Genomic DNA, 288,358 nt, shown 5'->3' on the forward strand with positions numbered 1-288,358 from the left:
CAAATTAAGTAACTTTTAAGCATTCATTTCACTGCACACAGTTCTGTTGGTCACAGTATATGCACAATATGTGAGAAGTTGGGACTGTTAGTGTTTGCACCTGTTTTAATAATTCAGCAGGGGCTGGTTAACAGCATTGCTGGTTCTAAGGACAATTCCAAAAACTTTGTGAGTGCACAAGTGTTGGTTTATGGACAAGACTCATCAATGGTGATTGTGCACGTGCACAGTCGCAACAGATGGCTGCTGGCTGTCTCTACAAGGACTACAGTGGGTCTGCATCTTTGTTGGCCCACCAATACCATTATCTCTGCAAGGACTGCAGTGGATCTGCACCTCTGGTGGCCCACCAATACCATGATCTCTACCAGGACTACAGTGGGTCTGCTCTGTGATGATCTACCTACCAATATTCTTCAAAACTTCGACTGACTCTGCTGTGGGTTTGCTCTGTTGTGGCCCATTACCTCTCTGCATGTCAAGAGTCAGCATTGTCTTTCTATTGGAAGGACAACACTACTTCTTCAAGACTGCATGGAAATCCACTACTTCCGTGTGCGTTTTCTTTTACTGCTCAGACTTTGAGAAAAAAAACACTTGCAATTTTACTGTCATGAATGATCAGGACTGTCTTTATGGACTGTGAGAATATTTTAGCTTTTGACCAACATTGTATCAATAAGTGTGTGCATTTGATTTCTTTGTTATTGTAATTATGAGAAATTTCTTCAAATCTGTATTGTCCACTGCTCAAAAAACTTGTAAATTTTTTTTTGGGGAGCATGGGGGCTATGTAAGTAGGCTGTTTAGGTTTTTATGTTGGTAACGTCATGTAGCGCTCTGTATGAAAATCACTGACTGTGCTGTGTGCAGTCTGTGGCTGGTTTGCATTGTTGGAATTTGCTATTGCAGTGTTGGGCAGTTGGCTGTTAACAGCGTGTAGCATTGTGCAGTTGGAGGTGAGCCGCCAGTAGTGGTGGATGTGGGGAGTGAGATGGTGGAGTTTTGAGAGCGGATGATCTGGACGTGTGTCCATCAGAGAGAGTAAATTTGTAAGACTGGATGTCATGGACTGATATATAGGTATATTATGACTTTTGAACACTATTAAGGTAAATACATTGTTTGCTCTCTATCAAAATCTTTCATTTGCTAACTGTGCCTATCAGTAGTTAGTGCCTTCAGTAGTTAGAATATTTTATTTAGCTGGAAGTTTTGGCGCTCGCCGTATTGCAGTAGTTCGAGTAACGAAGGTTTTTGTGAGGTAAGTGATTCATGAAAGGTATAGGTTATTGTTAGTCACGGCCATTATTTTGTAGGAATTTTTGAAAGTCAGATTGCGTTGCGCTAAAAATATTGTGTGTCAGTTTAGTGTTGATCAGAATATGTAAAGAGAGTAATGTCTGAGTACGTTCAGTTTCACTCAACTGTTTGAAAATCAAATAATGCAAGGGGTTTACCAGCACAGTAATTCATTAATTTTTCAAAGGGGATGTTTCAGATGCAGTTGTCCATAGTGAAATAGTGTTAGAAAGAAGCTACAAAAGTATGTTAGATCTTGATAAGATATCTAAGCAGTGCAAAGATTATCAAATTGCTTTACATGTTCAAAAATATAAAATTATGCACTTCACAAAGCGAAGAAGCGTAGCATCCAGTGACTACAGTATCAGTGAGTCACAGTTGGAATCGTTCAACTCATACAAACATTTGGGTGTAGCAATTTGTAGAGATGTGAAAAGAAACGATCGTATAGTCTCAGTTGTAGGTAAAGCAGGTGACAGACTGCATTTCACTAGTATAATTCGAAGGAAATTCAATCAGTTTACGATTCAAAACTTGACATTTTTATATAATTGATTTGGAGAGTTTGCAAAGTGTGGTGGCCCCCTGAACTAAATACGACATGAAGTACACAAAACTCTTTGTGTCTCAAAAGGCTTTTGTTGAAGTTTCGAGAACACACCTTCACCAAGGAGTCAAGCAGTATATTGCTCCCTCCTACATATATCTCGCGAAGAGACCATGAGGATAAAATCAGAGAGATTAGAGCCCACAAAGAGCCATACCGACAATCCTTCTTTCCAAGAACAATACGAGACTGGAATAGAAGGGAGAACCAATAGAGGTACTCAAGGTACCCTCCGCCACACACCGTCAGGTGGCTTGCGGAGTATGGATGTAGATGTAGATGTAGACAGAAAGAAGGAAAACATGAATGGTCACTGGTTTGTTCCACCAACGGGAGAATGTTACAAAAACTTGAAATGACTGAACTGGCAGATGCTTAATGATAGACAATCCTACTTAGGAAGTTTCTACAACCAACTTTAAGTGATAAATCCAGGAATATAGTACAATTCCTCTACTTATCACTCCTATTGTTAAAACAAGATCAAGCTAATTACAGTGTGCATGCACACATTTAGGCAGTCATTCATCCTGAGCTGCCTATGTGAATGGAATGGGAAAAAACCTTAATAACTGTACAAAGGCATGTACCCTCTGCCATGCACTTCACAGTGGTGTGCAGACTACGAATGTAGATGTAAATATAGTTAAAGTAATCTTGCCTTTGCAGTTCCAAGAGGAATATAACATATGGGTGTGAGCTATATTCCAATAGTCTTCCATTAATACTGGTTTTTGAAATATCGTCAGTACCACAGGCTTTTGTGGAATAATTTTGTGTCTGTCTTCAACTGTCAGGCAATACTGGTTTCTTAGCATTTCTGTAAAGGTCTCCCATGAACCAAACAAACCTGTGACCATTCATGCAGCTCTTCTTAATATACGTTCAATATCCCCTGTTAGGCCTGTTGACATGGATCCCACAAATTTTAATAATACTCAAACATATTATCCACAAATGCTGTAAGCAGTCTCTTTTGCAGAGAGATCGTATTTTTTCAGTGCTGCTACCTGCTTTACCTGAACACAAATTATCATTGCATTTCACATCTGTTCAAACTATTGCACACAGCTTTTTGTGGGAGTTGACTGGCACTGGAGTCAGATATTACTCTGCTCCATGTTGTGAGATGTGTAGTTTTACATTTCTGTACATGTTAAGTAAGTTGTCAATCTTTGCGATACTTTGAAACCTTATCAAGATCTGATTCGATGTTTGTGCAGGAACTGTTGATATAACAGCCTAACTTTCATAAATGCCTCTCTGGTAGGTATTCTAAATAGCAAATGGCTATTCATATAAAAAGCGGGAAACTGTTCTTTCAAGAGAGCAGTAAGTATATTACAGTGGCGAAAAGAGTATCTACTGTTGACAGACAGCGTAACACTAGCTGGCGTGACATATACGCGTATTTCAGTTTTGTGTACAGGAAGAAATACAGGTTAAAAGGAATTAAAAATGATTTTATCCATTTTTGGTGGAGAGCACCACAGCTGTTTTCATAAATTACACTATAGGAAACACTGCAATCAGCCACAAGTTTTCTTGAAATGATTTTGTTACACTATTACTACTTTCAGGCCTGATCCCATCATTAAATGGTAGAGTTGACTTCTTGCTAATGTTACATTTGTGTCCTAAAATATAAAAGTTTTTGTGGCACATAGTGTTACACTTATATACATTGTGCTTGGTTCCAGAAAAACCCTCCTTTACATAATGTATACGTCAAGAAGCAAGTACAATGCATATTGCATATCTATATATGATGTAATCACAAAAACATTGTTAAATTTTAGGACATAAATGTAAATCTATTTTTTTAACTATGCATCATTTTAGGACACCAATGTAAAACTTGCAAGAAGTCAACGCTATCATCTAACGATGGGCTCAGGCCAGAAAATAGTAATGGTGTAATAAAATCATATCAAGAAAACTTCTTGCTGGTTGCTGTATTTCCTTCACTGTAATTACAAATTATTTTACTCATACGAAAGTAATTTTCGAACATCACTTCGTCTCCTGCAGGTAATTTAGGGAGTTTGACATTTGCAAATGATTTCTACGAGAAATACATTTCTAATCCAAAACTCAGACACCCATTTTCTCTTTGTTAACGCCTCGGTAAATTTTTTAAGCTAAAATACGTACAGCCAAATTAACGTCCACATATATTCCTTCATTAGACGCTAATATGAGTTAGTGTCAGCAAAACTTCCGACAACACTAGCAGACAGAGTGGGACCTGGAGGTGACAGTGGAAATATGCATGTGCAAATTTTCAATGCCTGTGTAAGAAAAATCCAACGTTTTTACGTCTTTAATTTTAATTATCAGCAGTAGTCGCAGCTGACAAATGACTAATGAGTATCTGCAGCCCAAAGATGCACCTTGCTTCAGCCCGGTCTCGGTGTGAAAATGTTTAGTGGATGACTTCATGTAGGAAGTAGAAATGAGGGCGTTGAAACTGACTGAGATGACGTCTCATGCAATTAAGAGTTTATTCAAGTCATTCAATACCATTCTAACAGATTGTGATGGTAATTCTATATATTCACATCATTTTATTTCTGATGCGTACAAAATGTTTGAGTCGTTCAACCTGATCACTAAATTAGCTGTTACCGTTCATCCACAACGTAGGTGTCTTATGGCTTGAAGATGATTTGATCAAAGGATCGGAAACAGTAATGAATGGTTTTAGGAAAATGGGAAAAAGAATTTTCTTCATTACTAACAACAGCAGCAAAACTAGAAATGGAGCTGCAGAGAAATGTAAAAAGTTAGGTTTTCAGGCCGAAAAAGTAAGTAAGAGTGCAGTTCAGTAACCAATGACTCTTTGCAATAAAGTCCAGCAATTTAACCGCAGTAAGAGTTTTCACAGATTTACTGTGTAGTTTACCATAGCAAGCAATATTTGTGCATGGGAAAGTAATCGCACGTAAAACAGATGTTGATGTAGACCTACTTGCGACGCCAGCGAACCAGTTAAATGATACATACACAGAGCGACCCACCCATTTATTTGTTCATGTATCGATCGTTATCAATTGTTCTCATACATCAGTTGAAAACAGAAGCAACTTCGTTTCACTTCGGAAACTAAGGAAAAAGAAAACTGTGTAGCATATAATAAGTGTTCAATCACAATTAGAGCTTTGAAAACATTTTTTGCCCAAGTTTGTCGTACTATTTAATCTCGAAATATTAATCGCCGCGTTTTCATTTAAGTGAGACATCGTTCTAAACGTTTAGTAATGATTTTTCTGTATAACTAATTTAATGTACTGTATTAAGTATGAAGTAATGAACAGTTGTTTCCACTGTTTTACATGAAGTAGGTGCGTGTTCCGTAATAAATAGTCTCTCTCACAATGATGGCCAAACTGGACAATAAAGCATACAAAACAGCCAGCTACAGTTAAGAAGGAAAAACAACGATTTCACAGAATCATAAATACTGTGCTACGGTCGCAGGTTCGAATCCTGCCTCGGGCATGGATGTGTGTGATGTCCTTAGGTTAGTTAGGTTTAAGTAGTTCTAAGTTCTAGGGGACTGATGACCACAGCTGTTAGGTCCCATAGCGCTCAGAGCCATTTGAACCATAAATACTGACTCAGGCATGTTATTCAGTACGAATTTAGTGAACAAATAATGGAAAGACATGTAATAGTGACATGTAGTAAATAAATTTCTGTCCCAAAAATATTGTTACATTTTAAATTAGTTAGCCCATACTTTATAAGAGATGAAGGTCAATTATTGTGGAATCTGATTATAAGGGTGGCATCATGGGTTAACATATGCTGTCATGTTACAGGGAGAAAGCTTTGTTGAAAGTAAATGTCTAGCTTTACAAAGACTTAAAAAGTAAATACTATAGACAACAAGTTCAAAATTTCAAGAACACATCAAAGATAATTTTGGTTGTTATTGCCAAAAACACAGCAAGAATAGTGGACTGTAGAAAGGAGATTTATTGTATTTACTTAGATGTTCAGAGTGTATTCCATAGCAGATGACAGTTTTGCCAGTTGAACTGTTAAACAGAGCCCACCAAGATTATTGGGTTACTTAAAGCTGTAATGTGATGGTATTTGAACCAAAGTACTGAAACCTTAAGCCAATGATAATGTCCACAACCCCTTTAGTGCCTTTCTTCAGTAAAAGATTAAAGGTATAGTTCAGAAAGCCTGAAATATGTTCTCTAATTGTAACCGCATCTCCATCCTTCCTGCTTTCTCAAAATATTTTCATATGGTAGTGCATATGAAAATATTGAACCACCTTACTGACAGTAACCTGTGACACCAGACCCTAATCAGTTTGGTTCTGCAAAGGCTTGTCTGCAGTAGCATGGTATGATACTCACAAATCCTGTTTTGCTAATACTATAAGAAATTTTATCCTTTTGGCATGTTCTGTGATTTTGACAAAACCTATGATTGTTCAGATAATGTAGTTTTACTAGGGATGCTAAAATAATTAAGGTGTTAAATGTATCTCTTTGTATGGATCAAATCATATCTTACCATAACAAAACAGAGCGGGTCGTCTTAAACACTGCTACAGTGGGAATGTAACTTAAGGTTGGAGTGAGGAAATGTTAAATGTGATTAGAAAATAAAAAACAAATTGCCTTCAGTCACAAATCATGATTTTATTTCAATACATGTATTTTGTGCCCTTGGGTTACCTTGAGCCACTTGATCAGTCTATATCATTTTTCGAATTTGGGTTACTCCTGGTTACGATGTAGACTGATCAAGCACTTAAAGATGAGATCCCAGGCTCAAAATGCTTCACGTCTTGAAATAAAAATCACTACTTGTGACTGAAGGTGGTCCTTTTTTTATTTTATGCAAGTAACATAGCCACAGAAGCAACAGTGACAGCAGTGGACAAAATTAAGTTAAATATGGTGTCTCATTGTGGCCCACTCCAATTGTTGAATTAAATAAACGATTTACCACAAATATGGGATGGATTTTCAAAAACTATAATGCTTATCCAAGATTCATGTATACTGATAAAGGGTCTGAACACACCATTACAAATCACAGCGAGGAATATAATGGAACAGGCTTGCCAGTAGTTCACAACGAACAGCTTAATTCTTATGAGTTCAGGGTAAACCTCAACCTTTTGACAGTTACCTCCATCACTGTCATTGGGAGCAACTGACTGTCAAAACTGCTGCTTTGGTGGCCTTATATAGCCCATAGACAGCTTCTGATTGGTCGGTAAGTACATAATGCTTTTGAAGATAGTGTCAGCACCTGAGGTGGTGGTGCTACCTTTCTTGCTGTAGTGGAAACATTGCAACAAATATCTCTGGCTCTTCTCTGCATCGAGAGCTGGCTTCCATGCACCACTAATATGGTATCCACTGTCACGGTTGAAGATATTCTCACACATTCTTATTTCTACAGTCTCTTTAAGTACAGAATCCTGTTATGTAGAAGCCTGGGACAGACCTTAAATTTTGTCAAATAGTATTTTATGTCCGTTTGTGATGCTGTGCTCAGCAATGCAGATTTCTCCAGTTCTCAATTTTTAATATGTCATAGATGTTCTGTACAGTGGTGGAAGCAGTGTGGATGGACTGACCGATGTGATTGCTTCCGCGCTCACAAGGGATGTTGTAAATCACAGGGATCATGAGGGCATGAGTGTCCTTAACAGGGCATAGCATCTCCTCCATCTTCTTAGGATGTTGGAAAATAGATTTTATACTTCATTTTCCCAGGACTCTGTTATGTAGCACTGCTTTTCGCGGATGATGCTGTAGTATACAGAGAAGTTGCAGCATTAGAAAATTGTAGCGAAATGCAGGAAGATCTGCAGCGGATAGGCACTTGGTGCAGGGAGTGGCAACTGACCCTTAACATAGACAAATGTAATGTATTGCGAATACATAGAAAGAAGGATCCTTTATTGTATGATTATATAATAGCGGAACAAACACTGGTAGCAGTTACTTCTGTAAAATATCTGGGAGTATGCGTGCGGAACGATTTGAAGTGGAATGATCATATAAAATTAATTGTTGGTAAGGCGGGTACCAGGTTGAGATTCATTGGGAGAGTGCTTAGAAAATGTAGTCCGTCAACAAAGGAGGTGGCTTACAAAACACTCGTTCGACCTATACTTGAGTATTGCTCATCAGTGTGGGATCCGTACCAGATCGGTCTGACGGAGGAGATAGAGAAGATCCAAAGAAGAGCGGCGCGTTTCGTCACAGGGATATTTGATAACCGTGATAGCGTTACGGAGATGTTTAGCAAACTCAAGTGGCAGACTCTGCAAGAGAGGCGCTCTGCATCGCGGTGTAGCTTGCTCGCCAGGTTTCGAGAGGGTGCGTTTCTGGATGAGGTATCGAATATATTGCTTCCCCCTACTTATACCTCCCAAGGAGATCACGAATGTAAAATTAGAGAGATTAGAGCGTGCACGGAGGCTTTCAGACAGTCGTTCTTCTCGCGAACCATACGCGACTGGAACAGGAAAGGGAGGTAATGACAGTGGCACGTAAAGTGCCCTCCGCCACACACCGTTGGGTGGCTTGCGGAGTATAAATGTAGATGTAGATGTAGATGCCAAGAGGAAGGAACGCAATGGGTGGCTCATCACATGAATGTTCTACATTTTCATGTTTCCTTTTTCGGAGTACACTGACTTCATATCATGTGACCCATAGCCATTCTTTTAGAACCCATATACCAGTTGATTAATTTTGGAATCCAAGTGGTCAGGAACTATTCCTGGGACAGCATTCAAATTAATTATTACAATTTTAATATAAATAAAATATTCTATACTTTATAGAAATTCAAATAAGAACATCTGAATCAGTCAGCTAAACATGTAAGTAGCTGGGTTATTAATCTTCCATATTCAATAGTCTTTGATTCTCTTCCCAGGAAATCACTATGGAAACTGGTGAACCTTGTAGGATTTTCTGTAAAATTGTACTCCACAGTGAGTCTTTTATAAAGCAGCTCTGCCTGGTCCTATATTGAGATGCCCACACGGTAAGAAATTTTATGATTAGTTTGAAGATTTGTCCACTATTAAGAGTTATGGCCATTAATGGACCCTTGACATCCATATGGTATAGGTGTGTCAGGAGGTTGTCTGGCTTTGGTTTCTTTATTAGACACCCAAAACTTTGCTTGACACCATTTACATCTTCAAACCACCATACACACTGTGGCAGATTGTGATGTTGCATCCCGCTTTTCCTGTTGGAGTCACATATAGTTCCTGGGAAGAACGATTGCTGGTAAGCCTCCATATGGGCTCGAGTCTCTCTAATTTTTATCTTGATGATCTTTATGTAAGATATATATGTAGGAGGAAGCAATGTAATGGTCGACTGTTTTAGGTACATGTGCTGTCGGAACTTTAACAGTAGAACATACTATGACGCGGAATGCCTCTATATTAGGGATTGCCATTGGAGGTAGCTGACCATTCCCGCAATGCTTTTGTACCTGCTAAATGAACCTGTAACGAAACATGCTGCTGCTCTTCAGATCTTTTAAAAAAATTGAGATATATTAATGCATGTCACTATTTTAAGCAATTTCAGTGATTCATGATGGTATTTTTATTTGGAATGTGAGCTGAGTAGACCAATGATGATGAGTAGACCAAAGTGGTAATAATAAAGATTTATTTTAAAATTAAAAACTTGAATAAAAAGTACTAATTTTCCATTGTGGAATATTAATAATGTTTATGCAAGTTTTTAATATATCTGTGTCCCTCCAAGAACCAATGGCATATTCCAAAAAAAAAAGATGTATTTCATCAGCACTCTTGGTGGCTCTAAAATATGACTTTTTTCCAATATTTACAAGCTGTGCAGCACCACCTACACAAAATACATTATTTTCTTCTTGTGTAAAGTGCAACTATGTGTGACCAGCCCATTGAGGTGTTAAAAATGCCAGTAGTATAACAGTACTACAATGTCTTGTAATGGCCAAGTAACCTGTGGTAAGTATAACAACAACACACACAAACAGGAAAAAATCACCACTGAACTGCATAAACTATTCTTGGAAGCATGTCATATAAAACTGTGTGCGCTCAGAATTCATTGCGGAGAAGAAAATACGAGATAAGGTAACATAGAGGATACTGTATGCAGAATATTATAAAACTGACCAGGCTGTTTCACATACATTGTCTCTAGAATGGAACTTCCACTCTGCAGCAGAGTGTGTACTGTTTTGAAACTTCCTGATAGATTAAAACTGTGTGTCAGACCAGGAAACCCCGTACCTTGCTTTTCATGGACAGTGATCGTAGTGATTGAGCTATCCAGGCATAACTCGTGACCCACTCCCACAGTTACTTGGTTCAAATCCCAGTCCATCATACAGTTTCAGTTTGTATAAAGTTTCAAAACTGTGCACATTTCACTAGAGTTAAAGTTTCATTCTGGAAAGAACCTCTGAACTGTGGCTAATCCATTTCTCAACTACATCATTTCTTCCTGGGATGCAAGTCCAGTGAGGTCTGCAGGAGAGGTACTGTGAAATTTGGGAAGTAGGACTGAGGTTGTGAGTTATGCCTGTATATACAATAAGAGCACTTCATGCATAAGGCTAGGTTCTGGGTTTGAGTTGCATTCTAGCACACAGTTTCATTCACATTTTTATTTGTATTTTTTACTCAAAAAGCATCAACATAAAGATTACTCAAATACCAGTAGAAACTAAAAGCAGAACTTGTAAGTCTGAATGTTTCTGTAAAGACGTGCTTAAAACAGAATCAGTATTCCCATTAGGAACTAATGAAAGGAGAAGATAGTAGTAAACCAAAATCAACTCTAAAGGCAGGTTTAGAAAAATCAGCTACTACATCCCCTTCATTCTGGGAAGGCAGAAAAATAATAGAAATGCACAAAGCTAGAAAAACATCACCAGTTTGTCAGACTGTCTTACTTGGTTAATATCTGACATGCCCAATGATAACTATGCCCAATGATGACTATTTGGACTGTACTAAGTGCTTAAAGGAACCAGAAAGCCACTCATCAAAATTTCCAAGAGCCATAGGCATACCAGTTTAGCAGCAGGGTGGGAACAACACGAAATCTCATACATTACAGTGGAATGTAAATGTGTTCAAAACTTTTGTGGAAGAATTAAGCTTGTCGCACACATTTCTTGTGTCTTTGTCTCTAACAACACATTTGAAAAATACTGCCCTTTCCCTCCACAGAGAGAACTTTCTGAGTGTGGAAAGATCTACAGGTAGTGTGGCGTGCTTATGATGAATAACTACTGCATTCCCCTTGTCCTCAACAATAGCTTTCAGATAGCTTCTTCTTTGATGAAGCTGCCTTATATAGTGACCATATGTGTCCTGTAGTCCACAAGACCCTCGTGGACCTTGGCACCCCATTCAGTTCATTTTTATGTGGTCTGGAAAACTATCTGACCCTGAAGTTAAGCTTTCAAAACACTCGTGCAATTAGCAGTTTTATGCACCCTGAACACAGGGCTGAACACAATTTCAGCAATTCTATCTAATCATTTTCCAATAGGCCTTGCTGTCTTGGTAGATACTACTCATTGAGAAATGACAACAGCTTACATGTTAGTGACGAAATGCCAATCTAGATACATCTGACACATTGGGCACTGCCCAGAAATGAAAGGATGCTGGTAGATTGGGAAATGTTAAAAAAAATGAACCATTTTCAAGAATGCTTAGCAAAACTAGCTGAATATTGCACAACCAGCTGGCAGCAATTGAGCACCATCACAGTGTCCAGGAATGGCTGGATCATATTACGGCCATGATCCTCCAATCTGCTGATGCATCCTTCCTGAAGTTTTCTGGCCATGTACAAAATTTCTTTCCCCCAGTGGAATGAAGTGTACCATTCCTCAAACTAGGGCAGGCATGCATTTCTGCATAGGTTCATGTACCAACTAACTGCTGAGAACCTCACAGATTATTGGTTAACAATACCCACCAAATTCTTAAGAAATTAAATGGGGGATCACGATGTCAACCTCCCATCAAAAATCAGTCCATATCGAACTGGGAGACCATCAGTAAGATTTCGTGGTAAGGTGGGAGGTGTTTAGTTACTGGTATAATTCAAAATCAAACAGATATAGTTCAGACAATGGCATAAGTGGCAGCCAGCCGGCATCCCATCTTCAGCAACACAGAACCATCACTGAGAGGAGAAATCAGCAACACTTGGCAAGGACATAAAGCATTACACTATGTTGCAACACCTAAAAGGCTGGTATAGAGGTCATTCTTTACCCTCTTCATCTGCATTTAGAAAATAAAACAGTCACAGACTATGGTGAGATGTGATCTTAATATCCTTTCCGAAAGCAGAAAAGTACAAAGCTTATTCAACTGGTTATCATAGCATTTCTCTGAATAGCAGTGAAGGAAAGAGTGAATTGAGGACAGCCATCTAGTCTGTGTTCTTGGATCCAGACAGCTCGTTTGTAACTTCCAGTACAGATGCATGAGGGATCTCTTCACCTAAAATAACCTAACCCTGCTTGCCAATGCAGGCATCACATAGTAGATATATTTTTCTATATCCAAAATTCATACAGTACCAGTTGGAGCTAGATCAGTGGGGCTTCCTAAGACAGCTGCTCATTTTATTACTTTCCTTCTTGTATAGGTCCTACAGCATGTATCAAGTCCTGGAATTCCTGTCAGATTGTTTTAAAAGGGAAATCATGTCCCTTAGGGTACCATCCTATTTTCATAAACAGTATATTGTATGTGATTAAAAGACCAGTTTGAGTTTTCCTTTTCTTGGACAATTTTGCGATCTTCTCCAACCCTAAAACAGAAACACAATGTCTGTAGTTAAACAATGAGAAGCTCGGGGAGATACTATTCATAAGGTAAACAAAAGCTTGAGTTTTCTGGGCTTTGTATTTACAGCAACCTGACCACCTCACCACACTTGAGAGTTGCAGAAGCAAGGTCCCTGGCAGCAATGCACAGCCAGAAGTCCTTAATCATATGTCATTGACAAGGTACATAGCAATTTAATAGAGGCCCGTCTGGGCTAATGTGGTGGCATTGGTCAGTACACCTTGATATCACGAGTAATATAGCAGTTTTTCAGAGTTCAGCTGTCACTTGCACCATGGGCTGACCATGAAGGCTGTTCTTACTTGCATGTCTCATGCAGATCATAAACAGTTATGCTTTATAACTCTGGTACATTTTGAAATTTCTATTGCTATAATTGCCCAGTCTGATGGCGCAGCATAGTAATAGAGCAAGGAAGTGGAAAAAGATGGATTGAAATGTGACAACTAACTGTACTCTTCCTTTTAGTTACACATATTTACCATTTAAAATAATTAATAGGTCAACATGAATACTGTTTTCATAGTGCTTTGCATCATATAACCATGTAAATAAAATTAACTACATAGATATTAACTGATGATGTTAGAGGAGGATTATATCTTAACTGATGATGTTAGAGCAGGACATTCATTCTGAGGCTGCTAAGCAAGACAGTCCAGAACTTGTTTATTCTTGAAGTGTTCTTCTTAACTTCCCAGTTAGCTTTACTGTTTAGATATGTGATTCAGAAAAAGTTTCTTGTCCTTAATTACAAGGTAATAAAATGTTGCTGAGATTTTTTAATTTAGAATGTGTAATAAATGTCAAGAATTCCCATCATGTATTTATACTTCTAAATGCTTTCTCTGTGGAAAGCTGCAAAAAATATTCTCAAAGCTTATCACTGTAGTTAGCCATTTAAATGATGAGGTTGTGAGACATCCGTTAGGAATCTCAGTGGTCCTCCCACGATTGATAATTTCTTTTGCAGCAGGCCAACAATTTTCTGTTTGATCTCCAATAAACTGTTACTATTCCTACATTTGAAGGTAGTTTAGCATGCCTATACTTCTGTGCACTGTGCATAGTCTTAAATGGTACATGCTGAACTGTCAAAGTCAATATTTCAGAAGCAAGTCCTCCTTGCTTTTTCATTGGTATTGTCGTAACATGAATGGCGAGTTAAACTGCCACTTGCTTTAATTCATGGACGACTGGAAAGAAAAAGTTTGAAACTGAGACTGGTGTCTTCTGTCAGTGTTAAAACTTCAACAAAGATTTAATGTAGAAGGATAACTTCAGTCCTCAGCTGCTACAGAATTATTCAAATTTATTCACAGTGATTGCAGACTCTTGCAGGAAATTCATTTCCTCTATTAATAAGCATAAACACCCATAGATGAAGGAACAGTGTTTGCATTTCCAGGGAGTATTAAAAGACATTTCCTGTGCTCTTTTTTTCCCCTAATGTTGTGACATTGTAGAATGCTCCAAGATAACAAAATCTTGAAAAGTTATTGTCCACTTTATAACCAAGGTTGTGGAGCAGATGGGATGTATTGAAACCAAAAAGTTTGGCATCTGTTCAGATTTCATGAGTGCACTACAAGCCACCTAGTGAATTTACCCAGCAGAGAAATCTGTCCAGTCTAGCCTGGCAACTTTCCTTTGAATACACTGTTTAAGGTTAGAGGGCTATAACGGCATGTAAGAATTCAGGGCACTAAATTAGTGGAGGCAACAACAAAGCAGGTGTATACCGTACCTAGTGGGGCAAACTGTTAAGTCCACCTACATACTGTAATCTTCTTGTTGAGGGCCAGAATCATGTGTCATTGGGGTGATAAGTAGTTAAATGTGAGGAGAAACAAGCTATAGGTGGTAAAACAAATTAACCATCTATGCATAGCTACTTCCAGCCATTGAGATAGAATGACTTCCTGTATTTTGCCTATGAATGGGGCACAGTTTTTATACTCATGGTTTCTCATCCATTAACAGAACTTATTAGTGTGTAATGCTTTGGTGTATGTCCGTCTTTCAGCCCTACTTTGTATGAGAACACTTGAAAGAACAGCCTATAATATGCCTAGATTTTGTTGTTGTTGTTGTCTTCAGTTCTGAGACTGGTTTGATGCAGCTCTCCATGCTACTCTATCCTGTGCAAGCTTCTTCATCTCCCAGTACCTACTGCAACCTACATCCTTCTGAATCTGCTTGGTGTATTCATCTCTTGGTCTCCCTCTACGATTTTTACCCTCCACGCTGCCCTCCAATACTAAATTGGTGATCCCGTGATGCCTCAACACATGTCCTACCAACCGATCCCTTCTTCTAGTCAAGTTGTGCCACAAACTTCTCTTCTCCCCAATCCTATTCAACACCTCCTCATTAGTTATGTGATCTACCCATCTAATATTCAGCATTCTTCTGTAGCACCACATTTCGAAAGCTTCTATTCTCTTCTTGTCTAAACTATTTACCGTCCATGTTTCACTTCCATACATGGCTACACTCCATACAAATACTTTCAGAAACGACTTCCAGACACTTAAATCTATACTCGATGTTAACAAATTTCTCTTCTTCAGAAACACTTTCCTTGCCATTGCCAGTCTACATTTTATATCCTCTCTACTTCGACCATCATCAGTTATTTTGCTCCCCAAATAAATTCCTGTACTACTTTAAGTGTCTCATTTCCTAATCTAATACCCTCAACATCACCCGACTTAATTCGACTACATTCCATTATCCTCATTTTGCTTTTGCTGATGTTCATCTTATATCCTCCCTTCAAGACACTATCCATTCCATTCAACTGCTCTTCCAAGTCCTTTGCTGTCTCTGACAGAATTACAATGTCATCGGCGAACCTCAAAGTTTTTATTCCTTCTCCATGGATTTTAATACCTACTCTGAATTTTTCTTTTGTTTTCTTCACTGCTTGTTCAATATACAGATTGAATAACATCGAGGAGAGGCTACAACCCTGTCTCACTCCCTTCCCAACCACTGCTTCCCTTTCATGCCCCTCGACTCTTATAACTGCCATTTGGTTTCTATACAAATTGTAAATAACCTTTTGCTCCCTGTATTTTATCCCTGCCACCTTCAGAGTTTGAAAGAGAGTATTCCAGTCAACATTGTCAAAAGCTTTCTCTAAGTCTACAAATGCTAGAAACATAGGTTTGCCTTTCCTAAATCTAGCTTCGAAGATAAGCCGTAGTGTCAGTATTGCCTCATGTGTTCCAGTATTTCTACGGAACCCAAACTGATTTTCCCCAAAGTTGGCTTCTACTAGTTTTTCCATTCATCTGTAAATAATTCGCGTTAGTATTTTGCAGCCATGACTTATTAAACTGATAGATCGGTAATTTTCACATCTGTCAACACCTGCTTTCTTTGGGATTGGAATTATTATATTCTTCTTGAAGTCTGCCTCTCTCATACATCTTGCTCACCATATGGTAGAGTTTTGTCAGGACTGGCTCTCCCAAGGCCGTCAGCAGTTCTAATGGAATGTTGTCTACTCCCAGGGCCTTGGTTCGACTGAGGTCTTTCAGTGCTCTATCAAACTCTCCACGCAGTATCATATCTTCCATTTCATCTTCATCTACATCCTCTTCCATTTCTATAATATTGTCCTCAAGTACATCACCCTTGTATAGACGCTCTATATACTCCTTGAACCTTTCTGCTTTCCCTTCTTTGCTTAGAACTGGGTTTCCATCTGAGCTCTTGATATTCATACAAGTGGTTCTCTTTTCTCCAACGGTCTCTTTAATTTTCCTGTAAGCAGTATCTACACTCCTGGAAATGGAAAAAAGAACACATTGACACCGGTGTGTCAGACCCACCATACTTGCTCCGGACACTGCGAGAGGGCTGTACAAGCAATGATCACACGCACGGCACAGCGGACACACCAGGAACCGCGGTGTTGGTCGTCGAATGGCGCTAGCTGCGCAGCATTTGTGCACCGCCGCCGTCAGTGTCAGCCAGTTTGCCGTGGCATACGGAGCTCCATCGCAGTCTTTAACACTGGTAGCATGCCGCGACAGCGTGGACGTGAACCGTATGTGCAGTTGACGGACTTTGAGCGAGGGCGTATAGTGGGCATGCGGGAGGCCGGGTGGACGTACCGCCGAATTGCTCAACACATGGGGCGTGAGGTCTCCACAGTACATCGATGTTGTCGCCAGTGGTCGGCGGAAGGTGCACGTGCCCGTCGACCTGGGACCGGACCGCAGCGACGCACGGATGCACACCAAGACCGTAGGATCCTACGCAGTGCCGTAGGGGACCGCACCGCCACTTCCCAGCAAATTAGGGACACTGTTGCTCCTGGGGTATCGGCGAGGACCATTCGCAACCGTCTCTATGAAGCTGGGCTACGGTCCCACACACCGTTAGGCCGTCTTCCGCTCACGCCCCAACATCGTGCAGCCCGCCTCCAGTGGTGTCGCGACAGGCGTGAATGGAGGGACGAATGGAGACGTGTCGTCTTCAGCGATGAGAGTCGCTTCTGCCTTGGTGCCAATGATGGTCGTATGCGTGTTTGGCGCCGTGCAGGTGAGCGCCACAATCAGGACTGCATACGACCGAGGCACACAGGGCCAACACCCGGCATCATGGTGTGGGGAGCGATCTCCTACACTGGCCGTACACCACTGGTGATCGTCGAGGGGACACTGAATAGTGCACGGTACATCCAAACCGTCATCGAACCCATCGTTCTACCATTCCTAGACCGGCAAGGGAACTTGCTGTTCCAACAGGACAATGCACGTGCGCATGTATCCCGTGCCACCCAACGTGCTCTAGAAGGTGTAAGTCAACTACCATGGCCAGCAAGATCTCCGGATCTGTCCCCCACTGAGCATGTTTGGGACTGGATAAAGCGTCGTCTCACGCGGTCTGCACGTCCAGCACGAACGCTGGTCCAACTGAGGCGCCACGTGGAAATGGCATGGCAAGCCGTTCCACAGGACTACATCCAGCATCTCTACGATCGTCTCCATGGGAGAATAGCAGCCTGCATTGCTGCGAAAGGTGGATATACACTGTACTAGTGCCGACATTGTGCATGCTCTGTTGCCTGTGTCTATGTGCCTGTGGTTCTGTCAGTGTGATCATGTGATGTATCTGACCCCAGGAATGTGTCAATAAAGTTTCCCCTTCCTGGGACAATGAATTCACGGTGTTCTTATTTCAATTTCCAGGAGTGTATCTTACCCCTAATGAGATAAGCCTCTACATCCTCACATTTATCCTCTAGCCATCCCTGCTTAGCCATTTTGCACTTCCTGTCGATCTCATTTTTGAGACGTTTGTATTCCTTTTTGCCTGCTTCGTTTACTGCATTTTTATATTTTCTCCTTTCATCAATTAAATTCAATATTTCTTCTGTTACCCAAGGATTTCTACTAGCCCTCGTCTTTTTACCTACTTGATCCTCTGCTGCCTTCACTACTTCATCCCTCAAAGCTACCCATTCTTCTTCTACTGTATTTCTTTCCCCCATTCCTGCCATTTGTTCCCTTACGCTCTCCCTGAAAATCTGTACACCCTCTGGTTCGTTCAGTTTATCCAGGTCCCATCTCCTTAAATTCCCACCTTTTATCAGTTTCTTCAGTTTCAATCTACAGTTCCTAATCAATAGATTGTGGTCAGAGTCCACATCTGCCCCTGGACATGTCTTACAATTTAAAACCTGGTTCCTAAATCTCTGTCTTACCATTATATAATCTATCTGAAATCTGTCAGTATCTCCAGGCTTCTTCCATGTATACAGCCTTCTTTTATGATTCTTGAACCAAATGTTAGCTATGATTAAGTTGTGCTCTGTGCAAAATTCTACCAGGCGGCTTCCTCTTTCATTTCTTACCCCCAATCCATATTCACCTACTACGTTTCCTTCTCTCCCTTTTCCTACTACCGAATTCCAGTCACCCATGACTTAAATTTTCGTCTCCCTTCACTATCTGAATAATTTCTATTATTTCATCATACATTTCTTCAATTTCTTCGTCATCTGCAGAGCTAATTGGCTTATAAACTTGTACTACTGTCGTAGGTGTGGACTTCGTGTCTATCTTGGCCACAATAATGCGTTCACTATGCTGTTTGTAGTAGCTTACCCACATTCCTATTTTTTTATTCATTATTAAACCTACTCTTGCATTACCCCTATTTGGCTTTGTATTTATAACCCTGCCACCGAACTTCACTAATTCCCACTATATCTAACTTTAACCTATCCATTTCCCTTTTTAAATTTTCTAACCTACCTGCCCGATTAAGGGATCTGACATTCCACGCTCCGATCCATAGAATTCCAGTTTTCTTTTTCCTGATAATGACGTCCTCTTGAGTAGTCCCCGCCCGGAGATCTGAATGGGGGACTATTTTACCTCCGGAATATTTTACCCAAGAGGACATCATCATCATTAACCATACAATAAAGCTGCATGCCCTCGGGAAAAATTACGGCTGTAGTTTCCCCTTGCTTTCAACCGTTCGCAGTACCAGCACAGCAAGGCCATTTTGGTTAGTGTTACAAGGTCAGATCAGTCAATCATCCGGACTCTTGCCCCTGCAGCTACTGGAAAGGCTGCTGCCCCTCATCAGGAACCACACATTTGCCTGGCCTCTCAACAGATACCCCTCCATTGTGGTTGCACCTACGGTACGGCTATCTGTATCGCTGAGGCACGCAAGCCTCCCCACCAACGGCAAGGTCCATGGTTCATGGGGGGAGGTATGCCTAGATCTGGGTGGTTATAATTAACGTGGAGCTACTCATGGGGGTCCATTGTAGGCTATAATTATCATATGGCAGTGTAACTTGGTAAATATGTTAATGTGTTAATGTGGAACTGATTTATGTTGGGAAAAAAATTGTTCCAGTTTTGGCCACCAGTTGCAAATCTGACAATACACTGTGTGACGGTATGACATCCATGTAGTCATTTGAGAGGCCATAACGTGAGTGAACGGTATAGCTGTCAAGGAGAGAGGTTATGCACTGTTAGCAAAACTATTTTATGTGAACGGCAGTAATTACAGTGGTGCTTGGAGTATTGCTGAATGAAAGGTCTGAGGCGAGAGTCAGTGACATTATGTGGTTTAAATAAGATGATAATGAAATTCGAAAACACGGGTGACCTTTGTGTGGCACCTAGAAGAGGAAGGTCTCCTATCCCAGTGGAAGTTACTGACAAAGTTGCTATTGCTCTAACTGGCCATGCAGCACATACCCAGATAGTGCTAGGGATTGTGCAGTGTCATGAAAATTGCCTATCCCATGGTCAACAGTACGGAAAGTTTCGCTGTCTATTTTACACTGATCCAGACAGAACATCAATTGAAACCTCATGATCCGCAGCACTTTCTGAACTGGCTCTGCAGTTTATGCCATGGATCAAAGTTGAAGACATGTAGCTGGGCAATGTTCTGTGGAGTCATGATCCACATTTTACAGTACAGAAAGCAGTGAATGCACAGAACTGCTGGATTTGGGGTACTGTTACAGAGCATGTTGTGCACTCACCATATGTGGCTGTGTAGTATAGATTCACAAGCAACCTTATATTCAGTCTGTGCTTCTTTGAAGAGAATACACCCAGAGGGCCTGTCAGGCGTACCATGATGTCTGCCCATTATTGAGATCTCCATGTACAACATATGACTCCTGCTTCAAAAGAGAGCAACTGTGTGGAAACCACAGTTTTCATACAAGGTGGGGCAACACATATCACTCGCACCGTGAAAGATCTGCTTAATGCAACCTTCCTTGAACGTGTTATCTACAGAGGTTTTTCAGATGCATGGCCTGCAAGATCACCTGATCTGAATCTGGCTCTGGGGATAGCTGAAAGAAAGCATTTACCAGAGACACATTAGATCTGTTGCTTCAACATTATGCCTTTCTCACTTGTTTGACATTTTCTGCCCTTGTCCCATTCCTAATGCATGACATGGAAACATTTCTAAATGTCTTTCTTCCATCACGGTGCCAGATTTACACCTGGTGGCCAAAAGTGGAACAAATTTTTTCCATTGTCATTGGTCCTACCTGAACATATTGGCATATCTACCAAGTTTCCCTACCATATGATAATTACATCCCTCACTGGACCTCTGTGAGTAGTTGCAATTTAATTTTAAACAACCAGTGCTTGTGCTCTGTTTCGAGTGAGGACACACAAGGTGCAATACATTTACTACATTTTTAAGTTTTTAAAATTGAGAAGACATAAGCTTCAATTGTAGCAACTGATTCCAGAATCACCCGTATTGTATCTTTTTCCATAGTGTTACAGTTGTACAACTATTCATGTACATGTAATATATAGCATTTTATCAGTTTATTATTTTTAATTTACATTTTATTATCTTTTACAATGACTGTATCATAAATCAGATAGGGCATATGAGTTTGGAAGCCCTGCACTAAAATAACAACATATGTTGTGGAGGTGCATGAACACCGTTTTGGGTGAGATAGGAAGAAGGCTGTGTAGGATTTTCTTCAATACATAGCTTGACAGGAGATTGTAAAATCCCGTCAGTGATTGTGGTTCAGTTATTATGGGCCTTAGAGGTACATGTGATGAAGGAGATGCTGTTTTATGGCAAGCTCAACAGCATACTGTGGGAGTATTTACTTGTCACTGTGGATATGAAGTGTTCATGGTTTGGCAGGCTATGTGGAAGAGAGTTTTTGATGCAAAGCAGGTGACAGCAAGTAATGTGTTGGTGAATAGTTATGATTATAAGTTCTCATGAAAGGAAAAATAAAACAGAAGTTAATATTCAATAAGGTGGTTTACTGAACTGAGAAGGATCAGCTGAGTTGAATGGGTCAGAATGTGTTCAGATTGTCCGGACCATAAAGATGTCATTAGTGAATATAAACTGCTTGAGTGGATTTTAGGATTGATATAGTAGAAAAGATTTCTATGCGTGGCCCATGCATGGATTGCCATAGGAGTTGGCATGTAACTGTCTAGTGTCTTGCATCTGTTTGTAGGCTCTGCCTCAAAAGAAGAAATAGCTATCATTGCAGATGTAATAAGTCAGTGTGGTGGATTTGGAATCACTCAGATGGAAGAAGTATTCACTTGTAGGACTATTTCATTATCTGCCTAACTGAAGCCTGTAGGAGAATCTCACAATAGCCCAGTAGAATAATTTCTTTTGTTTAACTAAAAAATAACTCAGTTAGTGAGGTCATACATTTATCGAATTGTAGAGAGTATTGTCTGAACCTATCTTCACGAATTCTTTCATAGTGCAAGCCAGCATGTAAGATATTTTGTTCTTTGTGCACACTGATATATTTTGATAGGGAGAAAAGCTCACTAAATTTTTCACCAACTGAAGACCCAAATTAAATATTCATAATCTCTGCTTATTTTACTTAATGTTGTTTTATATCAAGACCTTTACAACAGCTGCCCCAAGTGTTCACTTTTTACTATCCAGTTTCTCTAGAAAATGCAGTGACACATTTATTTTCCTTTTGTCTTCCCCTTAGTGACTGTTTCATCTTACTTTATTTTCACAGCAACTGTTATAGTGGAGTAAGTTCTGATTGGTCATGGAGTGCTGCTTTGTAATTTTGCACCTGAACTTAACTCTGTTAGTTATCATGTTCAGTAGTCTACAAGTCATTCAGATTTTAGAATATCTGCAAAAACTTTGAGGCAGAAGACCAATCAAAGATCCGTCTCCGACAAGACAATCTCCAGAGTTGGTTTATTCATAGCCTGTTTAGCCAGGCAGTCAGCAAGTTGATTGCCTGGAATCCCAACATATCATGGGGTCCAAATGAAAGTCACTGAACATCCACTGTTGCCAAGGTCATACAAAGACTCCTGGATAGTCAGTACCAAAGGATGGCGAGGTAAGCACTAGTCAAGAGCTTGTAGGCTGCTTAGAAAGTAACTACAGATGACAAAGAACTCCCCTGGGCAGGAATGGATATGCTCAAGAGTGTGAGATATGGCTACCAACTCTGCAGTGAAAACACTGCAGCCATCCTGCAAGGAGAGCTGTTGTGTTCTGCGTTAATGGCTTTGAAATATTATTACGTTGGTTGCAGGTAAGATGCCGGAAACAAATAGAAGTACCTTCATGCAGAATTCAAGAAAACATACGTAGAGCTGATGTCAAAAAGAAGTGGTTCTGCAGTAGCAGCTGACACAGAATGTGACTGGCCTTATTTGCCGGATGGTTGCAATGTTTTCAGTGCAGAGCTGGTAGATGCCTCTCATGCTCTGGAACACATCCGCACCTATGCCAAAGAGTCCTCCTCCATCTGTAGTGACTCCTTAAGCAGCTTACCAGCTCTTCACTAGTGCTTCCCTTGCCATCCTTTAGTGCTGACTGTCCATGAGTCTCTTTATGCCCTTGGAAACAGTGGATGTTCAGTGACCCCAGGACATGTCAGGGTACCAGGTAATGAACTTGCTGACAGCCTGGCCAAACAGCCTACTGGTAAACCGACTCTGGAGATTGGCCTGCCGGAGACTGATCTCTGATCGGTCTTCCACATAAAATTTTTGTGATCTGGGATACTGAGTGGCACACCCTCTTTACACCAAATAAACTACATGTTAACAAGGAGACAGCAAATGAGTGTCGGTCATCCATGCAAGTCACTTGCACGGGCACCATTGTCCTTTGCCGGCTCCGCATCAGCCATACTTTTCTAACACATGGTCACCTCCTCCTTCACGAGGACCCACCTCAGTGTCACTGTGGCTCCCACATGACAGTCATCCACATTTTGTTGGACTGCCCTACTTTAGCTGCTCTGCAGCGGACTTTTAACCCTCCCACCACCTTGCCTCCGATGTTGGGTGACAGTGCTTCAATGGCTGGTGTTGTTTTACGTTTTATTCATAAGGGAGGTTTTTTATCACACAATGCAAGGACGGGAGTGTGGCCTTCTCTTCCAGGCCTCCATCCTCACCCCATTTTAACTCTCCCTCACTTTTTCTTTGTTGTTTGTTTACCTTGGTGTTCGTCTCACCTTCTCTTTTAAGCTGGAGATTTTAGTATCTTGTAGAGTGTCTAGCTCATCCTTTTTTATTCTTGTGATCAGGCAGCCTCGGCTACCTGCTATATTATTTTAATACCTTCTACTACTTTTCCTTTTAGTGTACATTTTGGTTACATTATTTTGTTTTTTCATTCTGTGTGGTTCCCCATTAGTTTCCCACACCTTTCCTTTCCCAGCTCCTTTTGGGAATTGTTTTAATTTGAGCCTTATTTGCATGAGGAAAAATGGACTGATGACCCATAATTTGGTCCCTTTATACCCCAAACCAACTAACTTAGAATATCTGCTTCAGTTAAATATTGCATCTCAATCCCAATGGGATATTCACCTTGTTAGCTGTGTTTTGAGTCAAATACACTAACTCAATTTCTGAAGAATGATTATAATTGTACTACCATTCTTTTACTAATGGGGCACTGAAATTAAAATTAATTGTGCAACAAGATCACTTTTTTTTACCTGTTGGTAAGCTGTATCACCTGCTTTAGTCACTTCACATACTAACTACAGTGTTTTGTGAAGAGAAGTGGCTATTACAGTCCTTTTTTTTTTAACAAAATAGCATTTGTGTTAATAATGATTCATAACTGTAAACAAGATTTCTGTACTGATCAGTTTTTTTAACAGGAAGAAATAATATCAACATCATATTTGGCTGCTTCTTATTTGACTGACATCGGGTTTAAGAAGAAGGTTTATGTATTTGGCTCATCTGGTGTTACTGAAGAGTTGAAGTATGCTGGCCACAAATCAAATGAGCCTGGTGTAAGTAGTTTATTGTTACAGAAAGTCTTTACTTTACACAGGCATCTAAATTTTAATGGACCAAATGAGCTGAATGGAACACGCCAGTGAACATTTGACTTTTTGAATACATACACATTCCTCATGATTACTGTTGTGCAGTGGTCTTGTGGGATTTGTGTATCTATTTTTCATTGATTATATCATTTTGTACTTGTGACTTCAGTATCTGTTTTGGTACTGGGTTTGTTTTTTAATTTGATATAAATTTGTCTCTTTCAACATTCCTGTGATTGTAAGGGGTGTAATGGAAAGCAATGCCTTTGAATTTTTTTATTCTGTTTTCAATATCAGTTGAGGTATTAGATGTCATGATATTACTCAGTTGACTTTCCCGCTTTGCTGATGCAAGTTGCAACCCTCTGCTGCCAGAGGGTTCCAAATTGTAGCATGTAATGTGAGGGTGTGTAATGTAACTACGTTGGTATGTGAGAAGTCCTCAGAAAACTGAAACCGTGAATTTGAAGAGCTTGTCTGCACATGAAGCACCCTCTCCTGCAGCATGATAATGTCAGATCAGACACAAGTGCTGCAACATCTGTCTCCGTGATTTCACTGCCATCGATCATCCCCCATACAGTCCAGATTTATCTCAATCTGATTTTTCCATGACAAAGAACCCCTTCAATGGCTTCAGTTTGGTCGTGATGATGCAATGCAAGCAGAGGAGAGGCTGTGGCTCCATCAATGAAGTCAAGCATTCTGCAGTGACAGTATCAACAAACTGGTCTCTTGTTGCGACAAATATGTTTGTCGCCAGGGTGAGTATGTTGAGAAATAAATATGTAGACACGAAGAATAAAGATGTAAAATGTTAATAAAGTTTGTTTTATTTAAAAACCTTTAAGAGTTTTCTCATAAAAACTCAGCATGTTCCCTCATATGAATGTGTATTACTTTATCAAACAATGGAAAATCCAGCAATGGAAAATTGTATTACTTTATTTTAGATCTGCTTGACTTCTTGTGTACATGGGTCACTTTAAATGTTGCAAAATACCACTGAGGTGTAAGCAGTAAGCCAAAATGTATTTGCAAATGATTCTTCAGAGGTATGTGTGTGTGGTTCAAATGAAGATGCTGAGAACATTCTATTTTGAAAAAGGTAAATATGAACCAAGTTCTTTACACTGTAAGAACCACTACTAGAGTTTTTAAAGCAATTACTTCTGCGAAATTTTTCATTGCAACAAAATGACCATCAAATTCACATGCACTAAAACACACTGCAAAATTGCCATGCACAATGCTCTCTTAAAAATTCCTGACTGTAGCCAATATTCAGAATATGAAAATTATGGGCCAAATCTTCTTTAATAGCATTGTGGCAGCAACTTAATAGCTAAATAATAGCTTTCATCATTGAATTCTGAGACTGCACAATGGGAAATCTTAAATAAACAGTGTGATTTAGTTCTGTAAATAACTTGGCTAAATAGCACAGGCAGGCAACTCTTTAAATTATAGTTGAAGAAAGATTTATTGCCTCTTGTACATTTAGTGTTAATAGGTAGTTATTTTTGCTACGGAATGCTATGGACATGTTGGTTATGACTCCTTCCAAATTTACAGATGTTCAGATAAATACACTATGTGATCAAAAGTATCTGGACACCTGGCTGAAAACAACTTACAAGTTTGTGGTGCCCTTCATCAGTAATGCTGGAATTCAGTATGGTGTTGGCCCACCCTTAGCCTTGATGACAGCTTCCACTCTCGCAGGCATGCAGTCAATCAGGTGCCGGAAGGTTTCTTGGGGAATTGCAGCCCTTTCTTTACAGAGTGCTGCACTGAGGAGAGGTACCGATGTTGGTCAGTGAAGTCTGGCACGAAGTCGGCATTCCAAAACATCCCAAAGGTGTTCTATAGGATTCAGGTAAGGACTCTGTGTGGGCCAGTCCATTACAGGAAAGCTGTTGTCTTGTAACCACTCCGCTACAGGCTGTGCATTATGAACAGGTGCTTGATTGTGCTGAATGATGCAATCGCCATCCCTGATTCGCTCTTCAACAGTGGGAACCAAGAAGGTGCTTAAAACATCAATGTAGGCCTATGCTGTGATAGTGCCATGCAAAACAACAAGGGGTTCAAGCCCCCTTCCATGAAAAATACGACCACACCATAACATCACTGCCTATGAAATTTACTGTTGGCACTACACACGCTGGCAGATGACATTTACTAGGGCATTCACCATACCCACACCCTGCCATCGGATTGCCACATTGTGTCCCATGATTCCTCACTTCACACAATGTTTTTCTACTGTTCAATCGTCCAATGTTTATGCTGCTTACACCAAGCAAGGCACCGTTTGGCATTTACCAGCATGTTGTGTGGCTTATAAGCAGCCGCTCAACCATGGAATCCAAGTTTTCTTACCTCCTGCTTAGCTGTCATAGTACTTGCAGTGGATCCTGTTGCAGTTTGGAATTCCTGAGTGATGGTCTGGATAGATGTCTGCCTGTTGCATGTTACGAACCTCTCCAACTGTCGGCAGTCTCTGTCAGTCAACAGACGAGGTCGATCTGTACGCTTTTGTGCTGTACGTGTCCCTTCATGTTTCCATTTCACCATCACATTGGAAACAGTGGACCTAGGGATGCTTAGGAGTGGAATTCTCGCATATGACACAAGTGACACCCAATCACCTGACCACATTTGAAGTCTGTGAGTTCCGTGGAGTGCCCCATTCTGTTCTCTCATGATGTCTAATGACTACTGAGGTTGCTGAATGGAGTACCTAGCAGTAGGTAGCAGCACAATGCACCTAATATGAAAAACTTTTGGTGGTGTCTGGATACTTTTTACCACATAGTACAACACATGAGCTTGGCCACAAGACAGTACAAATATTTGCTTTAACAATTATCTCCCATTTCACCATCTCAGTGTTAGCACACATTGACAACTTTGTTCCAAGAATATGTTACCAATGTAAACTTGTTGGATACCAGCTTCAAAGAAAACCTTAACAGTGCAGAAATGAGCTGTCAAAAACTATATAGAGTGCCATTCCCCAGTAGGATGGCAACACTGTTGTGTCTGTACGCAAGAAGCAGTGAGTGGAGGAACTATAGTAATAGTGTACAGTCCAGTACTCTTACAAGTTGAGCATCATCACACATTACAATTCTGTATGTGCCACTAAATGAAGAGCAAGGACAGAAGAAGGAAGTACAGTATCTCTTACTTTGAATACCATGACATTTTGCTGGCAATACCAGTAAAACTATCTTCCTTGGTGCACTGATTCATCTGCCTGTCTGTCGATTCATAATCTGCTTTTTCAGCCACGGATGATAATGCTGACTCTTTGTTTGAAACCACACCAATTGATTTTATAATATTTTCAGTTCCCTCATCCATCATATTATCTCTCCTAGAGGTGTCAAGGCACACTTTTTTGCCTTGATATCGGACATTTCTGATCTTCTAATTTCACAGCACCAAAAGCTAATATCACCACAATAAAAAGCAAACTGACTTTGTGATGTAGTGTTTAGCGTTGTTGGTTAGTGGTGTGAATGCCCTGGGTTTGATTCCCAATGAGTACTTCAAAGTTTTCTTTGGCTATAAGGTCTGGAAGGAGGTCTGCCCAGCCTTGTGAGACAAAATGAAAAGCTGCTTGAACATAAACGACATGCAAGTCACCAAAGTGGCATCACAGTGAAAGACTTGCACCAGACTGGATTAAGCATGACATTTATTTTGAGCATCAGCCACTATTTTTTCAGCTAAGAGAAAGAAATGCCTGGTGTATTTACAACATTCCATACCACTTCTAATAATGGTATGGCAGCAGTAGGTGGAATGGGGGTCGGGGAGGGGCACCATTTTCTTGCATAACTTGTGAGCTGAGTAAACAGGAGGCAGATGGTTTTTCTTGTCTGTATGTATTTTTAATGTTTCTCTGTCCATTTCTATATTACAGTCCAAAGTTTTACTGCTATAGTCATGTAGGAGAAGTGACCATCAAAGCACTACGTGAATTCACAACAGTGAAACATTGACAGGCACTGTTGTTTTACATTACTATTCACCACTGTCATTTTGCCAACATTTATCAGCAGTGTATCCATGGTTCATGTAAATAAACCACTGACCACTTCTATTCTGATGCTATATTTTTTCATAAAAAATCTAATAGTCTGTTCTTTGTGCAAGTATGTTATGTTGTTTACACAAAATGACTCATTTAGACTGGTACCTTTTGAAACCAAATCCCATAAGTGGAGCATTTTTCCTCCAGTTTCTTTGCTATCCTATAGTCCAATTCTGTGTGATAAAAGCCTGAAAGTTCTTGCATAAATTCTTATTTCCTTGTATTGCTCATAATATCGGCGAAACTGCTATCTAATTTTTATTGTTAGGGTGCAGGCAGAATACTGTGACATCAAGGAATTTTGGGACATATTGATCCTCTTATCATCCAGAAGTATACAGCCGATGATGTAGCAGACTTGCGAACCTTCCTCACTCACACATTACATAAACATGTGGCAAGACCCCATTAATGATGCATCACAGCAGCATTGTGCCAATTGACTGTGCATGCAACTGTTCCAGACACCAAAACATCTTGGTGTAAGGGTGCTACAAATAGCTGCAGAAAAAGTGGGAGGATAATGGAATGATAGCTGTTAAGAATGTAATGAAAAGAGTAAATAATGAACTAGAGACAACTTTTATCTTTATTTGTATTCAAGTTACTGGAATGTATTACAGCCTAAGTCATTCTCTTGGAAGCCAGGCCACATATTCCTAACTTCATACATTGCTTCAAATACTAATAGTTCAGCATTGTTTTTTAAATTTGACCTACATAATGGTTGATGCAGTTCATCTGCATATGAATTAAATATCATGTGTATCACCAAAAATGAATGATTAAACAACAAAAAAGCCCTTATAATTTGGGACTGTGTGCTTGTTCTTTATATAAAAACTAAAAGCTTCAGTGTCAAAAGCTCTGTAGTATATGCCATGTACTGAGATGAAGAATTTGACACAGCCGTCAGTATTTAAAAATTGTTCATTACTACTGTTGAACAGTCTTCTCAAAATGCAAATGCTGGCACACAAATGGTAACAATAACTAAGTATTAATAATTAAGGACACAAAGACCCACACTTTTAAATGCAATAGCAAAACAATATTCCTGATACAGCAAAGGGTGTATCAAAATCAGATACAACAGTAATAAAAAAAAACCTATTGTCAATCACATTAACACATCTTTCCAAGCTGGGGACTGATGAGCAACAATAGACTTCTGAAACTGTAAATGTGAGCAGGCTTCAACAGCCACTGTATGATCCAACACTGGAACATTGATTGTGCAGAGAATGAATATTTTGTTGAGTCAACTATTCAACTTGCTCCAGACAATTATGGAAAGCAGTTTGGAGGATTTCTGACAACTGTCAAATACAGCTGGTCATCCACAACAACTGTAATAATATGTTTAGGAAAACCTCAAAACCTAAATTAGACTTTTTTTTTAGAGGGGGGGGGGGCAATGTTTGCCATATACCGGTACATGACATTAACTCCTAGGTTATGCTGAATAGCTATCAACTTAAGGAACTTGACCAGTCTTAGTCTAGATATGAGTTTAATGAACTTAAGAGTTCTTGAAGTGAGGGCTGATTAGTCCCACAACTTGTCTATAATTGTAAGCCGTGGGCATGGTTCAGGCAACACTGTTCAGCAAGATGAAGGAATGTTGTGTGTTGCACTGAATGTGCATCCTGGCCTATCCACTGAATCATGAGTTAGTTGGCAACCTCTGATGCTCCTGCTGCGTCCTAGGTATATTAAACCTTCTTATACAAGAAATGTTTTGTCTGAATGTATTTTTATTTCTCTAACTTCACAGGCAGACCACAGTTTCTAATTGTGGTTGGAGTGAGCTATTGGTCACCCTACCCAACAAGAGAAGTCATTAAGTCTGTCCTCCTGCAAGCATACCAACACAAACTAGGCAATAAAAGAGTAACACAACATACATCAACTGTTGAAATGTGGTTTTTAACAATTTTATGAAACATCGGCTAAAATGTGTACCCAGGACTCCACTCCAACATGTACATCAATAAATTTAAAATAATTTTGGGCCTCTTTAGTCAACAAGATGGAAGTGGCTCCAACCTTGGTTGCTGTCTGTCCCACACAAAGTGTTAGTAGGTTGTACTTTGTGATCCTAAATGGTCTCACTGCTTATGAGTAATTTATGTTTGTAAGCAGTAGTTTGAAATTCTGGTGATTTTGAAACAGTGAAGAACCTGTTTTTCTGATGCACCACAAAAACCAACTACAGGATTGCAAGTGGCAGCTCACTAATCCTGTCCCACCCTAGGGACACTGCCTTATTGTAGGCACTTTCAGCATCAGGCAGGAGGGTTGGCGCACCTCAGTGTTAGTGAGGGCTATGCCAGCAGTAGTATAGCTACTCGTAGGGCCACTGAAGCTGGACAGGCCTCAACAGATGAGCCTGACAAAGAGTGACCCACAACTTATGGAAGGGAGAGCTGTTTTTTCCCCAGGGAGCTCTGCCAGAAGTGGGTGGGTCATGACCTCAGGGACCATTGCTAGGTGCAGTGATGGAACATTGTGTGTTTTGGACAATTGATGTCTTGGATTCACTGTCTGGACTGCGAGGAAGGTACATACCACTATACATAAAAACTCAACCTCAAAGAGTACCACATGCTGAAGGATTGGATTGCTGTTAAGGTAAAACATTCATGAGGGTAGCAATCTCTGGGGCACCAGCACCCCCTCCCCCTTCCCCCTGCCAACTGTATAAAGCTCACTCAGGTACACGGGACCCTGCTGAGTCAACATTTATTTCCCTAGCTGCTCACAGAATTCAAAAGGAACAATCTCAACTCAAAACCTATTCCTGACAAGATGGATGTACTGCTAGGTAGTGCCTACACCCACCCAACAAAGAGAGCTCATATGGTCAGACTAACCAAGAAGAAGTTTCACATTATAGTAGCAGGGCACCTGCCTGCCACAGTACTTTCATCGTCATCAAGAGAGAAGAGGGAAGGGACCTTTGAAAAACTCTTCCTTTTCTTTATTCACAAGATGTTTTAAGGTGTTTTTGGTCCTTAAAAAGTATTAGATCACTTTGTAATGGAACATTACTAGTTGAAACAGTCATGCCACACCAAGTGTCCAAGCTTCTAGGATGTAATAAATTAGGTAATTACCCTGTTGTGGCTGAAATGCATGACACACTTAACTTCAGCAAAGGTGTAGTTACCTGATCTGATATAATCGAGATGGACCCTGAAGAATAACTGGGGAATGGAGAAACAGGGTGTCACAGGAGTGTAGAACTATTTGAGGCAAGTAAAGGGCACAGTGGAAAAAACTATAACGTTAATGTTAACCTTCAATACTCCAGTATTCTTGCAATCTATATCCATCTTAAGATTAGACTTTTTGTTCCAACCCCAGTGCAATGCTTAATATGCCAGAATTTGGTCATTCCATTATGGCACGTAATGGTTGAGCTGTATGTGGGAATTGTGGAGGACCATCTCACAAATCAGGTCACATTTGTACTCTTCCTCCAAAGTGGAGCAGGAAGGGGAGTGTTTATAACAAGGAAAGAAAAATTCAGGAGCCACAAGTTACAAGATGCATTCTCTATGGTGAAGCCAATGAAGCTTTTAAAGCAGTGGAGCCTCCAGTGTTTGTTACTTCATTTGTGTCAACCCTTGAGAAGCCAGTCACAAAAACTGATGTCTCAAGACAAACCCAAATCTCAAAATCAAGTACAAATACATGCATTTGTCAATGTACCTGTGAGGGGAAAAGCTACACATGACCCCAAAAACCATTTCACTCCAAGTGAAATAAAAAGAAAGAGCTGTCAGTTAATTAAAATCAGATTTATGTTCCAACAGCATATTGATCCAAAAATGACGTTATATATTTTGCTATGAGACTAAGATTGTTCATTTATATATTTTTTTATTACAATTGGCCTATTTTGATGTGATTGCCATTGTCAGGTTATCTGTGGAAATACATAGTTGGGTACAATATTTCAGATTTTGAAATAGGTAATTTAACATATTATAGAATCACGCTTTGCTATATACATCAGGTAGTGTACATATGGTATCACTGTCTTAGTTGCTTGTCACTACTGTATAAGTTTGCTCCTTTGATGTTGGTGGACCTATAGTTGGTGTTAAACTGTAGCTGGAGCAGTTATTTCTGAAGTTTTCTAACTATGCAAGTTTACTCCACAATGACATTAACTTACAGCTACATTGTACATCAAGATCACCTGATGTATGTAGCAAAGTATTTAATCGAATACAGCAGCAACTTGGTCTCGTAGCACAATATATAATGTTCTTATATGACATATACAAATCAGCAGGTCCAGATAAGTACAGAATATTGATCCTGTTCTTTTGGGTTTGTCCACCTGGCTTGGAGGGTAGACCCTTCATTTGAACACCTGAGCAAGAAAGAGTGATTCCACATAACTGCAGTTTCACTTTGATATATGCCATATTCAATTTCTTTTTGCAATTTTTTCCAGCCCAAACTATGTGCTCCATCATTAATGTCCTCACTGTTGGTGGAACATTAAACCCTAATATACTTTCATTTCATTTTGTGTGTACATGTTACTAGCTTCTGCAATTTTTGCAGGCTGCATGCTGCACTTCAGTTACATTAAGAAATTTGTAACTGGCTGCTTATAAAAAGTTTCTGCATACTATAGCTGATGAAATTTACTTACAAGAAACCCCTTGAATGAGAGGTCACAAAATGCCAATAATGTTTAAGGCATTCAACACCCCACATATTGTCTTCCATGCAACCACAATACTGGCTGCTAATGGCAACAGGGGGCAGGAGAGAAGATATCCAATGATGAGAATAGTATGAGGTTACAGAGCATAGTTGAAATGCTTACTCGATGAGTCGCTCATAACAGTACTAGTTTGTTGATGCAAAGCAAGGCAATTGCAAAAACAAACAAAGCAAAAAATGGTTCAAATGGCTCTGAGCACTATGGGACTTAACATCTGTGGTCATCAGTCCCCTTGAACTTAGAACTACTTAAACCTAACTAACCTAAGGACATCACACACATCCATGCCCGAGGCAGGATTTGAACCCGCGACCGTAGTGGTCTCGCGGTTCCAAACTGTAGCGCCTAGAACCGCTCAGCCACTCCGGCTGGCTAAACAAAGCAAACATTGTATTATATCTACAGCAACAGTTCCAAAAGTTGACACTTCATCAGAAAGGAACCCAAGGAATTTCACATGAGAAAGAAGTGACAGATGAAATATTAGCATTTCTGTGAGATGAGTCAGTGGAACATGTGGCGTCCTGTATCCTTGACTGTGTGGACAATGTACATGAGGAGTGCAATGATTACAATGTGTGCTTAACAAGTGAAAGCGATATTGAAACAGGAGTCAACTATGTAGTTCATCATCCTTGTTGGACAGGGAGCCATAAATCCCCTCTCCACTGAAACGTAGTAAAGGACAATTTTTGTCCAAGGAGCAGGTATTAAACATAACTATGTACATGGAAGATCATCCACAGCATAGTAAAAAAATAGTTATGAACAGATTTCGAATAAGTCTGCAGCAATATGACCAAGTGGTGCATAAGAAAAACTTTGGATATTCAAGGCAAGACAAGGCTCACCTGTTACAAAAACTGGTGTTTTTCTATTTCAGGGATGCTCGATAGAGTTTACAAGATGTGCATGATAGTGACCTACTATGTGACCTACTATGCCCATCAAATTGTGCATGAAATAGATTACAAAGATTTCAAGTGAAGCAGTGGATGGTTACACAACTTCAGACAGTGGTACAGAATTGGAAGATGTAAGATAATGAAATTTCAAACAAAGCCGCAACTTGATGATGCACAGCTGTGGAATCTGCTCAAAAACGTGTAGATGTGATAAACAAACTTATCCCATCATTCAGTAATGAATTTGTGTTCAACTCCAACCAATCGGGATTTGTAGAGGAGATGCATATGGAAGGAACCCTGAAAATTATAGGTACCAAGAGAGCAGTATCACAATCAACAAACATCAATGCCTTAACACATTCATATACAATTATGCCAACTGTTAATATGGATGGTAAACTGGCTGGAAAGTTAATTATTGTGCCGTGAGAAAATTCTTTCTTGTGTGCATGATCTTGCAAGGGCAGTAAGGAATATTTACATCACAGCAAGCAAGAGTGGGAAAATGAACATAAGAGAACTGCAGCTATGATATGAGCACAGCTTTTGACCAATACATGGTCAAAATAACTTGCTGTTGCTTGATTCCTGGTCTGTGTGTAAAAATTGTACTCCTTTAGAGCAACTACCCCTCCTGAAAAGTGTGTGGCACTGCAGTTCATACCATCTGGAACCGCTGGACAAGTTCAGCCTCTGGATGTTTCTTTTTCCCATGCGTGTAAAATGTATTATTGCACTATCTGCAGCTACACCTTGAAGGACAGCCAATTTCACAATAATCTCCATGAAAGACTGTTTCAGATTTGGTCACATACCATCAGTTCCTCCTCACCCTGCTACACCAATATGATTCCATATGCATTCTTTAAGAGTGGATACCTAGCTCAACATTGTACATGGTTTGTTAACTCCTAAGCAGTTCACCTTCGATCTCAGTGGTGTGAACCTTTGTGATCGCTGTGGCACATCATGTTTCATTTGGTTTTCATGGTATAAGTTAACGGTTTGTTTTGAATATTTCTTGAATGTCAACAATATCAGTTCTGTGAAGTGTAATACATGCACCCCATAGACGATTGATCTCTGCACCTCCTGGACACTCATTTTCTGTCACCCTCCTGATGCATATGATGAGTCATTACCAGCTAATGTCATAGTTGTTAACACAACACTTTCAAATGAGCCTTACTGAAGATTGAGCTTGCGACCTCACAGTCAAGGGGTTCCTTGTTAGAACAGATATGTAAAATCTTGTTAGTTATATTCTTATTGGAATGAAAATTTCCATCAAATTTTGAACTGCACAAGCACAGTTCGATTTTGATTTTTATGGCCTTTTATTTAATTTCTGTGTTCATTTATTTTTTTATTTATTGTTTCCAGCCTGATCCAATGGTTGATGATCTGAAAACACTGTTACGTTCAAAAATAAAACTTGATCCTGATGTTGGAGCTGTAATTGTTGCATACGATGATCATATCAGCCTTCCAAAGATTATTAAGGCGGCAACTTATGTAAAAGATCCCAACTGCTTGTATCTGGGCACTAGTGCAGAAGGGCGGAAGATAATAAAGGGAGACTTTTCTGTCCCAGGTTTGGCAGTATTTAGTTTCTTAACCTTCTACTTTATTAATTACTATTTTTCTTTAAATAAGATGATTTATTCCTATTAATGTTTTGTGCTGTATGTTCAGCTTCTTTGTTATAATTTGTTTACCAAAAGAAAACCAAACACTGTGAATAGAGTTCTGTAACTTTTTGCTTTTATTATAAGTACTAAATGAATAGAAATGCAGTTCTACACTTTTACTTGATAGCTCGGGAGCAGGAATTTTTTTTCTGGGAACTTAGAGATTTACACAATTCCAACATTTTGTTGGTGTCAGGATTGGCAGCCCAATAGCTTTGTAATTTGTTAATTAAGGTTTCCATCAGAGATCAAATAATGTAGGAGATAAGCTACAACTCTGTCTCACTCCTCCTTCACTTCGAACATGCATGAATCACCATTTAAAAAATCAGTTCACCACAAATAACCATTTAAGATATCATAATTCAGTTTTCAGCCAGGTTAACTGTGTAAAAGATCTCACTAAGAAAAATATAGTCCCGAAAATATTGGTATCAGCTTTGCTTTTTCAAGCCAAATTGTAGTAATTTCTGTTGCTAGTATTGAAGATCTGAAAGGGAGGAATTCAATGTTGTTCACTCTTCAAAATGCAGATACTGGTTTCAGAGTAATTAAAATATTTCAAACTTAGGATTTATCTGTTTTCAACATGGAACCAATTGTTGTCTTGTGGAAATTCATGATTCCATTCCCAAATGTATCACAAGGAATAGGAAACAGTGTTGTACTGCCAAGTGTGAGTATAAAAGGACTACAGATGAAATGGAGCTTCCATTCTGTCTTTGTCATTCATGTGTGTCGAGTGTGGTTAGTTAAAAAAAAAAAAATATCTTTCATTTACCAAGAGAAATAGGTATGTCACTTCTCTGTAAGGAATGTAATGAGAACAGTTGAGTTGTATGCACAAAGGTATCCCAACAGATGATGTCCAACAAGACTGACAATTCACCAAATATGTAAACAGTTGTTATTGGAAGGGTACAGGAGTAAAGAACAAGAGTGCATTGTGTGGAGGGAACAAACTAGATGTTGTTCAGAATTGGCAATTTCTACAAAGACATCTCATTACTGATGAAACTACCTTTATATATCATGGAAAGCAAATGTAAGAAATGTGCATTATTGGGTAGCTGAATTGACACTGACTCAGGCAGGTGTAAACATTATTCTAAATCATCACATGGTATCGGGTGTGCTGCCAGTGGTCTGCATCTCCCCACACAACATTTCAATGTTGTAACTCAGCATCTTCGTCACGTGTTTCCTGCAACTGCTCGACAAGCTGATTGTCTCCCATATTTATGCCTGGGCAGTGTCTGGTGTTCCCTACACTGTCCTCACCTGCTGCGGCTGTTTCTGGTAGTGCTCTTTACCTCTAGGCATTCCTCTTCCATCGGAGTCTTTTTCTACTATTTTCCCTGGTGGCTGCTGTGCCAAGGCATTCCCTACCATGTCTGAGCCCATGCTGCAAACGTTTCTTATGCTGTTGGCAACTGCTCTGGCTTGCCGTGCCAGTGTCTTTCGCTTGGCCTTGTGGGTTCCATAGGTCCCTACAAGGTGCCCTGTCTGCTGAATCAGGCTGCTTTGGGAATTGTGTATCCTGTCCGTGGATGCCTCAGCAATCTCTCACGGTGGTGGCTGCCATCTGGAGTTCTGTACTGTGTCTGCTCCTAGGATGTCTGGTGCCTTAGATTTTCGGTGGTTGATGTTGTTCCCTCTCCTATCCTTGAGCACTATAGCTGTCTCCCAAGGAGGTAGCTGCTGCGTGGTGCTCCATAAGAGAGTCGATCCCTTGTTGTCCAAGGTTCATTACCAGGGAAAGGAACTATTTTCCATTGTTTCTTTAGTAATACTGAAGCCAGATTCCACGCTGTACTGATCTGGTGTCCTGCTTCCTCGTTGATGAGGTTCTCTGTCATCTTGATTTCGATAGATTCAGTAATCACACCATCCCAAAATCTGTGGGTCTGAACCAGGATCCTGGTTTTATCATAATGCATTGTATTTTCAAGTTTCGGGCAATGTTCTACTACTGCTGATATAGTGGCCTGTCATAGCCTGGTATGTCTTTGGTGTTCTTTGCATCGGATTTCAACTGTTCAGATGGTTTGACTGATTTTAGGCGTGCCACTTTGCAATTTGCATGAAAATGCTATGAGACAGCCATCTGGATGCCCTTTTAATAACTTTGCTTATGTCTTGACCACGCTTTTATTTTTCACCAAACTTATGCATTTCAACTTTCCGTCATTTTCAAAGCATTGCTACATTGGTTGTATAAAAACATTAGATACATTGTATCATGCCAACATTCTCAAGGTCAAGACAAGTGCTCAAGAATGTTGACGTGATACAGTGTATCTAATGTTTTATATCACTGACATAGAAATGTCTTTGAAAATGATGGAAAGATGAAATGCGTAAGGTTGATGAAAAATAGAAGTGTGGTCAAGACATAAGTAAAGTTCTTAAAAGTACATACCACATTCACAAGGTATATGGTAGATACCAGTTTTCCGTAACCACAGATCATCTTTATCCATTCCAAAGAGTGCCCAGATCTCCTGAGGTGGGCAGAACACACCTCTGATTTTGTGTTTCTTGAGTATACTGCTGATGTTAGCAGATATAGTCCCTGCACACAGTAGAAAGGCCACCCTCCTGGTCTCTTATTCTTGTTCTTCTCCTGTTATATCATATCATCTGGTGGGATGTAGTGCTTTGCAGATGTCATTGTTGAGTACCCATTGTCTGTAAACACTTGCTATAGATTTCCTAACTCTGCTGCCAATCTGCCCGAGTCAGACAATGTCTTTGCTTGGTGTATAAGTGTTCTCAGTACCCCATTTACCCCGTTCTTCTGTGCCAGATGATGGCAGTTGTTGACCTGTAGATACAAGTCAGTGCCTGTATGTTTCGTATACACACTGTGGCCTAATGTGCCATCTGTTTTCCTTTTCACCAGGACATCGAAGAATGGAAGTTGACCATCATTCTAAAGTTCCATTATGAACTTAAGGTGGGGGTGTGTCGAGTTCAGATGGTCAAGTAACACATCCAGTCTTTTCCAACCATGTGCCCAAGTGACGAATGTGTCATCAACATACCTGAACAAACAGGTTGACTGATAGGCAGTAGTCATAAGTGCCTCATCCTTGAATCTCTCCGTAAACAGATTCTCACTACCAGAGATAACGTTCTACCCATCATCACTCCTTCAGTCTGTTCATAAAATTGATCTCCACAAACAAAGTAAGTCAATGTTAAAATGTGCTTGAAAAGGTCTAGCAGAACTCCATTAAATCTCTCGCTGATTAAATTGAATGTGTCCTGAAGTGGTACCCTCTTGAACAGAGACACAACATCAAAGGTGACCACGATGTCTGTGTTCAAGGTTTGCAGGTTTTGAGATGTTCCAACCAAGCCTGAGGAATTACAGATGTGGTGGATGCACTTTACCACATATGGTGCTAATATCTTCTTAAAGTGAGTGGCTGTAGGATAGGTGGCTGCACTAATAATGCTTATGATTGTGCTAAGTGGTATATCCCCTTTAAGGACCTTGGGTACTCCATATAGTCTGGGTGGTACTGGTGCATTAGCTTTCAGTTGCTTGACAACCTTCTCAGGCCATCCTGTTTCCTTAATAAGAGCCCTGATTTTCCAGTTCACTGTATTGGTGGGTTCTTTTCTAGTTGATTGTAAGCAGGGTCTTCTAAAAGTTGACAGATCTTCTGGTCATAGTTGGTCTTCAGCAATAATACAATAGAGTTCCCCTTGTCCGTCAGTAACATCACTAAGTTTTCATCTTCCCACGAACTCTTGATGGTCATCCTTTCATCTCTTAAGATGTTTGGTTTGATTGGCTTGGCTCTGGTGAGTACACTGCACATCTCTCTCTGAATCTCCTTTGCAACACTTGGTGTTTTGGTAGTGTGTTGACCACTTGTTCCACAAAGCTGATGAAGGTCTTTAGGAGTGACTGAAAATTTGAGGCCCCTTCTGAGTGCTTTTAAGGTGGCATCGTCCTGTGTGCGACCACTCAGATTTACCACCTTGTATCATGTGTTTGTTGCACTCTTTTACTCATGCGCTCAAGTTTTGCCAGTTATCAAGCCATAACATTGTGTTTGATGCATGCAGCCAGTGATTAAAAGGTACCATCCATCCTGTCCCAGTCCTCTGTTGGTAAGTTGTTTTCTGAGTCCAGATGCAGGCATAGTAGCTCCCTGGGGGTGACATCCAGCCTACGCTGTGTATCACAAAATCTTTCCCTTACTAGGTCCATACTGGCACAATGCTTGCTCCTATTAGATGTCTTAGCTATTATATGGTGTTTAATTTTGGCAAATACAGGCTTCACGTTTGCAGCATATGGGAATGCCCTGGTGGGTGCAGGTGTGGACCCAGTAGGGAATGCCATGGCATGGGTGCAGACAGAAGACAGAACACCCAGAGGTAAATAGCACCACCAGAAATGGCCACAGCAAGTGTGGACAGTGTAGGACACCAGACACCACCCAAGCATAAATATGGGACATGGCCAGCTTGTTGACCAGTTGCAGTAAACACCTAATGAAGATGCAAAGTTACAACATTGAAATATTGTGTTGGGAAGATGCAGACCACTGGCAGTACACCTGATTCCACAATATAACACCGAATTGCCAGGAAAGTCTAAGAAATTACATTGCAAGACACTATGTGGAGGAAATGTGCAAGAAGATGAAGCTATTGGACAAGCTATGACAGCACAAATAGACGATGATGAGCTATTTCAGTTTCCTATTTAGGTGCAGAGGAGGAGACGTGGTGCCTGTTTTTGCAAAAATTAAACACCATATAACATCTAAGACAGCTAATAGAATCAAGCAACGTGCCAGTACGACTGTGGTAAGGGAAAGGATCTGTGATATACAGCATACACTGGACATCACATCCAGGGAGCTACAAATGCCTGCATCTTGACTTGGCAATCAACTTACCACCAGTGGACTGGGACAGGATGGTCAGTATCTCATGGTCACTGGCCAAGTACATCAACCACTGTGCTAAAGCTCCACAACTGGCAAAATTTGAGTGCATGACTAAAAGAGTGCAACAAACACACGATCTGAGTGGTCACAAACTGGATGATGCCTCCATAAAAGTACTCAGAACAGACCTCAATTCTGCAGTCACTCCTAGAGACCTACCAGTTTCCAGTTTCATCAGCTCTGTGGAGTAGATGGCCAACGCTCTACCATCAAGTGTTGCAGAAGAGATTCAGAGAGGGATGTGGAGGGTGCTCACCAGAGCCAGGCCATCCAAACCAACATGTCAAGAACCAAGAGGATGGCTCTCAAGAGTTTGTGGGAAGATGAAAAGTTAATGGTGTTACCAGCACACAGGGGAATGCTACTGTAATACTGCTGAAGACTGACTATGGCCAGAAGATCTGTCAACTTTTAGAGGACCCTCATTTTAATCAACTAGACAAAGGCCCCACCAATGGAGAGGACAAGAAAACCAGGGCTCTCTTAAGGAAACAGGATGGCCTGAGAAGGTTGTCAAGCAGCTGAAAGCTAAAGCACCAGTATCACCCACACTATATGGATTACCCAAGATCTGTAAATAGGATATACCACTTGGTCCAATTGTAAGCAATATTGGTGCAGCCATCTACCCTACAGCCACCCAGCTTAAAAAAATGTTAGCAACATGTGTGGGGAAAGTGTATCCACCACATCTGAAACTCCTCAGACTTTGTGGAACACCTCAAAAACCTATGAATCTCGAACACACACATCATGGTGAGCTTTGATGTTGTGTGTCTGTTCATGAGGGTACCACTTCAGGACACACTCAATTAAATCAGTGAGAGATTTGCTGGAGCTCTGCTGGACCTTTTCAAGCATATTTTAACATCTACTTATTTCCTATGTGGAAGTCAATTTTATGAAGACTGGAGGAGTGGTGGTGGATAGCCTCTTATCTCCAGTAGTGGCAAATCTGAAGAGATTCGAATATGAGACACTTATGACTACTGCCTACCAGCTGACCTGTTTCTTCAGGTATGTTGATGACACATTCATCATTTGGGCACATGGTTGGAAAAGACTGGACGAGTTCCTTGACCATCTGAACTCGAGACACCCCAATATTAAGTTCACAATGCAACTAGAGAATGATAGTCAACTTCCATTCATGGATGCCCTGGTGAAAAGGAAGACAGGTGGCACATTAGGCCACAGCATGTATAAGAAACCAACACACACAGACTTATATCTACAGCTGCCATCAACCAGCGCATTAGAATGGCTACTGAGAACACTTGTGCACTGAACCAAGACACTGTCTGACCATATAACATCTAAGACAGCTAATGGAATCAAGCAACGTGCCAGTACGACTGTGGTAAGGGAAAGGATTGACAGCAGAGTTAGGACATCTATAGCAAGTGTTTACAGACAACGGGAACTCAACAGTGACACCACAAAGTGCTACATCCTACCATATGACCTGATATAATGGGAGAAGAACAAGAAGAAGAGACCAAGAGAGTGGCCTTTCTACCGTATGCAGGGCCTATATCTGCTAACATCAGTAGGATCTTGAAGACACACAAAATAAGAAGTGTGTTCTGCCCACCTCAGAAGATCAGGGCACACCTTGGAATCATCAAAGATGATCTTGGGTTAAGGAAACCTGGTATCTGCCATATACCTTGTGAATGTTTTATGTCTTACATCAGTCAAATCACCCAAACAGTTGAAATTAGACATAAAGAACACCAAAGACATTCCAGGCTATGACAGGCCACTAAATTAGCAGTAGCAGAACAATGCATGAAACTTGAACATGCCATGCATTGTGATCAAACCGGGATCCTGGTTCAGAACCCAGATTTTGGGATAGTGTGATTACTGAATCTATCAATCAATGTTAACAACTGGGGAGCAGGATACCAGATCAGTAAAGCGTGGAATCCAGCTTTAGAATTACTAAAGAAACAATGGCAAAAGTTCCCTTGTCTGGCAATGAAATCAGACAACAAGGGGCATAATTAACATGACTGAATCTCTCATAGAGCAGCAGGTGGCAGTTACCTCTTCGGGAGAGAACTGTAATGCTCAACGACAAGAAAGTGATGATGATGATGTTTGGTTTGTGGGGCGCTCAACTGCGTGGTTATCAGCGCCCGTACAATTATCCAATCTTTGCTCAGTCCAATTTCGCCACTTTCCTGGATGATGATGAAATGATGAGGACAACACAAACACCCAGTCATCTCGAGGCAGGTGAAAATCCCTGACCCCGCCGGGAATCGAACCCGGGACCCCGTGCTCGGGAAGCGAGAACGCTACCGCGAGACCACGAGCGGCGGACGACAAGAAAGTGAACAACATCAACACCCAAAACCTCAGGTACCGCACATCCTTTGAGCAAACACATTACAGAACTCCAGATGATGGCCACCACAATGAAAGATTGCTGCAGCATTCATGAACTGAATATACAATTCCCACAGCAGGCCGATTCGGCAGACAGCACACTTTGTAGGGACTTACCAAACCCACAAGGCCAGGAAAATGACAGGGGCATGATAGAAAGCCTGAGCAGTCACCAACAGCATAATAAACATTTACAGCATGTTGATAGACCTGGGAATGCACCTGGTAGGCATGGACATTGTAGGGAATGCCTTGGCACAGCTGCTACTGGGGAAAACAGCAAAAGTGAGTACAGATGGAAGATGGAACACCTAGAGATAAATAGCACTGCCAGAAATGGCCACAGCAGGTGCAGATAGTGCAGGGAACACCAGACACTGCCCAGCCATAAATATTGAACAGATTCAGCTTTGTAACCAGTCACAGGAAACACCTGATGAAGAAGCTGAGTTACAACATCAAAATAATGTGTTGGGAAGATGCAGACCACCAACAGTACACTCAATTCCACAACATGACACCAAACTGCTGGGAAAGTCTAAAAAAAATACATTATTCAAGATGATTGTACAGTATATGATTGGTTCTTCCTTCATTGAATAAACTTTAATGAGTAAAAGACACCCACAGATTCTTACTTAAGTGCTATCAGTTCCCTTAGAGGAAGTACCACTTTAAATAATGAGATGTTTGTGGTATCAGCACAATGGGTGCCCAGTTCACTACTCACATGTGGCTAGGAACATGCTCACACAGCTTTTTCCTGGTGGCTGGATAGGATGTGAATCCATTATCAGTTGGTGTGCACAGTCCTCTGATTTAACAGCATTGGACATTTTAATCTAGGGTAAACTCTAAGACGAAGACTCCCAAGGAGGATTTAAAACATCACTTTGTTGCTGCATGTAAAATGATGTAAAAGGAATCTTTTTGGACTTTCCAGAAGTCCTCACACCAGGAAATGCAAATGTGTATTTTAGTGTAAATGATGGACATTTTGATCAGTTGGTGACAAACAGAATTTTAAGGTATGTGGCTCCCTTTCTGTTCCTGTTCTGATGTAATTTTTTTTGGGAAGCAATTATTTTAAAATCTTTATACATCAGTTTTCTGTTCTACAAATCCATTAAGTTTTTTTATGTACACCTTTCTTTCAAGACTGGCAGAAACAAAAGCATGACTTTCACCCTAGTTAACTGGTGAATCATTCTTAGATGTCACACCCTTTTCCTTCCAGTTGGATGTTGGTACAGCCACATGTAGTCAAATGTTAAGAACTGTAGTGACTGCCTGATAGAAGGCTTCTGCCAATTGTCTGACTCCTCCATCTAAGGCTCTGTCATAGTTCTCATCCCAGAAGTCCAACTTAACCTCCAATCCCTACTGGAATCCTTAGACCCACCCCAGAATCTCTCCCCTAAATCCATCTTCTTCCTCACCCAAATAATACCCCATGCCACACACATTCTACATCCCAACCAAAATTCATAAACCCAACAAATCTGGACAACCCATTGTAGCTGGCCATTGTGCTGCCACTGAAAGAATTTCCACTCTTGTCAACCAACAGCCCAACCCATTGCCTGTAGCCTAACCTCACACATCAAAGGTGCTAATGACTTCTTTCACTACACTCTACTATTCCCACCCATTTACCATCTGTATCCCTGCTCATCATTGTTGACGTGTTCTCCATATATACCAGCATTCCCCATGCCCATGGCCTTGCAGTTATCAAATCCTACCTCTCTTGACTCGAATCCCACTACCTCATTCTTCATACACCTTACCAACTATGTACTCAAACACAATGACTTCTCCTTTGAGGGGAAGGTGTATAAACAACTCCATGAGACAGCCAAGCACGTCTGCATAGCACCCTCCTGTACCCACTGTTTATTGGTCACCTAGAGGAAACCTACCTGGCCCCCCAAACCCCAAAACCCCTTGTCTGGTACAAGCCCATTGATGATAATGTTATGATCTGACTAAAGGCCGAGACACCCTATCCTCATTCCACCACAACCTCAACACCTCTCCCATCCATTTCACCTTATCCTCCTCAGCCCAACAAGTCACCTTCTCCATCCACACCTCTGTCCATATTGAAACCCATTAACTGCCAACAGTACCTGCATTTGACGGGTGTCACCTCTTCCACTCTAAAATAAATAAATAAACAAGTAAATAAATAAATGCTCCAATACAGCCTGGCCATCTGTGGATGGCATATCTGCAGTGATGAGAATTCCATTGCCAACTACTCTGAAAGGCATGAAAGCCTACACAGACAGGCACTGAGCCCTACACTTAGCCCACAAACACCCCCAAACTTAGCCCACAAACACCCCTAATCCTTCCATCACCACCATAGAATTGCCTACAAAGAATCACTCCTTTTCATCACTCAATACCACCCTGGACTGGAGTAGCTGAAACATATCCCTTGCCAGATCTTTGTTTATCTATCATCATGCCTGGAAATGAGGAAAACCCCTCCTAAATTGGTATCCCATCACCTAGTCAACCTACATAAAATCTTTGTCCATCCCTATCCCTCTCTCACTCCCAGCCACTTGCATCAGGGTTCAGAGGCCTATGGAAGACCCAGGTGCAAGACCAGCCCAGTTTACCCATCCAACACTTCCTAGTCCAGTCCTGTCACAGGCTTATCCTATCCCATCAGTGGCGGGGCACATGTGAAAGCACTCTTGTCGTGTACCAACTCTGCTGCAATTACTGCACAACTTTTTGTATTGTCGTGACAACCAAGCAGCTGTCCACCAGAATGACATTGCCAAACTGTGGCTGAGAACAAAGTTGACTACCCAGTTTCACAACATGCTACTGAGCACAGCACACTAAAATTCAATGGCTGCTTCATGAGCATGCCATCTGGATCCTTCCCTGCAGCATCAATTTTTGCAAACTACGTAGATGAAAGTTAACCTCCCATGAGCCTCCTGGTCTCACTCTCTGCTAATTGACTGTCCTCACACTCTCTGCCCAACATTTTCTGTCCTTTCATCCCTCCTAAAATCCAAGCCTCCATGTCACCTTAATAATGTGCCACACTTCATCAGCTCCACTATCCATTTATCACATGCTTAGCCCCTGCACCTGTCACCGCTACCTCCTGCATTACCAGCCAGCACATCTGCTGCCTTCCTCTGACCCATTAGCAGCCCATCCCCACCTCTTTCTTCCTCTAGCCATAGTACATGATGCAATCCCACCTGACCCTAGCCAACCTGCCAAACCGCAACCCCTGCATTAACCTGGCCAGTAACATTTTAGCAAGTATAGGTGCATATTCTCAGGCTGACTGTACCTACTATCAACAACAAATACAATATGGCTGTACAGTTTATAGTTAGTTTGATAGAACTTAACAGTTGTGTCTGTACATATATTTTTCCTGTTGTAGCACATTACATAACACACATTATTTTATGAGCAGTGTCAAATTCTTTTCATACACGACTCATAATAGAGTGAGGGAAGAATGGCTGTTACTGCTTCTGTTGAGTGGCGAGGAGCCTCTTGTAGCTGTAGATGTGGGAACATGCAGCAGTCCTCAGCAGTTAGGAGGCCAAGGTCATTTGCAAAATCTGACAGAAAGAGGAAAGTCCTGCTGCTAAGTAGTTCACATGGTAGAGGTGTGCGCCAGCAGTTGCAGGAAGTGTTGGGGAGTGAGTATCAGGTCACCAGCATTGTGAAGCCTAGTACAGGGTTGGCTCAGGTGACTGACAGCATAGGGGAGCTATGTAAGAATTTTATGAAGGAGGGTCAGGTAGTGATAGTGGGTGGAGCAGGGAACAGTCTTGATAGGGACTGGGAATATGATATAGGTGGCGAGGAGGTAAAGATAGCTACTCAGACTGGTGGTATTAATGTGCATTTTGTGCAACTGTTTCAGCATCATGATCGGCCTCATCTTCATGTGGCTGTTAGGCGCATTAACATGGGGCTGTAGAGGGCGCTGATGGCAGAGGGCATGGGTCACATTTCAGTGGTGCCAGTTAGGTCCATCAGTAGATCGGGTTTCACTAGGCGAAGTCTGCACCTCAATAGTTATGAGAAGGGGAGGCTGGTAAAGCTTATAGGTGACAGTGTAGTGGGTGGTGATAGGATCACTCATGGAAAAATTCCTGTAGTAGTTGGCGTTAGAGTTGCACCGTTTTTAGATTGAAGTCAGCTGATAGGTATACCTGCTTAAAGGAAGTCCCTCTAACTAAGGGCTCACCTTCAGGGGATGTCATGTTTCCAAATAGTGAAGGAATTGGCATATTCCATCAAAATATAAGAGGTATTAGAGATAAAGTTAGTGAACTGCTTATAGATGTTGACTCTGAAATTATTAGCATGTCAGAGCACCACTTAAATAATTTGACAATTCAGAGGCTTCCTTTAGCAGGATACAGACTAGCTGGCTGATTTTCAAGGAGTTCCTTGCAGGGTGGGGGAGTGGCTATGTACATAAAAAACAGTATTTCATTTGAGTCCATAGGTGTATCACGGCACTGCACTGAACAGATATCTGGATGTTATGAAGAATTTTTGTTGTTTATTGGTCCCCCAACTCTGACTTCAGAGCATTTCTGCTCAAGCTAGAGAGGGTTCTTGATTCACTTTGTAGAAGTGCCAGATATTAGTAATATGGGGTGACTTCAATATAAATTTTGTACATGATGGTGCAAGAAAAAGGATGTTGTAAATTCATATGATCTGATGCAGATTGTGTTTTTTCCAACTATGGTGCAGGGGGAAAAGCAGCACAGTGATAGACAATATTTTATTCATTCTTCATTACTAGATGGGCATTCTGTTAGTAAAAGGGTGAATGACCTTTCGGACCATGATGCATGAGTTTTAACACTAAAAGCCTTTTGTACTCAAACAGATGTCACATGTAATTACAAACTATGTAGGAAAGTTAATCCAATAGCAATAGAGAGTTTTTTAAACCTTGTCAAGGAACAAGAGTGGCAGGATGTTTATAGTGCTGATAACATAGATGATAAATATAATGCTTTCCTTAACACATTTCTCATGCTCTTTGGGAGTTGCTTTCCATTAGAATGTTATAAATGGGGTACAATCAGTAATAGGCAGTCGGGGTATGGATATCATGTAGACCAAAGCGGGAATTATATCAAAATGTTCGAAGTAGTCACAATCATGCTACAGTTGCCCATTACAAACAGTATTGTAAGGTGCTTAAAATGTTATTAGGAAGGCAAAGAGTATGTGGCACGAGGGAGCAGTAACTGCTGCGCAGAAGCAAACCCATTTCTGACGTTCTGCGCATGACGTCACTAAAGAACAGCTCTTGGCGCGCGCGAAGTGTACGTCTGAGCTTTGTGTTGTCGTGGTTCGTTCATGTTGTGTTTCGTGCGTGTTGTCATTTCCGTTTGGTTATCTTTGTGCAGTGAGTGTTTGTCCGAAGTATTAGAGTGTGTGGAAGCAATGCCAGGTTGTGCTGTTGTTGGCTGTAACTCTCACAATCGCAATACAAAAGGGACTGAAATAGTGTTGCATTGTTTCCCACGTGATGAAAGTCTGCAAAAGGTTTGGCTTTCAAAATGCTTTAGGAAAGATCCTGTGAACGTAGGGAACGCTAGAATATGCTCTCGTCATTTCAAGGAAACGGATTATATCCGGGACTTACGTTCAGAGCTGTTAAATTTACCGCGGAAACTGATCCTTAAGAGTGATGCGTATCCGTCTTGCAATTTGCCTTGTGGTAGTAATGCCAATGATAACACACCGATTGCAATAGAAGAAAGGAAAGAACGTTTTAACAAACGTGAAATTCGTAGAAGAAGCCTAGAGACTTTAAAGAAGCTCTCACCATTGAAGAGGAATGTTGACACGTATACATTTACAGATGAAGTTCTTTGTAGTGATCCACATAAAGTCACTTCACAGAATTCTGTAGCGTCACTACAGAGGAGAAATGCTCATCTAAGGAACATGTGCATGAAATTGCGAGCACGTAATAAATATCTTAGAGGTCAGCTGTCCTCAATGAAACGATGTCTGCACGAAGAAGAATTTAATAAAAAGGAGCTTGTGTCTCGTGAAACTAATCAAATACTGGGCAAAATATTTTCACCCAATCAAATTAGAAGCTTGTTGCATGGTTCAAAACGGGTTCGATGGGGCAAAGAGGACATTTGTAAGTCTATTACTTTACGTGCTCTGTCGCAGAAGAGTTACAATTTCCTCAGAGAAAAACTCGGATATCCTCTACCTGCAGTGTCAACCTTGCGTTCTTGGATTAATCGCAGTTTCAGTTGCCAACCAGGAATTTTGAAGGATGTTTTAGTGATGATGAAAATGCAGGCTGCAACACTGACTGACAGGGAACGTATTTGCGTTTTGTCATTTGATGAAATGAACATTGACAGTAGAATTTGTTACGATCAGCAAGATGACAGGATTCTTGGACCTCACAGTAATGTCCTTGTTGTCATGGTCCGAGGCTTGTTTGCAACGTGGAAGCAACCTATCTATTTCAATTTTGACGTTCAGATGACAGCAGCACTCTTAAACGAAGTAATTGTTTCCCTGGCCAGCATTTGCTACAATGTTGTGGCTGCAGTAGCAGACATGGGTGCAAAGAATAGTTCTGTCTGGAAGGAGCTTGGCATTACTCATGAAAATACTTGTTTTCCACACCCGTGTGATTCTCTGAGACATGTGTGGGTGTTTGGTGACGTTCCCCATTTGCTCAAACTCTTAAGGAACCACTTGCTGGATCAAGGAATAATGTTGGAAAACAAGGCTGTGACAAAAACTGTGTTCGAGAAACTGTTAGTTCTGGACAGTGGCGAGATGAAAATATGTCCCAAGTTATCTCAGCAACACATTATAGTGAAGGGCAGAGAGCGACAGCGAGTACGCTTAGCAGCTCTGCTGCTATCAAATACAACTGCACAGGCGATTCGGTATTTGATGCCTGAAGAAGGACACGCCAGTGATTTCATACAGATGGTGGATGAGACTTTCGATGTACTTAATTCAAGGACAAAAGAAAGTAATAAATCACTTGCTTGCGGATTTGGTGTCAATTTTCAAGCCCAAGAACAGTGCCTACGTAAATTTTCGAAGTGTTGTGAGAAGATGCGTGTTGGCAACTCAAAACATCTCCTACCCTTCCAGAAAGGATTTTTGAAAACTGTTCGGTCACTTTTGGGTCTGTTCAGTGACTTAGCTGTTTATAATATTGAATATATTCTTACAGCAAGATTAAATCAAGACTGCTTGGAGAACTTTTTTTCTCTTATAAGAGGCCTTGGACGTTTTTACGATCACCCATCGCCAGTCGAAGTAAAGAGCCGAATAAGACTGTTGTTGTTGGGAGCAAACGCTCATGATATTCCACTTTCAAATGCATCGTCTGTTGAGCCAGATGAAGAAGGAAGATTCGTGACTGCAACTGTTTTTGGCAATATCCTGCCTGATATGTCTGAGCCGTTGGCAATGGTTGAAGGAGAGAAGCAGATAGAAGATTTCGATTTTGGAGTAGGAGAATTCGATGTGCCTCCAATGTCACTGGCTTCTGATTGCAGCACTGAAGGATTTAAATATCTTGCTGGATATGTAGCTTATCGATGCAGACAGTATGACAGATCACTGGCCACACCCACTGGAGAGTTACTGACACTGCCTGAGGAGACATCGAGAGGATGGCTGGGCATGGTTTCTCGTGGGGGTTTGCTTGTGCCTTCAGAAACGTGGCTCGAAACAATTAGCAGATTTGAGTTAATTTTTGCCCAGATCCATGGACACGACAGTTTGTCCAGGGAAACTGGTGTCATCAAGAACCTGTGCGCTATACTTACCGAGCGATTCCCCACTATTCACCCAGAAATCATTAAGATTTATGCTAGGACGAGAACCTTTATCCGACTGCGTTGGCTGTCTGCAAAGGACAAGTCGAAGAAAGCAGTTGCCGCTCAGCAACGGAAAGCAAGGAAGTGGTATTTGTCATCGCTTTAGAATGTAAATAAACATTATTTGTGAAAGTTAAATAATATATAAACTTAGTGATAGAAGTGAAGGTCCTCTGACTGTGTGTTTCACAACAAACAAGACTCTACACTGACAGTGTCAAGGATTGGCTTATTGTTTCCCACACTACATACCAACTTTGCTGAACGGCGGACTCGGTAAGTTAATTTACCACTATTTCCTGTAAATCGTATTTTGCAGCACTTTTTTTGATTCAATGCTCTTTTATATAAGTGAATTTTAACAACTAGGGCAAACATTATACAGCCACCTTGATAAAAATATAAGCCAAGGTTTGAGGTGTGAGAAAATTAAGAATGTGTGTGTGTGTGTGTGTGTGTGTGTGTGTGTGTGTGTGTGTGTGGTTGTGTGTGTGTGCGCGGACTGCGTCTCGTAGCGCTGTTCAGAGGCAGCGGCGGTTCCTTCGTGACGTCACAGCCTCAGCCAATGGCAGGACAGAACGCTTACTGCTCAACCTTATTTTTTACGGACCTTGAGTATGTGGTATGCAAATATAACAGCTAATTCACAGGATAAAATTAAAACCATATTGTCAGTTGTGAAGGAAGTGTCTGTCAGCAGCACGAGGTCAATGATATAAAGTCAGTTCATAGTAAAAATATTTCTGTTACTGATAAATCAAATATATGTACACTGTTTAACAGTGATTTTCTGAGCATTGCAGGTGAATTAAATAAAAATTTAGTTTCTACATGGAATCATGTAACTTACTTGGCAAATGCCTTTCTGAGATTGATGTCTGTAATACTCCTGTGTGTGTGTGTGTGTGTGTGTGTGTGTGTGTGTGTGTGTCAGTTCAGGTAGGTAATTCAAATGCTTCCTACAAATAAGGCAATTGCATAATTTCTTGAGTGAAAATGAAAGTGTTTTTGTAGACGTGATGTAAACAGAATATAAATGAGCGTTACATAGAGCTTGTCTACAAGTTAACACTTTTCCCAGAGCCAAAGTTAGAAAATCGAATGCTCATTTCGAACGTTTACTTCGTAGAGAACTGCAAAACAGACTGTACTTAGCACTTATTTTTGTATAGTTTGATCTATAGACGCTTGATTTTATTAAAGTCAGCACTCAGCAGTGTCTGTTTAAAAGCTGGACAAGTTACAGAATATAGCAGTAACTTTCTAGAAATAGCAGAATAACAATTTACCTTTTACTATTTCTGTAGAAACTGAAACATTTCACAAATACAGCGCTTAAATGCGCGGACTGCGTCTCGTAGCGCTGTTCAGAGGCAGCGGCGGTTCCTTCGTGACGTCACAGCCTCAGCCAATGGCAGGACAGAATGCTTACTGCTCAACCTTATTTTTTACGGACCTTGAGTATGTGGTATGCAAATATAACAGCTAATTCACAGGATAAAATTAAAACCATATTGTCAGTTGTGAAGGAAGTGTCTGTCAGCAGCACGAGGTCAATGATATAAAGTCAGTTCATAGTAAAAATATTTCTGTTACTGATAAATCAAATATATGTACACTGTTTAACAGTGATTTTCTGAGCATTGCAGGTGAATTAAATAAAAATTTAGTTTCTACATGGAATCATGTAACGTACTTGGCAAATGCCTTTCTGAGATTGATGTCTGTAATACTCCTCTGTGATACAGACAAGGGAGAGGTTAAGTCAATAATTAAATCATTGAAGACTAAGCATTCTCTTGGTTATGATGGAGTGTAAGTACTGTGCTGCACATGTTAGCCCTGTATTTAGCCATATTTGTGATTTTTCCTTTAGGAAAGGTCAGTTTCCTGAACGGTTAAAGTACTTAGTGGTAAAGCCACTGTATAAAAAGGGAGAAAGGGATAATGTAGACAGTTTTAGATCCATCTCTATGCCATCAGTGTTTGCTAAAGTTATTGGAAAGGCTGTGTATGTAAGGATAATTGATAATTTTATATCAGACAATTTGCTATCAAATGTACAGTTCGGCTTTAGAAGTCATTTAACAACTGAAAATGCTATATTCTCCTTTCTCTGAGAGGTATTGGATGGGTTAAGCAAAAGGTTTCAAATGCTAGGCCATATTTTTTGATTTAACTAAGGTGTTTGATTGTGTTGATCCCAAAATATTGCTCCAGAAGTTGGACCATTACAGAACTTGGGGAGTAGCTCACAATTGGTTCACCTCTTACTTAAGCAACAGACAACAAAAGGTCATTATTCACAATGTTGAGAATGGCTGTGATGTGGGTTCTGAGTGGGCTGTCAGTGAACAATTGTCTACCAATCGCTAAAGATACTGGTTACGGTAGGTTGTTATCAAAGTGGCCCATTACATTCACAGCTTTAATAAGTTAAAAGTTCAATTGAAGCAGTTGAAATTATCCACACTGTAGTACAACCAACCAACATGAGCTATTTTCTACATTTAAGACATCCTTGCTCGAACAGTTGAACATCAATTGAGTTGTTTTGCACTGTACACTGCCTTATGCTAGAGTTACCTATGTATTTGTATTTATGTTTGCACTTTTCATTATGTGTTTGAGTTTGTTTTTAGAGGTTGAAAGGGAGTAGCATGGGGTCATCATGCAGCACACATAATTTGACGTATTAATTTCATGTGGTGAATGATTGTAACTTCTATATTGTTGAGCCATGATCTGATAGTTGGATCACAAGTTGCATAGTATTCCATGAAATGTTTTTTTATAAGTACACTTTCTACCGGTGAAAGCATTGCAGTTTCTTGATTTCATGATAATACACAACTGATGTTTCACAAAATCACAGATGAAATTACAACAGGATGGAACACCATGAACCTGGTGAGTAACATTACATCTTCATTCAAGGTAGGCTACACAGTCACTGCACTTCCATTCCTGAGACACAGTCTTCCAAAATAGGATCAGTGTTCCACTTGTTTCGAAGATGTGCCTGAAATGGTAATGTTGAGATCTGGAATAATAGTCACAGGGGTAGGTAGCATAAGTTCTGTGATTTTTTGGAATAGAGTAAAACTTGCTCAAATTGGCACATAATTTGGAAATCTGCCCAAGCCGTGCAAGTATTTCAGTCCCGATGCATGCCATGTATGGAAGTGAAACATGGACGATAAATAATTTGGACAAGAAGAGAATGGAAGCTTTTGAAATGTGGTGCTACAGAAGAATGCTGAATATTAGATGGGTAGATCACATAACTAAAAAGGAAGTATTGAATAGGATTGGGGAGAAGAGGAGTTTGTGGCACAACTTGACTAGAAGAAGGGATCAGTTGGTAGGACATGTTCTGAGGCATCAAGGGCTCACCAATTTAGTATTGGAGGGCAGTGTGGAGGGTAAAAATCGTAGAGGGAGACCAAGAGATGAATACACTAAGCAGATTCAGAAGGATGTAGGTTGCGGTAGGTACTGGGAGATGAAGGGGCTTGCACAGGATAGAGTGGCATGGAGAGCTGCATCAAACCAGTCTCAGGACTGAAGACCACAACAACAACAATAGTAAAACTTGCTCAAATTGGCACATAATTTGGAATTCTGCCCAAGCCGTGCAAGTATTTCAGTCCCGATGCATTCAGTGCACTTTTGTACGCTGATTTTTTGTATAAAGCAGAGTGATGTACCTAATGCAGAAATGGAAAGCAAATCTTATAGCATACTTAATAATACATTGTATAATGTGGGAAAGAGCCTATACAGTACTACTGTATTAAAGTTCATTAGTTATTCATGACTCTACAAGTTTGTTACTTTTAACACCTCTGTTAAGCGGCACAAAACCAAGAAAAGAGGTCCAGTGCAGCACCGCACTGCTGGTGTGGACCTGAAACCGCACCACTCTGTGGAACTATGAATAAGTTACGCTCAGTATTGGTACAGTATGTCAGAGGAAACGGTTCGTTCATCAGCACTCTGTTTGTCAGCTTTCTTGTTTTCCTCATTATTGGCACATGCCAGCACATGCAGGAATATTGTTGTGCATCTACCACACACTGCTGCAATTTGTGCAATGAGAGAAGTGGGTATTGTTCCATTAAACAATGGTTTTAAATGGCAAGGTCATTATTTTCTGCCAGTTTCAGCTGACTAGTAGCACCTTAAGAGATACAGTAACGTGATATCGAACAAATGGTATCTGTCATTAACGCTTAACAAAAAGGTTAATGTAATCGAGGCAAAATTATGTTGTGCTTCAAATGTGGTAAAACACAAATTTATGAGACTAAGAAACAAGAAACAAGAATAAGATTCAGGATGAATGGATGAAAGGGAATGGGCAGATGAAAAGAAAGGTGAAGAAGACTGGAAATGAAGTAATTAATGAAATAGTGTGGGAATGGTTCGTAAGTGTGTGGGCAAAAAAATTACCTTTATTTGGACCCATGTTGCAGAGTGAGGTTCTGAAAGTCACTAAAGAGCTTAGAATTAATAGAGTTTAAGGCATCCACAGGATGGCTAGACAGTTTCAAAGCTAGACACAACATCTTGTGGAATGAAGTGTGTGGGGAAGCTAAGGATGTGTAGAAAAGTGTATCAACAGAATGGAAGACAATACTGTCCAACTTAATAGTGAATTATGACCCGAAAGACGTGTTGAATGCCGATGGAAGAATGGCCGGGCGCTTTCAAAATCGCTAGCAATTCAAGGTGAAAAGTGCACCGGCAGAAAAATGCCCAAGGAAAGACTTGCTGTATTTCTGCGTGGAAACATTTTAGGTTGAATGGAGAAGCCATTGGTGATTGGAAAGGCAGCAAAACTGTATCATTTCAAAAACGTAGCTGCCAGTAAGCTTCCAGTCACATGGCGAAACAATAAAAAGGCGTAGATGGTGGAGTGGTCTTATGGAAGAATGGCCGGGCTCTTTCAATGTCAAACTGAAAAAAGGAAATCACCAAGTTCTCCTGTTTCTAGACAATGCAACCTGCCACCCGAAAGTAACATTATCAAATGTGGAATTGGCTTGGTTCCCTCCAGGCACAATCAGCCTCACGGAACCCGTGGACCAGGGTGTTATTTACATATTCAAGTGTCATTATAGGCAATTACTGATGCAGTTTGTTATTCTCAGTTTTGAAGAAGCCGAAAGTGTATTTGCTCTTGCACGGTCAGTTTCTGTCCTGGATGCAGTAAACTGGATTGGCTTGACAGCAATGGAAATAAAACCCAAAACTGTCACCAAGTGCTTCAACAAAGTGGCGTTTGGGGGTCAAGAACAATACGCTTCTGTGTCCATCGAATTTCAAGAAAATGCAGCACCAATTGCAGAATTAATGAAAATGTGAAACATTTCATGTAGTGCAGATGATTACATTGGAAGTGATGACTTTCTGTCAACTTACTCCACTTTCACTTCAGCAAAAAATTTAATAGAAATCCACAACACAGAAGATGAAGAAGAAAAAACAAAGGAAGAAGAAGAGGAGCAAAGTGATGTCCCTAAAACATTAGTACGCCTGAAGAAGCCATTGCATGCATAAATGATGTTATGAAATTTGCAGCACACACAAATTCTCCCAACTTGTTGGAACTGTTGTATGGTGCAAAAAATTTCCTAGAAAAAACAATTTTGAACAGGAAATTAAAGCAAGTTTCCCTCCTTGACATGTGGTGAAAAAGTGAAATGTAAAGCAAATAAACATGGGAATAATATGTGATGTGTCGACAGAAGTGCCGACACAGTGTGGTTTGAGGAGACCGAAATACACGCTATAAGCTCACGCAGGATGGCGTGAGGTCTGAAACAGGATACATAATGAATGCTATAAAGAAAAGTACGTAGCTTCTGGAATATTTAACTTTAATCCATCCTTGGTACATCGCTATTGACGATACAAGTGACACTCTATAGTTTCAGACAATATACTGCTAATGGCGCCTTGCTAGGTCATAGCCATTGACTTAGCTGAAGGCTATTCTAACTATCTGCTCTGCAAACGAGCGAGGCTTCGCCAGTGTGCATCGCTAGCTACTTCGTCTGTACAACTGGGGCGAGTGCTAGTAAGTCTCTCTAGACCTGCCGTGTGGTGGCGCTCGGTCTGCTATCACTGAAAGTGGCGACACGCGGGTCCGACATGTACTAATGGACCGCGGCCGATTTAAAGCTACCACCTAGCAAGTGTCGTGTCTGGCGGTGACACCACATTATGTATGTACATACAATAATAAACGAATTTAAAGTTCAAGTAAAGATATAGAAATGCCATGTTATTTATCAATTAGTGTAATAGTCCAGTATTCTGTTGTCCAGTATACAGTAAATGAATGTCTACTATGCTGGAGTGAAGATACGTAAATACAGTGTACAATAATTAAAAAATTTTACTGTACTTTTATGCACAGTGCCTCACAAATTTTACAAATCCCAGTGAATTTTGTGTAATCCAGAAACTTGTCCAATTTGGAAAATTATTTTAGTCCCGTGCAATTCCATTTTGAGCACGTTTTACTGTAATAATGGTCAGATAAAAACTTTCATCTGCTTGACACTGTTTTTAGCCTTGTTTCACAATTTATTATTAATGTTATTGCACAACCTGGATTTTGGGTTATAACCCTATTTTCAAGTACATTACTGATTCCCTAAGATGATAATGCACAGATAAACCTGATGACAAGGCAAAGGCAATCATCTCAATTTCTTAAGGTATCGATCCATAGCTTACTGTACAATTATGTCAATGACCGTTTTTTAACAAATTACATACGTTATTACACATTCACCAGTTATACTACAATGATCAGACTAAAGTTATGCATCAGCCAAGATATTTTTAACTATGATGGACTGGGGCCCAAAGTTTTGCATCTATCCTGGGGGTTGTGATTTCATCTAAAAGAGGTGAATAATTGAACTGGGTTTGCTTGTTTAATAATAGGTGTGGGGATACATCATCTGTTCTTTAATTTATAAAATTTCTAATTGGTGAGTTTGGCTCCATTTTCCTCTGTGTGTGGGCCTTGTACATCTATTGTGTCTTTGTGGTTATTGTTCAGGCAATGTTCTGCAAAGGCTGAATCAGGCTTCTTCAATCTCCAGCTTCTGTGATATCGTATTGTATTGTATTGTATTTTTATTGATCCAGGCACTCATAGTATTGTACAGCTGTACATATGATATTGGATAGGTCAAGAGAGCTATTTACAAGTAATTTTTACAAATTGATTTTTATATTATTTTGTAGTAAGGAAATTATCTATCTTAAACAAAACAGTTAATACAAATAATAGAATTGTAAGGTTGTACATACGATATTGGACAGGTCAAGGGAACATATTTACAAGTAATATTTAATAAATTGATTTTACATTATTTTACAATGAGGAAGTTAGCTATCTTTAACAAAACAGTAAATACAAATGTTGTATGGTAAAATACAAACAGCCAATACAAATGTAATAGTAAAGTAGTCCAGTGTATTTCATAGACATGCACAGTATATAATAATCCAGTATATTTCATAGACATGCACAGTATATAATTTTCAGACCTAATTGAAAATTTATCATATTGTTTACATTTTTAACCCCTTTCAAAAAAATGATCAACTGCATAAAAACAATGGTCCAAGAGATATTTTTTTAACTTATGTGAGAAGGCTCTTGGGTTCTTTGTTGCTTTGATTTCATTGGGTAAATTATTATACATTTGTATCCCAACATTTAAAACACTTTTTTGGTAGCAGGTAGTTCTGGACTGAATCATATGTAGGTCAGATTGCTGCCTTGTTGCATAGTTATGAATATCTCCATTGAATTTTAGTGTGCAGTCATTTTTTAACAAGTATGACATGACAAATGAGACGATATTATAAATGTAAGCAGAGGGCTGTGTCATAATGCCATTTGTTTTGAAATGTTGTCTGCATGATTCGTTATGTCTTAGATTACATATTATGCGTATTGCCTGTTTTTGCATTTTGAAAATATGTCTACCTCCAGGTGAGTTCCCCCAACATATGATTCCATACTGTAATGTAGAATGGAAGTAAGCATAATATACATGTATGAGAACAGATTTTGTGACTGATTTTTTGAGTATCCTTAAAATGTAACACACAGTTGAGAGCTTTTTTGAGATATAATTTGTGAGAGCCTCCCACTTAAGATTTCCTTCAAGCCATATGCCAAGAAACTTGACAGAGTCCCCACACATAAGCTCTTGGTTATTTAGAATCACATCAGGCATTTCTTGTTTTTGGGATGAGAGTCTGAAGTTGATGTACGTTGTTTTCTGTATGTTTATAATCAGTTTGTTCTCGTTGAACCATTTGCTGAGTGATGACATAAGCAGTTTAAATTTTTGGTTGTGGTCCTCTGTATCAGTACCCGTTATTAGTATACTAGTGTCATCAGCAAATAGTGTGGTATGTCCTGTAGCAAGCTTCGTGCTTATATCATCAATGTGTCCGCCCCAGTAGCTGAGTGGTCAGCGTGACAGACTGTCAATCCTAAGGGCCCGGGTTCGATTCCCGGCTGGGTCGGAGATTTTCTCCGCTCAGGGACTGGGTGTTGTGTTGTCCTAATCATCATCATTTCATCCCCATCGACGCGCAGGTCACCGAAGTGGCGTCAAATCGAAAGACCTGCACCAGGCAAACGGTCTACCCGACGGGAGGCCCTAGCCACACGACATTTCCATTTTTTCATCAATGTATAGCAGAAATAGTATGGGTCCCAGGATTGAGCCTTGTGGCACACCATATCTAATGGGCATTGTGTCAGAGGAGTGGACAGTAGACCGATGGGTGGTTTTATTCTTTTTTTCAAAATTAATTTCAACTTTTTGAAATCTGTTTGACAGGTAAGATTCTAACCATTTGTTTGCAATTCCTCTTATACCTTTATTTGCTAACTTCTTAAGGAGTAGGGTATGGTCAATTACATCAAAGGCTTTGGATAAATCTAAAAAGATACCAGTAGTGATTTCCTTATTATCCAGTGCTTTTAAGGTTTTGTTGAGATACTCATAAATAGCTGTGGTAGTTGTCTTTTGCTTTCTAAAACCATGCTGGTGTTTTGTCAATAAGGATAGTTTATTAGTAAAGTCTTCCAATTTGGTGTAAAATAATTTTTCAAATATTTTTGAGAATGAGCTGAGTTGTGCTATGGGCCTGTAATTGGCTACATCATTTTTAGAGCCCTTTTTGTGAAGTGGGGTAATTTTAGAAGTCTTTAGTAGGCCAGGGAAAACTCCATTTGTAAAGGATGCATTTATTATGTGGGTTAGGGGTTCTACAATGGATTCTCCACATTTCTTTACAATTAAATCAGGAATGTTGTCACTATCACTGGAGTACTTATTCTTTAGTCCTTTTATAGCTGTAAGTACTTCAGTATTGGAGACTTTGTGAAGAAACATTGATGCCTGTACTGGTATGGTTTCTATTAGTGTTTGGTGTTGAGTATTTGGTCTGTAGCAGTTCTTCTTTATCAGGTTTTCTGCTATTTTGCTAAAATAGTCATTAAAACCATTTACTATTTTTTGGGGATCTGATGTGACTTCATCATTTAGGTTTAGTTTTAATGTTTTGTTTATAACCTGCTGCTTACTGTTTGTTTCATTTTTTACAACTGTCCACAAGCCTATCATTTTATTGTTAGATTCCTTTATAAATTTATCATTGTATAATTTTTTTGCTTGTTGGATAACTTTTCTGTAGATTGCAAAATAGGTCTTACAATATGACCTAAACTGATCATCGACGTCATGGTGTTTCATGTGATTTTTTAAGTCACGCTTTTTTTGGCTGGAAATCCTTATCCCTTTTGTTACCCATGAGTTTGTGTGTTTGTTTCCGATTTTCCTGGATTTCAGTGGAAATGCAGTATTGAAGTGGTGGAGAAATGTTTCATGGAAGGAATTAAATATGTAGTTTAATCATTTTCTTTATAGACCTCTGCCCAGTTTTTAGCCGTTAACAGATAGTTAAAAAAAGCCTTATATTATCATCATTAAATTGCCTTTGCATTTTGGTTATTGTGGGATATTGTCCTATGTAATTTAAATTCGCTGTTAGTATTTGGGATTCATGGTCACTGTAACCTGTGCTGATGGCTTCGATTGAGTGGTGTAGTTTGTCTGCGTTTATGAAAATCTGATCTAGAGCTGTTTTTGAATTTTTTGTGATCCTGGTTGGTGTGTTTACAGTTGGGGATAGGTTGAATGAATTTGTAATATTCAACAATTCATCTTTGTTTTTTCCAGGTGTGAGGAAGTCAATATTAAAGTCTCCACTTATTAATAGATTTTTGTTTAGTGAGTGAATTTTTGTGAGTAGTGATTCGAGGGAGTGTTTGAAGGTTTGGATGTTCCCATCAGGGGCTCTATATACATTCAGTATCAATAGGTTATAGTCTGTTAAGATAATTAAGGAGAATTCAAAGTCTGTTTCTATTTGCATACTATTGTACTTTGTGGGGCTTTTTTGACATAGACATAGATTGCTGTACCACCTCCCTTACTTTTGTTCCGACAAGAATAACCAGCTAGAGTAAATTCACCAAGTGGCATTTTTTTAATTTTGTCTTCTGTTAACCAGTGTTCAGTAATACAGAGAACATCTAAGTGTGGCTTTGTTTTTAGGAAGAGATCTATTTCTAGTAACTTATTAAACACTGACTGCACATTATGGTGTAATATTTTAAAGGATAATAGTGACTGTTTCCCAATGGAATGATTTTTGGCACCACTCACCGGGTTTTCTTGTAGTTTTGGTTCATGAATATTTTGCTCTGCACCTGTTTTCCTTTGGTTTGCTGCTAGCAGGGAGCTACTGGTGTTCTTGCCCATAAAAAATCCTGGCTGTAGGCTGGAGGTCTGCGTTTTCGAGTTGAAGATCTTGTCACAGTTTCCAGTGGTACTGATTTGGAGTGTGGCTGCACATTTTTTGCTGTCTTTAAGCCTGGTACAGATTGACCTTCCTGTCTGTTCAATGTTGCAAGACTGACACTCATGGCTTGTGATTTTATAAATCCCACTTTTTTTGATAGCTGGTTGTCTGTCTTTTTCATTGAACAAGAAACTACCTATTGTCTGAGGGACTTAGAAAAACAAAGATAAACCCTTTGCCTTCAAGATGTTACTTTTACTGTTTGATAATTTCCCTATAAAAGGTAATCTGCACCATTTCTTTTCCTGTTTGTCTGTGTTTTTCATTGGGGACAGTAGGGACCTGGCTTGCCGCTTCATCTTTTAATCTAAATTTTTATCAGTGGTGTTGGGGTCAAATTCATTATTTATGGCTGTTGTTTGTATTGTGTTAAGCTCCTGGTCAAAGTCTTCTTGGGACATAGGGATAGAAAGGAGACAGTGGATCATTGATGAAATCCTGCATGTTTGTAGGTTGTGGAATGTTGGGAAAAAGCCGGGATGAAAGTGTCAGTGAAGGAATCTTTTTCGGTAAATTTTAAATTTATGGTTACTGTCTTCTATCTTTAAGCTAGTGTCCAGGAAATTTATGCTGGGGCTCCCCTAACTCCATGCTGACCTTTATGTTACGTGTGCCACTGATTCATATTTTCCACAGATTTATGGAGTTGTCTATTGAAACCTTTCCACATACAAAGAATATCATCTACATATCTGTACCAATACACAACATGTTTTGCCGGTGGTTCTCTCTTCAGAAAATCAGTCTCCCACTTGTCCATGAACATTTCTGCTAGTAAGGGGGATAAAGGTGAGCCCATTGCCAGACCATCTGCTTGCTGATAATAGCTCCTTTGAAAGCAGAAATAATTTTGATCCAAACAGCATTCCACTGTGCTAACAATGCTCAGCTGCTCTGCTGGATTTATGTTGTGTGAATACAATGATTGTGACACCATATCAAAACAGTCTTTCACTGGAATACATGTGAACAATCTACGCACATCAAAAGAGACTAATTTTGCATTTGTTAGGACCTTAACATCTGTTAACTTGTTAACTAAATCCAAACTGTTCTTGATACTATATTTGCCTTTGATGTCCAGCTGCTTCTTCAAGATGGTGTTGATTCTCCTGGGATTCGCACTTCCAGTTTCTGGAGCTTTGGTAAACTATACAGCTGTGGTGCCCTAGGGTTCATTTGCAACGTGCTCTTACAGGCATGTTCAGAAAAGATATCGGAGCACTTGTTTACTACCTGCTTAGCCTGATCATTGTAGCTAGCTGTTGGATTTAACGCTTCTGAAGTGTTTAAACTGGAATGCAATAGCAGTAAGACCACAAAACATATTTTTGAGAAGAGAATAAAAGATAAAATTTGAGGCTTGCTAAAAGCCAATTCACAAAGCGAGAAAATCTTATAAATGGAAAATGAAGGAACATAGTTCTTTCTTTTATCTGCACATATGAGCAATAGACACACCTGCATAGTGGGATGTAGCAGTTACATTAGACACACCTGCCTAGTTAGCATGTAGCATCCTTCTTTTGTATTGACAACAGCAATAACTCACGGAGGTTAGTTTAAGGTACATCAAAACCATGCACATCTCACATGATGTTACTAAAATATACAGAATATCCACATGATCACACTCAACCAAGAAGTGTTCCATAAAATGATTGTACAATTTTGGAGTGATGGGTGGAACACAGTATTTCTGAAAGTGCAGGTCACCTACATGGGACAGAAAGCAAACAGACGACCATAATCTTACAGTAAGTTTCTATTATTGTTCACAGGTGAGACAAAATACCAAACTTATCAGGTGCAAAATTTCATCCCATGTAAACAAACTCTGCTACGTGTGTCAAGAGTACCCTCTTGGGAAGTGAGATGCACAACCTCAATGTATATAACAACTTGTGTCAAGATAATCCCTTTAGGTTCTTTGAGCAACCAGTGGCAATATTTGTGACCTCAGACATGTTGTGATCAGAGATAAATGTGGGGGGTGGTATCTTCTGTACCCCCATAGTGAGGTGGTGGTGGTGGTGGTTCTAAATAGTATGACTGTTTACCAGTTGTTTGTGTCCAGCATTAAAATGCCGAGTGATTTTCTGCATTATGGCCCATCTGTCTATTATTAATGTTTGCCCTGATCAGGTACACCCCTGGTATTAACATTGGCAGCAGTGACATTCCCCAAATCAAGTTACTGGCAGTACACCCTCAACATAGTAGCATGTGAAAAGCCCGTTGCCTGTAGGATCTCAAAAATAGAGTGCCCTATGGGCTGGGTACCATGGATCAAGCCACACATAAACGCACTGATATCGAGCAATATGTTATGTATTTGACGATGAACTACAGTTCCAAATATTGAAATTTATTCCTAAAATTCAACTTACCTGGAATATGTATGTATAGCTGTATTACCTATAGCCAGATGAAGACTCAGACCTGGATCCACTTATTGTGAGCAGTTGCCTTACCATTTAGGCTATCCAAGCATGCTCCCCAGACTGACCCAAACATCCACATGTTGCACACTTGTCTATTTCTTCTCACAGATTATTAATTCACTTATCTACACTTGCAAGACTCATGATTCCTGTACAGGTTTTATAATTAAGACAGCGAGAAGTTTTAGATCTTCCATATTTCCTGACGTCCTGCATTTGAGTGGTATGCCAGTGGCCAGTAGAAGGCTTGACATCACCACAGTCTTATGAGATACTAAACTGTTGTTCTTTTTATGGTGACAGGAGTGCTCTCTCTTTGACACAACCGCTATCTGACTCAGTTACTAGTGAATGCATTATTCCTTTTTGTCTGTATTCCCTCATCGTGCAACAATCACCTTTCTATGGGCTGAAGTAACCTGGAAATACAGCACCTCAAAGCTGCTACTTTGGAAATTAACAGACACTACATTTTCTGATACCCAGTGTGGTCAAGACTTGCTGTCTGGATTAAGTGTTTTGGGGAAAATTTTAAAAACTGTCTCACTATTTACATACTTCCATCATCCATTTTTCTTTTATTGCAGATACTCCATCTTATCTTGCCTCCCTGGGTTTTGCCAATTAATGATACTGGAACTATTACATGCCATGGTGGTGCAGTCCATATTTTCTCACCATCTGTACTGTTCAAAAACATCAGTTTTTTCCAGTAACAACAAGGCACTTGCTTCCCTTTGAAATCACTTCAGCCATTTCAGCGACAATTGTACATCTGCTGCCAATGAGTATAAGTTGAACTAAAAATAGAAGGATGAACACATTCACTCACACTCATTTTTGCTTTCACAGTTTCAGATACAAATACTGTACCCCCACTTGCATGCATTCTGTGCTATCAACATTCTTAAAGTTCAAATGGCCTAAACACATTTTTGTCACACAGTGTATGTAATTAAGAGACTACTTGCTTTTCACTTTAAATGGAGAAAAACTGTGCCTGCTATTTTTGAACCCCTTTAGTTTTTGTTTGATGGCTTTTTAGAGTTTTGGAGACCAAGCCTAGGAAAAATTAACTATTCCCATTCCAGGTGGTCAGATAAAATTAAATAAATTTCTGTCCATGGAAACAACTTGGAAAGAAAAAGTGTGTGTTAATAGAGCAAAAGTGTAAGATAGTTAGCATAACAAAATTGTGGAAAGGATAGTTGCTACTCACCATACAGCAGAGATGCTGAGTCACAGATAGGTACAACAAAAACTGTCAGAAAGGAACTTACACACACACACACACACACACACACACACGGACTGCAGTGTCTGGCTGCTGTGGCCAGACCTCTAATATTCCTTGGTTTTCACTGTTTGATTTTTCCTGATGGCTTTTCTTCCATCCTGTAACACAATGCTGTTTTCCTTTGTTACTATTTCCTAATGCCATGCTATACTCAGTGTCTGTCCTGGACTCAGCAGCCAGAGACTTGTCTTTTTCTCTTTGTCTTTGTCTCTCTCTCTCTGTCTTTGTCTCTCTCTCTCTCTCTCTCTCTCTCTCTCTCTCTCTCTCTCTCTCTCTCTCTCTCTCTCTCTCTCTCTCTCTCTCTGTCTTTCTGACAAAAGCATTGTTGGCCAAAAGCTCACTTCTGACAGTCTTTTTGTTGTGCCTGTGTGACTCAGCATCTCCGCTATATGGTGAGCAGCTATTATCCTTTCCTTTCCATAATATTGTTACATTCCATCCTGGATTGTCCACTGTTTAAAAATAGTGTGATTTATTTGAGCCAATCATAACTTCAGGTTGGGGGTGGGGATTCACTATATGTGCATCAGTATACGTTCACTTACCCTTCCATGCAGGTCAGTTGATTGTGATCACTACAAAGGCTATCTGGAGACACTGCAGTGGAGTTCAGGTAGCCTTGAAACTTACATTTCACACAGTTTACAGCACTTCATATGGACAAAGCATATCTACTAACTGGTTAAGCTAGAGAGGGATATTCTCAGCCATTAACATGTATTACAACCATCATTCTGTTTATATAAGGCTATATGCATCTAGCAGTGTTGACATGCATGACTCGCTTTTTTAAAAAGTCTTCGTGTACTATAGGTGCTGGCTGTATGGCTGCAGCAGTCACTAGCTGCTCAGGACGTCATCCTGTTATATTAGGAAAACCAAGTGAATACTTAATGGATGTCCTCATCAGGAAGTTAAAAGTAGAACCTGGCCGAACTTTGATGATAGGTGACAGGTTAGTAGCTCCATTTTCTTGTCTTGTTCATTGTATTTAAATAGTGGACAATAGCTTTGTTCTCCATATCTAATGGGAGGCAGTCAACTGAGAAAGAATATTTGTTACCGAAGATTTATTACCTCAGAAGCAATCACCATTCCTTGTAATAAATCTCTTCCATTAGGAGAAAAATTGTTTGTTCCAATCTTCAAGATGTCCTTTGATCAGTGACATCCTCAATTACAAATCATCTCATTTGTTTCAGAATAATGAACATTGCAGCCAGGGCAGATCTTAAGTATTGCAGAGGGAATTATTCACACACACACACACACACACACACACACACACACACACACACACACACAGAGAGAGAGAGAGAGAGAGAGAGAGAGAGAGAGAGAGAGAGAGAGAGAGACCAGATCACTGCACAGGACAACCACAAGTTTTTGATGAACACACATCGCATCATGTTCGAAGAGCCATACAGGATGATAGACAGTACATTGTTTATCAGACTGGCATTGATGTGAAAGTGGGTGGGCCATTAGGAACCCATTTACACCAGAACTTTATGGAGTCAACCCCAGCTGAATGGGACAATGACAAGTGCAAGTTACATAGAAATTTTTGCAGACCGTCTGCATCCCTTTCTGGCATTAAGAGTACCCTGACGAAGGTGTCATGTTTCAGTGGAACAACGCAACATGCCAATACTCATTGGTTGCATGCAGCTGGGTTCATGAGCATCCTAGTGAATTTATAACCATGGTTTCACCCTCCTACATCACTCCATCCAACCCAATCAAGGATTTATGAGATGCTGTCACACTGTATGAACACAGCACCAACCAGTTGAGGATAGCATTGCAACCTGTGTGGATCAATACCTGTACATAATAATTCCAACATCTTGTAGAATCCATGCCTCTGTGTGTTACTGCAGTTTTGAGGGCTCCCTGTTAACATTGTATCCTGTGCCTCCTCGTTTTTTTAGGTCACTCAGTGTATTTTCCTGAACTAATTGTATCTATACTTTTTCCTTCAGTGAGAGTCATTTTTGTGTCTCCACTTTCAGACTTCCTCTTTGCTCTCATGTTCAAAATTGTGGCACACTGATGATAATGGAACAAAAATTTAAACCTCATAGTACCATTTCATTTCATCAAAAGATAAGCCATTTCTTTAAATTTTTTGTTACCATAGATCATCATTGGTTATGGTACAGATGAAACCATGAGTTATATCCACAAACCTTAGCCCCTTTTCCATAATGTATAAGTTTTCTTGGATCAGTCAATATATCCATTCTATAACTTCAATAGTGATGATTTCATGAGCTCTTTCCAGTATATATTTCATCACACTGTGGCGAGCATCCATGTTAATCATTACAGCACTCTGAGTTATACTAATGTAATAAATGTGCACCAGTTGCCGTGTTCAAGATACATGTAAGAACAAGTTTCCCACCAGACGTCTTTTGTCCTCTAGCTCCATTTGCTGTTATTGGATGAACTTTTTACCAAAATCTCTTCCAATATGGAAATTAACACATAAAAAATAAAGGTAAACCAGATTATTTGTTGTTATTATTATGCTGACATCTTTGACATATATCAAAAATAAAAAATCTACATTTTCTTTACTTGACTGCCTCCCAATAATGTCAAAAACTCCAGCAAGAGAAAGAAATATGCTCTTGCATGTGTGTGTCTCTTTCAGATATACAACTATTATATCAGTCATTCATATATTTTCTCATTTTAGTCTGTTGTGAAATTTTGTGTTTCTATTGCTGGAATAAGATTGTTTTGTGTTATTGTAAGCAATATGTTTATTTCAGTGCGAGGACAGATATAATGCTGGGGAATCGATGTGGTTTCCAGACTTTATTGGTTCTATCTGGACTAACCACTGCACACAATTTACAAGAATGGCAGAATTCACAGGATGAGAGATATAAGGGTTATATTCCTAACTATTACGTGCAGTCACTGGGTGATCTAACGCCCTTTTTAGCAAGTTGAGACCTTGTCAGCACTGTGTAAGACTTGTGCAGTTGCTAGTTGTGGTTTCTGCTCATGATGGTAAAATTTCATTTCTGTTATTGTGTGACAATAAGTTTGTGTACTTTATTTTGGGAAAAAATGAAAACATTCATGAAATTTCAATCAATCTGAATTCTAAGAGAAAAGTAAACTTCAACACAGAAAACCTTCCACTTTTTGATTATTATTTAATTATTTATGCATTATAAGATGTTGTATGGGAAAACACTATCAGATTTAATGTTGTGGGTAGAAAAACTCACCCATACATTCAGTCATTGTTGGTGTTCTGTCATTCCTATCAAGGTAATCCCTTGGGGATGTGGAATTGGTGAAACTATAAATCAACAAGGAGAAACAGCAACACACTATAATTAGCTTCCTACGATCTATATTTACTTGTTGTTGTTGTTGTGGTCTTCAGCCCTGAGACTGGTTTGTTGCAGCTCTCCGTGCTGCTGTATCCTGTGCAAGCTCCTTCATCTCCCAGTACCTACTGCAACCTACATTGTTCTGAATGTGCTTAGTGTATTCATCTCTTGGTCTCCCTCTACGATTTTTACCCTCCCCGCTGCCCTCCAATGCTAAATGTGTGATCCCTTGATGCCTCAGAACATGTCCTACCAACCAATCCCTTCTTCTAGTCAAGTTGTGCCACAAACTTCTCTTCTCCCCAATCCTATTCAATACCTCCTCATTAGTTACATGATCCACCCATCTAATCTTCAACATTCTTCTGTAGCACCACATTTCGAAAGCTTCTATTCTCTTCTTGTCCAGACTATTTATCGCCCATGTTTCACTTCCATACATGGCTACACTCCATACAAATACTTTCAGAAATGACTTCCTGACACTTAAATCTATACTCAATGTTAAATTTCTCTTCTTCAGAAACACTTTCCTTGCCATTGCCAGTCTACATTTTATATCCTCTCTACTTCGACCATCATCAGTTATTTTGCTCCCCAAATAGCAAAACTCATTTACTACTTTAAGTGTCTCATTTCCTAATCTAATTCCCTCAGTATCGCCCTACTTAATTCGACTACATTCCATTATCCTGATGTTCATCTTATATCCTCCTTTCAAGACACTGTCCATTCCGTTCAACTGCTCTTCCAAGTCCTTTGCTGTCTCTGACAGAATTACAATGTCATCAGCGAACCTCAAAGTTTTTATTTATTCTCCCTGGATTTTAATACCTACTCCAAATTTTTCTTTTGCTTCCTTTACTGCTTGCTCAATATACAGATTGAATAACATCGGGGAGAGGCTACAACCCTGTCTCACTCCCTTCCCAACCACTTTTTCCCTTTCATGCCCCTCGACTCTTGTAACTGATGTATTTTACCCCTGCCACCTTTAGAATTTGAAAGAGAGTATACCAGTCAACAATGTCAAAAGCTTTCTCTAAGTCTACAAATGCCAGAAATGTATGGTTGCCTTTCCTTAATCTTTCTTCTAAGCTAAGTCGTAAGGTCAGTATTGCCTCACATGTTCCAACATTTCTACGGAATCCAAACTGATCTTCCCCGAGGTCGACTTCTACCAGTTTTTCCATTCGTCTGTAAAGAATTCGCATTAGTATTTTGCAGCTGTGACTTATTTACTTAAACACACAAAATTATCTGAGTAGCCACTACCTTGGGGTGGGGGAAGGAAGTCTTCTGTTTCTTTCCCAATTATTTGAAGCAGCTGGTTATGTATATCTGCTTTATAAATGTTTAAATGGGTACACTGATAACTATCAAACAATTCATTTATATGATGCAATGATAGAGACTTTTAAAATTAGCACTGTTACTACGAAGTTACCAACAGGGTAGTTCAAGAATTAAAATTACCTGGATGATCAGATAATTCATAAAAGTAGTGGTTATTAAGATATAATTTGCTAGGATCCAAATTCCTGGATCACAGAATCAGAAGTAAAAGTCCTAAATCAGTAAAGAATAAAAGTTCCACTCACCGTATAGCGGAGATGCTGAGTCGCAGGTAGGCACAAAAAAGGACTCTCACAATTATAACTTTCAGCCATTAAGGCTTTTGTCAACAATACACACACACACACACTCAAACACAACTTGCACACACGACTGCAGTCTCAGGTAACTGAAACCACACTTTACATCCTGGATTTTCCATTGTTTGGTTTAAAGAATGAAAGTCTTACTCCAAAATCCTCCACACTTGCAAAGAAGAGTGTTCACCTCATTGGTCAGTTTCTCCTTCCCACACAGTCCCACTCCCCTTAAAGTGTAGAACACCTGGAATTTTGGGGTACTTGACTTTGATTTGTCATTCAGCTTTTATATGGGTGACTAGTTGTTATGTCAGTGTGAGCAGTTGTTCTATGATCCTCTGATGTCTTGACACTGGCTTTTTAGTCCAATTGTGTGTATGTTCATTTGAACCTTAGCCATCCTCAACCAAAGAAGTTCTGTTAAGCATCAGGGATGTTAAGATCCATACTGGCTCCCCTCCTACAAGCGACACCCTGATGCTTTTTCCATTTTGCAAGATGTCTGTAGTATGGGTATTGCATAGTAGTACGTGGTGAGATTCAGTATAAAGGGGTTGTAGAGGAGCCCGGAGAGCATCTTTGCACAGCACAACATGCAAAAAATGCACTAACACTTTGTACACGAAGACTGGATGTTCACCGTGACAAGACACATCGTCACAAATCTGCTACACCAGCAGTGGTCGCTCTGGTTGCCTGAAAGTGCTGCAGTTTTGAGGTAGTCTGCTGGAATTCTCATTGGCTCTCCATAAACTATCTCCACCACTGCTGCACATATATTCACCTTACTCACGTCTGTAAACCTAGCAGTACTAGCACTAGTGCCTCTGTCCAACTCTCTCAGTGACACAAGAGGACTGCTGTCAGCATTCTGTACCATCTTTCCAGCAGTCTGTTGCTTGCTGGATGAGAACTGGTTGTGTGATGGTGCTGGAACATATACTGCTTATTCAGTTGGTTGATAAGATTACATTCAAATTGTCAGCCCTGGTCTGTTGTAACATGCAGTGGGCATCTGAAATGTGCAAGCCAATATCCAACAAACACCTTTGCTGTTGTCGTGGTTGTCATGTCTGTGACTGGTAGGGCCTCTGCCCATCACCTGAGCCTGTCTACTGCTGTGAGCAACCTCTGAGGGTTGAAGCAGACCCACTAAGTCAAGTTGTATGTAACTAAACCTTGGTAGTATCCCGCAAAACTTCTGACATCTGGATTGACATGTTGTCCTACTTGACGCTGACATGGGAGGCATGAGTGAGTCAAATTCCTGGCGTAAATTTTATCAATGGCAACACAAATGCTCAGTTAGCAACTTGATAGTGCTGTTTGCCCCTTTGGATGCTGTCAAATGCCATTTTGTGGAATTGCTGCATAATGAAGGGGCTTGGCCTCTGTTGTGAGATGATGCACTATATCTTAACATTGCTTCCTGACATGTCTGTCTGCTTCAGTTGCAATCCTGTGGTCTGATCTGTCAGTAAGTCCTGCAGTTCTTGACCTGTTACCAACAGACTATGTGCCAGAAATTCCGTGGTGAACATTTATCACTGATGTTGCAGAAGACCAGTATGATAAGTTTATGGTCCATGAAAATTGTTACTGGCTAGACTTCAATGTAAGGGCAAAAATGTCTTACATTCTCACATATCATTAACAACTTCCTATCATAGGCATTTCATTTTGTCTGTCTGCAATGTAGCTCCTTCACGTGGAGGGGGGCAGGTGGGGGTGGGGCAGGAAGAACCCACAAACACTGCCAGTGCCCACTGACTTCTTGGTGTAGGGCTGCTCCAATTGCAATGTGGCTGGCATCTCCCACAATATTCAGTGGTGCTGACAGGGCAGGATGGACATGCTTGTAGTTGGCTGAATGCATTGCTCACTTTTAGTGTCCATTGTAATATTTATTTACTTGCCCTTTGTGTGTTGCAAGAGCATCCGTTACTGTCATCTGTGTGGTAGCTGTTACTGACAATCCCCTATATATTATTAATGTCTGCTGCACTTGAGGAAGTAGTTGTTGTTACCAGGTATGTAGTAGCAGCTCGTTAGATATCAACAACTGTTGGACACAAATGACTCCAAAATTCGGATGGATTTCTGTCCTCATGTTTCTCCTGATAAAGCACTTGTGAAAGCCTCTACTCAGGTAACTTTGTGCAGCGTGTGATTGGTGAAGTCTTCAGTGCAATGTATGCCTGTTGGTGAGGCAGGTGAGAATTGGGTCAGAAACTATCATCACTCTCTGGGGTAGATTGCTAACTGCTCTGGGGTAGATTGCTAACTGCCAGCATAAATTGTTCACCATCTTCTGTGATCCCTTGTGCTAAAATGTTCCAAGGCATTGCAAACCATATGTCCAGTTGTGTGGGCATAAATGTTTATGTTCACAGTTTTAGATGCAGCACGGTTGACACAAACAAGCTTGCACACAAAGATCTTCGATGTGGGTGTACACTCATGGCATGGTTATGATTGGTGGATCTTGTTACCTCACCATATTTGCTTTGCTGTTGTGACTCAGTGTCAAATGTTCTATAACTTCAATCTCTTGTTGCAGCTGCCAGATGTCACCAATAGTTTGTAAAAAGCTATTCACGCCCTCCACGTATAATGAATACATTGTGAAAAATGTTATTGTGACTAACTGTTCTTGTTTCCGTGATGAATTATTCTTGACCACAATCAGAAGACAAGTTCTAAATCACCAAAGAATGAAAGACTTACTCCAAAATCCACTATGCTTACAAGGAATAAACAGTGCACTTAATTGGCCAGTTTCTCATTCCCACTGTAGTACTTCTGCAAACAGGCTGAAGCATTGTAATGAGTTTATCAAGTGCAGCCCTGTGTCACATATTTAATGAGTCTCTACAGCAAGATACTGCCCCAGATAGATTATAATATGTTTCTGTAACTACTCTTCAAGAAATGTTTTAAAACTGATCCACTGAACTGCTGCCCAATCTCCTTGTTAAAAATTTATTCTAAGATCCTAAAGAAACTGATCTTTAGGAGACAACTACAATATTCTCAGACCATATTGGTTTGGTTTCCATGGAGACCTAACAGTAGATAATTCTATTTTTGCCTTCACCTATCAAATTTTGAAATTTATCAACAGTGAAATAGTCCTTGTTACAATACTGTGCATCAAGTTCCATACTGTCGACTGTGAGAGTTATAAAATCCTACTAAAGAAAGCAGGCTTCAATAGTTTAATAGTCAGAATAACAGGGAAATGGATTAATTATCTAACAATTGGGGAATATAGCACAACAGTTAATGGAATTCAAGCATCATCGGAGTGGGGCACAATGAACAGTGGAGTTCCACCAGGCTTAAGGCTGGGTCCACTGCTGCTTCTGTGATTCATTAATGTCTATTTGAATACAGTGAGAAAGCTTATCCTCTTTGCAGGGAAGAACTTTAAAACATTTGCTAATAGTGTGTATAAGTATAATTTCCATCTTTCATTGAGTCTCTTCTAGTTTCCCATATTACTGTTAATTCCACTAGAAGTAAGTGCTTGCAGTCCAAAAAGCCAGTTGTCATCATATTCCTTTTGTTCAAGTTTGACTTTATTTTTCCTTCAGCTTCTACTCCATTTACTGGACAGACACTGAGAAAAAGTTTACCAAGGGCACACAGTAAGTGAATAGTTATTTCCATCAAATACTTACAATACTTCATCTAGTTTTCCTTGATAAGAGGACAGTTACAGTGGATGCTTAGAGAAAGCATATTAACACCTGGAACCCAAGTATCTTTTTGCAGGAAGAGAAAGCTTTAGTCACTGCACTGGACTATTGTCTGTATAGCAGGAGGAGAGTCCTGAAAATTGTGGAGAGCTTGGTGTGTCTGCTTGACACACCTACCTCAGTCAGTCATGTAACACAATTTTATTTATGTTTCCATGGGAATGGCACAGAGTTGGCAGTGGCTATACTGATGCCAGCCTTTTGCAGTTCATGCCTGAAAGCTGGCAACACTGTTGCCAGCTGTGAGAGTTGTTCTTTCAGCATATGAAGTACAGCTCTAATGAATACTTACCAATGCAATACAAGCAACATTGCAAAGTTCATCATTTCATCAAGAAAGTAAAAACCATATACTATGCAGTACGAACACAGAACTTCAAGAGCCAAGTAATGGAAATTCAGAGCATTATAAGGCATGAAAGGTGGGTAATCTTGAAGTCTGTGAGGACAGCAGCTCAGACAGATAATGTTAAGATTCAAATCATTGGCCACTAAATTCAATGACTACTTTCCAACATTAGCAAAAACACAGGTTAAATATGGGCAGTTGAAAGCAGATCAGTTGTATCTACCTGGATATTGTATAGTCTACTTAAGGCCAACCTGACACTTTAAGATATCGCAAGAATTATTAGGTCAGAGGAAAACAGTATATTTACTGTCTTTCTAGCACTCCAATCATAGTACCACAATTTGGTATTCATTTGTGGTGTCTTTGTAATCGGGCACTAGGTTAAGATTTTTGGGAAATTTAAGAATGCAGTAATATTACTCATTTATAAAAGTGAAAATGGTGAGTCAATAGTTATCCTTTTTCCTGACTATAACCTTTTAACAACTGCTCAGTTTGGCTTTGCAGTTTCTTCATTCTTCTAGCTTTAATGTAAGGTTCAATTTAAAGTACCTTAGCAGCAGAGTAGAGGAAAATAAAAAATATTATGTGATGTTGCTATCTTAAAGGATTTTATTGCAACTGGACTCAAATTTACTGTTACATATCCTTTTTTGTCATAAAAGTTATAAAATGAAAGCTAAATTGTGCTTAATAAAAACAAATGATAACATTAAATTAGGAACTCATCAAATTAAAAATAAAATTTATTCTTAGCAGTTTCTAGTTGCACTTACACATGGTAGATATGGTATCTGAATAAAATTACTGTTTCACATGTAAGTTAGAACTTACATTGAAGATTGACAAAATGGCCATACTTTTAATACATGAGGTGCAGTCTATTAGAAACTGGAGGAAGCAAAAGAATTACATTGGATGGCAAAGGAAAATATTAATTTTTCACTTCTTGTCAGACTTTATTATTAGTACCCCGCTTTACTTTCAGTTATTCAATCTGACCATCATCTGACAATGAGCAATAACACTTTTTATTGACGCTGGAAGTTTAATGTTCTCCTCAAGTTCCCAGTGTAAATGTCCTGCTCCAGCTTATACATTAAAACATAAGGCATTTACATAAATGTTCTGCTGGTCAAGCATCCAGTATAATTACCCTGTCTCTGTAATTCCCCAATAAATATACTACAGAAGTGAACACCAAAGATTCCAAATCAACATTGCCATGCTAAATTTTTCTTTTTATTGTGTTAACTGTAAACAGCAGTGTTATTAGATGCAAGTATGACCATGTTATCAACCTTTCACATACTTTAGTTTAAGTTGACTACAAAAAACAAAACATTGTTATGTATCAAGGAGAGGGCTAAATTAGAATTGCTACTAAACATTAATCATTAAATAATAAATTGGGAAAGTTTTCTACAAAGCTTGAGCACACATTTGTTCCACACAGCACATTTACATTTTTTAGTCTTCTGCTCTCCTACAACAGAGCCCATCTAAACAAATCATGGAAGGCCATGTGTGTACAGAATTAAATGTTTAATCTGGTGATTCCCAAATAGTGGGAAGCTCAGAATATGTTGATACTACTGGGAATTTAAGCAACTTATATCCAAAGCAACATACAATAACTGATTAGATTGACCGAATTTAACACTTTGTGCTAGCTCTGCTACTATTTCAGTTCACTCTGTTCTAAAAAGTAATCATACTATACATGCATTTGGCAAATACAACACTATTAGCAGTTTTCATACCTGAAAGAAGGGGAAAAAAGGAGGTCCTGAACAATGGCAGGAAAGTTCTAAGTTTCAAACAAATTGCAATCAGAGTTAGAATATCCTAAAAAACCATATTTTTAATTTTTGCATCCCAGTTCTGATTACTTAGACTGAAACAGTTGGCTATTTATATTAATTGCCTCCTCCTCTCCCTAATACTATTTCCCTGAATGGACCAATAGAACAGAGTTATAGTCATTATATATATTATTATACAATTTATGCCTTTATCATTTCTTTCTTTGACTTTTTTTATGATAAAAGATTATTTTTTCATTTTGTTTTATCATCCAAGTAGGTATTGCACCTGATAGCTGTCAACATGGAAACTGAAAATGAAATTCAAGAGAAAGGAGCGATTTTTGTCCTCAAACAAAAACTATAAGCAAAATTTATGTCCTATAATTATACAGTTTCATTGGTAGTGTAACATTTTTAGTCCTGTAATTTAATTTGCTTCTTCCCCCTCCCCCCCCCCCCCCCAAAAAAAAAAAACAGTAATTTTTTGCCACTGGAATGAATGCTCTCTTTTTCAGCAATATCTCCATTTGTTTATGCATACCTCCAGTGTGTGTTTCTGGCACAGGTACATATCTTGTTTTCATGCAGGACACAGCTGTCTCCTGTACATCAAGGTGCAGAAAATTGTTTTGTTGTACTACTTCTGGCAAATTAAAACCAATACTATACCATATTTTTTCAAGTTTTTTTTTTATTCCTCCTCTCCTGAAATCTAGTTCTTTATTCATACTTTTGTTTGATTTCACTACCTCCCCTTTAACAACACTCTTAATTGCAATGCTTCATCATTTTATCTCATGGACTCTTTGCATCTGTTAACCTGTTGGTTACATGCTACAGCACGCATGTTTGACAACATGTGACATTGGATGTACAACCAATCTCCTTTTAGATGGTTTCTTAATAATAATCCATATTTCTGTAGGAGCACCTTGCTATTAAAGTTCCTTATGTAAACCACAGGCATATAAGTCTGAGTGCCTGCCTACTGTATGTGTCTTAAGTAGGATGCTCCATTTTCCATTCAGCTTTTATGTAGTAAGAAAAGTGGAATTCAGATATTAATTATTCTGTCCACCAATACAACATACTTTGCTATTTATCCTTGCTCTTAAAAATAAATTAAATTGGCTACCACTTACTAAACAGAAATAAGTACCACTGGAGGATGACTGGGAACCGCACTATTTTCAACATCTCATATTATGAAACATTAGACACAGATAATACATGAAAATATACTGCATGAGGAAAATAGTGAAATATTACAATTTATACCATGTAAACTGAGTCATCCATAACATCCTTATTACGCAATTCTTACATACTGCTTCACATATTTTTGTAAATATGATTAGTTTTGTTCCTTGACAGGTAGGATAATAGTGGATAGTATAAGAATGCTGATCAGTGCTCTTCCAGAACAGTTACATCTTACTACAGTGTATTTTTTAATCGAATTAATTTTTCTTACTAAACTTGATTGAAACTAATCTCTCACTATACATGGGACCTTTTAGTAATTTCAGTGAGGTGTAGCATCTCATGTGTCACTCCATAAACAGTGCCCATTTTATGACTTGTTAGATGATGTTACTAGTGGAAAGACTCTTCTGAATCCAAAGGTATATTGCGCAAGTTCCAGGTTAAATTGTGGAGAGCATATATACTTGAAGCCATAGCTAGGTCTGCTTTCCGGTCGTAAACTGAGAACATACAAAAGGACTTCAGTTAATTGATTAACAACTACAGTGGGTATGGAAATATGTTACTGAAGTAAACACTGTTCACAAATGTTTAAATATTTAGCTCATTTTCTTTCTTGAGGTTCAGAATCTGGGAAAATGGAAGGATGCAGTGAAGTACATTGGGAGGATACGTTAGGATGCAAATGACAACTGTAGGAAACTATTGATAGAAATAGTTTATGAATATTTTTGTACATTTATTATTCTAATGAAGTTTGTGTATGTGCAAAATGAATACCAAGATGATATGTTGCTTCACAGCGTAAGGTGACATAACCAAAAATAGAGCCATACAGAAAAAGAAGCAGGAGCAAGAATGAATTTTCATAAGCGCACTTAACTCAAAATGAAAATAAAAGGTACAAAAAATCCTAACATCATGTGATATTTCACTATAGCAAATTGTGTATACGAACATTGATTCTGAATAATGTTACAGTTATTTGATGATTTGTTATTTTGGTTCCTGTAGTCAAGTGCCAAAATCCAAAGTTGATGTAGTTTTAGTTTCTTACAATAAAATAATACACATAAAGTTAAAAACTATTAGATGGTTTTTATTAAACTGAAAGGCATAACAGAACAACTGAACAAAAACGCCTGTTTTACTCTTTGTTGGTACAGCACTTAACGCAAGTCACACAGAGAATGATTAAAATTGCAATCTTAACACCCCTCCTCAGTGTAATGATTTTACATTTAACGCTAACAAAAATTAAAATAAACCCAACAAACTCCTCAAAGCAATGAATCTAGGAGCTGGTAAGCCTTTGGTAAAAATATCTGCAATCTGGTTCTCCAAACGTACATGCTCGGCCGTGATGATCCTGCGGTGGTGAAGTTGATGCACAAAATTATGTTTAACATTTATGTGTCTCAACCGTCGATGTTCCCATGTTTTCAGCAACCATATACAGGACTAATTATCCTCAAATATACGAATTGGTAGCTGGAGTGGAATTTGAATATCGTCCAGTAAATAATTCACCCAGAGCCACTCAGCTGCGGCTGTCGCCAGAGCTACATATTCTGCCTCTGTAGAAGACAAATCAAACACTAGTCTGTTTCTTTGTTGACCAACAGTGTTTCCAAAACATTTTAATAGATAACCAGAGGTAGATCTTGCGTCTTCTTTTCTATTCCAGTTTGCATCAGCATAGGCCAGAACAACTTCTTGATTACCCTTTCGATAATTTAGTCTCATATTGACAGTTCCTTTGATGTATCTCAAAATTCTTTTTAAGCTTTTCCAGAGTTTTTCCGATGGATTGTTTTGGTATCTGCTCAAGAAGTTGAACACAGCACACAAATCAGGTCTTGTTGCTGTCATTGCATACCTCAAACACCCAATCAACTCTCTGCAGGGCTTATCAGTCATATTTCCTTCTTTGATTTCCAGTTTAACGTTCGTAGGCATCTTTAACAGATTACAATCTTGCATGTTGAATCATTGTAGCAAATTCTTCAAATAAGATGTTTGGCTTAGATACATTTCTCCGTTGTTCATAGAAATCTCGATTCCCAAGTATGGTTGTGATTCTCCTAGTTCCTTTATTCTGAACTTCTGCTTTAGCTTAAATTTCACTCTGTCCATTTCCTGCCATCAAAATGTCATCAACATAGAGCACACTATAAATGAAAACTTCCTTTAAAATCATATAGCAAAGACATTTATCTGCTTCTGGCTGAGTGAATCGTATAAACATAAGAAAGGTATGAATAGAGTGATTCCATGCTAGTAGTGCGTACTTTAAGCCATGTAAAGATTTCTGTAACCTGCAAACCAAACCAGTTGTGTCTTTTGTTCTTCTGGAATACTCACTCCTGCAGGAATAGTCAAGTATATTTCCCCCTTGAGTAATCCACAAAGAAAAGCGTTGGTGACATCAAGTTGTTCCAGAACCAGTCCTAGTTGGATTGCAATAACTAGCATTATTCTAACAGTTGCAAGTCGAGGCACTGGTGCATATGTTTCATCGTAGTCAAATTCCCTTTTCTGTGAACATCCTTTTGCCACAATTCTTGTGTCTTATGATATTTCCATCCTTATCCTCTTTTAATTTAAACACCCACTTACTGTTAATAGTCTTCCTTCCAGGTGGAAATTTAACAAAGATCCAAGTCTTGTTTTCCTTTATAGAGTCAGTTTCATCCTGTACAGCCTTATATCAGTTTTCCTTATCTTCACAATTTGCAATTTCCTTGTAGCTTTTTGGTACATCATCCACAAATGAATCAGCATTGAGTGCAAGAGCAGCATAGTCTTTCAGATATTTAGAAGGGTTCCTCTTCCTGGTGGAACATTGAACAGTTTTCTTTTCTGACAAATTTTCAGCTTCCTCTTCATCACTGGTCAGTTCTGGTATGGGAATTCTTTCATGACCCCCATCAGTTGATTTGGCATCTTCTTCGACGATGTCTTCTTCATTATCATCCTTCTTGGATGATTCCTGTACAGATTCTGGGATCCAGTCCTCAGGTGGTTTACTTTCAAAGTCAAATCTTCCTTCGTTGAAAACAATGTTCCTTTCTGTGACTATTTTTCCTTCCTCTGGACACCAAAGCCTGTAGCCATTAAGACAGTAACCATTTTAAGGACTTGCCTTCAAATTTCCCTTTTCTCAATTCCTTTGGTACCAGTAGATAAGCAATACATCCGAACGCTCTCAGCTTACTCAAATTAGGGTTCTCATTATACCATACAGCTGCAGGCACCATTCCTTCCAAAGCCACAGTAGGACTTCTATTAAGCAAGTACACGGCAGTATGAACAACTTCTGACCAGAACATTTTATCTAATGTACACTGAAGTACCATACAGTGCAATATGATAATCTTCAAGTTGAAATGAGCTGCAGCCATGGCGTGAAACATCTTCAGATAGCGAGTTACCTCCGACTTCGATTCCAGTGCATAGGTCACTGTGAAATGTGTAAAGTCGGCGATGAACGTGAGCACATATTTCTTTCCATCGAACGATTCTGGTGCAGTTGGCCCACACAGATCACTGTGGATTAACTGAAGAGGTCTGGTGGCACGTTTCCTATTGTGATTGTATGGTAGCTGTGATTTTTTTCCTTTGACACAATTTGAACATTGTTCCACGGGGATTGTTGAAGTGTCCAGTTCCATACCATCAACTTGTGACTGAAGGCATTTAATGCTATCATAACTCAAATGACCTAATCTGCTATGCCACAGTTTTGCATTAGTTGCAGTTTAAGCAGCTGACAAGGCTTTTCATTGCAAAAAATTTAGAACAGTTATCTTACTGTTAATCAGATGTTCCATTGCTCCAGAGTCCAAGAACCAATTTATGTTGTTCGTTGACTGATCTTCATTTGATGCTGCAAAACAAAAACCATCTTCCTCTTTTATGTTAGCTACGACCACAGAGTTACCGATTCCTGAGTTCTTGTTTGGTACCTTTGTTTGGTACCTTAACTCTAAAATTAGCCCTTTTGTGTTCAGGCTTCCCACAACGGTGATAAGTAAAGTTGAAAGAAGTTTCTTGTTGATTTCTTGTTTTACTGGTGTCTGACAAGCCCTTTTTTAGATACCGTTGAGTCTGAAAGTAGGAGGTGGTGTTTCATCATTTTTGTTTTTCCCAGTGACTCCCTTCCACTTCGATTCTTCATCCAGTAGCCTATTTTTGCCGAAGCTCAGCATCAAATCTTTCATTGAGAGCATTTTGATTGCAGTGACCACTATGTTGTATTCCACAGGCATCGTTAAAAGCAAATGGCACACTTTGTCTGTTTCTTTACAGTAGCTCCAGTCGAACATTCATCACATATCAGTTTATCAAACTTCAGAAAGTGGTTAACTAGCAAATCATTTGTTGTGTTAAATTTTATAGTTATTGTTTTCTCAACAGAAGTTGACCAGCACTTCCTTTTCTCTCGAACATATCACAGAAAGGTCCATAAATCAAAAGAAGTTACCTTATCTTTCGCATATTCCAGGTGACTGTCAGCAATGCTTTGAACAAGATGAGACTTACATGTATGATCTTGTTTAGCCATATCAGCCAATCTTGTTTCCTTTGTGGCATGCTGCATGTTCTCCTCTCCATCCACAAATTCCACCTTTGTGTGATAATTCGCTTGCACAAATGGTAATAGTTACAGTTCCTCAAGGAGAATTTCCATCCTGAATTTCCTGTTGTTGAAATATGTTCCGTAAAGTAAATGATACGATATGTGTCAATTGCCATTGTACCATCAAAGAGTAAAACAGGCATTTTTGTTCAGTTGTTCTACTACGCCTTTCAGTTTAATAAAAACCATATAATACTTTTTAACTTTACGTATGTTATTTTATTGTAAAAACTAAAATTACATCAGGTTATGGGCCCAGGTTTGTTTTATATAAACGGAATCTGCGATAAATACCTGGTCCCAAGTGTACTCTCACGTAAAGTTAAGCTGAGATGGCAAGTGAAGCGGAAAAATATCTTATTCCTTTATTCGATGGAACAAATTTCAACAACTGGAAATTCAGGATGGAAATTCTCCTTGAGGAACTGGAACTATAACTATTTGTGCATACAAATTGTCTCACAAAGGTGGAATTTGTCGATGGAGAGGAGGACATGCAGCATGCCACAAAGGAAACACGATTGGCTGAAATGGCTAAACAAGATCGTAAATGTAAGTCTCATCTAGGTATGGAAATATGTTAATGAAGTAAACACTGTTTTCAAATTTTTAAATATTTTGCTCATTTTCTTTCTAGAGGTTCAGAATCTAGGAAAATGGAAGGATGCAATGAAGCATATTGGGAGGGTACGTTAGGATGCAAATGACAACTATAGGAAACTCTTGACAGAAATAGTTTGAGCATTTTTGTACATTTCTTATGCAGTTTGTGTATGTGCAAAATGAATACCAAGATGATATGTTGCTTCACAGTGTAAGGTGACATAACCAAATAGGGCCATACAGAAAAAGAAGCAGGAGCAAGAATGAATTTTCATAACCACACTCCTAACTCAAAATGAAAATAAAAGGTACAAAAATCCTAACATCATGTGATATTTCACTGTAGCAAATTGTGTACACGAACATTTATTTTGAATAATGTTGTAGTTATTTGATGAATTGTTATTTTGATTCTTGTAGGCAAGTGCAAAACCCAAATTAATTTGGAAAAAGTGTTGAAATAAATTATATGTTAAAATTTTAGTTGGTTGGTTGATTTGTTGGAGGAGATCAAACAGTGAGGTCACTGGTCCCATTGGATTAGGGAAGGATGTTGAAGGAAGTCTGCCACACCCTTTCAAAGGAATTATCCAGGCATTTGCCTGAAACGATTTAGGGATGTTATGGGAAAGTTGAATCATAATGTCCAGACATAGGTTTGAACCACCGTACTAACCCCTGTGCCACTTCACTCGGTAACATTTTAGTGATTGCATCAAATAACAGAAATTGTTGACAAAAAAATCATAATTTTAATCACATTAATGTACATTGTTAAGTACATTTTAATGTAAATCTTGAACAAAAATCATTTGGATTATGAAACTGTAACTATATCTTAAGATTTAATAAAGAGGTAAACAATTTGTGTATTGATAGGATGTTATAAAGGGGATAGTAACTGACCATGGAGAGTCAGTCAGTAAGACATTAGGAGAGCTGCTGTTTCCAGACTGGTTTGTGTCAATACATGAAGTTCTTTTAAAAAAAGGAAATATGTTTTTTCAAGACTTTCCATTAAGCAAAACCCTCACAACCAGATAAGAATATGAAAAAAGCCAAAGAATCACACCTCAAGACTTCTGGCACAAACATATGAAGTATGATCAGAAAGTAACGGGAATTTAAGTTTTTCTTAAAGTATCTTTATTTATTCATTAGCAATCTCAACTTTTTCTTCTTTAAAGTAATCCACATCAGATATAACCCACATGTGCCAGCACTTTTTATGACCTTGGAAGCACATCTTTAACTCACTTTTCATTACTGTGTTCAGATCTTTCAGCGGTTCTGTTTTTATCTCCTCAACTGTGGCAAAATAACGCCCTCTCCTTCAGAGATTCTGTTGCTATCTACTTATTAGTTGCAAAATAACATCCTTTCAAGGTTCTCTTCAGCCACAGGAATAGAAAGCAGTCACAAGGGGGGGGGGGGGGGGCATATCTGGTGTATACAGTGGCTGAGACAATATAAGGATTTTGTTTTCTACTAAAAACTCATGAACAAGCATTGAGTTATGAGCAGGAGCATTATCATGATTCAATTTCCATGAGTGGTTTTTCCACAATTCCAGTCATTTTCTTCCAATTGCATTTCACAGACAGCCATAACTTCCAGCTAGTAGACCTTATTGACTGCATGATCATAAGGCAAGACTTCATAATGCATTATCCCACTGTAATCAAAGAAAACAGTAAGAAAAATCTTCACAAGTGATTGAATTTCTAGATTTTTTTTTTTTTTCAGTCCTGGCTCTTCAGACAGTTTCCATTGGGACAATGTGGTGTTTGTTTCAACAGCATACCCGTATACCCATGTTTTATCACCTTTTATAACTTCATTTAGAAGTTCTGGATTGTTGTTGACTTCTTTCAGCAGTTCCTGAGTGATGTCTAGGCGACATCTTTTGGTTGAAATGCAAAAGTTTCAGAATGAACTTTGCTGCTACATGTTTCATGTCGAAAACACCCAAAAAAATTGCTTAGCATGAGCCAAAGAATATACCTACATCATCAGCAACGTCTCTGTGATTCATCAATTTTCCAGAACCATTTTCCTTACTTCTTTGCACTGTCATCAGTAATTGATGTGGTAGGGCATCCGGGGTGGTCAACATCTTGAATATCTTATCGACCCTGTTTGAAGTGTTTATACCACTCGTAAACTCTTGTCGTGTCGTACTCATTGTAGATTCGCCAATCGCCACAGTCAACATCTTGAATGAAGTATTGCAGTTTACTCCATTTTTCAAGTGAAATTTAATACAAATTGTATAATCCATCTTTTTTGAAAATAAAAATTTGCTGAGCACTCGAAAACACAATCTTTTTAACTGCCAACAATTAACTAAATATTCAAAAGAGCTGAAAATTTGAACGCACATCAGGAATATATGTACTGACAAGATAAAAAAGTTTTGAAAACCAGATGTGTAAAGCTGATAAAATTAAATAATTCCCATTACCTTTTTGATCAAACATTGTAAATAATATTAAAATATAAGCAACGAACTTCTTCACTTCCAGTTCAACCAGGTAAGTAACTAAGCGTTCAGATAATGTTTTCCTGCTATGAAACTATCACTGTGCAAGAACCACAGTATTATGATGTGGACACTAAAAATAAGTAATACTTTTGAATCGAAATTGAGAATTAACTCTCTTCTACATTGTGAGTAAGCACATTAAATCATCCAGTATGATTTGACTGGCAGCACCAAATAATTTTCTGTGTAGAAAAGCACTTTTGAAATTTGAATGTGGACTCATCTCTATCTCAATTTACACCATCTTAAGAAATCCATACTCTGAGAAAACATGCTATTAAAAATAAAATTACCATTACTGTTCACAATTAAAACAAAGTTACTTACTGCAAAAAGGCTCAGTTTCCCTCGTTGGTACATAAAAGCTTCCTCTTGCAGGAAATATATCAGCGAGGTAACCCATTTCAGTACAGTTGGCAAGAGAGCATGTTGTATTCAGATTCAAAGATTCTCTACAATCAGAACATACCACTTTATGATATGTTATGAAAACTGGAAGAATGTAATACATACAGTGCAACAACTGATATTTAAAAATAAAGACACACATGAAAAATGAAGCTTTGTAAAGGTTAGTTTCTCATGTTGAATTAATGAATGCATTTATATTTTGTATGAAAATCAACAGCACTCTCACTAATTTAAGAAGCAAAAAATTTTAATGGTGTATTTACAGGTGTTCATTATTATGTCACCTATAAATTACAGCAACTGAATTGATAAGAGTAGATTATACAGATATAAGTACCCCTCATATGTGTTTTCAAACATTGACAAATTCAGCAACATGCAGAAAGTATGCTCCTGTATTTAAATTTTTTCTTATCATTTAATTCTAAACAAAACTATGACTCTCACCACAGGATATCCTAATCCAGGACTTTCTGCTCTAGTGCTTTTTATGAAAAAAAGAAAAATAAAGCACCCACATGTGCACACTCCCAAAGCTGTGCTCACTCCCCATCCCCAAGCCATGCGCACTCCCCAAGCCGTGCGCACTCCCCAAGCCGTGCGCACTCCCCAAGCCGTGCGCACTCCCCAAGCCGTGCGCACTCCCCAAGCCGTGCGCACTCCCCAAGCCGTGCGCACTCCCCAAGCCGTGCGCACTCCCCAAGCCGTGCGCACTTTGACATACATACCCTGCACACCACTGTAAAGTACATTGTAGAGAGTTCTTCCCACAGCACTTCCACTCGTGTATTGAACAGAGGAAGAACCACTGCTTAAATGACTGTGCACACTGTAATTAGCCTAATTTTTCCATTCAGTACTTATGGGAATGATATGGAGAGGGCAGTAATGTATATTCCCAAATTCCTCACTTAAAGGTGATTCTTTTAAGTTTAAATGTAGGCTCTCACAAGATACTGAGATCTATCTTCAAGTATCTGCTCTTTCAGGTTTTTCAGTATTTTCATGACATACTCCAATGGGCCAAACAAACTTGTCCCCATTTGTAATTACCTGTAAACATTCATTATCCCCTTTAGTCCTATTTAGTCTGGGTCCCAAACATTTGAGTAATATTCCAGTATAGGTCAAACAAGAGTTTGATAATCAATCTCCTCTGTGGATGATTGTTTTATTGGTAGGATACTAGAAAAATACAAAGTCTATTAAGTGGTATATCTACAACCAAACCTACATATTGATTCTACTTCATGTCCCCACAAACTCTTACACCTTGTATTTGTATGAGCTTACTGATTCTTGCTGTACCCTTGTTAATACTGTATTTAGAGGCTAATACAAATTGTGTTTTGTAAAATGCACAATTCTACATTTATGTGCTTTCAACACAAGTTGACAGTTCTACAACACTATGGAACCTTATCTGTATGCAAGTGACAGAATGAGCTACCTAATATATTCCAAAATGCCATGCATAAAAATATAATTCATCCAGGTTTAGATTCAGATTATTTATTATTCATTCAGCATTTGTACACACAATAGGCTTCATCAGTACATTTACTTATTAACATTACAAAGTGCGTATTTACATTACTGTGTTTAGCATTTGTGAAAATTCTTCTAAAGATTAAAATCGGTCGGCTGACAAGAAGCTGTGCAGCTTTTCTTTAAGGGACTAGCATGCTTGAGACATGTTTACAATGTTTGTTATTTATTCTGATTGCCATGTACAGGTGACTATTGTTTGCAGAAAAAACAGAGCAGTATTAGTTCTTGTATTATAAACATGTCTTTGATTTGTTGCATTTAAATTTGGTAGTTCAGCAAATGTGTAATTATCAGTCTCTAAAATATATACGAGGTGTTTAAAAAATGACTGGTATATTTGAAACGGTAATAAAAACTAAATGAGCAGCGATAGAAATACACCGTTTGTTGCAATATGCTTGGGACAACAGTACATTTTCAGGCAGACAAACTTTCGAAATTACAGTAGTTACAATTGTCAACAACAGATGGCGCTGCGGTCTGGGAAACTCTATAGTACGATATTTTCCACATATCCACCATGCGTAGCAATAATATGGCGTAGTCTCTGAATGAAATTACCCGAAACCTTTGACAACGTGTCTGGCGGAATGGCTTCACATGCAGATGAGATGTACTGCTTCAGCTGTTCAATTGTTTCTGGATTCTGGTGGTACACCTGGTCTTTCAAGTGTGCCCACAGAAGGAAGTCACAGGGGTTCATGTCTGGCGAATAGGGAGGCCAATCCACGCTGCCTCCTGTATGTTTTGGATAGCCCAAAGCAATCACACGATCATCGAAATATTCATTCAGGAAATTAAAGACGTCGGCCATGCGATGTGGCCGGGCACCGTCTTGCATAAACCATGAGGTGTTCGCAGTGTCGTCTAAGGCAGTTTGTACCGCCACAAATTCACGAAGAATGTCCAGATAGCGTGATGCAGTAATCGTTTCGGATCTGAAAAATGGGCCAATGATTCCTTTGGAAGAAATGGCGGCCGAGACCAGTACTTTTTGAGGATGCAGGGACGATGGGACTGCAACATGGGGCTTTTCGGTTCCCCATATGCGCCAGTTCTGTTTATTGACGAAGCCGTCCAGGTAAAAATAAGCTTCGTCAGTAAACCAAATGCTGCCCACATGCATATCGCCGTCATCAATCCTGTGCACTATAACGTTAGCGAATGTCTCTCGTGCAGCAATGGTAGCGGCGCTGAGGGGTTGCCGCGTTTGAATTTTGTATGGATAGAGGTGTAAACTCTGGCGCATGAGACGATACGTGGACGTTGGCGTCATTTGGACCGCAGCTGCAACACGGCGAACGGAAACCCGAGGCCGCTGTTGGATCACCTGCTGCACTAGCTGCGCGTTGCCCTCTGTGGTTGCCGTACGCGGTCGCCCTACCTTTCCAGCACATTCATCCATCACGTTCCCAGTCCGTTGAAATTTTTCAAACAGATCCTTTATTGTATCGCTTTTCGGTCCTTTGGTTACATTAAACCTCCGTTGAAAACTTCGTCTTGTTGCAACAACACTGTGTTCTAGGCGGTGGAATTCCAACCCCAGAAAAATCCTCTGTTCTAAGGAATAAACCATGTTGTCTAGAGCACACTTGCACGTTGTGAACAGCACACGCTTACAGCAGAAAGACAACGCACAGAATGGCGCACCCACAGACTGCGGTTTCTTCTACACTCCTGGAAATTGAAATAAGAACACCGTGAATTCATTGTCCCAGGAAGGGGAAACTTTATTGACACATTCCTGGGGTCAGATACATCACAAGATCACACTGACAGAACCACAGGCACATAGACACAGGCAACAGAGCATGCACAATGTCGGCACTAGTACAGTGTATATCCACCTTTCGCAGCAATGCAGGCTGCTATTCTCCCATGGAGACGATCGTAGAGATGCTGGATGTAGTCCTGTGGAACGGCTTGCCATGCCATTTCCACCTGGCGCCTCAGTTGGACCAGCGTTCGTGCTGGACGTGCAGACCGCGTGAGACGACGCTTCATCCAGTCCCAAACATGCTCAATGGGGGACAGATCCGGAGATCTTGCTGGCCAGGGTAGTTGACTTACACCTTCTAGAGCACGTTGGGTGGCACGGGATACATGCGGACGTGCATTGTCCTGTTGGAACAGCAAGTTCCCTTGCCGGTCTAGGAATGGTAGAACGATGGGTTCGATGACGGTTTGTATGTACCGTGCACTATTCAGTGTCCCCTCGACGATCACCAGTGGTGTACGGCCAGTGTAGGAGATCGCTCCCCACACCATGATGCCGGGTGTTGACCCTGTGTGCCTCGGTCGTATGCAGTCCTGATTGTGGCGCTCACCTGCACGGCGCCAAACACGCATACGACCATCATTGGCGCCAAGGCAGAAGCGACTCTCATCGCTGAAGACGACACGTCTCCATTCGTCCCTCCATTCACGCCTGTCGCGACACCACTGGAGGCGGGCTGCACGATGTTGGGCCGTGAGCGGAAGACGGCCTAACGGTGTGCGGGACCGTAGCCCAGCTTCATGGAGACGGTTGCGAATGGTCCTCGCCGATACCCCAGGAGCAACAGTGTCCCTAATTTGCTGGGAAGTGGCGGTGCGGTCCCCTACGGCACTGCGTAGGATCCTACGGTCTTGGCGTGCATCCGTGCGTCGCTGTGGTCCGGTCCCAGGTCGACGGGCACGTGCACCTTCCGCCGACCACTGGCGACAACATCGATGTACTGTGGAGACCTCACGCCCCACGTGTTGAGCAATTCGGCAGTACGTCCACCCGGCTTCCTGCATGCCCACTATACGCCCTCGCTCAAAGTCCGTCAACTGCACATACGGTTCACGTCCACGCTGTCGCGGCATGCTACCAGTGTTAAAGACTGCAATGGAGCTCCGTATGCCACGGCATACTGGCTGACACTGACGGCGGCGGTGCACAAATGCTGCGCAGCTAGCGCCATTCGACGGCCAACACCGCGGTTCCTGGTGTGTCCGCTATGCCGTGCGTGTGATCATTGCTTGTACAGCCCTCTCGCAGTGTCCGGAGCAAGTATGGTGGGTCTGACACACCGGTGTCAATGTGTTCTTTTTTCCATTTCCAGGAGTGTATATCTTTCACATCACTTGCAGCGCCATCTGTTGTTGAAAAATTGTAACTACTGTAATTTCGAAAGTTTGTCCGCCTGAAAATGTACTGTTGTCCCAAGCATATTGCAACAAACGGTGTATTTCTATCGCTGCTCGTTTAGTTTTTATTGCCGTTTCAAATATACCGGTCATTTTTGAAACACCCTGTAAATTAATAATGGTAAAAATATTGTAGTTAGTGAACTAAGGCTTAAATGAATTCTGCTATCTGCTCTAATTGCCTCCTGAATTACAAGAATTTCATTTACATTTTTGCTGTTTCCCCAGAGTATTAACCTGTGTTTTAAAATAGATTGAAAAAAGGCAAAGTACACTGTCCATATGCGTTCAAAGGTGACACCTAACTGTTACATGTTCAGCCACATATCTGCACCTTGTTTACATTTAATAACAAACCATTTCATTGAACCACGATTTTGCACTTTCTTTACCACAATTCCTCTCTCTCTCTCTCTCTCTCTCTCTCTCTCTCTCTCTCTCTCTCTCTCTCTGTGTGTGTGTGTGTGTGTGTGTGTGTGTGTGTGTGTGTGTCTGTGTCCCCACCTCAAGTCATCATCTGCTTACTGTTGCTACTGAGGTATGATGTCAACAATGTAAGGAAGACAGATTGCTATTTACCACAATTCAGCCACAGCCTTCATCAGTACACACACACACACACACACACACACACACACACACACACACACACACAGCAAGCACACCTCACGCACACACAACCACCAACTCCATCATCTCGGGCCAGAATACAACATCACGTTTGATGCAAGCAGCAGTCGGGAAGGAGAAGGGGAAGGGGAAGGGGAAGGGGGAGGGGAAGGGGAAAAAGGATAATAGTGTACAAGTAGGGAGCGAGACGAAGGCTATCCAGTGGAGTGTGCAGGGACTAGACTGCCAACAGACAAAGCATCAGGAGATTATGGGTCAGGGATGTGGGGGGAAAGGAACATAAAAGGACAGGAGCAGGGAAAAATGGGCAGGCAGAGGGCTGCAAATAAACAGTGTGGGAGATGAAATGGGGAGGAGATGATAGGACAGAGGGGGTGAAAACTGTTGGGTGGAGGGTGAGGGGAAAGTATGTTGCCTCAGGTTGTGGCTGCTGGTTGTTATGCCCCCACTGAAAGAATTTCGGCACTCAGTGACCAAACTTCCAACCAGTTGCCTGTGATCTAGCCTCCCACACCAAAGACAACAACCACTTCCTTCCCCGACTCTCCATCATCCCCACCCCTTTACCTCCTGCATCCCTATTTGTCACTGTTGATGCCACCTCCCTATACACCAACACCATGCCCATTGTCTTACCGCTATAGAACAATACATTTCCCAATGTCCTTCAGACTCTAAACCTACTACCTCATTCCTCACACACCTTACTAACTTTATCCTAACCCACAACTACTTCCCATATGAAGGGAAGATTTATGAACAGATCGGTAGCAAAGCCATGGGCACCCACATGTCATTCTCCTATGCCAACCTTTTTATGGGCCATCTAGAGGAGACCTCCAAAAACACCAAAGTCCTTGTCTGGTTCAGATTCATTTATGATATCTTCATGATGTGGCCGCAGGGCCAAGACACCCTATCTTCATTCCTTCACAACCTCAACACCTTCTCTCTCATCCACCACACATGTTCCTCCTCAAACCAGCATGCCACCTTCCCAGATGTTGACCTCTTCTCTGACGGTTCCATCCACACCTCTGTCCACATTAAACTCACCAACCAATAGTACCTGATTTTGACAACTGGCATCTGTTTCACACCAGAAAGCCCTCCCATTTAGCCTGGCTACCTGGGGACGTCATATCTGCAGTGGCAAAAATTCCCTTGCTCAGTATGCTGAGGGACTTCACAGACAAGCACTATCCCCTAGGCCTAGGCCGCAAACAGATCTCCCATGCCATTTCCCCTCACAACCCCAATCCTCCCACCACTCTCAAAAGAAAGGCCAAAAAGGAGTGTCACCTTCATCATCCAGTAACACCCCAGTCTGGAACAACAGAACCACATACATCACCAGGGCTTTGGTTATCTATTTTCTGAAATGAGGGACATCCTACCCGAGATACTTCTCACCCCTCCTAAAGTGGTGTTCTGTCACCCACCCAACTTCCACAACATCCCAGTCCATCCCCATATGACTTCCAATCCTAACCCCTTGCCACAAGGACCATATCCCTGTGGAAGACCCAGGTGCAAAACCTGCACAATCCACGCATCCATCACTTCCTATTCCAGTCCTGTCACAGGTTTATCCTACCCTATCAGGGACAGGGCCACCTGTGAAGGCAGCCATGTCATTTACCAACTATGCTGTAATCGTTGCACAGCTTTTTATATTGGTATGACTACCAACCAGCTGCCCACCAGGATGAACGGCCACCGCCAAACTGTGGCCAAGAGCAAAGTAGACCATTCTGTGGCCCAACATGCAGCTGAACACCACACTTTATTTCAATGGCTGTTTTACTACCTGAGCCATCTGGGTCCTTCACTCCACTGCCAGCCTTTCAGAACTGCACATATTGGAGTTACCCTTACAACACATTCCATAGTATTCAAGTTTTTAAAGCAAAACATGGTGTTCAACACAGTCTACGGCCATACTTAAACCACAGAAGGTTACCTCTGCATATGCATTGTCCTCAGATGTTGATAAAATGTGTGTACCTAGGAGTTCTATAGCTTGCGTACATAACCATTCCTTCCTAAAATCAAACTGTGTGGTATTTAACATGTTTATACATGATTTTTTTCACTAATGGGATTAATGAAATTGGCCTGTAGTTTGCAGATTCAGGTTTTCTTCCTTTCGTAAAGGCCAGAGTCACACTGGATAATTTCAGGGAACTAGGAAAAGCACCCTTGGTGAGACAAGTTTATGGAGCATGTTAATGTAGTACAATGTAAATATATTACTTCTTTCAGTACGTTATTTGACATATCAAAAATATCTGCACTATATGAATTTTTCAAGTCTTTGACAATTTCAAGAATTTCCTCTTGATTACCTCTGCAAAGTTGCTTAATGAAGGTCCAACCTAATCATAATTTAGATTTGTGTTGTTCACTCAACTCAGGTTCTGTTGTTGATAGATAGGTAGGGTAAAGTGTTTTGGAGAGTCCTTGTCCTAGGGTTCCACTTATGTACCCAACAGGAGGAATGTCTTACTGTTGCTAACCTACAGCAGTACATGGTCAAAATAAGAATATTATACACTTCCTTGGGTTTGAGTAAATGGAGCAAATCAGTTTATTCTTTTTGCATTTGATGTAGTCTACAGTTGGCCTTAAGGGGGGGAGAGGGAAGTTTTTTTTATATTTTTTGTACCAAAATTGAGCCATGGGTTCCAAGATTGCTGTGAACAGCAAATGGTGACATTTTTATGATATATTCCTGAGATCCTGATCTTGAGCAACCATGAAAAATTTCGTGGTACCTTTATCTGTTTCGGAGATACAGAGGTTTGAAGTTTGCTGTAGAGTGTCTCCATTACATCAGAAGGGTTCTGGGAACACCATATTGTACTGAAGCACATGCAAATTTTTTGAGCATTTAAAATCCAGTCTGAGGTGTAAAATCAGTTTTGTGTTATTTCAATTTCACCCAAGTAATCTAGCAAAATTTTACTGACCCATAAAGTTCTTTTCATATATGAGACGTGCCCTGGGCGGGGAAGAAAACGAACCAGCAGAAAAATGCTCTGATAAGGGCACAAAAAAGTTTAAAAGTGACAAAAGTGGGGTACCAGCTGCCTCATTCTGCCATGTTCAGCACTTTTAAAAATTTTCCCAAATATTTTGGCTTGTGAAGATATTCACACTTTTTTGTGCTGAGAGAGGATACACTAGCAGTAGGAAAAGTAATAAAAACTGGACAACAGCAGATGGTGGTGGTGGTGGTGGTGGTGTAGAAGGAGCAAAAAAAGACAATGGCAGTGTGAGAGAAAGAGAGGAACACAGTGGCAGTGGAACACAGTTGGCAGTGACAGAACAGTGCTGGGAGAAAGTGAAGGAGACAGTGCCAGCGGAAGAGGAATAAAGGAAAGGAGAAAGTGGAAGTGAGCAAGAGCCATTGATAATGAGACAGTTTATTTATTTATTTATTGTCCTCTGAATCAATACTGTACATGACATGCACATGGTGATGCACAAACATACATTTGATGTTTTACGATAATGACAATGAGAATGAGAAAGAGAGAGAGTGTATCAGCAAGAAGAGAGAGTAGTTGTGGGAAGAGATGAATGTGTGAGTAGCAGTATGAGAGAGCAAAAGGGAGACAGTGAGAGTGAAAAGAGAGTAGTAGTAGTAGTAGCAGTAGTAGTAGGACAGAATGGATGATACTGTGGCTGTGAGAAATAAGGTAGTGACAGAGAGACACAAAGAGATACTGCCAACAAGTTGGGCTGAATGAGTCTAAATCTGCATGGCTACTCCTCAAATTACACTTAAGTGGCTAGTAGAGGGTTCATCAAACCACCTTCACACTAATTCTCTATTATTTCACTCTCAAACGGCACATGGCAGAAATGAGCCCCTATATCTTTCCGAGCAAGTGAGTGAGAGTGGGCAAGTGGGAGTGGATGGGTATGAGCCACTTACAGTGAGGGACTAGTTTGTGTGAGTGAGTCACAGTTAGGGGAGATTGTGAGAGTAAGAGGTGAATTGCATGTTAAAAAGAGCACAAATGTGTGTGCATGCCAAAAGCACTGGAAAAAATTTTAAGCTTGCTGAGGAAGGTAGAATAAGGCAATTGGTACATCACTTTTCAGTTAGTCTTAATCAGGAGAACATTTTCCTTTTTTGTGATCTGATATGAGTATTTTTATGATGGTTAAGATCTGACTGAATATTTGTGCAACTTTTTTTGAAAATACTAATTCCTTACAGGTAACTACATAATCTACAAGAAGTCAAATGTCATTATAATATTGTCTGTCAGACTGTAAACAAACAACATGAGCAGCCAAAGTCCCAACATGCTTACCAGGAACACTCCTGAAGTTATTTCTGTATTTGTTGATAAGTCCCATTCAAGACAACGTACACATCCTCTGTACCAAGATATCCTTAACTCAGTCACAAATTTAGTTTGTTATCACATATAACTGTAATTTTGTTAATAATCATTGGTATGGCACCGACTCAAATGCCTTTTAGAAGTCAAGATAGAATTAATCTATCCAACTACCTTGACCCATGGCCTTCAGTTTGTCATGTGAGAAAAGTGCATGATCTCCTTTTCACAATCCATAATGGCTGGCATGGAGGAAGGCATTCTGTTCAAGATACATAATTATGTTTAAGTTCAGAGTATGTTCCAGGATTGTACAACTGATGGATGTCAAAGATACTGAACATCAGCTTTGTTGATCACTTCTGCTACCATTCTTATTCACCTTCATTAACTTTAGTGATTCTGAGTGCCACAACACTAATATTTTTATCCCTCACCTTTGCAGTGGTGGGAGAATTGAACTGGGGCAGTACTCCTGAATGGTCCTTTATAAAATAACATTTGAATGTTGTATTTCCTGTGGAAATCATGAGTGTCCGGATACTAAATTTGGCACTGCTGACAGCCTTTGCATACAACCAGGTTTCCTTGGATGTTGTGAGTGGTCTTTTGATCAGATTCTGCTACAGTAGTCTTTGAAAGCTTCACGCATTGTTCTTTTGACAGCCACCATTTCTGTACAGAGCCTGTTTCGTACGAATTTTTTCACTATTTTATTGGTAAGAATAAAAAAAAAAAACAACATTTGATTAATAGGAAAATACGATACTGCTTTGATATATATATGAACATTGTACACAGTGTGCATTTTGGTAAATTTGAGTAGAAAAATTATTTTCAGAGTTAGAACTGGCTTTATTTTGTATGAATGTGTATTATGAAGCACATACTGTCATGGTTCTATTTATTTGCACAAGGTACTCCTTATGAACTTTGTGCGGCAATGAGAACTGTAGTGCTGTGCTTTAAGTCATTGCATCAACTAAACGTTTAAGAAGAGGGGAGATGTGAAGTTTACTAGTAACACACATATTGACCAAACTCTTGCATTAAATATTAATAAGGGTTTCTCCTATCACAAACTGTCTCATCAGACCCAGTGGCCCATCACCCAGAGACGACTGTGGGTAAAATATATATATGAATATGTGTGTTTTTCTCAGTCATATGAAGGACTTTGATGGTTGAATCTAACAGGCTACCATTTAATGTGTCTGACTGCTGTTCAGTACCAGCTATGTGAAGAATAGTAATCTATCCTAGTGTTTGTATTGTTATTCCATATTGAATTTTCCATTGATATGAATAAGAATGATATATTTCAGCCAGTAGCATCTGTCTCGTGTACACCTAGTGTGCCATGCCAATCTTGATTTGATAAGTTTAAATCAAGTTACTCTCACTAGTGATAAGTATTTTTTACAACGTGGCAAAAAATAACTAGTTTTAATTCATATGAGAGTGAAAAATATTATTCTTGATACAATAGTAAAAAATCTTCATATATTAGGTAACATAAGCATTTGATTCTCACCTTGGAAGGGGAGGAGATCTGGGTGAAGGATGCTGACATAAAACTCAATAGAAGACGCATAGACAGAATCTGAATGAGAGAATTGTTTACTCAGTTTTCCTCAGTATAGTTAATTTAAAACAGCACTTTGAAAGCACAAAAGAAAATGCTAAAATTTCTTTTTCCTTTTCCAGAAATGTACAGTTTCCACTAGTATAACGAAAGAAGTCTCTCTTTGTCCAGTGCTCTTTACAGCAGACTAAAGCTATACACCATATAGTTATCATAAGACAAAATGTATGCAAGAGTTTAACTCCTGACCCATAATATTACAAATTATTAAAGTGCACCTGTCACGTTTTATTTACCTTTCACTCAATGAATTCCACTTACGACCCCAGAAGGAACAGTTATGAAAACGTATACTGTCTGTGAAGAGCTTATATGATCGTCCATGGCTACAGATTGCTTTCTGCAACTGAGTTGTCACATCACTGGCTGCAGATACTGTAAAAAAACATAATAGTACATAGTGGATATTATAAGTTTCAGTAATATTTAGTAAGAAAGCAGTGATCCTTCATAAACTTTGAAATAATATCGTTCATAAGGATTAGACTAATAAGCTCTTCGGTTTTCTTTGAGGATACAAGCTTGAGTACCATTCTTCTTGCACTTCACATTGCTTCCATTGTTATAAGATTAATATTGTCCCCAACAATCTGCAAGGCTTTGTAGTACCTGAAGAAAGAATCCTGTGACCCTTTCCAGTAGTGTCACTTGCTTCAAAAACTCAATTGCAGCTAATTTCGAAAACACATCTACCACTCCTAAATTATGCATTGCTACCTGTGACTTGAAGCTGGTGCACAGAGCAATATTAGTGAATGATATTTATTTTTGAGAATGGTATTCTGCATGATAGATTAAATCTCATCAGAAATTATGGTAACAATTCCATTTTGTATGCCCTTACTTAAGAACTTGACCAATCTCCCAGGTTTAGGCACACAATATCATCATTAATATCATTTAATATGAGATCAAACTAGGCCATTAATTTTACCTACCTTAAAAAGTTTCCATTACCTGGATTTCCTAACATTTCATGGTTAACTTTTAATGGAAGATTGCTTTTGGGAAGGAAACACTATGAAATGTAAGCATAACAAAACTGATCTCTATCTGTTTTCTTCCTGATCAATTTGACCTTGAGTTGCCTGATCCATTGATTTTGAGTTTTTAATTCTCTGTGAAAGCTCTTTCCACTTGAACATTTCAATAATACTGTTGTGGGAGAGTTCATGGTTAGCAAGAATTTCTGACAGGCTTTGCCAGTCTCTTAACCATTTCTTGTGAGAGAGCCAGTACTCAAACTGAACAACTTACAAAAAAAGCAATAGACAGCATATACAAGCCTCATTAACTTAACTTTTTCAACATTCAAAAGATGACAGAAGCAATGAGGAACAGTAAAACAGCTCATGATCTCACTAAACACAGGAAATTTTAATTTTTTTCCATTAATGTCTTTCACACCTTCCTTAATTGCTCTTACCCTAAAATCATCATGTATAATATCCTAACAGAGTCCCAGATCTCCAAGATCAATGACAACCTTAAGGCCGTTACCTTCCTTAGACGATTTTCTTTCTTCTTGGTGATGTTAAGCTGGTCTGGTTTCTTCCACAATAACATTATCACAAGCTATTTCAGCCAGCAGAACAGTTTACTCAGCCACTAGTCCTTGCTTGCAGGGAACATACAACTCTTCAGCATTATCAACGGATGAAGCTTTAGTAAGATGACATTCTTCCACATCACACTGTACATTCACAGGAATACTGTCAGTTTAGTTCAGAAGTTTATTTAATGGATCCTTTTGCCACACCTGCTCTTTTAGCATGTCACCCTTACATTTTGGCATCTGACAAGACTTGTATAAAACACATCACTGGCTCCCATAGTACCATACATTGACACAAAGGCAGTGGCCGACTGGAAGAGCAATGGAAATCTGTATTGTTCTCAGTTCATGTGGAAGAAGACTAATGTGATATTCATCAAAGGTGGTTTAAAGAAATTAGAACTAGTAATGAAGGTGCTCTTGACATCAGGATTAATACAGCTTATTAAAAAAATCTAAATTTGAAGATTTTTTTTAGCAGACTGTTAAGTAAGGATAAATTCTGACAGATCATGGGGAAGCCCTCTCAATCTCTGGACCTCCTACAACCATTTCTTGCAGTAGCCTTAAACCGGCCATGCTTTCACACTATGGCGTCCTTGTGTGTCACAATTATGCACATTCATAATGAATATTCTTAACCCAGGAAAGAGTGCTCAGAATGATACATGGTTATAGTTTACAAACTTCACAGAAGCCATTGTGTAAGCATCTCTGAATCCTCTATCTGCCATCCATGTGTATATGCTCCCTATGGGATTTTTGGTTACTAATATTGATTCATTTGAAAGTAATACACACACCCATTCAATGAACACTAGATGGGAGTGGTTCAATTTGGGTTTAGACAACATTGCATTAGCCATATACAGAAAAATGTGCACTATTCTGTGGGTTTCATTTTCAATATGCTGCTAACAGCACAAAAAAAGTGATAAACACCAGGTAGTTAAAAGACATCCCTATAACACATCGTTTTCATTATATATGGAAGTGCCATGAGCAAAGGGACTGAACCAATGGGGTCACATGCTCTTCTTGGACAAAAGCAGATTCAGCCTGAGTAGTCATTCTGGACAGACCCTCACAGGTGAGGGTGGGAACATGTAATGAACTAGGAAGATTGAACCAGGAACATCACTGAATATGATCATTTTAGTGGTCCAAGTGGTATGGTGTTGGTAGGTATAATGTTGCATGGATAAACTGACCAAATGTATAAACTTGGTACACTCATGAGTCATTGTTATTGTGACACTAATCCTTCACCACTTGCATCTTTTCAGGGTTGCATTGAGCCCTGAATTTACTTTTATGGATGGCATTGTGCAGCCACATCAAACAGTGCAGGTGGAACAGCTCTCAGAATGAGAGAATTACGGTGAATGGATTGGCCTGCCATTTCCCCAATTTGAATCCCATTGAGCACATGTAGGATGCACCGGGGAGATGTATTGCAGCATATCCACATACACTAATGACCATCCACTAGCTGTCAACTGCACTGGTGGAGGAACAGGACACTGTGACAAGAAGTACCTACCTACTTTGTGATCAGCAAGGGAGCATGTTTCAGACCATGTATTGCCATCTGTGGTAGACACACACCTCGTTAAGAAACATGTCCTGCCTTTTGCAGTGTCCAGGGGACCATCTTAAATTACAGTGACTTCTATGTAATTATTGTCTTCAAATAAAAGTGCCATTTCTATCAGTTATCTTCTCTACTATACTGTAGCAGTTCTTTCTATGTATAGTCCAAGTATCATCAAGCTTCACATGGAAGTTACTTTCATCCTTAAGATGTGCACACTAGTGTATTTATTGTAAATCTTGTTTGTGGTTTTTCTTATAGTCTGCTTTTTGTTTTAAAATTTCTCATCAGTTTTCTGTTAGTTATGCACACACTCATTCCATGATCAAGTATTTTTGGATCATATGATCCCTTAAAATCTGTGGAATTAAAGTAAACTGAACAATGGAATAGGGTAGAAATACTGCACCAATGAGAGCTGAGCTTGTAGAGGTTATCAGCATTTTGCACATTGAGATATAGGGGAGAGGGTGGATAACACAGATGATGTGAGAGTATTAAAGATTACCTTATACAGACACGTATACTTATAAATCAAACTAAATTGGTAAAAGTATGAAGTTAGTGCTCTTCATCTAAGCAAGTATCCTTTCTTAACATCAATCCTTACCTTGCTAATAGGCATACACTGAGGTGACAAAAGTCATGGGATAGCAATATGTTCATATACAGATGACATGAGGCATAGAAAGGCAGTGCATTTGCAAAGCTATCATTTGTACTCAGGTGATACACATGGTTATGGTTGTGAGATGTACGACGAATGTATCCATTAAGACACTGCAATGAAATATGGCATTAATGGGCTATGGCAGCAGAGAACCAATGCTAACAGCACAACATTGCCTGCAGTGCCCCTCTTGGGCCTGTGACAATATCAGTTGTATCACTGCTGACTGGAAAACCGTGGTGTGATCAAATGGCTCCAAATTTCAGCTTGAATAGCTGTGTTAGGTTCCATGTGTGGTGTGGACCCCATGAAGTCATGGACCAGAGTTGTCAACAAGGCACTGTGCAACCTGCTGGTGGCACCATAATGGTATGAGCTGTGATTACATGGAAGGGAATTGGTCCTCTGGTCCAACTGAACTGATCATTGAATTGAAATGGTTGTGTTCAGCTACACGGAGACCATTTGGAATTCTGTTCCCAAATAACATTGGAATTTTTGTGGATGAAAATGTGCTATGGCACCGGGCCACAATTGTTCGCAATTGCTTTGAAGAACATTCTGGATAATTTAAGTGAATGATTTGGCCACTGAGATCGCCCAACATGAATCCCATCGAACATTAATGGGACATAATCAAGAGGTCAGTTCATGCACAAAATCCTGCAATGGCAACACTTTCACAATTATGGATGACTGTAAAGGCAGCATGGCTCAATGTTTCTGGAGGGGACTTCAAAAACCTGTTGAGTTGCTGAACTACACCACACAAAGGAGGTCCCACACAATATTAGGATGTATCCTATGACTTGTCACCTCTGTGTAGAAAAGCCAATGTCCATATGAAACACACAGATCATTAAAATTACCTCCAGTTTGATGTGTGTGAAATCTTATGGGACTTAACCTCCAGTTTGATAGCTGCCTTCTTTCACATCAAAGGTTCTCTTCTGTACAATGGATTCAGCTGTGCAAGGCACATCTAGAGTGATTAGCAATCACTTTCTTATTTCGCTGAAGGCCTTGCCAAGGCCATCACATCCTGAAAACCTATTCCAAAACAGATTTCCCTTGACATATTTACAGCACTTGTAGCACACCTACTAACCATCTGCTAAGGTGCATGGCTCATACTACCCATTACCACCCCAGACAGATAAAACAATCCACATTTTCTGCCAGTGGTTTTTGAGGATGCCCTGAAACAAGTATCTTAACCAAAATTCTCACCAACTCTTTCCCCATTTTTCCAACACACTAAATATTGTGGTCCAGCCCTATGCTATTCCAAAACATTGCCACAGGGTAATATCTGTGTTAAAGATACAGGTGCAAACGTGTGTTTGGTGCATACACTTTTTGAACACAAAGTTGGGTCAAAACATAATTTCTTCTGTATCATAAAAAATTTAGTAAGGAGCATAATTATAGCAGCAGAATTAGTACAGATCATAGCCTGAACTGTCCTTTACATAACACTACTCTTCAACTTATTCACCAGGCATTTGTACACATTTGCACCATCACTGAACCCAGGCATCAAAATCGATTTGGAAAACTGGAAAACTTAGCATTCTGCTTCTTGACCCAAGATTTAAAAAACCCAGGTTTTCGCTGTTTATTTTGAACTCTAATGTGCCTGTCTCCATGAATCACTTCATCAACATGCCCTCGATTAGCAGCCATGACATGTTGGCCAACAATGCACAATTTATCCCCATTGTTTGTTTCTCCAGTACTAAACTACGAGTACATCATCCAACACTGCTCACTGATGATGCCCATTACAGTGCCCTTGTACACTCTCTCCATGCATCAAGGTTTCAAATCATGGAACAAGAATGAAAACCTTCAATTTCTCCAAACTGGTTTTGATGCATGATGCATGATGGAGCAAATGTGTAAAAAAAACTGTGGTGGCTATTTGAATGATTCCATTGTGTAGATGACAATTCAGGCTGCAATCTGTACTAATTTGACTGTTATACATTCATTATTAAATTTTTCATGACACAGGAGGCATTACTTTCTGATCCACCTTCTTATTATTTCAGTCCTGAAACTGTTATATGTCATCCCATCAGATATAGGGTTACATCTGAAACTATTCATGTCACATACCAACTACAATGCAACTCCTGCATAGCATTTTAGATGGGTGCAACCACTAGCCAACTGTCCACCCATACAAATGGCCTCTATCAAGCTGTGGCCTTTTGTAAGATTGACCAAGTGGTTAAGCACGCTGCTGTGCCCAGTGTAACAAACTTAAGCGGTTGGTTTACAACCTCTTCAACATCAGCTTCTCTGAAAACTTTCCTTGCTGTTCCTCACTCCTTAATCCCTACCATTTCTTTCCCCTTGGCTCTTCCTCATTCTTCTCCAACTGACCTACCCAATGCAACAACTCATCCCAACCTGGACACCTCACTCAGGCATTGTAGTGGGGTGCCGAGTAGTGGGGAATGGTCACTTGCACACACATTCACAAATGCTCACTCACAATGAGATGGTGTAATTCTATAGGCAAGAAGAAAAATTATTATTTTATTTACACTTACACAGAAAAGACAGGATTCCAGGAAATTTGTATCCAACAGCTTCCCCATTTACACATCCAGGCTGACACATCCCTCCATTTGGATAAAAATCAATGTGTCCTGCAGAACCAATACAATAATACATTACTACAGCATCAGTTTCTGTGTAGCAGGAAAGCAACCAGCACCACAAACTTTACAAGGATATAATATTAACGCATGGTAATTCAGAAATAAGAACTCTATCCTCTTTGTTCTTCGCACTATCTCCCTCTTGGCACAATATCACTTTTTAATAGACTTCTGATTATTGCTGATATCTTTGCTCCCTCAATATTTGTATCAGTTGTTTGCTTCCAACTCTCTATCATACCACATCATTTTCTAACTTGCAACACATCTGTTGGCTTCCTAAACTTCCCATCCACCTTCTTTTTCTGTGGTTCTTGACTTTTCACAATTTAATTGACACAAGTTATTAAAGTTCAGCAATTTCATTTGTAACCACCATCCTTAGGGTATCACTATGGCAGTTGCATTTAACTTTATTGTGCTTCAATTACTCATTTAAGGGTACAAGAGTTTGCTGATCTTCAACAATTATGAAATACATAGGTCGCTACTCACTGTAAAGTTAACAATTACTTGCAGACAGGCACAATGAAAAGACTGTTACATAAGCTGAGCTTTCAGCGAAAGCTTTGTTCTGGATAGAAAAGCAAACACACACACACACACACACACACACACACACACACACACACACACACACACACGACTGAGTGGCTGAAGATTGTGGTCAGAGGGGCGTGAGGTGTGCCTGCTTGTGACAGACAGACAGACAGACACGGTGAGTAGCAATTTGCCACTCTTTGCTGATGACACTGTAGTGTACGGGAAAGAGTTGTCATTGAGTGATGTACAAGGATACAGAATGGGTTACACAATACTTTTATTTGGTGTGATTAATGGCAGCTTACTATCGTCATCATTGTTGTCATCGTTGTCTTAATTCTTAATTGCAAATAAATAGTTTGCACAGTAATAATAATAAAAATCAGACTTTGTTAAAAAAAAAAGACTGCAGATTCAACTTAAGAATGTTGAAATGTGAAATGTGAATATAGTGGCACACTTATGGCACATGATTGTTGCATCACCAAACAGTACTTCTAACTAATTTAAATTCCTGAAAAATGTACTAAAGATTTCATTATTACATGTGTACAGGGATATGCATTCAACTACTAAAATAAGGCATAAATGACAAAGATATTATTATTTTGCAATAAAAGTCATCACACAATGAGTAATACAATCTGCTAGTAGTGAGGCTCTATCAGTTATCATATTTTTAGCAGAATAAAATCAAGATTTTCACACATAATTAAGACATTGTAATAAAATTCATACTTTGAGGTATAATTTTATCACTAATATAACAAACACAACAATTTGTTATTCAATAAGTCTCTATCTAGATTGGCAGATTTTTTCCAGTACACTAAGTTTTACATCTCCAACCATTCTGTTCCTTTCATTCCTTACCTAATTCTTTTTCATTTGAGTCAGCTTGGATTTAGCTATTCTCTCTTTGCCAGAGTATAGGTCTCCACTGAGTGGTTCAGAATGGGAACATAGTAGACACTGAAGAGGGCTGATTTTGCCTTGTGTGAGATCTGGTTGTCCCACAGGAGGCACCTTACTTACTGAAACTGGGCAGTTCTATGTGTATAGTTTATAACTTCACTTCAACTTAAGTTTTTAAAATCTGTCATACTGCGCAAATATGAGAAATGTTGCAGATTCTCCTAGGGTCTTCTATTAAGCTGTAACTCATGCTGTCCTTGTCTGCTTCTCATAACAGGTAGAGCCTTTGATTCACTGACAGACTCCTCAAAGCGACTGTTCTACATATTAATTCTTCTTGGTCTTCATTTGTATCTCCCCATGTCATATCATCATCATCATCAGTGAACCCCCCCCCCCCCCCCCCTGCTTTTAATTCAAGTCCATACTGCTCCTTTATCACATTACTAGCATCAGTGGAGACAAGGCATGACACTCCCCTGCTGCACTTTGATCTCAGACCATTTGCTCACTCCATTTCCTACTCAAAACACAACTGACATCATCCATAGAGCATCTTCACTTTCTTGGTCAGTGCCTTAGATATATTCAATATGATAAAATCTTACTTAATGAACATATATCAAGAAGTAGAAATTCTAGATGATGAGAATAATAAATACTACTCTCAGGCACGGGGAAGATTCTAAACAGAATGCTTCAGGGAAGTGTTCTAAGGCCACTGCTGTCCCTGGTGTGTGCAATCTCATGCGTGTGTATAACCACCTTTACCAAATCCAACAGAAATCCTTGCTATTTTCAGATGACACAAATGTTTTAATTAAGGGGATGGATCTAGAATAATAATAAAAATAAAAAACCACCATGAGCTTTAAAATCAACCAACCAAACAATATTGAGTTAGTGCTAAAAATCAAGGAGAACAAATCTGAGCAAGTACCTTGAGTAAAATTTGTGGGTCTCCACTTCTATGATACGGGAATATGGACACAGCACATAAATAGCATATGCAGTAAATTAAATTTAGGCTGCTATGCACTATGGAGTTAGTTAAAATTTTTAGTATTGAAGTACTCAAAATGTTTTACTGTGTGCACTTAGTAACAAGTAATTTTAAGAAAAATGAAATGGTTCATCAAAACAAAACAAGAAACTGTTGGAGAAACTGAGTAAATTCAACACAGGACAAGTCATTATGAGAAAAATATTCAGTTGCCTTCCAAGCAATATAAGCCAAATAAAGGACATTAATGCCTTTAAACACACAGTCACAAAAATACTGGAAGAAATCCATTTTATTCCTTAAATGAATTTACTGATGACTGTAAGCAAAATCCAAAAATATGATGCAGGAGAAAGTAAGAAATCAGAAGTAACCATTATTCAGCTTAATGGGTGAAAACTATAACAGCAAAAGTGACATTTTTTGCAAAACTGAATTAAGTGTACTTTAGGCAATGAATGAAAGGATAACTGTTAATGGCAGAAAGATCTAACAGTCCACTGTTAACATCTGCCATCAAAAGCAAAAAACTTTGACTTAATGCCATTACTACACTTTATTCCTCCAGTGTAACAACTTCTATAAGAGTTTAACACCAATTCTGGACTCACTTAAAAATCAACTATAATGCAACATAGTTCACACTTTCCACAGCACATTGCACACCAAATGATTGACAGAGTTTTTGTTGTGCCTATCTGCATCTCCGCTATATGGTGAGTAGCAAATTTTCTTTTCATTATGTTATAAGATAAATTGCCACTCACCGTAAAGGTGACACATCGAGTTGCAGATGGGCACGACCAAAGACCATTTACACATTGAGAAGTCAGAGTCTTCTTCAGGAAGGAGGGGGGTAAAATGCCTAACCACCCAGCACTTCCTATTCCAGTCCTGTCACAGACTTATTCTTCCCCGCCTGATACTGGACCACCTGTGAAAGCAGCCATATTATGTACGATCTCTGCTGCAATCATTTTTTTTATATTGGTATGACTACCAACGAGCTGCCCAATAGGATGAATGGCCACTGCCACACTGGGGGGTAAGAGCAAAGTGGATCACCCTGTGTCACAATATGCAGCTGAATCTAACCTGCTCGATTCTAATGTCTGCTTCAGAACCCAGGCCATTCAGATCCTCCCATCCACACCCAGCTGGACTGTGCAGATGAGAGTTATCCTACACACCCACTGGCCGTTTCCCCATCTCTGCTCCTCATCTTTTCCACTTTGCATCCTCCCCTCCCCCCTTCCTCACCTGCAGCCTCCTGACTCTGCACCTAACAGCTTTGTCTCGCCACCTAGTCCTTGCATGCTATGCTCCACCAGGCAGTGCTGACTCCCCCTTCCCAGCCTCATTCCAGATTTCTGCTTCTGCTCAACATGGTACAGTTCCATTCTAGTTCAAGTGACAGGATGTAGCAGTCATGTGTGCATGAGGTGTGCTTGCTTGAGTGAATGTGTTTGTTTCTTTTCTGAAGAAGGCTTTGGCTGAAAGTTCAATGTGTGAGTCTTTTTGTCTGCAGCTCAGCATGTCATCCATACTGTGAGTAGTCATCTATCCTTGTCACAATATTAGTGATGCAAGTGATATTCTGCAAAGATATTTTGAAGCCATACTGGTAAAAGTGAAGTAATGTTCTTGATTCAAAGATCAGATCAGTTTTACTCCTGTATACTGTTGTTCTTTGAGGAGAGGTTCAATTATCCTTCAAAACCTCTTTTTTGTGATGTCCCCCAGAAATTTTAATCCATGCAAAAGCAATGTTATGCCTCTGGAATTTTGGATAGTTTTCTATTACCTTTCTTTGAATAATAGTATAATTACACCTTTGGTCCAATTGTGCATTTTTCTCCTCAGCTAGTACTTGTTTTACAATTAGTTTTTGTTGCATGTATTCTTGGGTCAGTATTTTTCTGTGTTCATTCCTAGAGTCCTCCAGTTTTTGTTTCTCTTTGTCAAATAGTTTGTTTGTTTCTTTCTTTCTTTGGTTTCTTAAATGTATTTCATCCTTTACCCTTTTGTTCCACTATGGTGCTTGTTGCTCTCTCACTCTGGTGCTTATCTTTCCACAGATGTTTCTAGCTTCTCCAACAAAGGCATCCTGAAACTCTTTCCATTCTTCTTCACCACTTCTTGTTGCACTAGTACATAATTTATCCCTTATTGTACATAGCCGTTTTCTAAATGCAGACAAACATGTAAGCTAATGCAGATGAAGAGGAAAAATAATACTGTGATACTGAAATATAGTGTTAGTGAAGTGCTGCTTCATGCAGTCATGACCATTAAATATCTAGCCCTAAGGTTGCAAAACCATATAAATGGAATGAGCTTGTATAGTCAGTACTAGAGAAGGTTAATGATTGTCTTTGGTTTATTGGGAGAATACTGGGAAAGTTCATCTATAAAAGAGACTACATACAGAACATTAGTGTGACCCGTACTTGAGTACCAGGTAGGATTAAAGGAACACATTAAAGCATTTCAGGGACATAGTACTAGATTTGTTTCTAGGAGGTTTGAACAATACACATATTATGGAGATACTTCGTGGTTGCAAGGGAATCCCTGGAGGAAAGGGACTCCACTGCCCATGTCATCTCTTAATTTGTCCTCAGTCAGCTCCATTAATGTTACAAGAAAAGCATGATCAGATGGTGTTGGTGGCTGCTGCTGCTGCTGCTGCTGCTGCTGCTCCTCCTCCTCCTCCTCCTCCTCCTCCTCCTCCTCCTCCTCCTCCAATTTTTGAAGCATTTCTTCTTTAAAGATGTTTGAGCCTTTTTTGTAGGAAATATTCTGATCAACTGTTTTTTGTTTCCTATATGAATGTACTCTTAGCTGTAGTGTTCTCTTGTTTGCAGCTTTCTTTCTCATTGTTGACCCTCTTCATATGGCTTCTAATGTCCACAGTATTTTTATCTAGTCTTTTATGTTTATATCTACCCTGTATGTACATGACAACACCATTACTGAAGTTTAGGGTCTCATGAATTTTTGACATTAGGACTTGACATTTTACATTTGAGTAGCTAGATGAGAAGTAGATGGTTCCACTAAAAGTGAGTAGACAGTTTATTTTAACATTTTTGCTATACCTTGTAATGCTTCTTATTATAGAAAAAATATTCAATGTCATTTAGAGCCATCATTTTTGAAGATTAATCCTCCAAAAGACCTTTCAGCTAGTTGACTGTTTTTCCATGGATTATTTTGGAAATATTTCCCACTTTATGAGAAAAATAGCTGTTACATTTCCACAAGTAGTTATCATGCCCAATCTGGAAAATCCTATTACAACTAGGGTATGACAGGTGCCCTGGTGACTGCCTACGAACAACTACATTGCTTGAACAGCTATCCACCTTGTCAGTGACAAGCACATGTTGAGGTTGAGGTTTTTTTCTGGTGTATCTTCTTGGTATGGGACGTTAAGTCATGATATCTGCTCTCCAAGAATACAGTGATGCAACAATGGTTGCTGAAGCATGCCACGTGTTTACTATACTAGGACACTGACGAAGCAGCCCAACCTTCACCTCATGAACCTGTGATATGCTGAACTCTTACTCAATCACGACTATCCCAGTGTTACTCCACAGATGAATGTCTGAATCAGACTTTTCCAAAACCAAGATGAATTCCAAATGTACGCCAGCGGAAGTGGCCATGCGGTTCTAGGCGCTGCAGTCTGGAACCGCGAGACCGCTACAGTCACAGGTTCAAATCCTGCCTCGGGCATGGATGTGTGTAATGCCCTTAGGTTAGTTAGGTTTAACTAGTTCTAAGTTCTAGGGGCTAATGACCTCAGAAGTTGAGTCTCATAGTGCTCAGAGCCATTTGAACCATTTCCAAATGTACAAACATCAAAAAAGTTTTGTATCACCTCAGTTCCGAGAGTTCCAGAACCTGTAGAGAAAATTGGAATATGGCTCAACATAAACATCATTTCTGCCCTTTTTATTGCTCATAAAAACCACACATTGCATGTTGTACCATCATAAAGTGAGATCTTCAGAGGTGGTGGTCCAGATTGCTGTACACACCAGTACCTCTAATACCCAGTAGCAACTCCTCTTGCATTGATGCATGCCTGTATTCGTCATGACATACTATCCCCAAGTTCATTAAAGCACTGTTGGTCCAGATTGTCCCACTCCTCAATGGCGATTCAGCATAGATCCCTCAAAGTGGATGGTGGGTCATGTTGTCCACAAACACCCTTTTCAATCTATCCCAGGCATTTTCAATAGGGTCCATGTCTGGAGAACATGCTGGCCACTCTTCTTGAGTGATGTTATCCTGAAGGAAGTCATTCACAAGATGTGCATGATGGGGGCACAAATTGTCGTCCATCAAGACGAATGCTTCACCAATATGCTGCCGATATGGTTGCACTATCAATTGGAGGATGGCATTCGCGTATTGTACAGCCATTACGGCACCTTCCATGACCACCAGCAGTGTACATCTGCCCCACATAATGCCACCCCAAAACAGCAGGGAACCTCCACCTTGGTGCAATTGCTGGACAGTGTGCCTAGGGTTTTCAGACTGACCGGGTTGCCTCCAAACAAGTCTCCGATGGTTGTCTGGTTGAAGGCATATGCGACACTCATCGGTAAAGATGATGTGATGCCAATCCTGAGCGATCCATTTGGCATGTTGCTGGCCCCATCTGTACCACACTGCATGGTGTTGGGACTGCAAAGATGGACCTCGCCATGGACATTGGGAGTGAAGTTGTGCATCAAGCAGCCTATTGCTCACAGTCTGAGTCATAACACTTGCTGTCAGGGTTCCTCCAAGCCATAATCTGTGGGTAGTGGTCATCCACTGCAGTAATAGCCCTTGGGCAGCCTCAGAAAGGCATGTCATCAACAGTTCCTGTTCTCTCTATTTCCTCCATGTCTGAACAACATCGCTTTGGTTAATTCCGAGACACCTGGACACTTCCCTTGTTGAGAGCCCTTCCTGGTACAAAGTAACACTGTGGATGCAATTGAACCATGGTATTGACCGTCTAGGCATGGTTGAACTACAGACAACATGAGCCATGTACCTCCTTCCTGGTGGAATGACTGGAACTGATCGGCTGTTGGACCCTCTCCGTCTAATAGGTGCTGCTCATGCATGGTTGTTTACATCTTTGGACAGGTTTAGTGACACCTCTGAACAGTCAAAGGGATTATGTCTGTGATACAATATCCACAGTCAACATCTTTCTTCAGGAGTTCTGAGAACTGGGGTGATGCAAAACTTTTTTTTATGTTTGTATTAATAACTGAATTTTAACTGTAATTATAAATGTGTGTATAATGCAGTAAGCAATGTTCTAAGGACTCCCTCACATTGTATCACACTACCCATATTAAAAGTTTTTGTTAAGAGCACTGAATTTGTATTTTGTATTATTCATAACACAAAACTGATATGCTGTCAGAACTTTAGTAACATATAACAAGTATGGTCTCAACAATGAGATATTTTGCGAGTTTCTGTTTCACCAAAGTGGTTTGTTCTTTAATTCCAGCCACTACTCCTCCCAGTGATGCAGGGACTTTTGCCTCCACAGTGAGGTCACTGTATGTAGGTGTTACACATTCCTCCTGAATGTTTCATCTGACACGTTTTTTGCCCTGAATACCCATTTGCCTTGGTACTCAATAGACTTTCATGATATAAGTTAAGTAGGATGTCCTGGATAGACTGGACTTTTTTCTATGCAGTAATGATGCATTTTATAGCTTTCTATGTACTCAGTTTGTCTAAGATGACGAGAAATTTCTTAATCCAGATGCCTCCTATACTCTATTGCTCTTGAGATATCACAAACTTCTGCATCCTAGATGCTGAAATCATATTGTCAGGATATGATTTGACAAAACTGCAGGGAAACCAAGACTGGCCACTACTAGAACCATAGTTATAGTTATTGTATAATTTAAGGTATTACAAAACAATATATTACAAATATAATAAGGAGAACAGTCTCTCGGGCTTAATTAAATTATGGACAATTTTTAAGTCTTGTTAATAGCCATGGTGAAAGCCAGCTCCATACCAGGATAAGGACAGAGATAGTCATCACAAATATGTACAGTATCTTTATTTTCTTGGCTTCCAAATAGTGTTGTGACACTTTTAATATAAGAGATCAAGATTCACCAAATCACGAATGTGATATATGCTATTACTACACATTGTTATGTACCTGTATATTTCATTTTTCATGGGAAAGTTTTCATTTTGTACATTGCTTCATAGTATTAAATCAATGCTGTTCAATTATTTCACTTTTCTGTAATTCATTCCTTTATCTACACTCATTCTATAAATTAGATAACTGACCAGTATGGGTGGTTGTGACTATGAAGAAATCGTAAGGTTCAGAGTGGAAGAAGAATAGAAAACCTTCCCATCCAACAGTCGATGAGGTGGAAGACACCTCTGTCCAGAAATGTTGCAGCCTTGCAGTCTACAGTGTTGGTTCTTCAAAGGCTACATGAAGAAAACTCTTAAGGAAATTTACCTGGCTGTCCTGGTAGGCAGCTGTGGAAGTGGGCTTGTCTCCCATTCTACAGAAAACCACTAAATCTTTACAAGTCCAGCAAGGAAAAGCCAAATGGATTTAACAAAAAAGATGATGCTGCAAACAAAAAGCCGCCCAGATGGCTGCATGTTCCCATATCCAAAATGGCACAGTGGCCCAGATTCAAATCCACCTGGTGAATTAATGGTAAGGGTTCATTTGCCAGCCAGCCTGGATGTGGCTTTTAGGCAGTTTCTCATATTCAGCTTCATGAATACTGAGCTGATAAGGACACCCCACCTCAGTTACATGATCCACAAACTTTTTGAAAAAGCATGCTCACACTTTCACATGGAATAACACTTGATGTAAACAAATGGGTACATAATTCTGTCTCAAGTGGAGGGGGAGGGGGAGGGGGGGCGGGGTGAAAGGAAGGGCATCCGGCCATTTCTCTACCACAAACATTGCCAAATCCGTGCCATTCCTGTAAAATTAAGGGATAATGGCAGGAAAAAGAAGTTGCTGCAAACAAAAACAGATTATATAATATATAAATAGAAGAGAAAGAAAAGAAACAACTGGATAGTTATATTTGTTTATACAATCATGTCAATAAAGGCAAGTTAGTAGAGCTGGAATGTCTATACTTATAAAGAAAAACTTCATTAAAACATTAAGGATTGGGATATGCCATAGATGAGCATATTATAAAAGAAGAGCTTAAAGTAAAAGGGTATGAACTGGTTGTAACTAGAGTGATGCTCTATTAAACAATAATACCATTAATACCAAGAATGTGCATGTTGAGAAACTAAGTATTGGGCAGTATCAACAGTAGGAAAAAGGTATTTCTTTTAAGCATTTTCTATGGTCATGTTGGGTCCAAACAAATAGATGCAGGGAATGGATGGAGAAAAGGATGCTAATGATGGTGGTGGACAAATTATGTGTCAGCAATATTCACTAAGGATTCAAAATGATTATTTTGAGCACAAAGATATATACATAAATTTACTTGGACACACACTACACTCCAACGGAAATCTGTAATTGATAATATTGTAAGTAGACAGAAATCCTTAAAATTTCAGAAGTGTGGCCATTGCCTTCTGAAAACTAAAATACTTTTCCTAACAGTAAAATATTTTAAAAATCAGGCAAAATGTGATGAGAAGGTACACAAAGTGAAGTACAGCCTTAGTACAAGGTTGGAGAATGAATCAACAGTATAGTAGTGTATGAGTGGGCACAGAAATGAGCGCTGTCTGGTGGAGAGTGCAGAGCTAGACTGCCAACAGGTGCAGTGACAGGAGGTTGTGGGGCATGAAGGTGGGGGAAAAAAGGAGAGGAGTGGGTTAATATGGGCAGATTCATTGGCAAAGGGCTGCACAGAAACAGGCAGGATGTGGTGGGACAGAGGAGGTGGAAATTGTTGGGTGAAGGGTGTGGAGGCAGTGTGTTACCGTAGGTTGAGGCCAGGATAATTATGGGAGGGAGACTGTGTTGCAAAGATATCTCCCATCTGCGCAGTTCAGAAAAGCTGGTGATGGAAGGAAGGATCCACATGGCTCGGGTAGTCAAGCAACCATTGAAATCAAGTGTGTTATGTTCACCTGCAAGTTGTGCCACAGGGTGGTCTACTTTGTTCTTGGCCACAGTTTGGCAGTGGCTGTTCATCCTGGTGGACAGCTGGTTGGTAGTCATATCAACATAAAAAGATGTGCAATGATTGCAGCAGAGCTAGTAAACGGCATGACTGCTTTCACAGGTGGCCTAGCCCCTGATGGGGTAGGATAAACCTGTGACAGGACTGGAATAGGATGTGCTGGGTGGGTGGATTGTGCAGGCATTGCACCTGAGTCTTCCACAACTGGCATATCCCTGTGGAAGAGCCAGGAGCAAAACCTGCTCAGTCCACTCACCCAGCTCTTCTTATTCCAGTCCTGTCACAAATTTATCCTACCCCGTCACCAGATGTCCACCACGAGGAACAGCCACTGCCAAACTGTGGCCAAGAGCAAAGTACGCCACCTTGTGACACAATATGCAGCTGAACGTAACACATTTTATTTCAATGGCTGCTACACTACCCAAACCATATGGATCCTTCCCTCCACCACCAGCTTTTCTGAACTGCACAGATGAGAGTTTCCTGACAATACATTTCCACTCCTGTAATTATCCCGGCCTCAACATACGGTAACATACTATGTCCCCACACCCTCTGCTCAGCAGTTTCCAATTCTCATTCTCATCTCCCAACCTGTTTATTTACAGTCCTCAGCCCATCTTTTCCCACTCCTCACCTTTTTCGCTCCTTTTTTCCCCACCTCCCTCTGTCGCAACCTCCTGACACTGCACCTGTTAGCAGTCAAGCCCTGCACATTCCACTAGACATGTCTGTGTCTCTCCCCAGCTGTACGCTACTATCCCTTCCCTTCCCCTCCCCTCCCCTTCCCTCCCCTCCCCTCCCCTGCCCCCTTCAGGCTGCTGCTTCCATCCCATGTGATAGTTTCATTCTGGCCCGATATGCTGGAGTTGGTGGTAGTGTGCACATGAGATGTGCTTGCTTGTGTACGTGAGAGGTGTGTGTCTACAATTAATTAAAATTTTTGGACAAAAATTTTGACTGTCAACATGAGCATTACACACTTTAGTGCTTTGCAAATGCCACCTTCAAGGATGGAACTTTAGCCTGTTTGAATACTGGTTACTTACTTCAGAATGACCAAAATATGTGGCACCATATTTCTCATGCCATCAGAAGCTAAAACAGTTTTTTCCACCATAACCTAAAGTTGTTCTGACATAAGAGATACTTTTGGCTATTACATAAGATTGCTATCTATTATTTAACATGTTGATCTTTTCACTGGATATACAGGGTGTTTATAAATCTTCGGTGTGGTTTTAAGAAAATAATAATAAATCAATTTATTACATTGTATGGACAAACCTTACAGCAAAATCTGTGGCAACTGTCCAAGTTTTTAATGTGCTACCCAATGTTCACATACCATGCTTACTGCACAGGCATAGCATCTGTTTCCAAGATGGGACTGGAACAGGAAAAGGCTTTCTGTGTGCTCCATTTTGAAGTGTCCAGATCTGTGGTTACAGTGCAGCATGGGTTTATTGCACTTTTTAAGAAGGCCTTTAGTCAAAAGCTCACATTTTTACCCGTCTTTTTGCTGTGCCTCTATGCAACTCAACATCCCCACTATACAGTGAATAACAGTCTATCCTTTCATAGCTCTGGCATTACCTCATCCTGGATTTTCTATTGGTTAATATCTTAAATAAATATTTTTAATTAAATAATCATGAATTAAATACATGTGCTGATTTGTAATTAATATGCTATACATTGTCCAATTGGTGAAGCCAACAGTATATCAAATTTATTAAATGCTGACATGGTTATGCTTACCAACTGGCTCTGGTATCCCAAGACCTAACAGAGAGTATAGTTTTCCATTAGTATGTATCACATCAACTATATTGGCATCACTAGGATCAAGACGCATATCATTATCCCTCATGGAAGCATAGCATGGCTGAGCAGGATCAAGACCTGTAAGGAGAACAAAATGAACCAAGCAATTACTTGCCTTCCAGTCTGACACAGTTATTTTACCCAAATCTAGTAGACTAACTACTTGAACATGAATCAGCTGTTTGATATACAACCATATTTTTTCATACAGCAATGCAGTGTTTGAACTAGCTATTAGATGCAGTCTTTGGAGAAACCAAAGAAAATACTGGTACTTTAGGTTACGTTCCCAAGAGTTTATTATATGGCTGACACTGATAAAAAAAAAAGACGGTAATGATTCCCCGTATGACGTGAAGTTAACCCATGTTATTCTAGAAAAGGATGTACAGGTAATTAGTGGATGATAATTGTAGATTTCTCACAGCTAGGCTGCCATTACTGTTTAATTACAGGCAGCTGTTCTACAGATAAGGGGGGATTTTTCCAGATGGGTCAGAAACAACTGAATAATTATCTCTGTTGAAACTGGATTCATTTTTTCCATGATTTTCAGAGCATTGAGGATTTTTCTTCCATAAATATTACACTCTCCAGCTAACACTTGTGTCCTGGAAATTTATGCTTTCCATTAGTCTTCTTTTTGCAGTCTTTTAAGCAGTTGTTTAATTCACAATGTTTTCAGTTCCTTCTCATCTAAGTACACTTTTCTGCAACCAAATTTCATCTCAATATCTCCAGAAATATGAAGTCAAAAGTGGGGCCAGAGTAGATCAAAATAAGACTTATTTTGTGTAGACTGAAAAATGTAGCTTTCAGTCTATTTCTCCGAAGAATGTTTCCTATCTGGCCTGTTACTATGCTGAAATAAAATAACCTTATTGAGTGGAATGTGGAAACCACATCTTAAATGTTAGTGCCAAGACTCTGTGTTTCAAGTACCTAGCTACTGATTTGCCTTCATATCCATTGTCCACTAGTGTTTTTCTTAAGTTTTCTACAGTTCTCATTTCATACTTCTGTTATCACTGTTTCTGATCACTAGTCTGTGTGTCCCAGAGTATTATTTTAATGACAATATTATGAAAAGTTTAGGTTGCTAGTCACCATATAATGGAGATGATGAGTCACAGACAGGCACACCACAAAGACTGCTAAACAAGGAAGCATTCAGCCAAACGGCTTTCTTCTGAAGTAGACAGTATTCACAAATATTCATGCAAACACAACTCTCACACAAATGATCATTGTCTCTGGCCTCAGCGGCCACACACAATGGCCATGTGTGTGCAAGCTGTGTATGTGTGCATTATCAACTTTCTAAGCTGAAAGCTTCTTTGTTTAGTGGTCTGTGTTGTGCCTGTCTACAGCTCAACACATCCCTTATATGGTGCACAGCAATCTATCCTTTTCATAATACTGTCATTAATCCCTCCTGTATTTTCCATTGTTAGAGTATTGTTTTAGTAGTTTATAAATCAGGTTGTAAGAATGACAGATGTTTCTTTTCTCTTATTCCAAACTTAAAGCATCCTAATCATCACTCAGTAAATCATCTTTATTGGAAAACTGCACAGGGAACTCCTTATGTATTTATGCAGCACCATCTTTTTCGACAGTTTTCAACCATCTGCAGAACTCCCAATGAAAACCCTAATAATGGGTTAAAATGACAAGGTGATGGAGGAGGAGTGGAAAAATTTTGTTATATAACAGCCTAGAAGATTTAAAATGGTTAGCCAACACACAAAAGCTTGAATGTAGACATTAAAGGTTTGTTCAAGCAGCAGTCCAAAAGCCATGCACATGTGCACTGTGGTAAAGGCATTCAGCAGTGGCACTGACTACTCTGGACTGTTCCTGACTAACAATCAGCTTTTCAAGCACAGCCTCTTAAACACTCATGAATGGTTGGCAACCATCAGAAATAGTTGCAGGATTTTCTTCAAACTGCTCCTCAGTCGCAGTCTTGCACAGGCACTTAGATACCCATTTGTCTCTTTCTGATGCCTGCTTTCAGTTTGTATGTTTGGTTACGTCATTCTACGAAAGTAACTTGTTTCTTCATCTCTTTCCCTTGTGACCAACATAAATAATTACATAAAACTTTTTTTGCAAAATAAAAAAAGAACATCAATATTTTAGGTATTAAGAAAATTAAGTTTTTCCACCATCTTCATACGATCTAGCTGTTCCTGCTGACTATACTGAAGGAGGACAGAAGAAGAAGAAGAAAATATTAATAATGCATTTGAAAGAAGTAGAATTCAACAGAGGAATCATGGAACAGTTATATTACACTTGTAAATTTGCAGGAGGCATAATGTATGTAAGAGGACCTCATGTTCTCTATTCAGAAACAAACAACTGTGGTAGCATACTTTGAAGCACATTATGTAATGTATACCTAATTACAATTAGTAATTTGTACTAATTGCATGTGACCCTATTTGGTAGGACAACATTACAATAAATGTTCAAAGCAAAAATAAATAGAATAGTAAAATAAAATCACTTTTGGTACTGCTTCTGGAATGTTTTTCCTTGCGTATAGGTGTGTAATATCTTGGTAAAAATTGACAATAGCTACACTGTGACAGTGGTGAATAGGTTACACCTGTCTTATTATTGCATTCTAATATGTGAGAAGTTTCTGGATTTCAGTCCCAAAGATAAGAAGTTTTGGTACTTAAGACTGTCACTTTTAGAAGATTCTGGTAGTTTTTCTTGGTGTGGTTGGACACATAAGTGAGATATGAGGAATTAATGTACATTAATTCTGCTTCCTCACACTTTCCTTACATGTAAGCACTCTTGCTACAAAACAAGCTTAACAATGGCAGGATTTGACAACTGCACTTCAAGAAGCTTGAAAACTATTGTAATCAGTTTTCCCTGGTGGGCACAACCTCTGGAGTTGATACTGAAATTTTGTTCTTGTGATAATCACCAGGTGTTGGAATCCAGTCTGAAGAGCACAGACAATCTGATAATGTTCCACAGTAAGAACAGAACATTAGAAATTCTTTATTTCATTTTTGTGTATAACTTAATATTGCTGAAAACTAGTAAAGCATTCTAGAATTAAATCTATAACAGAATGCCTCTTCTCCTTCGTTGACCTGATCAATTTCACCTATTCCAGTATTCTTATGTCTTTGCCTCATCTTCTTATTAATCCTAATTAAAAACTGCTTGAAACACTAAAATATAGATATGGAAATTGCACTGGCTAAATGTTATTGCTTAAAAAGGAGTTAATAGTTGCGTAACACTTATAAGCACAAACAAGTAATTTCAACAACTGCCACTGGCAGCTATTTGCCTGTTATATAATTTTCTTACCAACTGATTCCAAGGTGACTGCACTGAGTGAAAACAAGGACAATCAAATTCATTTCATGAATTTTGTGCAATATCTGTTACTGCATGGTCACAAATGATCAGAATAGTCAAATAAATTGAATTGTGGATGGCACATTACATGCACTTGATGTTCAGTCTGAGCTGGGTAACAGAAGTGTAGTCCTAACTGGTCAAATAGTAGGCACACTTTTTGTAATTAAAATGTTTTGTTTCCATGTCAATATTTTTCAGGTGTTTGTACTGATAAGAACCTGAATTGGAAGTCAAATGTTACAGGTGCTGTGAAATGTGTAAGCTCTGCAATATATGCTTTGCAGATAATGTTGGAGTTTGAAGATGAAAATGTCAAAAAGCTAGCTAACTTTTTCTATTTTCATTCACTGATGTCTTATGGCATCATCATGTCTGGGGTAACTTGCCATGGAGGAAGAAAGTATTTTTTGTACAAAAATGTGTAATAAGGATAATATGTGGTTTCACATTCAGAACATTTTGTATACAACTTTTTAAACAGTTGCAGATACTGATAACAGCTTTACAGTACATTTGCTTCCTTGAGAAGTATGTTGTCAACAGTTTGAGACATAGCAGTTGGAAACTTCTCCATCTGTTGTGTTTTCTACACCCATGAATAACTAAATTATTTTCACTTTTTCATTCCGTATCTACTCCAGCTGCACAAGTAATATGTAAAAATGTACTAAATGAATACACAAAATTGTAATTTATGCAAAATTACATTTAAATTTGTAGTCCACTTGGTTACATTTCCCTTCCTGATTCCAATGATACAATTAGCTCCACTACAAACTCAGATAATTAAGAGTTATAGCTAATTGAAATTTTGACTGTAGTAAGTAATGGGGAAACACTGAGCTAATAGACAAAATATGAAGGGGTTAGCTTTAATGCTTGCAAGATTCTGAACTCTTGACACTATTTTTGTTTCTCTAATTAACTGAGACACTAATATTTTGAATAATTTAGAATTATAAAAGACTAACTAAATGAAACATTTTTAGCCTTGTTTCACAAACATTATTATTACTGTATGACTGGTTTCAGATTATGAGCTCTTTTTCTAGTACATAACTGGTCCCCAAGTTGAGAACCAAGCAAAGGTAAACTGTCAAATTCTTAAGCTATTGATTCTTGAGTTCAACTGTGAAAGTCTCTCTTGTCGACAATTCTGACAAAATTACATGTGGCTTTATAAAATTCATTAAGACAGCATTCACAGCAACTATGACCAAAAATACCTTGGAGTAAACCTATGAAAAGTAATGGAATTTTTTGTTATGTTAATGAAGGAACTAAAGTGATGGTTCCATGTAGAGGTTGCAGTGTTGTCTAAAAGGGGTGAATAATTTGAGCCTAGTTTGTTCCTTTAATAATAAATGTGGGGACTCACACAAGCCCTGTTTCTTAAAATCTAACACTTCTAACTGAGTGTGCTTTGTGATCTTTCCCTCTATGTATAGGACTTCCACATCCAATATGTATTCATGGTTTTCGATTACAGAATGTTCAGCAAAGGATGAATCTGGCTTATTCAATCTGCAATGTCTATGATGTTCCCTGAGCCTAGTGCAGATTGACTTCCCAAACTGTCCAATATAGCAACAGCCTGTCCAATATAACACAACTGACACTCTCAGCAGACACTCTTATAACACCACTTTTCATAAGGGCCAACTGTTTATCATCTTAATTGAAGACACATCTACACACATACATGAAAAATGTTGCACATTTGTTTGAAGTATTACATATAAAAAATAAATTGCGCAATTTCCTGGAATGCTGGATGTCTGTATGCTGGCGAGAAGACTTTTGGATGACTGTGCAGTACAGGAGTATTTTTGGTAAATTTTAAAATTATGTTTGCTGTTTTCTATATGTAAGCTGAGGTCTAGGAAATTATTACTGGAACCCTGGATCATGTTTTCCATGAACTTGTGGTGTTGTCAAATGAAACATTTCCACATACAGAAAAATCAACAGCTTATTAAGCAGGCACAGCAAAGACGATGACAGCTTCTACTACTACTACTACTACTACTACTACTAGTAGTAGTACTGCTACTACTACTACACGGACAATATAGAAGAATGAGTTCATAGACATGAATGAACTTAAAACAAGGATTCAAAGCAGTAAAGTAATTGCAACTAGAGGAGATAAGGAAGGGATTCTAGTGTTATTAAATAAAACAGATCATACGAGCTATGTGGAAGAATTTTTTCAGTGAGTGCAGCTACAAAAACTATGGAAAGGTCCAACAGGTAAATGCAATTATCTGACTAAACAAGTAGTAAACAAGTGCTACAACATTTTTTCTGAATGCATTTGTAAGAGTATTCTTCAAATTAATCCTAGAGCTCCACAGATGTATGGCTTACCCACACTCCACAAACCAGCAGTGCCAATCTGACCACTGCTACCAGTACCAGTACACAATATTGCCAGGAAGATCATCATCATCTTGAGGAAAAAACTGAAGGGAAATACAGCATGAGGAACAGGTTAAATTTAGTAAATAAGTTAAGAGATCTTAACATTACAACAAATGCAAAAGGAGTCTCTCTTGAGGTACATAGCTTTGCCATAAAAGATCGTATAGATATTGTGTCACAATCATTGTATTCCCCCCCAACACTAATCCACAAGAACAGATGACAAGGCAACCACATAGCAGTCGGATTTTTGTATTTTTTTATCTTTCATGGTACAAGAAGTTCAGAACTCTCTAATAACAGTCTCATAAAATAGTCTGATGTAGCCCTCAAAAATTCTTGAGGAAGTAACTTTGAAGTTTTCTGACCATTTTTAATTTGCTAAAGCAGGGTCTGTTTTTCTTGACAGGCCATGTGGATGTGTGGTAGAATGCTGATTGCATTTAGCTGTCCGACCTTTCTGTAGTTTCTGTAGCTGCACTGACTGGAAAAGTTCTTCTATGTACACTACTGGCCATTAACATTGCTACACCAAGAAGAAATGCAGATAATAAACTGGTATTCATTGAACAAATATATTATACTAGAACTGACATGTGATCACATTTTCACGCAGTTTGGGTGCATAGATCCTGAGAAATCAGTACACAGAACAACCACTTCTGGCCGTAATAATGGCCTTGATACGCCTGGGCATTGAGTCAAACAGAGCTTCGATGGCATGTACAAGTACAGCTGCCCATGCAGCCTCAACACGATACCACAGTTCATCAAGAGTAGTGACTAGCGTATTGTGACGAGCCAGTTGCTCAGTCACCATTGACCAGACGTTTTCAATTGGTGAGAGATCTAGAGAATGTGCTGGCCAGGCCAGCAGTCAAGCAGTTTCTGTATCCAGAAAGGCCCATATAGGACCTGCAACATGTGGTCATGCATTATCCTGCTGAAATGTAGGAAGTAGGGTTTCACAAGGACCGAATGAAGAGTAGAGCCACGGGTCGTAACACATCTGAAATGTAATGTCCACTGTTCAAAGTGCCGTCAATGCGAACAAGAGGTGACCGAGGCACGTAACCAATGGCACCCCATACCATCACGCCGAGTGATACACCAGTATGGTGATGACGAATACACGCTTCCAATGTGCGTTCACCGCAATGTCGCCAAACATGGATGCGACCATCATGATGCTGTAAACAGAAACTAGATTCATCTGAAAAAATGACATTTTGCCATTCGTGATCCCAGGTTCTTTGCTGAGTACACCATCACAAGTGCTCCTGTCTGTGATGCAGCGTCAAGGGTAACCGCAACCATGGTCTCTGAGCTGATAGTCCATGCTGCTGCAAACGTCATCAAACTGTACGTGCAGATGGTGGTTGTTCTCACAAACGTCCCCATCTGTTGGCTATGGGATCGAGGCATGGCTGCACAATCCATTACAGCCATGCCGATAAGATACCTGTCATCTCTACTTCTAGTGATACGAGGCCATTGGGATCAAGCCACGCGTTCCATATTACCCTCCTGAACCCACCGATTACATATTCTACTAACAGTTATTGGATCTCGACCAACACGAGTAGCAATGTCGCAATACGATAAACCGAAATCGTGATAGGCTACAATCTGACATTTATCAAAGTCGGAAACTTGATGGTAAGCATTTATCCTCCTTACACGAGGCACCACAACAACATTTCACCAGGCAATGTCTGTCAACTGCTGTTTGTGTATGAGAAATCGGTTGGAAACTTTCCTCATGTCAGCACGTTGTAGGTGTCACCACTGGTGCCAACCTTGTATGAATGCTCTGAAAAGCTAATCATTTGCATATCACAGCAGCTTCTTCCTGTCGGTTAAATTTTGCATCTGTAGCACATCATCTTCATGGCGTAGCAGTTTTAATGGCCAGTAGTGTAGCTTGTATAATCTGTTTTATTTAACTCCACTAGAGTCTCTCCTTTATCTGCTGTAGTCACAATCACATAACTGCTTCCAATCCTTGTTTTAAGTTCCATGACTATGAACTCATTATTCTATAATGTAGTACTCATAGTAGTAGCAGGAGTGGCAGTAGTCGTGGTGGTGGTGGTGGTGGTAGTAGTAGTAGTAGTAGTTGTTGTTGTTGTTCCTGCTTAATATGTTGTTTATATTCTCTGGAAAATATGAACCCAGCATTAATTTCCCAGACATCAGCTTACAGATGGAGAACAGTAACCATAAATTTAAAATTTATGGAACATACTCCTTCACTAACACATTCATCCCAGCTTCCTCCCAACGTACTACAGCCTTTAAAGATGCAGCAGTTGACCATATGAGCCATTGTCTCATTTCTATCCCTATCTCCCAAGAAAACTATGATCTGGAAATCAATACAACAGAAACATTAGGCACAAGTAATAAATTTGATTCCAAAAATTTACAAAATTCCCAATAAAAACTGAAGAAGTAAGCCCAGTCCCTACTGTACTCAGTTAACAACAAGGCTAGAATGAAAAGAAATGGTGCAATTTACCTTTTATAGCTAATACTTCAAACAGAATATGCAACATTTTAAAAGGAAAGGTTTTCTCTGTGCTGTTCATGTCCCATAGTCAGTAGGTAGATGTCTTTTAAGTTCAAAAGATTAACATCCAGCCGTAATGAAGAAAGGGGTTTATAAGGTTATCTGTTGAGTGTCAGTCATGTTATATTGGACAGACTGGGAGATCAATCTGCACTCTGCTCAGAACACCACAGAAGATGGAGATTAAAGAAGCCACATTCATCCTTTGCTGAACATGACAAAGTACATTATGTTTTGAATAGGAGCCCAAGTCTGGAAATGTACTGTTTCTGTTCTATGACAGTTTCAATCCAGATGTGTAACATGTCCATGACTGCTTAGGAATAGGAAAAAAGTCTCAGATTTGGTTTTCCTGGTAGGATTGCTGGATTTAACTCATATGGACTACTACTTGTGAGATTTGTATGAAAGTTTAATTTACGAGATGTTGTAGTGTGAGAGGAAGAGCTGCTGGCATGAGTTGTGGCAGCTGCACTAGAAACTGAAGAGACACCAGGTGGAATGGAGAAAGTATCACAAAATGCTTCATAGGTACAATGTCTGTGACAATGTTGATGATCGCCACATCAAGCCACTGCTGTAAAGCACCATTACTGTTCTGTACATAAAGTATGCTGGAATCTTTTTTGTTTTAGAATAATTTAAACACAATGTTTAATTGTTAACACAAATGTGCTTAACTGATAAATGGCTGTTTCATTATGATTCCTTTTGAATTGTTACCTAATAATTGTACTGCGTTGCATCTAATTCAATTTCTCAAGCATAAGTGGATGAGAAACATCTGAATTGAAACCGTCATAGAACAGAAATGGTATGTTTCCGGACATGTGTTCCTGTTCAAAATATTATGTAGTGACTCCCCTCTACAAGTCACAAAAATTTGTAACAGGAATTTGCAAATACCCTGTAGAGGGGAATGATGCAAAGCACACTCAGTTAAAAATTTTAGAAATTAAGGAACATTATATAGTTTCAGAAATCACATCATATTCTTATGCCTATCTTTAAATGCATCTATGTTTAACTAATCTGTAAAGTCTGCCATCAGAATTAACTCTAGCAACATCAGTATATCTAAAAGTCTGTGGGCAAGCAAGCAATTGTGTAATACCACTGTGGGGATTCATGTTAGAATCTAGCTTCAGATATCAAATGTATAAAGCCTATGTTGAAAAAGACTGACCAGAAATTATAGATTTATTAACAATATCAAACTGTACGGAAAGTTTTCCCCTAGTTATTCTGGATAACAATCTTAATTGTGATGTTTTTTGTCCAACCTCAAATCTGTGTTATTCTGGTGAAATGATTGTGTCACATAACACTGTGACTGTGGATGTGATATTTAATTCATCAAGGGTGTGATTACTGCACAAAAACTTGACAGCAAGAACTGTAACACAAAGTGCACAGCACATGGTTTTCCCTTACATCTTACAACAGATCTATTGAACTTAAACTGCCTACTGTTCATGAGTATGTCACAATTGGAAGTAAAGTGATTGGTTTCCAACATTAAACATGGTATGGGCTTCATCAGTGGAATCATCGTTTTTGTCATTGACAGTTTTGAGCCTGTTACAAAGATCGAGAGGAGAAATGTCAGCTGCCAAAAGTACCAAAGCAAGTAAAGTGGATTAGCTAGAAAGTATGTGATTTATTGACAATGGCCTTTATTCCCTTATGAAATAGGTTAACAATCAATCACAGTTTGTTAACAACAGTAATGTTCATAAATTTAATACCATTATTTGCAGTCAGCCTTAGTGTAATGCAGAAAGGACTGACAACAGTATTATGAAAAGGATAGATTGTTGTTCATCACAGAGCAGTTGCTGAGTTGCACACACTCACAATGGGAGGACTGCTAGACAATGGGCCTCCTTTGAAAACAGAAAACACAATCACAGGCACAACTCAAATACAGATAGCTACGGTCTCAGATGGCTGCAGCCCGTGTGCATCTGACATGAGCAGCAGTCTGGGGAGGGTGGTGGGGTAAAGGACACAGTCTGGGGCACAGAGATGGAGGGATAGCCAGTCAGTGATGGGAAAGGGTGTTTTACTGCTGGTGACAGCATGCAGGGAAAAGGAGGAAGAGAAGAACAGGAGGAGGAGGAAGAGAAGAACAGGAGGAGCAGGAAGAGAAGAACAGGAGGAGGAGGAAGAGAGGCGGCGGTGAATGAGGAGCAGAAGGAGGAGGAGGAGAGGCGGCGGAGGATGAGGAGAAGAGGAGCAGGAGGAGGAGGAGGAGGAGGAGGAGGAGGAGAAGAGGAGCAGGAGGAGGAGGAGGAGAGGAGCAGGAGGAGGAGGAGAAGAGGAGGAGGAGAAGAAGAGGAGGAGCAGGAGGAGGAGAAGAAGAGGAGGAGCAGGAGGAGGAGAAGAAGAGGAGGAGCAGGAGGAGGAGAAGAAGAGGAGGAGCAGGAGGAGGAGAAGAAGAGGACGAGCAGGAGGAGGAGAAGAAGAGGAGGAGCAGGAGGAGGAGGAGCAGGAGGAGGAGAAGAGGAGTAGGAGGAGGAGAAGAGTAGGAGGAGGAGAAGAGGAGGAGGAGGAGAAGAGGAGGAGGAGGAGAAGAGGAAAGACTTGTGGGTGCAGTGGCAGAGTAGAAGGCATGTGTAGTGCTGGAATGAGAGCATGGTCAGGGACAGGTAGGTGAAGGACAGGGACAAGGGAAGGTTGAGGCCAGGGGGGTTAGGGGAATGAAGTATATGTTGTAGGGAGAGTTGCCATCTGTACAATTCACAAAATCTGGTGTTAGGAATGATCTAGATGCACTGGGTGTGAAGAAATCACTGAAGTGAAGCACAGAAAGTTGGGCAGCATGTTCAGCAACTAGCTGATGCAGCTGTCTGTTGGCCAGTTTCACAGTGGCCATTCATGTGGAGAGAAAATGTTAGTTGTTATGCCCAGATTGAAAGCAGCACAGTCATTGCAGCTGAGTTTGTAGATCACATGGCTGCTTTCAGAGGTAACCCTGCCTTTGACACCATAGGTGATGTTTGTGACCAGACTGGAGCAGGTTGAGGTGGTGGAAGGATGTATGGAACAGGTCTTGCATCTAGGTGTATTTCAGGGTTATGAGCCAGAGCCAAGGTTTTGGGAGCAGAGGTGGGGTAGTGATGCACAAGGATATTTTGTAGGTTCAGTGGGTAGTGGAATGCCACTGTGAGAAGGGTAGGGAAGATTGAGTGTAGGATATTCAGTTCCGACCACGAAAAGAAAATGTGATTAAGTAGCTTCAGTCCTGGGTCATACTGAGTCACAAGAGGACTACTACTCTGTGGCTGGATGATGGATATATTGGAGGTGGTAGGTGACTGGAGGGACAAATCATAGGAGATCTGTTTCTGTGGAAGGTTGGAAGGGTAATTTTGGTCTGTGGCTGCCTCAGTATATTTGGTATATTTGGTATATTTGGAGAGGCACTGCTCATCACTACACTTGTGACATCCATGGGTGGTTAGGCTGTGTGGAAGAGACTGCTGTTTAAGTGGAGGCAATGTTGGTGGTTGGTAGGTTTGATGTGAATGGAGATACTGATGTAGCCATCTGTAAAGTGGAGGCCAACATCAAGGAAGGTGGCTTTCTGGGTTGAGGAGGACCAGGTGAAGCACATCAGGGACAAGGTATTGAGGTTCTGGAGGAATGTGGATAGCATGTCCTAACCCTTGGTCCAGATCACAAATATTCCATCAATGAATCTTAACTAGGTGAGGGATTCAGGATTCTGAGTGGCTAGGAAGAAATGCTCTGCATGATTAAGCTGGCATAACGTGGTGTCATGTGAGTGCCCATTGCTGTACCATGGATTCGTTTTAAGGTGGTACCTTCAAAGGAAAACTAATTTGGGTGAGAACATAATTGCCCATTGTGATCCAGGAGAAGGTTGTAGGTTTGAAGTTAGCTGGGCACTGGCAAATGTAGTGTTCAATAGCAGCAAGGCCATGCGTACTGGGGATGTTAGTGTAGAGGAAGGTGGCATTGACTGTGATGAGCAGGGTGCCAGTTGGAAAGGAACAGTTACTGGAGAGTCAGTGAATGGGGTCTCATATAGGAGTGTAGGTTACTGATAATAGGCTGAAGGTGTCTGTCTACAAGACCAGACACACACTCAGTGGAAACACAGTAACTGGCCAAAATGCAATGTCCTGGATGGTTGATTTGTGGACTCCAGGAAGCATATAGAAGGTAGGACTGCAGGAGTGGTAAGAGTGAGAACAGAGTCTTGAGGCAGAGGTTATGTAATAGCCTTAAGGATTTGAGGAGGACTGGACATCCTGTAATTTTAGAATTGGCTCACTGCAGCAGGGTTTGTAGGTGAATGAATCTGACAGCTGTTGGAGTCCCTTCACCAGGTAATCCCTGTAGTTCATAACCACAGTGGTGGAGTCTTAGTGAGTAGATAATGTTATAATGTTTGAATCAGTATTAACATGATGGATTGTGGTTCTTTCTAAAAATAAAGGTTAGTTTTTATGTTAAGGGATTTGGGGAATGATAGTGAAGTAAAGTTCAAAGTAGGGAAATTCTGTAAAGTTAGCAAGGGGTTATTTGGTCAGCAATGTGTCTGCACCACAGATGGATGGAGTAGTGAAATGAGTCAGGCAGTGTTCACTATTAGTTCTAGATTGAGTCTAGTTCTTAGGGTTAGTGGTGAAATATTGTTTGTACTGTAGGAAGGAGAGAAGTTCTTTAACAAGTCCAAAATGACATGAATCTTCCAGCAACAAAGGAGCTCTCCTCTTCTGACTCACTACCACCAAGAACTGGAGCAATTTAATCACATTCTCTGCCAGGGTTTTGATTACATATAGTCATGCCCTGGAATGAAGAATACCCTACCCACTATCCTCCCAACCCCTCTCTGACAGTGGTATTCCACCACCCACTGAACCAATGCAATATTCTTGTCTATCCCTACACTGCCCCTGCAATAAACCTACGTGTAAGATCTGTCCCATATATGCTCCCACCATCACCTACTCCAGTCCAGTCACTAGCATCAACTATCCTGTCAAAGGTAGAGCTACCTGTAAAACCAGTAATGTGATCTACAAGCTAAGCTGCACCCAATGTGCTGCATTCGATGTGGACATGAGAACTAACAAGCTGTCTGCCAGCGTGAATGTTCGACAAACTGTGGCCGAGACACATCTGGACTACATAGATGGCAAGCATTCTGTGCAACACAACTTTCTTCACTTCAATGACTGCTTCACAGCCTGGATCCTTCCTATCAATGTGAGCCTTTCTGAATTGTGCATATGGGGACTCTCTCTACAACATGCCCTTCATTCCCCATAACCCCCCCTCTGGCCACAACCTTCACTAGTCCCTAGCCTCCACTTACATCACCCCTACCTGGCTATCCCTCCCCCCCCCCCACCCCCCCACCCCATGCCGCCTTCTTACCCCACTACCCACCCTAGCTTGCTGCTCACATCAGATGCAATTGTAGTCTGCAGTCAGACCACAGCAGCCAGAGACATGGTCATGTGTGTATGAGTTGTGTTTGTGTGAATGTGTAAGTGTTTTCTATTTCTGAAGCAAGCCTTCTCATTGAAAATTATGTTTAGCAAGGTCACAATAATTATCTATGGGACAAGCAAGTAACTGTGTGTGTCTGGAGTAGGTCCAATACTACTAGTAAAACCAAAACCAAACACTTGTAAAATTTCAATCCATTGTTTAGACAATCACATTCTTACTATATGTAAATAAATCTCATCACTTTTTCACAAATCTGCAATATTGTGCTCACAAACTATTATTTAGTTAGTAGTCAATATAATCTACTTACATAAATTATGAGCTGTAACATAAACAGCTCACACAGACTGAAAAGCTGTTAATTAAGAAAAGGAAAGTGACATCAGATCAGTACACAATTCAAATGACAGCTGTGCTTCATTAGTTTATTGATTACAATATTTACAAACTTAACCAATTTTCAAACACTTTTTGTTGCAGGAGGTGTACATTCATATTTACCGGAGGTAAAAGGCAAGACATCTGTTGTGCCAGCAGAAATGATTTAAATGTAGTGTCAATAACAATGGTTGTCTGTTTTTGAGGCTTTTGTTTGTTATTGTAAATACATCATTAAGTTTTGGCGGCATTTACAGGTGTCTTTGTGTGAAAAACTGCCATTTGGACAACACAGATCGATATTACATTGAATTCTGGCACTGAAAATTAAGATTTGCACCTTAGAATTCATGTGAGATGCAGGAATATTGTGTCACAAAGGGGTAAAAAGAACACTTATCAGCAAAACAAGGAACTTGTTCAAAAGAATGACATCTGTAAATGTAGGTAGATAATTACACAATTACCAGATTCGCAGCCATAGACACACTGGTCCCATGTCAAAGAGTTAAATAAATAAAACTAATGTCCTAAAATGTATCATACAAACAGCATTATATACACTGCTTTCATAGCAGTTCTTATTCAATAACCACTGTCTTACTGTTGTTACCGTCCAAAACAATATTGTTCTGTGACAGTTGATCGGTGCTGCTGCAGTTGAATTAAGTAAGAGATGTTTGTATCTCCACTTTTATTATCGAATGAATGAAATCACTTCAATCATTCACCCCTTTTAGACAATTATTGCAACCACTTCATAGAAGAACCTTGATGCCTTCATTCACATAACAAAAAAAATCCATTTCTGCGCAGCTCTACTCTAATGTATGCTTCATCATAGTTATTGTAGATGCTGCCCTAATGACTTTTGTGAAGCCATACGCAGAACAGATTCTACTTGGATAATTGGAGTGCTCCTTGCAGTACACAATGAAAACAGTGTTCAAAAGGCACAGAAATCCCAAACTGTTTCAAACCGCACCTGCAAAGAAGGACCAGTTTGAAAACTATCAAGAATTGTCACAGAGTACCAGGGACTCACTGCTTGAACAAATCCTGTAAATGTATATTATTCTCAGTTTGTACTGCACCACCACTTTTCTGCTCCTTTCTGTATGAGTGATACCTCAAGTGTCTTAAAATTCATTTAACCACTGTGTCCCTTCTGACAGCAGTCTCAAACTGTCATGCTACCTTAACTCTAACTCCACATTTCATGTCCTTTTATTCCATCAAATTATTAATAAATAATTATTTTTGTTCTTACAGAGAGGAGGGGAGAGGATTACTCAGAATTATCCTGTACCTAATTATCAAAGTATTTTTGTAAAATAGCTTTCAGCTATCAAATGGTTTAAGCTACCCATTCATACGGATTTGAAAGTGTACTATACCTGTAATACGGAATATCTTCCCTCTTCCACTTTTGTTGAAAGCAGAGGCAGCAAAGGAACAGATATGTGCACCTAGACTGTGGCCCACCAAATGTATTCGTTCAGGCGTCACCTTGCCCTCATCAGCCAAAATGAGCAGTAACCTGTGATTAAATTTCACCATAATATGAGAAGGGGAAAGGAGTATAAATGAAGTTTGTTTTCAATAGTTTATAGCTCATTAGACAACATACATGGTGGAGAGAATTTTCCACAGATGGAGCATCTATCAGTAAGTGTTAAGTTAAAAGGAAAGAGTGTCTAGAGGCAGATAAAATTTCCATATTGACTTCAACAGTTCTCATGAATGCTATGCAGTAAGAATTTTTAATCAACATAGAACTTTTCTCCATCTCAAAGTAAGGAGGAAAAGAAGAAAATATTGACAGCCATTGCAAAACCAGAAATGGAGACGTAGGAAGTGGGCAGAGATCTAATATTAGAGTACAGTAGCCAAATCATGATTTAGGTCTGGATAGACAAATGATTTATTACACAAAACTTTGCAGGGGGAGTCTAAACAGGGGAACTCAGAAATAATAATAATAATATGAGGTTGGGAAAAAAAAGAATGTGCACTATATAGGAGAAATAAAGTAAAAAATACAAAAGTTGGTGAAAAGATAAAGATCAAAGTAAGATGAGATGAAAAAGAGAACAAATAAGTGAAAACTAATTTATGCTAATAAGCAATAGTGCCTAGGGATGTCATAGGAGATTGAGAAGGAGATGAACTACAGTTTGATATTTAAATAGTTTCCTAATATTCATACAGCCAATACTAGAATACTCGTCAAGTGAACAGGACATCTGTAAAGTTGGACAAAAAGGAAAAATGAGTAATACAAAGAGGTGCCATGTGAATGGCCCATAACAAATTAGCTTCTTGTCAGAGTTTTATTGAAAAACTTTAATGAAAGACATACCAAATAGATGTCCAATGTTTCAGGAACACACATTAGACCATTCAAGCAAAAAGATTTCCAGTACAGGCTGTTCCTATCTTTATCATTCATACTGGAACTAGAAGATAATTTTTAACTACTGAACACCTGCACAGAGATGTGTAAGTAGTAATTGTTCCCATGCTTTGTTTATGAGTGGTACGTAAATAAGTCTTCATATAAAGGATGGTAAAAATATCCCCTGCTCTGAATTTTTCTATATTTGCAGAGTAACATATCTTTAATATGACAGTCGTCCTGATGAAGACTTTCTGTAATAGTGACCAAAACTTTGACAGTTTTATTACATATGAAAGGGTCACACACCCAGAGAGCTTTCACTGAAATTAATCCTGGATACAAAAGCATATGCTCTCATACAGAAGCAACATTAGTATAATTGTGTGTAACCATGGTTTTTCATTGGTGCATTTGCATGATGATTGTTGGTGTGTGTACTTCACTAAGGACATGAGTGGTAGCTTGAAAGCTAATTATGTGTGTCTGCACCATACACCAATTATCTTCATGTCAGTAGTTGCCTTTCCTAGTTTTTCCCATAGGCCATTTTCTATATGGATTTGACAGCAATTTCTAAATACTTGGTGATTGTAATAAGGTATTATATAAAACTAACCTGAAAATTAAATGTAATATATTTTATATTTTCACACCAAAAATAATCTTTGGAAAGACTAATTCACAATTACCCACACCATCCATGTTCTGACACATTTCATTCGCTGCACAGATCTAATATTTCTAATGAGAAAAGTTTACTTCTACAAAAATAACAACAAATTTGCAATTTTTGCCAGCGGTGTGCTGACCACACGCCCCTCCTATCTGCATCCTCCACTGAGGATGACACAGCGGTCGGATCACATACATCCATGCCCAAGGCAGGAATAGAACCTGTGACCATAGCGGTCGCGAGGTTCCAGACTGAAGCGCCTAGAATCGCTCGGCCACACCGGCCGGCCAGGTTAGAAGAATATGAAACATTTAATTTTGTTTAATGTGGACAATATGAGTAGATACATTAAGTGAAATACACCCATTATTACCGTGCTATTTCAGCTGCAGCCACCCTTGTGTTTGCAACGGCCTGCCAGTACTGCCAACTCCCAGTCCAGTCTACCGCAATCACATTGACATCCTCCTGGCACATTCAGTGAAGAAAGACATTAGACAATATTATTTAATGATCTAAATCTTTCTTAATTTGCACTTCACACTTTTTCAGATTTCTATAGGCATCACATTAGAGAAACTTTGCATCCAAAAATTCCATTTGTTACTCTTGCAACAAAAAATTCGCATGTTACAAATACATCTTAACAGCTTACTATCCATTTCCAAAAATAAAAAAAGAACCAAAAAGGAGAAAAAAAGTTACCACATCAGTCATCTATAGGTGAGCAGTTGCCCATTCATTTTTGTTTTATCAAATGGCATACTTTTACAGACGAACAAACATACTTTAATCAGCAACAGATTTGAAATCTGCAATATAACAATTAAATATGGTTATTAAATGGCAATATTTCAACATTTTAAATTATATTTTCAGAAGTGAAGACAAAAATTGGAAGAATACATGCAGAAATATTTTGCAGACTATACAGTAGAAATTTATTTTGGGAGTTGCAATGTCACATCCAGAATAAGATCAAGACGTATTACTTAAACAGGTTGATTCAATACAGTCAACTTCCACAAAGCAGGTACACATGACAAACCCACAATGGTGCATGGAGGTCCCGAATGGTGAAGCCCTATATTATGCCATGTCATTTTGTGTATTGTGTGTCCATATGCATACAGGATTTGTGCAGCTTTTCTTTTCCTTAAGTACCTATTTTTCTATATTTACATTGTCCAATTTTTCATACTTAACAGGATGGTGGAATTCCAAATTCTCAGGATCACAGATGCCACTGTATTTTTGTATTTGTATGTACTAACACTTCTCCAATTGCTGGTCACTGATAATTCAAAATTTTTTGCCACAAAAGCAATTAAATAAGTTGATCTACGCATTTTATATCTGTGGCCAATATCAATAATATATGATGGAGACAGAATATTGGCATTTATCAGGATGGTCACAAAAATAGCGTAACCATCCCAACATTAATGAATTCACAGACATAAAAAGCAAACATGGAATTTTAAAACCTGCCAATTAGACCAGGAACTTTTTGTGGTTTATAGCTGGTGCCTTATGATCCAGCCAGATGCCACACAACACAATGTTGCAGGTTGCCACCCTCTCAAAAGGCCTTCAAGTCGATTCAACTCAGCTTGCCTGCCCAGTCACTGCAGTACTGAGGGCACCACATTCACCAGATACAGCCATCACTAGCTAGCATCCATGAACCACATGCAAGACTATTTCCCACTATTTCTCTGCCAGGCAGCATTTACAGGATGCTGCCCAGTAGCTTGCCAGCCAATGTGAATACGCTTCAACATTAATGTTCCAACTTCAGAAGTGGTGCAAGCATCTTACTGCAAGTGCAGCACATTACTCAGGACCAGGACATCATCAGTGCAGCCTATACCAAAAATGCCTAGTGATTCTCAGTTGTAACAGACTGAGTGCTCACTTGCACCTTCCAGAACCAGATTGTATTAGTGACAACCCTTCAATAGATCAGGACTATCTTTTATGTTGCCTTCACTACAAAGCTGCTTCTGTTGCTTATGTTATTATGTACTTTGTCATAATGAAGTTCTATTGTTCTTGGCTACCTGGGCACCTTTCTCTGCTCATTTGTGCACCACCCACAACAGGATACTTTACTTATTCTTAAAATTACATTAATGGTTAAGAAAACATTAAATTGTTGCAGATTTAATTATCTGTGCCTGAGTGATTATTTCAAACAGTTTTTCTACTTAGTATCCTTTTTAGTAAAGGAGTGATATCCACAGATTCATTTTTATGAACACCAAAGGAAACAAAAAAGAAGTATGTAAAGATAGAAGAAATTCCACAAGGTATCATCAAAACAGCTCTCAGTTTTTCAAAAGGAAAGGTGTTATTTATTTCAATGACAGGCACTGCTGCCGCAGCACCTCACATCATACCCAACACGGGGAATCTGTTCACTGGAGGGTGAGTGACAGGTTTACACATTCATGTTGTTTGAGGCAGAGGGCTAATGTGGGGACTGGCATCTAGTGTCTCACATTCACCCTGTGGATGGATAATAGTTGACTGTTGACTGCTACTGCAGCAGGTTCCAAGCAGGTGCACAGGGAGGGGGAGGGGGGCACAGATTTACTTGTTATAAGGAGTTCCAAAGTCAGATGTGTTATGGGGCCCCCTAGGAAAATAGTGACCAGGACCGGAAAGAAATATAATCCAGTGCTGGCTTGATATGTTTGGTAGGGGGGGGGTCAAATATGAGATGTGGAGGAGGCCCTGCATGCAGGGTGCAGGGTGCACGGTGCAGTCTTCTGCAGGTTGTGGCTCATGTCATCACCAATGATGCTTGTCGCTTGGGTTCTGATGCCATCCTCAGTTCATACGGGCAGCTGGCAAAGGTGGTGAAGACTGCTGGCCTCACGTGCAGGGTGTTTAAAATCTGCAATATCATGTCCAGAACTGGTCGAGGTCCTCTGGTTTGGAGCCAAGCAGAGGGTCTCAATCAGAAGCTCCCTCAGTTCTGTGACAGTCTTGTCTGAAGATCTCTGGGTGTGCATTATGGGGTGGAGAATTATAGGACTCCCCTTGATAGGTGAGGAGTTCACTATACACAGGAAGCAGCTACTTAGGTGGCAGAATATTTGTGGAGTGCACATGAGGGATTTTCAGGCTAGGTGATAGTTTGAGGTCTGCTGATGAACACACACCAGATGATACACAGAGAGTGAAAGCATGTCACATACTGAGTAAAGACACTTTTACTGTTAAAATTACAACAGTAAATTTCTGATGCATTTGTTAACAAAATTCTTTAATTTACTTCCCCTCCAGGAAAACTGTTGCACTCAAGCACTGGATGAAACTCAAAGTAAAAGCTCTTAAGTATTTTACGAATTATGGAATGTATATGAAAGAGACAGGCTGTGTGCCATAGAAAGAGGGAAAGGGGGGGGGAGGTGTTCACTGCAGTTGACAAAAGTATTGTGTCTATTCAAGTCAAAACTGAGTCTCATTACAAAGTTATCTGGATGCACGTAACTGGCCTAAGTGAACTCAAGTTAATCAGTGGATTTTTTTAGCAGCCACTTCGTTCCACTGTAAAAGTTGTAGAATCATTCAAAGAACGTCTACCATCAGCAGTGCAGAAGTAACTCAATCATGTAGTATTAGTTTTAAGTCATACTGAATATGACTGGGGGAAATCGTTGCAGGCTGTATGGAGAGAGTGTTGCGAAGTAGTTCTGAGCCCATTTTCTGGAAACTGTCCTGAGCAGATAGTTTGATAACCCACACATAATGGAAATATTTTAGACCTTGTAGCTACAAAAAGGCTTGAACTTATCAATAATGTCAGAATAGAGACACTGGTCATATCATAGTGACAATAGTTACTGAAGTTCATAAATCCACCAGGAAGATTAGGAGGGTTTTTATGATGGAAAGACCAGACATACTGTTGCAAGCATCACACTAGGAAACTAAGGAATATTGTGTCATTCCAATACAATGGACATAGAGAGATTATGAGCAAAGTTTAAATCAGTTGTAAATCACATGCTGAAGAAGTATGTGCCAAGTAAGCAAATTAAAGACAGAAAACACCCACTGTGGTTTGATATCAAAATTTGGAAAATGCTGAGGAAGCAGAAATTGTTGCACTCTTTGTTCAAGTAAGAATGTGAAAATGTCAACAGACAAAAGTTAGTATAAATCTGTTCATTTATAAAGTCATTGATATGCAATGCATACAACACCCACTGTTATATCTTAGCAGAAGATCTTGCCGAGAACCCAAGAAAATTCTAGTGCTACATAAAATCACCAGGCAGGTCAATGGCTTATATCCAGTCACTCATCGACTAGTCTGGTGTAGCTATAGAAGATAGAAAAGGGAAAGCTGAAGTGAAATATCACATTTTAAATTTTTTTCATGCACGAGGATCATATCAATTTACTTTAGTACAGACTCCCACATAGAGGGCATAAAAATAGGTATGCCTGGCACTGAAAAGTAACCAAAAGAATTGCAAACAAGTTGCCAAGTCTGGATGGAACCTCAATGTGGTTTCACAGAGAGTACAGCACTGGCCTCCTACTTAGCTTGCATTTTTCGAAAATCTCCCAACCACTGCGAGGTTCCTAGCAAGTGAAAAAAAGTACAGGAAGTTCCTGCATATAAGGAGGGTTTGCAGTTCAAATATAATAAATTTTCTAGAGACAGAAAAGCTTCTGTCCACAAATCTGCACCGATGTAGAAAGCAACTCGCCCTTTTCTCACATAATTTCCTCACAACCTTGAATGAAGAGGAACAAGCAAGGCTGACAGATGGAATTTCTATTTGGTGTTATGAATGGCAGTTTGTTTTAAATGTAGAAAAATGTAAGCCAATGCAGATGAGGAGGAAAACTGACCTGTAATGTTCAAATACTGTATTAGTAGTGTGCTGCTTCACATATCACCTCAATTAAATCTCTAGGCATAATACAGCAAAATAATACAAAATGGAACATGCACTTAAGATTAGTAATAGGGAAGTGAATGATTGACTTGTTTATCAGAAGAATTTTAAGAAAGTGTAGCTCTTCTGTAAAGGAGACAACATGTAGAACACTAGTCTGACCCTTTCTTGAGTACTGATCCAGTGTTTTGCATTAAATAAGATATCAAAACAATTCATAAGCATGTTGCTGGTGTTGTTACCAGTAGGTTCAATCAACATGTGAATGTTACAGCTCAAAGGAAATCTCTGGAGTGAAGACTGTGTTCTTTTTGTGAAACACTACTGAGAAAATTTAAATAACTCACATTTGTGGCCGAGTGCCAAATGATTCTACAGTAACCAACATACATTTTGTTTAAGAGTTACAAAGACAAATAGAAATTAGAGCTAAACTAACAAGCATTAAGTTGCAGCCAACTATTTGAAAACAGCATAAACTGACACTCCCATTCTCATGCCAAAAATGATAACACACTGGTGAGGTTAAGCTGATGCTACAAAATCCCTCTCCCAAGGCTTTAAAGGAATGAAGAACACACACTTTGAAATATCAGATGACAATGAAAAGTCAGGAAAATAATATTTCGTTCCTCTAAATTTACACTATAAAATGTCAAAGATGGAGAAACCTTAGATTGGACATGAACACAGCTGCATCAGCACTGACATTCCTTACATGCTTTATAAAAACAGAAAGGAATAGCACTGAAAAAGATGAGATGAAACCAACCAAGTTATCTGACTGCAATGAGCACTAGAGCCAATCCTAGTGTAAGCACAAAATTAGCCTACTTTTGACCCCTTCTTACTATGTCAAAGCATCAGATGTCTAGTTGAGCTCAACATAAAATTTACAAACAAAGAGTTTCCTTCCTATCATCAATCAATTTAAATCTAAATTGTGTAGAGGGCTGAGACATACTAACTAATTGATTCTGGTTTTGGGTTTCTCAGCAAGTTGGATGAACTAGTGATGAAGAAATAAATTAGTTGAGATGCATAATCATCTAGGAAATAAATGGATTTATTATGCTTTTCAGCTTGGAAAGCTAGATGTATTTACTGTTCCTTACATATATTGTTTCCCTTAAATGAGGAGCATCACTTCAAGTCACATGTCCACCAGTAGACAAAATAGAGTAATTCATTTTCATATAATTTCCATAGCCATTTTTCATGCTGTAAAGTCAGAAAGAAAGAAATCGGAATCACCAACAGTCCAAACAATATATGAAAACTTGCAGTCATTTCAAATCTTATTTAGTCCTCTATAGTTTAGGTTTCAAATTGTATGGTCTTTCATATTAATTCTACATGAGGCAGTTTTTTCATTTTGCTCATTTGGCTATACTGACAACTAGTGCACTTTTCTTGACAATGCTACATGTTCAATAATGCCAGTCATCTTGTGAACTGTGTATGTGGAAACAGCTGTTTTGACAATGGAGGAATGGTGATAATTCAAGAGCAAACCGAAACAGGTAAAATAAAACTAAACATGCCCATCAACTTAGATCAGAGGCAAGGTACTTAAAAATAAAGTTAAGAAAAGAATACTGGGATTGTAAATCTCACTACAAATGTTAATCCAACCCTGCCAAAACTTTAATGAATACTGAAATTCTGTGATTTAATAAAGCACCAAGTTAACATTCAGTTTTATGATTCTCTCCATTTTTTATGAATTCTGATGTTGTTGTGGTCTTCAGTCCTGAGACTGATTTGATGCAGCTCTCCATGCTACTCTATCCTGTGCAAGCTTCTTCATCTCCCAGTACCTACTGCAACCTACATCCTTCTGTATCTGTTTAGTGTATTCATCTCTTCGTCTCCCTCTACAATTATTACCCTCCACCCTGCCCTCCAATACCAAATTGGTGATCCCTTGATGCCTCAGAACATGTCCTACCAACCGATCCCTTCTTCTAGTCAAGTTGTGCCACAAACTTCTCTTCTCCCCAATCGTATTCAATACCTCCTCATTACTTATATGATATAACCATCTAATCTTCAGCATTCTTCTGTAGCACCACATTTCGAAAGCTTCTATTCCCTTCTTGTCCACACCACTTATCGCCATGTTTCACTTCCATACATGGCTACACTCCATACAAATACTTTCAGAAACGGCTTCCTGACACTTAAATCTATACTCGATGTTAACAAATTTCTCTTCTTCAGAAACGCTTTCCTTGCCATTGCCAATCTACATTTTATATCCTCTCTACTTCGACCATCAGTTATTTTGCTCCCCAAATAGCAAAACTCCTTTACTACTTTAAGCATCTCATTTCCTAATCTAATTCCCTCAGCATCACCTGATTTAATTCAACAACATTCCATTATCCTCGTTTTGCTTTTGTTGATGTTCATCTTATACCCTCCTTTCAAGACACCGTCCATTCCGTTCAACTGGTCTTCCAAGTCCTTTGCTGTCTGTGACAGAATTACAATGTCATCGGCGAACCTCAAAGTTTTTATTTCTTCTCCATGGATTTTAATAGCTACTCAAAATTTTTCTTTTGTTTCCTTCACTGCTTGCTCAATATACAGACTGAATAACAACGGGGAGAGGCTACAACCCTGTCTCACTCCCTTCCGAACCACTGCTTCCCTTTCATGTCCCTTGACTCTTATAACTACCATCTGGTTTCTGTACAAATTGTAAATAGCCTTTCGCTCCCTGTATTTTACCCCTGCCACCTTTAGAATTTGAATGAGAGTATTCCAGTAAACATTGTCAAAAGCTTTCTCTAAGTCTACAAATGCTAGAAATGTAGGTTTGCCTTTCCTTAATCTAAGATAAGTCGTAGGGTCAGTATTGCCTCACATGTTCCAATATTTCTACGGAATCCAAACTGACTTTCCCCGAGGTCGGCTTCTACAAGTTTTTCCATTCATCTGTAAAGAATTCATGTTAGTATTTTGCATCCGTGACTTATTAAACTGATTGTTCGCTAATTTTCACATCAGTCAGCACCTGCTCTCTTTGGGATTGGAATTATTATATTCTTCTTGAAGTCAGGGTATTTCATCTGTCTCATAGATCTTGCTCACCAGACAGTAGAGTTTTTGTCAGGACTGGCTCTCCCAAGGCCATCAGTAGTTCTGATGGAATGTTGTCTACTCCCAGGGCCTTGTTTCGACTCAGGTCTTTCAGTGCTCTATCAAACTCTTCACGCAGTATCGTATCTCCCATTTCTTCTTCATGTACATCCTCTTCCATTTCCATAATATTGACCTCAAGTACACCGCCCTTGTATAGACCTTCTATATACCCCTTCCACCTTTCTGCTTCCCCTTCTTTGCTTAGAACTGGGTTTCCATCTGAGAACTTGATATTCATGCAAGTGGTTCTCTTTTCTCCAAAGGTCTCTTTAATTTTCCTGTAGGCAGTATCTATCTCACCCCTACATCCTTACATTTGTTATCTAGCCATCCCTGCTTAGCCATTTTGCACTTCCTGTCAATCACATTTTTGAGACGTTTGTATTCCTTTTTGCCTGCTTCATTTACAGCACTTTTATATTTTCTCCTTTCATCAATTAAATTCAATATTTCTTCTGTTACCCAAGGATTTCTACTAGTCCTCATCTTTTTACCTACTTGATCCTTTGCTACCTTCACTACTTCATCTCTAAAAGCTACCCATTCTTCTTCTACTGTATTTCTTTCCCCCATTCCTGTCAATAGTTCCCTTATGCTCTCTCTGAAACTCTCTACAACCTCTGGTTCTTTCAGTTTATCCAGGTCCCATCTCCTTAAATTCCCACCTTTTTGCAGTTTCTTCAGTTTTAATCTACAGTTCATAACCAATAGATTGTGGTCAGAGTCCACATCTGCCCCTGGAAATATCTTACTATTTAAAACACGGTTCCTAAATCTCTGTCTTACCATTATATAATCTATTTGAAACCTGTCAGTATCTCCAGGCTTCTTCCATGTATACAACCTTCTTTTATGATTCTTGAACCAAGTGTTAGCTATGATTAAGTTGTGCTCTGTGCAAAATTCTACCAGGCGGCTTCCTCTTTCATTTCTTAGCCCCAATCCATATTCACCTACTACGTTTCCTTCTCTCCCTTTTCCTACTACTGAATTCCAGTCAGATATGACTATTAAATTTTCGTCTCCCTTCACTGTCTGAATAATTTCTTTTATTTCATCATACATTTCTTCAATTTCTTCATCATCTGCAGAGCTAGTTGGCATATAAACTTGTACTACTGTAGTAGGCGTGGGCTTAGTGTCTATCTTGGCCACAATAAGGAGTTCACTATGCTGTTTGTAGTAGTTTACCTGCACTTCTATTTTTTTATTCATTATTAAACCGACTCCTGCATTACCCCTATTTGATTTTGTATTTATAACCCTGTATTCGCCTGACCAAAACTCTTGTTCCTCCTGCCACCAAACTTCACTAATTCCCACTATATCTAACTTTAACCTATCCATTTCCCTTTTTAAATTTTCTAGCCTACCTGCTCGATTAAGGGATTTGACATTCCACAGTCCGATCCGTAGAACGCCAGTTTTCTTTCTCCTGATAATGACATCCTCCTGAGTAGTCCTCGCCCGGAGATCCAAATGGGGGACTATTTTACCTCCGGAATATTTTACCCTAGAGGACGCCATCATCATTTAACCATACAGTAAAGCTGCATGCCCTCGGGAAAAATTACGGCTGTAGTTTCCCCTTGCTTTCAGCCGTTCGCAGTACCAGCACAGCAAGGCCATTTTGGTTAGTGTTATAAGGCCAGATCAGTCAATCATCCAGACTGTTGTCCCTGCAACTACTGAAAAGGCTGCTGCCTCTCTTCAGGAACCACACGTTTGTCTGGCCACTCAACAGATACCCCTCTGTTGTGGTTGCACCTACGGTATGGCTATCTGTATCGTGACGCACGCAAGCCTCCCCACCAAAGGCAAGATCCATCGTTCTTAGGGGGGGGAATTCTGATATAGATGATTATATGACCATGTTCACACCACCATGCCAACACAGAAAAGACGGTTTCCATTACTGTAATATACTAACGCATTTCCTACTAAATGCCAAAAATAAAGTATTTGGAGTTTTAAACAAAATTTAACAGGATTGGCATGTTTCATTGATGATTCATGTTTCTTTGCCTAAGAGACACTGCCCAAGAGCTGACACAAGGAAATCTACAGCAATGATTGTTATGTATCACACTCCAATAAACAGATTTGGAAAAAGTGTGTGCAGAATTTTTTATAAAGCAGTTTGGATTCAGGCAGTCATCTAATATTATTACTAAATCAGTAATAGGTTTTTTGCCATAACCTTAGAATATCAAGAAGTAAAAGAACTTTAAAGTGACTATATGTTAAGCCGAGCCAATGGAAGGAAAGCGAGCTAAGAAGAAGACTTCCTCTTGGAGAAAGATCCACAAAATACGCTGTAGAGACAGTGGAAATCCCAAACCAAATATGAAATATCCTTTGCCATATGACTACAACATATAAAAAGGAAAACAAGGTTGACACTCCACATGTCGTTCACTAAAACAGCCGATAACTCAGGTGGCAAACATACATTAGGACATAAGCGGGTATAAAAAGGGCATTTGGTTAGGAAGTGGTTAACAATCAGAGGTTGATGACAATGAGCACAGAGTGGCAGGGGATCACCACGTAAATGGCAATGGCTGAAACGACAATACCCAATACGCAACCTAGCTAAAATGGAGCCTAGCCTCTTGTGTAAGAGGGCTGAGATGAGGTTGGCCAAGGTGCTGAGAGAGGTTTAATTGCCTGGAGCTTGTTCCCCTGAGGAGAATACCAGTGGTGATGCCAAAGTGACACCACCTGCAACAGGCAGCAACACAGAGATCATCTGAAGGAATGGAAGAGCCAGTGGACGGAGATAGGAGGACTGCAGCATTGGCAGCAGTGTCCGCAGTCTCATTTCCCATCAGACCGATGTGACCAGGAACCCACATGAACATGACAGTAGCTTCCTCAACAGTGACCAAGTGGAAGCTTTTTTGGACCCATTGCAGTAAGGGATGGATTGTGTACAGTACACAGGGGGGCCGAAGGTAACAGAGAATCAGAGGATGTGACAATTAAGACGCCCATTTTGATGGATGTACTGGGTGGCCTGATAGAGGGCAAAGGGCTCTACTGTAAATATTGAACAGTGTTCTGTAAGCCAGTACCAAAAATGGTTGTTGCTAATGATGAAGGCATGCATGACACCACATTTGGTCTTAGATCCATCAGTTTACATGAAGTGTTGTCACAAAGTTCTGTGCAAAGGTCAAGAAACTTACTCTGATAGATCAAGTCGCAGTAGTTCCCTTAGTAAGCAAATGAAGTCCAAGATGAACACAGGCTGCTGCACAAAGAAAATGTGGGTGAAGGGTTCACATCCATCAGGAATGTGGCAGGTAGTGTGAAGTTAAGCTGCTGTGGTAGGAGCCGAAAGTGGAGGTAACAGAAGAGAGATATGCTCCATGCTAGTGGTCAAGGGAGTCATAAAAAAGGAGGTGTAGGATGGGTGACTAGTCATGGCAGACAAACAGCATGAATATCTGCTGAGGAGAACATCACGCCACAACGACAGTGATAGTTTGACAGCTTCTGCATACAGGCTCTCAACCAGGCTAGTGTAAAAGGCATCAGTTGCCAAACATATTCTATGATTGTGGATTGAATTAAGATGGTGTAAGAGGGACAGATATGCAGAAGAATAAACGAAACACCCATAGTCTAGTTTTGAATGTACAAAGGATCAGTATAAATGGAGGAGGATGGTTCGATATACTCCCCAGGAGGTACTGCTTAGGACACCTAGGACACAGAGACTAGGTACAGTGAGCAGCTAGGTAAGACAATTTGGAGGATTAAGAAAGTTTTCTACCAAGCAAGAGCCCCAGGTATTTCATAGTTTCAGCTAACTGAAGAGCAGCAAGCCCAAGATGTAAGGACAATGGAAGAAACCCACTGCGGCGCCATAAATTCATACAAATGATTTTGTCAGTGGAAAATTAAAAGCCACTGTTGATACTCCATGAGTAAAGATGATCAAAACATTGCTGAAGATGACACTCGAGGAGGTAAGTCTGTGGAGAACTGCAATATACTGTGAAGTCATCAATGAAAAGAGAGCCAGAGATGCCTGGCAGGAGATGGGCCGTAACAGGGTTAATGGCTATAGCAAAGAGGATAATGCTCAGGATGGAGCCTTGAGCCACTACGTTCTCCTGGATGAAGGTGTCCAACAAAGCTGAACCCACACATACCTTGAAAACTAAGTCAGAAGCCTCATGTGTATAGAGTATGGAGGACACCAGTTATCCATCAGGTGTCACAGGCTTCCTCTAAATCAACACAGCCACAGTCTGGTATTTCCACAGAAAACCGTTCGTCACATGGGTTGACAAAGTGACAAGATAGTCAACTGCAATACAGCATGCTCAAAATCCACATTGTGCTGTGGTTAGAAGATTGAAAGACTTAAGCTACCAGACCAGCTGGCGATGAATCATACATTCCATCACCTTGTTAACACAGCTGGCAAGAGAAATCAGGTGGTAGCTAGAAGGAAGGTCTTTACTGAGCTTAGGTATGGGTATGACAGTGGCTTCATGCCAGTGTCTGGGAAATGTGCCATCTGCCCTAATACGATTGTACGTATGAAGGAGAAAGTGCTTGCCCGCAAGAGAAAGGTGTTGCAACATCTGGATGTAAACATAGTCCGGCCCTTGGGTGGAAGAACAGGATGAAGTGAGAGCATGATTAAGTTCCCTCATAGTAATTGGGCATCAGAGCATTCATGATTCTGAGAGGGGAAGGGTACCACCTGAGCCACCTCGACTCATTTCTGAGGGAGGAAGGTGGTGTTATAGTGGGTGGAGCTCGAAATCTGCACAAAATAGCTGCCCAAGGTGTTGGAGATAGCTATAGTGTCCATAATGACATTACTTGCTACAGTCAGGCTGGAAATCGTGCAATGGACCTTGGTCCAGAGAGCCAATGGAGGTTGCCCCACATGACAGAAGAGGGAGTGAAACTGTTGAAAGAACAAGTAAATGAAATCCATCTAGCTTTCTTGCTATTGCAAACAATGTGACAACACTGTGCGTGCAATTGTTTATAATTAATGCAGTTCACCATCAAAGGACGATGGTCAAAAATGCAGACAGCATCTCTCCACCGCAAATCACATGATGGCCCATTTCACTTCACCAGCGGATCAGGACACGATGTGGTAAAGATGAATTGCAAGGTATGGAATGTTCTGTAGTGGTAAGGATAGTGTCTGTGAGGTACTATACCTGGTCATCATAACTGGGGAAATGTTTGTCAAAAGTCGCAAGGAAGAGTAAAGCCTCCAGTCAGCCTTAGAAAGTTGCCAATTGGATTTTCACATACAGTGCCTGTCCAAATTGCACATTTTTAATGTTATTTGTAATGATTATGTGTAGAGTACTGTATTTAATGCGACTGATCAGAAAATTTATGACAGTTATTCATGGCAATTATTACATTGTTGAATTTTGTGTCTATTGATGCTATGTGACATTGAATTGTTGACTTATTGTAGGTATCAATGTGCAGAGTATAGCATATAGGAAAGGGAATGTTCAGTGGCGTTCTCGCGCGCAATTGATGTAATACTTTGTTTGCTTTGATTACCAGTTTCGTAATATCGACATCACAATTGATTGTTTAACAACGACATATTACTAATTGTGACCTTTAAAAATGGATAAAAGAGGAGGCATTTCACCACATAAAAAAGCTGAGGTCAATGCCCTTGTTAATATGAAAATGTATTCCAATTGGGAAAGTTCACGAACGTTGGAAATGTCAGAAGCTAATATGATGTGTGTAAAGAAGAAAATTTGATTCAGGTGAAGAATTGAGCCCCAGAGGGAAGAATGAATGTGGAAGAAAACGAATTTTCACCCCAAGGTCAGAAAGATTTCTCAAAAGAATTTGCCTAGAAAACAAATTTGCAACAACGAAACAGATAAAATCTCAACTGGAAGAGGATAATGTGGATGCATCTGAATACACTGTTTGCAGAAAGTTGATGGATATCAATTTCAAGGCCTGTTGACCTGCTAGAAAACCAAAGTTAATAGCCATAATGGAAGCAAAGCGTTTGAAGTGGGCTAAATGGTGGTGTGATAAGGATGTGGACTCCTGGAGATCGGTAATTTAACTTTAAAAATGTTATTTATGATACGATATAACCTATGTACATTTTTTCGTGGTATATTAATTTTGTTTCTTTATTTTTAGAGGCATGCTTCAGCAATGAAAGCACATTTGAAATTTTAACTAATAAATCTCAGTATGTGCACCGTGTCTGTCATCTGTGGCAGGGCACAGAATATCTATGTGGCTAAAAGCATAATGAGGCAAGACCAGTACAAGGAAGTCCTGCAAAAATGATTAATACATCAGTTCAGAGAATGGTTCCCACATGGGGAACCATTTATTTTTATGCAGGATGGAGTTCCCTGTCACACAGCCAGGTCAGTTAAATCCTTTCTGAAGGAACAAAATATCCCTCTGTTAGACTGGCCAGGTAATAGCCCTGTCATGAACCCCACAGAAAATGTATGGGAACTAATGAAGAGGGAGGTGGCAAAAGATGTCATCACAACAAAAACACAGCTCTTAGAGAAGATCATCTTTGTGTGATATCATCATCCACAAATGCAGGACACAGTACAGCCCTGCAGCAACAGCATGCCACATTGTATTAAGCCTCTCATAGCTGCGAGAGGTGGCTCAACAAGATGTTAAAACTAATGTTTCCTCTTTCACAACATTTTAATTTTTGTTATAATTATTGAAATAAAATATTTTCAACAAATACTACGTTTTGTTTATTTGTTATATCACCTTAGTTATGAAGTAGACTACACAATCATTTTATCACAATTTTTGTATTAAAAAACAAATTTCATTAGACATAAATCAATATTTGCTTAAAAACTGTAGCACGTCTAATAAATTGGCTAGGGACTGTAGATGGGGTAGGAGTCAGCAAATAGATAGCACATAGGAAATGATTGCTTGAGTATGTGTCAGAGATAACGGACCACTCGAGATGATGGCTAAATTGGGCAGTGGAGAATGAGAGGTCCAAGTAGGAACAAGGATCTGAAAGGACCATTGATGCTCTGGTGTTAAGACAGATGAGTTTGAGTTGTTGAGTTGATTGAGGTCAGCCAAGACCTCTGACAGGTTTTGGAAGAGCCCCAAAGTGGATGGTGTGGCAAAAAATGGTGAGGGTGTTTACCTAAGCTGGAAGAAATCTGCCCTGTTGACACTGAATGACAGAGGGATGTAGACATTGCAAAGAGAAAAGGTGATTCAAAGAAGGATAATGCGGATTGCAACAGCTTGCAGCTGTGTGTTCAGTGAGATGGTTTGGCTATGAACATCATCCCGGATGAGCACCACAACTCCCCCATGAGACTGAATGTCTTGCTTTGGGGAAGGTCAAACCAGAGCAGAAGGAAATGCAGGAGGTCAAATGCTTGTGAGTACGCAATTTTGCTTCTTGGGGCACAGAACAAGTGGACACTGCGATTGCGAGAGCAGCCATAATTCCTCCTCCCTAGGCCTAATGCCATGAATGTTGCATTGTAAGAGAGTCATAATTGGGATTGGGGAGGAGGCAACAAATGGTAGTCACCTCGGCAGCTGCCTTCGAAGACTCACTGCTACAGGATGCAGAGGCTGGAAGATCCTGTTCCATGAGATCGACAGAGGCATTGGTATTCTCACTGGGTCAGCCTGAGGATTCTGGGGGGGGGGGGGGGGGGGGGGGGGGGGGGGGAAGGTAGGCAGTGCACACTGGTGAAACTGAGGTTGGCTGGATAAAGATATCATGCAGCAACGCCATTGAAGAGGATCTCTGAGTCAGGGAAGGAGAAGACCATTTGCCTTTATTTGATATTTTAAAGCCTTTGCTGTTGGGTTTGTTGGTTGGAGGGGTGTAAGAAGTCTTTGTGGGAGTGTTCCTTTTGTCCTTTCCGACTTGCTGGTTTTGAAGCAAGTGATTTTGCTGCCTAAGGTGAAGATGTGGTGCCTTGTTGCATAGCTGGAGGAGAACAGGACTGGGAGGCTACTGTGATACTGGGCAGCTTTACAACTGCAGTGCTGAACTGGAGGCACAATGCTGTATGGCCATGCACTTTGTGGAGTGAGAGGTATAGCAAGAGTGGTTCTGTAAGTGTGAGATGCAGGACTTTAGACCAGCCAACACCATCAAGCGGCATGGTAGGGTACTATTTCCTTCACCTAGATCTCCTGGACAGCCCACTCATTGAGATACACTGGACATTCTTGAGATGGGGTGGCATGGTCACCATTGCAGTTGATACAGCAGGGAGAAGGAGTGTCTTTACCACATTTAGTGGTGTTCTTACATGACATGCAAATGTGGTTGTAATGTTGACACTGGTAGCAATGCATTGGGTTGGGAATGTGTGATCGGACCATAATGACTTCATAGCCTACATTGATCTTCGATGAAAGCACTACTCAATCAAACGTGAGAAAAAGAATGTATGTAGGCACTAAGGTGGCATAAACTTTTTCCATTACCCAATGGTCTGCAGGGGCACCCTGATCAAAGATGTAAGTTTGGATTTGTTTAATATTAAGTGTATGTTGTTTAACAAAGAGTAATTTCTGTAGTGGGATAGTTCCTGTACATTTCACTGCAGGGAAACTTTTTAAAATAACTGTGGCTCAGTGACAAATTGTTTTTAAGTATATTTGTCAATAAATTATTGTTCTAAAATTCCAGAGGCTTTCACCACAGGAGATGGGAAGGGAGACGGAGAGAGGGAGGGATGTGGAGGAAGGAGGAGATTGTAACATGGGGGCACAAGAGGAGCTGCAATGTTTCAGGGCCCTATGCTCCCTAAGCATATTGCATATTCTCACAAATGAGTTGAGCCCCATTAGGGGCTGTTGGAATGTAAATTAGTTTTAAATGGGACAAAATTTAATTTAAAATGCCACTGAGTAGCACTCATTTTCATAACACATGTATGTATAAACTTTTGCATTATAATTTCCTGCATATTATCAGAGTCAATGACAACACCCTGTCCATTGTTTTGCTACTCAAAATACACTTTGCAGAACACTACATTTGTCGGTTTTTAAAAAAAATTGTGATTTCATTGTCAAATTGACTTTTTGCCCAAGGAATATTGGAACAATTCATTAATGCCCATTCTTAGCTAGTTCTTTAAATTATTTATTTGAAATTACCTTGTCAAAGAATGCTTCTGCCATATTCCGGACCCATTCTTCTTGACTACTAGACAGGAATCCATGAACAATAACAATTGTACCATTCCTGTGAGAAAAGTTATTCAACCTTTCATCAGCACTAATTTCCACAGGTGTTTTATTAGCTCTGAAACACACATTAAAGGGTATGTTAATACCATGATTTGTCTGTTAGCATCTATATTTTATTGTTCATTCTTAAGATATATTGCTGGTTCACACTAACTGCAGAACTCATCATCAGATGAATGTGAAGGTCAAGAGTAAATTTACAAAGAATGTTTGCAGCAGCAATTATTTCCCATCCTGATATATCTGTATTTAGAAATAAGGATACTATTAAACACGTTGCACATTGCAACCAACATCACGTTGTCCAGTTTACTTTCAATTTTAAAGTGTCTAAAAAAGTAATGTTCACTACACCATAATTTTTTTTTTTTTTTTTTTTTTTTTTTTTTTTTTATGTGTGAGAAATTTCGAACAACATTTTATTGTGTTTCAGAAGTAAAGTTTGCTGCCAGCAAATGCTTTGTAGTATAAAAATGAACTGTGTAAAATCATTACAATGAGCAGATAATTGTGAAAACAATTTTATACAGTTAAAAAGATGTAAATTGTGGATTGGACAATAGCAAAAAATAACAACCCCAAGATTCTAAAGTTTCAGAAAGGACTTAACTGTTGTAAACAGATTGTTGGTTGGCACTAGTTTCTAATGAACAAATCAGCATTGCCTGTGCTCAACCACCTATGCTGACATCTATCTTAGAAAGACATAGGAATAACAGGGAAGTCGTGAGAGATATGATCCACTGTAGCTGAGAACCACAGAAATTTTACCAGATTCAATCCAGTAACACAATAATATAACTGTGAAAACAACACACAAGATCAATGTGTAGAGCAGCCAAACCCAGGAATAGGAAATAACAATGTTATGTAACCACTAAGAGCAGTGTGGAAGAACCTCTGATCAAATTAGAGAGAGAGAGAGAGAGAGAGAGAGAGAGAGAGAGAGAGAGAGAGAGAGAGAGAGAGTGTGTGTGTGTGTGTGTGTGTGTGTGTGTGTGTGTGTGTGTGTGTGTGGACATGTACGCATGCACACTTGCTGGAGAGAATTGACACCATGAATCCTGCAGGGCTGTCCATAAATCCGTAAGAGTACCGAGATCTCTTCTGAACAGCATGTTGCAAGGCAGCCCAGATACACTCAATAATGTTCATTTCTGGGGAGTTTCATGGCCGGCGAAAGTGTTTAAACTCAGAAGAGTGTTCCTAGAGCCACTATGTAGCAATTCTGGACATGTGGTGTGTCACATTGACCTGCCGGAATTGCTCAAGTCCGTCAGAATGCACAATGCACATGAATGGATGCAGGTGATCAGACAGGATGCTTACATACATGTCACCGAGTCATATCTAAACATATCAGGGGTCTCAAATGCTTAAGCCCCACAACTTTACAGAGTGTCCACCATCTTTAACAGTCCCCTGCTAACATGCATGTTCCCTGGATTCATGAGGTTGTCTCCATACCCATACATGTCCAACCACTCAATACAATTTGAAACAAGACTCGTCCAACCAGGCAACATGTTTCCAGTCATCAACAGTCCAATGTCTGCATTGATGGGCACAGGCAAGGTGTAAAGCTTTGTGTCATTCAGTCATCAAGGGTACACGAATGGGCCTTTGGCTCTGAAAGCCCATATCAATGATGGTCTGCATGCATGCTGACACTTGTTGATAGCCCAGTACTGAAATCTGCAGCAATTTGCAGAAGGGTTGCACTTCTGTCACGTTGAACGATTCTCTTCAGTCTTCATTGGTCCCATACTTGCAGGATACTTTTCTGGCAACAGCAATGTCTGAGATTTGATGCTTTACATGATTCCTGATATCCACGGTATGCTCATGAAATGGTCATATTGGAAAATCCCCACCTCACCACTACTTCAGAGATACTACGTCCCATCGTTCGTGCGCCAACTATAACACCACGTTCAAACTCACTCACATCTTGATATCAGTTTGCAGCCAAGAGCAAAACTGACTACCAAGTGTCAAAATATATTGTTGAGCTCAATATGATCTTTTTAGTTCGGTACTGCATCACTAATGACATCCCTCTTCCCCTTCCCCTCCCCCCTCTCCCCAAATATGTGCCTCTCTGAAATACATCCCTTAATCCTCCTAGTACTGATCTCCATAGACCCTGCCCCACCTCCACCTCTGTCCCATGAACTTAACTTCATTCATACTACACTCACTCATATCTACCTCTCCAGCCTTCTCTCCCCCTTCTGTTCTCCCAGTCCAGTTCCTTGTGTCACTGGATGCCACACGCAACTCCACTTGCCTGCAGCCAGAATGAGCTCCCTAGTACCATCTCCCCGTACAGTACATCTACTTCTTCCCCCTCCCCCTCCCCCTACCAACCCCTCCCAATTGGTCAGCCACCCTTTCCCAACCCACCCTCCCATTCTGTGTGTCCTTTATTTCTTCATCCTCTCTATTACCCACTTGAGCTGCAGTAATAATACCATGTAATCCACTGGTTCAATGTAGCAGTGCACGTGTAAGTACAGAAGGATTTGTACAAAAGCTAGCAACATTGTCAACCTTGTTTATATGTGTATCTATGAGTCAGTGCCGCCTCTGCTCAGTGAGACAGCAATAATTAAAAATATAATTTGTGGTGAGTGCTTTACAGCTTTTAAGTTGCTCCTGTGCATTTGTTGCACTTTAGTTTCTAGTTGGCTTATTTCCTCTACGTGTCCTCCTCCTCCTCCTCCTCCTCCTCCTCATGTCGCCACTACCTCCACCACCCTTACTACCACCACCACATTATTAATCAAAAAGTGAAATAAACCCCTTTCCAGAATTTTACCATTTTTTATTCAGTCTTGTGCAAGCCATACTGAGTCATTATCTTTCATTTTTTTCTAGCACAGTTGGAATGGAGGACTGAAACATTTCATAAATTACAATCCAACATTCATTTTTACAGTTATTCTCAGGTACATAACAAACTTTATCATTCACATGATTTATGGCTTTAATTTTATTTTCACTAATTGAATTAAAATGATTGGACAGTATGAAACAATCCAGAATATGCACAAAAGTGTGTAACAGCAGTAAAATTAATAAAGTTTGTGATGCCCATATATTCATTGCAAGTTCTTAACTAAACTGATAGTTCGCAATATTATAATTCAGTACTGTATTAAGCCATGATGACAGGTTTTCATCATCTCTTATGATAAGATCAGATTTAGGACATATCACACCAATCAACAAGTTCACCCAAAAATGTACACTAAAAAGGAAAAGAAATGCAGTAAACATTAAAAATAATATAAACTCTGTAATAAAATAAATTAAGGTGGTGAAGAACATTAGGAGTTGCAAAGGAGCAGCGTAACCCCACAGGTGAAGAACAGAAATAAGATGCAACAAATATAGGAACATATTCAGAAATACAAATGAATCCCATTATGCTATTAGGTGTTATTAATATAAACTGTCTCTGTTTCCAACAATTTGTACCAGCAACCTAGAGGTTGTTAGAGTTTAAAATCTAGCACAATTCAAATAGTACCTGTGCCGCACAATTTAAACTAACTGGTAGGGTACAAATGGATTGGGGGGGGGGGGGGGGGGGGGGGGAGGGTCATGAAAAATCTTAATATCAGCTGTTTTCTAACATCAGTTATTCTGCAAAAGGCTCTTTGATGAAGTCAAGTCTATTTAACGATGACATTGGAAAAGAACAACTCTAGAATTCTAAGTTTTATTGTCTATATCTGAGAAAACTGATTCAAGAAAGCTTTGGTTTTGTGGGGAAAAACAATGGGGGAAGTTAATCTGATTAGAAGTAATGACAATACAGACATGTTCTGGTGGAGTATGAAGTTCACACATACTGGACGAAGCATAGCATAACAAGGGGAGCACTCCTCTGTTGATTTTGAGCTGTTCCATCACTTCCATGCTTCACTACAATTGAATGAAAAATCTATTTTGAAAAAAATCTATTTCGACTTGCTTAGACTTGACAGGTAATTGTGTTGCTTGGTTGGTTTGAGGTATGAATGGACCAAAGTACACAGTCATCAATCCCTTTTTCCTGACGCAAAAAAGGCTCAGGGTAAAACAACATACAAAGTATGTTTGGGAAAGTAAAAGGTTGAAAAAGAATGCAGAAGCACACCTAAAAATAAAACAAATGGAACGAGCGAAAAATGGTAAAAGTAAAAAAGGTATTAAAAGCACAGAAGGTCTGGGCTGGCTGATCACAAGATGAACCAGCCACTCTGCAACACACCAAAATGTCCACCCCAAAAGACAAGGCATAATGAACACATGAAAGGAAAAGATGAACACCAGGTTGGCTGGTTAGTTTTTTGGTTTAAAAGGGGGAGAAAGGGACCAAACTGTGAGATCATTGGTCCCTTGTTTCCAGTAGAACAATTACTCGAGGGAAAGAAGAAAACAAAGAAGACTTATGGCACAATAACAGGAGAAAGGAGGACCTAGAAGAATGACAGAAGGACAACAAACACTACAATGGACAAAACAGGACTAGAAAACCACAGAGATACACAAGAAACAGGGAGAAGAGATTAAAAACAAGAAAGCATATTACCTTGGCTGGCTGACCATGTGAATAAAAAAGGAGAATCCAGCCACTCTGCAACACATTAAAATCTCCACCCTAAAAGTCCAAGGGTGGAGGACATAGAGGGACAAAGGACATGCGCTAAAACTCAGATCAAATGATAAAACCCACCCTCATGACCAAAATGTAAAACTAAAGCTGTTGTTTAGGCATTATTACCCAACACCAAAGGTAGGGTGCTGGGAAAGTTATAAGTCCACCTCAAAGTGGCAGAAAGTGGGCAGTCCAGCAAGAGGTGGACAAATGTCATTTGGGAGCCACAGCGACACTGAGGTGGGCCCTCGTGATGGAGGAGGTAACCATGTGTGAGCCAAATATGGCCAATGTGGAGCCAACAAAGGACAACTGATTCACTGCGAGAAGCCCACAGGGAAAACTTCCACACATTCACAGTCTTGTTGTGCATATTGTTATGCCACTCTGTCTCCCAAAGCCGAAAAACCTTGTGGCATAAGATGAACACAGGTCAGTTTCAGAGATGCCCACATCCAGGAGCAGTTTCCGTGTAGCCTGTTTGGCCAGCCTGTCAGCACATTTGTTGCCTGGGATTCCAACATGTCCTGGGGACTACACAAACACCACTGAGCAACTGGACCATTCCAGGGCAGAGACAAACTCCTGGATGTTTGCTACCAAAGGATGGTGAGGGTAGCACTGGTCGATAGCTTGTAAGCTACTCAGGGAGTCAAAACAGAGAAGAAATGACTCACCAGAACAGAAACGGATATACTGACGTGCATGAGATATGGCCTCAAGCTCTGCAGTAGATACACTGGAGCCAGTGGGCAAGGGATGCTATTCAATATGGTCTCTGTGAACATAGGTGAAGCCAACATTACCATCAGCCATCAAGCCATTGGTGTAAACAACTTCAGAGCCCCAGAACACGTCAAGAATCGAGATGAAGTGACAGCAGAGAGTGGTGGGGTTAACGGAGTCCTTAGGGCCGTGCAAAAGGTCCAGATGAAGCTTTGGCCAAGGTGTAGACCATAGAGATGTACGTGAATGGACTTCAAGTAGAGGTGGTAAAGGGAAGGATTCCAGTTCGGAGAGAAGGGATTCCACGCGAACTGCTATCATGAGCCCTGACCTGGGCTGCCGATGCAGGAGATGAACTGCTGTGGGTGGGACAAGGATACGATAATTTGGATTCTCAGGTGAACTACGAATTTGTGCAACTTAACTGGCAAGCAGTTGTGCACATCGGATCTGCAATGGAGTCACTCAGACCTCCACCGGGACAATGGTCACCAGACTCTTTCTAAAAGTCCCCATCGCTAGGCGATGCTGAGGGTGCCGCCGAACCATAAACCAGACTCCTATAGTAAAAGCAGTATTGAACAAGGCCTCTGTAGAGCTGCAGCAGTGCAGAGCGATCTGCACCCCAGTTGGTGTTGGTCAGGCAGCAGAGGGCACTGAGATGCTGCCAGCACTTCTGCTTAAGCTGACAAAGGTGAGGTAGCCAAGTCAATTGGGCACCGAAAACCAGTCCTAAGAATCGGTATGTCTCCACTACAGTGACTGGATTGTCATTAAGATAAAGTTCTGGTTCCGGATGAATAATACGACTGACAGAAGTGCGTGACACACAACTTCGCGGCTGAAAACTGGAAGCCATGGGCTAGAGCCCATGACTTCACCTTGTGAATGGCTCCCTGTAGGTGCCACTCAGCAACAACAGTACTGGAGGAGCATTACAAAATGCAGAAGTCATCCACATACAGAGAAGGGGAGACCAACACCCCTACAGCTGCTGCTAGACTGTTAATGGCCACTAAAAATAGAGATACACTCAATACGGAGCCCTGCAGAACGCCATTCTCCTGAATATGGGGAGAACTATGAGAGGCACCAACTTAGATATGAAAAATACAGAGCAACAGGATGTTTTGGATAAAAATCAGAAGCAGGCCTCGGAGACACCACTCATACAATGTGGCAAGGATATGATGTTGCCAGGTCATGTCATTTGCTTTAAGTAAGTCAAAAAAGACGGATACCAGATGTTGGCATTTGGAAAAGGCTGTTCTGATGGCAGACTCAAGGGACACAAGATTATCGGTGGTACAGCGACCCTGGCAGAAGCCGCCCTGACATCGAGGTAGTAGGCCACGTGACTCCAGGACCTAACCCAACTGCTGACACACCATATGTTCCAGCAGCTTACAGAGAACATTGGTGAGGCTAATGGGCCAATAGCTATCCATATCAAGCGGATATCTACTGGGTTTTAGCACCGGAATGATGGTGCTCTCCTGCCATTGTGATGGAAAGACACCATCACACCAGATCCGGCTGATGATGACGACGAGATGTTGCTTGTAGTCAGACGAGAGATTTTTAGTCATCTGATTGTGGATCCAATCCAGCCCAGGAGCCATGTTAGGGCAACGTTCCATGATGCTGAGAAGCTCCCACTCTACGAAGGGGACGTTATAGAGTTCACTGTGGCATGTAGTGAACGAGAAGACTTTCCTTTCCATCCGCTGTTTGAGGGTGTGAAAGGCTGGGGGGGAAGTTCTACATGATTTGGGGTCATATTTCTTAGAACTGAAGTTAGACATTGACCACTTAGAGACTGTTGGTGTTAGACCACCAACAAGAAATGACATACTATGCTTCATGACGTGTCATCCACCCTGATGACACCCACTCCGACCAGGGGCCTTCCCCACAAGTGCCACCCAGCCGCAGCAAAGGCCACCTGACAGGATGGTCATTATTGGGAGTCCTCATTCCCCAGGGTGACAGGCATCTACCCCTTGGCGTATGTGGGGAGTTAACGGCACAGGCATCAGCAGAGCGATCCCTGTGTGGCCAGGGGGCTACAACCAACAGCGTACATGGCAGTCCCACCACAACAGACTGGCTACCGTGCTGCTAAGATATCCATTATCGTCGACAGTGCAGAAAGCAATACTGCACAGAGGATGGAAGAAAACGCACCCAGAAGGATGACCTCACCCAACAGCTGGAGAATGAGCAAAAATGCAGATCCACGTCAACGAAAGATGCGAGAGGTCTCAGCACATGATGGACACTATGCACCATGTAAGGTGCTCTTCCCCAATTGGCTCGCTCTTTGGGAAAATTTTGAAAAATGGAGGTCAAACCCTACAGTGGACCATCACAATGGCTGAAACATGAGAGACTCCATTTAGTAGCATCTTACGACTGGCAGGAATACTTTTGGCCTATTCTAACACGAGGACTCACAGGGGAGCCAGCAGGTTACAAAGAATGTTTGTGAGGCTAATGGGCCAATAGCTATCCACATCAAGCGAATTTTTACCGGGTTTGAACACCGGAATGATGGTGCTCTCCCGCCATTGCAGTTGAAGGATGCCATCACACCAGATCCGGTTGAAGATGACAAGGAGATGTTGCTTGTAGTCGGACAAGAGATGTTTAATCATCTGACTGTGGATCCGATCCAGCCCAGGAGCTGTGTCAGGGCACTGTGCAAGGGCGCTGAGGAGCTCCCACTCAGTATATGGGTCTTTATAGGGTTCACTGTGGTCTGTAGTGAATGAGAGGACTTTCCCTTCCATCCGCCATTTGAGGATGCAAAAGGCTGGGGTGTGATTCTCTGATGCAGAAGTTTGAGCATAGTGCTCAGCAAAGTGGTCGGAAATCACATTTGCATCAGTAGATAACACACCATTGATGTTAACGCCAGGGATGCCTGTTGGTGTCTGGTACCCAAAATACGGCTGATCTTCATCCAGACTTGGGAAGGTGATTTTATGTCACCTAATGGTCGACATGCAGCTCTCCCGACACTCCTGTTTCTGTCTTTTTATAAGCTGGCAAACGTGGGAATGTAGCCATTTAAAAGCTATTAGGTGCTCCAGGGAAGGGTGCCGCTTATGTTTCTTTAGAGCCCGCCTACACTCTTTAATGGCCTTAGCAATACCCGGCAACCGCCACGGTACTGTCTTTCACTGGAGACACCTAAGAAAAAAGAAATCGTGTTTTCCATTGCAGAAATGATCATTGTAGTGGCCTGTTCAACCACCACATTGCTGGCACCATGTGGGGGAGATTCAGTGGTGACAGCAGAGGTGAAGGCTTCACAGTCTGCCAACCCATCTGGGTAGGTGGCCATGGTTATCAGGCCAGGGTAGTGACAGGAAGATGGGGAAGTGATCACTACCATACAACTTGTCATGTGCTCTCCAGTGGATAGATGGGAGAAGGCCAGGTCTGCAAACCAAGAGATCAATGGCCAAATGTATGCCATGTGCCACACTGACGTGTGTGGGGGCACCTGTATTTAGGAGGCAAAGGTCGAGGTGAGTTAGTAGGTTCTCAACATCTTTGCCATGGCTATTAACCTAGGCTCCACCCCAAAAAGGGTTATGGGTGTTAAAATCACCCAGAAGGAGAAAAAGTGAGGGGAATTGTGAAATGAGTGCAGCCAAAACATGGGGTGGTGCTTCACCATCTGGAAGGAGATAGACGTTACAGATGGTAATTTCCTGTATTGTCCTCACCCTGACAGCCACAGCCTCTAAAGGTGTTTGAAGGGGCACAGGTTCGCTACAGACAGAGGTAAGGAAGAAAATACATACTCAACCTCACAGTCTGCCACAGGCAGGACAGTTTTTGTGGTATCCCCAATAGCCACGAAGGGTGGGGGGTCTGCATTGCAGGAAACCATATCTCTTGAATGACAATGTAAAAAGCAGGTGTAATGCTTGAAATTTGACGTAACTCAGCCAGGTGGGAGAAAAAACCATTGCAGTCCCACTGGAGAATGAGGCTTTCTGTCATCTGGGGTGGCATGGAGTGACCAAGAAGGCAAATTAGGCCTCACCATCACCTGTCACCACTGGTTGATTGTTGGCATCCAATACCATTGCATCTTAGGCATCAGCGAGATCTAGGTCTGCAGGGGATGCCAGAATCTCCACCTTGTCCTTTGATGCAGAGCCGTTGGGCAGTGCTGGAGTAGGGGGCTCTGGAGGCTCCCATTTCTTAGTGGACTACTTTTTTGAAGTTTTGCCCTCTCGCTGCTCCTTAGGGGCTGTCTGGGAGGGCTTCTTGGAAGTGGTAGTCAGTGGCTCTTTCAACCACTAGCTGGTGTCAACTGGATAACGGGGGGGAGGGGGGGTGGGGGTTAGACCATGGAAGGTTATTCCCAAGGGACCCCTTCCACGTAAGAGGAGCTGGAGGAGGCTGTTACTTCTCCAAGTGGGGGAAGGGGACAGATGTCCCCGGCATTTTGGGGGACAATGCTCCTAAAGTTGAAGCTTTGGGAGCAACAAAGAAAGATGTTCCACCAGTCAATTGGAGGGGGGAGGAAGATGAGTGGCCCTGAGGGTGCACTAGAGCAAACTTAGATGATGAGCGTAACAGCGTCATCGATGGCAATGCCGTCATGATGGCAGCATAAGAAGATAGCATGGGAACAGGGTTGTCTTTCATACTTGAGTTTAGCCTCGCAGTAAGACAGCCTGTCCAGGGTCTTGTACTCCATAATTTTTCGCTGCTTTTGGAGTATGGGCAGTCCGGCGAGCAGGGGGAGTGATGCTGTCCACAGTTCACACAGGTCGGAGGAGGTGCACATTGAGTATTCAGATGCAGCAAACATGTGCAGTATCTACATATGCCACTGGAAGGGCACCGGGAGGACATGTGCCTGAATTTCCCGGACTTAAAGCACCGCATAGGGGGAAGGACATAGGGTTTGATGTCACATCGGCACACCATCACCTTGACCTTTTCAGGTAATGAATCACCATAAAAGGCCAAATGAAGGCACTGGTGGCAGCCCTATAGTCTTTGGGTCCCTGTAAATGCGCTGGACGAAATGAACACCAAGCCATTCTAAATTGGTACATAGCTTGTCATCGGACTGTAACAAGAGGTCGCAATGAAAAATAATTCCCTGGACCATATTGAGGCTTTTGTGGGGAGTGACCAAAACAGGAATATTACCCAGCTTGTCACATGTGAGTAATGCCTGGGACTGGGTTGGGGATGAATCAAAACTTACCCATTGCGCATTTTGGACAGCGATGTCACTTCCCCAAACTTGTCCTCCAGGTGCCAACAAACAGGAGAGGTTTTGTTTCCAGAAAGGATTACCCATCAGACCTACTGCACACTAAGTAACATGGCGAATATGGATCCTGTCGCTCTGAAGCCCTACGTTCCTCCCAAGGTGTAGTTAGGGAGGGAAATGATTTAGGGTCATACCTGTCAGCATTGAAATCAATGCTTCTTTTCTTAGAGACTGCAGGGGACATTCGGTCTCCAGCAAAAGATGACAGTCAGCTTCATCATGGGTCATCCACCCTGATGCCACCTACTATGATCAGGGACTCTCCCCACGGGCACCACCCAGCCACAGCAAAGGCCAACCGGCATGACGGCCATTGCCGGGAGTCCTGAAGTCGCAAGAAGACAGGCATCTACTCCTTGGCAGACATGGGGATTTCACAGCTCAGGCATTAGCAGTGCGAGCCGTGTGTTGTCAGGGGGCTATCACCAAATGGGTACATGACGGCCTCACCATCATGGACCAGGTACCACGCTGGATATTGGATACAAAGAAATCCAGTAATATCATGGGGGCGAAAGAGGACAGGAGGCAACCAAAGAAGATGACATACTCCGGAAAGTGTGCTCGCCCAAATAGTGGAATTGCAGGTGGAGATGCAAAGCAATGTCGAGAAGAGGTTCAGGAGATCTAATCTAATAGCACTATGGATAAGTGCTGCACCATGTAAGGCATCCTTCCCCATATGGCCTGCACTTCTGTAGAATTTGGAAAGTGGCAGGTCAAACCATAAAATGGGACCTGAACTTGTAGGGCAGAAAAGTGTGAGTCTCCTTTTAGTCATCTCTTATGACAGGCAGGAATACCTCGGGCCTATGCTAACCCCCGGACCTGCAGGGGGTGGGGGGTAAATGTGTAAAGCAAAGTTTGTGCTCCTCAGTTGTGGACATTATGCCTTCTGAGATCACAATGATAAAAACTCCGTTTTGAGTGAACAAGTAACCTTCAATTCTCCAATGATTATGTTGGTAATATACAAGATCCAATGAGATGAAAGTGTACATAAGGAAAGCCAGCATTTTAACTATCAGTCTTTTGGCAGTACATTTTCTGCTCCACCTCCTGAATTACTACTTTTACAATCTATTTTAAGTTATGAATATTAATTATGTATTTATGAATACTAGGATTTTTCTCATAGCTTATTCTTCTTCTTCTTCTTCTTCTTTCAAATTCTCATACTGTTTGTAGTTCCTATCAGAGCCATTAATTTTAGGGCTACCCTCCACTATTTTTCTATTTTGCTTTAATTTTTTATCTTTTCCTAATTTTTTCCTTCCTGTTCTGTAACTTTGCTATTCCCTTCCATCACTTCAGACTCTTCTGATTGTAATGCAGCATTTTCTACAGGTATTTTACTGCTAGTTTGCAAATCATGCATTGATGCACTTGGAAGGTATGAAGGGAAACATGTGACAAGGTGAAGCTTTGAGTCAGCCCATGAAGTGAGTACAAATAGTCAACTGACAGTGTGTTGTCCATGAAAAGCACATCCCAGTCAAGGAAACAAATTTAATTTGTTAGAAATTTTTATGTTATGTAGTGTCTTCCTTGGTCTGTGATTACAACTTCCGTTTAAAGTTCTTTAAAAAGGCCCAAAGGCCCACTGTCTCTGTATCCTACATTTTTCTTTGGGATGTTAAAGCCTAAACCACCACCACCACCACCTTCCTTCCTTCCTTCCTTCACAACAAATTGCTTCACTAAAAATGGATTTCCACGTGTTTCATTTTTTGTGTGTGCCTATCACTGCATACTTTTGCCAATAAGTAGACTATCTGGCTGTATTTATTCTACATTTGTAAATAGCCAATGATACCTAACCTAGACTTATGATAACTAGTTAATCTACTTGTTAAAGATTAGATTAATACTTGTTCCATAGATCATGAATACGACACTTCGTAATAATGTGGAACGTGTCAGGTTAATAAAAGATGTCTGTACAAGATATTACAGTACACAAAATATTGCATGACACTAATGTTTAAGTTGGATTTTTCCCCTCCCTTAATTTATATCTAAAAATTCAGCCAATGAGTAGAAGGAGTTGTCATCTAGAAATTCTTTTAATTTATTTTTAAATGTTGGTTGGCTATCTGTCAGGCTTTTGATTCTGTTTGCTAGGTGACCAAAGAATTCTGTGGCAGCATAATTTACCCCTTTCTGTGCCAAAGTCAGATTTAACCCTGCATAGTGAAGATCATCCTTTCTCCTGGTGTTATAGCTATGCACACTACTGTTACTTTTGAACTGGGTTGGATTATTAACAACAAATTTCATAAGTGAATATATATACTGCAGGGTTACTGTGAGGATCCCTAGATCCTTAAATAGATGTCTGCAGGATGACCATGGGTGGGCACCAGCAATTATTCTGATTACACATTTTTGAGCAATGAATACTTTTCTACTCAACAATGAATTACCCCAGAATATGATGCCATACGAAAGCAGGGAATGAAAGTAGGCATAGTAAGCTAATTTACTGAGATTCTTATCACTAAAATTTGCAATAACCCTAATAGCATGCGTAGCTGAACTCAGACGTTTCAGCAGACCATCAACGTGTTGCTTCCAGTTTAACCTCTCATCAATGGACACACCTAAAAATTTTGAAAATTCTACCTTAGCTACAGACTTCTGTTCAAAGTCTATATTTATTACTGGAGTTGTGCCATTTACTGTACGGAACTGTATATACTGTGTTTTATCAAAATTTAAAGAGAGTCCGTTTGCTGAGAACCACTTAATAATTTTGTGAAAAACATCATTTACAATTACATCATTTAGTTCTTGGTTTTTGATGTTATTGCTATACTTGTATCATCAGCAAAAAGAAGTAACTTTGCATCTTCATCAATGTGGAATGGTAAGTCATTAATGTATATCAAGAACAGTAAAGGACCTAAGACCGAACCCCGTGGGATCCCGTACCTGATAGCCCCCCAGTTTGACGAATCAGCTGTTGTTTTAACATTACATGAACCACTTATTTCAACTTTCTGCATTCTTCCACTTAAGTATGAATTAAACCATTTGTGCACTGCCCCCCCCTCAAACCATAATGATTTAGCTTATCTAAAAGAATTCCATGATTTACACAATCAAAGGCCTTTGAGAGATCACAAAAAATACCAATGGGTGATGTCCGGTTATTCAGAGCATTTAATATTTGATCAGTGAAAGCGTATATAGCATTTTCTGTTGAAAAGCCTTTCTGAAAACCAAACTGACATTTTGTTAGTACTTTATTTTTACAAATATGGGAGGCTACTCTTGAATACATTACTTTCTCAAAAATTTTTGATAGAGCTCTCAGAAGAGAGATTGGGCTGTAGTTGTTGACATCCGACGTATCCCCCTTTTTGTGCAATGGTTTTACAATGGCATATTTCTGTCTATCGGGGAAAACACCCTGCTCCAAAGAGCTATTACATACGTGGCTGAAAATCCTACTTATCTGTGGAGAACAATTAATTGGTACTTTATTGTAAATTCTTGTGTAAACTCGAAAAAATCTATTGCATTGTGCTCTCTAAGCAAGCCTCACATCTTAACAACTCAAACAACAAACACATCTCAACAACTCAAACAACAAACAATTTCTTAAGAATGTGCTCTTATTCAAGAATAGCTGTTACTGATGTGCACTAGTTAAAAAATTACACAGTCCAACTCGTTCTCAGTTATTAATAGTAAGGTATTTTTCTGTTAAAAGAAAATGTTAGTGTCATGTCCCATTTCCACTTTCAAAGAATAATAATAATAACCTGTGTAACTACTGGTGCTATAATACAAACCTGTTATACAGATAGAAGCGAGTATTTACTTTTTCATTTGTCTGAGGCCTGAAGAAATTCCTGAGGAGGCTGTTGGTAGTTGCCGACAGTCCTAGGCAGTCAACTGCCTGGGGTATACTATCCACAACATCCTGAAAATATGCATAAAACTTTTGAGATATGAAAGTTTACTTGTCTTTTCTACATGTATTATGCAACCACAAAACATGAAACATTATTGCACTGCAAGTCTGTACATTATTACATGAAGTCTCGTGATTATTGTCACGTAAATGATGTTCACACTGCCTCTGTGTTGCCTCACTGGCTGCTGCTACATGCCAGAGTTGACTGTGACCAATATGGGTAAAAATTATCATCGAAATGAATAGTGGATACCATACAAGGCGGGTACAATGTCCAAACACATTAATGTGACCACCTGTCAAAAGCGTAATAATCACCTTTTGCAGCATGGGCTGCTGCAAAATGAATAGGTAGAAAGTCACTTAGGTATGAGAAGGTACCAACAAGGATGTGCAGTCATGAAGACTCCAGTGCCATGGCCTGTTGCACTAGGCTCCTTGGTTGAGAGTCCTTGGAACATACAGATTGATTGAGATGATCCCACAGATTCTTGATTAGATTTAAATGCAGGAAGTTTGCTTTCAAAAAGGGTATGATTAGTTCATCCTGGTACTCTTCAAACCATGCGCATAACTGTGAGCTGGATGAAATTTTGAACTGTCCTGCTGGTAGGTGCCACAGTTTGGGAATAAATAAACTGCATATAGGGGTGGACATGGTCCCCAAGGATAGATGCATAGCTGTATTGATCCACTTTGCCTCCCAGAATGACATCACTACCCATGGAATGCCACAAACTCTCCTTCCTCTGGCCTGAACCCTTCTGATGTGTGTTGCAGGGTGCTTGCTTTCAGACATTTCATGCCATACATACCAATGGAGCATAAAACATGATTCATCTGAAAAGGCCATCTGTTTACAATCATTAGATGCCCAGCTGCAGTACTGGCAGGCAAATTCTAGCCTTTGTTACCAATGGACAGCAGTGGCCTGGGTGCATGAACCAGTGCCTGCTGCAGAGGCCCATATGCAGCAATGTTTACTGAACAGTCACTGAGGAAACGCTGTTGGTAGCCCCTCGGTTCATCTGGGTGATCAGTTGCTCAACAGTTGCACATTTTTTTACCTGCATATACTCCCACACATGTTCACCTCTGTCATCTATGGCCCACAGTGCACCACAGCTACCTTGGCACTGGTTTTAGATAGTGTCATATTGTCATGCACAGTATACTTCAACAAAGGTGGCACGCAAACAGTTTACTAACTTAGCTGTTTTGGAAATGCTTCCACCTTTGGCCTGAATGCCAATACCCTTTTGGATGTCAGATAAATTGCTCCATTTCCACATTACAACAATGATTGCACTGTTTCCTGTGTCCCCCTGACATGCTTTATATACTATCCACTGCTAGTGCTGCCACCTGCAGTCCAAGTGGTTATTTCACACTGACTTTGAATATAGGCGGTGGTCACATGAACGTGACTGGACCATGTAGAAGCAGCATATTAATTTCCTTGTTCAGTGCATCAATTACATGCTTCACACAGTAGTCCACTAAGAAGTAATATTCAGATAGATATTTTTAAATACCCATACCAAACTATAAACTGAACCCTAAGAACATGGGTTAGGTGACCTGCTGCTTCTTATTTTATTTTGTTTTGTTTTGTTTTTTGTTTGGGATGAAGCAAATGATAACATGACCATTAGTACCCAACTGCTAATACATATACCCTCATAAATGAAATCAGAGAGAAACAATATTATGAAAAGGGAAGTTGCCAGTCCCCATATAGCAGAAATGCTGAGTCACAGGTAGGCACAACAAAAAGACTGTCACAAATAAAGCTTTCGACCTGTAAGGCCTTCATCAAAAATGGATGACAGACAGACAGGTACAGACACATGGCATGTGATGCACACTGACTCAGCATCTCTGCTCTATTGTGAGTGGCAACTTTCCTTTTCATAATATTGTTAAAGTTCATCCTCGATTTTCCATTGTTTGAAATCAGATAGAAAATTATAATAACTGTAAAGAGTTGTCATAACAAAACAAGGAAATTTTGGAATGGGTAAAATGTATAAGCAAGAAATTAAAGTGCGTATAGAGGTAAAACAAGTGACAATTTTACAAGTATCACTGATAGAATCAGTATGAGAGGAAAATATCTAAAAAGTTCCTTCCCAAACATTTTAGATAGGTGGTTTGCTGTGCAGCTAAATGTTAACAGGCAGTTGGCACTGAGTGGAATCACTCAAAATGGAGGGCAAATCACTGACAAAATTCTGGACTAACTCTAGCTGAAAACTGGGTGGTCTCTTCCAAAATGTGGCATGCATGTACCAGTATTCACACACTACACCCTGTTGGATCCTCTCATGTGATTTAATGCCAAATTGTCACCATCAATTAGTATGGAGTGGCTGTGTGAAATTCTCCAGACACTGGAAAGGAAATTGCCTGCTATTTGTCAACATTTAACAGGTAAAAGAAAGAAGACAACATCCCACATTTAGAGAGCTGCTGCTATCTGAACAAGAACTGATGTCCTGTGATTTCTATGTGACACATAACTTGTTATGACTACAGAACAGTGCAATGAAAGAAAATTTTAAACCCTTCACTTGAAAGCCTGGGAAATACTTGGGATTTTAATTTTTAGAAAAACTTAAAAGAGAGAGAATACATTTCTATATTGACAATATTTTGTTCAGAAATTTAAATCATTGAGAAAATTATTTTGTCTAGTTAGTTACAAATGTAGCCACAACAGAGCACAACAATACTACTATGGTCAGCTTCACAGCTACTTGAAGCCCTCTCTCTGTCAGCTGCATGCAAGGTTAGAGGGGAAGAAGTTCCAGTTGCCACTTGCTTGCACTGTGTGAAAAAAAATTATCATCTGGTTGGTTTTTCCCTTCAATTTTTCGTTACGATGAGTGATGCAGAGTTTGATATGAATTTAGTGGGTCAAAATGTGATACTTCACACACTGAAAGTGTTAGTGAAGCGATGACAGATCAAGAAAGTGATTCAAGTGATGTTAGTTTTTCCAGCATCTGTAAATGGTATGAAAATGTGTGACTGCAAAATCCCCTTTACCAGAATGCCTTCAGATTTCATACAAAATGACTTCCGATGTGATGGAATATGTAAGTAAAATAACTGATGATGAGATAATGAGTATTTCAGTGACTGAGACTAATAGATAAGTTCGAGAAAAGAACATTGCTGATTGGAAGGACATAGATAGTGATGAAATAAAACGTCGTCTTTACTATAATACTGTTACAAAATAATATAAAGAAACCAAGCTACAGATGCATTGGTCTAAACATCCTCTAATTGAAACTCCAATATTTTGCCATTTACTTAGCTACAAACAATTTTTGATGCTACAGAAATGCCTTAATTTTTCAGGAAACACAAGATATGACCCTGCTAGCCATCCACAGGCAAAGCTAAGGAAGTCTGGACCATTTTAGAACATCTCAATAACAAATTCAAAATTCTTTGTATTCCAGAGAGGGATGTCATTATAGATGAGAGTCTTGTCTTATATAAAAGGGAGATTAGATTGGGTTGGGTTCAGTATCTACCACTAAAGAGAGCAAGTTGCTTTCGCTCATTTGTGAGGATTCTTGGCACCACTTTAGCACAAATCTTTGTCATGCTCAGGTCATCGTGCAAAATCTGTCAAGCAGTTTCCTCATTGATGCAGGCAAGTTCTGAAATTGCTCGAATGCTCAGGCAGTGATCTTCTCTAACAATCTTCTCCACATTGTCTTCAGTTTTCAAAGTGGGAGGCCGATTTCAGATCATCTTCGATGTTTTCCCTCCTGTCTTTGAACCTCTTACCACACTTGAAAACTTGTGTACAAGAGACGCAGATCATCATAAACTTGTTTCAACAAAACCTAAGTTTCTCTGGCAGGTTTCTAAGTTTCTCTGGCAGGTTTCTAAGTTTTGTGAGGAATTTTATGTTAACATGTTGTTCCACTTTAGAGTGTAGCATAATTCTGATAGAGTTCAGACACACAACCTGTTTCTAAGAAGGCTAAGATTAACCACGATAGTGGCGTGAAATTTTGTCTGTATCAGGGACAGTCCCAAGGTTATTCCCCCATTCTTCTCTTTGTCATCGACAAAACCAGAAATGCCCACAGCAACCAGTCCAATTTGTTTATTGCCACCTCTTCTCAAGAAAAGCTAGTGCCTTACAATTGATAATTTCTACACTTCACCACAACTAGCAGAAGACCTTGCTGCTAAGAAAAGCGTCATGTATGGCACCGTGTGACCTTCTAGGAAAGGTATGCCGGCAAACTTTCAATAAAGAAATGAAGAAGGGATATATTTTTGCTTTTCAGAGGGGTGAAGGTACAAAGACATGGAAATACATGTGTGATGCGTGTATTTTGAGCACCTGCAATGCAGAAATGAAAAGGGTAAACAGATAAATCCAGCAGCAGTCACATCATATAATGACACAATGGGAGGAGTGGATGCAGCTGACCAACATATAACAAACAATTCAGTAACATGGGAAAAATAGTACCAAAAATTTTTTCTGTCTACTTGAATTGGCTCTCTCTAATTTATTCATCGTATACAAGAAATCTGGAGGAACAATGAATGCTCCTGATTTTTGTGTGACAATGACTGGAAAGATGACAGCCAAATATTGCAGGATAGAATTATCTTTGAAAGTAGCTAGTCATCCATCCATTAGCACCAACCTTATTCATTTAACTACCCATCATTTCCCAATGTTCATCCCAGCCACTGCAAAGAAGCAGAATCCTACCAGAATACATGGGATGTGCAGCCAAGTTCAAGATGCAAATGGGAAGAAAAATATGAGGGAATCGTGATATATGTGCGAAGATTGTAATGTAGCTCTACGCATCATAATAAGCTTCAGAGCCTTTCACACAGCCATTAACATATAAAGATGAATGTTGTGTGAAAGTGTGTTATTGTAATTATTATTGTTTATCAAAAACAATACAAGCAGTTTTGAAAGAGATTCAACTAAAATATTGTGACTCAAGACATTTTATTCTATATAGCATATTTTTTAAAAGCAAGGAGTATGCTTGAGCTTTTAATATAACCTTTCTTCAACATTCTGTAATTACCCCTTAAGTGTGTACTTTGTCGACCTACTGTTTGGAATACTCTATAATCATAACAAACTTTAAAATTCAGCTATTAGAAATTTTTGTTCACTCTTTTCTACATAAATTGTTTAAGTTAAGGGGGTTAATGGTGAATTGAACCACTAATGCCAAGATGTGTACTTTCTGTACTTTTGTTACGTTTGGGTTAGTGGGCACTCAACAGAATGGTCATTACAGTGTGTACCAGATCCACAAACAAACTTTATTTTGCATCGCAGAACTATATATACCAATAAGTCAGATATACTTCTCCAAAGAATAATCTGATAATCTTTTGTTCTTAACAGATAGCTCATTCCGTGATATCCTCCTCCACACCCTAGTTGACCTTTGTAGGTATGACCCACTGCATGGGACAGCTGATCATGTGAGCCTCTGGTGTGGAGAGGATTATTGTTCTAATCTTCCCTTATCTTCCAGGTAGTGCTCTCTTAACCCTGGCTCTCCTCCACACATACCTGTAACACACGTCCTCCTGTACCAGAACAATGTCCCCGGGGCCGAATTTGTTAAGACATCCTGGTGGACATTTAACTTCATGGAAGTTATTCAGTTCTAACAGATATTGTGCATTGCAAATTGTGTATCAAGACCTTATACACTGAAGAGACAAAGAAACTGGTACACCTGCTTAATATCATGTAGGGCCCCCCACGAGCATGCAAAAGTGCTGTAGCATGATGTGGCATTGACTCTACTAATGTCTGAAGTAGTGCTAGAGGGAACTGACATGACAAATCCTGAGGGATGTTCATAAATCCTTACGAGTATGAGGGGTGGAGACCTCTTCTGAACAGCATGTTGTAAGGCATCCCAGATATGCTCAATAATGTTCATGTGTGGAGAGTTTGGTGGCCAGCAGAAGGGTTTTAACTCAGAAAAGTGTTCCTGGAGCCACTCTGTAACAATTTTGAAAGTTTGGGGTGTTGCACTGTCCTGCTGGAAGTGTCCAAGTCTGTCAGAATGCACAATGGACATCAATGGATTCACATGACCAGACAGGATGCTTATGTACATGTCGCCTGTCAGTTGTATCTAGATGTATCAGGGGTTCCATATCACTAACTGCACACACCCCACACCATTACAGAGCTTCCACCAGCTTGAAAAGTCCCCTGCTGACATGCAGGGCCCATGGATTCATGAGGTTTTCTCCATACCCATACACGTCCATCCACTCGATACAATTTGAAATGAGACTCGTCCAACCAGGCAACATGTTCCCAGTCATCAACAGTCCAATGTCATTGTTGACATGTCCGGGCAAGGCACAAAGCTTTGTGTTGTGCAGTCATCAAGGGTACATGAATGGGCCTTTGGCTCCAAAAGCCCATATTGATGATTTTTAATTGAATGGTTCAGGATGCTGACTCTTGTTGATGGCCTGACATTGAGATCTGCAGCAATTTTTGGAAGGGTTGCACTTCTGTGGTGTTGAATGGTTCTTTTCACTCACTGTTGGTCCCATTCTTGCAGGATCTTTTTCTGGCAGCAGCAATGTCTGAGATTTGATGTTTCACCAGATTCTTTATATTTATGGTACACTTGTGAAATGGTCATTCAGGAAAATCTCCACTTCATCACTACCTTGGAGATGCTGTGCCCCATTGCTCATGTGCCGACTACAACGCCATGTTCAAACTCACTTAAATCTTGATAACCTGCCATTGTAGCAGCAGTAACTGATATGACTGCTGTGCCAGACACTTGTTATCTATGGTGCTGCCGACCACAGCACCATATTCGGCCTGTTCAAATATCTCTGTATTTGAACACACATGCCTATACCAGTTTCTTTGGCACTTCAGTGTATATCAGGACCTCAGAAGGCCTCATACATCTCCTCTTTCATCCTGTTTCAAGAAGCTGTCTAAGAGTTGCTGTCTCAGCTAGAATTCTTTTGCTGGGTTATTATTCAATATAGGTTCTGATCCCGTTGGAATTATTATGAGTTTCTTTCCAGTCAGAAAACAGAAAGAGGTTAGCGTATCTTCAATGTCACCTTGCGTAATGATTCTCGAGTTCACAGTGTGTTCAGTACTAATCACAGTGGTGATCAGTAGTTCCTCACTGAGCTTGCAAGTCTCAATAGCATCTGCAGGAATTAGTCTGTAGTGGTTACCGTCTTCCAGAGTTGTGCTACACCCGTGTTGCAAGGCATCCCAGATATGCTCAACAATGTTCATGTCTGGGGAGCTTGGTGGCCAGCAGAAGTGTTTTAACTCAGAAGAGTGTTCCTGGAGCCACTATGTAGCAATTCTGAAAGTTTGGGGTGTCACATTGTCCTACTTGATGTCTGTCGGAATGCACAATGGACAACAATGGACGTGTGGCGTGGAATGTTTTCACATTGTCTGTGTAAATCATAAGCGGTAGTGCACACCTTCTGGCAAAACACTGGAGTTCCATAAGAAACTTGGCTATTGACAAGTCTGTACAGAGTTTTTAGGTGCACTGGGCATGTAGTAACACATGTGGAAACAGCAATATGTGACTCGTGCATTTCTCTTCCCTCTTAGATGAATAGTGGTCCAGCAAATTCTATCCCTATTACAGCAAATGGTTTAGCTGGCATAACTCATTCAGATGGCAGTGCTACTTCAATATGTTGCCATGATGGGTTCTTCAGGACACAGGATACATGCAAAACAGGAGTGTAGGATTCTTCTGATTTTCTAACAAATTCTGAGGCTCCAAGGTTCTGTCCAAAGTTAGGGCAGTACAGAATGAACACCAATGTGTTGGAGGCAGATGCATCCCCCTCAAACAACCAACTGTGTCAAATGGTGGAAACCATCAAGGAGCAACCAATGTTTTTGTTTCCTGTTGAGGCTAGTGCACTTCAGTCGACCTGCTAGGTGTCAGTCCATCTTCTATGAAATGGTTGTACTTTGTAATTTTTTACTCTCTTGGTAGTGAAATTATTTTGAAGGTCTCTTAGTTCTTCAGCAAAGAATTCTCTCTGAGCTCCTCATATTCAATACATCGAGGAAGCTAATAGTTCAGATACTGTAAGCTCTCCCGAAGATTCCTCCTCCTGATGAACACTGTATTGAAAACAGAGTACATTCTCTAGTTGGAATGAGCCTACAGTATGAGCTGAATTTAGAAAGGTTCATGATGCTGGTCAATGTAGATGTCAACAGACCTTTGCTATGGGTTTTCTTTGTCTTCTCCTCGGGAAGTAGCCAGTCCACTGTTGGAGTATCTTGAGGGTGTGCAAGCCAAAGTGGTCCATTCCACAAAATTTCCATGGAATGTTTTTGACCTCTGAGGAGTCCTCATTAAAGATGATCAGTGTGTGAGAGTCGAGTGAGCTTGAATCTCAATTTCAAAATTACGAACAAAGATATTCCATCCATTTAGGTTGTAGCAAATCCAACTTAATTGACTGTAGCGTCCATCCACAACATTGCATGAGACATTATGAATTCTGTTGTGCAGCAGAAGTAACCCAGTAGTCTGATTCCCACTACTGTTGCTGAAAGTAGCAATTGTGGCAAGGTCACCTTAACAAGAGCAAGTTATGTTCTTGCCATAGGCTAAATGAGCTAGAACATTGAGTGCTCTGTGTAGTCTTTTCAGATGTGTCACAGAATACATGCACATGAGTGTCTTCACCATGAACTGTGATTAGGCATTTGGAACACATGCCTGTGATAATGACAATATTCATGTGCACCACCGTGCTCCTAGGTCCCAAGGCACAAAAGTTCATTCCAGGTGCTTCCCTGCAGTAAATGTCCTGTTCTAACAAATTTCCAAAAGAAGAGACAGAACAGTTCAAGTGGATCATAACCTACCTGTAGATTGTAAGAGTTATCTGATGTCTGGCTCTTCTGTTGACTTCTGTGCGATTTCACTGAGGTCGATACACAAGTAGTCATTCTTGGTGTTCAACTCTATGCCTAAAACTTGAGTCATTATGTGGGATTCTAGTCCTTCAGCCTTCCAAATAATTTCAGTTTTTTTGAGTTGGTAGCCTATTCCAATAAGGGGAGGCTGATCAGTTTCATTAGGACTACAAGTTCGTAGTATATGGTGATCACCAATTATCACTTTCAGCTGCTGCCATAGTCACCCATGCATGTGCTCCTGTTTGTAAGAGGTACCACAGTGGGAAATGATGTCATACTCTTGTCAGCATGTTCTCTTAGAGATGCAGAGAGTAAAAATGGGCTGCACAGGGCCAAATGGGAGCCTAGTGAAGCAGTATTGTGTTACACTGACTGTTATTTGAAGATCTCCCATTTTGTCCTGGTTAATACTGGATCAGAAGAACCTAGTCAAATCTGTCTTCTTCATTTGAGACCAGCTGAAGGAATCCCTGATGTCCATAACAGTGGAATGTAGACTGAATCTCAATAAAATCTCTATGCTTTCAGCTAGTAGATTTGGCCCTGCCTATAGTACTTTATAAGGTGCATTGCTTTTGTAAGATGTCGTGTCTAGAACTATTCTCCACTTAGTCTTCCGGTGTTTCTCTTTCCTCACTCCATGATGATCATATAACAGTGCCTTCTCTGATAGCTGAGTGGGAGCATCCTCTACTTGCCCCTGTGTAATTTAATTTAACATTAAGTCTTAGTATACTTGCTTAGAAGTTTCTTGGTGGTTAAATCTTGTCTTCATGTGGTTCAATTATTTCTCTGCACTCAGTTTATTACTAGGAAGGTTTCATCCTGCCTTTTGGGAAGTGAAACCTCTGCTCCTTGATCCTTCATACAGAAAGATACTCTGAACTCTCTAAGAGATCTTGTGTACTTGCTTGCAAATCAATCTTGATTGGCAGTAATTGCTATAGTCTGCAAGCCCCAAAAGCATCTGAAGTCATTATCCAAGGGCAGTGGAGACTAGTAAGAATGAATAAAATTCACCACAGTTGCATGCATACAGGCTCCTGACTTGCTTCCCAAAAGTATCCAGCCAAATAAAGAAGAAACTAACACTAAAGAGTCATAGGTGTTTATTTACAAACTGTCTTTCACTGTTTCCAATAAAAATTGCCTCTTATGAGAATCTTAATGGGAATACTTTCTGTTGAGTCAGTTTCTGAACACACTACCAAAATCCTATGAGCATATGATAAACACACTAAATGTTGTAGAACAGATGGCTGGTGTGAAATTATGACTTTCGAAGGCAGTGAGTCACACCAAAAATTCCTCCAAAGCCCCTTCATATTAAACTGAATAAGTCTGTATAATAGAGGGAAACATTCCACGTGGGAAAAATATATCTAAAAACAAAGATGATGTGACTTACCAAACGAAAGTGCTGGCAGGTCAATAGACACACAAACACACACAAACATACACACAAAATTCGAGCTTTCACAACCTAAGGTTGCTTCATCAGGAAAGAGGGAAGGCGAGGGAAATACGAAAGGATGTGGGTTTTAAGGGAGAGGGTAAGGAGTCATTCCAATCCCGGGAGCGGAAAGACTTACCTTAGGGGGAAAAAAGGACAGGTATACACTCGCGCGCACACACACACACACACACACACACACACACACATATCCATCCGCACATACACAGACACAAGCAGACATTTGTAAAGGCAAAGAGTTTGGGCAGAGATGTCAGTCGAGGTGGAAGTACAGAGGCAAAGATGTTGTTGAAAGACAGGTGAGGTATGAGCGGCAGCAAATTGAAATTATCAGAGATTGAGGCCTGGAGGATAACGAGAAGAGAGGATATACTGAAGGGCAAGTTCCCATCTCCGGAGTTCTGACAGGTTGGTCAGAATAGTGAACTAATCTCTAATGTCACTGAAGGCCACAGTGGCACTGGGAAACAGGTGGAATGGGCTTTCAGGTAGTTTTGAACTGGGAGAACATTGCCAAAAATAAAGTCAGATTGGTAGAGGAAAGCCTGGGAACGGATATATTTATGTACGTATTAACAGATTTGGTATTTGAAAATCTTTTTTTACCACAGAGATATAAGCTCTGTTTGACACTGCAGGGGTTTAAAATGTCCAGATCATTCTGGTTAGTGTGAAGAAGGCCACCTCAGTAAGATGGAAGTCAACATCCAGGAAAGTGGCTTGTAATCTGTAAAGTGACCAAGTAAATTTCAGTTAGGAAATTGAGTTCAACTGTTTATGGAAATTAAAGAGTTGTTCTTTGCAGTGAGTCAAGTCCAAGAAATTATCATCAAATGACACGTACAAAATAAAATGATGCAGCTTCTGGAAGTTAAGGTAAATAAATTAGCAATACACCTTCCACACTGCCCAAGGAAAGGTCGGCAAAGGATGTAAGTATTCTGTCTTTCAGATTTGCCATACTTTATTGTTTAAGTCTGGCATTTAAAACCAGAAAAAAATAGTTATTGAAGATAAAGTTTGATGCATGAGAAGGAATGAGTGTTTTAGGAGACTCATTGGCAGAGTGTTTTTTTAACAGCAGAGAAGCCATGTATGTGAGAACTGTTTATTGTAAGTTTTCTGTGCATCAGTCAAATGATTCCCAAATGTACATCATCTGACTAATGACATTTCACACTCTCAACATACAAAAAAATTATAAAAAAAGAAACTTACCTCGACTAGATTGGTGCTTAAGGCATCATGTGTTCGGGCAAAGTCTCTTGAACGAGCACAACTCATAACAGCTGAAACATGGAATACATACTTTTTTTTAGAGAGAGAGAGAGGGAGAGAGAGAGAGAGAGAGAGAGAGAGAGAGAGAGAGAGAGAGAGAGGAAATTTTCCTAGATATATTTGTAAACCAACCATCATTTTTGAGATACAGTTGATAATGTAATCTACATAATTAATTCATCACATCTGCATCTTTGTAATAATGTATGTCACTGAATTACAAACAGCATTTATTGATGGCAATATAAGACAGATGTAATTGGTGGACTGGTAGTTTTTTTTATTGTTATTCACTGACAAGGCCGAGATGGTTACAATGAACACACTATACCAGATCTTCATGCTGGTAATCGCTATTTTTAATTACTTATACTAAAATATATGGTTAAGTAACACAACAGATCTTGACTTTTGGCAACCATGACATACTGACTGTACATTATCAATCAGAATATTAAATCTAACACAAAAATCAAAGTCTTTTGAAAGTTGATACAGTATCTCGGGTCCCTAATTCCTTCCATCTGTTCCTAAGGGTTTCAGTTTAGCCAAGTAACTTCCTCACTGAACAACTGTTATGGTGACATAACTTTCTCTGCTCATATCACCTGTCTTGCATGTCCAGCATGACTCTAACAAAGTGAAAGTTGTTCCTTTGAATAAATGCAAGTAACAGCACAATGCATGGAACCTCCAAGAAAGGTGTCTCGATAATGAATCTTCGTCTTTTTGGACATGTGCAGTAGAAATGTAGTTCTCAATATTGCTATCTTATTGACAGGGTCAAGATTTCATTTACAATTTATCCACGATCTTCATCTCTAGCTGTTTTTGGGGAAATGGAATCTAATATGCAAATATGATGTGCTGTTAGTAGCTCAATGGGTGAACAGGTGTTTATTGAACTGTTTTGCTATAGTTTAGTAGAAGTTTGAATGTATCATCACTCTTCCTCAAACCTTGTCTTATCAGTTTCATGTACTTCATGTGCATTTAGGATCTGACAACAGATGCCTGGTGCTTTTTTCCAACTTGAAGCTTACACTATTTGAACTTCAGGAATCATCCAAATGTGACTATCTTATTGCTCAATATTTCCTCTAACAGCCTGTTTCGGGGTTGTAAACTACTTCCTCCTCCTCCTCCTCCTCCTCCTCCTCCCCCCCTCCCCCCTCGTCCCATTACTTCTATCCCACCATCCTTCCTTCGTTCGTTCCTTCCTTCCTTCTTCCCTTCAAAGGAGAATTTGTTTCTGCACTGCTATGATTACTCACTATTTGCAGCACTTTGTACTGAATAGTTAAGAATGTGATTCATCAACTCCCATCAAACTCTTCCTAACAGTACTCTTCTATGTAAATCCACACTCTCCTGTGTAATTCCCATGCAAAGATGGAACAAGTCATTAGTCTGACTTCAGAAATTTTAGACAAAGGAGATAGTGTCATTAAATTAAGAGGCACGTCCTATGGATCTCTCTACTGAGAGTGTTACTATTGCTTTTTCATGTCTGTGTAAAGTCCTCAGTCTCTAATTATAAAATAAGAACATTCTCTGAACTTTTATTTGCTCTTCTCCTAACTTTTTCAGAATCTTATTGACATGATTACAGGAAGATCTTACCATTTATGTCTACAGTCCATGAGTACAGTATTGAGATATTGGGTGGAGCACAAGCAGTCTAAAGATGGGCTTTTCAAACAACACAAAAGGGCAGCAAGAGAGGCAGCTAAGGTAGAGAGCCTTGTACAGAAATTTTCAGAAAATATAAAATACTTACCATCTACTCTGTGTACATCCTGCAGGCAATCATGTTTGTAAAACTAAATCCAGAACATAATGTAACAGACAGTAATGTACATAACTGTAATTCAAGGGAATAGAAAACATTCAAAGAAATGCAAGTAAAAAAGGCTGCAGACCTTAGTCTACATTCAATAGGAGCAATTTTCTACAACAGACTACCAAAGATATCTGGCTTAAACACCTTAAACAATAAACTGAAGCATTTATTAATGGATGATAGATGTTATTCAGTAGAACATTTCAAATTTTAATGTCTCTTTGTAAAACAATGTATGTAGCTGTAGGTTTGTTATTTCAACAAGAAACTGATAATTTCAGATTTTCACATTTTATATCAATTTATGCATTTATATATACACTATGTGATCAAACGTATCCAAACACCTTGCTGGAAATTACTTACAAGTTCATGGCACCCTCCATCGGTAATACTGGAATTCAATATCGTGTTTGCCCACCCTCAGCCTTAATGACAGCTTCCACTCTTGCAGGCATACATTCAGTCAGGTGCTGGAAGGTTTATTGGGGAATGGCAGCCCATTCTTCACAGAGTGCTGCACTGAGGAGAGGCATTGATGTCAGTCGGTGAGACCTGGCACAAAGTCAGAATTCCAAAACACCCCAGAGGTTTTCTGTAGGATTTAGGTCAGGACTCTGTGCAGGCCAGTCCATTACAGGGATGTTATTGTTGTGGAACCACTCTGCCACACGTCGTGCATTATGAACAGGTGTTCGATCATGTTGAATGACACAATCACCATTCCCGAATTACTCTTCAACAGTGGGAAGCAAGAAGGTGCTCAAAACATCAATATAGGCCCGTGCTATGATAGTGCCACGTAAAACTACAAGTGGTGCAAGCCCCCTCCTTGAAAAACATGACCACACCATTACACCACCACCTCCAAATTTTACTGTTGGCACTACACATGCTGGCAGATGACTTTCACCGGGCATTCGCCATACCCAGACCCCGACATCATATCGCCACATTGTGTACCATGATTTGTCACTCCACACAACGTTTTTCCACTGTTCAATCATCCAATGTTTATGCTCCTTACACCAAGCGAGGCGTCGTTTGGCATTTGCTGGTATGATGTGTGGCTTATGAGCAGCCACTCAACGATGAAATCCAAGTTCTCACCTCCAGCCTAATTGTCATAGTACTTGCAGTGGATCCTAATGCAGTTTGTACTTCCAGTGGATCTTAATGCAGTTTGGAATTCCTGTGTGATGGTCTGGATAGATGTCTGCCTATTACACATTATGACCCTCTTCAACTGTCAGCGATTTCTGTCAGGCAATAGATGAGGTCGGCCTGTACATTTTTGTGCTTTATATGTCTCTTCACATGTCTACTTAACTATCACATTGGAAACAGTGGACCTATGGATGTTTAGGAGTGTGGAAACCTCACATACAGACATACGACATAAGTGACACCCAATCACCTGACCACATTCGAAGTCTGTGAGTTCTGTGGAGTGGTCCATTCTGCTCTCTCACGATGTCTAATGACTACTGAGGTTGCTGATATGGATTACCTGGCAGCACAATGTGTCTAATATGAGAAACGTATGTTTTTGGAGGTGTCCAGATACTTTTGATCAGACAGTGTATGTAAACTAATGATTTGCATATGTGAACTAAATCTATGGTGATGTCCACACACACACACACACACACACACACACACACACACACACACAGTGCTGCTTTTACATTATTGTAAAATGCTGCACACTGTTCTGAAGAAGATTTTACACTTCTACACTTCTACACTTCTACACTTAACAGCAAAACCATTATGCCACTTGCTCACTGTGATGCTGGATGACACCTGGTGGCATTTTAGGCATGATGTGGTAAGGAGAGCATGTAAGAGGAGCAGAGATAGATGGGGAATCACCCTAGTGAAGATATGGGCTCAAAATGGGGAAATGTATTGAGATAAGAGTCGACAAAGGGCAGGTTATTATTACACAGAGTCTGTGAATAACTATTTCAAAAACAGTGAAGCTGGTCCAATGTTCACATGGTACTGTCATGAGCATCTACGGTAAGTGGCAGAAGAACGTGGAACTACCACTGGGCGCTAAGCGGTAAGACATCCATGACTCTTTGCAAAATGTGGGGTTCTGAGACTTGTCTGCTCTATAACAAAAGATACATGGTGATCTGTGGTATCTCTGCCAACAGAGCCCAATGCTAGGGCACACAGAAGTGTTTCAGAGCACACTGTTTAAGGTATACCGTTGAACATGGAACTCCACAGCAGACAACCTCTGTGTGTTCTCATGTTGACCCAAAGACATCCTGCAGTGGGCACAGGACCATCAGGATTTGACCGTGGATTGTTGGAAACGTGTCTTTCAAATAATCATGTTTTCTGCTAAACCAGGTCGATTATCATCTCCACAAATGCCCATCGTCAAGATAAACGGCAACTCCAAATATGCACCATGGCTTGGGCACAGGCCAGTGGGAGCAGTATTATGCTACGGAAAACAGTCTCCTGTGCATGGGACCTGTAGTAGTAACAGAACACATTTCAGCTGCGGACCATCTGCGTCCCTTCATGCTTCACATCTTACCTGAGAGCAATGTCATCTTTCAGCAGTACTGGTGCTGTATTGTGTACCAAATCTGGACAAACAAGCTATTAAGCAGGTGTTCATAACATGTTGGCTCATTGATGTAACTGCAAATGTTTCTTAAAAATTTTACGGTATGGAACACATCCCCAATAGAAGCTGTATACACTAAAACCAAAAAGCTAAACAAAAAAATAAAAAAATAAAAAAAAATAAAATGGAATTAGGAAAGTGAGCACTGAGTGTAAATGTATATCAAGATTCTTGCACAAATCAATTGTCCCAGCTGTATATGAAAGGAGCACTCCTTGTTTCAAATGAGGATGTTATTCAACAATTATGAAAATCTTTACTAGACCTGTTACACTCAGTTTTGTTTGCATTTTATTTGTGAGCAATGTGTGGTCTTTTAACAGCCCACTACTTCATCAATGTGGAGATGAATTCAGAGAGTGCTGGTGTTAATATAGTATGGCTCGAACAAACACATTTGGCAACCACCAGCTTAGGTGTGGCAAGAAACATATCTTGTATGGCTGGCCATTAGCCCTCTACTGGAAATAAAGGCTCAGCACAGCACACACATCCACCAATTGAATTTTCATTACTAAACCCATAGTTACACCAGTTCTAAACTACAGTTATTGCCTCACTTTCTGGACCTGGACTTCGATTTTGAAACTGTGAGTGCTGCATAAGATTATTCTGGCTTTCATTCATCAGAAGTTATTCAGGCTCATACTGTTCATAGTCTTAATGTGCACTCTCTAAACATTTTAAGCTATTGATTTAGTGTTGCTCTTGATTCCACACACTACATGGTTCACAGCAATTACCTACCTATAGTAGATTCAGTGAGAAAAATATCCCTGACAGCTAACAGCAATGTTGCCAGCTTTCAACTGCCAGGCTCAAATGGCTATATGCAAAAACATTACTCATATATAGAGCTGCAACAACACTGAGATATTGCCATAGAGACATATATAAAACAGCATTGCTGACTGGCTGTAGTAGAGGAAAGCCCACTGCAACTGTCAATTATCTTCTTTCTCCAACTCTTCAGTAGGTTAGAGTCAGGCTATAGCACTTAATTCTCTTTGTGAAGTTTACATTGTAATGCCACAAGGAGGCCATTTGTATCCTGTTTTTCAGGGTAGAACCTTTTCAGAGACTGTACTCTCCATGAAGTGTTATTTCAAAGCTTTGCCAATGATTCTGATGATTGTGAGACACAGGAATGTTCATAATTCCAGTGCAAGGTTGGTAAAGAGTATCATATTGTAACAAAATCAGTATCTGATCTTAACTGCATTATGAACTCCAACATTTGCAACATCATCTGCAGAGTTTATACTGTACAGTCTTCATAGTTTCCTACACTGCTCGCATCGTTCTAGTATAAATGTCAAAACCTACGTTGCATGCACTAACACTTTCCAAACTTGTACCAATAACTCTTCCTTCCAACATGTCCTAAGTCTTTCATGTTTCTATCATTCATCATGAATATGGGGTTGAGCCACAGTGTAAAAACAGTGAATGATTATGCCTGTGTGAGCCCTGTGAGTTTAATAGTTATTTGGTAATTCATTTTGTCTGAAAGCTCAACTGGTGATTATCATGTACAAACTTTGTGGCCAATCAGCAAATGTCCAATGAATATTGTTTATTTTTCGTGATTAGGCATAGGAGACCTGCTCTTGCACAAGGTGACAAGGGTGGAGCCTTTGAAGGTCTCAGTACCTTAATGAGTAGTGATTTATTCTAAAATGGAACTAATCTCCATAAGTTAATTATAACCAATGGAGAACACTACTGCTCAATTCCTGCTTTATTCTGTAATCTGTCCTCATTTAAATTATTATATTCCATTCTAGATTTGTTCTTTCCTCTTTCTTTGTGGACAGTTAAACAGGGCATGGTGAGGTGCTACTAAAGGAAATATCAGCTGTATTATACAGGCATGACATAAAGACAATAATGGGCCGCAATCCATCTTCAACTTTGTATGATATCAGCTGACAGCAAGAGGAGCAGTCTCATAACGGAAGCTCACCTCTATTGTAGCTCATTAGCCTTTTATAATTCTGACCTTTGGCACCAGCAAAACAAAAGGAAATGCAAAGTGGACATTTTTTCCTAAAAGCTTGAAACAGTATTCAATTGGTAACTGGTCATTTAAGGCCATAAAAACTAAAATGGTAATATAGGTTGATTTGATAAAATCTTTCTTTTTTCATATCTACTTACATTAAATTGAAGATATATCTTGATGCAAATGTTGTAATAGTACGTGCATTTCCCAGGAAAGTGAAGATCAGGCTAGAACCCTGGTCTGACAGTTTAAATGTTACAGACAATGGTCCCAGGAGTAATATTTAATTTGGAAACATCAAAAGGCTGTACCTATCCTTTTCTCTAATCTATTCTCCTAATCTCCTACCCTTTTCTCCAATAAGGCACCACTATTCGAGAAGATTTTCATGGAACTCAGACAATATGAGGGTCACTTAACAGATTGACCCTCTTATTCAGGCTGTTTAACAGCTCACAGTCTTAGCTGGGAATACTTACATTGTCTTGTTTCCTGTGCCTTTGCTCAGATTATCTTTCATTTTAGATATGTTTGGCTCCACTGATGGGTCACTGATAATGCAGTTTTATTCTTCACAGTGACCATCTATCCCAGAGGTGAGTAAAAGATATTTGTCCATTTTTTCAATGGGTCTAAGACTTATTTCAACCTTCATTATGAGATTAATTTTTGTAATTAATTATTCCTCTCTGTTATAAAAAGACTCATGTTCCTTCCAGTACTCATTTGACAAAATAATGCAAGAAGTAATTTTATTTATATTTTGTACACAGATATATATCTACATCATAACAAAACACCTCAAAACCTCTTTAAATGCAAGTTCAACAGATTTTTACATAATTATATTACTTTTGTGTTACATACATATTGGCTGGAGTCCACCAATTTTGACTCAGATTTTCATATTGTCTGTGTAGAAATAGTGTCTCAAAGCAATTTGTCATATCTAAGTCATTCACTATGTTTATAACACAGGACATAAACAACAACAGCAACAACAAACTACTACTACTACTACTACTACTACTACTACTGCACTGTGTAACAAAATTTTTTGAAATCACAGAGGCACGACAAAGCTATTCTCATTGTACTTACATTTTATAGTGCATATTAGCATCAGTGTAATTAGTGATCCAGATGGCTTCATCTTCTTTAAGGAGTCTCTGAAACATACAGGACTGTTTTATTATTAATACTTCCCGTGAAATTTACAGTGGTACTGTTACTCACTTAAATCAAAATAATCTCTTATTTTAATGTATAGAGTAATTGAGGCTATCAGTTGACCAAGAGTGAACGACTGCAATGTTCACTTTCCAAATAGAACCATTTGAAAAATAATTTTACTTGATCTCATTTACAAGGTTCTGAGTTTTATTTTTACTTGTTTATTGTTTGGACAAGGACCAGTTTTAAGGCCCAAGCAATACAACTAGCTGCTTGGGGCACCCCCCTGGAATGCATTCCAACACTTTTTGCACAATAAACCAGTTATTCTGGGCAACCTATGTATGAGGCATTACCAATTAACACTTCTTTACCTCCAACTCCAGACCTATGTGGAGATGTAGAAGTAGAAAAAGAAAAAAAGACACACACACACACACACACACACACACACACACACAGCTGGCCGCAGAATCTTACAATTGCAAGACCTCATTCACTTTGTGTTCCTTGCAGGAGTGTCAACAAGCACAAAACAAAATGGCAGCGTTTGATTATGTTAGCAGGTCAGGCACAAAGCAGAACATCAACACTTTGTGTGAACTGGGTAGCTAGCATCAGCAGGAGCTTAGTGAGGCAACATGGCAGAAGTATCAAGTCGCCTCCTTACATGAAGTAAGAAGCCGCATCGCTAACACAAGAAGGCGTCCTGAATATTTTTACGGACCAGTCTGGTGGTGAAAATAGATGCATTAAGCAAATCGGGCATGATATGAATCGCTGATACATTCATATTAGGAAAGCCTATGCGGTCATGACAAGTGATGTTGGGTCAACACCAGCCGATATTTCACACTATAAATACTCCATAAATACTCCGCATTTGAGTTCAGAAGGGAGATGGTCAGAAGGATCAATGACGTACAGGATGTGTCCACTCAATTTTCTGACATGATATTGAGCTGGGTGTAAGTCTATTTTAGATTCCCTGCTCGTGCTCAACACCACCAACAGCCACTGGAGAGATGTCTTCCTCTCTGTAAGCACCATTCATGAGTTTGGAACTGCTGACAGCTTCCAACGCAGATGGGAAGATGAGGAGGTGTTCCGTGTTGACTTGGGCCAGGACACCAGTGTTCCTGACGCTTCAGTGGAGCCATGGGGCCTACCTGCACAGCAAGCCAGGGTCGGCACACTTCCCAACCAAACGGCAACCATCTTCACGGTTCAGAGAGCATAAATGAGCCACAGCTGCAGGAGGGGATCGAGGACCTGGTAGGCTGGCATGTGTAAGCCACATATACATGCCCCACCTCCTTCAAGTGCGGAGGGTGGAGACGCAACATCGTCTTCCTGAGTAGCTGCTGTGCAGTCTCGGCACACCCACACAAGCAGCGACAGAAGACCACCATAGCCTTGCTAAAGGAAAGATGTATTTGCAGAAATAAATGGTTAAAAGTCACTCTTCTTTTTGTGCCCACTGGCATACACATTTTACAACTACCTCCTCTTCCCTGAGGAACCAGCAAGTGGAAAAGTGGCAAACTGGACGAGTGCCTCCTGACACATCATCCATCTGCCACGCCTTCCAATAGTCGCCACCTGCCAGATCCTCAGGGAAGAGGAGGTGGTTGTAACCTGTGTTCACCGGTGGGCACAGTAAAAGAAGAGTGACTTAACTATTTATTTCTGCAAATACACCTCTCCTTTACCGAATCTACGGCGGTCCTCTGCTGCTGCTTGTCCAGATGCACCATGACTGCATGGTAGCTACTCAGGAAGACAATGCTGAGTCTCCACCCTCCACACTCTAAGAAGGTGGGGCATGCATATGTGGCTTACACATGCCAACCTACCAGGTCCTCAATCACCTCCTGTAACTGTGGCTCATCTCTGCTCTCCGAACCATGAAGGCAGTTGCCGTTTTGTTGGGAAGTGCGCCGACCCTGGCCTGCCATGCAGGTAGGCCCTGTGGCTCCACTGAAGTGTCAGGTATGCTGGTGTCCTGGCCCAAGTCAACATGGAAGACCCCCAGGCCTTCCCATCTGTGTTGGAAGCTGTCAGCAGTGCCAAACTCTTGACTGGGGCTTACGGAGAGGAAGACATCTCTCCGGTGGCTGTCGGTGGTGTCGAGCACAAGCAGGAAATCTACAACAGACTTACACCCAGAGTCAATACCATGTTACAGAATCAAATGCACACATCCTGTACATCATCGATCCTTCTGACTGTCTCCCTTCTGAACTCAAATGCTGGAGTATTTATAGTGTGAAATATCGGCTGGCGTTGAACCAATGTCACTTGTAATGACCACATAGGCTTTCCTAATATGAATGTATCAGCAATTCATATCATGCCCTATTTGCTTAACGCATTTGTTATACCAACAGCCTGGTCCGGCTTTTTACTTCATGTAAGCAGGTGATGTGATACTTCTCAGTCGTATTGCTTTACTAAGCTCCTGCTAATGCTAGCTATCCAGTTTGTGCAAAGCACTGATGTCCTGCTTTCTGCCTGATCTGCTAATACGATGAAATGCTGCCATTTCATTTTGAACTTGACACTCCCACAAGGAACTCAAAGGGAACAAGGTCTCGCAATTATGAAATACTGCAGCCAGCTGCCTGATACAGAGTTGGTACCTAACAGCAGATTTGATTCCACAGTTACAAATTGTACAAGTCAGGAAATGGCCAACATCACTGTGAACTAAGTGGCCAATGTTCAATCTTTTCTCAAGGTAGGGTTCTGGTCAACCAGTTTGTGAAGTTACAAAGACAGATATGCCAGAATGAAAAGATAAATGAAGAGTGGATGAATAGGTATAATTTCAATCTGTATGCAATCTATATATTTTATCAATCCCACTTATAAAAAATACAATCTTTATACAATATATTCACTTTATAACTTTCTTGATACAACCAGTATTCCAATTTACAACGAGTGAAGCTTTGACATTTGGAATTACACAGTATTTTCTTATTTCTGAATTTTCAGCAATTTGTGGTGCATTTAATAGAGCAATTGCTTGATTATATCCTTGGCAACTTGCTAGTGACTGAGAGATTGCAGGGCACACTCACTTCTGATTTGGTGTAGGGAATATGATCTAGGGCGATTTGACTTCATACATTCTGATGAAATGGTGGGCAGCAGTTTATGGTCTTGTTTGCATGCTCTAGGGAAAGAAATACGGTAAGCTTTACCTGCGTTCAAAGAAACAAGGTGCAGACTTAAACGACTGCAGTAAAAGCACAGCGTTGGTGGGGCGACGAAGCACTTTTTTCTGGAGAACAGTGAGACAGGCCATGCCGTTGTTGCATTGTGCAGAAACACATTAAGCTTTGGCGCCAGACGTCCAGGTATATTGCCTAGCACCGAAAAGTCGCTGACAGCGCATTGTAGGCCTTGTTAGCGAGCAAGCTGCCAAAAGAAATGTAAACATTCTGCAAATGTCCATGGGACAGGAAAACTGGCACCCAGATGTGCAGACTCTGTTTCAAAACATCTTTTGTCAATGCGAGTTTGTGGCCGTTCTTTGCAAACTTTGAAATGGACGCAACAGGGGAAATAACAAGCTGTTTATGGAGGGCTGTACTTCCACGCTGTATTGTGTTAGCAAAAGACATGGCAAACTTGTGGGAAAGAGGCCACGAAACTGAATTTTTTCCGTTTTCTGCCAATTAACTTTAAAGTCTCTGATCGGTTGAATCAGTTTGAAGTGCAAAGACCAGTCTCCGAGCTTAGAATGCCGGGCTCCAGCTCATGATTGGCTTGTGCGAAATTGGGGGAGGTCAAAAAAGAGAAATGTGCTTTTGAAACCGAGCTGAGGAGGAAACACTGAGAAAAGGAGATTAGCACTCTGGCACAAATCTCTTGTTCTGGCACTTCGCTAGTAAAGAATTGCAGGTCTCTACCTAAACAGTGAGACTTGTGTCCTTTGTTAGAGCGCAACTTAGGGCCTGTGCCAGTCACCTTCTGAACCGCCAGAAGTACTGCTTATATCATCATGGTCACAACAAGTAACGCGTGGGGGTACTTATTTGTCTTGAGTCGGCCGTCTAAACATTTGACGTATTCCGACACACATAGTCGTGGCATGGAGTCAAATTGGTTTGGCAGACCAGCAAACGGGTCCACCTGCACACTGGAATCCATCGCAGTTTCAGAGGCTCTTAGGGAAGTACCTGCGTTCTGAATTAACCAAATGCGAGACCGCGTACTTGCATTTTTCGGGAACGCGCATTTAATAACAGATTGCCACTGTCCATGACTTCAGTCGCCGAACACATCGCACTGTGCTGCCTTGACCAGTAGGATGGTAAAGTATTCACTGCTGCAATGTAGGGCTATAATATCTATTACTCAGCACCCTGTTCTTTCGAACCATATTTTTCCTTTTTTTTTGTATGGTAGAATATAGATGTTTGGTGGTGGCGTAGTTTGATGCCATAACCTGGATTCACGTGTATGAAGTGAGATAGAGTGAGTAGTGTTCTGGTTAGTGCCATGTGTCGATCCCCAGCAGAGCACTTTGTCCACCATAGATCCCATTTTAGTAAGGCTTTTGTTAAATAAATATTTTTTGTATGATGTTTCTTTAATAATTTTGTTGTCTTCTCTTGTTCAAGATCAATAAATTGATTGTGAATTAGTCTCCAACTTCTCCCCGAGTTCTGATTAACAGTCCTTCACATTTTTATGGCAGTCTAGATCAGAAACGTAAGGAGTAGCTTTTTCATTTGGTGTCCACTGCGTGGACCTTTTACTACATTAACAGTAATCTTCTTTCAATTTTGAAGTCAATATGGTTCACAATGATTTTTCTTCTTTGGCCACAGATTCCATGCAGAACAAGGGATCAAGAATTATATTCTTAAGTAGTAAAAGGAATCATACAGATAACAGAACTGTAACAAATACAGCTACATGCCTCCCTTTTGTTTTTTTTTGTTTAGTAACCCACTTGTGTCCCTTTACACATTCAAGAGAAAAAGACGTATACTGATGCTACCATGAGAACATTGCTGCCACGTCTGCTTGCAACTTACACTACCTGACCATAGAGAAGCACAATCACCTTGTTCGCTGCCTCCATCACGCAGGCACAAAGACTGTTGCCAACCCATCACTACAGCAGTGTTCTATTGGTCTGTAAGTGCTATTGTTACATGCTAATACACTGTTCTGATTTTACTTGTCCAGCACTTCTGTGAAATGCTCAGTTTTTTCATAAGATAGTAATACAAAGTATTAAGATTGATAGAAATTACATACCATGGTTATCTATCTAACATCATCATTATCATTCTGTGATGTGCATGTGATCATACTTACATCTTGTTTGACAGCATGGAAATGCTGTCTTTGTTGCTAGACATACAAGCTAGTCTTGGTCTACTTTAAACCACCCATTAGAGATGCCACAGAACTTAAGTCAGCAATGTGATAAACAACAGCAAAAGTTTAATTATTCAGCTGTCTCTTGCTTGAAAACACATTCTAATATGATGTTGCATTCATTATCGTTCATGTGGTTTTACATTAAAATCATATTTGCCTGCTCACAAAAGAAATATCTCACCACGGTTAAGGAACATTTATTAGATAACTCACTCCTGCTGCCGCCGCCGCCGCCGCTACCACAACTATACATGTGAAGCAATTAATGCAGACAGCCCTTAAATGTACACAAACATCAAATGTAAACCTATACCCAAGGCAACACATCACTGAAGATACAGTGCATCCCCAGAGTCTCTCCACAGTGGTGTGCTCTGCTTGTCTCACCTTGTGGGATGTGTAAGGTTGGCAGCACATTCATAACTTTGTATAAGGTAGGGGCTGAGATTCACTACTGGTGGCTGCAGTTATGATGGGAGATGGGATTCAACATTTTTATTATTACAATTAAAACAATGAAATTAATTAATTATATTAATGACAGCTAAATACACTTTACTCACCAGTATCACAGTAGGTGCTGAAAAGGTTTTCCTCTTTCTTGAAGGCATAGTTCAACATGTTTACATTTATTTACAGAGACCTTCACCAATATTTCAGATGTAATTGAATGCAGATAATCAATTTTCACTGTCTTCAGTTCATCTATTGTCTTTGGGTTATTTTGATGAACAAATGTTGTAGCCATACCCCAAAGGAAACAGTCAAGCAGATACAGATCCAGAGAGTGCAAGTGCCAGAGACCTACCTTAATTACTCAGTATTCAAAGATTTCTCCTAAAAGTCATGGGGATTGGTGTGCTGTATGAGTGGTAGCTTTGTCTTGTTGGAAAAGTGAATGACTGATATTTTCATTCAGCAGGACAATAAATGGATAAATTGTCTGGGAACAATAGACATCGGAAGTAACAGTGGTATTAGAAAAGATTGGCCCTATAATTTACATTTACATTATGGCAACCCACACTCCAATTTTCTCTGTGCGCAATGGCATTTCTCTTGAGGCATGTGGATTTTCTGATGAGCAAATTCGTGAATTTTGGGAATTAACACCAATTCCTTGTCAGTTAAATTGCTGAAACCAATCACAAAACACTATTCCACTATTCATTTCACATGATCCACACAATTTAATTGTTGCACAGCAGTAATTTTATACAGAGCTGTGATAGTGGTCTTATGTGCTGTTGAAGGAGACACTTTAGCCTCTTGCGATAATCTCCCACTGATCTTTTTGGACTTTGCAACATCTTGTCCAAAATGTCAAATATTCTGTCCTGTTGAAATTATGGGCCTACTAGTTTGTGTGTCTCATGACCTGAACCTTTTGTCTGGAATTTTCTAATTAAATCATGTACAGCATCACAATGTGGACACCTCAAAGCAGCAAAACACAATCTAAATTGCCACTTCACAGGCCCCATAAAGTTTCCTCCTGCACAGAAGACCTCTTCCACTACAAATGCCCTCTCTGCGACAGTAATCATTCTCACTACATTCAGCTTACACAAGAACTAGACAATAACACAACTAACAGCTGCAATTCACATGCAACACTACTATCTCAACTCTACCACTGCACGTCCTGCGGGTCCAAAAAACACCCACATGTGACTCTTGCATGTGCTGCCAACCTTATACACCCCACAAGGTGACACACACGGGGCTCACCACTGTGGAGAGATTTTGCAGACGCATGGTACAACGAGTGCTTCGGCCTGTTGATTTGCATCAATCCAATCACAAGAGGAATTTTAAGTATTGATTGCAAGCTTCAATTGCTGAATGTTGCTGTGCTCTGAATGTATTGACTAAAAACTTTCATTATAACTCTCAAATGGAAAATTTTGATTATATGTTTATATGGCTATGCCCATTTTGTCTTGTTTTAGTGTGAGCAATACACCCACAAAGTTTTAAAAATATTTCTGGGAAACTATAACTTTTAACTTATTTCTTGTTTCTAAACTTTTGAGGAGTGCTAGCAAATGACACTTTATGACTATGTATTTTTACTGATGACAATAGAGAGTATTGCAATTGTATTTTGTATTTTTATGTTTCAGATTTATAATGTTTACTTTCAACATAACATTATTATTACAACATAACATTATTATTACACGAATAATAACACCCTCTCCAATTTTTTTTATTTTTATTTCCTAAGTAGTTGTTTATTTTTTTGGATACTTGCCGAATCTTATAATTTAAAAAACGTTATGAGAATACGATTTACAATCATTAAGTCTCGAAAAAGTATGGCAAAAAATATTTAAATTTAAAAAGTTGTATTTCGTATAGCCTAATGATTCATGTGTACACTTTAAGTACCATAGTAATCTACCAACAATAAACATTCAGTCGTTAATTAACATCATTTGGCATATAAAACATTTTGTATGTCTCATACAAAATTCAGTTCTTGGGGCATGACATTTTTTAGTTCAATGAGTATGTTGTACAGAATGGGCAGTGAGGTCATCAGTCCCTTATTCAAGGAACAGTCCATCTGGAATTACTGAACTGATTACATTGTGATAGTATGCAGGAGTGCTAAAATCAAGGCCATAAAAGCAACAGTAATGTCAGAAATGAGAAATAGTTGCACAAGATATAAAATATAGTGGTCAGCCAGAGAGCAGATGAGGTCCCCTAGTACTCATCTGCAGTAAAGGCATCCCCCCCCACCACATCTAGCCCATCGACCTGGCACAGGTAAAGGACTGACAGAATAAATAATTCTTTCAAACTGGGTGGAGAGGTAGACCACAATAGTTAACATTAGGAGGTTTAAAATGTGATGAATGCATGTGGGACTGACAATAGCAAAAACAGGTGAGAAAAATAACCAGGTCAGCAGGAGGGTGGGTACAATCTAGTGTCCCTCGTGTTCAGCATGCAGTGAATGGTGTCCCCTCACAACTAATCCTTTATTGCAAGAGTGCTTATAATGAGAAGAGAACACACTGTTCTTTCATCACTGACTAGTTTTATGCTAAAGAATTCTTAGGATCTTGTGTTATGCTATATGAAGAAGCACTCCTAAAAAGTAAAACAGGGTGCAGCAGAAAAAAGTGCTAACCACATCTGAAGTTGATTAAAAAAACAGAGTAAAAGAGCGATGTTGGGGTGGCAGGGAGTTTGGCCAAGCGTAACCACTAGTCCGGCAGAAGTACTAGCCCACTGATGGCAATAAAAAAGTGTGTTCACACTCAGCATGGAGCCCTGATGGTGATTGTTCTCTTGATCATATGTAGAGCTGAGTGATGTACCAACTCTTACCTGAAATTAACAGGAGATAAAAAAAGACAAAAATTGTTGAGGAGCCTCAAAATATCCAGTCATGGAGGGTAAGTAAACTGTGATGGTGGCACAGTGCCATATTCATTATGTAGGTGAAAAAGATTTCTATGAGATGGAATTTAGAAAAAGCCTATCAGGTTGCTATTTCCAAAATAACCAGATGGTCAGGTATGGGTCATCTTCCCTGGAAACTACACCTATAGGAGAGCAAACGGCCCCATGATTGGAGAAGCCAGCATAATCATCAGACTACTATTCTTTCAACCAGTTTGCAGAGCACGTTGGTGAGGCTAATCAGTCACCAGCTGTTGATGGATGTTAGATTTTGTCTGGTTTAAGGATTCGTATGACGACACTATCTCTCCACCGTAAAGAGAAAATATCTGTTAGCTGAATTTGGTTGAAGACCCAGAGCAGAAGGAGTAAGTCACATTCACATGTTTAATCCTATATTTATAAACTGAATCGGGGCCTGAGGCCATATCATAAGATGAATCAAGAGCCTGAAGCAGGTACTAGTCAGTGAAAGGTTCATTATATAATTCAGGATTATAGGGGTAAATCATCATGCTGGGGGAGGGGGGAGCAGAATGTCTTCAACTAGTCTTTTTTGAAGTTTAAAAGCAGTCAAGTAAGAAGCTATTACCAAGGAGGTTGCTGGGTGCTCAGCATGAACCAACACATTGGTAGAATTACCACCACGAATGAGGAGACCCAGAACAGTTTTATATCTTTGGTAGCCTTGTGGATAACATACACTACTGGCCATTAAAATTTCTACAGCAAGAAGAAATACAGGTGATAAATGGGTATTCATTGGACAAATATATTATACTAGAACTGACATGTGATTACATTTTCACTCAATTTGGGTGCACAGATCCTGAGAAATCAGTACTCAGAACAACCACCTCTGGCCGTAATAATGGCCTTGATACGCCTGGGCATTGAGTCAAACAGAGCTTGGATGGCACGTACAGGTACAGCTGCCCATGCAGCTTCAACATGATATGACAGTTCATCAAGAGTAGTGACTGGAGTATTGTGATGAGCCAGTTGCACGGCCACCATTGACCAGACGTTCTCAATTGGTGAGAGATCTGGAGAATGTGCTTGCCAGGTCAACAGTTTAACATTTTCTGTATCCAGAAAGGCTCGTACAGGACCTGTAACATGCGTTTGTGCATTATCCTGCTGAAATGTAGGGTTTCGCTTGGATCGAATGAAGGGTAGAGCCACGGGTCGCCAAACACAGATGCAGCCATCATGATGCTGTAAACAGAACCTGGATTCATCCGAAAAAATAATGTTTTGCCTTTCGTGCACCCAGGTTCGTCATTGAGTACACCATCGCAGGCACTCCTGTCAGTGATGCAGCGTCAAGGGTAACCGCAGCCATTGTCTCCGAGCTGATAGTCCATGCTGCTGCAGACATCGTTGAACTGTTCGTGCAGATGGTTGTTGTCTTGCAAACGTCCCCATCTGTTGACCCAGGGATCGAGACATGGCTGCATCACCTGTTACAGCCATGCGGATAAGATGCCTGTCATCTCGACTGCTAGTGATACGAGGCCATTGGGATCCAGCACAGTGTTCCGTATTACCCTCTTGAACCTACTGACTCCATATTCTGCTAACAGTCATTGTATCTTGACCAACACGAGCAGCAATGTCGCGATACGATAAACTGCAATCGTGATAGGCTACAATCCAACCTTTATCAAAGTCGGAAACATGATGGTGTGCATTTCTCCTCCTGACATGAGGCATCACAACAACATTTCACTAGGCAACGCCGGTCAACTGCTGTTTGTGTATGAGAAATCGGTTCGAAACTTTCCTCATGTCAGCACGTTGTAGGTGTCGCCACCAGCGCCAACCTTGTGTGAATGCTCTGAAAAGCTAATCATTTGCATATCACAGCATCTTCTTCCTGTCGGTTACATTTCGCATCTGTAGCACGTCATCTTTGTGGTGTAGCAATTTTAATGACCAGTAGTGTATTAGTCCACACTGAGATAAAGAGGTCGGGTAGTGAGCTTCTGCATAGAGTCACTTATAAATTATGAACACAGCCTCCAAAGGACATCACCTGAGGTGTTTCAGGACCCTTCAAGGGTGCTGAATAGCTATTGCCATGTCTTTGGTCCACAATGGTGCTGGCCGAATATGAAGGAAGCCCATGAAAAGGAGTTAGTTGTTCAAGTAGTGTGGGCAGGTGACCTGATAACTTCATCGATACAATCTGAAAGAGGCAACAAATATTATGGCAGAGATGTAAAACTGCCAGTTGACCCTTTGGAGAGCACATCTAGGCAATTGGACCATCAGGACAATGTGGAATCACTGGATAGTAATTACTTTTGCCAAGATCACTGTACAGTGACCATTGTAGTGGAGCCATATGATTAAGGGAAGACATTGTAGGATCAACAGCACTAAAGTAGACATGGGTACTGTCACTGATAATATACAGATCAACGTCACAAAAAGGTTGGCCAATCAAAAGGCTCCTACCAGATGGAGAGGTACTCTTCCACAGAGAATAGTATGCATTGAAATACCAAAGTAGGAGAAAAGTGGTGGGGAGAAGAGTTGTCAGATTAAAGTAACTATGTCTAGGTAGATGTTGGAAATGGTAATAAGTGGGTTCCTTTGCGTTTGCATTGCTGTTGCTTACAGTGTAGTGGGGAGGGGAATCCATTCACTGATGGCATCTGCACAAACCAATGTACAGACAACTTCAGATGCTAACTCAAGATAGTATTGTTCTGACAGAAAACACAGTAACTTCAAAGGGTTGGAGAATGGTCATCAGTGAAATGCATTTCTCATAAGGGCATCCTGGTAAGGCATGAATGGGACAGGAGGATAGATTACACCTCAGGATCATTGTGTGCCATTGGTGAGGTAGGACAATACAGTGAATGTAGGTTCTGAGTCTGATGGCACGGGGAATATGACACTTCCAGTGTCCCCAGAGTAGCCTTCTGCTAAGATTTCTTCATTTTCTCGTTACCTGCTCTAGGTGGCTGGGACACTTTCAAGCACTTAATCGCTATGAGAGCAGGGACTGAAAAGGAGTGAGCAGTCTCGAAATCTTTCAGCCACTGGCTGGTGTGTTTGCTGGTCTGTAGATTTCCAGAGAGAGTATTCCTTAAAGGGAGCCCTCTTACCAATAGACACCAGAGGAATATGCTGCTTCTTTGGCTTAATGTGGGGAGTCGAGATCCTTTAAGGTAGTGCTGCAGGAACCACAAAAACTGGGGGACCCTGTCCCCACATGGGTTAATTTACTTACATGCTTACCAGCATTTGCTGTTGAAGGAATGGAAAGAGTGAGCCCTCAAGGTGCTGACAATGACCTGGGAACAGTAGTGGCAAAATCTGATACAACTGCTGAGATGGGAGAGAAGTGATCTTACTCTTTCCAAGCATCAAAATATGAGAGGTGATGAGGTACTAAGTTCCTGGATTTTATTTTTCTTAATTAAGGTTGCATGCTTTGGAGATTGGTGGTGGGGTGGGGAGTATGTGATCATCTCCTTATTTGATACAGGATTGGGGTTATCCACAAGGTGAGCATCCATGAGGTAGCTGAGAAACCGGGTTGTTTGCACAATATGAAGACACATGAACAAAGCTTTTGCATTTAAAACACCACATTAAGGTGGAAATATGTCTTCAAATCACAACAGTAGCTAATTATTTTAACTTTCTCAGGAAGCAAATCTCTCTCAAACGTGAGGATGAATCATTCACTGACAACCTTGTTGTCTGCTGGCTTTGATGTACACAATTATGAAGTGGATCCTTCGCTTCTCCAAGTTTTTGTGTAATTTCTCATCCATCTGCAGCATTAAATCCTGGTGAAAAATTAAACCCTGTACCCTGTTCAGGCTCTTATGGTGTGTTATGTTAACAGGTATGTAGGTCACCAACTTTCTTGCAAGAAAGTAACAATTGGGACTGGGTAGGATTGCTGTTTTGATTAAGAAAGAATCACTTAAAATTGTACCGAGGGAAGAGAATTCTCCAAACATATTTTTGGTATTATATATAAAAGACTTAAGCTTAGTGGATAGAAACGACCCTCCATCAGTCCAGGTGCAAACCATGAACTGTGGTGCATACATTCTGTATCTGCTTTCCAACAATGACCTGGCCAAGGAAGTAAAGTACTTGGGGGGGGGGGGGGGGGTCAAAACGATAAGCACTAAAGCTTTCAGGTCTGTATGAAGATACTGCCAGAACCTTATAGCCACTGGCTGATAATTTAGGTCTTTTCACTAAGCAAGATATGCACCATGATGCTGCCTACTCTGGTCCGGCGCTCTCACAATGGGCACCGCAAGCCACAGCAATGGTCACCTGGCTTGATGGCTATTATCTGAAGTTCTATTCCCCCCAAAACTACAGGCACCTGCTCCTCAGCGTGCACGTGCAACAGTTCAGGCATCAATAGTGCAATCCCTTCATAGTCAAGGGGCTTCCACCACATGGACTGACCACCACACTAGGCATTGGGTGACCGTCCCCACATGGAATGCACTTCAGTAAAAATTGTGAATAAATTGGAGGGAAAATCTGGATGTCAGTCCAAATATGAGTTAACTGAAAACTGTTTGGAAAACAACATTTGAGGAAAAAAGATGGAACAGCCATAATCAATGTCCTAGAGACTAACCAGATTGTCAGTAATAAATTTGTCCTAATGATCAAGTCTGAGAGAAGATATAGTCAACGAGTGTGTTGGGATCCTTGTTATTCATGTTGTATACTAATGACCTTGTAGAAAATATTACACTTTTTGCAGATGAGGTAGTTACCTGTAGTGAAGTACTGTCTGAAGGAAGCTGCTTATATCTTCAATCAAATCTTGATACGATTTCAAAGTGGAGAAAAGCTTGAAAACTTGCTTTAACTGCTTAGAAATGTAAAACATACACTTCACAAAACAAAATAATGTAGTATCCTATGACTAAAATGTCAGTGAGTCACAGCTGGAATTTGCCAATGCCTACAAATACCTGGGCATCATATTTTGTAGGGATATGAAATGAAATGATCACACAGGGTGAGTCTGGGGTAAGGCAGATGTAGAATACTGGAAAATTTTACTCAGTCTACAAAGGAGATTGCTTAAAAATCACTCGTGTGACCCATTCTGGAACATTGCTCTAGTGTGTGGAACCTGCACCAAACAGAACAGTCTTTACTGCTAGTTCACTCATGTTGGCAACATTCATAAACCAAATACAATTGACATAAAATGTTCTGACGTCTTACTGTAATCAAGCTACATACAGCAGGTGAGCACTCAACAGGCTTTAAAACAAACAAAAATTGAAGTAATCAGTCACAATGATAATAGATTATGTTAACTTAACTGACATGAAGTATCAGTGTATCCATCATCCACCACATGAATCATTAAGATTAATCAATTAGCTGTAATTAATTGATTGCCCATCCATAATGTGAACCCAGCGCACTGCTGCCACGTAAACCATGGTCTGTCTGACTGTAGTCATTTCTTCATGATATTGTTGTTGTTGTTGTTGTTGTTGTGGTCTTCAGTCCTGAGACTGGTTTGATGCAGCTCTCCATGCTACTCTATCCTGTACAAGACACTTCATCTCCCAGTACCTACCGCAACCTACATCCTTCTGAATCTGCTTAGCGTATTCATCTCTTGGTCTCCCTCTACGATTTTTACCCTCCACACTGCCCTCCAATACTAAAGTGGTGATCCCTTGATGCCTCAGAACATGTCCTACCAACCAATCCCTTCTTCTAGTCAAGTTGTGCCACAAACTTCTCTTCTCCCCAATCCTATTCAATACTTCCTCATTAGGTATGCAATCTACCCATTTAATCTTCAGCATTCTTCTGTAGCACCACATTTCGAAAGCTTCTATTCTCTTCTTGTCCAAACTATTTATTGTCCATGTTTCACTTCCATACATGGCTACACTCCATACAAATACTTTCAGAAATGACTTCCTGACACTTAAATCTATACTTGATGTTAACAAATTTCTCTTCTTCAGAAACTCTTTCCTTGCCATTGCCAGTCTACATTTTATATCCTCTCTACTTTGACCATCATCAGTTATTTTTCTCCCCAAATAGCAAAACTCCTTTACTACTTTAAGTGTCTCATTTCCTAATCTAATTCTCTCAGCATCACCCGACTTAATTTGACTACATTCCATTATCCTCGTTTTGCTTTTGTTGATGTTCATCTTATATCCTCCTTTCAACACACTATCCATTCCGTTCAACTGGTCTTCCAAGTCCTTTGCTGTCTGTGACAGAATTACAATGTCATCGGCGAACCTCAAAGTTTTTATTTCTTCTCCATGGATTTTAATACCTACTCCAAATTTTTCTTTTGTTTGCTTGCTCAATATACAGATTGAATAACATCAGGGATAGGCTACAGCCCTGTCTCACTCCCTTCCCAACCACTGCTTCCCTTTCATGCCCCTCACTTCTTATAACTGCCATCTGGTTTCTGTACAAATTGTAACTAGCCTTTCGCTCCCTGTATTTTACCCCTGCCACCTTCAGAATTTGAAATAGAGTATTCCAGTCAACATTGTCAAAAGCCTTCTCTAAGTCTACAAATGCTATGCTAGAAACGTAGGTTTGCCCTTCCTTAATCTAGTTTCTAAGATGAGTCGTAGTGTAAGTATTGCCTCACGTGTTCCAATATTTCTACAAAACCCAAACTGATCTTCCCCGAGGTCGGCTTCTACTAGTTTTTCCATTCTTCTGTAAAGAATTCGCGTTAGTATTTTGCAGCTGTGACTTATTAAACTGATAGTTCGGTAATTTTCACATCTGTCAACACCTGCTTTCTTTGGGATTGGAATTATTATATTCTTTTTGAAGTCTGAGGGTATTTCGCCTGTTTCATACATCTTGCTCACCAGATGGTAGAGTTTTGTCAGGACTGGCTCTCCCAAGGCCATCAGTAGTTTCAATGGAATGTTGTCTACTTCGGGGGCCTTGTTTCGACTCAGGTCTTTCAGTGCTCTGTCAGACTCTTCACGCAGTATCGTATCTCCCATTTCATCTTCATCTACATCCTCTTCCATTTCCACAATATTGTCCTCAAGTACATCGCCCTTGTACAGACCCTCTGTATACTCCTTCCATCTTTCTGCTTTACCTTCTTTGCTTAGAACTTCGTTTCCATCTGAGCTCTTGATATTCATACAAGTCGTTCTCTTATCTCCAAAGGTCTCTTTAATTTTCCTGTAGGCAGTATCTATGTTAACCCTAGTGAGATAAGCCTCTACACCCTTACATTTGTCCTCTAGCCATCCCTGCTTAGCCATTTCGCACTTCCTGTCGATCTCATTTTTAGACGTTTGTATCCCTTTTTGCCTGCTTCATTTACTGCATTTTTATATTTTCTCCTTTCATCAATTAAATTCAATATATCTTCTGTTACCCAAGGATTTCTACAAGCCCTCGTCTTTTTATCAACTTGATCTTCTGCTGGCTTCACTACTTCATCCTTCAAACGTACCCATTCTTCTTCTACTGTATTCCTTTCCCCCATTCCTGTCAGTTGTTCCCTTATGCTCTCCCTGAAACTCTGTACAACCTCTGGTTCTTTCAGTTTATCCAGGTCCCATCTCCTTAAATTCCCACCTTTTTGCAGTTTCTTCAGTTTTAATCTACAGGTCATAACCAATAGATTGTGGTTAGAGTCCACATCTGCCCCTAGAAATGTCTTACAATTTAAAACCTGGTTACTAAATCTCTGTCTTACCATTAGATAATCTATCTGAAACCTGTCAGTATCTCCAGGCTTCTTCCATGTATACAGCCTTCTTTTATGATTCTTGAACCAAGTGTTAGCTATGGTTACCTGGCCAAAATGGCTCTGTAGAAATGTCACTGTGACAACAGTGTGAGTTTACAGTCACAAGCAGAGGGCCGTTAGTGCATCATTCTCCCTCAGTGTTAATGTGAGTGATGCCTTGGTGACCATGGCAAGTGACTCAAAGGTCAGCAGAATTATACGATTGTTGGTGTGTCTTCTTTTGGACATATCTAGAAGAAGAGACACCAGCAGAATCTGCAGCTGTGAAAAGGAAATGAAAGAGAAGGGCAGGAACTAATGACAACTGCTGCAATGGGCCTTTGTGCAGAATCAGCAGCACATAGAGTGAAAATATGCACCATACCAAGACTCAAACCCGGGATCTCCTGCTCACTAGGCAGTTGCATTAACCACTGCACCATCCAGTACAATGTTTATTGCAAATGCGTGGCCTGTCTTGGCACACTGCCCGGTCCACTCACATTCCCACCTAGCACCACCTATCTGCAGTCCCCATCCACATCCTCCAAGCTCACTAATTTTAGACTTCCAATGGAGGTCAAACAAAATGTGCATCTGCACTGAAGGTTGTGGATTTATTGGCCATCGAGGCAAATCAGTTATATGAATGTGTGGTGTCTGTTTTTCTGGACACCTTCAGAGCAGATGCACATATCATTCGACCTCCAATGGGAATCTAAAATTAGCAAGCATGAACGGGGATTGAGGATAGGTGGCACTATGTGGGAATGTGAGTCAGGTGGGATGTATGCCAAAATTTTCCGCACATTTGCAACAAACACTGTCCAGATGCCACATTGGTTAATGCAACTGCGTAGTAAGCAGGAGATCCTGTGTTCGAATCACGGTCTGCCACACATTTTCACACATCACCACTGAGTCCACACAAAGTACTGATGCAGCTGTCATCAGTAGTTCCTTTTCTTTCCTTTCTTTTATACTCCAACAACCTTCAACTAGCAGAATTGTCTAAGCTAGGCATCCCAACCGAAGGTGAAGCACGGTTTCTCAAAATTTCTAAATGGAGATGCTATCAATAGCTTTACAATAAATACAGTGCTTTACGGAGTTCGTTACCCACAATTTATAAAAGTAGCATACATAAATGAGAAATTAGAAATGCATCTAGTGTCTGCTATTAAATATCTAATCCTACTATCGCCCAGGAGTAAACAGTTTAACCTAGCGGTCGTCAAACTCCTTTACTCTAGAGCCAATCATGACATTGCGGGCGGCACCTCCGGCCGCATTGTATCGACCTCATTATTAATTGGTAGCCTGCTTAAATTAGTATGTTATGAGACCCCGGTAGTCTAGCTATACTAGCGACGCGATAAGTTTGGTCGCCGCCCCCGACCACAGATTGTTACAAGTCGAAATCATACTGAACATTTCGTGTCGACTGTTCTCAGTTTCAGGTTTCTGCCTCCCTCAGCGATCCCAAGGTTGTTACTAATTCCCTAACGAAGTGTTTGTGAGAACGGACAATTAATTGATTAACAACAGTATCGGTAATTTTATTTTTAAATGCATGATGCAGTATGAAACACGATCGCAAATGTTTACTAATTGTCTTGAAGGTCAGTTTTCTTCTACTCATTACGTTGTATTAAAACAGCCTTGATGTAATTTCATATTCCTTGCTACACATTGAAGATGGTCGTGTTTATAATCCGCATTCATGAATCCATGTTACGTACTTTTAAAACTTACGCCATAGCAGCTGATCGGTACAAGGCACAAACACGCCCATTGGTTGTAACTACTAGAAGATAATCCATAAAACATTTCCCCTCTCACCACCTGTAACCCTGCAGTGGGCGTGCTACATGACAGTTCTGCTCCAGAGGTAAGCGACCAACTTTACTTCTCTCGGCCGAATTCTCCAACGTTAAGCACATCATAAAACATTGCTTTGAGTATTTATGTTTGTTGTTGAGCAGGAAAACTACATTCTTAAGAAGCTGTTTACGTCAGGGGACGCTTTTTGATTCGGCTGTTAGTTTCTAAATGCATATCATTACAACGTATAGCTGAGAACCATTGGCTGCACAAAAAATTTTATCAGGGACCGCAGTTTCACCATCATTGGTTTAATCCGAGTAATCCGACACAACAATAATGCGCGTTTCCTGTGTAAATCATTGTTTAGGTGGAAGTCCGATTGTGTGTCAATAATTGGTTAATTAAATAAAAAAGAAACAGTGAACAATAGTGAATAAACAAATTGTCAAAACAGCGCGAAACAACGACACTAACTGAGAGTGGGCTGGCTTGTGAAAATTCAGAAGTCACACTCCTCTCAATTTTCTCTCTGTATGCCAATATCAAAAATTTGTATGCGAAATCCAAGTAATAAATTTCGTCAGGAGTACAGTGCCATTACCAAATTTTTTCTTGATTTTCCCATTCATTTCAAAATGCCTAAAATTTAATACATTCTATCTGGTTGTACAAAACGTTTACTCACTTTTAAAAAAATAATCGTATAGATAAAATTGCTGAAAAAACATTGTGCGATCTGCAGGCTTTTCACGTTTGCCGGAGAACGCATGACAGATTAGAGTAAATTAGGGTTTCCCAAATTGTGAGCTCTCCGCAAGAAACTATTAATAATGTGGCGGTTTTTTACGACATTCTGACGACGCCAATTATTTTTTAAAGGATTATCATGATGTCTGTGTTAATAACCCTCAGCTTCCCAAGTCCTCCTCTGCCACAGTGTCCCAAGTGCGGCCTGATACCGCTAAATTTAAATAGCAATAAAAAATGTATTCAGCAATTTCAGTGAAACAGCTCAGTTTATATGAAAGGTTACCTTAATAGCACACAACAAGTATATCCACATCAATTTTAAAGTTAATTTTTACTAAAAATACTTTTAAACGAAAAACTGCACGAAATGAACACATGACAATGTTAATGCTATGAAAACTCATACCTCGCACTCGAAATTTTACATTTTTCTATTTTTATTGTTTATTATAGATGTAATAATAAAACACACAAAATATCCCATGAAACATTCAAAAACCATGAATATTACACTAGTATTTTTCAGCTTTTAGTTTCCTTCTCAAAGGTTGTCTTGCACTCGCTGTTAATTTTTGTAGAGAAAACAAGTTAGACTGGCGTCTTGCAACAATTACAAATATAAGGCGTCTTTCTATTCTTTTTTGAGTCACAGGTGGAGAATGTTTTGCGTTTTTCCGATCTTTCTACAACGACTTTTACTCTTTGTTCTGCTAACCCAAAACACAGCGAATGGTTGTCCGAAGTTCACAGGCTATGTGGTAGTGGTAGTCGTTAGCTCGCTTTTTATCTGTGGTGTCGCCAAAGAGTGTCTAAGCTTCTTCAAAAAGTTGAAGTGGCTCACCTGAGTATCGTCTTTGTATGAATTATGACGGGCATACTCATTCATCCCATTTTTGTTCAACACGCGGAAAAATAATGATACTGGCCATCGTTGGAAGAGGCTTCGATGGCTAGCGATATTTATTTCTACTAAACACATTTGTAGCAGAACCTTCAGCTAAAGATTCAGTCTACATTCCGTCTTCACCACTTTGATCACCTGTTTCTTTCAATGAATTAAGAGGTGGCAAAACAAATTCGTCTTCACTTTCATATTGTTCCTAATCTGAATTATGTTCACTTTCAATTTCGTTGTCACTGTCTAATCCAACACCACTGCCTAAACTGTCCTCAAGCCATTTTAAAACAGTATCCGAAACAAAGTCTTTGCTACTGAATCCATAAGGCGAAGTCCCTGGTGCGGTCTCAGACCGCTAGCGCGGAAGGAGGTCAACGTCACATTCAAGTGACTACTGACAAAGGAAGCGACGGCAGCTTCAGGCAAGGACGAGAAGTCTGTAATCTCCTACTCCATTCCTAGGCATCAGCAATGGTGGAACAACAAACGCTAACGGTCTGCGAGACCGCACCTGTGTCGTTAAGGGTTAGTTGTGATTTAAAACTGAAGCAATCACGGAATAAAATGAGTTTCTCATTTTTTTAAAAAATTTCATGCTCCAAAAGAAACAAGGTGTTCCATCAAAGTATCACGTTTTCTCAGTGTGCTCTGGTAGAGGAAAACTTTGGAAACACCTGGGTTAGGTTGCTGGGATGAGGGGAATGTTAAAGAATGTGAAATACTGCTTTAGGTTATCACAGTGTTTTTTGAATATGTTCATTTTAGCCTGGGGCAGAAAGAAATCCACTTTCGTAGCACAAAATCAGTAAAGACGTATGGGCATTGTTGATCGGCGGCCACAGGTGGCTGGTGCCCTAGCGAGCGGATTCTTCTCTATTATGGTGTTGAAGAGGCAAAACTTGACAATGGTAACGAACAGAAAACGTCATCGCCCTACAGCTGACTTGCCCGAGTATACCAGTTTGGTAGATCCGACCCATGTATACACTGAGAAAATGGCCTCAAATGCGTCGTGTACGTGTTTAGACTAAAGTACTCATAACATGCAAGACACTCCTGTAAACACCATTTATTTACTGACAAACTGTATTCTTTTTGTAAATTAAGATGATCAAATCATTAAATACAGGAGCGTGACCTTACGTGGAAAAAAGTGAAGAAAGCAACGAGATCGTTTCCTTTATGATGTTAACATCCCGTGATCTTCTTTAGCTGGTTTTTGCAAACAATGAAAAACATAAATCTGTTGGGCATGGAAGCAGCCCGGGATCTACGATACTTCCGAACCAGAGCCATAACTTTATAGTGGCGACCCTTCCCCACCCACCTCGAGTGTTTGAGGTAGATCGTCAAAAATATAAAAAAATTATTTTTCAAAAAATTTTCATATTGTAGTCCACATTTTTTAAGAGTTTTATGTGTAAAACATATGTTCGAGGAAATTTAAGTCATGATATTTGGTCTTAAGCGTGCCTAAGCGCAGTGCCACCTCCTCTTCACACAGCATTCTTCTATCGCACGCACTGTATTTCGCTCTGTGGAATTCAAGCGTGTAATTTTGTAATGAAAGCCGTCAAACCTATATTCAGGACAGAGGAAATTAAAATGGCCTGTGGTGCCTCACCTGCTCTCAATCCGTCAGTTTGAACTTCTATCCCTCTTAAACTCTCAATTAATACTGAACGGGATTGTTTGTAACCGGGAGGGTAAGAACTATCCAGATCATTTGCACTATTTATTGCCTATTAGCTACTTACTTTATCTTTTCTGTAACAAAATTAAATATAGGAAACATCAAATCAGTGAAGACAAGAGACAAACAAGACAGTACACATTTCTTCAATCCATAGGCCTCAGCATTTTTTTTCTTCCTCCCTCTCTACTCTTGCTACAACTTTCCTTTCTGTGAAAGGATCTATTACCTCATCAAAGTTCGTCGAACGTTTTGGTACATGAAACATCACAATGTCGTTGTCTAATACTGAATAAGCTGTTAATACGGATAGTACCCAAAACTGGCGTGGTTTCTCGATTTGATTACGTCTATTTTGTCACGGTTTGCTAGATAAAACGAAATAGCCCTTTCTAATATTGCAGAAATTGTAACAATTAAGTGAGACTGTTCTGGCACAAACTGTCATTTTTATCTACCTCATTTACACAAATAACACGACAGAATATTATTCACGAAGTACCAATATCAAATGCCTAGTAGATGTACTACAAGCAAAATATATTATACTAGGAAATAGTTTCATATCTAATTCATACACTCCGGTTTCCAAGCATGATATCGAAAGTAGTAGTACGAAATTTTTATATAATTTGGAATCGTCATATTCATTCATATAATTTGTGTGGTGTCACTGTTTCTCCTCATTCCTGGTTCTAACCAACAATCTTGTCATCGCTAATTCTGTAACTGTTCCTGCCATTATCAAAATTTATTCTCCGGTTAACTTCACTGACCCTTCCAGGATCACCAGTTTTGTTATCCCGCTTTTATTCTCCGTTTAGGGTTTATTACGTGTTCGCACACCACATTTTTCGCACTTTTCCCAGAATAGAACTTAAGAGTCAGCTAATTGGGGACTGTACAACTGGCCCTTAGTAGCAGCGTAGCTATCTGGCGAAAATTTTCTGTCAAAATTTCAGTTTCTTGGATACACCGAGAAGATAATATATAATCTTTCTTACCTGTTATTCCTTTTAGTTGTTTATTTCCACTCTGGTAGTCCGAATCTATGAATTTCGCTAATGATGATAACAACGCTGATCATTCGCATACCCCGTCAACCACATTAACAAACAGCGATTGGCATCCAACCGTTAGGGCTTATTCGGTTCCGGTCGTTTAGCTCTGTCCCCTTTTTTCTGCGGGAAAATTGATTATTTCTAGATGCGTACCCTGGCACAGACATCACATGCCCTGTGCAAACCAACAGGGATGAGTTTCAAAATCGTGCGAATAATCGATAGACGAACATGCGCTGAATACTAGGCGCTTTGTGAAAAAAGTTTTTTTTTTCTCTCTTCAAGAATATGAAATTGGCGTCCCCTGACATTGCCGCCCGGGGCAGATACCTTGGTTGCTCCCCACCCCCGGTCTGGGCCTGCATGGAAGCGTACCCTGCTCATTACTTTCACCATTACGCCACTTCATGAGGTTCTTGGTAAATCAATTGGCAGGTATTGTGTAGGGCTACATAATCCCGGAACAAGTAAACAACTAGCCGCTAGTACACCATCGCCTCGTGTTGAAATGTCAGTGTTATATTAAAACCTTTTAACTTTTTCTCCTCCTCTAATCTGGTATTTATGGTTCTCACAAAACTTAGAACGGACTAGTGTCATTCGTTTTGTCTTTTCAGTGATAGAAATGAGACAGCGAATGACCTGCTAGAGGCATTACGCACGGATAGCAATGTAAATTTTTCACAGTACTATAAAACAACAAACATGATGACACGGATACCACCGACTTGTGGTCATTAGCTGAAAATTAACGCTGTTCTGCGTATAAACTGGCACGTTTTGCTGAGTTTGGGGAACTTCAGAAGGTGAACGTGAGTTTAAACGCTTATCAGCAGTCTACTTCTTCCAAGAGAACACGCGAGACACGTCTAATCTTCGTGCTGACTCATGTCACTGCTACTGATGGTCGTTTAAGAGTCTCTCGGTAGTTTTGTCTGCGCTGTACAACGCTTCGTGGAGGTTTGCTAAACAGTGACTAACTTTCTGGAAAAGAAACCTTCACATGTGACTAAACTGGTAAAGAGCGACACTATATCAGATCGTAATTCGATGCTAAATCTTTTCGGACGAGTTAGCCTACATATTTTTGTAAATGCTCATTGCCCAACGCTGTTTCTCGAGTCTTCTTTTAAAAAACATCAGAGTATCTCGCAGACGAAGAAATTTTTTCTTATGGAATTCGATGCAGCTTTGACAGTCTCTACGACGTATAATGTAGGAAAGACTGCTGATGGCACAGGCACTTTTTGAAATCAGGAGGCTACAGCATTTTACAACCATAAAAGGTTGGCAGCAAGTCTAACAAGCTAAGTGATGATTACAGAGTTGGTAGAACGAGATGCCCATTCGCAATGTTTTTCATTTCATAAAACATGCTTGCTCTAAATTAATATGTTCCTCGCAAAGAGCGCTCAGGCAATTTAAGTTACAAAACAAGAATCTGAAGAATCTATACACATTATATGAATGGATATTATGTATGTATGCATGTATGTATGTTGCATAACTCGTCCTAAAACACTGGACCGATTTCAACCAAATTTGGTACACATATCACTTACTGTCTGGAGATATCTGTGGTGATAAGAATCATGTAGCTACCAAAGCGGGGGATGGTGGCCAAAACAGAGGGTGGCCCATTACATACGAATACCTATACTTCAGCGATCCAGTATTTGGGAACGAGAGCACTTAGAGACTTACAACAAACTTTACACATAATTTTTTATCTTTACGAAACACTTTCTCCCTGAAGATCTGCCACAAAATGACGAGGAAAGAAGTTACATTTCCGCTGTTCGTGTAGTATAACTGCCGCATGAAGCATGACGTTTTAATTTATTACTTCTTTACTACGAACTGTATTCGCGACACATTTTGCAGACAGTTTTTACGTATAACAGTGAATGTATCGGAAAAAAAATTATATCAATGTACGACTCTTAGTTCAGGAGATATGACGTCATAAATACTGAGATGCGAGGAAAACTGTCGCATCATGCAAGACGTTTAACTTTATTACTTCGTTGCTGCTAACTCTATTCGCAGGAAATATCGACATATGTTTCTGAAAGTACGTACAAAGACATATCACTGTACGACACATGGTTTAGGATCACGACGTCAAACGCTGAGATGCGTGAAAAACTGCAGCATCGTGTATTACGTTTTAATTTACTGCTTCTTTACTATTCTATTTCCAACACATTTAGAAGACAATAGCCACCTATACCACTGGATGTACCTGCAAAAATTGTATCATTGCACAGCACATAGCAGGAGATACGTCAAACATTCAACTGGGTGAAAATGAAACTGCAGGACGAAATATTTGACATGTGCGTAAGCGGACAAAGCTACAGGTAGAAAGCTAATCCTAAACCACCAGAACGATTACAACCAGATTTTGTACATATATTTGTTACAGTCTGGAGAGAAATAATGTGGCGGTAAGATCCACTAGCCTGTTATTGGCGTGAGCATGATAACGTGGCTAAGGAAATGGGGAGAAGATTAACAGACCGATTGGGAAGGAGGAGATGGGCACAGATAGTGAGGAGGAGGAGGAGATGGACAGAGACAGGGGGGAGAGAAGAAGACGGAGATGAGGAGATTGACATAGTGACGGGGTGGGTGAGATTGACTAACAGAAGATTGGAAGAAACACACACCTGGGCAAGACTGCGTTCTTAGTTAGTTAAAGGAATCGAATGGGCGGATGAGACTGAACTCAATGAATATGCATGACATGAAACAATATGAGTTCAAACTGTTCGGACAGGATGAGCATACGATGTAATGAACGCTTAGTGATAATTCAAAATTTGTTCCAGACCAGGAATCGAACCTGTATTTCAAGCTTATTGCGAGCTCTCTCTTTAACCATTAGGTTATAGGTTATCTGTGCACGCTTCCCAGTCTGACTAAACTTTATCCCAACACTGTTAAATCTAGAGGTTGTCCGCCTACGCATCTGAGTGGTCAGCGTTACTGACTGCCAGGCGGAGGGTCTGGGTTCAATGCCTCGTACTGTCAGGATTTTTTCCTTTGGAGGAGGATTGGAAAGAGGTGCACACTCAGCCTCGTGTTGGCAACTGAGGAGTTACTCGAACGAGCGGCTCGAAGGTATACAAAGCCCACAATGGCCGGGAGAGCGGCGTGCTGCCCGCCCTCCATATCGCACCTAAATGACACCATTGGCTGAGTATGACTGGCGCGTCGGAGGTCAGGGAGGTGGAGCTTTCCTTTAATGCCTGTGTTATTTCATATGAAGTGTGCGTGACTAACACTATTGCAGGAAAGGATTTTGAAGGACCGTGCCACAAGGCTTAAGTTCTCTGAAAAAAGTAAATGAATTTCTGAAGACTCTCGCTAAGGCTTCTCTAACCTATTCAGCAGTCGGAAGATGAATATCTTTCGTATACATAGAAAAATATGACAAAACAAAACAGAAGTGCCTGGTTGTAACAGTATATAGTATATGAAATGGAACGATCACGTAGGCTCAATCGTACAAGAACCATGTGGCAGACTTCGGTTCTTTGGTAGAATATTAGAGAAATGCAATAAATCTACGAAGGAGTTTGTTTACAAAGCAGTCATGTGACCCATCCTGGAACATCGCTTAAGTACGTGGGATCAGAATGAAACAGGGCTTACAGGGGATATTGAAAATGTACAAAGAAGTGCAGCGCAAATAGTCACAGATTTGTTTGACCTGTGGCAGAGTGTTACGGAGCTGCTGGAAGAACTAAACTGGCGAACGATTGAAGAAATTGCAATCTATCCCATGAAAGCTTGCTTACAGAGAATCAAGAACGAGCTATAGGTAATGAATCTTTGAATGTACTGCAATCCCTTGTACACACATGTTAAGAAAAAAACAGAACACCTTGAAAGACTAGAGATAAGTTCATATTCACAGGACGTTCACATTAATATGTTCTGCATTTCAGCCACCTCAGTTCAGCATGCGTCCTGTTGCTTAGTTTAATCATGTCATGTTCTGTAGATCATTTTCACGATTGTCTTATCGACATGATGTGGAACAAGCCAGATATATATATATATATATATATATATATATATATATATATATATATATATATATCATCATCAGCCAATTCAATCATTAGATGATGTGGCCTCTTCGAGTCGTGGATTCAGGTAGGCTTTCAGAAGTCTTCTCCAAGTGGGACGGTCTTGGGCAGTTCTCTGCCAGGTGTTACCAGCGATCTTCTTGATGTCTTTGTCCCATCTGTCTGGTGGTCTTCCTCTAGGCCTCCGGTGCTCTCTCGGACTCCACTCCAGTACTAACTTCGTCCATCTGTTGTCTTTTCTTCTTGCGACGTGTTCTGCGGCCTTCCGTGAACCATTCGACACACACCCGTTACGCATCCCTTGCACTGCCGAAACACTTCGTCCCACACGAGCAGCAATTTCAGAGGCTGGATACATCACATTCTCTCATGCCAATAACGGTTCGGTTCGCGCATACATCTGCGAGGCATCCTGCACGTCTGCTCAAGTCGCCGTGATCCATTACCGTCGGTTTATAGCGACAACGAGAACCGCAACCACATTTTACCGGTAGGTGGTGTTGCGCCGCGAAGTTGATGTTGACCTTAAACCCGCAGACCGACGTGGTTCAAATGCTTATCATTTCTGTAGAATATACTAATGTACAAGTCCTGTGAATATGAACGTCCTGTCTCTAGTCTTTCAAGGTGTTCTGTTTTTTTTCCTGAACTTTAGTGTGTATCGCTCTGGTAGCGATCGAGGGGGCAACATTATACTAATTGCGACATTTAAGCATTCTCTCTACCTGCAGCCCACACTTGAATGGAACGGGAAAATGTCCTAATAACTAGTACCCTCAACCACACACCTCACAGTTTGTTTGCAGACTATGGACGTAGGTGTAGATGTTGCAGGGACTGACCTTTACGGCTGTCTCGAAAGTTATTACAAATCACAACATATCATGTTAATAAGGAAAACAGGTTGTATCATGAACTTAAACTTCCGAACACCAAATAGAAGAAAAGTTTGCGACGCTCTACGTAGGACTAAGGCACACAGTAACACGTGGAGACACCAGTTGGGAAAGTTACATCTACGTTGTGCCTAGCGGTGGAAACTGGAAATGTAAAATTGTTCGGTGAGAGAATGAACATAATGGGGTATCTGAGTAAATTACATATTAAAACATGCATGAAAACTTTACTCAAACGCGTTAAAACACAGCAGACAAAATTTAGGTTCAAAAATGGCTCTGAGCACTATGGGACTTAACATCTTAGGTCATCAGTCCCCTAGAACTTAGAACTACTTAAACCTAACTAACCTAAGAACATCACACAACACCCAGCCATCACGAGGCAGAGAAAATCCCTGACCCCGCCGGGAATCGAACCCGGGAACCCGGGCGTGGGAAGCGAGAACGCTACCGCACGACCACGAGATGCGGGCAGACAAAATTTTAATTACATTCATTATTTTCGAAGGAGAATATTATTTACCGGTTCGTAGCTGATTTTCTTTAACCCTGCTTCCACCAGCATTTCTTTTGTTTCACTGAGTACCACTGGGGTGATATAGACCCCAATTAATTTGCACGGAATAAAATGACAGTATTTTAATGAACATAAAAACATTCATTGCAGTTGGTCAAGGTAACAGTCATCATTCTACTATCATAAATAGTACATTCAAGAAATGAAAGGAATTTAGGCTGGCGTCATAATGACCCCAGTGGTACGCAGTGCAAAAAACCATGAGTAAATTTTAATTTGTTGTAAATATAAAGTGGCTGCCGCATGTTACTAACATTATTTAAAATGTATATATACATAAATATTAAGACATGGCCCCGTAATTGTAACGGGATGGGGCTGGAAATTAAATATGGAGTTTATACTATTCGCTGGTGATAAAGTAGTTATAGCATAAGGTTTAGAGGATGCAAATTTTATATGTAACCAGTTAACAATGGAGTACAGAAACTGAGGATTGAAAATTAATTATCAGAAAACCGAATACCTCACTAATGATCCAGATGACGTACATAGAGAGAAAGAAAATTAAGAAGGTCAATACTTGTTATTTGGGATACAGTTTAGATATTGAGGGAAAATCAGAGGTACAAATTAATAACATTATTATCAATGTGGAAGGAAGGTGACTGGAATACTCAACTCAGTTTTATGGAGTAGAAATGTAATAAAATTAATCAAAAGAATCATACATAAATCGATTATAGAGAGCATAGTTACGTATGTAGTGGCGACTTTGGCTATTAATCTGGCCGTGCGGGGTAGCCGCCCGGTCTGAGGCGCCTTTTCGCGGTCCGCGCGGCTTCCCCGTCGGAGGTTCGAGTCCTCCCTCGTGTGTGTGTGTGTGTGTGTGTGTGTGTGTGTGTGTGGGCTTAGCGTAAGTTAGTTTAATTTAGATGAAGTAGTGGGTAAGATTAGGGACCGATGACCTCAGCAATTTGGTCCCATAAGACCATTTCCAAAATTTTACTACTAATCTGAAACACGTAAAAAACTGCAAGCAGCAGACATGGACTTCTGGAGAAGATCAGCAAGAATTTCTAGAAAAGAGCAAATAAGATACGACGAGATAATAAAGAGAATGCAAGTAACAGAAGAAATACATGTGATGGATAGAAGAAAGTTACAATGGTATGGGCATGTTAAGAAGAATAGAGGAAGCCAGAATACCGAAAATTATCCTGGAATGGGAACCGGTGGGAAAGAAGGGAAAAGGACGCCCTATGACCACCTGGTTCCAAAATGGACGGTTAACAATGAGAATGCCGGCCGGTTTGGCCGAGCGGTTCTAGGCGCTTCAGTCTGGAACTGCGCGACAGCTACGGTCGCAGGTTCGGATCCTGCCTCTGGCATGGATGTGTGATGTCCTTAGGTTAGTTAGGTTTAAGTAGTTCTAAGTTCTAGGGGACTGATGACCTCAGATGTTAAGTCCCATAGTGCTCAGAGCCATTTTTTGAACAATGAGAATATTTGGTGCAGAGGAAGAAGATATACAAGATCGAAACACCTGGAGGGACGTCCTGACGAGATAAGCTAAGATCTTACATATCAGATGTACCGGGTGATCAAAAAGTCAGTATAAATTTGAAAACTTAATAAACCACGGAATAATGTAGATAGTAAGGTAAAGATTGACACACGTGCTTGGAATGACATGGGGTTTTATTAGAACCACCCCATATTGCTAGACGCGTCAAAGACCTCTTGCGCGCGTCCTTTGGTGATGATCGTGTGCCCAGCCGCCACTTTCGTCATGCTTGGCCTCCCAGGTCCCCAGACCTCAGTCCGTGCGATTATTGGCTTTGCGGTTACCTGAAGTCGCAAGTGTATCGTGATCGACCGACATCTCTAGGGATGCTGAAAGACAACATCCGACGCCAATGCCTCACCATAACCCCGGACATGCTTTACAGTGTTGTTCACAACATTATTCCTCGACTACAGCTATTGTTGAGGAATGATGGTGGACATATTTCCTGTAAAGAACATCATCTTTGCTTTGTCTTACTTTGTTATGCTAATTATTGCTATTCTGATCAGATGAAGCGCCATCTGTCGGACATTTTTTGAACTTTTGTATTTTTTTGGTTCAAATAAAACCCCATGACATTCCAAGCATGTGTGTCAATTTGTACCTCTCTATCTACATGATTCCGTGATTTATTCAGTTTTCAAATTTATACTGACTTTTTGATCACCTGGTATTAATTTACGGGTATTTGTTATGTTAGAGAAAAACCTTAGTATAGGGGAAAATCTTAATAAATAGAAAATAAGAAAGTAAAAATGGACGAAACATCACTGGATACAACTGACTTATATTTTGAACATAAGGTTTTTGAAAACAATGGAGATATATATATTTCGATTGTCGTTGCATGCTCATATTGACCGTTGTGGTACTAGCCTGGCTAAATAGAAGAGAATTGTGGTGAATTTTGGTGCCAATATCACACCATTAACCCGCCTTACACGACACACGCATTTCTGAGCTGCGGCCTTTTTTATCATACGTGTCGACACCTTCCCGTTTCAAGCATTGTCGAAGCCGACAGTGACGTTACAGGGAGTAACGCTTTTTCACCATTATAGAGGAATGTTGTACGCACCTCTATGTTGGTCAGTGTAGATACAAATTTTGGCAAACTTCTTTACAACTGCATCTCACTTCCATTAAATTTCGTAGTACACCACGGAAGGTTAGACGCTACAAGGCATAAAAATCTATGATGTATTTCATAAATTAAAGCATTATAATGCTTTTGTAATGTAATTTTCCGAAATATTTATCAATGATGAGACTTACGCCCTATACTGCGAGGGCGTGCTGAAAAGTAATATCTCCGAAATTTTTATTCTGTTCTCAGTATCGGTTGAAGTATTGTTAATACAAACGAAAGATCTCTAGTGACAATACCGAACCGTTGCGCGATCGACAGCTCGCGCCACGTCTCCTGAAACACGGTCTTTGGCACGAAGGGGGGCGTGGCACGTTCGCCGCAAGTGGCATTGAGGTCCGCTTTCCAGGAGAGGCAGTGAATGAAGCGGCACAGACAACGCAGGTCTCCGAGGCAGCGGGCTGGCTTCCCGTGTGACTTCCAACTTCGGCTGGCTGAGCATCTACCGGACACGAGGGATGTGCACCGGAAACGAAAGCGTGACAGTTGTGACTGGTTCGCTCGCTGCGAGTGTTTTGTGTCTTACTGCGTCCATATCGGACTGTTCACCCTTCTGTTGTTGTTCCCTGTTCCTGTATCTGGCCAGACGATTTGAGGAGCGTGTGTCTCGTATAAAGACATAACTTCAGTTTGGTAATTGTCGTATAGTTGTGATTTGATTGTGTTTTTTAAATTATTGGGAAATTTTTTTATGTTCAATGTGGTGTTATTCGTGACGTTCAAAATGTTTTGCCTCGTACTTTTTGCACTAAATCGCTACGTCGCAAGATGTATGAGACAGGTGAAATACCCTCAGAATATAATTCGAATTACAGAAAACAGATGCTCACAGGTGTGAAAATTAGCTAACTATCATTTTAATAAGTCACGGATGCAAAATACTAACACGAATTCCTTACAGACGAATAGAACAAAGGGGAGGAAGCCGACCTCAGAAGCCAAATGAGAGTTGTAAGAGCCGAGAGTGAGACAGGGTTTAGCCTATCCCCGATGTTATTCAATCTGTATATTAGGCAAGCAGTAAAGGAAACAAAAGAAAGATTTGGAGTATGAATTAAAATTCATGAAGAAGAAATAAAAACTGAGGTTTGCCAACGATATTGTAATTCTGTAAGACACAGCAAAGGACCTGGAAGAACAGTTGAATAGAAAGGACAGTATCTTGAAAGGAGGTTATAAGATGAACATCAATAAAAAAACAAAACGATAACAATGGATTGTAGTCTAATTAAATCAGGTGATGCTGGGGGAATTAGATTAGGAATTAGTAGTAGATGAGTTTTGCTATTTGGGAAGCAAAATAACTGAGGATGGTCTTTTCCGATGGCATCTCTCAATCATATCTAGTAAGGATCCTACACCGCACAGCGATACTCCAGAAAAGGACGGAGAAGCGTAGTGTAGGTCGTCTCTTTAGTAGATCTGTTGCATCTTCTAAGTGTACTGCCCATAAAACGTAGTCTTTGGTTCGCATTTCCACATAACATTCTCTGTTTGATGGCTCTACTTTACGTTGTTCGTAATTGGAATCAGTAGATGTTTAGCTGAATCGACAACCTTTAAATTTGTGTTATTTATCGCGTAACCGAAATTTAACGGATTAATACTGTTCATCGTTTAGGGTAGGGACAGTTGCCATTTTTCGTACCATAGATATCTAAATCATTCTGTAATTGTTTTTGTCGTTCCGATGACTTGACTAGAAGGTGAACGGCATCACGTGCAGTCATTCTAAGAGGGATTGTCACATTGTCTCTTAAATCGTTCATATAGATTAGGAACGGGGGGGGGGGCATAACATTTCCTATGGAACGACAGATATCGCACCTGCTGCACTTTAAGACTTTTCTTCAGTTACTACGAACTGTGACCTTTCTGACAGGATATCACGAGTCCAGTAGTCTTATTATAAGGAACGGTGTCTAAAGCCTTCTCGAAATCTAGTAATATGGAATCATTTGAGATATATTGATATCAATCATTATTTCTAATGAATAAAGAGCCTGTTGCTTTTCACAAGATCGATATGTCCTGAATCAGTGCGATGTGTCGATTGATCGTTTTCTTCGCGGTCATTCATAATGTTTGAGCCTGTGTTGAAAATCCTACTACAAATTTATGTCAATGGTGTGGGTCTATTTTCAGCAAATTGCTTCTGTTTCCTTGCATGTGTATTGGTGTGGTCTGTGCAGTTTTCCAGTCCTTAGGTACGGAGCATGCATGTAGACGTTGCTAGATATTGAGCTACTACATCAACGTACTGCGAAAGGTAGGTTGGTTTAAAGATTAAAGGGACCAAACTACAAAGGTCATCGGTCCCTTGTTTCATAAACACACAGAGCACATTGAAACCATCCACCAGTCATTCTTAACACTAAAAGAAAAATTCCGGGAGAAGAAAAGCCCCAAGGTCAATGGTAAGGCAACATGCAAAACGGAGCACAGCAACAAAAACAACATAGAGAAGAAAGGCAGAAAGAATTAAAACTGTACAGCAGAGGATCGTGGCTGTCTGGTCACGAAAATAAAAGGATGAGCCAGCCACTCTGCAACACGTTAAAACCTCCAGCCTAAAAGATTATGGAACTTAACTCGAACGAAGCAATCCGGACAGGAAAACTGGTCTTTGTAACTTGGGTCTTCACACCGAAGGCAGGCCTATCTGTAAAGTCCGCTGCTATTCTTGATTCGAATTCTCGAATTTTTATTGCAATTTTTTTGGCGAGGGAATTTCGGAAAACTGTGTTTAGTAACTTCGCTTTAGCGGTTTTATCATCCGTAATATTACTATTTCTGTCGCGCAGTGATGGTATTGATTGTGTCTTGCCCCTGGCATATTCTACATACGACCAGAGTACTTTTGGGTTTTCTGCTAGATTTCGAGACAGAGCATTGTGGAATCTATTAAAGCATCACGAATTTAAGTCTGCTCCAAGTTTAGAGAGTCTGCGAAACATCGTCGGTCTTAGAAATTTTGCATTCTTTTAGATCTGGCGCACTTTTTTCGTTGCTTCTGCCAACGGTGTCCTGACCTGTTTTGCGTACCAATTGGGATCTGTTCTGTCTATAATGCAATTGACACGATTCTCTCTATTGCCGTGAATACCATTTCTTGACTTTCGGCCTCATCTGGTCTATGTTTACGTAATTTGGAAGGGATGGAAACTGTCCGAGGAGGGTGCCAACATAATTTTTATCTGCTTTTCTTAAATAGCTATATTTCAAGCTTATTTCATGGTCTGCTTGGATGTTAGGGTGTTCAGTCTTACTACGACCACCTCAGTCCATCACATGACGTCGGCTATGAGATTCTCTGCCAATGCCAACATTCTCGAATGAAAGTAATCGATCGTCATTAACATCCAGATGTTATCTAATTTAAGATCTTGCACGGTTCTTTTAAAATTGTTTCAGTGATGCGTACCTGATAATGCGATGTTTTCGATATGACGCTCGCCTCACTGAAATCTATTTCGTGAACATCCTCTTGGTAAACAGTTCAGCTACCGCCGATTTATCTGTGTGTCCCAGGCGGCACTTCATATTGTGTTCAACCAGACAGGTGTTAACACTTGTTTTCGTGGTACCAATATATGATAGTCCACAACTACAAGGAATTTTGTATACGCCCGGTGTAGCCAAAGGATATCGCATATCTTCTGCCTATCTTAAACGTTCGTTTATCTACCTGGTACGTCTGAAGATAGTTTCAACACAATACTTCTTTAACACTTTCACAATACGATCTATAATCTTACCAATGAACGGAAGGATTACTTTCCCGCTAGGCAGCTACTGTCCCTCGTCGATCTAGATTCTCTCGCTAGCGCGAATTGCACTATCCATCTCCTTGTTAAAACAACCATTCTTCTTGAAAGCCGACCGTGGATGTTCAACTTCATCTTTTAAGTAAGTCGGTTCACAAAATTTGAACGCCCTGACCACCAAGATTTTAATCATCTCTTTTTTGTCTGCCGTGATGGTTAGAATCTGTGTTGTTTTCGGCGCAAAAATGACGGCCATACGCGCCCATGCCAGAACTATAGAATACGAAGACAAAAGAAGTTAAAAGCGACTACAAGTCAAGCCCAATGGACGGAAGGAAAGACAGCTAAACAGAGGTGGTCCTGAACTAAAGATTTAATGTTCTTCACTGTATTGCTACGAGGGATAAAAAGTATAACGCGGGCGACAGCCCTCGCGCCGTTTGCTAAAACGGCCGATAATGGCTAAATGGCTCTGAGCACTACGGGACTTAACATCTGAGGTCATCAGTCCCCTAGAACTTAGAACTACTTAAACATAACTAACCTAACGACATTACACACATCCATGCCCGAGGCCGGATTCGAACCTGCGACCGTAGCGGTCGTGCGATTCCAGACTGTAGCGCCTAGAACCGCTCGGCCACTCCGCCCGGCAAAACGGCCGATTACTCAGACGCTAAACAAATTGCAACGTAAGTGAGTAAAAAAAAGAACATGTCGTCAGGAAATGGCGAACAGTCAAAGGTTGAGGGCAATGATCACAACGTGGTGGGGAAGCACCACTTTACGATTCGCGATGGCTAAAAAGACAGTGACCAATAGGCAACCTAGCTAAATTGATCTGACGGCGAGAGGCTGAGAGGGGTCGTCCAAGCTACTGGGAGAGGTTTAATTACCCGGAGCTTGTTCCCATGAAGGAAGGACGAGTGGTAATGCCAAAATGACCACCTGCTGACAGACGGCAACACGGGGAGGGAATGGAAGAACTAGCGGGCCGAGGTACCAGGACTGCAGCCTTGGCAGCAGCGTCAGCGGCTGCTATTCCCGGCAGACGGACGTGACCAGGAACCCACATAAACATCACAGTGGTTCCATCAAGGGTCTAAAATCTTTATGAAGGTAACGGTCAGTATGCGTGGCTTCTCTATATACCCTGTGGCCCAACATCCCGTCCCCTCGCTTAATAAGACACATCCAAAAAATTCAGTTGGCCCTTATTCTCCATCTCCATAGTAAATTGATTTTCGCATTAATATTCTTGAGATGTATCAGGAAGGCACCTATTTCGCCTATACTATATGTCGATACCACGTAAGTTGCGTCGACATAGCGGTACCACTTGGCTGGTCATTATACGACATTGTATGATGTAACTGTATGAGTTGACTACCCATCCGAAATGAGACGTTTTCTTTGAACCTTTCAGCAAATGTATCACCTTAATCAGGGGTTGGGGGGGGGGGGTAGGTAAAAGGACTTTTATTAATTAATTCTGATTTTTATGTATAACATCTACCCATAATAGCTCACAGCAACTATCTGCTGTACCGAGGCTTAACGCCCGTGGTATCAGCAATTACCACATCCGTGATTCTAAAAATCCCTGAAACACAGGGGGTAAATTTTTAGAAGACGGGCTACCATGCCTCGACGTCCCATCAGGAGGCGACCCAGACACTGCTAGAGGCTGTGGGCTGCACGGACCTATTCTCTTCCACAAAACACGTGGTCGAAAATAGGCCCGGCTGTACCCAAGCTTCGAGTGGGACTTTGGTCAGCGCTCGCGTCAGACCAGAGCAATTCGCTCTGAATTGAGTTTCCTAGGCCAGGGGCCGATTCCACAAGGATTGCATCAAATAGGATTCTTACTCGAGAACCGCCTCCACGACGTCACTGCCAATCACTTCAGACTTAGCGAGCCCGGGAGCTGCCAGCTGTGGGCTTAGTGCGTTCGTGGCCTTCCTGCCGAAGACGTCGGGGACTGTCGTCGTGACAGACTTGTGGACTTTTAAATTCAGTCCTGTTTAATTTTCCATTACCTACACGTCGGACTTAGACAATTTTGCTCCCTACGGGGATTTAAACTTTGTTCATTCTGTTTGTACAGGTTCTTTCATATACTATACAGTTTTTAAATTAAGTGTTAAAATTTTGTTTTCGAATTTACAGCACTGTATTTGTTACTTTTAATAATGATTGACATTCTGATTACTTGATCAATCGTTGTTTGTGTATTTCAGGATCTTAGATGCCATGGAGCAGTTAACAAAGGAGGAACATGTTATGAAAACCCATTACAGAACCGGCGAATGCTATGCAGAGACTGTTCTTAGATTTCGCGGCATCTTTGGGCGTAGTAATGCTCCTACAGAATCAACAGTTCTGCGGTAGATAAAGAAATTCGAGGAAACCGGGCCTGTTGCAACCACAAAATCGCCTGGACGAAACCGCGGAACAAACATTGCTTTGGTGCAAGAAAGTGTGGCAGTGAGCCCTAACAAGTCTCTTCAATGTCTGTCTCAACAACTGGGGATTTCGACAGACTCTTTGCAAAGAATTTTGAAAAAGGATTTTCATATGCATCCACACAAGTTTCAATTTGTGCAGTTCCTTAAACCCTCAGATCATCTGAAACAGAGAAATTTCGCCGAGTGGATTCCCACAAAACAAGAAGAGGACAACGACCTTCACTGACGGGGCACAGTATCATCCGTGTAGGTTCGTTAACCACCAAAATTTACCATATTTAGAGTCAAGAAAACCCTAGAGTGATCAGATAGAGCCACATGCATCCACTATGAATCACAATTTGTTGTGTCTTATTGACAGGTGGTATGATTGGCCCCTTTTTTGAAAATTTCGACAGCAATGTAGTAACAGTTAACGGTGATCATTACCATGAAATGATCAGAAACGACTTTCGGCCCGATCTGCATGAAGTGGATACAGCCAATATGCGGTTTCAGTAGGATGAGGCTACGTCACACACATCCCGCGAGACAATAACCCTATGCCATGAAAAAAGTCCCTCAGTCTGTCATCTAACTATGTGGCGACTTGGAATGGTCTCCCAGACCTTGTGACCTTACTCCATGTGACTTCTTTTTATGGGGATATGTGAAGTACAAGGTCTACGAGGACAAACCACAAACAGTTCTCCAACTTAAGGAAGAAATTCAGTGCGGCATCAACATCAACAGAGATGCCTATGAAAGGACCATCACGAACTTCATAGATCGAGTAACAGCCTTCTGAGGCAGTGGAGGTGGACATGTGCGTGATATAATTTTCCACAGTTAAATGGGAGTGTATGGAGATGAAGATGAAAGAATTTTTTATTTCGATGCTTTTTTTACTTAATTATTCAATTTTTTAAAAATTGCGTAGTATTTGAAAGACCCTACACATTAACATTGAAGATCCTACACGATTTTGATTATCATTAGGTGTGTGTTCAGTGAACTTTGTGACAGTCAAACAGGCCTTCAGCTGTCAAGTATTATTGTTCTAATTTAAAGAGTGATTTATTTTGTTTTGTTTCAATTTGCGTCGGAGGAGACGTACCATTAATCTTTGATAAATCAACTTGTTCTGTCATTGCTACCTGGATATTTTTTGTGCCGCCGTCCGCGGACATATCACTATCCACTTCAGTTTCATTACAAAGTAAACTACTTCCAACAGCAACAATCACACCACCTCCAACTGACTTTGTCCTATATGAACATTGCTCAGTTCTTGGTAAAAGAAACTTCAGATGAACTTACATACAGCTTTAGTCAGTTTTCAATATCTATACAAAATTTCAGCTTTAGTGCTTTCTGTTTAGCACTTGAGGCTTTTCTTCTTTCTTAACACAGTTGCTGCTGTTTACAACTGCCATCCCAATGTTTCCTAGGTCTCTCCTCTTCCTGTGTTTGATTTTAGCCTTTTGAAGTGAAACCTTGTTTTTCTTGTTCGATGATCCTGTATATCCTAAATAACCGCTCAGCCCACTCGACACAGCCCCCGCTACCCATGTAGCCAAGTCCTGTGCGTAATGGACTCCTGATCTATTAAGCGGATCGTAACATTTATCCACCCTATGGCGCACGTCAAGGAATCTGCAGCCTCCACGGTCGCAGATTCGTCCGAATCTCTTATTCAGACCCTCCACTCGGATAGGTGCCGACGATCTGCAATCCGTCCTGTCAACGATGCTACAGATGTTGCACTCGTGCCATCATTTTGCAAGTAAGATAATAGAATGTCGGCATAGCGTTCATTTCTTCATGCACTTCGACTAACATTTTATGGTGTGACCACTTGCTCCGAACAAAAATCTTCAAGTGTCAAGCAAGCGAGTTGCGGTTAAAAAGGATTTGAAGGAATGCAAAACAGGGCGGTTGTCCTTGTGTGCAATAATAACCGAGAGAACTTCGTTGTATCGACAACAGCACTAAACAGAAGTGTGCAGAGAACTTATGCATTCAGCGGAGGCAAATAAAGGGTTCATTACATATAAGCGCCGAGTCTGAAACAATAGGTTCACGTGTATTTGTTCCCACGAATATGAAATCACGGAGCAAGTGTCTAGTGCGTATGCCGATGTCCTCAGTACAAGCACCGCCAGTCATATGATAAAGGAGGGGAGTCTTCTTTTATACCGGTGGTTAAGCAATGTAATCCGTTTTCTGGCCACCTTACCTTCACTGGACAATGATATTTGTACGTTGACAGAGTTTTATTACTGCAATGAATGAGATTACACTTCTGTGCTCTAGGTAGTATATTACCGATTCTTCTGGACAACTGGCTACACGCACGCATATACGCAGAATTACGAGATCCCTTCGGCAGTTGACAAGGGTAGCTTGTCGGGGGGGAATTCTTCGGGCATTGTGTGAAACTCTACATAATCCTGGCAGTATCGGAAGCAAAGGAACCGTAACTGATGACATTATACTCTATCTGTAACAGCCAATAACGAAGAGTAACCATGGACGAAAACCGACGATATCGCAGAACATGGTAGCATGACTGTCACAAAGAGCAATGGAATTCAGAGCCAGAACTAAACCAGCAGGCTCAATCGAACAATATTTCCGCGCCGACGCGACCTCCATGAGCAGAACATCAAAGGCATGCCAGCAATACCCTGATCGTTAATCACCACCAATAATCACTAAATGCTACGACACGAGGGAATTGAAGCGATAGACGTAATATCGTTCTGGTGTGGTGTGACAGTTCGAACTGACGTTAACATTTTTAAGTAAAAGGCTTGCCCTTTAGTCGTCCTTGGGAACAGCGAAATGGTCCTGTGTTCCCTCTTCTGTAGCCTATCTTTCGCTTTTTTTTATCAGTCAACAGTTTATATCGCTCGTGAAAGGAAATAAGCGAATAAACAAATCATGTACACTGACACTGCGTGAAAGGGAGGATTGTTGAGATAATACTTCTCAAAATGTTGTGTTAGTACTCCGATATTTTTTTTTCTTTTCTTGAAAATTGCGTCGCGGACCAGACGTAACTCACAGATACACAATATCTACCCGAGAACAGTGTCAACAATTTCATAACTACGCTGACTATGTTGAAAAACCACTATATTTTTCTCAGTTAGAGGCAGAATACGAGAGTTTCTAGATCACAGTACGACCCTCTCTTTCGCCGTCATCCTTCATATTCTTTGAAGCCAGTCAAGTGCGTTCAACAGTTACGGTATATACTGAAAACAAGTGTAATGAAGCCACGAGGAAATAAATACGCTGTTGAACAAGTAAGAAACGAGAAAAATGTAGAATCGTTACATTTGTTAACGGTGTCCTTTAGGGAATTTCTTCAGTGGTGGCGTGGATGAACCATAACATGCACATATGTCTAACTGCTCTGCAGTATTGTAAAGTCAAGTGGCTCAGGTGCATTATCGTCAACGGGAAATAACGAAAAGAATAAAACAATGGCAGATAATGTTTATTCATTTTTACAATGAGCGAGGTTGTGCAAAATTATTCCAGATTTCGATGTGTATTTGTAATGACTTAAGAAATAAGTCTTGACAACAGATGAAAAAAATAGTTTGAGATTTGACAGTAAAAAGCATCATTTTTAGCCTGTATTTTTCGAATTTCTACAATTCGACAATTAATGGAAGTATATCTCCAAAATAAATACACACTGAGGTGACAAAAGTCATGTGATACCTCCTAATATCGTGTCAGGCCACCTTTTGCCCGGCGTAGTGCAGCAACTCGACGTGGCATGAACTCATCAAGTTGTTCGGTAGAGTTCATGTCGGGCAAACTAGGTGGCCAAATCATTTGCTCGAACTGTCCAGAATGTTCTTCAAACCATTCACGAACAGTTGTCCTATGGTGGCGTGGTGCACTGTCATTATAAAAATTACATTGTCGTTTGTCTGTAAATGGTCTCCCAGTAGGCGAACATAACATGTCCAGTCACTGATCGATTCAGCTGGACCAGAAGACCCATCCCGTTCCACTCCATGTAAAGATAGCCCTTACATTCATGGATCTACCACCAGCTTGCACAGTGCCTTGTTGACAACTTGGGTCCATGGCTTCGCGGGGTCTGCGCCACACAATAATCCCACCATCAGCTCTTACCAACTGAAATCGGGGCTCATGTGACCAGGCCACAGGTTTTCGGCCGATATGGTCACGAACCCAGGACAGGCGCTGCAGGCGATGTCGTGCTATTAGTAAAGGCTCTCGCGTCTTTCGTTTGCTGCTGTAGCCCATTAACGCAACATTTCGCTGTACTGTCCGAACTATACGTTCGTCGTATGTCCCATATTGAGTTCTAAGATTATTTCACGCACTGTTGCTTCTCTGTTGGCAACGACAACTTTACACAAACGCCGGTGTTGTCGGTCATTAAGTGAAAGCCGTTGTCAGTGGTGACTGGTAATGCCTGAAATTTGATATTCTCGGCGCGCTATTGAAACTGTGGTCCTCTGATTATTTAATTCCCTAAAGTTTTCCTAAATTGAACGTCCCACGCGTCCACCTCCAACTACCATTCCTCGTTCAAAGTCTTAATTCGCGTCCTGTGTGCATGCCTTAGTTTGTAACTAATTTACGTTTTTTTATCATATAGTTCTATAATTGTAACCCTGTATATTAATCGGTTTAGTTAGCAACTACGTGAATATAATGACTGAGGCAGAAGAAAGGAATCAAAATTTGTGCTGCGGCCAGGACTCGAACCCGGGTCTTCCTGCTTGCTAGGCAGAAACGCTAACCTTTGCATCGCCACAGCACGATGGTCAACATTGCTGCACAAACCACCCACGTTGAGTGCCCTCCCCAACACAAACTGCAATTCACATCTTCTGCTTATTTTCCCTTACAATGTCACTACTGCCAGGGCTCCCTCACCAAAGTATTATTGTGTATGCGCACGTACCGTAAAAACGTTAGCTCCGTTCATTCTACGTACTTTTCGATGAGACATGACTGTATTCCTTGATGGCAAAATCCACCAGTGTTGTTTGCTTGTAGCTTAAATTGTATAGAAATTGTGTATGCTAACAGGAGGTTTTATGAGTGATGAAGGTATTAGTGTGCTCTTAGAGACTGGATCATCAAGATTTAATTTTATATTCTACGTTTGTTCTGCCCTCCCAGGGGACACCGCTTTACCGAAGGCACCTTCAGTGCAAGACGGGTGGGTTTGCGTGCTTCGACGAAGTCGAGAGCTGTGCCAGCAGTTGCGTAGGAACTGGCAGGGTCACCCTAGCAGGAGTGGTCTCGACTGAGGAGACAGACCAAGTGTCCAGAATGAGATTTTCACCCTGCAGCGGAGTGTGCGCTTATATGAAACTTCCTGGCATATTAAAACTGTTTGTCGAACCGAGACTAACTCGGGACCTTTGCCTTTCGCGGGCAAGTGCTCTAACAACTGAGCTACCCAAGCACGTCTCAAACCCCGTCCTCACAGCTTTACTTCCGCCAGTACCTAGGTTCGCAGGAGAGCTTCTGTGAAGTTTGGAAAGTAGGAGACGAGGTACTGGCGGAAGTAAAGCTGTGAGGACGGGGCGTGAGTCGTGCTTGGGTAGCTCAGATTGTAGAGCACTTGCCCGCGAAAGGCAAAGGTCCCGAGTTCGAGTCTCGGTCCGGTACACAGTTTTAATCTGCCAGGAAGTTTCAGACCAAGTGTGTCTCCACAACACAGGGTAGGGAGGGATCTAGAGGCGCGGCGAAGCCAGCTTGCCTAAGGATACAACCCCAACAGAAAATCAGGCAGGTCGCGATAACTAGAGGTCGCAGCCCCATCACAAGACTTGACTTGCGCAGCGCTTGTAACGCAGCCAGGGAATTATGAACTGACTGGTGACTACCGGAAAATCTTAGAGGATAAACGATTTCACATTGCGGATGATAGTAAGTATTTGGCTTCGTGGAATGTTCGAGGATTGACGAACTAAGAAAGCAAGTTGAATCGAGGACTCAAAGAGAGGAAAGCAGACATTGTAGTAATAATAGGAACTAAGAAAAAACTAAAAGAAACAAAAGATTTGACAGACTACTGGATCGTTTACAGTGGTGTCCCACAAAGAAAACAAGCTAGTACTGGACTAGATTCGTGAAAACAGCTTCATAAATAAAAGAATGACAGCCAGATTCGTTTTCCAAAAGGTCGTCTAACAGTTATAGGTGTCTACTGCCCAGAAGGGGGGAAGAAATGGCAGTACTTATGCTTCTTACGATGATCTTCAGAAAGTGAACAAAATCATTTTAATGCAAGAGATGGAATCTACCTATATCAGGAAAAGTAGGACTATCTGAAGAAGACTCTTAATAATAATAGTAATAATAATAATAGACATTAACTACTCCAATTTGCCTCCTTTAGTAATTTTACAATTACTAACACATTTTACAGCAAGAAAGACATTCACAAGTTTACGTGGAGTGCACAAGGATTAAGGTCTGTAATTGATTACATACTAATTATTGATAAAATGAAGAATCTTATGCAAGATACACGTGTTCATAGAGGAAGAGACATGGGTAGCGACTGCTCCCGCAGTAAGGTAAAGTTAATATCAAAATGGAAGAAGACAAAGAAACTCCAAAAGAAGCGACAATATGAGTTGTTCAAAGTACGTCTCCTGTCGGAATACAGTATTAGGAAACTTTATCAGTACAGACTTCAAGAAAAGTTTGCTTCACTACCAGTGATAAAGACATCGATATAGAATAGAATAATATCAAAACCTGCGTTACTGAAGGAGGCTCAAAAACACTTAGTAAAAGGGAGAAAACAGATGGGAAAAAACTACCCAGAATTTGGAACATAGAAATTAAAGAAACCTTACAGAAAAACATATAGCTTATTTGAAGTTCCTACAGCCAGAAACACCAGAGAGTTGTGGAACATACTAAGAAAAGGAATGCTGCGAAACAAATTGTGTGCAAAGCATTCATAATCGTCTTAGAACACGACGTACACAGTAGACAGCAATGTGCATATAAAGTCATGAAAGCCCTCAAGAAGGAAAAAAGAAAAGAGGCACTGCCTCACTGATATTATACTCAATGAACAACGTATAAATCATTATAAAGAGTTGTGGTGTGCGCAGAAGGCCAAAGATGACACTTGGTGAAGTAGGTGCAATGAAACAATAGATCCAATTACTATGGGAGAACTACAAGAGGCTCTGAAAGGCATGAAAAACAGGAAAGCTACTGGAATAGATGGAATAAACGCAGAGCTAATTAAATGGGGAGGGATACCACTGGATAAAAGACTTTTACCATTTATAAATGGATGTTGGACGGACTGCAAGATCCTAGACCCTTGGTACACAGCAGAAGTAAGGGAAACGTAATGCCTAACAGCTATCGTGGCATCATTCTTCTAAACACTGGCTACAAACTATACTCAAAGATAATCAGTAACTGCACGAGGAATATCACAGAAGCTATTATTTCTGAAGAACGAAATGGATTTAAATCAGGTCGTTCAGGCACAGACAATGTGTTTGTAATTAAAGACATTATAGAAAAACACAGAGAATTTAATGTAGAAATCCGTGAGGCCGTTATCGACTTTAAGAAGCCTTTGGTTCGTGTGAGCCGTGGTAGCCTATGGAAGACTATGTCTGAATGTGGATATCTTTATTACGCAATGAAACGTTTTTACAAAACCACACGCATTGTAATAAACACAGGTAGGAATCGACTGGAAGAAGTAAATTGTTAGATAAGGGTGTTTACTATCACTCACCCTTTTTGACATTTACATTGACTTCATTCTTGGCGAATGGAAATGTAAAGTAAACAAAGGAATTACGATAACGATTGAGGAATATCTGAATGTGCCTTTGGTTGCTGGTGACGTCGTCGTTATTCAGAAGAACGAAGATGACCACCAAGGATCGGTATACCAACTGACCGAAATTTGCAGGAAGTACAACTTTAAAATTTCTAGTAACAAAGGAAAAATAATGGCATTCCGAGAAAATATCCAGTCAGATCAAAAATTATTTTGGATAATTCAGTATTAGGACGTGTGTGTCAAATTTCTTGTTTAGCTTGTGCTTAAATTTTCACTTGACTGATTTTGAAAGTAAAATACACAAATTCCAAACTGTCTGTGGTACCATTAGCAGGACATTGGCCCATAAAGTATAAAAATAAACTATCATGAAATTCTATAAAGGAAAAAAGATATTGGAAGATCTTGAAAAGATGAGAATTATTTCGTTTGTGAGTTCTGAACAGGCAACAGCCTAATTATTGAAAGGATGTGATGATGATATGCATGTCATTCTACAGAAAACGGACTGAAGAGGTCGTCAGAAGGAAGTTCTAATCATCAATTTAGTAAGTATTAAACTGAGTGTTTTATTTGCTGTGTTTTCGATTGTGCGATATGGTGGTAAGATCTAGTTCCCCAGGAATCGCTAGAATACACTGCTAAATAAACTATTTTGACCTCTTGCATTTATATTCTTGTCTTTGAATTTAACTGTCATATAACAAGCAGAACACAAAGTACTAAAAACGAACCAACAACTCTTTGGTTTCTGTTGTCTTTGTCAACAAACTGTCGTATCCATGGATGTGTAGCCATATCTGCCGAATCATGATTAGCATCGCACAATGGAAGGGACTCCCTGAGTGTAATCTTATTTGCATATAAAGCGTCATCTCTGAGGTCTCTTACAACCGTCGCCTAAGCACTCTGTAGAAATAAACAAGCGTCATTTCGAACACTTATTTATCGACACTACATACAATGTATACTTCAAAACATATGTATGTACCATATACAGATTTTATACACGAACATGAACTCTTGACCAATTTGAGATGCTATCTTTTCTTGTTGATCTGTTAGTGAGCTGATGTGAAAGAATTCGATGACTTGAGATAATAGTCTTTGGCATTTCGTTCAGAGCGTATTACCGTTACACAGGGGACATGGTACGGTGTTTCATGTCTTCCCTTGGCGAAGGTTCAAGTTGTCGACTGTGGGAGATGCACGGACGATGGAGCAGATTAAAACATGGGCAGACCTTAATAGTAAACGTCGAATTCCAAAGAATTGCCGATTAACTTAATTGTTTGTTTGCAGTATTAATTTTACACACAAAACTTAAATCTCCGCTTTAAATTTTAACCTAAATAAGAGGAGTGATCGAATAGAATTGGGGAGAAAAGGAATTCGTGGCACAGTCTGACTAAAAGAAAGGATCGGTTGATAGGTCACATTCTGAGACATCTAGAGATCATCAATTTAGTATTTCAGTGGGGAGGGAGAGGGGGAGTGAGAGAGAGAGGAGGGGGTAAAAATCGAGGGAGACCAATAAACGAATCTAGTGAGCAGATTCAGAAGGATGTAGGTTGCATTAGTTATTCGGACACAAACAAATGCTGCTGATTACTTGTCGAAGCCGAACGTTGACAGAAAGAGTCTGCTTGTTTCCTATTGCAAACAAAACTATTTGTAAACCGGAATCGTTCTGTCCAATTCGATAGACCGGTTCCGGATTAGTCTAGTGCGATATTTGGTTTATCGATATGCATTAACAGGGACAGTAAAACTAAGGAGTACTCTAGCAGCGATAGCACTGCCCTGACGTGCTGACTGTTCCTGCCTTGCAGCAGTGCTGCTCTTTCGCCTCTAGGGTATTGGGCCGCTATATCGAATGGGAAATTAAAATTCCGATTTAAAAATCATTTTGTTTCTAATGGGAAATAAACCGACGCTTACGGTTGACACTGGGCGTCGAATGGAAGACTTAATGAGTAGGAATTGTTCTGAGCTGACTCGAGCTCAACAGTGCCAAAACGAAATTGCAGTTATCTGCCGAAACACCACAGAAAATGCGCCTAACAACTCTTTGTGTATAATACACGCTAATTAGCACACGCTTCTCTTCATATGTAACTTCACATTATTTACAAGACAGAATTCATAATCAGCAAGATTATACGTTAGATCTCGATGAATACATCTAACGTGGTTTGCAATCCGCGCAACCGGTACGTTCGTAACGGGCCGCATCAGTCTTGTTCCGTTATGATACGCCGCAGTCTCGCTGCGAGTGAAATCTGGCGTCACACAAACGTGGAAGAATATCCCATTCGGCAAAATCTCTTGAGATGCTAATGCACACACGTTTGTTAAATCTGCTTTCTCCGTAGACAGCTTACTCTTTAATATCTGCATTGGGTCGAACTGATGAAAGGAGTACGGTAAGTCGGCCTTAACTATACAATAGCTGCAATAGTAATTTTTTTAACACACAGAAATGCAAGAAACTTCACGCTAGTTGGTAGATAGAGCCCCTACGTCAGAGATGACTTAGGTTAGTACCGGTAATCTAAAAATATAAGCAAGATAGAAATAATCCAATTTTCGGTATGGTGAAATCGATGTAAGCGCAGACGTAATAAAAAAGACCATTGAAAGAAAAGAGGTCAAGACGCTTGGGTTATACGACCCGTCGTTGTTGAAGTCATCAGATAAGAAGTATGGTTCAAATGGCTCTGAGCACTATGGGACTTAACATCTATGGTCATCAGTCCCCTAGAACTTAGAACTACGTAAACCTAACTAACCTAAGGACGTCACACAACACTCAGTCATCACGAGGCAGAGAAAATCCCTGACCCCGCCGGGAATCGAACCCGGGAACCCTGGCGTGGGAAGCGAGAACGCTACCGCACGACCACGAGCTGCGGACGATAAGAAGTATGTTACATGATTGTACAACAAGGAAGAAAATAGATCTCGTTTTCGAAATTAAGGTAGCTGAATTGAGGAACATTTAAGTCAAAGAAAGATACAAAATAATGCAACAGTTTCAGCAGAAGTCGTCCTAGCTGTAATACTTTTGGCAAAACGACGTAACTACAAAAAAAAGTCTGCGATACCTGAGCAAAACATTTCTTGAAACCCATTGCCCCAGTCACGGCTGAGGCGTATAAACCATTGAACGAAGCCTTAAAACGATGCATCGTATATTGTTCATAACACTCATAAAAAAATTTAACGGCACAGAAGTGTTAAGAGAGCATACCAAAAGATGGTCCTTTCATGTCTGCTGCTTTAACACTTCAAGAGGATAGGACAATCAAGTCCTTAAGTAGTTGCCAGGTATTCAATTAACGCACTTTCTTGTATTCCGTAAACCAGTGCAAAATATTCTTATCAATGAAAGTAACTCAAGAGTGGAGTTGGTGTCCTCGAATACCGTGCCGCGACGAAATTTTAGTTTAAATGTTTGATGTACAAGCGCAAATTATTTCCATCTGGTAATTTATGAGCGGTTAGGCTTGAGAATAAAAACAACACATCACTGTCAAGGAAGACTGTTTCCTGTGATTATCTACCAGTGTATCTTGAAACGCACCAATAACTGGTAGTCGTTTCACGTCACTGATGATGCTACGAGCATCACTTCTATCTAAGAAATATTTCGAAACATATCGATATGGCGATGCCCGAAGATAGCTGCGTTTTTTCCTCCCCCCTCTTATTTCCAGATTGTAAGATGAAAAGGGATAATGATTTTCAAGAAAATTAGTGTGCTTCGGCATTAAGCTTCGGAAATTCAGGTATGTGGGTGTTCACTTTTGATTACGTAGGTAATATATGTATATATATGTTCCGCGAATAATGAAATAAGTTATTTCTTCCAGACAGTAGTAGCAAGAATTAAGGAAGCCTTTGCAACGACGGACGTCTGCCGAATGACCAGAGATCGTCTCTAAGCTTGTAAATGTGACACACACATGGGCCCACAGATTGTCTGCTTATCCAGTGTTAAACTTTCATTCCCGCCCCAGAATTTTTGTTTTAATTACAGACTAATCCCTAGCGTAGCCCTAGATGAGATATACTGGACGATGGCAACTGAACTGTTTAAGCCAAGAAATGTGATTGAAAAATAAATGACAGTTTAACAACCTGATCTGCAGCGTAGCCTGATGTCTACACTCTCGTATTTCTCACTCTTTTCATAATATTTGGTTGGTGCATAAGTTCGTAGCGTTTTTCCATAAGTTTAGTAAACACAACAGATACACCTAAGCAGAGACTTTGGTCATCAATAATAAAATTTTCCTTTTCTATTAAAAACAGTCTGTTAACGTTGGGGTAACTTTCCGATTCTGCGTCTGCAGAAATCACGTGGCTTTGAGGCGCAGAATTCGTCGAACGCTGTTCAGAGCGCATTTTCGTCCGGAAAGGAAGTTCTTTGAAGGTTGTTCGGTAAAGATCGGACACGTGAGTGTGCAAGATAAGGTGAATGAGATGGGTGCGGAATGACTTCCCAACCCAACTCATGTATGTTTTTTTGTCAGTCTAGCAGAATAGGAGCGGGCGTTATCGTAGAATATCATCACTTCACGCAGTCTTCCTGGTCGTTGTTCTTTGATTGCGTCTGGAAGATTCTCAGTTGTTGACAAATTTAGGCAGTGATGGTTACATCTCTGGGAAGCAATTCACAATAAACCACACCGTCATTGTTCCACAAGATGCATAACATTATCTTTTGTGAATGCGGGCAGTTCCTTGTACGGGAAACTATTCTTTTTTTGGCTCAACCATTCCTTTTTTTTTCTTATGTTAGCTCAAAGACGCCATTTCGCGTCACCAGTAACAATACATGATTGGAATGGTCGGTGTTCACGAGCCAGTTGATGACAAGCAAGCAGAGATGCATATACGGTCACCAGCTAGTTTTTGTGATTTTGGCTTAGAGCATGTAGTACTCATACAGCCGATTTTTGAACCTTCCCCCACTGCATGCACATGTCGGACGATGGTGGAATGATAATAGTTCATCACGTTTGCCAGTGATCATCAAACCCCAAAGGTGTTCTTGAACGTGGAGAATCACTAATATCCAGAAAGATCCTCCTTAAAACGAGAAAACCATTTTCTGGGCGTGCTCTGTCGGAACCCCACATATGACGCAAATGTTCCTTGCTGCTTTCGCTGCTCTCACCCCCCCCCCCCCCCCCCCCCCCGCCCTATTGAACTCCAACAGAAGAATCTGTCGCGAATGTTCCAATTTCTCAACTTACCACCCCATTTTCCAGCGTCCATAGCGCCACTCACTATCTCCAAATGACAATATATAAACTGCAATAGCGACAGTGAACTACAAATGAAATTGATAATCGATAAATAAATCCATAGCAACCGGAATATCAACATGCAAAACGATAACAGTACGAACTTCTGCACCAACCTAATAAAAAATATATAAAAAAACTGTAGCTTCAGAAATTTGATTAATCTCCGAAGAGTATTTTGTTGCCTGTAACGTACATCTACATTTATACTCCGCAAGCCACCCAACGGTGTGTGGCGGAGGGCACTTTACGTGCCACTGTCGTTACCTCCCTTTCCTGTTCCAGTCGCGTATGGTTCGCGGGAAGAACGACTGCCGGAAAGCCTCCGTGCGCGCTCGAATCTCTCTAATTTTACATTCGTGATCTCCTCGGGAGATATAAGTAGGGGGAAGCAATATATTCGCTACCTCATCCAGAAACGGGCACCCTCCCGATACCTGGACTGCAAGCTACACCGCGATGGAGAGCGCCTCTCTTGCAGAGTCTGCCACTTGAGTTTGCTAAACATCTCCGTAACGCTATCACGCTTACCAAATAACCCTGTGACGAAACGCGCCGCTCTTCTTTGGATCTTCTCTATCTCCTCTGTCAACCCGACCTGGTACGGATCCCACACTGATGAGCAATACTCAAGTATAGGTCGAACGAGTGTGTTGTAAGCCACATCCTTTGTTGATGGACTACATTTTCTAAGGCCTCTCCCAATGAATCTCAACCTGGCACCCGCCTTACCAACAATTTTATATGATCATTCCACTTCAAATCGTTCCGTACGCATACTCCCAGATATTTTACAGAACTGCTACCAGTGTTTGTTCCGCTATCATATAATAATACAATAAAGGATATTTCTTTCTATGTATTCGCAATACATTACATTTGTCTATGTTAAGGGTCAGTTGCCACTCCCTGCACCAAGTGCCTATCCGCTGCAGATCTTCCTGCATTTCGCTGCAATTTTCTAATGCTGTAACTTCTCTGTATACTACAGCATCATCCGCGAAAAGCCGCATGGAACTTCCGACACTATCTACTAGGTCTAAGGTACAAGTATCATCGATCAACTGTGAAAATTGCTAGGGGGTGGGGGTCGCTAACGCACTCTAATTAAGTGTTGGCGTTCGGCCCAAAGGGAGCCGGTTTGAGCCCCGTCAGTGGTAGACATTTTCATCTTCGAGATTTTAGCGGCATGAGAGAATTGGTGGCACACTCCCAAACTTTCCCGCAGTGGTCCATGGAATGTAAACGTGTTCCATTATCAGCAGTGATCGGTGGGGACAAACCGCTTTCTGGTGCCATTCGTGAGTACTAGGTTTTACGTAAGCGCCAGGTTTATCCGTTTCTCTACTATAACCATCAACAACAATACAATCACGATATTAAACACTACACGCAATCATCACGGCTAGCTACGCTAAATAAATCCACTGCACACACATATTTTTCAGTTGGAAGCGACGAGTATCTGCGGAGGGAGGAAAAGCCTCGACAGTTGCGCCGATAAACGAACAGTTGAGACGCTCCAACTAGCAATAACATGCGGCTGTTTATTTTTACTTTCTCGCGGAGCCAGAGTGTTGTTGGTAATACAGTATAATTCTTAAGTATGACGGACAACAGCTTACATAGACAAGATTTTCTCATGCCGGAGAAGAGAACATACCGAGGCTTGGTCAGTCCGAGCGTGTTATTTATCCTTTGTTGCACATTCATCTTGGTGAATCCTGAGCTGGTCTCAAAAGCTTCTCTCAGATTCTGCCTTCAGAGAAGCCCGCAGTGGTTCTGCATGAATGCCGGACATTTGCCATACTTGCCACTTCGCCAGGTAGCTTGAGTAGCGATCCCTCAGGTAAGGGAAGCCCTTCCTCGTACTACTACTGTCCGCTTTCCAACCGCCGTCTCCACATCTTACTCGATACAGCCAGTACGTAAGGGACCTCCTCCTTCGACATTTGGCGAAATACAGAGCTTCTTTTCCGAAATCGAAATATTTATAACTTTGTGGAAACGAAAGCAATACCGACGATTATGTCGGTATGTAACTAGTTCTGCCAAGTACAAATATAGATCCCTCTGTCTGTACGGTAGCTTCCTTTCACGCTTACTGATTGCGATAGAAACAGTCCATCGCCATAGGAGCAACAAGAAAGGAACGATGTAAAGAGAATGCGAATGTACCCTAGTCGTTTCTTTTTGATCACTGCATTTGTGCCTACTTTAATTACTACAGCTGCATGCCCAAAAGACAATAAGGAAAGAAGAAATGGGTATATGAATGTTTGAAAAGAAGAACGACATACTCCATATTAATTTACTCTCTAAAATCCGATATCCCTTGCTGCGAAACATTAGTTGATAAAGTGTAGCGGAGCAATGTTCAAATCACGACTGAAAATACGTTCACTAAATAGAGATAAGAACATCCATGATTGACATGTCATCTAAAGTCGACGCACAATTTTAAAATGTTAGAAATAAGGAAATGAAGTAATACAGAATGCTATGCTTGTGACGTACGTTGTTGTTCTACATTGTTAAGCTTTGGTATTTACAGGGTGACAGAGAAAGCATCCTAGGTTTTGGAAGGAAAATCCGTAATTGTTATGATCTGCACTACAACAGAAACAAGAAGCACAACTTAAGGAAAAATAATGTAATGTGTGTTCCAGCTCACAAGCGACATTGAAGCAGATAGTTCCTGTGACGTAGTATGGGCAGAGATTATCTTCGACAACCAGAATAAATTAATAACTGGCTCCTTTTACCGACCCCCGGTCTCAGATGAAACAGTTGCTGAACAGTTCGAAGAAAACTTGCGTCTCATCACAAATAGTTACCCTATTCATACAATTATAGTTGCCAGTGACTTCAATCTACCTTCCGTATGTTAACAAAAATACATTTTCAGACCCTAATGTAAATAGAAAACATCTTCCGTAATTGTTCTAAATGCTTTTTTAAAATTATTTTGAACAATTAGTTCACGAGGCCATTCAAATTGTAAATGGTTACGAAAACACACTTGACCTCTTCGCCACAAATAATCCTGAGCATCACGACGGATAGAGGGATTAGTGAACACAGTCGTAACGAGGCTCAATTCCGTAACAAAGAAATTCACCAAAAGTAAACGCGAAATATATCTATTTATAAAAGCAGCTAAAAATTCAGTTGACGTCTTTCTAAGAGACAGTCTCCGATCCTTCCAAACTATGTATGTGAAGACTATATGTGGCTTAAGTTCAAAGAAATAGTATCAACAGCACTCTAGAGTTTCATAGCATATAAATGAATAAAATACGGAACTGATCCCCCATGGTACACAAAACACGACGGAAAGCTGCTACAGGAGCACCGAAAAATGCACGTATAATTTAGACGAACGCCAAATCTCCAAGATTGGCGAAGTTTTACTCAGGCTCGAAATTTTGTGCGGATTTCAGTGCGAGATGCATTTAATAGTTTCCACAACGAAGCTCTCTATAGAAATGTGGCGGAAAATCCAAAGACATTCTTGTCCTATGTTAAGTAAACCAGCGGAAAGGCTCAATAAGTACCTCTGCTGCGCAACAGCGACGGTAATGCTACTGATGACAGTGCCACTAAAGTTGAGTTAGCAAATGCAGTTCCAGGGGTCGGGCGGCGGGTGAGGAGGAGGGGGAGGCAAGGGACGCAACTCTTCGGAGCAGGTAAAATCGTGGCAGATGTCCGGCGTGGCAAATATCCGCACACCGTTCTACATGTTGGTAAGTAACACAATTCCGTAGGCTCTAACCGTACATGCTACTTACAAGCGTGCAGAAGTCGCGGCAAGAGAGGAGCGGAGACAGGAATAATTGTGAGCTGGTACCGTTAAATGACGTGTGACTTACTGTCCGGTGACGGCTGGTCGTGCGCGCACGTGGCGTGTTGGTGGGACGGCTGCTAGCGGAGCACTAGTCGCCTGGCGGCTGGAAGTGCTGCGCCGGCAGTGGCCCGGAAGGAAGACGCCAGCGAGCGAGCCCTCCTCCACTCCGCCCGTGTCCGCACTTGCTTGCTCTTCAATGTGGCTTACCTCAGCTCTGCGTAGCGAGACAGGGAACCAACTACTTCGCTTAGATCTTGTCAATAGAGTCTCAGCCTTATAGGCGCCGTTAAAGGACCCCCGACCAATTTCGTGGCAGCCTAAAAATGTCAGCACTCAACAAATACAGCGCCACTCTGTTCCTATCGCTGGTAGCGAATTGGTTATAGTAAGTTCATGAGGTTATGTTCCACGAGATGCAGCGTGGTTTTATATGGGAAAAAAAGCTGGAATTTGCCTTTGTCGGGTTAGAGGCAATAATTTTTTTAAAAAAAAGCCGAAAGAAAGCAGTGAGCAAAGAAGTGGCTAAAGCAAAGAAAGAAATTCACCGACGCTCTGTTACGTAAAGGGGCCATCACAAGTTCAGTAATATTGTCAAACTGTCACTATATATTCCCCGTCTGAGAGCGTGTATTGACGTATTGACAATACTAGAAATACTGATGAGCAATATTGATGGGCCTCAAAATATTCTCAGTATTGTCAATACATAACGAACAAGTGAGTACAAATATTGACGGTCTGACAATATTCTGCATGCAGATGTTGACAGAGCTTCAGGAAACAGTCACGCGGCGTTAGTGCGCACTCTTTATTTTTTCAATTCACCGTTGTATATATCACACATCAGATTCCATTTTTAAGGAGTCTTTCAACACAAAAGAACTGTAATAGGCCTGCGAAAGGATAACCATTGTATATGCCACTTTAGGATGATTAACGAAGGATTCTCTACGACACTGTTTACTTCACTTATTTGAAAATAAAGTATAGAGTGTGGTGTTACACAGCAGTTTTGAAAAACGCTGCCCTTTCGAAAAATACGTCGTATTTCTGCAATGACTACGAAGAGGTTGGCCCAATGCATGTCCATTTTACCAATTATCACAAAGCGTTACAAAAATGTTTTACGTTAATTGCCTGAACAGATCCTTGCCTGATAAATATAATTGCTTCACTGATTTCCATAGAATTTTAATAATTGTGCATCCTGATATTACAGAACACTTAACTTCGAGCATTAGAATGAGCTCTCTGTCGCCAGACATCTCGAAGTTAACCCTAATCTTTTGTTGAATGCGATTGCCACTCTCATTAACGTATTTTCCTTCTCTATCTCGTATTAACACTAATAACTTGTCGTACGATTGAGAGCTCATCGGAAAATAATTTACGAAATCTTTCGGGTCCATGACTCTGATTTCAGTCAGTAAATTAACATGTGACCACTCGCCCATCTTTTCAACCAACCTCGGACACATTTCCTCCTTTTCGTTTGTTCTGTTGCTATGGCTAATATAATTGCAGCACACGCTTTCTTTTGGGTGTTCTACACATTATCTTGGAAAATCGCGTTGTCAACTGACAGTTTTTGTCAATGTTACTGATATTGTGAAATCGCTTCAGTATACGTATATTGAAGGTTTGACAAACTAGTATTGTCAATTAATATTGAACTTGTGCAGGCCCCTTGAGAAGGTGGAAGTCAACGATTTTTGTTAACATCTAAGAATAGATTACACACACTTTCCTGACCCGCTGAATATCATCAAAACATTCTTCAGGAAAAAGAAAACAGTCATGAGAGAGGTTGTAAGCTGCGAGGAGAGGCTGTTAGCTACATTACGGTTTCTACTTTCTGGCAGAAATTACGAGGACCTTAAATTCTGTGCCTTATGTCCCCACAAAATGGCTCTGAGCACTATGGGACTTAACATCTGTGGTCATCAGTCCCCTAGAACTTAGAACTACTTAAACCTAACTAACCTAAGGACATCACACACATCCATGCCCGAGGCAGGATTCGAACCTGCGACCGTAGCAGTCGCGCGGTTCCGGACTGCGCGCCTAGAACCGCTAGACCACCGCGACCGGCTGTGTCCCCACAATGACTATCTAAAATTATACCTGAAATCTGCAACGTGATTTGTAGTTTACTGAGGAAATACACCATGGTAAACCAAAATAAATAACGAATAAAAATTTTCTTTCGTCGCATCAGTCTGCATATATAAATCTAGATGTTTGAGACTTGAGAAGACTCTGAAACCATATAGTTTCATTTGATCAATGAAAAACAACATAAAAGATGTTCATGTAAACGTTATTAATTTATTTATGTATGTAGAGTAAAAGTCATCCCCTGTACATTAAACTGATTCATTTCAAAGTAGAAGAAGAAAGACTACAAATTGTGGTGACGCGCATCATCTAATAAATACAACAACAAATACACAAGAAATGAACCATTTGGCAACTGGCAGAATTGCGAAAGAAGTCCTACACTTTTCACTTCATAGCAAAAGACTTGGATGTAGGCTGGATTTTTTGGCACTTCTAACAATGAAGAAAGTATATTTCAAGAATAAAACTTCATCAACCTCTGTATTTCGGTTTTATTTCCGTTATATTTCGGAAATGAAATCCAAGATCTGATCTATTTGTGTTTCAGTTTTTAGATTTAATACCCCTTAAGTATCGGAGATAAAACCGAGATACAGAAGGTCGACACACCTTTATTCGTGAAATGTATACCTTTTATTCTATGTGCCACAGGAAACGATTATGGATTCGTTAAAAGTTAAACGTGTCTCTGTCATGTATATTAGAACAGCATATTTTAATCCCGCGCGCAATGACAAAAGACGAACTTTCGTCGGGCTCTTGGCAAGACGCCACTACACACGGCACACTTTGTCGGCTGAATTAATCGGTTGTCGGATGGTCATACCCAATCGACAGACCGACAAGAAAAGTCGGACGGTCGGCTGGCCAAAACGCCCACACTCGTCCAATTTGTCAGTTGATCGGTAGGTTTCAGCGTGTGTAGTGCTCTCAATTTGTCGTGAGTACGGCTGATTATACAAATCCGTAGGACTGTGTTACCGGCCATTGGTCTACTGATATTCGTAATGCACGTTTACCGTTGGAATTTTTAGATATTTGTTCCCGTGTTCCCATTAACATCCGTCTGGTGATCAGAAATCACACGACTGCAAGTAGTTTTATTTACTTTTAAGAGTGGGTACTGTACAACTAAGAGGTATATGATGAAGGTAATTTTCACGCGCTTCCGCAGAATATTTTCCAGGGGCAGGGAGGCCGGCAATACTCTAAAGTTATCATTTTTCAGTATAAACGAGTTGGTCAGTTTCGAGAAGTATCATGCCAGAAGAACCAAATTTAATTAGTGACACAAAAAAGTTATTACATGCTACCGAATTAATGGTTATCCTCTCTTAGGAACGTTTGAGAATTCTGTCATAAGTAAAATCTCTGAATCCAGAGAAGAAGATAAGGGGCAAGTGCCACCTCATACCCCCCCCCCTCCCTCCCTCCAGTTGCTGACGTCTACGGTCATTTTGGACACTTCGGGTCGACAAACGCTGCTTTATTAATTTTCTTTTATTGTGCAAATTTTTTACCCTGGCACCTAGAGCTGGGTATTACAACAGGTTATAATACAGGAATGCATAGATGATGCAGTTTAGTACCCGTTGATTATGTGTGCTGTAACCGCAGATGCTGAATGGTAATGCTCGAAACTGATGCGGCAAAAATAATGAATAAAAGAAAAATAATACAAGAAGATTTTGTCGGCACTTAGCTACAAAAAAGACCTACCGGATGGGTGCCTTTGCGCATTATGATGTAGCAGGCAGCGTAACTTGCTGTGACAGTGCGATAGAGAGAGAGAGACAAAGATATTGTTTACTACTGTGTGGTGGTCAGCGCTCACATAATTATTCTTAGGATATAGAGCTTTTGTTCTTCTTAAGAGTAATTGTTACTAGATGAGAGCCATTCTTGTGATGTAAAAATCGACGCCATTGCGAGGTTTTGATTCACATTGTAAAATATATGTGTATATGGAAGGAAATCAGTTAATAGAAGCCGGGCGGAGTGGCCGTGTGGTTCTAGGCGCTACAGTCTGGAGCCGAGCGACCGCTACGGTCGCAGGTTCGAATCCTGCCTCGGGTATGGATGTGTGTGGTGTCCTTAGGTTAGTTAGATTTAATTAGTTCCAAGTTCTAGGCGACTGATGACCTCAGAAGTTAAGTCGCATAGTGCTCAGAGCCATTTGAACCATTAGCCAGTTAATAGAACAATAAAATATTGTTCATTTCAAGAAGGTACGTGTTATTCTACACCCAGCGTATACTTCTATTGTGATTTAATAATAAATACCAGCTTAAGAACAGTTCCGACGGGAGCGTTCAGTTCTAGTGAAATAGTTCGATGTTTTCTTCGGAAAAGAAGTCACTTCATGGATCATTCAAATCCACAATAGTACCTGGGCATTTCTCAGAACTGAAAGCAATCTGATTGCTGTGCAACAGAGCCCCGAAGAATATTTCTCCGTACTTTGGTTACCACTTTCGGCTCAACACGGTATCTGCAGCATCTGGAGCAGATTTCTACAACAGCGGAAGCGTGTAATCGCTATCAGTTTCACGCATCCCCCTGTGTACGCTGTATGTATTTACCCACAACAGTGAACATACAGTTACTCACACACATATAAAGACAATACAAGGTGGTGTGGGAAAGGTTTCAGTATAAAGGTCCTGTAGAGCTAAACAGTAATTAGCCTAGTAGTAGTAGTAAACATTTTTTTTTTTTTCAAAGGAGCCTTTATAGCAAACTTCTTCCATACACAATCTTACTTCTCACACTGTACTGAAAAGTCATCAATAGGAATGGAGCAAGAAGGGAAGATCAGAGTTTAACGTTTGTCGACAACAGAGACATTAGAGATGGAGCACAAGTTCGGATTAAGCAACGATTACGAAGGAAATATGACGTGCTATTGCAAAGGAACCATCCGGGAATTTGCCTGAAGCGAATGAGGGAAATCACGAAATTCTAATTCTGGATGGCCGCCCGGGATTTGAACTGTCGTCCTTCCGAATTAATCACTGTGTTCCTTAGGGCAAGGTCACATGCTAGACAGCGAATTGTTTCTGAAATCTTCGCTAAATACTCGCTCCCAGAACATCGTCAAAAGTCATTAGAGAATTGGACGTCATTTCCCACTTGAGGCTATTAAGCATATCCGTGGGTCTCAAATGACACGCACGTACGCGTCAGAAGGTTTCCTTTTGCTTCTTGTGACACAATCTGACAGAGGGAAAGGCAAAAACGCACTGATCTCTTTCATGCCTCCTTCACTTTATTGTCATGGGTTTGACACCTTCGGGACAGGTAAACAATTGGCTGATTGCGCGAGTCACCTTACTGTGGCAGCGCACATTCTCTATTTTTCGGTAGGCTTGTGTACATGCCGTAAGGTCTCTATTGCAGCAGTTCCTTTCTCGTTTTATTGTAGCTGTCCCTGTACAATATTTCTGTAGATAACAGCTAGAATTATAACGTGTTATGCATTAATCAAGCGGAATATCACTTTCGCTTACATGCTACTTGCCCTGTCTGGTGCTAATACTTATAAACAAATTTGATTTTATTGTAATCAAGAAATACAGTTAATTTTTGGAGAGGGAATTCTAGTCTGAAGAGTAGGTTTGATGTCGCAAAAGAAATTAGAAGTATACTTATTTTATGATCGAACGTAAATGGAATTACAATGCACCACACACTATCGACTAAAATTCGTATTATGACCTTTCTTCCAATTATTCGATATCATAAATTAATTCTTTTATCTTTAACATGAATTACTGGGTTATAAGATAGTATCTAGTCTTGACACCATTAAGTTCTTTTAAACGTCATTTACTCATAAATAAACGATTAGTCGCCGTACCTTTAATATATCGTTGTTTGCTTGAGCGATAAAGGCAGAGTGAGCTTTATGATATACACATACTATTTCGATTTTCCTTTATTGTTCAGGCGAGTAGAAAAATACAGCACTCGGAACCCTAAATTCCCGCATTTATACTATATTTGGATTTCTGATAGCACTCCAGGAGAAACAAAAACTGTGCAAAGTACACGCTCGTCATTTGTTCTATTATATCGCCTCCAATCGCGACAGATTTAGTCTACAGCGTAAATATAAATAGCGCCGTTCTAATCCGCTCACTTTTACAGATTAAAATATATTTTCGGTAGGGACAAGATTTTGTTTTGGTTGGCTAAGGTTTCTCAGGATATGCTTTTTATTAGTTACAGAATTTTTTTCAGTTGTTATTTTCCTTTCTTTTAACATAAGGATTTTATCTCTGTGCGGCTGGTCCCGGCGGAGGTTCGAATCCTCCCTCGGGAATGGGTGTGTGTGTTTGTCCTTAGGATAATTTAGGTTAAGTAGTGTGTAAGCTTAGGGACTGATGACCTTAGCAGTTAAGTCCCATAAGATTTCACACACTTTTGAACATTTTTTTGATTTTATCTTTTCGATAGTGAACAATATAGTGACTTTGGGTAATTGGATTCAGATCATACATATTTTCTGCTTAACAGGCTATTTTCATCTTTTGAACAGCAAACAGAAAAATTTCGTTACATTTGAAATAATAGGGTTCTTTAACGTTATCGTTTTGGTTTCTACTCACGAGCTTGGAATGTCTTTTCTATCCTGCATATATTTATTGATGCCTCCCCAAGCGAGCTTGCTCCGTGAAAAACCCGGCAAAACCGCAAAAAAGATATGCAATCTAATGAGACATCTACAAGACAGTGAACGAATAACGTTAACGAGATACGCTTCAAATTAGCTCAGATCATTATCTTTTGGAATTTCAGTTTACAGTTAAGTTATTTCCTTCTGGTAAAAGTCTTTTGCTATTGTCCGCCCAATTAGCTGGGTGTTACGTGCTTGCCTCCCATGCAGCGGGCCCGGGTTTGATTCCCGGCCGGGTTGGGGATTTTCACCGCCCGTCGACTGGGTGTTGTGTTGTCCCTATCATCATTTCATCCTCATCACCGGCATGCAAGTAGCCCAATGTAGCGTCGACTGAAATAAGACTTCCATACGGCGGACGAACTTCCCCGGATGGGCCTCCCGGCCTATAATGCCATACGGTCAATTTTTTTTTTTCTTTTGCTACTGCAGACTATAGTTCAAAAACATCTACACTAATAAGCCAGAACACTGTGACAACCTACCTAATAGCCGGTTTGTCCACATTTGACACGGATAACACTGACGACGCGTCGTGGCATGGAAGGAATGAGGCCGCTGGAGGGAGTTGGCACCACATCTGCACAGACAACTCAGCTAATTACCGTAAATTCCAGGGAGGGCGCCGAAGAGCTCCGACGCCACGTTCAGTCACATCCTAGACGTGTTCGACCGGGTTCAAATCTGGAGAGTTTGGGGACCAGCACATCAACTGCAACTCGCCATTGTGTTCCTCGAACTACTCCATCACATGCCTTGCCTTGTAACATGGCGCAATATGTTGCTGAAAAATGTCACTGACGTAGGGAGACTTGATCGTCATGAAGGGTTGCACGTGGTCTGCAACCAGTGTACCATACTCCTTGGCTGCCATGGTGCCTTACAGGAGTTCCACTGGACCCGTGGATGCCCACGTGAATGTTCTCCAAACCACAATGGAGCCGCCGCCAGGTTGTCTCCGTCACTTAGTACATGAGCCAAGGAGCTGTTTCCCTGGAAGAAGACGGATTCGCGCCCTCCCATCGGTATGATGAAGCAGATACCGGAATTCATAATACCATGCAACTCTCTACAACAACGCCAACGTCCAGTGCCGATGTTCACATGCCAATTTCAGTCTTAGTTGCCGATCTTGTGGTGTTAACATTGGCACATACATGGGTCATCGGCTGCGGAGGCACATGGTAGGAGTGTTCGGTGCACTGTGTGCTCAGGCACACCTGTGCTTTGCATAAAAGTCTGATGTTACTTCCGCCACCGTTCGCTGCCTGTCCTGTTTTACCAATCTGCCCAGTCTACGACTTCAGACATCTGTAATGAGATGTGGCCGCCCAACACCAAGACGTCTGGACGTGGTTTCGCTTTGGTTTCGCCACGCGTTGAAGACTCCACAGCACTCCTCGAACTCCCGGCAAGTTCAAAAAAATGTTCAAATGTGTGTGAAATTTTATGGGACTTAACTTCTGAGGTCATCAGTCCCTAAGCTTACACACTACTTAACCTAAATTATCCTAAGGACGAACAAAACACACCCATGCCCGAGGGAGGACTCGAACCTCCGCCGGGACCAGCAGCACAGTCCCGGCAAGTCGTGCAGTCTCTACACATGGACAGGACACCCACTGATACTACATGCACTGTGTGTCTGAGCAGCAGTCATTTCTCCCCAGGTGACGCTGCTATCGCCTGGGTTTATATCGATAGCAGGTCGGTGGTCATAATGTTCTGCCTGATCAGTGTATGTTCATGTGTTACAGTTTTTCCTGACTGAGTGGAGAAGTATATTCTAAATTACATTTTTTTTAAGTATTTCCCGAAATTTATTTGTTTTATCGGTAGATCTTGAGTTGCCATAGACTTTGTGCAGATATGTTGCTCTCTGACTTTTTGCCTGGTAAACAGGCCGTCTTGACGTGATTATGATCGACAAACAACTGAGGTTGTTGGATACAGCAGTCGGTTGTCGCTTCAGCCAAGGGTGTGACTGTATGGTACATCTCACGGGGCTTCAGCAAAGATTTTTGAGTACTGCTCCGTAAGTGCCCCAAGCTCTCCAATTTTATTGCAGTGGTTCCTTTCTAATTTTCCCTGTACGCCTTGTCAATAGAAGGCAGTTAGAGAGTCAGGTTCCGTAGATGAGGGACAAACCTAAGTGGACAAGTACTGGTGCGTTGATCAGTGTTTGTCTTGTTGAAAGACCTGTCCCAGCCAACAATAAAATATTGTTCATTTCAAGAAGGTACGTGTTATTCTACACCCAGCGTATACTTCTATCTTGATTTAATAATAAATACCAGCTTGAGAACAGTTCCGAGGGGAGCGTTCAGTTCTAGTGAAATAGTTCGATGTTTTCTTCGGAAAAGAAGTCACTTCATGGATCATTCAAATCCACAATAGTACCTGGGCATTTCTCAGAACTGAAAGCAATCTGATTGCTATGCAACAGAGCCCCGAAGAATCAAATGGTTCAAATGGCTCTGAGAACTATGCGACTTAACTTCTGAGGTCATCAGTCGCCTAGAACTTAGAACTAATTAAACCTAACTAACCTAAGGACAACACACACATCCATGCCCGAGGCAGGATTCGAACCTGCGACCGTAGCGGTCACGCGGTTCCAGACTGAAGCGCCTTTAACTGCACGGCCACACCGGCCGGCGAGCCCCGAAGAATATTTCTCCGTACTTTGGTTACCACTTTCGGCTCAACACGGTATCTGCAGCATCTGGAGCAGATTTCTACAACAGCGGAAGCGTGTAATCGCTATCAGTTTCACACATCGCCCTGTGTACGCTGTATTCAGTTCTTTTCCGAAGATCTTACCCATCGGTTAGACAGCAACGCAGTATGAATAGTACAGTATTGAAGCTAGATCAACTGAGTTCCAAGTTCATTTAGTGGTTTAAAATGTCTACTAATGGTTGCCAGCCCATCCAGGCAATGAAACAGTGAAGTATTGGAAAAGCAGAAGTATGAATTTTGCCTACTTTCTCGCTACTGGTTAAGTAGGTTCTTTAAATAAGTATTACTCCACGTAAACAATGTTGGTGCAGACACTGGGATTTCTTTTTAACTACTAAACCCTTTTATATTACGTTTTTAAGATAGAAAAAGCCCAGTAGATATATTCACTGAAACTAAAAAAAATTGGCCAGGGGGGACCTTTAGAAAAGTACTTTCCTTAACCATCAAACTTTAATACTAAAATACTTAGATATTAAAGCACACACTTTTTATACTGAACAATTCACTTCAAGAAATCCTCTTTCTGACTGGAATTTACTTTAAAAAGCTATTATTCTTTGAACTAACTCTGTATAGTCTTTAAACAAATTCTATTAACTTGGATTCATTCTTATCGAATTTTACGAAAGCAAACTTTTGCTTTAACACTTTACAATAGTTAAATATTTTTCATTTTTTACACAAAAACGATTTAAATGGTGCCTCTTTATGTTAAATTGGCACTTCGTAAGTCTGTAAAACAGGATACGCGTATTAATCAAACATCAGGAGGGAAAGGTGTATGATTAGGATGAAATAACAGGGTGAACCATTTTCTTTAAAGTTCAAGAATGATTATTCACAGTTTAAGTTAATGGTTCACGCTGTACAAAAGTAGAAAAAAAGTCTTATCTGGTGGCTGTAGGCTTGAGAGTGGCAAACAATTATGGTAGTTAAACTCCCACCGTACGGCCTGCCAGTATCTTGCTGTATGGGCTCAATTTCTCTTTTTGACGTCGTTCAGTTTACATACAGTAGCCCAACAACTCGCAGCTATACCGTAAGCTGTTTGCAGTCTTCATCCGAGGCAATTATGTGCAAATTTGCAGGCAAAGCTTCTCCTGCTCCACAACGGTGTTGCTGCAGCCACTGCTGCCTACAAACTGTGTGACTTAGACTTGGCCACTGTTTCTATGTTTCGATACAGTGTATCGATACGTGGAACTGTTTCAGTGTTTCGGAACGGCTGTGGTTCACTGTTTCGAAACAGTGGTGTTTCATTCCGCCCCTGTCTCGCATAACCGGACCAGATTCGAACTCGAGCCAGACACAGAAACTGTATCGTTGTTTCAAAATAAGGCTGTTTCAGTCCACCTGTGCTTGGAACGGACTAATTGTATCGAAACAGTGATGTTTCATTCCGCTCTGTGTCGGGCGAGATTCGGGCTCGGCACAGGTACTGAAACACAACATACCACTTCGTGAAACACTTTCAAGAGTGTCGAAATCCTTTTGACAAGCAATAGCATGAAGCTTAAGATATCCGAAAATAAAGCTTCGTCTCTAGCTGACTGTCCTATGCCGAAATGGCGCAACATCTGCTTTATAAACACTAACCAAACAATAAAACAACGCATACTATTCACATTCAAAATAATAAATAGGTCAAAATCATTCAGTTACATTACACTTTTTTTATAACATACGTTTCTCTGTTCATGTACAGTAATCATATTAAGAAACGCAAGTAAGCCTACAACATTTCGAATAAAAAAAGGCGTAGAGTGACAGTTATTAGACATATACATAAATTTGATGTAGGTATAATTGCAAGCAATCTGTTTGACATATCACTGATAGTGTAATGGTGAACGGGATGGGCTGGGAAGCATGGTGAATTTATAGTAACGGTTCGAAACACCTTGAAAGACAAAATTTTTTCTGTTATATTTTGTTATTTATTCGAATTATTTGGCATTATTTGTGAGACTTTAGTCACTGTGCCTATTATCCACAATCATTCCCTTAGTGTGCATGGAAATTAGCAGGATGGGTATATTACCCATACTAACGGAAAGTGGGAATCCCAGTAGCATATCCGTTGTGTCTGCAGTTTGCTTTTACCTCCAGTTCCGTTCGTGGTGGTTCTTCTGTCCTAGGCTATGGCTGTCCTCAGCCATTTGAAAAGTATGAAAGTCACACGACACGAAAGCAGCGCATTTGCTGCAGGAAACATGAAACTGCCACGATGCCTAAGTGATAGTTTCACACTTTCTGCGATATGATTAGCGCTCTCGCACCTCATTTGTGTTTATATGGACAAACTTACACAGTAGACATTCAAGATAATAAAATGTGTAGGTTTATTAGATAACAAAACACAAACTGTTTCACTGTTTCGAAACAGCGTATCGAAACATTACATTGTACTGTTTCATTTGTTTCGAAACAGTTACGTGTTTCAGTTTGCCCATCTCTAGTGTGACTTACTTCCCACGCTTGCTCTAGGTAGCGCGCCAATTCGCTCTTGCCACCTTTTTCACTCCGCAGAGCCACTTCCGTTTCAAACAAAAGCACACTGGATTTTACATAACACCTATTTCTTACATTGTTCCTAAGCGTGATCATTTCTTACAACTGTCAAATTTACATCATCATGAACAGTTTACACACACAAATATTTTTAAATACATAATGTTATCAGAAAATTATTTAACATAATAAACAGTTTACAAAGTATTTTACATACATTACTCACACACAATGCAAAGAATTTCAATCTCCCTTGTAGGACACTTTGCTTTACATACACAGAATATATAGCACCAATATGCGAAAATTTTATAGCAAAAATTTATAAAAAATGTAGACGAACATTAACCAAAAAGTGTCATACATATTTCGCTTAGCACTACAGCTGTGAACACTAGTGTGTAACTAGGCCATGCGAGATAAGGGAACCGTTGTTTCTGTAATGTTACCGGTAACGCCCCCCCCCCCCCCCCCCCCCCATGAACCATGGACCTTGCCGATGGTGGGGAGGCTTGCGTGCCTCAGCGATACAGATAGCCGTACCGTAGGTGCAACCACAACGGAGGGGTATCTGTTGAGAGGCCAGACAAACGTGTGGTTCCTGAAGAGGGGCAGCAGCCTTTTCAGTAGTTGCAAGGGCAACAGTCTGGATGATTGACTGATCTGGCCTTGTAACAATAACCAAAACGGCCTGGCTGTGCTGGTACTGCGAACGGCTGAAAGCAAGGGGAAACTACAGCCGTAATTTTTCCCGAGGGCATGCAGCTTTACTGTATGATTACATGATGATGGCGTCCTCTTGGGTAAAATATTCCGGAGGTAAAACAGTCCCCCATTCGGATCTCCGGGCGGGGACTACTCAAGAGGATGTCGTTATCAGGAGAAAGAAAACTGGCGTTCTACGGATCGGAGCGTGGAATGTCAGATCCCTTAATCGGGCAGGTAGGTTAGAAAATTTAAAAAGGGAAATGGATAGGTTGAAGTTAGATATAGTGGGAATTAGTGAAGTTCGGTGGCAGGAGGAACAAGACTTCTGGTCAGGTGACTACAGGGTTATAAACACAAAATCAAATAGGGGTAATGCAGGAGTAGGTTTAATAATGAATAGGAAAATAGGAATGCGGGTAAGCTACTACAAACAGCATAGTGAACGCATTATTGTGGCCAAGATAGATACGAAGCCCACACCTACTACAGTAGTACAAGTTTATATGCCAACTAGCTCTGCAGATGACGAAGAAATTGAAGAAATGTATGATGAAATAAAAGAAATTATTCAGATTGTGAAGGGAGACGAAAATTTAATAGTCATGGGTGACTGGAATTCGAGTGTAGGAAAAGGGAGAGAAGGAAACATAGTAGGTGAATATGGATTGGGGGACAGAAATGAAAGAGGAAGCCGCCTGGTAGAATTTTGCACAGAGCACAACATAATCATAACTAACACTTGGTTTAAGAATCATGAAAGAAGGTTGTATACATGGAAGAACCCTGGAGATACTAAAAGGTATCAGATAGATTATATAATGGTAAGACAGAGATTTAGGAACCAGGTTTTAAATTGTAAGACATTTCCAGGGGCAGATGTGGACTCTGACCACAATCTATTGGTTATGACCTGTAGATTAAAACTGAAGAAACTGCAAAAAGGTGGGAATTTAAGGAGATGGGACCTGGATAAACTGAAAGAACCAGAGGTTGTACAGAGATTCAGGGAGAGCATAAGGGAGCAATTGACAGGAATAGGGGAAATAAATACAGTAGAAGAAGAATGGGTAGCTTTGAGGGATGAAGTAGTGAAGGCAGCAGAGGATCAAGTAGGTAAAATGACGAGGGCTGTTAGAAATCCTTGGGTAACAGAAGAAATATTGAATTTAATTGATGAAAGGAGAAAATATAAAAATGCGGTAAGTGAAACAGGCAAAAAGGAATACAAACGTCTCAAAAACGAGATCGACAGGAAGTGCAAAATGGCTAAACAGGGATGGCTAGAGGACAAATGTAAGGATGTAGAGGCCTATCTCACTAGGGGTAAGATAGATACCGCCTACAGGAAAATTAAAGAGACCTTTGGAGATAAGAGAACGACTTGTATGAATATCAAGAGCTCAGATGGAAACCCAGTTCTAAGCAAAGAAGGGAAAGCAGAAAGGTGGAAGGAGTATATAGAGGGTCTATACAAGGGCGATGTACTTGAGGACAATATTATGGAAATGGAAGAGGATGTAGATGAAGATGAAATGGGAGATATGATACTGCGTGAAGAGTTTGACAGAGCACTGAAAGACCTGAGTCGAAACAAGGCCCCCGGAGTAGACAATATTCCATTGGAACTACTGACGGCCGTGGGAGAGCCAGTCCTGACAAAACTCTACCATCTGGTGAGCAAGATGTATGAAACAGGCGAAATACCCTCAGACTTCAAGAAGAATATAATAATTCCAATCCCAAAGAAAGCAGGTGTTGACAGATGTGAAAATTACCGAACAATCAGTTTAATAAGCCACAGCTGCAAAATACTAACACGAATTCTTTACAGACGAATGGAAAAACTAGTAGAAGCCAACCTCGGGGAAGATCAGTTTGGATTCCGTAGAAACACTGGAACACGTGAGGCAATACTGACCTTACGACTTATCTTAGAAGAAAGATTAAGGAAAGGCAAACCTACGTTTCTAGCATTTGTAGACTTAGAGAAAGCTTTTGACAATGTTGACTGGAATACTCTCTTTCAAATTCTGAAGGTGGCAGGGGTAAAATACAGGGAGCGAAAGGCTATTTACAATTTGTACAGAAACCAGATGGCAGTTATAAGAGTCGAGGGACATGAAAGGGAAGCAGTGGTTGGGAAGGGAGTAAGACAGGGTTGTAGCCTCTCCCCGATGTTGTTCAATCTGTATATTGAGCAAGCAGTAAAGGAAACAAAAGAAAAATTCGGGGTAGGTATTAAAATTCATGGAGAAGAAATAAAAACTTTGAGGTTCGCCGATGACATTGTAATTCTGTCAGAGACAGCAAAGGACTTGGAAGAGCAGTTGAATGGAATGGACAGTGTCTTGAAAGGAGGATATAAGATGAACATCAACAAAAGCAAAACAAGGATAATGGAATGTAGTCTAATTAAGTTGGGGTTATGCTGAGGGAATTAGATTAGGAAATGAGGCACTTAAAGTAGTAAAGGAGTTTTGCTATTTGGGGAGCAAAATAACTGATGATGGTCGAAGTAGAGAGGATATAAAATGTAGGCTGGCAATGGCAAGGAAAGCGTTTCTGAAGAAGAGAAATTTGTTAACATCCAGTATTGATTTAAGTGTCAGGAAGTCATTTCTGAAAGTATTTGTATGGAGTGTAGCCATGTATGGAAGTGAAACATGGACGATAAATAGTTTGGACAAGAAGAGAATAGAAGCTTTCGAAATGTGGTGCTACAGAAGAATGCTGAAGATTAGATGGGTAGATCACATAACTAATGAGGAAGTATTGAATAGGATTGGGGAGAAGAGAAGTTTGTGGCACAACTTGACCAGAAGAAGGGATCGGTTGGTAGGACATGTTCTGAGGCATCAAGGGATCACCAATTTAGTATTGGAGGGCAGCGTGGAGGGTAAAAATCGTAGAGGGAGACCAAGAGATGAATACACTAAGCAGATTCAGAAGGATGTAGGTTGCAATAGGTACTGGGAGATGGAAAAGCTTGCACAGGATAGAGTAGCATGGAGAGCTGCATCAAACCAGTCTCAGGACTGAAGACCACAACAACAACAACAACAACCGGTAACGCTGCGAGCACATCCTCGTGGGCAGACCGTTACACAAGAAACTGAAAATATCTTTTCTTATTATAAATATGCAGGCGGTAAACAAAAACACACAAAACACAACACATTACCTCGCTTAACACGGTGCATAAAAACAGTTGCCATTCAAAACAACTTCCAGTCGTCTCGGAATAGTTAAATAAAGGTCCTGCTTGGTTTTCAAGAGAAACATAACAATCTTCCTGCAAAGTGGTGGCGAGTTCAGGTAAAGATGGTGGAGACAGACAGCTATCTCGCATCCTTCTCTCCAAAGTAGGACACGAGCGCTCAACAATACTGAGATCTGATGATCACGCTAGCCAGGGGAGATGTGAAATTTAAACTCGTGCTCACAAAACCAGTCATAGACGGTGCGAACTGTTCTGTCGTCTTGCTACAAAGCATTACCACTGAGGAACAAACATAGTGCCATGGGATGGACCTGCCATAGCCAGCAAATTATACCTGGCAGTTATGCTACGGAGAATGCGACAGAATTACTCTCCCTTCTCGGAGGCAAATGGATGGTATGTATCAAATGGTTCAAATGGCTCTGAGCACTATGGGACTTAACTGCTGTGGTCATCAGTCCCCTAGAACTTAAAACTACTTAAACCTAACTAACCTAAGGACATCACACGCATCCATGCCCAAGGCAGGATTCGAACCTGCGACCGTAGCAGTTCCAGACTGTAGCGCCTAGAACCGCTCGGCCACCCCGGCCGGTTGATGGTACGTATCGACGCAGGCAGTACACAACCATCTCCTCACAATCAGACCTGCTGACAAGAATAATATACAGGAAAATGGAAAATAAAATAAAGAATTTCTTAGATGACGATAGTCTTTCCTTAGGAGAGATAAAGGCACCAAAGCGGCAATTCTGACATTGCGCTTGATAATGGAAAAGTAACTTCAGAAAAACTGAGATATTTCCATACAATTTGTCAACCTCTAAAAAGCGTTCGACAATGTAAGATGTTGCAAGATATTCGAAATTCTGTAAAAGTAAGCTGTGGGGAAGGATAGGTAATATGGAAGACAAAAAACGAACAGTGATGGAAATAAAAGACGGTTTCAGAATTGGCATTAAAAGTCAGGGTGAATGGATATCAACGATAATATCTGCTAAATGAAAGTGAAGAACTGAAGGACCTGCCAAATGGAATGAACAATCTAATGAGTACAGACTGTGAACTGAGGAGAAACTAGAGAAAGACGAAAGTAATGAAGAGTAGCCGAAATGAGAATAACGAGAAATTTAACATCACAATTGGTGGTCACAAAGTAGTTCAGGTGAAGGATTTCTGCTGCCTTGAACCCATAATAATCCATGGCGGATGAGGCAAGGAGGACAAAGGTGGACATATGAAGCAGATTAGCATAAAAAGGAGTGTGCTAGTGTCATTGGCCTTAATTTGAGGAAGAAATTTCTGAGAACGTGTGTTTGGAGTACAGCACCGTATGGGAGTGAATGACAGACTGTGGTAAACAGGAAGAGAAGAGAATCTCCTTATTTGAGATGTAGTTCTATAGATGAATGTTACAAATTAGGTGGGCTGATAAGACAAGAAATGAGACGGTTGTTCAAATAATCGGCGAGGAGAGAAACATGTAGAAAAACAGACAAGAATAAGGGACAGGGTGATAGGACCTGTTAAGACTTCAAGGCGGACCTGGAGTTGTACTAGGGTTCGTCGCAATATCCTGTAGAACCCTGTCCGCCAAATCTGCACGATCATATGTCTGAAAGGAACCATGATTACGCAAACACCCTAAAAGAGCTTGAAATGTGATGTGGTTGGTGTCCGTGGGGGTACTTGTTTTAGTATAGCAGTGCTGCCTCTCGACCGTTTCCATCGTACACAAACACCATCTCGGCTTGTTCCCGACAGAATACCGGACCATTCTACTGCTCACGGTATGTTGCGTCAGTCACACAGCCTGCAACACACAAGGAACATTCGGCACGTGGTCACAGGGACATTTCATTCGACAGCGGCATCTTCAGTGGCACGATGCATTTCCGCACGCATGTTCATAGATCTTTTGTCATCCATTTCCAGAAATGAAAACCACCTTGGCGTACTGCACATCTTGAAGCCTGCGACTTAACATCAACGAAGTATGGAGAAATCAATGGGAAGAATCGGCAGTGTTCAACGGTCATCTGGTTGAAAAGCCTTCCATGCGAGTTCCAGGTTTCACACTCCCAAGACGCCAGTGGAGAACCATCAACCACATCCGTACAGGACAAAGGAACTGCGGATATCTAAAGCACAAATGGGGCTGGGCAACATCTCCAGATTGGGATGTGGAGCTGCCCTGCAAACAATAAGTCATATTGCTACGAAGTCTCTTGCGACGTATTTCTTGAATAAAAATCTCTCGGTGTACATGCCACGTCAATTCAGGATAAAACTCCAAGCTTTCGACCACTACCTCCATGGTCGTCGTCAGGGCTAAAACTGACTGTCGTGAACTAGCGAGGCTCCCACTTTTATATGCAAAGGACGACTTCTGATTGGCTGGAATACGTCATAGCAACAGCGATATGGCGCGTAGTGAAGTGGTGCCCTCTACTTCCATAGATGTAGATTCTATCCCGCGTTGCTTGCAGCGCCATCCCTTGAATCAGGACGTAAAGTGCGGGAAGTTTTTCTCTGCTATTTTTCTTTATCCAGTGCACTCTTCCAAGTATTGCTAAGTGCATAGCCGTTGTCTCTGTTAAAGTTACTATTGCTAAGTCTAATTTTGACTGCTTCCCGGATCACAGGTCCCAGTAATTCGATGCGTGGGCTATTACTCTGGTTTCTTCAAATAAAATCTTATGCTTGTTAAGCAGGCTATGTTCAGCCACCGCTGATTTTTCCAAATACTTGTATTTCAGGCGGCGCTGGTGCTCGATGCAGCGGTCGGCAACGGTTCTTACAGACTGGCCCACGTAATTCTTGCCGCATTCGCAAGGAATAGTATAAATTCCCGGCACTCTTAAGCCGAGACTATCTTTGACTGGTCTCAACATTTCCTTAATTTCCCTAGGTGGTCGGAAAACTGGTTTTATTCCTTGCCTCTTTAGGACTCTGCCTATCTTGCTTGTTGCAGCACCGCAAAAAGGAAGCCGCGCTATGTGCTGGTCCTCTTCTTGTATGTGGCCAGCATCGTGTCTTACTTTCTTGGACAATACTGATTTAATTTCACCGGCAAAATAACCATTCCTCTTGAAAACAGTCGTCAAATGGTTAATCTCGGGACCGAGGTGGTCCTTGTCGGAAATAGTCCTGGCTCTGTGTACTAAAGTATTCAGCATAGCTCTCTTCTGAGACGGATGATGGAAGCTGTGGCTATGCAGATACAAGTCTGTATGGGTTGCCTTCCTGTACACAGAATGGCCCAGTCGTCCATCCGGCTTTCGCTCCACCAACACATCTAGAAAAGGTAACTTCCCTTCCTTCTCTACCTCCAATATAAATTTTATGTTTGGATGTACACCATTTAAATGTTCTACGAACTGCTGCAGCGTGTCACTGCCATGTGGCCAGTTTTATCCTGAATTGACGCGGCATGTACACCGAGAGATTTTTATTCAATAAATCATATTGTTGGGAATGCCCGAAACCAGCCTTTGGGGGATCAATAAATGACTTCCACTTTGCATCACCTGAAGGGCTCAACTGGATCAACAGATTGGACTTAGAAATCTAAGAATTGTGTAATGTGTACATAATTTAGCATAATACTTCGGAAATTTGATTTTGTACTTGTATTTTGCCGGTAATTTCTTACACTGTATACTCTTAAAATAACGTATTTGATCCAAGCTCTGTATCATCATACGATAAATAAATAAATAAGTATGGAATCCGCCCCTGCAGTTTGTCGGTTTTTATTAATGTTCACCATGTACTGTAATAAAAAAATTTACACGGTATAGTCACATGAAGTGACCGACGCCTATGTTTGACGTCAACGTGCCATGACCACTCACAGACGGCATACGGCAGCACAAGCAGTGAACGTTCGAGGGGACAGGGAAAACAGTGCAGTCGTTGTCGCAATGCCTAATGGGAGCAGTTTATGTGACGTACAAAAGGGATGATCATTGACTTTCCGGTGATGGACAAAAGCATTCCCGAAACGCCTAAGATTGCAAACTATTCGCATGCTATCGTGGCTGAAGTATACCGTGTACGGCAAAACTGCGCTATCCAAAGCCAGCGCTGAGGCGACTGTGGTACTTCACAGGAGACAGATGATAGGGTAAACGACTGCCGCGGAGATGTGTACAGGCGAACAGACGTGCAACTGTTGAGCAACTGACCGCCTAGATGAACCTAGGGGCTACCAACAGTGTCTCCTCAACGACGTTCAGCGAATATTACCGCGCACGGTCCTCTGTAACAGACGCCTGGTTCATGCACCTGTGCCGTTCAGCGGCGACGAACGCTAGAATCTGCGAGCCAATACTGCAAATGGACGTCCACTGAGTGGCGAAAGGCTACCTTTTCTTACGAATCGCGTCTTATGGTCCATCGAACAGATGGCTGTTGGCGTGTAAGGCGTGAAACATATGAAAGCAAACACCCTGCAAAAGTTATTCAAATGCCTGGGCTGGCAGGATAGAGCGGATTAGGTTTGTGGAAAGGAGCCAAAATGAGTTCCTATCAGTTGCACTCAACATACAAATTTTATTTATCAACACAAAATATTACAACTAGGAAGCAAAACCTTAATCGACCTCCTTTGATTAACTTTAGGTAGGCTGAAGGCCACATTCAAACTCTACATCTACATCTAAATCTACATGATTACTCTGCAATTCACATTTAAGTGCTTTGCAGAGGGTTCATCGAACCACAATCATACTATCTCCCTACCATTCCACTCCCGAACAGCGCGCGGGAAAAACGAACACCTAAACCTTTCTGTTCGAGCTCTGATTTCTCTTATTTTATTTTGATGATCATTCCTACCTATGTAGGTTGGGCTCAACAAAATATTTTCGCATTCGGAAGAGAAAGTTGGTGACTGAAATTTCGTAAATAGATCTCGGCGCTACGAAAAACGTCTTTGCTTTAATGACTTCCATCCCAACTCGCGTATCATATCTGCCACACTCTCTCCCCTATTAAGTGATAATACAAAACGAGCTGCCCTTTTTTGCACCCTTTCGATGTCCTCCGTCAATCCCACCTGGTAAGGATCCCACACCGCGCAGCAATATTCCAACAGAGGACGAACGAGTGTAGTGTAAGCTGTCTCTTTAGTGGACTTGTTGCATCTTCTAAGTGTCCTGCCAATGAAACGCAACCTTTGGCTCGCCTTCCCCACAATATTATCTATGTGGTCTTTCCAACTGAAGTTGATCGTAATTTTTACACCCAGGTACTTAGTTGAATTGGCAGCCTTGAGAATTGTACTATTTATCGAGTAATCGAATTCCAACGGATTTCTTTTGGAACTCATGTGACACAAGGCTTAAGCAAAACTGAAATACAAGTTTCTTCTGGAGGTTCCACCCAAGAATATTTTCTATATCGTCACTGTAATCGGCTGAAGGCTTTAGCAATTTAATTTTAATGGAACTAGGCTGGAGGTCGCATATTAAGCAATAAGAGTAGTTTCAATCAGAGGCAGAAGGCCTTATCTTAAAACATTTCATGCAAATTGGGCTGAAGGCCCCATTCAGAAGCATAACAATCTTATGGCTTAAGATTAATTTAAGAGATGTTAAAACTCGGCTGAAGGCCGCTCACCAACAAATAATTTAACTGCTTAAGCCCTAGAAAGAAGAGATTAGATTTTAAAAGACAGAAGGCTGTGTCTTAAAACATATCTTATAAAATAAAGAGTAACAATCTCATGCCTTAAGGGCAAGACAAGGACATTAATTTAAGAGATATTGACACTCAGCTGAAAGCCACACATCAACCAAATAACTAAAATCCAAACATAACATACAAGGAACGGCGCTCAGAAGTTTCCGAGGGTCGGCCTGCAATTGTAACAATAACGCCCATTTAGGTAAGACAGGCAGCCTGTCCAACGGCTTCTTAATCTTGAGGCAACCCAACCGACAGATAGCCGACCGACCAATCAACCAAATCAGTTCCGCTCCACGCAACCGGCAAAACGATCACAAGATTTCAATAATCGACACACAGAATACTGGCACCCACAACGACCAGCAACACCTCAGCTGCCGAACTACAAGCCGCACTGGACAGCAACAACACGATGAGGAAAATACATTGCCTAAAATTACGTCAAAGACATGGGCAGGTAACCGGAACGTCAACGGCCACAAGGCAGAAGATACGGCTTGTGGACTTCCATAACAGGGAATAAATCAAGTTAAGTTAAATATCAGAGGAAGATGGCTGGAATCTTAGCCGACTTAAATACACACACGTTTTTTCTCGCGGGAATGTCCCAAAAGCGACAACCAGGATCAAACGAAGAAATGTAGACAGTTGAGGCTCGATAGTAAGTTAAGTGAGGACTCAACTTTCATGTCCAAGATCGGTGGGCGACGACCTTCGTAACACTCACAAGCAGCACCTTATACTCCATCCGCGCGTGCACGCCACCAGCGGCTCCAGCCGGACTCCGCGCGATGGGAGCTTGCTTACTGCTCCACGCCAACCGACCGACTGGACTGCTGTCCGTCCACGGCTGCTGCTCCGTCGCGACTGCACAGTTGGTGTATCTCCCACTCACTAACTACCCGACACACGAAGACACGGAAATACTATCGGTCGCTCCAGAGACGGTACGACAGTGCGCTTATCGATACGTGCTGCTGCTGTCACTCACGGGCAAGTAAGTCAGAAAGTTATTGACGCCAGTAAATGGATTAAGAAAACGAGGTGACACTACCGTAATAGAAGATGTAAGAGGTATGTGCTGCCTGCGATATGTAAGCTACAAGAGAATCTGAGACCAAAGAGTAGTGTTGACTGCAGTACGAACTGTGTAACAGTAGCAGTAAGTTGTTGCTAGCGAGCAGTCGCCTGTCAGCGCTTGTCAGTCCTGTCTGGTGTATCATGTTGGCTGGGCCGGTCGCGGTGCGGCGATGCCGGAGCCTGAGTATTATTGTATAAGGTAAAAAGCAGCCTCGCGCATATCTAGTAATGTTATGTGAAGTCCTATGTAAATCTTTTAAAAATGTCCTAATAATAATAATCTTCGTGATATAAAATAATTTCTAACAAACATTCATTTCAATTTAAAGTATTTACTAATTTCTTCAATCCATGATCATTCCTGTTGTTGCAAAAGAAAAATCAGTTGCTTCCTTTCATAAAATGACAAATCTCTCGGCCAGCATTGCACAGAGCTGTCCCAGAAAATTTTTATATAAGAGCAGATATATTCGCCGTTTTTATTGAGGTAAGAATTTTTCCTTTTTTATTCAGAATGATCTTACAGGACCATGACGCAGCGCTGCTGTCGTCCAAATTCTACCAGGTTATTGAATTTATTTTTTATTACGAGGTTTAGGAATTTTTCTGTTTCGAGCTTACATTAAATGGGAAACAAATTTTGTGTGGAGGTTAAATGTGAATGAATTTCTGTAGGGAGGTTATAAATGGTAACCAGTTTTGTTCTGAGGTTACACTAAAATTAGAATCGCTATCCATAATAATTATTTATTTAATTACAATTTTTTTTGTGGGGAGGTTACACTTGGCGACCCTGCCAGGATCGTATTTCTTTGTGAATCTCTGAGAAGTAATCATATATCTGCTCTTCTTTACTTAAATGTAGTTTGCATCTGGCGCAACGCATTTACTAATTTGTCACTCTTTCTTTCACAGATCATCGGCAATTTATTGCTCTTTGTTGTAATTGTGTTTGTTCCATTTTTGCTTCGTCTTTGTTTCATTTGTGCTTAATTTTGATTTGTAAAAAAATGCCGCGAAAAACTCACGATGTGCAACGAGTGATACTGCCGACTCGATTAATTTGACCGATAATACTTGCGACACTCAGTGTAATAATGATGATCCCCCAATTACAGATAATCAGTGTGTGCCGATCACTAGTAATGGTTTTATTCGAGATGATGAGCAACCAACTTCATTTATGTCCACACTTAATTTAACGGCAAATGATGACGAGGCATGTTCCGTTACAATGAACGCTGCCCAGTTTGACACACCCGGTTTGCAAAATTTACGTAACGAACAGATAAATTTTTCTAACGAAAATGAACAGTGTAATCAGAATACGTCAGATTTATTTGATTCCGGTGTAGTGACCAACAGTGCACGTCCGATTGGCAAACCTTTTCAAGAATCACAGAATAACCAAATGGTTACACAAAACGTGACACATGCAGATACACCATCACACAGTACAGAGAATAGAGCCGCTAATTTTGGCTGGGATCAAGTTATCGCATTATTACTACAAATGAATGAAAAACTAGATAACCATTGCAAACAACTTAATGAAAGTTTCAAACAGTCGAATGAAAAACACGACAACCTTAACGAATGGTACAAACAACTTAGTGAACAGATTACAGCCGTTACCGTGCAACGTCATGATACTAAAGAACAATTACGTGAGGATACTAAGACTTGTGCTAGGAACAGTAGTGAAGAAATTAGATCTGTTGCACAAGAATTAAGTAGTACACGTGTAGCCACAACGAAATCACTTAGAGATGAAATTAGTGCAGTCGCTGAACAATGTTCTGAAAACGCAACACAGTCACGCGACGAGTTTAAATTAATGTCAGCAGAACGTTCACACACGCTGGATGCGGAAGTCGATAAGAAATTTGAACAACAGAACAGCCAAATTGACGAATGTTTTAAAGTGACAGAAATGAAAATTGTTTCAGTCACTAACACGTCACAGCATACGCCACGTTCTGAACATTTGTCACACCTACACAGCCAGCATAACTTAAGTAATATACAGAAAGTACGTGACTTAGACTCCGAACAGTCACAGACAAACAGATTGTCACCTGTTCACACATTCAGAGACGATAACGTTGATTATAAGCAATTTTTATCCGTAAAAAAATCTAAAGTATTTAAAAATGACAGAACACAGAGTCACGCTTTGGACTAGATACGACAATTTGCTTTTGTATTTTCATTAGCTTGGCCTGTAATGCAGAAACAAGCATTGGAGTGGATACAACAATTTGTTTTTGAATTTTCATTGGCATTGCCTGTAACGCAGAAACTAAAATTTATTTGCAGGGCGTAATTGATCTCAGGGGATTCATTACGCTTCGATGAATATGTGCCGTAGCGTGTACAGGGCCCCGAGCCGTAGTAGTGCTGTTTCATCTTTAGTTTTCTGCACTGCTGCCTTCTCTTTTACTATCCTTTATATCTATCAAAACAGCTCTTCAACTATCGATCTATCTATGATTAGAAATGTGTAAAGAAAACGTGATACGACAAGTTTTACCGAAAGTGACAATTTTCTTTAGACACTCCCGAAATGACAACTACCGGCTTAATTTTAATAACAGACAAAATTGTAATCATCAGTATGCACAACATTTTGAGCAATCGTCAAAATTATCAGCAACAGGAACCACATTTTTGTAACAATAGAGGTTTTTCTCATCAACAGCAACAAAACCAACCGGTTAGCATACCTAACCAACAATGTAATGTACAAGGTCAACCAAGCTTTAATGTTTCGCCGTCTACACGCATAGCGTCGGCTCCACCAAATAGTAACGCACCGCAACAAGGAAACCAGTACTTACAGAAAACACATTATTTCAATTCCCATCGCAACGCGCCATATAGCAATGACTATCATGACAGACGTAAAAATAATGAGCACAATTTTCAGCGTACGTTTAATAACAGTCGGTCTTACCAGCAGCAGAATCATCCGCAACAACAAATTATCATGAATGAACCAGACAGTAGATATCATCCCGAACGTAATACGTCAGGAAGAAATAACAGAACAGTACAAATAGTCGAAATGCCACAGCATCCTCCCGAAAATAACAGTACGTCAGATAGAATTTGACTAGATACAGTACAGGTTGCATCTTCCAGCAACGTAAGCAATACTTTTGACACACGGAATTTTGTTCACGAAAATGTTATTACTTTTGATGACATCCGAGACACTCTTTTACAGGAAAAACCAGTTATTCAAACAACCATTTCACACCCTGTCATTGAAGTAAAGATTGGATCATCCAAATTTTCAGCAGTAATAGATTCTGGATCACCTATGTCAGTTATAAATGAGGAAACTTTCAACGAATGTAACAAAGAGAATACCTATCCTACGTTACCATTAGGCAAAACTAAAGTAAAAGGTGCAGTATCTGGTAAAGGAGTAGATGTAAAATTACAGGCACATTTATCATTTTGTATTGCAGGTCATACATTTCACTCAAATTTTTGGATTGTTCCCTTATTGACAACAGACGTTATTTTAGGTACGAATTTTCTGGTACAACACGACGCAATTATTGACTTTCAACACTCCTATTTAATGTTAAAGGATGAAAATGTACAACTGGCTTTAGAATTTCAGCACTCTTTATCTGCAGAAGAACAAACAATTAATCGTACAGAGGTTATTTCCGCATCACGTAACATAGACTGTCATTCCACATTGTTCACAGATACGTACGTACATAACTATAATACTCCAGACGAAGCCGACTATGACGTTATGCAAATGATTTCTGATAAAGTTAAACAGAGCAGTGCAAATACAGACGACGAACGCACGCAACTACGCAAAATTCTTTTACAGCAAGCTCCAGTTTTTGACAACGTCCCTGGTACTATGTTCGGTTTTATGTATGAATTTCAAGTTAAACAGCACGACACATTTAAAGCCAAACATTATCCCATTCCGTATATTCACAGAGAACAAGTTAAGAAAGAATTGCAAGCTATGCTTGACCAAGGAATTATTGAACCGGCAGTTAGTTCGTATATAAACCCGCTCCATATAGTTAAGAAAAAGGATGGTTCACTTCGTCTCGTACTTGATTCGCGTCACATCAATGACATTATTATTAATGAAACAGATCGCCCACAGGCACTAGAAGAACTTCTACAGAAATTTCATGGTACTGCTATTTATTCCACATTAGATTTGAAATCGGGATTTTGGCAAATTCAGTTCCATCCGAACTGCAGAAAGTACACGGCTTTTCTCTGTTTTGGTGACTGTTATCAATTTTGTAAATTACCGTTCGGTTTAACAATTTCTTCAGCAGCATTTATTCGCGGTTTGAATACTATACTTCCGACAGAACCGAAAGACAGAATCACAACGTATGTAGACGACATTCTTATTGCAGAAGCTAACTGGTCTGAACACAATCTGATTCTTGAACAACTGTTACGAACTTTTCGTGCACAAGGACTCACAGTTAATCTCAGTAAATCGCACTTTGGCAAAACTTCTATAAAATTTCTTGGACATGCAATTTCAGCAGAAGGCATTGCGCCTGACCCGGAAAAACTTCAAGCTTTACGTGACATTACTGTTCCTACGACGAAGAAACAACTACGCAGCTTTTTGGATTAATTAACTTTTTCCGTAAAGTTATTCATTACTCTGCTTTAGACACCCCTAGATTATGTCAATTAACGGGTAAAAACACTGTTTGGTACTGGGACAGCCAAGCACATTCTGAATTTGTCAATCTTAAACAAGCTTTGTTGAATGCACCACTTTTTTCACATCCAGATCTTACTAGAAATTTTTTCCATTGCCACCGACAGTTCCAACACCGCTTTAGGCGTACACATTTTTCAGGAAATTGAAGAAGACGGTGCTACAGTAATTAAAAACATCGCCTTTGCGAGTAGCATTCTGTCACCTGCTGAACGCAATTATTCTGTCACAGAACTTGAAACATTATGTGTTGTATGGGCATTTACGAGATTTCGGTATTTTCTTTATGGAAGGCACACTACCGTTTACACAGATCACAGAGCTATACAGTTTTTACTTTCCGCAAAATTTACACACGACAGGATAAGCAGATGGAAACTTTATTTACAGGAATTTAATTTTACAATTATTCACATTCCCGGTACACAAAATATTGTAGCAGACGCACTATCCCGTTCTCTCAGCAACAATCAGCAAGACATCACAACCAGCTTCTGCAAAGCAAATTTCAGCGTCATGTATATTCAACAAGTTGCATTTGAAAATTTCATTTCGTCGTCATTACGAGACATAGCACAAGAGCAGAGTAACGACAACGTATGGAAAGAAATTAAACACCTTTGGCAAAATAGGAATAATGTTACCGTTAGAAACCATTACACTGTACGCAATAATATTCTGTTTCGCCGCTCTCACCCTGACAGCAACAACTGGTTACTATGCATTCCTGACGAACTTGTTAACAAATTAATTTGGTATACTCATTTAAGTTACGCACACTACGGAGCCAGAAAATGTTTTCTTATACTGAGACAGATCTGTTACTTTGCCAACATGGAGAAACGTATTCGACGAGTTTTAGCGTCCTGTAAAATCTGCCAGAAAGCTAAGTCAGATACGACTTCACATATTCCTCCATTACATCCCATTGTACCTGTTAAATTGAGACACATGGCCGCTGTAGACACTTTTGGTCCGATTCCCAGAACTAATAGAGGTTTTTGCTACATCTTTGTCGCTGTTGAACTCACTTCGAAAATTGTTACGTTCACTCCGTTACGCAAAGCTACTGCTAAATCTGTTTCGAATGCATTTGTAAAACATTTTTTATTCCCTGTAGGGCATGTATTGAAAGTAATTTCCGACAATGGGTCACAGTTTCGATCTGCTGTATGGACACGTATGTTACGAGCTAGAAACATTTCTCCGATCTATATATCCAGGTACCATGCTTCTTCGAACCCTTGTGAACGACTAATGAAAGAAATTGGTAAACTGTGTAGAATATACTGCCATAAAAAACATATTGATTGGGACACACACATACTGTCATTTCAGGATGTAATTAACTCCATACCAAATGATTCTACTATGCTATCTCCGACTGTTATAATAAAAATGTTGAACCACCTAACAAAATTAAAGAATTAGTATCCTTTCCTACATATCGTCGACTACGACACCATGAAATAATTGACATTGCGCTGAGCAACATCAAACGTGCCGCAGAGCGTCGGAGAAGACAGCAGAAACAGGTTTGTACACGCCGTGACTTTCACATTGGACAGAAGATATTAGTACGTACACACTATCTATCCAACAGAGGAAAGAACAGATGTAGTAAATTTGAGCTTCTATATGCAGGTCCATATCGAATTCGCAGCATTCCTCATCCCAATGTAGTACACGTCGAAACTCTGAGAACCATAAAAAGTAAAGGCAATCACCATGTCTCCAATATTAAACCCTTTATTGAATGAACATACTTTATGATTTATCACACTGTAATGCCATTTGCTGATTTTTATATGACCACTTATGCAATTATATTTATATGAACACTTATTGATGATTATCGTATTTTTTCTTGGCAAGTGCCCGGCAAGGTAAGGTTAGCAGGTCGCTTTTCTTGTCGTTACACATCAGACCGTGCACATTTTTTCAGATAAGCTTACACATTTTATGACCACTTATGCAATTATATTTATATGATTACTTACTGATGACTATCGTATTTTTTCTTCGCAAGTGCTCGGCAAGGTAAGGTTAGCAGGTCACTTTTCTTGTCGTTACACATCAGACCGTGCACATTTTCCATTTTTCATGTATGTATGATTGTTTTCCTGTTTGTTTGTATGCACTATGAAATGTTTAAGATGTAACAAACACCAGTTGACTTTGACATTTTGTCTTATCATATTTCAACATCGTGACTATTTTATATATATATATATATATATATATATATATATATATATATATATATATATTGCTACTACATTATGATGCTCTGTGTACTTTTTTTGCACTTGAAAACTGTCTATGTTTTTGACATAATTCGTTTTCTGTCATGCTATGCTGTATGCTTAATTATATCACCAGAAACCAGTTTTTATTTAATGGGTATATGATTTAAATGCAAGACATTAATCATTGTTCATCATTTTCAGAAAGCAATAATGTGTCAAAGAAATAAATTAAACAAACCACAGTGGATTACTATGAAATGGGAATTTCACCTTCGGAATGAACGAAAGAAGATGCAATACCTCGTCATGAAGAGTAAATGGGTCAGAATTAACAAGCATTAACAAGAATATACTATACACATCGTATGATAGCAGTCTTAACTATTTTTTTCTTTCAGAATACGAGGAGATTGATTCAGGCTGTCAGACAGAACTACACATCTTAGTTTTAGTGATGAAATATGCTAGAAATAAGGAACTCTATACTATCAATAGTTATATGAAGTAAATGGTAATATGAATAATGATGTTTTTTCTTTGCAGATGAGAATAATGATGAAGTTTATATATTTACTGTTAGTTAAGAAAGTAAATGGTAATATGAATAATGAATAATGAAGTGTCTTTTTGCAGATGATAATGAATGGTTATGAATAGTTATATGAAGAATATGCTAATATGAATAATGAAGTTTTTCTTTGCAGGTGATGATAGTAATGAAGTTATGGTAATATGTATAATGATGTTTTTCTTTGCAGATGAGAATAATGATGAAGTTTATATATTTACTGTTAGTTAAGAGATGCTATGTAGTTATTTAAGTATTTGTTGCAGTTCGTCTTGACAGTATGTCTTATATCGCATGGTATAATGACTGAATGTTTTGGAAAGGACAGCTAGAGTACATACATACTGAGAACACATTTCATTACCTGTTATTTCGAAGTTCACTACTTTTCAGCATAATATGCGTTTCTTCTTTCAGCTTAATAATCCATTTTGTATTTTTTCCAGGAGAAGCTATTCATGAAATTAATGTGCTATAAGCAGTTAGTCATTAAACCTGTTCTAGTACTTGCATTTTTTTTACCCATTTGTGTGTGTCATTCATGAATGTGATCACATATACTCTACTTGTTTCATAACCTTGCTACAGCTGACTCATGACGAATGATGTTACCTATCCTCATTTGTAGCAACAAGTCAAAAGCAAATATTTTCATGCCCCAGCAGTTAATTAACGATCCCAACACAATGCATTGCTAGCACAAAAAAAGAAAAAAATGTACTACCAGTCCCAAATAATGCTACCAGTTTAAGAGAGTTCTGAGTAATACTGAATGATGTTTTCTAACCACAGACCTTGAGTAATAGTTACAGTATGTTACATTTTAAATATGTCCTGTGTCACTTGAATGATGAGTTCTGAGTAATAGTGAATGATATTTTGTAATAATGCATACATGCTATGCCAATAATTTCTGTAAATAATGTTTTTGTTATACTCTATAAATGCTATGCCAATAATTAACTCTCATTTTGAATGATGACTTCTGATGGTTTGTAACTGGCCAATGAGTGCCAATGATTACTATAACTAGGTGAATTATGTTAATACTATGCCATTCATTAGCTCCTGTTTTGAATGATGACTTCTGATGGTTTGTAACTGGCCAATGATTACTATAACTAGATGAATTATGTAAATGGTATGTCATTAATTAACTCTTGCTTTGAATGATCACTTTTAAATAATGTATAAAAATGGTTTGTAACTGGCCAATGAGTGCCAATGTTCACTGTAATCAGATGATTTATGAACATTATTCTGTAATACTTCATACATAGTACATAAATGTTCAGTAACTAGGCAATGAATGCCAACAATTAGTCAAATCGGTTGATAGACTAGTGTAATTCTCACTGATGACTAGCATGAGACTTAACGTCCTTCACCTTCTGACCTAATTACCAGAAATTACTGCAGTATACGTTTGTCCTGTCCATCCTTATGATCATGGAGCACTATATTTGGTTTCTGCACTAATTCTACGTTGGTGAATGAGTGTGGTGTTGACACATCATGGTGTCCACCACCTTGAACAATGGAGATGTTATTATGGTTCCACTGTATGGTGTACCTAATGTACTACCAAAATGATAACATGGAATATTAATACGACATTTCAGTGTCTTGGCTACACTGATTAATACTTCAGGGAAGAGAACTTCAGATTGTCTCACTTGGTGTTGTGCTTCTGTAGAAAGATATGGACTTTCAGTGCAGCTATGTGCAACCTAATGTGCTACAACCATGATGCAATCCTTCCCATTCCTATCCTAGTTCTAGTAAAATGGTAAAAAAAAATACTACAGTGTGTATGCACTTTGTCATTTGTTAATATGATTTGTACTCATTGCGTATACATTTTGTCATTGCTTGATATGTTCTGTACTCAGTGCATGTGCACTATATTTCATTTCATGTTATGCACTTATATATATATGTATATACTCTGTGACTGTAAACTTAGTTAATTAAGAAATATTGCGTATATATTTTGTGATTTCTAGATATGTTCTGTACTCAGTGCATGTGCACTCTACTTCATCTTATGTTCTGTACTTATATATATGTATATACTCTGTGACTGTCAAATTAGTTAATTAAGTAGATTTTAGAAAAATTTGTTGCTCATGGCAAGTCCAATGGACTCACCATCGCTGCCAAATTTTTGCGCCCCCAGTGGAGGGTTATGTAAGAGGTATGTGCTGCCTGCGATATGTAAGCTATAAGAGAATCTGAGACCAAAGAGCAGTGTTGACTGCAGTACGAACTGTGTAACAGTAGCAATAAGTTGTTGCTAGCGAGCAGTCGCCTGTCTGCACTTGTCAGTCCTGTCCGGTTTATCATGTTGGCTGGGCCGGTCGCGGTGCAGCGATGCCGGAGCCTGAGTATTATTGTATAAGGTAAAAAGCAGCCTCGCGCATATCTAGTAATGTTATGTGAAGTCCTATGTAAATCTTTTAAAAATGTCCTAATAATAATAATCTTCGTGATATAAAATAATTTCTAACAAACATTCATTTCAGTTTGATGTATTTACTAATTTCTTCAATCCATGATCATTCCTATTGTTGCAAAAGAAAAATCAGTTGCTTCCTTTCATAAAATGACAAATCTATCGGCCAGCATTGCACAGAGCTGTCCCGGAAAAATTTTATATAAGAGCAGATATATTCGCCGTTTTTATTGAGGTAAGAATTTTTCCTTTTTTATTCAGAATGATCTCACAGGGCCATGACGCAGCGCTGCTGTCGTCCAAATTCTACCAGGTTATTGAATTTATTTTTTACTACGAGGTTTAGGAATTTTTCTGTTTCGAGCTTACATTAAATGGGAAACAAATTTTGTGTGGAGGTTAAATGTGAATGAGTTTCTGTAGGGAGATTATAAATGGGAACAAGTTTTGTTCTGAGGTTACACTAAAATTGGAATCGCTATCCATAATAATTATTTATTTAATTACAATTTTTTTTTGTGAGAGGTTACAAAGATGACAAACAATTACTTGGATGAACACGAGCCGTGCACTGCTCAGTTATGCTTTGGGGAATGTTTTCATTGCAAGCCCTAGACGATCTCGTTATTCTGGAAGGCACAATCGATCGCTGGCCGGGGTGGCCGAGCGGTTCTAGGCGCTACAGTCTGGAACCGCGCGACTGCTACGGTCGCAGGTTCAAATCCTGCCTTGGGCATGGATGTATGTGATGTCCTTAGGTTAGTTAGGTTTAAGTAGTTCTAAGTTATAGGGGACTGATGACCTCAGATGTTAAGTCCCATAGCGCTCAGAGCAATTTGAACCACAATCGATCAACACAAGTATGCATCTGTCCTTGGGGACAGGGGCAACTTGTTTTTCCTCAGCACGGGGCACCTACCAACATGAAAATGCAACGTGTTACACAGCTCGCAATGTACGTGCATGGTTCGAGGAGCACTATGATGAGTTTACCGTACTGTTCTGGCCACCAAACTCCCCGGATTTAAGCCTAGTCGAGAATCTGTGGGACCACTTCGATTGGTATGTTCGCGCCGTCGAGCCTCAACCGAGGAACGTGACGCAGCTGTCCATGGCACTGAGTCGGCACAGCTCCACATCCCTGTCGGTACCTTCCAGAATCTCACTGACTCTCTTCCTGCAAGTCTCGGAGCGGTTCACGAATGAAAGGTAGTTATTCAGGATTTTGACAGATGGTCACATTAATATACACTGATGAGCCGAAACATAATGACCACCTGCTTAGGAGCTTCTTTGTCCGTCTTTGGAACGAAATACGTCACTGATCCGTCGTATCGGGGATCCCAGAGTTTGTTGGTAGGTTTCTGGGGGTATATGGCATTACATGTCTACGCAGAGGTCACGAAATTCGCGTAAACAGCGGGCCGCTGATTTGCGTAGTTTTACATGAGGCGAATTTGGTCGCCAACACATCAACGTGAGTTCACTAATGCTTCTCAAACCATTGTAGCACGGTTCTGGCTCCCAAGATACGAACAATTATACTGTTGAAAGGTAACATCGCCGCCGGGGAAGACATCAAGTATGAAGTGAGGCAGGTGGACCGCAGTTAATAGCACGTCCTCGATTACTACCATAGTTACCACGCAAGCGCAGGAGGATGTCTCCCTATAGCATAATACTGCTTCCACCAGCCTGCGTCCGTTGCGCGCTACACGTTTCGAACCGCCGTTCGCCTCGATGACGGCATTTGTGGAGACGATCATCGACCTAGTGTAGCAAAATGTGATTCACCCAAAGAGCCGATACGTTCCCATTGATCTATGGTCGAATCCCGATGGTCCCGTGCCCAATGTGATCGCAATTGACGATATCGTTGGGTCAACATGAGAACACAAAGAGGTGGTCTTCTGCGGAGCTCCATGTTCAACAACGTACAATGAACGATGTGCTGTGAAACACTTACGCGTGCACCACTATCGTGTTCTTTCGGCTAGATGCCACAGATTACCACTCATCCTATTTTACAGAGCAGACAAGCCACCAGAGCCCACATTCTTTGAAGTGTCGTGGTCATCCAACCATTTAGCGCCTGGTGGTAATTTCTGTGCCGGCTGCTGTGGCCGAGCGGTTCTAGGCGCTTCAGTCCGGGACCGCGCTGCTGCTACGGTCGCAGGTCCGAATCCTGCCTGTCCTTAGGTTGGTTAGGTTTAAGTAGTTCTAAGTCTAGGGGACTGATGACCTCAGACGTTCAGTCTGAGAGTGCTTAGAGCCATTTGAACCATTTTTAATTTCACTGTCCTACCTCTTTCCGTAGATGCTCACGACAGCAGCACCTGACTTATCGACCAGCTTCGCAGTTTTCTAGATACTCGTTCACAAGCTCTGCGTAGTAATAATCTACCTTTTGCTGAAGTCGCTTATCTCAGTGGATTTCCTATTTGCAGCTCATATCTTCGCTAGGATGATCCCCCGTCCGTATCTGCGCCGCTTACAAACTTTTGTTACAGCGTCACGTGCTCGCAACGCCACCAGGCTGCGTTCAACGTTGCTGTTGGCGGTGGTCATTATGCTTTAGCTTATCAGTGTAATTGAACAGTGTATTATTTATTATTTCAACGTATTTATATATTTTATTGTTCCTATTAATACAATCGCAGTCACCTGTTATACATAAAACGTGCGAGAAACGGCAAGTTATACACGGACGGAAAAAATAGCAGCACCAAGAAAGAATTGTGCGAGATAAATGCAAGTTGGTAAGAGTCTTTCTACATCTGAAGGATGATGTCTATCCAGATTTGGCGCCAGTCGCATTGGAGTAGAGCAAATAGCGCCACTCTGAGGATGCAAATCATGTTTGCTTTAAATAACACGCTGCAACGGTCTTGAGTGTTACCTTTTAAATTGTACGTGCTGGGTTGATGTTGGCGACAACGACGCCATTGTTAACACTACACAGTATTTGAATGAGGTCATGTAATAGGGTTACGAGAAGCTGGATATTCCTTCTGCAATACTGCAGAAAGGCTTGGCAGGAACGTAGCCTCTGTGCATCATTGCTGGCAGCGGTGATCATCAGAATGTACGGTCGCAAAAAGACCGGCCCCCGGACTGCCACGTGGCACTACCGAGAGGGAAGACCATCGTGTTCGGCGTATGGCGCTGGCGCATTTTACTGCATCTGCAGCAGGAATCTGTGCAGCAGTTGGCACCATAGTGACACAAAAAACTGTTACAAATCGGATACTTCAAGGACAGCTCCGAGCCAGAGCCTCTGTAATGCGCGTTCCACTGACCCCAAACCACCGCCATTTGCAGCCTCAGTGTTGTCAAGCGAGGGCTCATTGAAGGTCAGGGTGTAGGTCTGTTGTGTTTCCTGATGATTCAGAAGATCACAACAAATTGCAAAACGATTTAGAAATGATATCTGAATGGTGCGAAAATTGGAAGTTGACCGTAAATGCCGGCCGAGGTGGCCGAGCGGTTCTAGGCGCTACAGTCTGCAACCGCGCGACCGCTACGGTCGCAGGTTCGAATCCTGCCTCGGGCATGGATGTGTGTGATGTTCTTAGGTTAGTTTGGTTTAAGTAGTTGTAAGTTCTAGGGGACTCATGACCTCAGAAGTTAAGTCCCATAATGCTCAGAGCCATTTGAACCACTTTTTTTACTGTAAATAATGAAAAGTGTGAGGTCATCCACATGAGTTCTACAAGGAATTCGTTAAACTTCTGTTACATCAGCCAAATCTAAAGCCCTTAAATTCAACTAAGTACCTAGGAATTACTGTTACGAACAACTTAAAAATTGGAAGTAACACATAGAAAATGTTGTGGGGAAGGCTAACCAAAGGCTACGTTTTATTGGCAGGACACTTAGAAAATGTAACAGATCTACTAAGGAGACTGCCTACACTACGCTTGTCCGTCCTCTTTTAGAATACTGCTGCACGGTGTGGGATCCTTTAGCAGATAGGACGGACAGAGTACATCGAAAAAGTTCAAAGACGGGCAGCACCTTTTGTATTATCGCGAAATATGGGAGAGAGTGTCACTGAAATGATACAGGATTTGGGCTGGATATCATTTTTTAAAAAGGCGTTTTTCGTTGCGACGGAATCTTCTCACGAAATTCCAATCACTAACTTTCTCCTCCGAATTCGAAAATATTTTGTTGGCACCAACCTACATAGGGAGAAACGATCACTACGATAAAAATAGTGGAAATCAGAGCTTTTACGGAAAGATATAGGTGTTGGTTCTTTCCGCGCACTGTATGAGATTGGAGTAACAGAGAATTGTGAAGGTGGTTCGATGAACCCTCGCCAGGCACTTAACGTGAATTGCAGAGTATCCATGTAGATGTAGATGAAAGCTGGTTCTGCCTCGGTGCCAGTGATGGCCGTGTGTAGCTTAGGAGGCCGGTTGAGGACCTGCAGCCAACGTATCTGCGTGCTAGAGACACTGGACATACACCTTGCTTTATGGTCTGGGATGCGATTTCGTATGACAGCAGGAGCACTCTCGTGATTATCCCAAACACCCTGCAAAATATACACCAGTCTGATGACAAGGCCTGTCGTGCTTCCATTCCAATGGCTGTTTTCCAACAGGATAACGCTCGGACACATACCGTTATAGTAACCCAATGTGCTCTACAGAATGTAGACACGTTGCCTTCGGCTGCTCGATCACCAGATCTGTCTCCAATCGAGCACATATGAGACATCATCGGATTAAATTCAGCATCATCAACAAACATCAATAACCCTCCCATTATTGACCGACCAGGTGTAACAGACATGGAACACCATCCCACAAACTGACATCCAGCACCAGTACAATACAATGCATGCACGTGGCTTGCATTTAACATTCTGGCAGTTACACCGGTTATTAATGTACCAGCATTTCACATTTGCAAAGGCTTACCTCACACTTACATTAATCTGTGACCTTGTAATGTTAATCACTTACCTAGACAAGTGTGTACATTAGTTATTTTTTGGCGTTGCGATTTTTTTTCCATCGTGGCACGCCCCCACCCCCGCCTACTCCGAAAGCTCAACCCTGGATCTGCACCTGCACACAAGTGCTACAGAAAAGATTTCTCCGCCCCTTGGAAGTCATCACAAACAACCAATGAGTCCAGAGTCCAACAATAGGCTAAACGAGTCCGTGAGGGAATGCACATTTCTGTTGGAATTTCTTAATGCCCTTATTACACCTTCGTTCACGTTATCTTCTCAAACCGGATTACACACGCTGTACATAAAATGACAACAACAAAGTAGTTACAAAATAAGTGTTTGAACATTGATATCGTGATGTAATGAAGTCTGGAGGGGTCAAAATTCATCGGACGAAATTGTGGTACTTACAAGTATGTAAACATAGCTCTGTGTGTAAGATGTTTGCTATAAATATGTGATTTTATTTGTGCTTCCAAGTCGTTTCAATTTCTGTGAAACTTTCACAGTGACGACGTTTCTACACACTTTGGTGCTGTAATACCGTAATCGCCTATGAAGTGTTTGTTGTGCGCTGAACACGACAATCCACATCCGCTGCGTCAAAATGTGGCGGCAGACGTGTTATTTCGGACGAGGTGAGGCTGTCCGGTGTTTGCCGCAACAGGAACTTGCTCCACTGTGCATCCTACACGCACATCCTTGTGTTTCGTTGGCAGAATCCAATTTGTGCTCCCAGCGCTGACTGCCGTCGAACTTCGCATCTTTGAAGAAAGGAAAGGCAACCTTGATGGGGAAGGACAGCTGTTTTAATAACTAGGTGACAAAAGCGGGCTTGGATTATTCAAGGTGTACCCTGTCTTTTCCTGACATAATACAGGAATACCACGAGAAACCAAATCGAGGTACCGGAATCTCTTTTCTACGTATTACAGGTCTAGTGTATGTGTCTCTCGAAGACGAGTTAACGTTTTAAACGCAGTAGAAACCCGTTAATCGAAACCTCGCAATTCCGAAATTTCATATAGTCCGAACGAAATCTACTTAGGAAGAAAAATAAAATAAAATAAAATAAACGTAATTTTAGTACGAAGAAAAGATTTTTGTTATACTGTAGTACCGTATTACATATTAATGAAGCAGTAGCTTGGAAAATTGTTAATCTTTTTTTGCCGTAAGAAACTGAACCTTCTTCATGATGTGTCATTGTGCCAGCATCGCATGAACATTACTTCGTTTGGTATGGCAGCAATGTGCTGTTCTACGTAGCATAATGCCAATTGAAGGGTAGACTATATTTGTTCCGTAAACGGCCTTGCCGCAGTGGGTGCGCCGGTTCCCGTGAGATCACCGAAGATAAGCGCTTTTGGTCGTGGCCGGCATTAGGATGGGTGACCATCCAACCCGCCATGCGCTGTTGTCATTTTTCGGGGTACACTCAGCCTCGTGATGCCAATTGAGGAGCTACCGAATATTAACGGCTCCGGTCACAGAAAACCGTCATAACGAACGGGAGAGCGGTGTGCTGACCACACGCCCCTTCTATCCGCATCCTCTACTCAGGATGACACGGCGGTCGGATGTTCCCGATGGGCCACTTGTGGCCTGACGACGAAGTGCTATGTTTGTTCCGCTATGTTTGTATTAAATGTTTGTTCGAATTGTCCTAAGCTTCGTCTAGACACTCTTGACAGCAGATGACAACCTTTATTGTTACATATTTCGTTTTTTCTAAAATGGAACAGTCCTCTCTTTCAAACAGAAATCATAGAAGCAATTTCGGTAATTCAACTTTAGGTTTTGTAACACACTTTCTTTCATTGGTTGCTAGATGTTTGTTCCATTTGGTGTCAAAAAGTGCTTTGATGTCTTCACTCACTAGCTGCATTTCTGAAGTGCGAGATGGAGAATTCTCAGACAAAAGTAGAGCTAAAGCAGGTAGTCACTTCTCTTTATTGAATCTTCTAGCCGAGGGAACAAATCGTTTCTCGGACCACTCACTAAACAGAACATCGGTCATCCAAGCTTTACTTTGATTTTTGTACAAATAGGAAGAGCGTCCATATTTTTGTCTTTCAGGGCTCATGGTTTTGCAAACTTTCGTATTATCATGAGCGATAATTTGTTCGTTGCCGCGGTGTTGCTATAGGCTAAAACAATAAGACGTTGATAATTCATTTTAAAAACTGGTGCAGATGACTCATCTTTCGAAGCAACACTTTTTCTAGGGTGTGTTTTGAAATTCAGTCCAGTCAGCGTTTTAAACCAACTGTGGTGAGTAATTTTCTGACGATAGCAAGTCCGAAAAACTAATTGAAGAATGGATCTGCGGCAACAACGTCGGCTGATATTTTTTCTCCGCTTGATTTTAGCTGTCGTATCCCATGTCTCTCCTTCCAAATGTCTAACCAGCAACTGTTGGCAGTAAATGTTGGACCACCGTTGATAAGTTTCTTCAGTTGCAATATCTTTTCTTGAATCAGTATACCGGTAAAAGGAAGGCCTTTTTGTTTTTCCTGAGCAAACCACAAAAAATGGCCTCGACACGGTGGAGTTATGGTGTTATTCCAGAGTTTTTTTTCACTAGTTGCGTTGCAGAAGCTTTCAATTTTCCTCCTATTTTTATCCCGTTAATTTTCCTCCGATTTTTTTTCCAGCCACTGATGGAGGCTTTCCCAACACAAAATTAAGTAGATAATTTTCTTTTATTTATCTATTTATTTTGATCCAACATCAACTGATTACTAAAAAGTCTTTTTTGTTCCAGTCTTCTGGATAAGTCAGAGGCTTACTTACTTCTGTCATATATTATTGCCTGGCATTATTCTCTACACTACTTTTTCTAAATTTAGTCGAGAGAACAATGTTACATATATGGGTTATACATAAAAACAATTTGCTTTTGCAATACATAGATTAAAAAATTTACAGTTTGTGACACAGTCTTCAAATCTGAGATTCAAATATTTACAGTTTGTGACGCAGTCTAAGGTCTGAGATTCATAAATTTTTAGATAGATGGTCTTCCATCATACGAGTGTAATAAATCTAGAAACTCAACTGGTGAACACACAGGATTGTTTAGGAGCCACAATTTTAATTTCTTTTTTAGTTCTGTAATGGGCAATTTGGAGATATTAGGATGGGAGCAATTCAGTAGTTTTATGCCAGCATAGTGAGGGCTTTTCTCATAAAGTGTTGTTCTATGAGAGATATTGTGGGCTCTCTCTCGAACTCTGGTGTTGTAATTGTGTATTTCTTTATCAAGCATTTTGTTACTGTTTACTGCCATAATGATGATCTTCAGTACATACAGGTTATGAACAGTTAGTATTTTAAATTCTTCAAACAAATTTCTACAGGACTCCATGGTACATTTCTTTCTCATAATTTTAAGTGCCTTCTTTTGTAGGATAAATACACTTTTCATATCACCTTTACTGCTGGATCCCATACCTCTATCCCATAGCTTAGATGGGATTCAAATAGAGCAAAATATATTTGCCTCAGAGTGGTAATGTAACAAAAAGGTGTCAGTTTTCTTAGGGCATATATGGTAATAGATAGCTTTTTGCAAATATCATTTACATTATCAGACCAGTTTAACTTTGCATCAAGTGTCAGGCCAAGAAACTTGGTCGAATATTCTTTTTTAATGAATTCATCAGCTATTAAAATTTGGTATTCATAAATTTTTTGCCTCCCAAGATCAAATTCAATAGAGATGCATTTATTTGTATTTAATTTTAGTTTTTTTTATTACAATACTGCAGAATTACGCCTGGTGCAGCATTGGATTCCATTTCGAGCTGCGAATAGCATGGATTACGGCATATTAACGTGCTGTCATCTGCAAACAAGATAGCTGTGGCGGGGTTTGTTACAGACCGAAAATCATTAATATAAATAATAAAAAGAAGTGGTCCTAATATTGACCCCTGTGATTAACCAAAATTAATGTCAGTAGTGTTTGCTTTCTATGCTCCCTCTGTAGTACTTTCTCGTTGTCAAGACGCTTAAGCACTTCAGTTTTTCTTTTTATTTACAAGAACTATGTTTTCGTTTGCTTGACATTGTAATGTAGGGTATAACACCTGTTTTGTGAACGAAAAGCATGAACACAAGTACTGTGTAAGTCAATCCAATTTATTCCTGTACACTGTATGTACTTGTTGTTGTTGTTGTGGTCTTCAGTCCTGAGACTGGTTTGATGCAGCTCTCCACGCTACTCTATCCTGTACAAGACTCTTCATCTCCCAGTACCTACCGCAACCTACATCCTTCTGAATCTGCTTAGCGTATTCATCTCTTGGTCTCCCTCTACGATTTTTACCCTCCACGCTGTCCTCCAATACTAAAGTGGTGATCCCTTGATGCCTCAGAACATGTCCTACCAACCAATCCCTTCTTCTAGTCAAATTGTGCCACAAACTTCTCGTCTCCCCAATCCTATTCAATACTTCCTCATTAGGTATGTGATCTACCCATCTAATCTTCAGCATTCTTCTGTAGCACCACATTTCAAAAGCTTCTATTCTCTTCTAGTCCAAACTATTTATCGTCCATGTTTCACTTCCATACATGGCTACACTCCATACAAATACTTTCAGAAATGACTTCCTGACACTTAAATCTATACTCAATGTTAACAAATTTCTCTTCTTCAGAAACTCTTTCCTTGCCATTGCCAGTCTACATTTTATATCCTCTCTACTTCGACCATCATGAGTTATTTTGCTCCCCAAATAGCAAAACTCCTTTACTACTTTAAGTTGGCTGGCTCTGAGCACTATGGGACTCAACTGCTGAGGTCATTAGTCCCCTAGAACTTAGAACTACTTAAACCTAACTAACCTAAGGACAGCACACAACACCCAGCCATCACGAGGACTACTTTAAGTGTCTCATTTCCTAATCTAATTTCCTCAGCATCACCCGACTTAATTTGACTACATTACATTATCCTCGTTATGCTTTTATTGATGATCACCTTATATCTTCCTTTCAAGACACTATCCATTCCGTTCAACTGCTCTTCCAAGTCCTTTGCTCTCTTTGACAGAATTACAATGTCATCGGCGAACCTCAAAGTTTTTATTTCTTCTCCATGGATTTTAATACCTACTCCAAATTTTTCTTTTGTTTCCTTCACTGCTTGCTCAATATACAGTTTGAATAACATCAGGGATAGGCTACAGCCCTGTCTCAGTCCCTTCCCAACCACTGCTTCCCTTTCATGCCCCTTGATTCTTATAACTGCCATCAGGTTTCTGTACAAACTGTAACTAGCCTTTCGTTCCCTGTATTTTACCCCTGCCACCTTCAGAATTTGAAAGAGAGTATTCCAGTCAACATTGTCAAAAGCTTTCTCTAAGTCTACAAATGCTAGAAACGTAGGTTTGCCCTTCCTTAATCTAGTTTCTAAGATGAGTCGTAGGGTCAGTATTGCATCACGTGTTCCAACATTTTTACGGAATCCAAACTGATATTCCCCGAGGTCGGCTTCTACAAGTTTTTCCATTCGTCTGTATAGAATTCGCGTTAGTATTTTGCAGCTGTGACTTATTAAACTGTTAGTTCGGTAATTTTCACATCTGTCAACATCTGCCTTCTTTGGGATTTGAATTATTATATTCTTCTTGAAGTCTGAGGGAATTTCGCCTGTCTCATACATCTTCCTCACCAGATGGTAGAGTTTTGTCAGGACTGGCTCTTCCAAGGCTGTCAGTAGTTGTAATGGAATGCTGTCTACTCCCGGGGTCTTGTTTCGACTTAGGTCTTTCAGTGCTCTGTCAAACTCTTCACGATGTATCATATCTCCCATTTCATCTTCATCTACATCCTCTTCCATTTCCATGATATTGTCCTCAAGAACATCGCCCCTGTATAGACCCTCTGCTTTCCCATCTTTGCTTAGAACTGAGTTTCCATGTGAGCTCTTGATATTCATGCAAGTGGTTCTCTTTTCCACAAAGGTATCTTTAATTTTCCTGTAGGCAATATCTATATTACCCCTCGTGAGATAATCCTCTACAACCTTACATTTGTCCTCTAACCGTCCCTGCTTAGCCATTTTGCACTTCCTGACGATCTCATTTCTGAGACGTTTGTATTCCTTTTTGCCTGCTTCACTTAGTGCATTTTTGTATTTTCTCCTTTCATCAATTAAATTCAGTATCTCCTCTGTTACCCAAGGATTTCTACCAGCCCTCGTCTTTTTACCTACTTGATCATCTGCTGCCTTCACTATTTCATTCCTCAAAGCTACCCATTCTTCTTCTAGTGTATTTCTTTCCCCCATTCCTGTCAATTGTTCCCTTATGCTCTCCCTGAAACTCTGTACAACCTCTGGATCTTTCAGTTTATCCAGGTCCCATCTCCTTAAATTCCCACCTTTTTGCAGTTTTTTCAGTTTTAATCTACAGGTCATAACCAATAGACTGAGGTCAGAGTCCACATCTGCCCCTGGAAATGTCTTACAATTTAAAACCTGGTTCCTAAATCTCTGTCTTACCATTATATAATCTATCTGAAACCTTTTACTATCTCCAGGGTTCTTCCATGTATACAACCTTCTTTCATGATTCTGGAACCAAGTGTTAGCTATGATTAAGTTATGCTCTGTGCGAAATTCTACCAGGCGGCTTCCTCTTTCATTTCTTAGCCTCAATCCATATTCACCTACTACGTTTCCTTCTCTTCCTATTCCTACTGTCGAATTCCAGTCACCCATGACTATTAAATTTTCGTTTCCCTTCACTACGTGAATAATTTCTTTTATCTCATCATACATTTCATCAATTTCTTCATCATCTGCAAAGCTAGTTGGCATATAAACTTGTACTGCTGTAGTAGGTTGGTTGGTTGTTTGGGGAAGGAGACCAGACAGCGAGGTCATCGGTCTCATCGGATTAGGGAAGGACGGGAAAGGAAGTCAGCGGTGCCCTTTGAAAGGAACCAACCCGGCATTTGCCTGGAGCGATTTAGGGAAATCACGGAAAACCTAAATCAGGATGGCCGGACGCGGGATTGAACCGTCGTCCTCCCGAATGCGAGTCCAGTGTCTATCCACTGCGCCACCTCGCTCGGTCTTGCTGTAGTAGGCGTGGGCTTCGTGTCTATCTTGGCCACAATTATGCGTTCACTATGCTGTTTGTAGTAGCTTACCCGCACTCCTATTGTTTTATTCATTATTAAACCTACACCTGCATTACCCCTATTTGATTATGTATTTATAACCGTGTATTCACCTGACCAAAAGTCTTGTTCCTCCTGTCACCGAACTTCACTAATTCCCACTATATTTAACTTTAACCTATCCATTTCCCTTTTAAAATTTTCTAACCTACCTGCCCAATTAAGTGATTTGACATTTCACGTTCCGATCCGTAGAACGCCAGTTGTCTTTCTCCTGATAACGACGTCCTCCTGAGTAGTCCCCGCCCGGAGATCCGAATGGGGGTCTATTTTACCTCCGGAATATTTTACCCAAGAGAACGCCATCACCGAGCGAGGTGGCGCAGTGGTTAGCACACTGGACTCGCATTCGGGAGGACGACAGTTCAATCCCGTCTCCGGCCATCCTGATTTAGGTTTTCCGTGATTTCCCTAAATCGTTTCAGGCAAATGCCGGGATGGTTCCTTTGAAAGGGCACGGCCGATTTCCTTCCCATTCCTTCCCTAACCAGAGCTTGCGCTCCGTCTCTAATGACTTCGTTGTCGACGGGACGTTAAACACTAACCACCACCACCACCAGAACGCCATCATCATTTAATCATACAGTATAGCTGCATGCCCTTGGGAAAAATTACTGTTGTAGTTTCCCCTTGCTTTCAGCCGTTCACAGTACCAGCACAGCAAGGCTATTTTGGTTAGTGTTACAAGGCCAGATCAGTCAATCATCCAGACTGTTACCCTGCAACTACTGAAAAGGCTGCTGCCCCTCTTCAGGAACAACACGTTTGTCTTGCCTCTCAACAGATACCCCTCCGTTGTGGTTGCACTTACGGTACGGCTATCTCTATCGTTGAGGAGGCACGCAAGCCTCCCCACCAACGGTAAGGTCCATGGTTCATGGGGGGGGGGGGGGGGGGGGGGGGGGGGAGGGTATGTACTTAGAATACCCATTAACAGCAGCCAGACAAACTGCGCTTTAACTCCTCTGAACAAGGTAGCAGCACTACCGCATGCGATTGGCTGTTTAGTAGTATTGTCGTAGAGCACTGTACGTGGCATTCGCAACATCGCCTCTTCCTCACTTCGCCACTTCTCGCATCGCTATGCTATGTTGCCTCGTGGATGATAATCTTATGCAGTAGCTGTACTAGTACTTGCACAGTGCCTTTTTTTCGAATGATCATAACGTTCCCGAATCCGAACAGATTACACCTCAATTAGTATGGAACACTGGGATTCTATTGTATTACATTTTTTTATTTAATTTTTCGATAAAAGTAGAATATACAGTAAATGCAGAATATACAGTATTTATACATAACCTGTTTTCACAATATAACACAAGTGACAATATATTGTATAAAATTAAATGGTAAACGCATCGTGTGGCAGTAATAAGGAAACAATAAGTGTTGCATCGAAGTACTGTTTCAAACCTGCGAGCAAGGTTCTCCCATCCCCCACACATATACCCATACACAAACTGAAGTTGAGTATTCATAGGCGCAGGTTTTGTTTAAAAATAGCAATACTGAATTCTCACATGAAAAAACCATCAGCGTTTTCTTTGGGATCCATAGTGTACATGTACGACTTACCACTATTCTTCAGTCATACTCTGTCTCAATAACGACTATTTGCTAACGTTATAAAATTCAGAAGAGACAAAATTTCTAGGAATGAGGAGAACATCAAAAGTAATATATGCATAAAAGAATATTTGGGAACTTTAGTCTTAGAGGTGTCATATCAACGTGTACCACCTAAGTTCTCCTACGTCAACCACAAGGGGAGAGGGATTTTTTTGTCCCAACTAGGTTGAATATTACCTTCATACGATATAATTATTCATGTTGAAAGTAGCCGCATTCAGCGATGCAAAGTGAGTTTTAAAACATCTGATTATTTCATGTGCACTCGTCTCCGATGTCAATGTCTCTAATGTACGCTTGGGCGGTGGCGCTCGTTTTGGAGGTTGCAAGTTCGAATCCTGGCCACGGAAGAAATTTTCATCGCTAATATTTGATTGCCAAGGGGAGGAGAGATTGTGGCGTATAGTTCTCAATCACAAGACTTTACATCTGCCCTGTGCTGAATTCCAAATCTCTTCTCAGTGAGAAATTCATTTTAAAATTCAATATTCCAACCTACAATATACATTTTGAGTGCGAATTTCCAGGTATTACGCATTTCAAGTGGTCAAATGTCATTAAGTATTATGCTGTCATTTTTAAGCAGTTTGCTAGACTTTAGTGTAACGAAGGTCTTGCTCCCACAGTTTAACACTTCTATCTTGGTAGTTTTCCTTGTGATCGTGGCTTGTCGCACCTGTATCTCAGCTATATTTACTGAAAGGCTGCAGTATCGTTCGACGATCTAAATTGGGACTTCACAACAGCGCGAATTTCCCGCTGCCAAACTTCATGGAAAGGCTTTGTAGCATAGTGTCGGCGCCGAGACAATGCGATGTGAAGAAAGCTGTTTGTATTAACACTCGACTACGGACATGGCACTGCACGTGATTGTGGCCGGGACGTGGGAGTTGGTCCCACGCGTCTTCTTTGTATTCATAACGAGCAAGGGCTACGGGGAAGCTTCGACGAATCACGAAGAGTTGTTTGGCTGGCGAGGAAGTGCTCCTATTCCCAGTAGTGAGACGTAGTTACAGGAACATCTGGCAAGTACGGAGTGGAACATGTTCAAGGTGACGAGATCCATGAATCAGCGCTTCATAAAAGGTCGTTGACGATTGAGTCAATTCTGTAACGGTTTAAAACTTCGCTGCTTGCATGTATGTCCAGAAAAATTCAGATTACCAACATCGCGAAAGTACCATTTATATTTTATAGGGTACTAACTTAATTCTGTTATGTCACTTTCCTGCTGTAATATGTGTGAGATTAATAATAGTTTCGCATATTTACTGTATGGTTTGTTAAAATATATGTTTTTGTATTATATTCCAATAATAGCTTAATAATTCTTATTTATGTTTCTCTGCCATCTGAAATAACGTGTGTAACACAGCTTACCGTCAACTAATTATTGTTTCATCCCGGTTTCCAATAGATACTAGTAAATATTTTGTAGCACCATAGCCTTTATTCCTCCCCACGTTCTGTTTTAAGGGCGTTTAAAGTTTTCGATTGATTTGAGTTTTGTAAGACTGAAATAAATAATTGTTAAAGTGAAAAACCACAACAAAAAAAGCTCCTGCGGTTACAAGAAAACTTTCACTAACAAAGATCCCCTGCAGTAAAAAAGAAAGTAATTAATGACCAAATCAATATAAACAATAACTCCCGGATCATGTTAGCTATAAGACCAATAACGAACAGAATCTGATGTATAACCAGGTATATAATTAATGAACCATCCCCCCCCCCCCCAACTTCCTCCTCGTTCTCTCTCTCTCTCTCTCTCTCTCTCTCTCACACACACACACACACACACACACACACACACACACACACAGCAAATATTCAGTCTAGGGCCCACTATTCTTTTCTTCTTTTTCTTTTCTTCTTTTTCTTTTCGAGTGCAAGTGCTGCTAACTGCTGTACAGACAGTGTTCAGTCTCAAATTAACCGCTGTATCTCTTATGCGTAAATGAACCCCGCACCCCCTTTTAATACAAATCAAGCACAATTCGTTCTTTTTGCAGATGACACGAATGTTGTTATCAG

General features: G+C 40.4%; 2 protein-coding genes across 2 annotated transcripts; one reads left to right on the forward strand and one right to left on the reverse strand.

The window, feature by feature from the left end:
• Positions 1-4,311: 4,311 nt before the first annotated feature.
• LOC124595550 (glycerol-3-phosphate phosphatase-like) lies at positions 4,312-69,225 on the forward strand. The gene is made up of 6 exons (XM_047134330.1): positions 4,312-4,455; positions 4,559-4,719; positions 24,481-24,618; positions 35,804-36,014; positions 66,917-67,058; positions 68,887-69,225. The coding sequence occupies exons 1-6, from the start codon at positions 4,368-4,370 to the stop codon at positions 69,068-69,070; spliced, it is 924 nt and encodes a 307-aa protein (XP_046990286.1). The 5' UTR covers positions 4,312-4,367; the 3' UTR covers positions 69,071-69,225.
• An 8,285-nt stretch (positions 69,226-77,510) lies between these two features.
• Positions 77,511-239,870, reverse strand: LOC124594744 (pancreatic triacylglycerol lipase-like). Its single transcript, XM_047133121.1, has 12 exons — positions 239,788-239,870; positions 185,419-185,486; positions 177,757-177,827; positions 165,951-166,081; positions 151,373-151,520; positions 134,503-134,597; positions 132,453-132,595; positions 116,724-116,867; positions 104,184-104,282; positions 98,040-98,178; positions 86,362-86,486; positions 77,511-78,744 (listed from the first exon to the last, which is right to left on the reverse strand). Exons 2-12 carry the CDS (start codon positions 185,468-185,470, stop codon positions 78,635-78,637), a joined length of 1,257 nt encoding a protein of 418 aa, XP_046989077.1. The 5' UTR covers positions 185,471-185,486; positions 239,788-239,870; the 3' UTR covers positions 77,511-78,634.
• Between the last annotated feature and the right edge of the window lie 48,488 nt (positions 239,871-288,358).

Source organism: Schistocerca americana, chromosome 2, assembly GCF_021461395.2.
Source record: "Schistocerca americana isolate TAMUIC-IGC-003095 chromosome 2, iqSchAmer2.1, whole genome shotgun sequence".
In the NCBI taxonomy this organism is placed as follows: Eukaryota; Metazoa; Arthropoda; class Insecta; order Orthoptera; family Acrididae; genus Schistocerca; species Schistocerca americana.

Coding starts and splice junctions, on each gene's coding strand:
- LOC124595550 (XM_047134330.1), top strand. CDS start 4,368: ATGAGGGCGTTGAAACTGACTGAGATGACGTCTCATGCAATTAAGAGT. Junction 4,456..4,558: donor CATTCTAACAGATTGTGATG/GTAATTCTATAT, acceptor TCCACAACGTAG/GTGTCTTATGGCTTGAAGAT. Junction 24,619..35,803: donor ACAAATCAAATGAGCCTGGT/GTAAGTAGTTTA, acceptor TATTGTTTCCAG/CCTGATCCAATGGTTGATGA.
- LOC124594744 (XM_047133121.1), bottom strand. CDS start 185,470: ATGAAGCCATCTGGATCACTAATTACACTGATGCTAATATGCACTATA. Junction 104,283..116,723: donor TGGGATACCAGAGCCAGTTG/GTAAGCATAACC, acceptor TTGGTTCTGCAG/GACACATTGATTTTTATCCA. Junction 98,179..104,183: donor TGGAATCCTGTCTTTTCTGT/GTAAGTGTAAAT, acceptor GTTTTTTTACAG/TATCTGCAGCCAGTGATGTG.